This window comes from Pleurodeles waltl, chromosome 12, assembly GCF_031143425.1.
Source record: "Pleurodeles waltl isolate 20211129_DDA chromosome 12, aPleWal1.hap1.20221129, whole genome shotgun sequence".
Classification (NCBI taxonomy): domain Eukaryota; kingdom Metazoa; phylum Chordata; class Amphibia; order Caudata; family Salamandridae; genus Pleurodeles; species Pleurodeles waltl.
In genome coordinates this window covers 574,687,433-574,975,790 of record NC_090451.1, presented here as the reverse complement: position 1 = coordinate 574,975,790, position 288,358 = coordinate 574,687,433, and positions in this window count along the sequence as shown.

Below are 288,358 nucleotides of genomic sequence, written 5' to 3'. Positions count from 1 at the left end.
ATTTTAGGGTAGGTATGGGTTTTGAGGTGGTAAGGGCATTTTTAAATTTTATGGTGGGTTATGGGTTTTGGGAGGTAGGGGCTTTTTAGGTTTTAGGATGGTATGGTCTACTGGAGGTAAGGGCATTTTTAGGTTTTAGGGTGGTATGGGTTTTGGGGTGGTAAAGGGTGTTTAGTTTTTAGGGTGGTATGGGTTTTGGGGGTGATAAGGGCATTTTTAGTTTATAGGATGTTCATGGGTTTTGGTGCATTAAGGTTATTTTTAGGTTTTAGGGTGGGTATGGGTTTTGGGGTTCTAAGAGCATGATTAGGTTTTAGGGTGGTATGGGTTTTGGGTTGATAAGGGTGTTTTTATGTTTTAGGATGGGTTTGGTTTTGGGGGTGGTAAGGACATTTTAGGTATTAGGCTGGGTATGGGTTTTGGGGTGGGAAGGGCATTTTTTTTAGGATGAGTACTGGATTTTGGTGTGGTAAGGGGTGTTTAGGTTTTAGGGTGGGTATAGGTTTCGGGATGGTATGGGCATTTTTAGGTTTTAGGGTTGGTAAGGGTTTTGGTGTGGTAAGGGCAGGTTTAGGTTTTAGGGTGGGTTTGGGGTTTTTGCACGGTAGGGGCATTTTTAGGTTTTAGGGTGGGTATGCGTTTTGGGGTAATAAGGGCTTTTTTAGGTTTTAGGGTGGGCATGTGTTTTGGGGTGGTATCAGTATTTTTAGGGGATTAAGGTAGGTATGGGGTTTGGGATGTTTTAGGGGGTGTTTAGGTTTTAGGGTGGGTATGGGTCTTGGGGTGGTAATGGCATTTTTACGTTTTGCGGTGGATATGGGTTTTTGGTGTGGTACGGGGTGTTTAGGTTTAGGGTGGGAATGGATTTTGGGATGATAAGGGCTTTTTTAGGTTTTAGGGTGTGCATGGGTTTGGGAGTGGTAAGGTTATTTTTAGGTTTTAGGGTGGTAATGGGTGTTTAGTTTTTAGGGTGGGTATGGGTTTTGGGGTGATAAGGGTTTTTTTACTTTTTAGGGTGGGTATGGGGTTTGGGGTGGTAAGGGCGTTTTTAAATTTTATGGTGGGTATGGGTTTTGGGGTGGTATGGGGTGCTTAGTTTTTAGGGTGTGTTTGGGTTTGGGTTTTAAGGCATTTTTAGGTTTTAGGGTGAGTTTGGGTTTTGGAGTGGTAAGGGCATTTTTAGGTATTAGGGTGGGCATGAGTTTTGGGTGGGAAGGTTTTTTTTAGGTTTTAGGGTGGGCATGGGTTTTGGGGGTGGCAAGAGTATTTTTAGGTTTCAGGGTGGGTATTGGATTTGGGGTGGGAAGGGCATTTTTAGGTTTTAGGGTGGGTATGGGTTTTGGGAGGATAAGTGCATTTTTAGGTTTTAGAGTGGATTTGGGTTTTGGGGGTGGAAAGGACATTTTTAGGTATGAGGGTGGGTATGGGTTTTGGGGTGGTAAGGGCATTTTTATGTTTTAGGGTGGGTATGGGGTGGTTAGGGGTGTTTAGATTTTACGGTGGCTATGGGTTTTGCGGTGATAAGGGCATTTTTAGGTTTTAGGGTAGGTTTGGGCATTTGTAGGTTCTGGATGTTCATGGGTTTTGGGGTGGTATGGTTATTTTTAGATTTTAGGGGGGGTATGGGTTTTGGGATGGTAAGGGCATGTTTACGTTTTAGGGTGGGTATGGGTTTTGCGGAGATAAGGGCATTTTAGGTTTTAGGGTAGGATTGGGTTTTAGGGTGGTAAGCACATTTTAGGTATTAGGGTGGGTATGGGTTTTGGGGTGGGAAGGGCGTTTTTGTAGGTTTTCCGGTGTGTATGGGTTATGGGGTGGTAATGTAATTTTTAGGTTTTACGGTGGTTTGGGGTTTTGGGTGTGGTAAGGGCATTTTTTGTTTTGGGGTGGATATGAGTTTTTGGGGGTGATAAATGTGTTTTTAAGTTTTACAGTGGGTTTGGGTTTTGGGGTGGTAAGGGGTGTTTAGTTTTTTAGGGCGGGTATGGATTTTGGGGTGGTAAGGGCATTTTTAGGTTTTAGGGTGGGTTTGGGTTTGGAGTGGTAAGGGCATTTTTAGGTTTTAAGGTTTTAAGGGTTTTGGTCGGTAAGGGCATTTTTAGGTTTTTGGGTGGGTATGGATTTTGGGGTGGGTAAGGGGTGTTTAGTTTTTAGGGTTGGTATAGATTTTGGGGTGGTAAGGGTTCTTTTAGGTTTTGGGGTGGGTAAAGGTTTTGGGGTGGCAAGGGCACGTTTAGGTTTTAGGGGTGGGTTTGGGTTTTGGGGTGGTAAGGGTATTTATAGGTTTAAGGAGGGATATGAATTTTGGGGGTGGTAAGGGCACTTTTCAGTTTTGGGGTGTCTAAGTGTTTTGGGGTGATGAGGGCAAATTTAGGTTTTAGGGTGGGTTTGGGTTTTGGTGTGGTAGGGCATTTTTAGGTTTTAGGGTTAGTATGGGTTTTGGTGTGGAAGGGGCATTTATAGGTTTTAGGGTGGGTATGTGTTTTAGGGTGGTAAGGGCTTTTTTAGGTTTTAGGGTGGGCATGTGTTTTGCGGTGGTATGGGTATTTTTAGGTATTAGGGTAGGCATGGGGTTTAGGGTGGTAAAGGGTGTTTAGGTTTTAGGGTGGTATGGGTTTTGGGATGGTAATGGCATTTTTACATTTTAGGGTGGGTATGGGTTTTAGGGTGGTAAGGGGTGCTTAGTTTTTACGGTGGGTATGGGTGATAAGGGCATTTTTAGGTTTTAGGGTGTGCAGGGCTTTTCAGGTGGTAAGGGCATTTTTAGGTTTTAGGGAAGGTATGGGTTTAGGAGTGATAAGGGTGTTTAGCTTTCAGGGTGGGTATGGGTTTTGGGTTGAAAGGGCATTTTTAGGTTTTAGGGTGTTCATTGGTTTTGGGGTGGTAAGGCTATTTTTAGGTTTTTAGGGTGGGTATGGGCTTTGGGGGTGGTAAAGGCATTTTTAGGATTTAGGGGGTTATGGGTCCTTGGGGTGATAAGGGTATTTTTAGATTTTAGGTTAAGTTTGGGTTTTGGAGTGGTAGGGACATTTTAGGTATTAGGGTGGGTATGGGTTTTGGGGTGGTAAGGACATTTTTGTAGGTTTTAGGGTGGGTATGAATTTTGGGGTGGTAAGGGCATTTTTAGGTTTTAGGGTAGGTATGAGTTTTGGGGCGGTACGGGGTGTTTAGTTTTCAGCGTGGGTATGGTTTTGGGGTGATAAAGGCATTTTTAGGTTTTAGGGTGTCCATAGGTTTTTTGGTTGTAAGGCTATTTTTAGGTTTTAGGGTGGGTATGGGCTTTAGGGGTGGTAAGGGCATTTTTAGGTTTTAGGGGGTTATGGGTTTTGGGGTGATAAGGGTATTTTTAGGTTCTAGGGTAGGTTTGGGTTTTGGGGTGGTAAGGACATTTTAGGTATTAGAGTGTCTATGGGTTTTGGGGTGGTAAGAAATTTTTTACAGTTTACGGTGGGTATGATTTTCGGGGTGGTAAAGTTATTTTTAGGTTTTATGGTGGGTTTGGGTTTTGGGGTGGTAAGGGAATTTTTAGGTTTTTGGGTGGGTATGATTTTTGGGGTGGTAAGGTTTTTTTTTAGGTTTTATGGTGGGCATGACTTTTGGGGTGGTAAGGGTATTTTTAGGTTTTAGGGTGAGTATGTGATTTTGGTGTGGTAAGGGGAGCTTAGATTTTTGGGTGGGTAAGGGTTTTGGGGTCGTAAGGGCATTTTTAGGTTTTAGGGTGGGTATGTGTTTTGGAGTGGTATGATGTGTATAGTTTTCAGGGTGGGTATGGATTTTGGGGTGATAGGGTTTTTTTTTTAGGTTTTGGGGTTGGTAAGGGTTTTGGTGTGGTAAGGGCACGTTTAGGTTTTAGGGTGGGTTTGGGGTTTTGGGGTGGTAGGGGCATTTTTTTTAGGTTTTAGGGTGGGTATGGGTTTTGGGGTTGTAAGGGCATTTTTAGGTGGTAGGGTGGGTATTGGTTTTCGGGTGGTAAGAGGTGTTTAGGTTTTAGGGTGGGTATGGGTTTTGGGGGTAGTAATGGCATTTTTACGTTTTACTGTGGGGTTTTTGGGGTGGTAGGGGCATTTTTTTAGGTTTTAGGGTGGGTATGGGTTTTGGGGTGGTAAGGGCATTTTTAGGTTGTATGGTGGGTATTGGTTTTCGGGTGGTAAGAGGTGTTTAGGTTTTAGGGTGGGTATGGGTTTTGGGGTAGTAATGGCATTTTTGCGTTTTAGGGGGGTATGGGTTTTGGGGGTGGATAAGGGCTTTTTTATGTTTTAGGGGGGATACGAAGTGTGGGGTGGTAAGGGCACATTTAGGTTTTATGGTGGGTTTGGGTTTAGGGGTGGTAAGGGTTTTTTTAGGTTTTGGGTTGGGCATGTGTTTTGGGGTTGTATGGATATTTTAAGATATTAGGGTAGGTATGGGGTTTGGGGTGGTAAGAGGTGTTTAGGTTTTAGGGTGGGTATGGATTTTGGGGTGGTAATGGCATTTTTACATTTTGACGTGGGTATGGGTTTTGGGTGTGGTAAGGGGTGTTTTGGTTTTAGGGGGGTTATGGGTTTTGGGGTGATAAGGGCTTTTTTAGGTTTTAGGGTGTGCATGGGTTTTGGAGTGGTAAGGGTATTTTTAGGGTTTTGGTGGGTATGGGTTTTGGGGTGGTAAGGTTATTTTTAGGTTTTAGGGTGGTAAGGGGTGTTTAGTTTTTAGGGGGGTATGGGTTTTGGGGTGATAAGGGATTTTTTAGTTTTTAGGGTGGGTATGGGGTTTGGGGGTGGTAAGGGCATTTTTTTATTTTAGGGTGGGTATGGATTTTGGGGTGGTATGGGGGGTTTAGTTTTTAGGGTGAGTTTGGGTTTTGGGTGGTAAGGGCATTTTTAGGTTTTAGGGTGGGTATGAGTTTTGGGTGGGAAGGTTGTTTTTAGGTTTTAGGGTGGGCATGGGTTTTGGGGTGGCAAGAGTATTTTTAGGTTTTAGGGTTGGTAAGGGTTTTGGTGTGGTAAGGGCAGGTTTAGGTTTTAGGGTGGGTTTGGGTTTTTGCATGGTATGGGCATTTTTAGGTTTTAGGGTGGGTATGCGTTTTGGGGTAATAAGGGCTTTTTTAGGTTTTAGGGTGGGCATGTGTTTTGGGGTGGTATCAGCATTTTTAGGGATTAAGGTAGGTATGGGGTTTGGGATTTTTAGGGGTGTTTAGTTTTTAGGGTGGCTATGGGTTTTGGGGGTGATGAGGGCATTTTTAGGTTCTGGATGTTCATGGGTTTTGGGGTGGTAAGGTTATTTTTAGTTTTAAGGTGGGTATGGGTATTGGGATGGTAAGGGCATGTTTAGGTTTTAGGGTGGGTATGGGTTTGCGGTGATAAGGGCATTTTTAGGTTTTAGGGTAGGTTTGGGTTTTAGGGTGGTAAGCACATTTTGGGTATTAGGGTGGGTATGGGTTTTGGGGTGGGAAGGGCGTTTTTGTAGGTTTTAGGGTGTGTATGGGTTTTGGGGTGGTAATGTCATTTTTTGGTTTTATGGAGGTGTTGGGTGTGGTAAGGTCATTTTTGGTTTTAGGGAGGGTATGAGTTTTTGGGGTGATAAGTGTGTTTTTAAGTTTTACAGTGGGTTTGGGTTTTGGGGTGGCAAGGGGTGTTTAGTTTTTAGGGTGGGTATGGATTTTGGGGTGGTAAGGGATTTTTTAGGTTTTAGGCTGGGTTTGGGTTTGGAGTGGGTAAGGGCATTTTTAGGTTTTAAGGTGGGTATGGGTTTTGGGGGTGGGAAGGGTTTTTTTAGGTTATAGGGTGGCATGGGTTTTGGGGTGCCAAGAGTATTTTTAGGTTTTTGGGTGTGTATGGGTTTTGGGGTGGTAGGGGCATGTTTAGGTTTTAGGGATGGTACGGGTCTTGGGGTGATAATGGCATTTTTAGGTTTTAGGGTGGGTATGGGTTTAGGGGTGGTAAGGGCATGTTTAGGTTTTAGGGTAGGTATGGGTGTTGGGGTGTTAAGGGGTGTTTAGTTTTTAGGGTGGGTATGGATTTTGGGGTGGTAAGGGCATTTTTAGGTTTTAGGGTGGGTTTGGGTTTTGGAGTGGTAAGGGAATTTTTAGGTTTTAAGGTGGGTATGGGTTTTGGGGTGGGAAGGGTTTTTTAGGTTATAGGGTGGGCATGGGTTTTGGGGTGGCAAGAGTATTTTAGGTTTATGGTGTGTATGGGTTTTGGGGTGGTAGGGGTTGTAGGGGTTTAGGGTTGTAGGTTTAGGGATGGTATGTGTCTTGGGGTGATAAGGGCATTTTTAGGTTTTATGGTGGATTGGGTTTTGGCGTGGTAAGGACATTTTTAGGTATGAGGGTGGGTATGGGTTTTGGGGTGGTAATGGGGTGTTCAGTTTTTAGGGTGGCATGGGTTTGGGGGTGATAAGGGCTTTTTAGTTTATAGGATGTTCATGGGTTTTGGGGTATTAAGGTTATTTTTAGGTTTTAGGGTGGGTATAGATTTTGGGGTGGTAATGGCACTTTTACGTTTTACAGTGGGTAGGGTTTTGGGTGTGGTAAGGGCTGTTTAGGTTTTAGGGGGGGTTATGGGTTTTGGGGTGATAAGGGTTTTTGTAGGTTTTTGGGTGTGCATGGGTTTTGGAGTGGTAAGGTTATTTTTAGGTTTTTGGTGGGTATGGGTTTTGGGGGTGGTAAGGTTATTTTTACTTTTTAGGGTGGTAAGGGGTGTTTAGGTTTTAGGGTGGGGTATGGGTTTTGGGATGGTAAGGGCATTTTTAAGTTTTAGGGTTGGTAAGGGTTTTGGGTGTGGTAAGGGCAGGTTTAGGTTTTAGGGTGGGTTTGGGTTTTTGCACGTTAGGGGCATTTTTAGGTTTCAGGGTGGGGTATGCGTTTTGGGGTAATAAGGGCTTTTTTAGGTTTTAGGGTGGGCATGTGTTTGGGGGTGGTATCAGTATTTTTAGGGATTAAGGTAGGTATGGGGTTTGGGATGTTTACGGGTGTTTAGGTTTTAGGGTGGGTATGGGTCTTGGGGTGGTAATGGCATTTTTACGTTTTACGCTGGATATGGGTTTTTGGTGTGGTACGGGGTGTTTAGGTTTTAGGGTGGGAAGGGATTTTGGGATGATAAAGGCTTTTTTAGGTTTTAGGGTGTGCATGGGTTTGGGGGTGGTAAGGTTATTTTTAGGTTTTAGGGGTGGTAATGGGTGTTTAGTTTTTAGGGTGGGTATGGGTTTTGGGGGTGGCAAGAGTATTTTTAGGTTTTATTTGGTGTGTATGGGTTTTGGGGGTGGTAGGGGCATGTTTAGGTTTTTAGGGATGTAGGGTCTTGAGGTGATAAGGGCATTTTTAGTTTTTATGGTGGGATTGGGTTTTGGGGTGGTAAGGACATTTTTAGATATGAGGGTGGGTATGGGTTTTGGGGTGGTAATGGGTGTTTAGTTTTTAGGGTGGTATGAGTTTTGGGGTGATAATGGCATTTTTAGTTTATAGGATGTTCATGGATTTTGGGGTATTAAGGTTATTTTTAGGTTTTAGGATGGGTATGGGTTTTGGGGTGCTAAGGGCATGTTTAGGTTTTAGGGTGGGTATGGGTTTTGGGGTGCTAAGGTCATGTTTAGGTTTTAGGATGGGTATGGGTTTTGGGTTGAGAAGGGCGTTTTTATGTTTTAGGGCAGGATTGGTTTTGGGGTGGTCAGGACATTTTAAGTATTAGGGTGGGTATGGGTTTTGGGGTGGGAAGGGCATTTTTTGTTTTAGGGTGAGTGCCGGATTTTGGTGTGGTAAGGGGTGTTTAGGTTTCAGGGTGGGTATGGGTTTTGGGGTGGCAAGGTTTTTTTTTTAGGTTTTAGGGGGGGTTTGGGTTTTTGGGGTGGTAAGGGTATTTTTAGGTTTGAGGGTGAGTACGTGATTTTGGTGTAGTAAGGGGTGTTTAGGTTTTGGGGTGGGTATGGGTTTTGGGGTGGTAAGGGCATGTTTAGGTTTTAGGGGGTATGGGTTTTGGGGTGATAAGGGCTTTTTTAGGTTTTAGGTGGGATATGAAGTGTGGGGTGGTAAGGGCACGTTTAGGTTTTAGGATGGGTTTGTGTTTTCGGGTGGTAGGGGTATTTTTAGGTTTTATGGTGGGTATGGGTTTTGGGGGGTGGTAAGGTTATTTTTAGGTTTTAGGGTCGTAAGGGGGTGTTTAGTTTTTAGGGTTGGTATGGGTTTTGGGGTGAGAAGGGCATTTTTAAATTTTAGGGTAGGTATGGGTTTTGAGGTGGTAAGGGCATTTTTATAATTTTATGGTGGGTTATGGGTTTTGGGGAGGTAGGGGCATTTTTAGGTTTTAGGGATGGTATGGGTCTACTGGAGATAAGGGCATTTTTAGGTTTTAGGGTGGGATTGGGTTTTGGGGTGGTAAGGAGATGTTTAGGTATGAGGGTGGGTATGGGTTTTGGGGTGGTAAAGGGTGTTTAGTTTTTAGGGTGGCATGGGTTTTGGGGTGATAAGGGCATTTTTAGTTTATAGGATGTTCATGGGTTTTGGTGCATTAAGGTTATTTTTAGGTTTTAGGGTGGGTATGGGTTTTGGGGTTCTAAGAGCATGATTAGGTTTTAGGGTGGGTATGGGTTTTGGGTTGATAAGGGTGTTTTTATGTTTTAGGATGGGTTTGGTTTTGGGGTGGTAAGGACATTTTAGGTATTAGGCTGGGTATGGGTTTTGGGGTGGGAAGGGCATTTTTTTTAGGATGAGTACTGGATTTTGGTGTGGTAAGGGGTGTTTAGGTTTTAGGGTGGGTATAGGTTTCGGGATGGTATGGGCATTTTTAGGTTTTAGGGTTGGTAAGGGTTTTGGTGTGGTAAGGGCAGGTTTAGGTTTTAGGGTGGGTTTGGGTTTTTGCACGGTAGGGGCATTTTTAGGTTTTAGGGTGGGTATGCGTTTTGGGGTAATAAGGGCTTTTTTAGGTTTTAGGGTGGGCATGTGTTTTGGGGTGGTATCAGTATTTTTTAGGGATTAAGGTAGGTATGGGGTTTGTGGATGTTTAGGGGTGTTTAGGTTTTAGGGTGGGTATGGGTCTTGGGGTGGTAATGGCATTTTTACGTTTTGCGGTGGATATGGGTTTTTGGTGTGGTACGGGGTGTTTAGGTTTTAGGGTGGGAATGGATTTTGGGATGATAAGGGCTTTTTTAGGTTTTAGGGTGTGCATGGGTTTGGGAGTGGTAAGGTTATTTTTAGGTTTTAGGGTGGTAATGGGTGTTTAGTTTTTAGGGTGGGTATGGGTTTTGGGGTGATAAGGGATTTTTTACTTTTTAGGGTGGGTATGGGGTTTGGGGTGGTAAGGGCGTTTTTAAATTTTAGGGTGGGTATGGGTTTTGGGGTGGTATGGGGTGCTTAGTTTTTAGCGTGTGTTTGGGTTTTGGGTTTTAAAGGCATTTTTAGGTTTTAGGGTGAGTTTGGGTTTTGGAGTGGTAAGGGCATTTTTAGGTTTTAGGGTGGGCATGAGTTTTGGGTGGGAAGGATTTTTTTAGGTTTTAGGGTGGGCATGGGTTTTGGGGTGGCAAGAGTATTTTTAGGTTTCAGGGTGGGTATTGGATTTGGGGTGGGAAGGGCATTTTTAGGTTTTAGGGTGGGTATGGGCTTTGGGGTGGTAAAGGCATTTTTAGGATTTAGGGGGTTATGGGTCTTGGGGTGATAAGGGTATTTTTAGATTTTAGGTTAAGTTTGGGTTTTGGAGTGGTAGGGACATTTTAGGTATTAGGGTGGGTATGGGTTTTGGGGTGGTAAGGACATTTTTGTAGGTTTTAGGGTGGGTATGAATTTTGGGGTGGTAAGGGCATTTTTAGGTTTTAGGGTAGGTATGAGTTTTGGGGCGGTACGGGGTGTTTAGTTTTCAGCGTGGGTATGGGTTTTGGGGTGATAAAGGCATTTTTAGGTTTTAGGGTGTCAATAGGTTTTTTGGGTGGTAAGGCTATTTTTAGGTTTTAGGGTGGGTATGGCTTTAGGGGTGGTAAGGGCATTTTTAGGTTTTAGGGGGTTATGGGTTTTGGGGTGATAAGGGTATTTTTAGGTTCTAGGGTAGGTTTGGGTTTTGGGGTGGTAAGGACATTTTAGGTATTAGAGTGTCTATGGGTTTTGGGGTGGTAAGGAATTTTTTATAGTTTAGGGTGGGTATGATTTTCGGGGTGGTAAAGTTATTTTTAGGTTTTATGGTGGGTTTGGGTTTTGGGGTGGTAAGGGAATTTTTAGGTTTTTGGGTGGGTATGATTTTTGGGGTGGTAATGTTTTTTTTTAGGTTTTATGGTGGGCATGACTTTTGGGGTGGTAAGGGTGTTTTTAGGTTTTAGGGTGAGTATGTGATTTTGGTGTGGTAAGGGGAGCTTAGTTTTTTGGGTGGGTAAGGGTTTTGGGGTCGTAAGGGCATTTTTAGGTTTTAGGGTGGGTATGTGTTTTGGAGTGGTATGATGTGTATAGTTTTCAGGGTGGGTATGGATTTTGGGGTAATAGGTTTTTTTTTTAGGTTTTGGGGTTGGTAAGGGTTTTGGTGTGGTAAGGGCACGTTTAGGTTTTAGGGTGGGTTTGGGTTTTGGGGTGGTAGGGGCATTTTTTTTAGGTTTTAGGGTGGGTATGGGTTTTGGGGTTGTAAGGGCATTTTTAGGTGGTAGGGTGGGTATTGGTTTTCGGGTGGTAAGAGGTGTTTAGGTTTTAGGGTGGGTATGGGTTTTGGGGTAGTAATGGCATTTTTACGTTTTACTGTGGGTTTTGGGGTGGTAGGGGCATTTTTTTAGGTTTTAGGGTGGGTATGGGTTTTGGGGTGGTAAGGGCATTTTTAGGTTGTATGGTGGGTATTGGTTTTCGGGTGGTAAGAGGTGTTTAGGTTTTAGGGTGGGTATGGGTTTTGGGGTAGTAATGGCATTTTTGCGTTTTAGGGGGGTATGGGTTTTGGGGTGATAAGGGCTTTTTTATGTTTTAGGGGGGATACGAATTGTGGGGTGGTAAGGGCACATTTAGGTTTTATGGTGGGTTTGGGTTTAGGGGTGGTAAGGGTTTTTTTAGGTTTTGGGTTGGGCATGTGTTTTGGGGTGGTATGGATATTTTAAGGTATTAGGGTAGGTATGGGGTTTGGGGTGGTAAGAGGTGTTTAGGTTTTAGGGTGGGTATGGATTTTGGGGTGGTAATGGCATTTTTACATTTTACGGTGGGTATGGGTTTTGGGTGTGGTAAGGGGTGTTTTGGTTTTAGGGGGGTTATGGGTTTTGGGGTGATAAGGGCTTTTTTAGGTTTTAGGGTGTGCATGGGTTTTGGAGTGGTAAGGGTATTTTTAGGGTTTTGGTGGGTATGGGTTTTGGGGTGGTAAGGTTATTTTTAGGTTTTAGGGTGGTAAGGGGTGTTTAGTTTTTAGGGGGGTATGGGTTTTGGGGTGATAAGGGATTTTTTAGTTTTTAGGGTGGGTATGGGGTTTGGGGTGGTAAGGGCATTTTTTTATTTTAGGGTGGGTATGGATTTTGGGGTGGTATGGGGTGTTTAGTTTTTAGGGTGAGTTTGGGTTTTGGGTGGTAAGGGCATTTTTAGGTTTTAGGGTGGGTATGAGTTTTGGGTGGGAAGGTTGTTTTTAGGTTTTAGGGTGGGCATGGGTTTTGGGGTGGCAAGAGTATTTTTAGGTTTTAGGGTTGGTAAGGGTTTTGGTGTGGTAAGGGCAGGTTTAGGTTTTAGGGTGGGTTTGGGTTTTTGCATGGTATGGGCATTTTTAGGTTTTAGGGTGGGTATGCGTTTTGGGGTAATAAGGGCTTTTTTAGGTTTTAGGGTGGGCATGTGTTTTGGGGTGGTATCAGCATTTTTAGGGATTAAGGTAGGTATGGGGTTTGGGATTTTTAGGGGTGTTTAGTTTTTAGGGTGGCTATGGGTTTTGGGGTGATGAGGGCATTTTTAGGTTCTGGATGTTCATGGGTTTTGGGGTGGTAAGGTTATTTTTAGTTTTAAGGTGGGTATGGGTTTTGGGATGGTAAGGGCATGTTTAGGTTTTAGTGTGGGTATGGGTTTTGCGGTGATAAGGGCATTTTTAGGTTTTAGGGTAGGTTTGGGTTTTAGGGTGGTAAGCACATTTTGGGTATTAGGGTGGGTATGGGTTTTGGGGTGGGAAGGGCGTTTTTGTAGGTTTTAGGGTGTGTATGGGTTTTGGGGTGGTAATGTCATTTTTTGGTTTTATGGAGGTTTGGGTGTTGTAAGGTCATTTTTTGGTTTTAGGGAGGGTATGAGTTTTTGGGTGATAAGTGTGTTTTTAAGTTTTACAGTGGGTTTGGGTTTTGGGGTGGCAAGGGGTGTTTAGTTTTTAGGGTGGGTATGGATTTTGGGGTGGTAAGGGATTTTTTAGGTTTTAGGCTGGGTTTGGGTTTGGAGTGGTAAGGGCATTTTTAGGTTTTAAGGTGGGTATGGGTTTTGGGGTGGGAAGGGTTTTTTAGGTTATAGGGTGGGCATGGGTTTTGGGGTGCCAAGAGTATTTTTAGGTTTTATGGTGTGTATGGGTTTTGGGGTGGTAGGGGCATGTTTAGGTTTTAGGGATGGTACGGGTCTTGGGGTGATAATGGCATTTTTAGGTTTTAGGGTGGGTATGGGTTTTGGGTTGAGAAGGGCGTTTTTATGTTTTAGGGTAGGATTGGTTTTGGGGTGGTAAGGACATTTTAAGTATTAGGGTGGGTATGGGTTTTGGGGTGGGAAGGGCATTTTTTGTTTTAGGGTGAGTACCGGATTTTGGTGTGGTAAGGGGTGTTTAGGTTTCAGGGGGGGTATGGGTTTTGGGGTGGTAGGGGCATGTTTAGGTTTTAGGGATGGTATGGGTCTTGGGGTGATAAGGGCATTTTTAGGTTTTATGGTGAGATTGGGTTTTAGGGTGGTAAGGACATTTTTAGTTTATAGGATGTTCATGGGTTTTGGGGTGCTAAGAGCATGTTTAGGTTTTAGGGTGGGTATGGGTTTTGGGTTGAGAAGGGTGTTTTTATGTTTTAGGGTAGGATTGGTTTAGGGGTGGTAAGGACATATTAAGTATTAGGGTGGGTATGGGTTTTGGGGTGGGAAGGGCATTTTTTGTTTTATGGTGAGTGCCGGATTTTGGTGTGGAAGGGGTGTTTAGGTTTTAGGGTGGGTATGGGTTTTGGGGTGGTATGGGCATTTTTAGGTTTTAGGGTGGGTATGGGTTTTGGGGTGGTAAAGGGTGTTTAGTTTTTAGGGTGGTATGGGTTTTGGGGTGATAAGGGCATTTTTAGTTTATAGGATGTTCATGGGTTTTGGGGTGCTAATGGCATGTTTAGGTTTTAGGGTGGGTATGGGTTTTGGGTTGAAAAGGGTGTTTTTATGTTTTAGGGTTGGATTGGTTTAGGGGTGGTAAGGACATATTAAGTATTAGGGTGGGTATGGGTTTTGGGGTGGGAAGGGCATTTTTTGTTTTTAGGGTGGGTATGGGTTTTGGGGTGGTAAGGTTTTTTTTAGGTTTTAGGGTGGGCTTGGGTTTTTGGGGTGGTAAGGGTATTTTTAGGTTTGAGGGTGAGTACATGATTTTGGTGTGGTAAGGGGTGTTTAGGTTTTGGGGTGGGTATGGGTTTTGGGGTGGTAAGGGTATGTTTAGGTTTTAGGGGGTATGGGTTTTGGGGTGATAAAGGCATTTTTAGGTTTTAGGGTGTCCATAGGTTTTTTGGGTGGTAAGGCTATTTTTAGGTTTTAGGGTGGGTATGGCTTTAGGGGTGGTAAGGGCATTTTTAGGTTTTAGGGGTTATGGGTTTTGGGGTGATAAGGGTATTTTTAGGTTCTAGGGTAGGTTTGGGTTTTGGGGTGGTAAGGACATTTTAGGTATTAGAGTGTCTATGGGTTTTGGGGTGGTAAGGAATTTTTTACAGTTTAGGGTGGGTATGATTTTCGGGGTGGTAAAGTTATTTTTAGGTTTTATGGTGGGTTTGGGTTTTGGGGTGGTAAGGGAATTTTTAGGTTTTTGGGTGGGTATGATTTTTGGGGTGGTAAGGTTTTTTTTTAGGTTTTATGGTGGGCATGACTTTTGGGGTGGTAAGGGTATTTTTAGGTTTTAGGGTGAGTATGTGATTTTGGTGTGGTAAGGGGAGCTTAGTTTTTTGGGTGGGTAAGGGTTTTGGGGTCGTAAGGGCATTTTTAGGTTTTAGGGTGGGTATGTGTTTTGGAGTGGTATGATGTGTATAGTTTTCAGGGTGGGTATGGATTTTGGGGTGATAGTTTTTTTTTTTAGGTTTTGGGGTTGGTAAGGGTTTTGGTGTGGTAAGGGCACGTTTAGGTTTTAGGGTGGGTTTGGGTTTTGGGGTGGTAGGGGCATTTTTTTTAGGTTTTAGGGTGGGTATGGGTTTTGGGGTGGTAAGGGCATTTTTAGGTGGTAGGGTGGGTATTGGTTTTCGGGTGGTAAGAGGTGTTTAGGTTTTAGGGTGGGTATGGGTTTTGGGGTAGTAAAGGCATTTTTACGTTTTACTGTGGGTTTTGGGGTGGTAGGGGCATTTTTTTAGGTTTTAGGGTGGGTATGGGTTTTGGGGTGGTAAGGGCATTTTTAGGTTGTAGGGTGGGTATTGGTTTTCGGGTGGTAAGAGGTGTTTAGGTTTTAGGGTGGGTATGGGTTTTGGGGTAGTAATGGCATTTTTGCGTTTTAGGGGGGTATGGGTTTTGGGGTGATAAGGGCTTTTTTATGTTTTAGGGGGGATACGAAGTGTGGGGTGGTAAGGGCACATTTAGGTTTTATGGTGGGTTTGGGTTTAGGGGTGGTAAGGGTTTTTTTAGGTTTTGGGTTGGGCATGTGTTTTGGGGTGGTATGGATATTTTAAGGTATTAGGGTAGGTATGGGGTTTGGGGTGGTAAGAGGTGTTTAGGTTTTAGGGTGGGTATGGATTTTGGGGTGGTAATGGCATTTTTACATTTTACGGTGGGTATGGGTTTTGGGTGTGGTAAGGGGTGTTTTGGTTTTAGGGGGGGTTATGGGTTTTGGGGTGATAAGGGTTTTTTTAGGTTTTAGGGTGTGCATGGGTTTTGGAGTGGTAAGGGTATTTTTAGGGTTTTGGTGGGTATGGGTTTTGGGGTGGTAAGGTTATTTTAGGTTTTAGGGTGGTAAGGGGTGTTTAGTTTTTAGGGGGGTATGGGTTTTGGGGTGATAAGGGATTTTTTAGTTTTTAGGGTGGGTATGGGGTTTGGGGTGGTAAGGGCATTTTAAAATTTTAAGGTGGTTATGGGTTTTGGGGTGGTATGGGGTGTTTAGTTTTTAGGGTGAGTTTGGTTTTGGGTGTTAAGGACATTTTTAGGTTTTAGGGTGAGTTTGGGTTTTGGGGTGGGAAGGGCGTTTTTAGGTTTTAGGTGGGGTATGAGTTTTGGGTGGGAAGGTTTTTTTTAGGTTTTAGGGTGGGTATGGGTTTTGTGGTGGCAAGAGTATTTTTAGGTTTCAGGGTGGGCATTGTATTTGGGGTGGGACGGGCATTTTTAGGTTTTTTGGTGGGTATGGGTTTTGGGAGGATAAGTGCATTTTTAGGTTTTAGAGTGGATTTGGGTTTTGGGGGGGTAAGGACATTTTTAGGTATGAGGGTGGGTATGGGTTTTGGGGTGGTAAGGGCATTTTTATGTTTTAGGGTGGGTATGGGGTTGTTAGGGTTGTTTAGTTTTTAGGGTGGCTATGGGTTTTGGGGTGATGAGGGCATTTTTAGGTTCTGGATGGTCATGGGTTTTGGGGTGGTAAGGTTATTTTTAGATTTTAGGGTGGGTATGGGTTTTGGGATGGTAAGGGCATGTTTAGGTTTTATTGTGGGTATGTGTTTTGCGGTGATAAGGGCATTTTTAGGTTTTAGGGTAGGTTTGGGTTTTAGGGTGGTAAGCACATTTTAGGCATTAGGGTGGGTATGGGTTTTGGGGTAGGAAGGGCGTTTTTGTAAGTTTTAGGGTGTGTATGGGTTTTGTGGTGGTAATGTCATTTTTAGGTTTTACGGTGGTTTGGGGTTTTTGGGGTGGTAAGGGCATTTTTTGGTTTTAGGGTGGGTATGAGTTTTTGGGGTGATAAGTGTGTTTTTAAGTTTAACAGTGGGTTTGGGTTTTGGGGTGGTAAGGGGTGTTTAGTTTTTAGGGTGGGTATGGATTTTGGGTTGGTAAGGGTATTTTTAGGTTTTAGGGTGGGTTTGGGTTTTGGAGTGGTAAGGGCATTTTTAGGTTTTAAGGTGGGTATGGTTATGGGGTGGGAAGGGTTTTTTAGGTTATAGGGTGGGCATGGGTTTTGGGGTGGCAAGAGTATTTTTAGGTTTTATGGTGTGTATGGGTTTTGGGGTGGTAGGGGCATGTTTAGGTTTTAGGGATGGTATGGGTCTTGGGGTGATAAGTGCATTTTTAGGTTTTATGGTGGGATTGGGTTTTGGGGTGGTAAGCACCTTTTTAGGTATGAGGGTGGGTATGGGTTTTGGGGTGGTAATGGGTGTTTAGTTTTTAGGGTTGTATGGGTTTTGGGGTGATAAGGGCATTTTTAGTTTATAGGATGTTCATGGGTTTTGGGGTATTAAGGTTATTTTTAGGTTTTAGGGTGGGTATGGGTTTTGGGGTGCTAAGGGCATGTTTAGGTTTTAGGGTGGGTATGGGTTTTGGGTTGAGAAGGGCGTTTTTATGTTTTAGGGTAGGATTGTTTTTTGGGGTGGTAAGGACATTTTAAGTATTAGGGTGGGTATGGGTTTTGGGGTGGGAAGGGCATTTTTTGTTTTAGTGTGAGTACCGGATTTTGGTGTGGTAAGGGGTGTTTAGGTTTTAGGGTGGGTATGGGTTTTTTGTTGTGGTATGGGCATTTTTAGGTTTTAGGGTGGGTATGGGTTTTGGGGTGGTAAGGTTTTTTTTAGGTTTTAGGGTTGGCTTGGGTTTTTGGGGTGGTAAGGGTATTTTTAGGTTTGAGGGTGAGTATGTGATTTTGGTGTGGTAAGGGGTGTTTAGGTTTTGGGGTGGGTATGGGTTTTGGGGTTGGTAAGGCATTTTTTAGGGTAGGTATGGGTATTGGGGTGGTAAGGGGTGTTTAGTTTTTAGGGTGGGTATGGATTTTGGGGTGGTAAGGGCACTTTTAGGTTTTGGGGTGGGTTTGATTTTTAGGGTGGTAAGGGCACGTTTAGGTTGTACGGTGGGTTTGGGTTTTGTGGTGGTAAGGGATTTTTAAAGTTTTAAGGTGGTGTGGGTTTTGGGGTGGGAAGGATTTTTTAGGTTCTAGGGTGGGCATGGGTTTTGGGGAGGCAAGAGTATGTTTAGTTTTTTGGGTGGGTATGGGTTTGGGGTGGTTGGGACATTTTTAGGTTTTAGGGTTGGTATGGGTTTTGGGCTGATAATGGTATTTTTAGGTTTTAGGGTGCGATTGGGTTTTGGGGTGGTAAGGACATTTTTAGGTATTAGTGTGGGTATGGTTTTTGGGGTGGTAAGGGGTGTTTAGATTTTAGGGTGGTATGGGTTTTGGGGTGATAAGGCATTTTTAGGTTTTGAGATGTTCATTGGGTTTGGGGTGTTAAGGTTATTTTGAGGTTTTAGGGTGGGTGTGGGTTTTGGGGTGCTATGGGCATGTTTAGGTTTTAGGGTGGATATGGGTTTTGGGGTGATAATGGTATTTTTAGGTTTTAGGGTGGGATTGGGTTTTTGGGGTGGTAAGGGTATTTTTAGGTTTGAGGGTGAGTATGTGATTTTGGTGTGGTAAGGGGTGTTTAGGTTTTGGGGTGGGTATGGGTTTAGGGGTGGTAAGGCATTTTTTAGGGTAGGTATGGGTATTGGGGTGGTAAGGGGTGTTTAGTTTTTAGGGTGGGTATGGATTTTGGGGTGGTAAGGGCACTTTTAGGTTTTGGGGTGGGTGTGATTTTTAGGGTGGTAAGGGCACGTTTAGGTTGTACGGTGGGTTTGGGTTTTGTGGTGATAAGGGATTTTTAAAGTTTTAAGGTGGTGTGGGTTTTGGGGTGGGAAGGATTTTTTAGGTTCTAGGGTGGGCATGGGTTTTGTGGAGGCAAGAGTATGTTTAGTTTTTTGGGTGGGTATGGGTTTGGGGTGGTTGGGACATTTTTAGGTTTGAAGGTTGGTATGGGTTTTGGGCTGATAATGGTATTTTTAGGTTTTAGGGTGGGATTGGGTTTTGGGGTGGTAAGGACATTTTTAGGTATTAGTGTGGGTATGGTTTTTGGGGTGGTAAGGGGTGTTTAGATTTTAGGGTGGTATGGGTTTTGGGGTGATAAGGCATTTTTAGGTTTTGAGATGTTCATTGGGTTTGGGGTGTTAAGGTTATTTTTAGGTTTTAGGGTGGGTGTGGGTTTTGGGGTGCTATGGGCATGTTTAGGTTTTAGGGTGGGTATGGCTTTTGAGCTGATAAGGGCATTTTTATGTTTATGGTAGGTTTGGTTTTGGGTTGGTAAGGACATTTCAAGTATTATGGTGGGTATGGGTTTTGCTGTGGGAATGGCATTTTTTGTTTTAGGGTGGGTATGAGTTTTGGTGTGGTAAGGGGTGTTTATGTTTTATGGTGGGAATGGGTTTTGGGGTGGTAAAGGCATTTTTAGGTTTTAGGATGGGTATGGGTTTTCGGGTGGTAAGGGTTGTTTAGTTCGTAGGGTGGGTATTGATTTTGGGGTGGTAAGGGCACTTTTAGGTTTTAGGGTGGGTAAGGGTTTTGGGGTGGTAAGGGGTGTTTAGTTTTCAGGGTAGGTATGGGTTTTGGGGAGATAAGGGCATTTTTAGGTTTTAGGGTGTGCATGGGTTTTGCGGTGGTAAGGGCATTTTTAGGTTTTAGGGTAGGTATGGGTTTTGGGGTGGTAAGGGGTGTTTAGTTTTCAGCGTGGGTATGGGTTTTGGGGTGATAAAGGCATTTTTAGATTTTAGGGTGTTCATGGGTTTTGGGGAGGTAAGGCTATTTATAGGTTTTAGGGTGGGTATGAGTTTTGTGGTGGTAAGGGGTGTTTAGTTTTCAGCGTGGGTATGGGTTTTGGGGTGATAAAGTCATTTTTAGGTTTTAGGGTGTTCATGGGTTTTGGGGTGGTAAGGCTATTTTTAGGTTTTAGGGTGGGTATGGGTTTTGGGGTGGTAAGGGCATTTTTAAGTTTTAGGGGGTTATGGGTTTTGGGGTGATAAGGGTATTTTTAGGTTTTAGGATAGGTTTGGGTTTTGGGGTGATAAGGGAATTTTTAGTTTATAGGATGTTCATGGGTTTTGGGGTATTAAGCTTATTTTTAGGTTTTAGGATGGGTATGGGTTTTGGGGTGCTAAGGGCATGTTTAGGTTTGAGGGTGGGTATGGGTTTTGGGTTGATAAGGGCGTTTTTATGTTTTAGGGTAGGATTGGTTTTGGGGTGGTAAGGACATTTTAAGTATTAGGGTGGGTATGGGTTTTGGGGTGGGAAGAGCTTTTTTTGTTTTAGGGTGAGTACCAGATTTTGGGGTGGTAAGGGGTGTTTAGGTTTTAGGGTTGGTGTGTGTTTTGGGGTGGTAAGTATTTTTTTAGGTTTTAGGGTGGGCTTGGGTTTTTGGGGTGGTAATGGTATTTTTAGGTTTGAGGGTGAGTACGTGATTTTGGTGTGGTAAGGGGTGTTTAGGTTTTGGGGTGGGTATGGGTTTAGGGGTGGTAAGGGCATGTTTAGGTTTTAGGGTAGGTATGGGTTTTGGGGTGGTAAGGGGTGTTTAGTTTTTAGGGTGGGTATGGATTTTGGGGTGGTAAGGGCACTTTTAGGTTTTGGGGTGGGTGAGATTTTTAGGGTGGTAAGGGCACGTTTAGGTTGTACGGTGCGTTTGGGTATTGTGGTGGTAAGGGATTTTTTAGGTTTTAAAGTGGTATGGGTTTTGGGGGTGGCAAGATTATGTTTAGGTTTTTTGGGTGGTTATGGGTTTGGGGTGGTTGGGGCATTTTTAGGTTTTAGGGTTGGGATGGGTTTTGGGGTGATAATGGCATTTTTAGGTTTTAGGGTGGGATTGGGTTTTTGGGTGGTAAGGACATTTTTAGGTTTGAGGGTGAGTACGTGATTTTGGTGTGGTAAGGGGTGTTTAGGGTTTGGGTGGGTATGGGTTTAGGGGTGGTAAGGCACTTTTTAGGGTAGGTATGGTTATGGGGTGGTAAGGGGTGTTTAGTTTTTAGGGTGGGTATGGATTTTGGGGTGGTAAGGGCACTTTTAGGTTTTGGGGTGGGTGTGATTTTTAGGGTGGTAAGGGCACGTTTAGGTTGTACGGTGGGTTTGGGTTTTGTGGTGGTAAGGGATTTTTTAAGTTTTAAGGTGGTGTGGGTTTTGGGGTGGGAAGGATTTTTTAGGTTCTAGGGTGGGCATGGGTTTTGGGGAGGCAAGAGTATGTTTAGTTTTTTGGGTGGGTATGGGTTTGGGGTGGTTGGGACATTTTTAGGTTTTAGGGTTGGTATGGGTTTTGGGCTGATAATGGTATTTTTAGGTTTTAGGGTGCGATTGGGTTTTGGGGTGGTAAGGACATTTTTAGGTATTAGTGTGGGTATGGTTTTTGGGGTGGTAAGGGGTGTTTAGATTTTAGGGTGGTATGGGTTTTGGGGTGATAAGGCATTTTTAGGTTTTGAGATGTTCATTGGGTTTGGGGTGTTAAGGTTATTTTGAGTTTTTAGGGTGGGTGTGGGTTTTGGGGTGCTATCGGCATGTTTAGGTTTTAGGGTGGATATGGGTTTTGGGGTGATAATGGTATTTTTAGGTTTTAGGGTGGGATTGGGTTTTTGGGGTGGTAAGGGTATTTTTAGGTTTGAGGGTGAGTATGTGATTTTGGTGTGGTAAGGGGTGTTTAGGTTTTGGGGTGGGTATGGGTTTAGGGGTGGTAAGGCATTTTTTAGGGTAGGTATGGGTATTGGGGTGGTAAGGGGTGTTTAGTTTTTAGGGTGGGTATGGATTTTGGGGTGGTAAGGGCACTTTTAGGTTTTGGGGTGGGTGTGATTTTTAGGGTGGTAAGGGCACTTTTAGGTTGTACGGTGGGTTTGGGTTTTGTGGTGGTAAGGGATTTTTTAGGTTTTAAAGTGGTATGGGTTTTGGGGTGGGAAGGATTTTTTAGGTTCTAGAGTGGGCATGGGTTTTGGGGTGGCAAGATTATGTTTAGGTTTTTTGGGTGGGTATGGGTTTGGGGTGGTTGGGGCATTTTTAGGTTTTAGGGTTGGTATGGGTTTTGGGGTGATAATGGCATTTTTAGGTTTTAGGGTGGGATTGGGTTTTTGGGTGGTAAGGACATTTTTAGGTATTAGTGTGGGTATGGTTTTTGGGGTGGTAAGGGGTGTTTAGATTTTAGGGTGGTATGGGTTTTGGGGTGATAAGGCATTTTTAGGTTTTGAGATGTTCATTGGGTTTGGGGTGTTAAGGTTATTTTTAGGTTTTAGGGTGGGTGTGGGTTTTGGGGTGCTATGGGCATGTTTAGGTTTTAGGGTGGGTATGGGTTTTGAGCTGATAAGGGCATTTTTATGTTTATGGTAGGTTTGGTTTTGGGTTGGTAAGGACATTTCAAGTATTATGGTGGGTATGGGTTTTGCTGTGGGAATGACATTTTTTGTTTTAGGGTGGGTGTGAGTTTTGGTGTGGTAAGGGTTGTTTAGGTTTTATGGTGGGAATGGGTTTTGTGGTGGTAAAGGCATTTTTAGGTTTTAGGATGGGTATGGGTTTTCGGGTGGTAAGGGGTGTTTAGTTTGTAGGGTGGGTATGGATTTTGGGGTGGTAAGGGCACTTTTAGTTTTTGGGGTGGGTAAGGGTTTTGGGGTGGTAAGGAGTGTTTAGTTTTCACGGTAGATATGGGTTTTGGGGAGATAAGGGCATTTTTAGGTTTTAGGGTGTGCATGGGTTTTGGGGTGGTAAGGGCATTTTAAGGTTTTAGGGTAGGTATGGGTTTTGGGGTGGTAAGGGGTATTTAGTTTTCAGCGTGGGTATGGGTTATGGGGTGATAAAGGCATTTTTAGGTTTTAGGGTGTTGATGGGTTTTGGGGTGGTAAGGCTATTTTTAGGTTTTTGGGTGGGTATGAGTTTTGGGGTGGTAAGGGGTGTTTAGTTTTCAGCGTGGGTGTGGGTTTTGGGGTGATAAAGGCATTTTTAGGTTTTAGGGGGTTCATGGGTTTTGGGGTGGTAAGGCTATTTTTAGGTTTTAGGGTGGGTATGGGTTTTGGGGTGGTAAGGGCATTTTTAAGTTTTAGGGGGTTATGGGTTTTGCGGTGATAAGGGTATTTTTAGGTTTTAGGATAGGTTTGGGTTTTGGGGTGATAAGGGCATTTTTAGTTTATAGGATGCTCATGGGTTTTGGGGTATTAAGGTTAGTTTTAGGTTTTAGGATGGGTTTTGCGGTGCTAAGGGCATGTTTAGGTTTTAGGGTGGGTATGGGTTTTGGGTTGAGAAGGGTGTTTTTATGTTTTAGGGTAGGATTGGTTTTGGGGTGGTAAGGACATTTTAAGTATTAGGGTGGGTATGGGTTTTGGGGTGGTAAGGTTTTTTTTAGGTTTTAGGGTGGGCTTCGGTTTTTGGGGTGGTAAGGGTATTTTTAGGTTTGAGGGTGAGTACGTGATTTTGGTGTGGTAAGGGGTGTTTAGGTTTTAGGGTGGGTATGGGTTTTGGGGTGGTATGGGCATTTTTAGGTTTTAGGGTGGGTATGGGTTTTGGGGTGGTAAGGTTTTTTTTTAGGTTTTAGGGTGGGCTTCGGTTTTTGGGGTGGTAAGGGTATTTTTAGGTTTGAGGGTGAGTACGTGGTTTTGGTGTGGTAAGGGGTGTTTAGGTTTTGGGGTGGGTATGGGTTTAGGGGTGGTAAGGGCATGTTTAGGTTTTAGGGTAGGTATGGGTGTTGGGGTGTTAAGGGGTGTTTAGTTTTTAGGGTGGGTATGGATTTTGGGGTGGTAAGGGCACTTTTAGGTTTTGGGGTGGGTGAGATTTTTAGGGTGGTAAGGGTACGTTTAGGTTGTACGGTGGGTTTGGGTTTTGTGGTGGTAAGGGATTTTTTAGGTTTTAAGGTGGTATGGGTTTTGGGGTGGGAAGGATTTTTTAGGTTCTAGGGTGGGCATGGGTTTTGGGGTGGCAAGAGTATGTTTAGTTTTTTTGGGTGGGTATGGGTTTGGGGTGTGTGATCGGGCAGCCCCGATCATGCCACAGGAAGGAACATACTATTCCGTGTCGGAGAACTCCGACACGTACGAGACGCGTTCATTCGTTCCCATGGGAACGGCCTCGGCGTCCCGGTTGTGTTTCCCTGTTGCCAGGGAACCACCAGAGGTCTTCCGGGCCGCCGCCGAGGTTAAAGGGGAAGTGCACGTCCCGAGAGGCGTGCAAGGAGAAGAAGAGACAGGGACGACTCAACGGAGGGCGGAGAGGAGCACCACCCACTCAGACGAGGAAACCAGCGCATACGGAGAGGAGAAGGAGAGCCCATACGGAGACGCCCAGGAACCAAGGAGCCTAGAAGCCGGCCACGACCCCGGAGGGTCGTGGCTCACAAAGGTACGGTCCCTGCTGGGAACGCTAGATCCTAGAGGGAGGAAATCACAGGGGAAGGGACTGGGGAGCGGTGAGAGGGAGGAGGAGGGAGAGAAAGAGAGACCAGCTACTCACTAAAGAAAGACTAGCTATCACCTTGTACTGGGGAGCACTGTGTGTGTAAAGAAAGCACTTTACAACTATTTAGCACATCACACGGGTGTTTATCCACTCCACCACTATCTCCCTACTACCTTCCCCTTGATCCTTTCTGAAACGCTGACCCCAGACAATAACTGAATTACTTACCTCGGGTTTTTCTATGTTTTCTTGCCGGTCCTTCCCTGGAGTCACCCGCGTTTTCCAGAAACTACAGACCTGAAAGGCGAGAGGAAGGAGAAGAACACAATTAAGGGAAAGAAGAACCACAACACCTTGTCTTAATAATTAACTGTAGACTGTTGGTAAACAAATATAAAAAAATGGGAAAAGGGAAACCAAGGAAGCCCAAGAACAATAAAAACCTATTTACTTACCATACCACACCATCTCAGTCTGGTCTATACCGCCTAGCCTGTCACAGTGGTGTCAGAAGTGGGATTTCTATTCCCTAAACGGCTAAGGAAGGTACAGACAATGAGTGAAACTCCTACGTTGGAGGACATGATTAAACAGTTGGCTGAAGGCCAACGCCATTTACAATTGGTCTGGGAAGCTCACCAGCGAGAAGCCAAGGAGGATAGAGAGGCCTTATAGTCCGCTTTAAAAAGTCAAGCCACTATCCTGGCGAATAATCAACTTGTACATGAAACCGCGATGAAAAGGTTAACGGAAACAATAGCCTCCAGTAAAGTGCACCCGAATGTCCCGAGTTCAGTCTTGCAGAAATATCAGGAAGGGGAAGACCCGGACTCATTCTTTACTAACTTTGAACGGGTAGCTTCCTCCGCCCAGTGGCCGGAAGAAAGATGGGGACAATACATCGCTCCCTTACTCACCGGATTTATGCAGACAGCGTATCAAGCAGCCAATCCTGGGGGAACCACCTCCTACCAAGACATAAAAAAGAGCATTTTGGAGCGAGTTGGACACGATACTGAATACTATAGGGTAAAGTTCCCAAAAGTAAAATGGGGACACAATGAGGAGCCTCGAAACTTTTACTTTAGGGTCCAGGATCGGCACTACGATGGTTGGGGCCGATAGGAACTAGCAGAGAGGATATAATAAAAACGATCATCCTCGAACAATACTTGGATTCTCTCCCTTCCAGTACTAAAAACTGGATACGGCAGCATCCGAATGTGAATACAGACCTAGCCATAGACTTGGCGTGTGCATACCATAGGTCTACCGATGTAAGAACATTCCAAGCTCGACCCACTTTAAAAACACTCAACCCCCCCCATCAAAACCCGTCCCCATATTTCCCCTAGAAGAACCCTTCCAACGCAGACAAGGGGAGATCCCACCCATGCAAGGACCCCAATGTTTTCACTGTGGAGAGTGGGGACATATAGCCCGGGTATGTCCCAGGAAAACTGAGCAGGCTGAACCGATGGAGATAGGGGTAACCCGACGCAGAGTCTTGTGTACAGGAGGGGGTGACACAAAGTTTAAACAAACCATAAAAATTAATGGGCGCCTTCTCAATGCCCTTATAGATTCCGGCTGTAGTCAGTCTGTTATCCGACAAGACCTGGTCGAGCCGGTTGACAAGAACTCCAATCGCTGGGTTCCATCTGCTGTATACACGGAGACAAGGAACAATATCCTCTTAGGACAGTAGAGATAGAGTGGGGCACCCACCGAGACTGTTTTCCCGTAGGAGATATGGATCAACTGATCGAAGAATGTATAATAGGGACCGACTACATACATTTTCAACAACTCTTAAACAGTACCCAAACCCAGGAGAATCGCGAATGGTGGAACGAAGCTCCTTTTTGGGATAGCCCCATTGAGTGTCCCCCGTATCGCCGGAGATTGTCCCGTCGGGAGAAAAGAGACGAGAAATTAAAATTTCAGACAGGCAAGGTCAATAACCACCCCATAAGAGTTATAGCAGAGACTTGTAGCGCACCTATCAGCTTCCGTCAACATCAAAGAGAAGACCCTACACTCTCTCATGCTTGGAGAGCTGCGAAAACAGAAGAAACAGATGAGGTGGGTCCCTATTTCCTGGTACAAAGAAACCTTCTCTATAGGGTGAGCACGACACGGACAGGGGAACGCAAATGCCAATTGGTAGTGCCCGAGACTCATAGAGACCAAGTACTCCTCCTAGCCCATAATCAGCCCGGAGGAGGACACTTCGGCAGGGAAAAAACAGAGGAATATCTCCTTAGGAAGTTCTACTGGCCAGGCGTCTTTGCCCACATTAGAAAATACTGCCTTCAATGTCCTAGATGTCAACTCACAGAACCCGGTCGGCCGAGAAAAGCACCTCTCTTCCCTCTTCCCATAATTGACGTTCCATTTAGCAGAGTGGGAATGGATTTGGTCGGACCCCTACTTCCCTCCTCCAAAGGTCACACCTACATCTTGGTCATCGTAGACTATGCTACAAGATACCCTGAGGCCCTTCCCCTTTCCAGCATGACAATTAAGACAGTAGCACAGGCTATGGTAACAGTATTCACTCGGACAGGATTTCCCCGCGAGATCCTCACAGACCAGGGTACCCCATTCATGTCCAAAATCATGAAGCAGATATGTGGGGTTTTAGGCATTACACAAATCAAAACGGCGGTTTATCATCCCCAGACAGATGGCTTAGTTGAGCGATATAACAGAACCATTAAAACATTGTTAAAAAAAGTAGTCGATGAAACAGGAAGAGACTGGGACCAGAAATTGCCCTTAGTTCTTTATGCCATTAGAACCCACGAACAGGCTTCAACGGGCTATAGTCCATTCGAACTGGTATTTGGAAGACAGCCCTGTTCTCTGTTGGATATGGCCATTGAAACATGGGAAGACGGGGAAGAAGACGAAGGGCGACCTCTGTTAGAATATGTCCAGAAACTTAAATCCCACTTACAGGACTTATGGGAAAAAGTACGACAACATATGGAAAAGGCCCAAGAGACTCAAAAATTTTATTATGACAAGGGAAGTAAATTGCGTACATTTCTTCCAAATGACCAAGTCCTGATAATGAGGCCTACATCGGAACAGAAACTATTAGCTAGATGGCAGGGGCCCTATAAAGTACTTAGAGCAGTCTCCCCTGTCACCTATCTCATAGAGTTAAGTGTCAACCCCAGGAAAACCCAAATCTATCATGTGAACCTCCTCAAGAAGTGGGAACCAGGGGATGAGGATAGGGGCACAATCGAGACAGGCCGGTTTATATCCCCCGGCAAAGAATTAGACATAGAATTGTTTCCCGTTGGGAACCAGTCACAAGAATCAGTGCCCTGTGTCAACGCTTCTCTGACGATATCAGAGAAGCGTCAGTTGTACACCCTGTTGAACCAGTATCCGCATGTCTTCTCTGACATACCCGGAAGAACTTCTTTGATTTTTCACCGAATTAGAACACCTCCAGGCCAAACTATACGAATACGACCTTATCGCGTTCCCGAGGCTAGGAAACACATTATAGAAGAAGAAATAAGCAAAATGATAGACTTAGGTGTGATTGAACCCTCTATCAGTCCCTGGTGCTCTCCAGTAGTCCTGGTTCCTAAACCCGACGGGTCAGTGCGATTTTGTATTGACTTCCGAAAACTTAATTCCATATCCTTGTTCGACACTTATCCTATACCTTGAGTGGATGATGTCCTAGAGAAACTAGGTAAGGCTAAGTATATGTCCACACTGGACCTAACAAAAGGGTATTGGCAGATTCCCCTGTTCCCCGAAGACAAAGAGAAAACAGCCTTCTCTACTCAGTCTGGTCTCTATCAGTTTACGGTTCTACCTTTTGGTCTCCATGGGGCTCCGGACATATTTCAGAGATTAATGGATAGATTACTAAAGCCTTTCCACACCTTCTCCGCTGCTTATCTAGACGATGTCGATATTTTTAGCACCACCTGGGAGGAACATCTACAACATCTCCACCAAATCTTGTCCACCCTAGCAGGGGCAGGATTAACCGCTAATCCTAAAAGGTGTATAATGGGGAAAACGGACATATCATACTTGGGCTATACGATAGGCAATGGTACACTCCAACCCCAAACCGCCAAAGTTGAAGCCATTAATAATGCCCCAACCCCTAAAACGAAAAAAGATCTGCGTTCCTTCCTTGGTTTGGTGGGTTACTACCGTAGATTTATACCCGGGTATTCCACAATCGCAGCCCCTCTTACAGATCTGCTCTCTAAACATCATCCTAACAAATTGGCACTATTTTCCAGGGCTCAGAAGGCCTGTTTTGATCATTTACGATCCACTCTTACATCGGAACCTGTTTTACAATGTACTGATTTCTCTAAACCCTTTCATCTTTACACGGATGCTTCGAACATTGGCCTTGGGGGAGTGCTCGCTCAACCTGACTCTGAGGGCAGGGATCACCCGATTACCTTTATCAGTAGGAAACTACTTCCCCGCGAGTGTCATTATCCCATCATTGAGAAGGAGTGTTTGGTCATTAAATGGGCGGTAGAGACCCTTCAATATTACCTTTTGGGAAGACCTTTTATACTCTATACTGATCACGCCCCTCTTACATGGCTGGCCTCGCACAAGGATTCCAATTCCAGGATCTTGCGCTGGTTCCTTGAACTGCAAACTTTTTGCTTTCATGGCCGCCATGTTCCAGGATCACAACAAGGCCCTGCAGATTACTTCTCGGTTTCCCTGTTCTTCCGCAATCCTCGACCAGGATCGCTCATGGGATGGGGTGTGTGATCGGGCAGCCCCGATCATGCCACAGGAAGGAACAGACTATTCTGTGTCGAAGAACTCCGACACGTACGAGACGCGTTCATTCGTTCCCATGGGAACGGCCTCGGCGTCCCGGTTGTGTTTCCCTGTTGCCAGGGAACCACCAGAGGTCCTCCGGGCCGCCGCCGAGGTTAAAGGGGAAGTGCACGTCCCGAGAGGCGTGCAAGGAGAAGAAGAGACGGGGACGACTCAACGGAGGGCGGAGAGGAGCACCACTCACACAGACGAGGAAACCAGCGCATACGGAGAGGAGAAGGAGAGCCCATACGGAGACGCCCAGGAACCAAGGAGCCTAGAAGCCGGCCACGACCCCAGAGGGTCGTGGCTCACAAAGGTACGGTCCCTGCTGGGAACGCTAGATCCTAGAGGGAGGAAATCACAGGGGAAGGGACTGGGGAGCGGTGAGAGGGAGGAGGAGGGAGAGAAAGAGAGACCAGCTACTTACTAAAGAAAGACTAGCTATCACCTTGTACTGGGGAGCACTGTGTGTGTAAAGAAAGCACTTTACAACTATTTAGCACATCACACGGGTGTTTATCCACTCCACCACTATCTCCCTACTACCTTCCCCTTGATCCTTTCTGAAACGCTGACCCCAGACAATAACCGAATTACTTACCTCGGGTTTTTCTATGTTTTCTTGCCGGTCCTTCCCTGGAGTCACCCGCGTTTTCCAGAAACTACAGACCTGAAAGGCGAGAGGAAGGAGAAGAACACAATTAAGGGAAAGAAGAACCACAACACCTTGACTTAATAATTAACTGTAGACTGTTGGTAAACAAATATAAAAAAACGGGAAAAGTGAAACCAAGGAAACCCAAGAACATTAAAAACCTATTTACTTACCATACCGCACCATCTCAGTCTGGTCTATACCGCCTAGCCTGTCACAGGGTGGTTGGGACATTTTTAGGTTTTAGGGTTGGTATGGGTTTTGGGGTGTTAATTGCATTTTTAGGTTTTAGGGTGGGATTGGGTTTTGGGGTGGTAAGGACATTTTTAGGTATTAGGGTGGGTATGGTTTTTGGGGTGGTAAGTGGTGTTTAGATTTTAGGGTGGTATGGGTTTTGGGGTGATAAGGCATTTTTAGGTTTTGAGATGTTAATGGGGTTTGGGGTGTTAAGGTTATTTTTAGGTTTTAGGGTGGGTGTGGGTTTTGGGGTGGTATGGGCATGTTTAGGTTTTAGGGTGGGTATGGCTTTTGAGCTGATAAGGGCATTTTTATGTTTATGGTAGGTTTGGTTTTGGGTTGGTAAGGACATTTCAAGTATTATGGTGGGTATGGGTTTTGCTGTGGGAATGGCATTTTTTGTTTTAGGGTGGGTATGAGTTTTGGTGTGGTAAGGGGTGTTTAGGTTTTATGGTGGGAATGGGTTTTGGGGTGTTAAAGGCATTTTTAGGTTTTAGGATGGGTATGGGTTTTCTGGTTGTAAGGGTTGTTTAGTTTGTAGGGTGGTAAGGGCACTTTTAGGTTTTGGGGTGGGTAAGGGTTTTGGGGTGGTAAGGGGTGTTAAGTTTTCAGGATAGGTATGGGTTTTGGGGAGATAAGGGCAATTTTAGGTTTTAGGGTGTGCATGGGTTTTGGGGTGTTAAGGGCATTTTTAGGTTTTAGGGTAGGTATGGGTTTTGGGGTGGTTAGGGTGTTTAGTTTTCAGTGTGGGTATGGGTTTTGGGGTGATAAAGGCATTTTTAGGTTTTAGGGTGTTCATGGGATTTGGGGTGGTAAGGCTATTTTTAGGTTTTAGGGTGGGTATGAGTTTTGGGGTGTTTAGTTTTCAGCGTGGGTATGGGTTTTGGGGTGATAAAGGCATTTTTAGGTTTTAGGGTGTTCATGGGTTTTGGGGTGGTAAGGCTATTTTTAGGTTTCAGGGTGGGTATGGGTTTTGGGGTGGTAAGGGCATTTTTAAGTTTTAGGGGGTTATGGGTTTTGCATTGATAAAGGTATTTTTAGGTTTTAGGATAGGTTTGGGTTTTGGGGTGATAAGGGCATTTTTAGTTTATAGAATGTTCATGGGTTTTGGGGTATTAAGGTTATTTTTAGGTTTTAGGGTGGGTATGGGTTTTGGGGTGCTAAGGGCATGTTTAGGTTTTGGGGTGGGTATGGGTTTTGGGTTGAGAAGGGCGTTTTTATGTTTTAGGGTAGGATTGGTTTTGGGGTGGTAAGGACATTTTAAGTATTAGGGTGGGTATGGGTTTTGGGGTGGGAAGGGTATTTTTTGTTTTAGGGTGAGTACCGGATTTTGGTGTGGTAAGGGGTGTTTAGGTTTTTGGGTGGGTATGGGTTTTGGGGTGGTATGGGCATTTTTAGGTTTTAGGGTGGGTATGGGTTTTGGGGTGGTAAGGTTTTTTTTTAGGTTTTAGGGTGGGCTTCGGTTTTTGGGGTGGTAAGGGTATTTTTAGGTTTGAGGGTGAGTACGTGATTTTGGTGTGGTAAGGGGTGTTTAGGTTTTGGGGTGGGTATGGGTTTAGGGGTAGTAAGGGCATGTTTAGGTTTTAGGGTAGGTATGGGTGTTGGGGTGGTAAGGGTTGTTTAGTCTTTAGGGTGGGTATGGATTTTGGGGTGGTAAGGGAACTTTTAGGTTTTGGGGTGGGTGAGATTTTTAGGGTGGTAAGGGTACGTTTAGGTTGTACGGTGGGTTTGGGTTTTGTGGTGGTAAGGGATTTTTTTGGTTTTAAGGTGGTATGGGTTTTGGGGTGGGAAGAATTTTTTAGGTTCTAGGGTGGGCATGGGTTTTGGGGTGGCAAGAGTATGTTTAGGTTTTTTGGGTGGGTGTGGGTTTTGGGGTGCTATGGGCATGTTTAGGTTTTTGGGTGGGTATGGGTTTTGAGCTGATAAGGGCATTTTTATGTTTATGGTAGGTTTGGTTTTGGGTTGGTAAGGACATTTCAAATATTATGTTGGGCATGGGTTTTGCTGTGGGAATGAAATTTTTTGTTTTAGGGTGGGTATGAGTTTTGGTGTGGTAAGGGGTGTTAAGGTTTTATGGTGGGAATGGGTTTTGGGGTGGTAAAGGCATTTTTAGGTTTTAGGATGGGTATGGGTTTTCGGGTGGTAAGGGGTGTTTAGTTTGTAGGGTGGGTATGGATTTTGGGGAGGTAAGGGCACTTTTAGGTTTTGGGGAGGGTAAGGGTTTTGGGATGGTAAGGGGTGTTTAGTTTTCAGGGTAGGTGTGGGTTTTGGGGAGATAAGGGCATTTTTAGGTTTTAGGGTGTGCATGGGTTTTGGGGTGGTAAGGGCATTTTTAGGTTTTAGGGTAGGTATGGGTTTTGGGTTGGTAAGGGGTGTTTAGTTTTCAGCGTGGGTATGGGTTTTGGGGGTGATAAAGGTATTTTTAGGTTTTAGGGTGTTCATTGGTTTTGGGGTGGTAAGGTTATTTTTAGGTTTTAGGGTGGGTATGAGTTTTGGCGTGGTAAGGGGTGTTTAGTTTTCAGCGTGGGTATGGGTTTTGGGGTGATAAAGGCATTTTTCGGTTTTAGGGTGTTCATGGGTTTTGGGGTGGTAAGGCTATTTTTAGGTTTTAGGGTGGGTATGGGTTTTGGGGTGGTAAGGGCATTTTTAAGTTTTAGGGGGTTATGAGTTTTGGGGTGATAAGGGTATTTTTAGGTTTTAGGATAGGTTTGGGTTTTGGGGTTGTAAGGACATTTTAGGTATTATGGTGGGTATGGGTTTTGGGGTGGTAAGGACATTTTTGTAGGTGTTAGTTTGGGTATGATTTTCGGGGTGGAAAGGTCATTTTTAGTTTTTTACGGTGGGTTTGGGTTTTGGGGTGGTAAGGGCATTTTTAGGTTTTAGGGTGGGTATGAGTTTTGGGGTGGTAAGGGTATTTTTAGGTTTTAGGGTGAGTATGTGATTTTGGTGTGGTAAGGGGAGTTTAGTTTTTTGGGTAGGTAAGGCTTTTGGGGTGGTAAGGGCATTTTTACATTTTAGGGTGGGTATGTGTTTTGGGGTGGTAAGGGGTGTTTAGTTTTTAGGGTGGGTCTGGATTTTAGGGTGGTAAGGGTATTTTTAGGTTTTAGGGGGATATGAATTGTGCGGTCGTAAGGGCACTTTTCGGTTTTGGGGTGGGTAAGTGTTTTGGGGTGGTAAGGGCACATTTAGGTTTTATGGTGGGCTTGGGTTTTGGAGTGGTAGGGGCATTTTTAGGTTTTAGGGTGGGTATGGGTTTGGTGTGATAAGGGCTTTTTTAGGTTTTAGGGGGGGCATGTGTTTTGGGGCGGTATCGGTATTTTTAGTGATTAGGTTAGGTATGGGGTTTGGGGTGGTAAGGGCACTCTTAGGTTTTAGGGTGGGTTTGGGTTTTGGGCTAGTAGGGGCATTTTTAGGTTTTAGGGTGGGTATGTGTATTGGGGTGGTAAGGTTTTTTTTAGGTTTTATGGTGTGCATGGGGTTTGGGGTGGTACAGTATTTTGGGGTTTTAGGGTGGGTATTGGGTTTGGGGTGGTAAGGGGTGTTTAGGTTTTAGGGTGGGTCTGGGTTGTGGTGTGGGAAGGGCATTTGTACATTTTACGGTGGGTATGGCTTTTGGTGTGGTAAGGGGTGTTTAGTTTTTCGGGTGGGTATGGGTTCTGGGGTGATAAGGACATTTTTAGGTTTTAGGGTGTGCATGGGTTTTGGGGTGGTAAGGTTATTTGTAGATTTTAGGGTGGGTATAGGTTTTGGGGTGGTAGGGGCATTTTTTAGTTTTAGGGTGGGTATGGCTTTTGGGATGATCAGGGCATTTTTAGGTTTTAGGGTGGGTTTGGGTTTTGGGATGGTATGGGTATTTTTAGGTATGAGGGTGGGTATAGGTTTTGGGGTGGTAAGGGGATTTTTGTATGTTTTAGGTGAGTATGGCTTTTGGGATGGTAAGGGCATTTTTAGGTTTTAGGGTGGGTTTGGCTTTTGGGGTGGTGAGGGCAGTTTTAGGTTTTAGGGTGGGTATGAGTTTTGGGGTGGGAAGGTTTTTTTTAGGTTTGAAGGTGGGCATGGGTTTTGGGGTGGCAAGGGTATTTTTAGAATTTAGGTTGAGTATGGGGTTTGGTGTGGTAAGGGGTGTTTATGTTTTAGGGTGGGTATGGGTTTTAGTGTGGTAAGGGCATTTTTAGGTTTTAGGGTGAGTATGGTTTTGGGGTCGTAAGGGGTGTTTAGTTTTTAGGGTGGTTATGGGGTTTGGGGTTTTTAGGTTTTAGGGTGGATATGGGTCTTGGGGTGGTAAGGTAATTTTTAGGGTTTAGAGAATGTAGGGTTTTGGGGTGGAAAGGTCTGTTTGTGTGTGTATGTATATATATATATATATATATATATATATATATATATATATATATATATATAAATAAATATATTTATATGGATATGCATTGTAAAAATATTTTGTGGTAAATGCATGTGTGGTAATGACAATGCATTGTACTTACTTCATTGTAAAGGCATGCGTTGTAATTGCATGCTTTGTTCCATCATACATCCGGCACATCTCAGCCACTGGAGGTCAAAGTGCCACCAAACCTGGCACATTGGCACAGATTTTCCTATGGGTCTGGTCAGTGAACTGGACTTCACTGGTTTCTTGCCTCCAGGGTGCAAGGAGTGATGCCTTCACTCAGAGGGAGGGTTTGGAGATTTTTAGAAGGTTGGTGGTCCTCTGGGGTTTCTTAGAGTCTGTCCAAGTCAACCTCTCAGCGGCGAGTGTCAAGCCCTGGGTGTTTCAGGCAGGGTTTGGCACCTTTTTCTTCTTGTAGCCGGACTTCTGTTCTCGGTCCTTGGGTCTTCTTTGTCACTCGTCTTCTTGTGTCCATCAAATCTGAACTGCAGGTTTAGGGATTCCCACTAAATACTGCATTTAGTGGGTGTTTAGGGGAGTACCTGGTATTTTCCAATGGGTCACCCACGTTATGGTGATTACACCTACTATGTGACCACTTCCTGTGGGAAGGGGTCACATCCCTGACACTGATAGTCTATTTTCCTGCCATCCAAGACTGAAGAAAATGCAATGGATTGGTAACCTCACCTGCCACTCCTGGGGGATGGTGCAGTCTGAGGAGGGCACTCCTCCCCCTCTGACTACATTTGCCTATTGCTTTTCCCACTCAATGTGGGGGAAAACCACTGGCCAGACATCTGCTGCTAGCTGCAGAGTCTGAGATCAGATTTCAAAGGCAGGAAATTCTTTGAAGCTGACCTCTGTGCCTGGGTGCCTGCCTGGGGGAGGAAATATAACACCTCCACCAAGGAAAAGCTTTGTGTTCTGGCTCCTGAGAGAAGAGGCTCTCACCCCAGGGGTCTATATCTGTGTTTTGTGGTGGGGGTTGTTAAAAACCAGTAAGCAACCATGCCAGGGCTGGTAGTTTTTCAGGGGGCACCTCTAAGGTGCCCTCTGGGAACATATTATACTAAATCCAACATTGGCATTGGTGTGGGTTTATTTTTCTGAGTTGTTTAATACCAAACTACCCAGTATTCAGAGAGGCCATCATATCTCTGTGGACTTCGTAATGAACAGCATCCAGCACATGTATTTGCTATAGCTCCCCTGTACACTTACCATGTCTTAAGGTTTTGTAAAGACACAGTAGGGGCATATTTACTCATGCTAGCATATGCCCTCACATGCATTATAGTACACCCTGCCTTAGGGCTGTGAGGCCTGCCAGAGAGGTGACTTACCTATAGTACATGCAGTGTTAGTGGACAGAGCACTCTTGGTGAGTGCCATGTTGAGTTTTCAACTTTTAAATACATCGTGTCATGCACTTGCAATTGCAGTCTGCATGATGCTGGTGTGGGGGCCTCTCAGAGTGGCATGTTTTGGAGCTGCAGCTCAGGGAGGCCCTCTTCAGTACCCATGCCCTAGACACCAGGGGTACCATAAACTATGGACATAGAAGGGTGGCTGAAGTACCAATACATAGTACACTTTTAGGGAAAGAGATCTTGCCCTGGGAACTTGTTTAGTACGGGCCCGAGGCACTTATTGTTTGGAACCACATCATTTTTCAAGCAAAAAGTGGGGGGCTACCATGTTAAAAGAGACCCTTTCTCACACTGGTCACTTTTTATTTCTTTCTCTATCTCTGTCTTTCTCTCTCTTCCATTCCATTATGAAATGGAAGTGGGATAGAAGGTTTTTTATTTCAATGGTCTCTGAATACAATGATTCTGGTTAGCAGTACCCAAGGCACCATCAGAATTAGGAAAACACCAGCAAAAAGTGAAAAATGGGGGCAAAACGTCAGGGGACTTCTGCAATCAGCCTAGCTTTCTCACAAACTAGTTCAGAAAAAGAGCTTTAGAAAGGAAGCATCTGGTGGAGGGAAAACTGTTGTAGCAGATGGCAGAGCAGGGTGGCGGTGGAGTGGTCAAACTGAAACTCAAAGAAGGGAAAGCCACCTCGGACAGAAACCAGACCTCCTCCATTTCCTGTTACCCAAGCCAGATGGAAACCCCAGTAATTAGATTAGGAGAGGGGCTGGAAGGGGTGTTTTAGGGAAACTTAGACACACCAGTAGGTGGGCTCATCCAGATGTAACCTTCAAGGAGAGATTTTCTTCAAGTTGATTTTTTAAAGACCGTTGCTTTCTGGGATTGACTTTTGCCACACTTTGCAGGAAGCGGTCATCCCAGAGGGTTGCATCTTACACCCCATTGGTCAGGGGTGCCCCCCCTGCTTGCCATCTAAGGACCAAACATAAATATGGCACAGGACATCAAGTCCTGCATGAAAAGCCCTGCTGACCACCGTTCAGTGGCCATTAGAGGATTCTGACAAGGTACATTCTGGGAGCTGCAGTCCCAACTTTAAAGTAGCAACTCCGAGCTTCTGGAACCTTGGATCAAGTTATGGACACTTCAAGGACCCAAAAAAGGCTTCTGGAATATGTATATTACCTAGTGGCAGTGGCCACTCGGTAGTGATAGTTAGGACCATGTTTCCAAGAAAAAACATTTTTTGACTTGCCTACATCTTTGGCACGTTTAACCAATCTTCATGAAGTCTTCCAAAAAAAGTGTTGCAGTGATTCTTGTTGCGCACAGAAGGTTTCGGGGTGATCTGTGAAGTGGAGGCCCAAAAGAAGGGAGGGTCAAAAAAGTTGAATTTCTCATGTTAATTCCCAGAGGACATTTAGACATGTCTACAACCCTAACCACTGGACGAAATTAGACCAAATTTGACAGAAAGCTAGCGTTCAGTACGCAGATTACACCTTCACTTATTTGGAGTAAATTAATTCAGTACTTTGTGAGAAATGTGGGGAAAATCAAATTTGTATATCTCTGCTGCAAGTATTAGTGAACAAAGACGAGCTCATGCAGGGAAATACACAGCTCTTTTTGGCTGCCAACACTTTCAACCAGAGAATGTTGGCAGATATCTTGGGACTCAGCTTCAGCCGAATCCCAGTAAAAAAGTTTTTAAAAAAAGAAAAGGGGCCAGGGTAGGGACACCCTTACCCCTTAGCTCTGGTGGGGAGGGGGGTCCCATAGGAAAAAAAAGCATTAAAAAAAAATCTTTACCATGCAATTGCGCTATTCGTGAATTTGCGTCATAAAAATGATTTAAAAATCAAGCGTGGGTTCCTGCGCTTGATTTTGATAGGACCCCGGGTGGGCCAGGTCCCGGCAGCAATATTAATTTTTCTGGGGATGCCTCACAGCCCCCCACAGCCCTGTGGACCTCTACCTTCCTGGGGCAAATATGTTTAAGTTGGTAGGAGGCCCGGTGGTCCCCCTGCAGCCCCGGGGATCACCACCTCCCCGGTGCCATTTGTAAATTTGATGCAAAGGGAGCATGCAACCCCCAAGCCCCGGGGATCACAATCAGCTCAGGGCAATAGCTAAATCTGGTGCAAAGGGCCTTGTTGCCCCCTCGCAGTCCTGGGAAGCACCACCTCCCCAGTGCAAACAATCAAAATATAGAAAGGGGGTCTGTTTTGGACCCCCTTAGCCTTGGAGACCACAATCTTCCCAGGGCAATGTCCACATTGTAGGGGGGTATGCCCCCCAAAGGAGCCACAGATGGCCCTGCTGACCACAACACCCCAGGGCCCGCTCCTGCTGTATCCCGGGGTGTCCATGCCCAGGACATTGCTGTTTGTTGTGGCTTGGCTGCAGCTTTGAAGCTGCAGCCAAGCCACTGCAAACACTTCAGTTTTTGACAGCGTTACCTGTCAAGCAGGTCTTGCTGTCAGAAATTGAAGTTTCATCCAGATTAAATGCTTCAGCAAGCAGGGAGCTGCTGTTAAAGCAGCTCTGTGCTTGCTGAAGCAAGTCCCCATTAGGGAAGCCTTAAGGCTTACCCCGCAGTGCAAGCTAGACTGTAATGGGCATTTTGTTAAAAAAAAAACTATAAATAAATAAATATGTGGGGACTGCAGAGAAGCCCTTGAGGACTCCCTAAGGTTCCATAAAGCCCATAAAGGGCCAAAAAAAAAATGAAAACTAAAAAGAAAAGCAATAGCTCAGTGTTAACTTTGCAGACCTTTGTACTGAGGGTTCAAGTCCAGCTGGACTAGTTTCCCTCTTTTTTTAATAAAGTACAATATATATTTTTTTTTTTAAATGGCATATTCATTTTTTATTTGAAATTGTACACAACTATCTCATTCAGACATCAAAGCCTAAACAACTCTTTATCTCTCTCCCTCTTAGTTTCTTTTTCTCTCTCTGTCGCTCTTTCAATCAATATTCCCACTCACAAACTCAATCAGACACTCATGCACCCACTCACAGACCTACTTAGATACTCATGCACCCACTCACAGACCCATTCAGACTCTCATGCACTCACTCACAGCCCCAGTCAGACCCTAACCCACCCACTCACTATCCGACTCAGAAAATTATGTACTCACTCACACACCCACTCAGACTGTCACACACCCAATCACAGACCCACTAACACCCTCATGCACCCACTCACAGACCCACACCCATAGAGATGCACCCACTAAGACACTAATGTATGCACTCTCACACTCAGACAGCCACTCTGCTGGCCACTCTAACCCCCAGATATAGCCTCTCACACCTATTCTCATACCCAGAGAGGCCACAGCCCACTTCCACCATCCATGCCCAAAGGGCCTGGCACAGAATGGAGTTGGGTGGTGAGGGGGGTTTGCCCCAGGGAGTGGCTGAAGGCCAGCCCTTGCGGCCAACCCCCACTGTGCATGGGCAAAGGCCGTGCACAGTGCAAGGTTGGGTGCTCATAGGGGGTTGGCATCACGGCCTGGCCACAGGCCAGGCCTTTTGGCCAACTAGCGCCATGCAAGGCCGAAGGCCGTGCACAGCAGTAGTTGGATTAAAGTATAGTAATGAAAAATACTATACATTAAAAAAAAATTGAAATTCACTGAAAAAAAACAAAGGTTACAGTTAGGTTCTGAATTTATTCATACAAAACTATAGATATTCAGCAGTTATACTTAAAGGTCTTTCAAGTAACTATAACTCGTGCCCTAAGGTAACTAAAACTCACGCCTTCGACCATGCACAGCTAATTACTCCACATATTAAATCATTGATGACATCTTCTATGCCATGTTTCATATTCTCAGTGCAACATTTGCAATAAAATTATTAATAAGACAACTGTGCATGAATCAGTATGGATATGTCCACTATAGCTAGAAAAGAATCATGATATTACTACACAAGAATAACAGAATGTGATACTATAATATAAGCATTTTCAAACAACTCATACCTAGGTTTATGCATCTATAATCATCAAGGTTTCTTAAATGTACAAAGTTATCAAGTTATTTTTCCTGTAATTAGAAGACAAAAGAGTTATTCTGCAAACAGCACTTCCACAAGTTAGGTAAGGCAACCTAATACCACAGAGTAGTAAATACAAAAGGACAGATTTATGCTGGCCTTGCGCCATTCCATCGCAACATTAGCGTCATTTTTTTACGTTAATGTGGTGTTGGAAGGGGAAAAACGCTGTGCCATATTTACAAAGTGGTGCAATGCTTACATAATGCATTGTATAGGCATAATGTATGCAAGGGGGGGCCTTCCAGTGCTAGGGGGGCATACAAATGGCACAAAGGAAGCCATGAGATTCCTTTGTGCCATTTTTATCAGCATTTTTTAACACCTGCTAAGTGTGGGTATTAAAAAGAGGCTTCCATTGATTACAATGGGCCTATGGGTGCTTTGCAGGATTAGCTTGGTCATTTTTTATGCTAATCTTACAAAGCACCCGACTAGCGTAAAAAATTATGACGCCAGTCACTCTAACTACCGCCACGGTTCGCCATAATTTAAATACGGGCCTACCATGGTGGTGTTAGGGGGGCGCTAATTTGCGCTAGGAACGTGGCGCTGCACTAGGTGCAGCACCACTTTTCATAAATCTGCCCCAAAGCTTCTAGTTCAAGTTGCTGTATTCCTAATTACTTCTTAGGGGAACAGATTATATAGGTCAGTCAAGGTTATATTTCTGTTCCTTTAAGGTGAAGAGTCCTGTGGAATGCCTGGTTACAGATAATCCTTAATTAAATTCTTGTACTTTAGTATGAGAAATAATGTTACCAGAATTGATTGCACCCCAAAAACTGCCTTTGTGTATCTTGAATGGCAGCAGGAATCTCCAAACTCATGTTGATGATGGATTGTAGGAGGGAGGGAAGCAGCTGCAGACCAGGAGATGAAGCGCTCTGAGACGCAGTGAGAGAATGGCACATCAATCACAGGTGAGTATGGAGGAGGTGGAGGGAACTCTGATGAAAAGCAGTCGTCCGGATACAGCACATAGCCTTAAAGGCTACATGCTCCACCTAAAACGGCTGCACATGCAATGCCTTACAGTACAACCCCACACAACGCTCCCCACAGGTTTAGGCTTGTGAGGATACAGACGATGGAAAGTATGCAAAAGATAGGGAGCATGTACATGACATGCAGGTTCCCATGTGCGATCTTCAGATCTATATGCTTTCCAATTAATCAAGTAGAGTCTATGCCTCACACGTTTTGAATCCAAAATGTCCTTCACCTCATATTCAGGGACATTATTAAAGAGCACCACAGGGGGCTTAGTCTGGAGAGCGGTACCCGGAGGAACAGATTTCAACAATGATACATGAAAGACAGGATGTATCAGAAGGGTTAATGGAAGATCCAATTTTGTGGCCATGTCATTGACACGTTTAAGAACAGGAAAACAACAGATGAATCTAGGTTGACATTTACGTGGTCCTTTCAATTTAAAGTGTTTTGTTGACAACCAAACTCGATCCACACCTGATAGTCAGGACTAGCTCTTCGATGTCCATCCGCATTCTGTTTATAAACTAACTTGCTTGATCCATATTGTCCCTAGCCACACATTGTACATTTGTATCTGTTCCATGTAAACCTGTGCTGAAGGAACATCAGTAATAGATGCGGATGGCGCCAGCAAAAAACAGGGATGCTGACCACAATTGCATTGAAACTGAGTCACTTAAGTGGTACTGTTTTGTGCGTTATTGTAGGCAAACTCTGCAGCCCATAGCACCATATCCCACTTGGTGGAGGCAACCAATACCTGACATCTCATATTTTCTTCTAAATATTGATTCAGCCTTTCCATTTGACCATCTGATTGTGGGTGATAACCTACTGATAAATAAATATCAATCTTTAATATGGCGCATAGAGCCCTCCGGAATTTGGAAATGAATTGGGGACCTCAATCAGACCTAATAACTGAAGGCAAATCACGTAATTTAACAATAGACTGTAAAAAGGTGTCAACAAGTTCTTTGGATGTAGATAACCCTGACAATGGTGTAAAATGAGCCATTTTAGAAAACAAATCCACAGCTCCCGTTATTGTTGTACAGCCACTCACTGTCTTTGGTAGTTCTCCTATAAAGTCTAAAGACACAGTATGCCAGGGAAGTGAAGGAGTAGGCAATGGATGTAACAACCCTGCTGGCACCTGATGAGAACTTTTGGTTTGAGCACAAATAGCACACCTTTGTCAAACCATTTATTTTCAGTAAATAATGTAGGCTGCCATAAATGATGTTTTACCATCTCTATAGTCTTCTTTTTCCTGTATGCCCTACTAAAAGGGTATTATGACACCAATGTAATGCATGTTGCTGTAAAACAGAACTGGGAACAATCTGTCACATACATGATACAAAATGTCAGCTATTTTGTTCTGTTACTGGCGGACTACTCCTAGGGCTTCAGTACTCTACTGTGCATCTGCAACCTCAGATAGGAGTGTGAATGGGAAAAGTGAGATGGTTTATGTCAGAGATTCAAGCAAAAGAATACTTGACGCGGCTAAAATAATGATGTAGGGTTAAGATTGCAATAAATTCGGTGGTGGGCGGGCACCCCATATCTACGTCATGCCAACATTCGGGCCAAAGGTGGTTCAATTGCTCTACAAGAAGGGGGAGGGCTGGCTGGGAGGAAGGGACCCCAACCAGCCCTTGTGGGGAGGGAGGGGGGTGGATGGGAGTGGTGTGGGGAGGGGGATGGGTGGGAGGGTGGAAAAGGGGGAAAGGGGGGGGAAAACAGGGAAGGAAGGGATAAAGAGAATTGAGCAGAGTATAAGGACTAGAGAGGGAGAGGTGAAGATAAGTTTATGTAAGATTGCATATAGCCAGGATGGAAACCGAACAAAAAAGACTGGGAGGCTGGGAAGGGGGTGGAGGGGAAAAAGAAAAAGGGGATAAAAATGACTAGACTCCGAATAGCTTCTAGTAACATCTGTGGTTTAAATGATCCCCGAAAAAGAAGGAAAGTTATGGAAGATTTAAAAAGCCTCATGGCGGATATCTACTGCTTCCAAGAAACTCATGTGGAACATGAAAACCGTGGAATCTTAGGGTTGCTTGGTATGAGAATGATAGTATGCTCAAAACAAGAGGTGAAAACTAAAGGGGTGGCGATACTGGACCGGAGTAATAGAGTGAAATTTGCCAGGCAAAAGGCTGACAGGAATGGGATATGGGCAATTGTAGAAGGTTTCTATGGGGGAGGTAGCTTTACACTGTGTTCTGTATATGGGGCGGTAACGGATGACCCAGTTGTAATGGATACTATGGCTGTAGAACTAACTGGCTGGCCTCCCCCATATATCTTATGCGGGGAATTTAACTTTAATGGCTCTTGGGATGGCTTGCAGGATCTCTTAGCAGCCACAGCTAAGAAATATCAGGGGCAGAAGCCTCGTGTATTTAGGGCATTGGTAGGTCTGCAGAAAGAGTTAGGACTGGTGGATGCTTGGGTTAAGCTATCTGATTCAGATCCTGGGTACACTTATTTCTCTGCCCCTCATGTGAAATTGGCTCGATTAGATTTTTTCTTCACATCTCCTAAATTGTTAACACCAGCTAGTATGGAATTATATCCACGGATTATGTATGATCATAACCAATTGGTATTGGACTTGGAGCTAAATGGTCTCGAGTACAAAACCAGGAGGTGGACCTTCGAAAGAGGGCTTCTCAATGACCTTGAATACTGTGACTACATGAGGAATTGGATAGAGGAATTCTTAGATATTAACTTAGGGTCTGCTCCTATAGAGATAGTCTGGGATACCTTGAAGGCAGGAGTGCGGGGGGCGACTCTGAGCTTTAGCCTGGATAAACAAAAAAGGGCTCAAAGTAAAGTAAGAGATTCACATTTGAAGCTCAGAGATTTAGAAATGCAGCTGATTGCAGCCATAGAAAGGGGGGAAGATACAAAGAATATCCAGGAGCGGATTGCTATAGCAAGGGCAGAAATAAATGAAGTTAACGCAGAAAGAGTAGTGGGAAAATATCTTGCGCAATGCTCTGAAAGTTATGAGTTTGGAGAAAGAACTGGTCACCTGTTGGCAGTAAGGGCAAGCGATAAAGCAGCAGCTGGGGTCATTAGAGAGATTCAAGACCAACAGGGACAAATAGTGTCAGACACAGATGGCATTAGGAAGGTGTTTCAGGGATTTTATACTGACCTTTATAATGATACAACCGGATTTTCATTGACAGAGATGCAGGAATTCTTCAGCCCCATCAGGTTTAATAAAGTTTCAGAAGAGGATTATTTGCAACTGGAGGGACAGATCAGTAGTTTAGAAATATACAAGGCATTAAGCGAACTGGCCACTGGGAAAGCTTCTGGCCCTGATGCGATCCCTTTAGAGTTCTACAAAACTTTTAAAATATTGTTACGTCCACTGATGGTCAAGCTGTTTATCCAGGTACAGAACGGCAGAGAAACCCCGCCATCAGAGGGAATGGCCAACATAGCAGTCTTTTTAAAGAAAGGGAAGGCCCCGCAGAGCCCGGCCTCATATCGGCCGATAACACTAATTAATAGTGATGCCAAAGTCTATTCAAAAATATTTGCTGCCCGTTTATTCCTGGTAATTAAGAAATTGGTAATACCTCAACAACATGGATTCGTTCCTGGTAGAGATACGGTAGAACACATTCAAAGAGTCATCACGCTTTTTGACGCAATAGAAGTGGCGGAGGAGCCCATGGCTGTCACTCTGTTATACGCAGAGCAAGCAATTGATCGAGTTAGCTGGAAATATCTCTGACAGGTCATGGAGAACTATGGCTTTCGGGAAAAGTTTATCTTGGCAATAAAAGCTATGTATAAGTCCCCGGGAATGAGAATACAACTAATGGGAGGGCAGTCTGGATGTATTCAAGTGGGGCGAGGCACTAGGCAGGGATGCCCATGCTCTCCTCTATTGTTCGCCTTATACATAGATCCCCTGCTCAGACAGCTGGAGGGGAACAAGCAGATTATTCCGGTGCGCAGATATGGGTGGGATACAAAACTCCTGGCATATGCGGATGATATAGCCATTATAACTTCCAATCTGTATGCAGCATTGAAAGAAATTTAAGAGGTGACTACCAAGTTCGGGATATTTTCCGGGTATTTGTTAAATAGAACCAAAACACAGCTATTGGTTAACCAATATACAAATTCTCAGGACAATCGTAGGGTGGAGCATGCAGCGTACCTGGGTATCAATATCTCACCAAGAGTAGGAGAAATCATCAATTTGAACTTAGATCCAATACTTGCGAAGGCTAAAAATTATATGCATAGATGGAACAATTTGCATATGACTATAATGGGGAGGTGTAATATGGTCAAAATGATGCTTCTCCCAAAATTATTGTATTTATTTCGGACCATACCCTTGAATTTTACAAATTCTCGGTTTGAAGATATGGACCTGATAATTATGAGATTTATTTGGGCATATGGCAAGTGCAGAAGATCGGTTAAATTTATGGCTCTACCTCGTGAAAAGGGGGGGTGGGCCTTGCCTAATATGAAGCTATATCAAATGTCAGCCGCATTTCAATACATGCACCCATTATGGGGGGAAAGACCAGGGGAGAACAAGGTAGAAGGTATTCCCAATATTTACGAACTGCTCGTGGGTTCTGCCTCCAATGGGTGTTTGCTAACCTTTCATGAACCAGGGTATTATAAGAAAGCCTGATACAAGGGACTAGAGGCGGCCTTTAAATGCTGGCGGCCAGGCGCATAAAGAACGGGCTTTGAAGATTTAAGTACTATACCCTAATTAAGAATAATCCGTCGCTTCCAGAAATATTTATGGATAACTATATGGCAAAATTGGCCTCCAAAGGTATAGCGAGGTTAGGAGACTTCTTTGACGATTTTGGAATTAAGGCGTTTATGAGTCTTCAAGAATGGTATGGGTTAGAACAAAGGGATTTTTTAAAATTCTTACAGGTTCGAGACTTTTTGGGCAAGAAAACGGGGGGACCACAGGGGTTTAAAAGCAATCAATTGTTAAAAGGTATTCTGGGGGAATCTAATATGACTAAAGTAATTTGCTCCTTATTGATGGCAGAGAAACCCAATGATTTGGGGAAGCATAGTGAAAGGTGGAGCAGCAAATTGTTGGATGGAAGTGTTAATTTTCTCAAATCACTTGAGTTAGGTCACACTATGTTACTCTCTTCGTCTCTACAAGCAAAACATTATAAGACCATGTTTGACCTGTATTATACACCGGCTCACCTTGTTAAGTGTGGGGGCTCACGAGGAATCAATTGTCCAAGGTGTGGGGCCCACGGAACAGATATAATCCATATGTTTGCTACGTGCATGGAATTAACGACATTGAGAGATGGTATGCAACTCGTGATAAAAGAAATATTGGGGTATGACGTGGTCCTCACCCCGGAGATCATGGTCTTAGGGGTTGCTGAACAAACAAGGGGATGACAGAGTGCATTTATCTTCCTTGCCATGGCGGTTTATCGATTATGTATTTCCTCTGCATGGTTGAACACGCAACCACTATCATGGCAGCAGTGGTTGGGCCGGTTATTATCTGTGTATCATCTAGAAATTGCCCTGTATGAACGGAAGGAGAGATTGGCTAGGAAGAAAGCGAAAACTATTTGGGGACAATTTTGGAACTGGCTTATGGCCAATGATTGAAGGCTTAATTTGATGTTTTGTCGGGATGATAAATGAGGGAAATGTCCCTCTCCAGCCGAATGAGAAGCTGTAATCATATATTTGACTTTTTTATTGTTTTTTTCTTTTTTACTGACGCATTGTTTGTTTGTTGGCAATGATGTATGAATGTAATTATCTCTCTTCCTTTTCCCAAAAAAAAAAATATTTTTTTTTAAAAAAGGAATGTGTTTTCAGTAAACATAGCCCCTAATATACAATCTGATGGTATAATTAATGAACTTTCTGGTTCCTGTTCTCCTGAATCATGGCCTAAATGTGACAGTGCATCTGCTTTTCCATAATGACTGCCCGTTTGAAATTGTATAAGTTAAAAGCAGTAAAAAAGTGGGTCCAACGTAACTGTCTCATGGTCAAGGCTCTAGCTCTTTTAAAAATGTAAGATTTCTATAATCAGTGACGACAGTAACAGTGTGTAAGGCTTCCATCAGATAATGATGATATTCCTCAATTCCTTAATAATCAATAGTTCGTTATCACCAATAGAATAGCTCACTTCAGCTGGATTAAGTTTGTGTGAGTAAGAAGTGACTGAAGGAAGCTCTCCTGTTTCCTTGCCTCTTTGGGATAAGACCTCCCTTACTGCTACCTGGGAAGCATCAGCCTCTATAATAAAAGTTTGAGTAATGTCTGGATGATGCAAGATGGCAGCTTTCATCAACATAGCTTTTAAATGCTGGAAGGCTTTTTATGCTGCCCCAGACCACTGAAATGCAACACACTTCTTTAATAACTGAGCTAGTAGGAGACACTAGTGTGGAAAAATGGTCTTTGAATCGCCTATACAAATTGGCGAAACAAAGAAAACTTTGGGGCATATTTATACTTTGTTTGTGCTATTTTAGTATCATTTTTATATGCTAAAATGTCGCAAACTTAACTCCATATTTATATTTTTACGCTAGACCCATCTAGTATCAAAATATTGGAGTTAGCTTCATTTTTTGGATGCATGAACCCTCCTTGCATCAATGAGATGCAAGGTAGGCCTTCCCATCCAAAAAATGATTCTAAGTCCATAGCGCCATATTTATACCCAAATATTTATACCTAAATAATGACTCTAAGCCTGCTTGACATCATTATTTAACGCCTGGGTCAGACCAGGAGTTAAGGTACCTGTAGACCCATTTCCATGGCCAAACACCATGGAATGGGCCCAAAGATGCCCACCGCAAGCCCCAGGAACACCCCCACCCATACCAAAGAGACATCATAGGATGGGGGACCCCATTCTGTTGTAATTTAGTAGCGATTAGATTAAGCATTAGCAGAAGACATCTTGTATTTAGCAACTATTGTGAACATTTCACGGAATCCATTTTGTATTCATGGCAGCCATTTTCTCTGCCACATGCTGCCATGTGCTCGCCATGTGCTCTGTCCTACCTTCCAGTTAACTACTCTTGAAAATCTGTCTAGTGACAAGGTATATTTAGCATCTCCCACTTTCGCACATGCCCAGTAAGATCTGCAGCTGTTAGTAATTAGTAACAGACAGTAATGTGTCAACTAGTCCTTGAAAACTGTTAGCCCCTCCTACCTGTCGACTGTGCATTTCCATATGACCTTATATGTATATAAGTCTTGCTTCTATAATTGTACCACCTTCTTTTAGCCACTGCGTGGGTATAAAAGGACCATGCTCTCTTAGTTCAGTGTGCTACTTCAAACATTACCGAAGGGTGCTGTTTGAACTGTAGTACCACCTCATGAGGTTTAATAAACTTTGTCTTTTATTTCAGTTTCTGTGCCAACTTCTTCCTATATGGTCTGAGGACTTTGTGCAGAGAAGGGCGAACCCCTTGCAATAGTAGGCCTTGTTGAGGCTTACTTCGACAAATTGACGCCCGAACAGGGACTCATCGGCAACTCGGACGCCCGACGGATTGGTTGCGACGAAGGATTGGGATCTCGCTGTGGACAATCAATGCCTGAGGAGACCCGAGTCTTAGCAACCATGGCGTTTTTCCCTTCTTTCTGATTTGACCATCCAGGTGGCGCCGGTCCTCGACTGAGATCCTTTTTGTTCATTCATCGTGCAGTGACCATTTGGTCGATTTTAGAACTTGGCAGTTGGAACCTGGATGCCCTGTGATTGGTAAGAGCCATTTTACGGCACTTGCTGAGGGATTTGATGCCTTTGTTTCACCACTTACTGTGGCTCTCGTGTTTTGGGTGACTAGTAAATTTGTGTCCTTTGAATTGATATATAAATTGCAATTTATATAGGCAGGTAATGAGGAGAATTTTCTCCAATTTAATTTTGATTTGAACGGCACCTTATGTGTTACTTTGATTATAATACTGCATATTCTGCACTATTTTTGGCATGCCTGTTTTTAGCGCACTTCGTAGGATGTGTTGCTTTTGTAATGGTACCAATTTGAGACTGGAAGAATCGCAACCGGCACCCCCAGAGGGGAGGCCCAATAGAGATATGTATGTTAAACATGGTCTTTCTTCTATAATGTACAACACATTATGGAATAAATACACTTGTGAGGATCCTGAGTTAGGTTGGCCTATGCATGGGTCGTTTGATTTGCGAAAGATTGAGTATGTGGAACAATGTATGTGTAAGCGAAAGTCTAGGCAAGATATGTTTGACTGTGTACGAATGTGGGAGAAAGAAGTGTGTGGACGAGTGAAGCGTGAGCAAGCCTTGCTTGAGAAAGAGCAGGGGAAGAATGTATATGTGAGAGCTTTCAAAATGAGAAAGAAATAAATAAACGATTTAAAGGAGATAGAAGAGAAAGAACGTAAATTACAGGTAACTGGCCAATACACTGTTCGGCAACCTCTCTATCCTATCGTTAATAAACCGCACAATGATTTTTTTGTTGCTAGATTGCCCTCCGCTTTCGTATGTCGTTCCTTCTGCCCCTCATGAGTTAGCTGAGGTCTCCGGTTCGGAGCAACAGAAGATACGAGACAGTCGCTCTATGTTGCCTGCTGACTGTGCGTCTGAGCTTAGATCTATTGCTCATAAAACAATTTGTAGCGTTGTCTCTGCTTCTGAACTTTTAGACAACATGAAAGGATGGACGGAAAGGGAGCAGCTATATTTCACTGAGGCATTTGGCACAGAAGTTATTGAACTATTTCGGAAATATTCTGATGAGTTAGAGCCCGATGATGTAGCAGCTGATCGTAAGCAAATGCGTGATGGCCTTTTTGTTTTCTCCCAGGTGGCTGATGCAATCAGGCGTTTGGTGAAATTATGTGTTGCGGGAGTCGGTTTGCAAGAAGAGAAAAGGGCCTTGGATGTAGTTGCACGGACATCTCAGACCGGCTGGGTGCAAGCTTCCATCTTCGGAACAGATAAGACTATGATAGTTCATGCGAAACCAAGGCGGGAGGCTGCGCCTTTGTATGTTCCTCCTAAAGGATCGGGTACAAGTGATGATAAAACTTCTGTTGATGCTAGAAGTTATTTTATTTATAATTGGGTGTATACTCCTTGGAATAGGGCAGATGTAACGGCACTTAAAACAGCATTACCTGACCCGCGGAAAAATCCAGCAGCCTTTTATGAGGAAGTTGAGAGAGCAATTAGTTCTTGTACTATGACTTTGGCTGACAAAGATTATTTTGCAGATTGATATTACCGCCAGATATGTGGGGAACTGTTCGTAAAGTTGATGATCGTGTAGTTTTTGGGGCGTCATGGAAAGAATTAGAACAGATGGATGGGGATAGGGAACCTGCGAAAAAGCTGTATCAGTTGATACTAGATCTTCCTGCAGCCATATTAGTTAAGTTAAAAACGATTATTCCCCCTAAAAAGATAGATTGGACTGTTTTAGCGTCTTGTAAGAAAAAGGCAGATGAATCGGTTTCTGATTTCTTTACATGCTTTGAAGAAGCATTTCATGAGTTTAGCAGCCAGTTGTTGTCAGATGATACGGACAGACATTTGTTTGTCGATAAATATTTTGCAAATCTGTTACCAGGAATAGCTAGTCGTCTAAAAGCTAGTGAAAGTTCATGGACTACCTCTACTCCGGTTTCTCTTCTGACTATGGCTCAGTATTATGAATGTCATGAATTAGAAGCAAAAGGTAGCGAGGATAAAAAGATTAAAGAATTAAAGATGAAGGTTATGTTGGCTCAAGCTTATGGTCTGCCTTTTAGAGGTAGTGATAGAGGTGGACGTGGATCTTATGGTTCTTCTTACACTTATTCGAATTTGTCTGCTGATCAGTGTGCGTATTGTAAGAAATTTGGGCATTGGGCTGCTGATTGTCCAGCACTACGTGTTCAGCAGTGTTCACGTGGTCGGGGACAAATGAGAAATCGCTCAGGATATTCAGGGCCTAGAAGAAGCACAAATGATCATGCTAGGGTTGATGCTAATGTACGAGGGCAGGATGGATTTAACACTTTTGATAGACAGAACCAATACCAGATGTCTAACTATGTGCAGCCTGATTTCCAAGATTCTGCTTTTTCATAGGATTGCCTAGGATGGGTTAAGGAATCAGTTGAAGTTCCAGTAGATCAGAGGGGTCCCTATGTTACAGCACATGTTTTGGGTTCTTCTGATCAGTTTCTGGTTGATACAGGAGCTACTTGTAGCGCCTTGTCTAAACAATTGGTTCCAAGGGCTCCCCTGCCTGGCTTAACCATTACATCTATAGGTTTCGATGGAACACCTTCCCTTAGCCCAGTGTCACAACCACTTGCATTCCATGTTGAAAACTTTACTGCTCCATGTCCGTTTTTGCTTTCTCCAAATACACCAGACAATATTGTGGGTCTTGATATGTTCAAGTATTTCAGGGCTACAATACGATGCTCTCCTGAAGGGGTGCGTGTTATTTTGAATGATACTAATCCTGTGATGGAAAGAGTTTGTCTTGTTAAAGAGGATATTGCATTAGCTTTACTCCCTAGTACTTTGTGGGCTACTTCAGATACTGATGTGGGACAAATGATTATTCCACCGGTACATATTAGTGTCGAGGAGGGAGATGTATTGCCACATTTGCCTCAATACAAAATTTCACAGGAGGGCGAAGAAGCACTCACACAAATTGTGCATGATCTTATTGCAGTTGAAGTTGTTGAAGAAGTTCCGTGTAATGTTTGTAACAGACCAATTCTTCTTATTCTGAAAAAGGATACTGATACTAGGATTTACCGATTCATTATTGATTTACAAGAAGTGAATAAGATTGTGGTACCACAATATCCTGTGGTATCTGACATCACAACACTCCTTACTTTGGTTCCCCCAACCGCAACTACGTTCTCTGTGATAGACTTGAAGAATGCTTACTTTTCGATCCCTATTCATCCTGACAGCCGATATTTGTTTGGTTTTACTTTGAATAAACGATCATGTAGATTTTGCAGAGTTCCTCAAGGCTATACTGAGGATCCTAGTATTTATAGCCAAGCGTTAAAATGACAATTGATTCTTTTGTTTTGCCTGAAGGTGTGGCTCTCATACAATATGTTGATGATATTTTGTTGGCAGCTGATACCCCTGAGCAATGTGAAAAGTGCACTTTGTCCTTACTTTCTTTTCTTGCTTCACATCATCATAAAGTGTCACAAAAGAAATTTCAATATTGTAGACCAAAGGTAACCTATTTAGGTCACGTTTTGTCTAAGGAGGGCTGTGCACTTACATCAGATCCATTAAAGCAATTTTAGACACACCAGTACCCTCTACTCAGAAAGATGTTCGTGCATTCCTTGGTCTTACTTTTTTTTGTAGGCAATGGATATTAGGGTTTTCACACATTGTCAAACCTTTGCTAGCACTTTTGACTAAAGATACTCCAATGCCCCTCCCATGGACAGATGAATGTGAGACTGCTTTCCGGCAGCTACGACAAGCCCTTTGTTCAGCACCAGTGTTAGGTACTCCAGATTACACAAAGCCTTTTGCACTTTATGTACATGAGAAAGATGGATGTGCATTGTCAGTTTTAGTACTGACACATGGCGATAAGCAGCGTCCCTGTGCATATTTTTCAGCAGTACTTGATCCTGTCGCTCGAGCGTTGCCTGGGTGTTTTCGTTCAGTTGCGGCAACAGCTGTGTCAATACGTCAGAGTGAAGGGATAGTTTTGTCACATAAGCTGTTGGTGTTAGTACCCCATGCGGTTGATGCTCTTTTAAATCAAACAAAGACACAACATTTAACTAGCGCTCGCCTGACAGGATATGAATTGACATTGCTGGCTCCTCACATTACACTGAAGAGATGTGCAACACTAAATCCAGCCACTTTGTTGCCATATCCGGTGACTCAGCCTCAGTCACAAGAAACACATGATTGTATATTCCTTACCGAAGAACAGACAAAGGGTCGTTTTGATTTGCAAGATACGCCCCTTCCAGACATAGACAGGGAATTGTGGGTTGATGGGTCTTGTTTGAAGTTGCCAGACGGTATGACCTCAGCTGCATATGCAATCACCACAATACACACGGTAGCGGAGACAGCTCATATACCACAAAAGTCAGCTCAAGCAGCTGAACTTATATCTTTGACACGAGCATGTGAGCTTAGTACTGACTTATGTGTGAACATTTATACAGACAGCCGCTATGCTTTTGGAGTGGCTCATGATTTTGGTTTGCTTTGGAAGGAGAGAGGCTTTCTCACATCCCACGGGATGCAGAGAATGCACAGAGAATTAGTGCATAACCTCCTGACTGCATTGACATATCCAAAGAAACTAGCTATTGTGAAATGTAGTGCACATAAGAAAGTGACCGATAAGATAGGGCAAGGTAATGCTCTTGCGGACCGCGTAGCACGTGAGACTGCGATGCGGCGAAGTACTACTTCTATGTATGTAGTGAAGTCACAAGCTGAACGTTGGCATAATGCTAGGCAAGACGTATTAGATATACAGAAATCTGCTTCTGTGAAAGAACATGAGCAATGGTCTGAAGAAGGAGAATTGGATGATGAGGGCTGTTGGCGGAGTAAGCAGATGGATAAATGGAAATTGCCTATAGCTTTTATACAACCTATGATTCAGATGACACATGGGCTGGCACATGTTGGAGCTTCAACAATAACGAAGTTGCTTACGCAAGTTTGGGAGCATCCAGAAATTTCCAGTACAGCTAAGAGAGAAGTACAGTCTTGTTCGATCTGTTTACAATACAATCCTGGAAAAGGGACACGAACTCCTGCGGGAGGGTTTGCTACACCAACTGCACCTTTCAAAGTTCTACAAATGGATTATATTCAGCTTGAACGCTGCAACAATTTAAAGTATGTCTTGGTGGTGGTATGTGCCTTCAGTAAATGGATAGAGGCGTACCCCACAAAGGATAATATTGCCATTACCACAGCGAAGGTGCTTTTGAAATAATTTTTCCATAGGTTTGGTGTTTGCAGACTTTTATGGAATGATAACAGACCTCATTTTGTTGGGGAAGTTATTAATTATGTCTTGAAAGGTTTAGGGAGCAAACAGAAGTTCCATGCGGTTTTCCACCCACAATCAGCAGGGTTGCTGGAAAGGTATAATGCTACTTTGAAGCTTAAGTTAGCGAAGATAAAGGCTTCCACATCTTTAACTCAGCTGGATGCATTACCGTTGGCATTATTGTCTATTAGGTCAAAGCCACACTCTCGAACAGGCCATACCCCCTATGAAATAGTATTTGGAAGGCCAATGAACATTTGGGGAGTTCCTAAGCCAAATTCTGTATATGATGTACCTTGTGTCCTGATGAATGATTATTTGGCACAGTTAACGGACAATTTGGTTTCTATTCATCACCAGGTTCGAGAAGCACTTCCTGACAGATTTACAGGTGAAGGACATGAACGCCGACCTGGTGACCAGGTGATGATTAAGTCCTTTGAAAGATCAAGCAGCTTGGAACCAAGGTGGCAAGGCCCAGAGCAGGTGCTCCTTGCGACAAGGACAGCAGTTCGAGTGATGAACCGAAAGAATTGGGTCCATAGTACTCACTGCAAGAGAGTGCTACCTACCTTGGTTGAACCTGCTGTGCTGACCGATCATCGAGGGATCTTGACTACGGAGAAAGGCTGTGCCATATCACCTGACGAATCTGCAGAGTTCTTCCCGGACCATACGATTTCTGGAGTGTTGCAATATAATTTGAGACCGAGTAAAAACCCTGTAGTGCTGGAGAAAACTGGTTGAGCTGCCGCCCTGGGTTAGTGAAACGGAGAGCCAATGTGGCAAGGGAGGGGGGATCAGCCATGCATTAGAGTAGCAACACCCGTCTTGGCCCGTGGTGAGGAAATCAGCGGCTGCCCAGGGATAAGAGCTCCAACTATTGTTTTTAATTAATTTCTGGAAGGGTTGATTATCACTGTTGCTAAAATGAATAACAAAGTGATCATTAGTACTATGGGATTTGTTGTTGTTTTGGTGGTTATAGCAATAATCACCTGGTCTGTTGAAAAGATGGCTCCTGCTCATGAGTTTTTTGTTGCCACTTCTCCAGTACCAGAGGATCACTATTACTTTACGCGTCCCTATCATGAGGAGAAGCACCATCAATCGTACTTCAATAATACTTTCATTCAGATGTTGCATCATACTCATATTGCTACAAATACTACTAACTGTTGGGCATGTGGAATGATACCTGCGCATCAGAAGAAAGGAGGAACACCTTTCATTCCTCTTCCTTTTTCACACAATGGTTCTTGTCAAGCTTGGTATAAGCTTTTGTTTGCATCTGGAAAACGTACAGAGGGCGGACTTCTTTTTCGCCTTAATAAAGTATGCTACCAAGACAAAGATGGGTATCCCCAAGCCAAAGGAACTAAATGGGAATGGGAAGTGTATCAACTGGACAATGTTTCAATACCATATGTCTTCACAAATATAAGAGACTCTGACAAGAAAGAACAATTTGTGATTTCTGTTACAAAAACTAAAGCAGATTTATGTATACATAGCATTAGGCGAATTCCAGTGAGGATAAGCGATTGTACCTTGATTTTAACTATTGGGGGGTAAATAATAGTAGTTTTACAGCTTCACATAATACATATTTTGTTTGTGGTAACTATGGATATTACCAACTACCTGTTGGGTGGTCAGGTGTGTGTTATGTATCTTTTCTATTACCCCCTGTGTTTTTGTGCCCTGCATCATATCACCGTGATTTTAAACTGTTCAATGACATCATTAAAAATAGATATAAAAGGACAATAAGTACAAATGAGGTAGCCCAAACGGACACTAGCCTGCAACAATATATTGATTTTAATTTAGGGTTGTTCTCCTTTGTGGGTACTGCGTTAAACAGTAGGAAAGTGAGACGATTGACTAGGGTTGTGGAAGCTGTTACTAATCAGGTAGCTCTGGCACCTGGGAATATTACAGAGGAGCTCCAAATTGCGAGGATTGTAGCGCTCCAAAATCATATGGTACTAGATGTGATATTAGCTGATCGAGGTGGTGCATGTCGCATCATCGGTAGTAGTTGCTGCGTTTTCATTCCAGATCACTCACCTTCAGTATATGATGCAATATCTAAATTGCATTAAATTACTGCAGAAATTCACACAGAGACTGGTACTTGGACTTTTTCTGGATGGTTTTGGGCTCTTGCTTCCGCTTGGGGCTGGAAACTACTGACTATCCTGTGTGTAATGATTGCAATATTTTTCACATGGTGTATCTGAATTCAGTGTGGTCCAATGTTCTGCTCCATGTGTATTACTGCTTGTATGCCTACCAAAAGAAATATTACAGAAATGAAAGCACAACACATGTTAGATAAGGAAATAGCTGAAATGATGAGCATAAATATACAAGATGAATATTTAGATTATCCCAGAAAGACAAATGTCTTCAGCTAATGCTGAAAGGGTCGTCTGTTGTAATTTAGTAGCGATTAGATTAAGCATTAGCAGAAGACATCTTGTATTTAGCAACTATTGTGAACATTTCGCGGAATCCATTTTGTATTCATTCCAGCCATTTTCTCTGGCACATGCTGCCATGTGCTCGCCATGTGCTCTGTCCTACCTTCCTTTTAACTACTCTTGAGAATCTGTCTAGTGGCAAGTTATATTTAGCATCTCCCACTTTCGCACATGCCGAGTAAGATCTGCAGCTGTTAGTAATTAGTAACAGACAGTAATGTTTCAACTAGTCCTTGAAAACTGTTAGCCCCTCCTACCTGTTGACTGTGCATTTCCATATGACCTTATAGGTATATAAGTCGTGCTTCTATAACTGTACCACCTTCTTTTAGCCCCTGCGTGGGTATAAAAGGACCATGCTCTCTTAGTTCAGTGTGCTACTTCAAACATTACCGAAGGGTGCTGTTTAAACTGTAGTACCACCTCATGAGGTTTAATAAACTTTGGGCCTGATTACAACTTTGGAGGAGGTGTTAATCCGTCCCAAAAGTGACGGTAAAGTGACGGATATACCACCAGCCGTATTACGAGTCCATTATATCCTATGGAACTCGTAATACGGCTGGTGGTATATCTGTCACATTTGGGACGGATTAACACCTCCTCCAAAGTTGTAATCAGGCCCTTTGTCTTTTATTTCAGTTTCTGTGCCAACTTCTTCATATATGGTCTGAGGACTTTGTGCAGAGAAGGGCAAACCCCGTGCACTAGTAGGCCTTGCTGAGGCTTACTTCGACAATCCCAGGGAAGTAAGGTATTTTTAAACATTTTTTTTAAGTGCCACTGGGGGCTCTTATATGGGCCCTCTGTCTGGAACCGGGTGTAATGGCCATGCCTAGGGGACACTGGTCCCTTGTGCTGGTCATTGTGGTGGGGGCATGACTCTTGCCTTTACTAAGAGACATTTATGGGTGGTTGTGTGTCAGGAAATGACTCTAGGCTGGTTACTGGCATTATTTTTGCCACTAACCAGACTACCGTCATTTTCTGTTGCACAACCTCCTTTTCCCATACCCCCACCCCCACCCCCACCCGGCTACTGACTTTCTATTTACGCTAGCCCAAGCTTAATGCCGGCTTGTGCCATTCCTTAAATATGGCACCCAGCTGGCACTGTAGAGTGACACAAGCCGGTGCTAAACCTTTTGATACAAAACTGCTTTAGTGCAGTTTTACGTCAAAAAGTATTAATCTGGGCCTTTGTATCTTTTTCACATTTTTAGGTGATTTCCAGTGTGCTATTGCATCAGCTTTTTGAGGGTCCATACCCACCCTTTGCACAGACAGAACATCTCCCAAAAAGGTAGCTTTAGAGGCATGAAATTTGACAGACGTAGCTGTTGTAAAACAGCTCTGACATGCTTCTCATGGTTAATCATAGATGCAAAATAGATCAGAATATCATCAAAATATGCTATAGCACACATATCCCAAAAGTCTCTCAATACTTTATTGATGAAAAACTGGAAAGCATAAGAGGTGTTACAAAAACCAAATGGCATCATCAGATATTCACATTAATCAAACTTTGTATGGAGTGTAATTTTCTATTCATCTCTTTCTCTTACTCAGACCAAATGATATGCCTCTCTTAGATCCAATTGAGTGAAAACCTTCACATCCTTACCTTGATCTATGAGACTGGTTATGACAGGCAGAGGGGAATGATTCTTAACAGTCACCTCATTAAGGGCTGTATACTTAATGCAGGAGTGTAACTCGTCCCCCTTTTTGGGTGCGTAAAACAGAGAAGAGGAAGCTCGGGAGTCTGTAGCATTTCATCCAAATATTCCCTCAAATGATTATTCCCCTTTTTAGTGAATGCATAAATTCGACTACAGGGAATTCAATCCCCTGGAACTAAATAAATTTTTCATTCATAAGAACGAAGTGGAGGAAGAACAGTGGCCTTTTTTTTATCAAACACCGCCACCAGATCTGGATATACTGGAGTGCAATCAGGGGTCCTCCACAGTAACAGATGATACATCAATGGTTTCGTAATTTGCTCTAAAAAAGACCTGCTATACAATTCTCTCGACAGTAAGAGGAACTAAAGATGATCTCATGCTTCCTCCAATCTACGGCAGGATTATGGGTCTCCAGCCAGGGTATACCTAGGATAGCCTGAAATTAAGGGGCTTGTATTAAATCAAATGTAATCCTTTCTGAATGTTTTCACATAATACTAAGCCCCAAGGTAATAGTGCTATGAGTTATATCACCTAACTTAAGTCTTTACTTCATCAGCTTGCTCTTTCCGCTCACTGGGAATACCATATAGAGAAGCCAGAGTGGGATCCATGAAATTCTCTGTAGCCCCTGAGCCCACTAATATCTGAAAAGGAATCAACACACCTCCCCAGGACACTTGAGTTGTTACATACAAGTGATGATATTACTGGATTCAGGATGCTGAGCCAACAATTTGCACTGGCCTCATCTGGTTTTGGGTGACTTAGCCCCATATTTATACTTTTTGACGCAAAACTGCGCCGGCGCAGTTTTGCGTCAAACATATTACCGCCGGCTAACGCCATTTCGGTGCGCCGTGCGGGTGGCAAATTTATACTTTGACACACGGTGGCGCAAACCACAGATGTAAGTCTTTTTTATTACGCACACCACAGCTTCAAGTCGTAAAGCAAAAATTACGTTAACGCGGCGGAAATGACTGTGGGTCGATTTACGACCCCGCAAACCGGATATGCAGCGTTTTTTGATGCAATATCGTCAAAATTCCCTGCAAACACGACCATTTCACCAGAGGAGAGCCAAAATGGATCCCAGATGCCTGTACAGACCCCAAGAAAATGACAACAGACCAGGAACCAGCCAGGAGGACCCACACAAGACCCAGGACAGTTTTAAGAAGAAAATAAAGTGTCGCTTCAGTGCAGAGGAACAGGAAATTCTGGTTAAAGAGGTGATGGAACACCAGCACCAACTGTTTGTCACCTCAAAGTTGCCAATTAGTAGAAGAGAGGCAATATGGCAACAAATTTTCGACAAGATTAACAGTGTGGCAGAAGAACGCAGAACAGTCATCGAGTGCAAGAAACACTGGCATGACTGCAAGCGCAGGACCAAGGAAAAGATGGCCAGGAACAGGAAGGCAGCACTGAAGACTGGAGGTGGGAGTCCAGCACACCAGGAGGCCCTGGACCACATGGAGGAGATGGTGGCAGCCGTCATCCCTGAGGAGATCGTCACAGGGATTCAAGGACAGGACAGCGCAGACTACCAAGAGACAACACACATGCAGGGTAAGTCGCATTGGGAATTAAAATGCGCTAATGTTAACTGTAAGCAGGGGGGGGATACCGACCACAAAATGCATGGAAGCCATGATATACATGGAGTGGAACAGGTAAAGGGGTACGGCATGGGGGCATGGCCTGTACAGAGAGAAGCTGGGGCACACCATAACACAACACCAACAACAGTCCCATGGAGGTATGCTGCTATGCCAACGATGTAGCAAAGGTAAAGCCACGCCAGGAGGGAAGGGCACAACGTCAAACTGACATTCCGTCACACGTCAGCCACTATACCCCCTACATTAACTAGGGCCCAATTAACAACCTCTAGCCATACCAACAACTGAAATGTAACAGTGACAACAGTTGCCACTACCACCTCCGCTCTCTGTGCAGCTCAAGAAGCCAATGGCAGTAACATTCCCATGGATCATAGACACCTAAATTAGGGGGTTGAGGATGACAACTTTAACAATCCCCTGAAACAAGACAAATGTTCCAGTCCTGTCAATTGTGAATGCCCATAGTTTCTACAAACATCAGCCAATGTCATCAACATTAGGAGGTACACAGCACTAAGGTCACACCCATGCTGCATATGTCAGGGTCCATCCTGTGCCTGGGTCACAATGCAACATCCCAAAAGGCATACTGCTCAGACAACAACATTGAGGTAGAGGACACATGTAACTGGTCACTGAAATGCACCTGCACAGTCAGAGGAGGAAATAGGACACTGCTACGACTTTCAGGGCAATCCAATCTCCACACATTCCCCAACATCAGCTGTACACATTACCAAAGCTGACATCCATATCGTGCCATAACAATGCTATGCATAGTATATGCTACATTTCAACTACATATATGGGGATGTGAAAGATCAGAGACTGGGGCAGATCCAGATTGTTAAGTGTGCTGCTAGTGCCATCAGAGCACCCACAGCCAGTGAAAGGCCTCACCATGAGAATGGATGTAGATGGAGGGATGAGTAGGACAAGAAGGTGGCAATTCACTATTTGGCCTAAACCAACACCTAGAGGAGATAATGCGGACAACTCTAATAACTTACCACAATACATGTGACATGCAGGTGGGGCATAGGTCTGGGAGAATGCCCATCTGAAAGACTGGAGCAAGGAATAGGAAACAATATCACAATGTGAAATCATCACAAGTGCCACAACACAGACACACTAATTGTACCCTATTTCATTGCAGAGGACGATGGATCTCCTGCGGAAATGCCTGTGCAGGACTACCCTGATGAAACGGATGACGAGCTGACAAATATCAGACACCAGACCCTTGAAAATGTCCTTGGAACCCTCCAGACCCCACCTTCTGTCACAAGGGGGAGCTGAGAACAAGCAGCCATCACAGAGGATCCACCCACCACCCCAATTGTAAGACCTGCCAGCTCCAATACAGCTGAGGACTCAGATGACACAGGCACCAGCTTTGAGAGAACTGTAGTTGGAGTACAGCAGGAGCTGGCCAAGGAGGTGTAGGTGGGGATGCAAACTATGGCAGCCAGCCTAGAGGGGGTGCGTTCGTGCATGATGTCAACTGAAGAACAGACAGCAGCTATGCAAGGGCGAACAACCATCTTGCAGGAACTTGAAAAAAGGCTGAAGGAAATCAGCACAGCTGTAATACATTTGACCCAACACCTACAACAGCAATCCTGTCAACGTGTGCACGAATGCAACATTGAACCCCTCAGGGCTGACCTGGCTGCCTACCATCGTGATGTGGCGGTTATTCTCAAGAACCAGCAGATCCTCCTTGCAGCAGTACTGCCCTTAAGATCCCCACAGGTAGGAGCAACAGGGATGTCTGACTCCACTTCTTCTAACGCTGAGGTGTGTGTTGCCCCTTCACAACCACCACCACCAAGGACAGAGGAGGCAACACACACATCAGAAGAAGAAGACATGGAACAGATTACCTTCACACGGAAAAGTACCCGGAAGCACTAGTCCCTGCCATATGGCCAACTATTACCAAGGTCCAGCGCTTTGTAACATGCCAGTCTTACAACAACTGTACTCAATGACTGTTCTGCAAACCACTGTATATCTTGTCAGCCTGCCCAGTGCTTGTCTCTCACTTACTCATTGGCAAATCCTGTCCCTCTGCTCTGTCTGACACATCATCCCAGCATGTCAAATGCATTTTCTTTTAACACTTGTGTAGGATCACAATGGAAGATGTCACTATAATGGACTCACAATCATGGACAATGTACATATAGCGCTACAGCACTTTTCAATAAATAGCACTTACACAACCACTTTGTCTCTGTGTAATGTGACACATCAACCGTGCAACAGATCTCTGAAATTTGCCTCCTGTCAAATTACATAGCTTGTCAATACAACTGTCCTGAAATTATGTAGTCTGCTAACTATGCACAGAGGCCTGGATTGCACCACACTCAGCCCTTCCAGCGGAAAATATCTGATGAAAAGAGAAACCATACACCATAATGCTGTGTTGGACAGAATAATGCTTCATCAAGGGATATCTAAGCCCTTAAATAGTGGCATGCAATACTAACAAACATAACATTGCCCACAAATCTAAGCAAACAGTCAACAAACTGCATAAATGAAGGTGTCTGACTTTACATCCAAATAAGTAATCATGCTGAACAGTGTCACAAATGATCTATGTGAGTCATGAACATGATACTTCAAGAGTGCTTACTACCACTCAGCTAATAAGCGTTTCCTTGAACATCAGACTGCAGTCAGACATAACACAGTGTCCCCAATACCAAATCTGGAAGCCATGTATGTGACATTGAAAACATACTTAATGAAAAAAACACGTTGGGATCCATAGTAACTGTGATTGGTGGTTGCATTGAATAGTTGAATCTTTGCAAGGTAGCTCTGGGGTAGCTGCCAATCTTACAGCTCAGTTGGGATTTGTTCGTAGCATAGGACACAAATGTAATACAACAGAATTAATGTACACTTATGCCAAGGCCCTGATCTACAAGCATTTCACACATACTGAAAAGGTTTCACTACATATTTATTAAATGGTAATAACAGAAGAGAAAACTCTGGGAAAAGTCTTACCTACCCTAATCTACCCTAACTACTCATTACCCACAACTGTCCCTAACTAACCTAAGCTAAACTTGCTTATCACATTTAATGAAACGTTCTAAACATCAACCCCCCCACAGCCCTTATGAGACGGGACACATGGAGGACAACAGATACTAACCTAAACACATAATATCCTATACTAAACAAATATATATTTTTTTGTATTTTTTGTATTTTTATATTTTTTTATTATTTTTTTTAAACACACAAGAACCCCAACATAGCGTCCCACCGAACCACCCACACACTCAAAAAGAAAATATTGAAATAATCAGGACACCCCACTCACTAACACTAACTAAACTAACAGCCTATACTAACCTAACACTAAGCCCCCTAAACCCACAAAGGTGGTCATTCCAACCCTGGCGGTCGGAGTTAAAGCGGCGGCCAAACCGCCAACAGGCAGGCAGTAAAAAAAATGGAATTCTGACCCTGGCGGGAAACGCCAACAGAGACCGCCACTTTAACACTCCGACCGCCACGGCTGGACAAACAAACAGCGCGGCGGTCACCGCCAACAGACAGGCGGGAGACAATGTACCGCCCACCCTATCACAACTCACAAATCCGCCACTTTTTCCGGGGCGGGAGCCCCGCCGATAAAAACACGGTGGAAACAGACTACGAACGGGAAAACGCTCACCTCTACACACTCCACGAGGAATCTGGACTGCATGTAACCAGAACTACACATCCTACCAGCTATTGTCTACCTGCTCCTCTACCAGGAGCACGAACGCCGGCGCAGAAGACAACGGTGAGTACTGCACCTACGACACAAGGGAGGGGGGAGGGAAAAAATTAAAGGGACACACATACGCGACACACCCACCCTCACCCTGTGGTTCTAAAAATTCTGGACCCAAGTAATTTACTTTGCCACAGCAGTACGATTTTAGTATCAAAAGACCGATAATGACTAGTACACTAAGCATGAGCATTTTCGCTCAATTCCAGCAGCGTTTTCACCTCGAAATCGCCATTTTCGTCCTGCACTCGTGGCTCCCATTTTATACACGGCAGCCATTTTTAAAAGTTGCCCTCACATAGGCTTATAATACAGTCAGATTTGATTCCAAGGACACGTACACCTTGATTGACTTTTCTCTGATCTGGGCAAGCTGGAACCATTGCCTCAGGCCAAATCTGTTTGGTCAGTCCCTCTCCCAGTGGCCGAATCAGATAGCATCAAGGCACACCATGCCATAAAACCCTTATTATCGCTCACACACCCTGCCTAATCTTGCTCACACCTGCACCTGCTCTTTTCTTCTTCTTACTTTACGAGGGGGAGGTGCCCGTTTTTATTGGGGGTCCACACTTATCTGATGTAAAATACTAGGCCTTGCCGGGTAATTTATTATGGGTTGGATGACATGAAATATGAGGTTTCATCATGACACTGTTTTTTCCTTTGTAGTGAAAACATGTGAATGACCAACCAAAATGTCAAGAATGTTTGCCTGAAGCTTAAAAAACTGTATATAAGGAAACCTGACTTTGCATTGAAACACAGTCTCCTGAGAACATACAAACCGTGCTGTTGTACTTCTAGGACGCTTGTTACTTGGTTGCAGCCAATAAATTCGATCTTTGACTTCACCTAGAAGACTCTGAGTTTCTGTGGTCTGAATCAGGAAAGTACCCGAGGTCTTTGGGTGTACCCTGGCACCACTGGGTTACCGGATCAGTACCGGTTCTGAAAAACCCAGTACCTCAGTTGGTGCCCAACGTGGGGCGATACCAGCGGTACCGGTCCAAGCCTGAGGTCCGTGGGGAGCTTTGTGTGAAAATTCTGGAGGAAGGCCACCACTTCATCGACCCCTGCATGTCGACGTGGTCCGAAAGTCTTTGCTGCGAGGTTCCTCGCTTCCCGACGGCTACGAAGGACTGCTGCCCTGGCTATCGCCCTGATTTGGACCCTTGATGTTTGGTAGAGCGAAACGATAAGACGAGTCTTCTGGTGACGTCATCGATATTTTCAGTTAAGTATAAGTGGAGCGTCTCCCAGTCCTTAGTTGGACACTTGGGCCCATATTTATACTTTTTGACGCTAAACTGCGCTAACGCAGTTTAGCGTCAAAAAGTTTTGCGCCGTCTAACGCCATTCTGAAGCGCCAAGCGGGCGCCGTATTTATGGAATGGCGTTAGACGGCGCAATCAGACCGGCGCTGCCTGGTTTGCGTGGGAAAAAACCACGTAGACCAGACAGCGCCGGCGTAGGGGGAAAATGGCGCATGGGCGTCTTAAAATGGGGCAAGTCAGGTTACGTCGAAAAAATCGTCTTAACCCGACTTGCGCCATTTTTTAACGACGCCCATCCCCCATCAACATGACTCCTATCATTGTAAAGATAGGAGTCATGCCCCCTTGCCCAATGGCCATGCCCAGGGGACTTCTGTCCCCTGGGCATGGTCATTGGGCATAGTGGCATGTAGGGGGGCACAAATAAGGCCCCCCTATGCCACCAAAAAAAAATATAAAAAATAAAAAATTATACTTACCTGAACTTACCTGAATGTCCCTGGGGTGGGTCCCTCCATCCTTGGGGGTCCTCCTGGAGTGGGCAAGGGTGGCAGGGGGGGTCCCTGGGGGCATGGGAGGGCACCTGTGGGCTCATTTTGAGCCCACAGGCCCCTTAACGCCTGCCCTGAGCAGGCGTTAAAAAGTGGCGCAAATGCGCCGTTTTTAGCCACGCCAACTCCCGGGCGTCTCTTTTGCCCGGGAGTATAAATACCACGTAAAGGCCTGGGAGTCATTTTTTAGACGGGAACGCCTCCCTTGCATATCATTAACGCAAGTAAGGGGTTCACGCTAAAAAATGACGCACATTCCGGGAACTTTGCCGCTATTCGCCTCTAACGCCATAGTATAAATATGGCGTTAGTTGGCGTTAGTTTTGCGTCGAAATTGCGTCAAAAAAAACGACGCAATTTCGGCGCAAACGGAGTATAAATATGGCCCTTGGTTTGGTCCTTAGTTGGACATTTGGTTTGGTATCCCTTCGGGATCACTTTGATTTGGAACTTGCAAGTACCAAAGCCGAAGGACTCGTGTATTCATGAGACTATCGTAAACGATAATCCTTTGAAGTTTGAAGCTAGACTACTGAGCGAAGATGCCTGGTCTTAGCAGACTTGGAAATTTGTATTGTCTTGGTTGTAAAAGGGACTCCCGGTTGGAGGACTCATGTCCGGTTCCTCCGATTGGAACTCCAACATATGAACTATATGTGAAACACGGAGTGGGCCCCATCACGTTTAATAAAGTATGGGTCCGCTATTCTTGGAAACAAATGTCTGTGAGGCTGTTTTTGCAGTTTTTTGGAACACTATTGAGAAAAGTTTTATTTTCTCTTGTAAATATGACTTACAACTAGGATCTGCAAACGGTTCTGTAAGTAAATTGCGACGGCGCTATTTATGAAAAATGGCTAAAGCGCGCTGTATTGTGTGTCCTGAGTGTTTTCTGTTTATATCTGAAATGAGCTCAATGTGTGTTTGTGGGTCTTCTTGATGTTTTCAGTTTGTTAAGTAAAATGTTGGTTAATTAATATTAAGTAGAAACATAGAAAAAATCCAGAAATGAACCATGTGATGTGCTAACATAGCTATATGTTGCTCTTTAATTTATAGAATGAGCAATTGTGCACATATACAAAACTGTCGTTAAATGCTTAATAAATTAGAAAACACATTCAATAGATATAAATAGGGCCCCCAAAAAAAAAAACGAAATTATCTATTTTTGTAAAAAAATGAATAAATTTACAGCATTTTTCTTAGATGCATTGTATTAGATGTTCACAGGCAAACTTTTCAGCTGCAGTATATTTGATAGGAATGTTCAATTCAGCCAGCACTTTCCCAGTTAAACACGGGTGGAATTTTGCATAACCTTCCTTTTAAATGAATGTGGCGCAAAAATGTGACGCATTTCAAGTTAGGCTTATGCGCTTAGGATTGTGAGTTAATGTATCCCAAATAATAGGCAAGGGATGCAGCTTGCTTTTATATGTGGAATTATCCCAAAAAAAAGAATAATTGTTTTTTTTTTTTTAAAGAAAATTATTAATTATGGAAAAATTATTTAAAAAATAAGTGCCTTTCAAAATCGTTTTTTAATATTTATAAAGCTTAATACCTATACTATGACCTCCTAGCATTAAAATTTAATTTAAGTTATGTTGCACCGCTAAAATGACATTTGTATGTGCAATTTTCCCTTGGCGCAGGAGCAAACAAGCTCATTTCTATAAAGTATAAGTTAATATTTTCAATGGCTGATTCATGGATTGTGTAATAGACATTCTGGTAATGCATATTATGCAAGAAAATTGTAGGATATTGATTTTTAATGCCTAAAATATCAAAGTCGATTTTGGGCAAAAGCACTGTTTAAACTGCATTTTCTTTCATTCAGAGTACTTTTTCAAGTGTCTCAGGCTTCAGTAAATGCATACATTTAGGTTTGATATATATTTGCAGGTTGTGCCTTCTTATGATTCAATGAGTCAATGTGCCAGTACAAAGGCTTGTTTTAATATCAAGGTTGAAGGTTCTAACTTCAGCTGGGCCTACTGAGACGTTCATTCATTCGAGGTTGATGAAATATGTACCATTGCATGGGATTGCAACAAGCATTTATTCTAACAACTGGTATGTGTGTTATGAAGGTTTGTGAATTATTCACAGTAAATGTAGTTTAATAATCTGGAAATAGAGATACATTTTTTTAGCGCCTCAAAAGGAAATTTTTTTTTTTTTTTAAATGGAGTGAATTATTGCAGGTTAGAAGGAAAACAGGAAGGCCTACTGTCTTTGACAGATTCAGAGTGGCAGAAGCTAGGAGAGCTACAGAGGCTGGCTCAAGTCACGCTGCTGAGATGCTATCTTTAGTTTTCCCATAAACAATGGAGGAGGCTGTCATGTTGACACTAGTGACCTTTTAAATTAGGGCCTTGTCTCTGTGAAATTCAGAATGACCCTACGGGCCTCTAAAAGTGGGATTTCTGGTTTCTCCAGAAGAACATCAATACAATTAAAGAACTTAATTCCAAAGGGAAAATATAAAAAAAAGGGGTTTCTTCGAAAGTCCCAACATCATGTTAAATGCTCTGCAGAACTGATACATTTGTGTCTCCGCTCTAAAAAAATAAAATGATGCCTGCTAGTTGCTTTTATTTGACAGAAAACGAAGTGTTGCATTAAGTCTTAGACAGAAAATAAGATGCAGCCCTTTTCTAAAATTTTGAAGGCTACATGCCTTAATGAGAACGATTTACCAATTAAGACTTATTTTTCACAGTAGAAATTGTAGGTGCCAAATTAATATGGAGTGTCAGTGTAACAATTTTTACTTTTAGAAAGGTAAAACTAAGGTGGCTTGATGTTGCGAAGTAACTGACAAGAGGGTAACAGTTAAGTAATGGAAATTTATTTTCATGTATTTGGTCCTATCATGAATTGTTCTTGCTGGTCCTGTATGTTAGAAGAGAAACAGTAAAGTTATATTTGACAGCAGATTTCCATTGCCTGGTGATCTACTGTCAAAAGGAGGGTAAGGATTTTAAACCTGACAAATTAAACAGGCCCAAATATTGGGTTTTGGGCTGCAGGTTTACAGTGCATAAAGTACATGACATGGTGTTGTGTGTCACCGCTTATTCACACATGCTATTGTTTTGTCTATGCTTTTTGTGCTTGGTACACAGCAAGTATATCTGATAGCTTGACGTTTTGTGCGTTTTTATTATTTTTAATTTGTTTTTTTTGCATGTTGGTTTCTGCTTTTGATACTATTACAAGCTCCCCTGTGTTGTGAGGGGATGGTCATGACGATGCCCATCGCTACGCAACAGTTGGTTGAACTTGTTCTGGTTACTAAATTCCACAGATAATGATATTTCATGCTGTGAACATAAGAGACAACACTTCACCAGTACATGTCTATTTGGCTATAATGGTATTGAAGGAAAATAAAAAGAGATATACAGGATCAAAGTGTGTCACCTGCAGTTAGTCACGTTACTGCCCCTTCCCTTAAAGGAACAGGCAGCCCTACATTTATGTAGCCTTGATTGGAACTAAGGATGAAATTATAGATCTGTGACTCAAGGTGGCCTAATTTCTATATTACATTAGTTAATGATGTTCTGTTTCCTAAGTAGCATATAGCTTTTGTTCCTTAAAAGAAAACCAGGTTTTCATTTTTTCCTGAAGAAGGAACTGAAACATTAGCTAGGAGTACCGTATATGGTGTAGTCACCAACGGTAGAGTTAAAATTTGTGTAACTTTGGCCTTTGTGTATCACCCGTACTCTCAGTGTTGTGTCACATGCCTGACTATCACCCAAATAATTTTTTTTGTTCTTCCTATAGATTTTTTCTTTTGTTACTTCCCCTGACCAATGTCGCATCATGCTTAGTTATTGAGATTTTAGCTATGTCCTAGTCCCATTTCTCTTTTTCAAATTCCTTTCACCAGTCAGACCTTTTATTATTATTGATGTATTGTTCAGGTTCACATTTCCAGACTGCAGTGATGTACCAGGGACCCCCATGTTATGTATAATTCCCTTTGGTATGACCAGACTGGTTTTCAAGAATTTGCCTTAGGCCTGCTTCAATGTTTTCCAGCCTGACTGTCAGGGTAGCGATAGACTGGTTAACTGACTCAATATTATAGTAAGACAAGTTTTCCATCTCAATAGGAGATATCTTATGTTTACCTTTTTGAACATGACGAATTTTCAATGTCTATTTTAATTTGGTTTTCGGTTCCCTTCTGTTCCTGCTACTTTAATTTTTGGTGGGATCAGATGTGTCCTAATCATGCAAATATCAGGACCCTCTAGTTCTTGTCTTTTTGTTTTCACATTTGACTATTAGCCTGTGTATTGCATAGTGCACCTGATGCACAGTTTTTAAAGGAAGGTTTCTACATGTCCCTGATAATCGGTATCATGTGATTTCTCTATTGAGATGTTCTAAGATAAGGAGGAACACCTAGACTTAATCATTGTGGAAAATATGTGTTTACCCCATTAGACAATGCCACTGTGTGAGGAAATTCATTCAGATAGAATTCTCATGTAGCTATAGATGGCAGAGAATAATGGAGAGAACCCAATTAAAGATGCTAGAGACCCTGTTTTGCCCTTCTGCCTTTGTCTTTGTATTTTATGCCCATGGTGTATGGCTACTCCTTTGAAGATTGCAGACCACCTGCTTGCAGTCCCCTTGTTAAAATCCATGAACTGTTTTTGTACTAAATTGAAGGGAGCTAACAACTGTGGCACATTTCCTACGTCACTAGATTCTGCGGGTATCAAGTCATAATAACCTGCAGGACATTGATTTAAGCCTAATTCCCATCAGTGACAGCTACAGATAAAAGACGGACGTCTTGGCCCTACAGTCTCAGCACCCAGAAAGTAGCAAAGCTGGACAGCGATCGCCAGCGCATGGTATCGTACTTGCTCCATCAGACGGCGTTGGACATCACAAAACCAAAGTTTCAGTGTAAAAGAGCTAAAGAGAAGGATTCCTGTTGTTGATGGCAGAGCTGTTTTGAGGTTTCATTTCTCTACCTGTCATGTGCTGGTAACCTCTGACAGTGTGCAATCCCTTGAGCCCCTTGGCCTGAGTTTTGGCCACACACCCCCTTTTCTTTGCTCCAACGGAAGAAGGGCAGTGCACCGGAGATTTCAAGTTTGGAAAAAGGCACTATATTGTGGTGCCCATGAAAGAGCAGCTTGAGCGTCCTCTGACACTAAATAATGAGTGTTGGAGTCTGAAAGTGCTGCTGAGCTTGAGCTATTTCCCAATTAATGGTGCTTGGGTCTGCACGAGATGATTTGTGCCCTTGATCAATGAAGAGCACATTGTTTGTAGTGTCTGCCACAGAGGAGAGACACTGGTGCATTGCTTTAAGACATTGAGACTTTCGAGTGAGCTGTGGGTGTTTGCCAGGAGGGCACTCCAACTAAGCAGTACTTTTCTCACGAAGAGGCCTGAATTGAGAGGCCCATGCGAAAGAAAACAACAAAAGAAAATTTGATGGACAATAGAAGCCTGCCAGAGAGGCTTTTTGAACGGACTCTGGGCATAGTTGGTTTCACAAGAGGTTTCCGTGTGATTGTATAGACTAGGTGTTAGGAGACTGATTGTTTTGCTGGCATTGTTTTAAAGTACTATTCTGTTTAGTAAAAGCAGAATAAAGTCCATTTTCTGTGGAAAGAGTACCTCCTTTTCACCTTAGAGCATTGATGAGAGTCACCACTGTTCCACCTGAACATACCAAAATTACTGAAATGCAGAGGAGCCCTAAAAATGTTACTAGATAATTTTAGGATTTGCTTTTTGGTTAGGGTTGTGAAAAATTATTATTTCATTTGTAATAGTGGTCACTACTTTCTCCCGTTGTCTATATGTTCTTAATAACGTGTTTTCTAGTGTCTTTTAAACATGACGTTGTCATTTATGGGTGGAATTGTTTTTCTCTACTCAATTGACTTCTGCACCCACTTCCCAACCTATGTCTTTTCCTACTATTGTTTCTTTGCACTCTCTTCACCCTTTTCCTGAACATGAGCAGGTTAGAAGATCAGAATTCGTAAGCAATTCTTTTGTACAGCTTCTGCATCAACACTAGTTAGTAGTGAACATCACTAATTGTTGGGTGTGTGATCTTATGCCACCTACTGCAGATAGAGGTATTCCTTACTTTGTCCTGCCATATGTGGCCTCTGTGTTACATCATGCATAAGGAAACCTGCACCAAGAGACGAGCTAAATACTAGGATGATGTTACAGCAACATCTCAACGACTTGAGAAACATAGACCTGGACTCAGATTAGCATGAGAATAGGTTTATTGCCTATGTAAGGGCAAAAGGAGGGTTTGTGGTTCTAAAAATTCTGGACCCATGTAATTTACTTTGCCACAGCAGTACGATTTTAGTATCAAAAGACCGATAATGACTAGTACACTAAGCATGAGCATTTTCGCTCAATTCCAGCAGCGTTTTCACCTCGAAATCGCCATTTTCGTCCTGCACTCGTGGCTCCCATTTTATACACGGCAGCCATTTTTAAAAGTTGCCCTCACATAGGTTTATAATACAGTCAGATTTGATTCCAAGGACACGTACACCTTGATTGACTTTTCTCTGACCTGGGCAAGCTGGAACCATTGCCTCAGGCCAAACCTGTTTGGTCAGTCCCTCTCCCAGTGGCCGAATCAGATAGCATCAAGGCACACCATGCCATAAAACCCTTATTATCGCTCACACACCCTGCCTAATCTTGCTCACACCTGCACCTGCTCTTTTCTTCTTCTTACTTTACGAGGGGGAGGTGCCCGTTTTTATTGGGGGTCCACACTTATCTGATGTAAAATACTAGGCCTTGCCGGGTAATTTATTATGGGTTGGATGTCATGAAATATGAGGTTTCATCATGACACTGTTTTTTCCTTTGTAGTGAAAACATGTGAATGACCAACCAAAATGTCAAGAATGTTTGCCTGAAGCTTAAAAAACTGTATATAAGGAAACCTGACTTTGCATTGAAACACAGTCTCCTGAGAACATACAAACTGTGCTGTTGTACTTCTAGGACGCTTGTTACTTGGTTGCAGCCAATAAATTCGATCTTTGACTTCACCTAGAAGACTCTGAGTTTCTGTGGTCTGAATCAGGAAAGTACCCGAGGTCTTTGGGTGTACCCTGGCACCACTGGGTTACCGGATCAGTACCGGTTCTGAAAAACCCAGTACCTCAACCCTCACCCACAACTACATACACATCAATGCAGAGCAACAACTCAGAGTGACACCCCCCAAACCTCCCGGAAGAATGCAAAGACAAAATAAAATGATCATGAAATTGAAATATATTGTACGGCTAAGTAAAAAATTATTTCGAACATCTATAACTATATACACATGTGTAAATTGTCCTGTCCAAATTGGGTCTCAGCCATTGTACGTGGGCCAATGAGCCTAAACACATGGGCAAAGCCCTCACAGGAGACCCAAATCCATTGGAGAGAACACTGTAGGGGCATCAGATAGCAAAACTACAGGCACCTCAGGGGGATGGAAAGGGGGGGCACCTCAGCCACATGAGTCCACGACGCCAGATCCACGAGGGTCCTCCTTGGCCACTGTGCCATCCTGGGGAGTGCAAAGCCACAGTCTCTCAAGTCTCTACAGTGGGTGGCTTGCCCACTGTGCCATCCTGGGGAGTGCAAAGCCACAGTCTCTCAAGTCTCTACAGTGGGTGGCTTGCCCACTGTTCCATCCTGGGGAGTGCAAAGCCACAGTCTCTCAAGTCTCTACAGTGGGTGGCTTGCCCACTGTGCCATCCTGGGGAGTGCAAAGCCACAGTCTCTCAAGTCGATTACAGACTCCACTGGTACTGGAGGAGGCATGGTGCCCAGAGTGCATTGTGCAGCCCTGCCCGATACAGATCCGGGCCTGCCCCTTCTGCCAATGGGCCAGCGGTGCTTGACTTGAAGGGCCCTGTTCAGCGGTGCAGAGACGGCGGTGCCCAGCGGAGCGGTGCTTGAGATGAAGGGCCCAGCGGAGCGGTGCTTGAGATGAAGGGCCCAGCGGAGCGGTGCAGAGACGGTGGTGCCCAGCGGAGCGGTGCTTGAGATGAAGGGCCCAGCGGAGCGGTGCAGAGACGGCGGTGCCCAGCGGAGCAGTGCTTGAGATGAAGGGCCCAGCGGAGCGGTGCTTGAGATGAAGGGCCCAGCGGAGTGGTGCTTGAGATGAAGGACCCAGCGGAGCGGTGCTTGAGATGAAGGGCCCAGCGGAGCAGTGCTTGAGATGAAGGACCCAGCGGAGCGGTGCTTGAGATGAAGGGCCCAGCAGAGCGGTGCTTGAGATGAAGGGCCCAGCGGAGCGGTGCTTGAGATGAAGGGCCCAGCGGAGCGGTGCTTGACTAGAAGTGCCCTGTTCAGCGGTGCCTAACTTGAAGGGCCCTGTTCAGCGGTGCTTGAGATGGCGGTGCCCTTTTCGGCGGTGCTTGACTTGAAGGGCCCTGTTCAGCGGTGCTTGACTAGAAGTGCCCTGTTCAGCGGTGCTTGACTTGAAGGGCCCTGTTCAGCGGTGCTTGAGACAGCGGTGCCCTGTTCAGCGGTGCTTGACTTGAAGGGCCCTGTTCAGCGGTGCTTGACTAGAAGTGCCCTGTTCAGCGGTGCTTGACTTGAAGGGCCCTGTTCAGCGGTGCTTGACTAGAAGGGCCCTGTTCAGCGGTTCTTGAGACGGCGGTGCCCTGTTCAGCGGTGCTTGACTTGAAGGGACCTGTTCAGCGGTGCTTGAGACGGCGGTGCCCTATTCAGCGGTGCTTGACTTGAAGGGCCCTGTTCAGCGGTGCTTGACTAGAAGTGCCCTGTTCAGCGGTGCTTGACTTGAAGGGCCCTGTTCAGCGGTGCTTGAAACGGCGGTGCCCTGTTCAGCGGTGCTTGACTTGAAGGGCCCTGTTTAGCGGTGCTTGACTAGAAGTGCCCTGTTCAGCGGTGCTTGACTTGAAGGGCCCTGTTCAGCGGTGCTTGACTAGAAGGGCCCTGTTCAGCGGTTCTTGAGACAGCGGTGCCCTGTTCAGCGGTGCTTGACTTGAAGGGCCCTGTTCAGCGGTGCTTGAGACGGCGGTGCCCTGTTCCGCGATGCTTGACTTGAAGGGCCCTGTTCAGCGGTGCTTAACTGGAAGTGCCCTGTTCAGCGGTGCTTGACTTGAAGGGCCCTGTTCAGCGGTGCTTGACTAGAAGGGCCCTGTTCAGCGGTTCTTGAGACGGCGCTGCCCTGTTCAGCGGTGCTTGACTAGAAGGGCCATGTTCAGCGGTGCTTGACTTGAAGGGCCCTGTTCAGCGGTTCTTGACATGTGTCTCCAGGGCACCAGATCCGGCCATTATATGGAGTTCAGTCGCCACCCGACATGTGGCTGCCGGGCCCTTCGTGCACATCTGTCTTCTCGCTTGCGGGGCCCTCCTGTGCTGGTGTCCCGGGCCCGTGGGTGTCCTCCTTCACACCTGGAATGGGGCTGGTGGGGCCCTCCTGGGCAGCTCGCCTGCTGCCGGACTTGTCGGGCGTGCTGCCCTTGCCATCCTTCCCTGCTCCTCTGTGGCCCTTGCCTCCCTTTGTCGATGTGCCAGGTGGCACCCCACTTCCTGACGGTGCCAGGGTAGTGCCTTTGGAGGCTGCCGTCTCTGGCCTCTCGCGCCGGGCCTTGCCTTTCTTTGATTTTTTCCCAGGGGGTGGGCTGGCTGTCCCTTTACTGCTAGCCGAAGTAGCTGCCCTTGAAGGTGGTGGACTCCAATATCCTTGGACTATGGTCCTTGTAGGTCCAGGGGTTGTGGTGGCTGAGGTGCTGATTGGACTCTTACGAGATGGAGGGGGTGGGTCAGGTGATGGAAACAGGTTAATTTTGGACAGGAAAAACTTTTTAGGAGCAGTGGGAAGGGAAGGTGCAGTGGGAATGGGAGTGGAGGAAGAGGATGTGGTTGTAGGAGAGTCAAGTCTGGTGTCTTTGGGTGCAGGTGCTTGTGCTGGAGGCTGTCGTGAGGTGGATGGCTGTTGGGTGGGTGGCTGCCTGCGTTTGTGTGGTTTGGAAGAGGGGGTGACAGACACACTGGGAGAGGACACAGGGGACGTGTAAATGGCAGTGGGGGTGGTGACTGCACGTGTGCGGAGTGTTCTGGTGGGTGTGCTGGTGATGGACGTAGTGGCTGAGGATGTTGTGCATGCAAGTGTGAGTGGAGACATCACAGGGAGGGAGGAGGGAGACGAGGAGGAGGGGGACACAGAGGAGGCAGTGGGTGTTGGCATGTCTGCATGTGGCTGTTGCTTGGGTGAATGCTTGTGTGATGTGTGGTGCTTATGTCTGGATGAGCTGCCCTTGGGTGTTGAGGTGTGTGCAGGCTGGTCTGTAGGTGTGTCTGGGATAGGCAGAGGAACAGGGGAGTGGGACTGGGTTGAGGAAGTTGGAGGAGGGAGGCAGGAGACAGGGACGATGGCTGCTGTCAGTGCTGAGGCCAGAGCGTTGAACGATCGCTGATGGGCAGCCTGACCCGAATGAATGCCCTCCAGGTATGCATTGCTCCGGTGCACCTCCCTTTCTACACCCTGGATGGCATTCAAAAGGGTAGACTGCCCAACAATGAGTGTCCTGAGGAGGTCAATGACCTCCTCACTGAGGGCAGCAGGGGTAACTGGGGCAGGGCCTGAGGTGCCTGGGGCGAAGGAGATGCCCACCTTCCTGGGTGAGCGGGTACGGTGCGAACGCTGAGGGGCTGCTTGGAGGGCGGAGCTGGTGCGCTGGGTGGCGGCTGTACCTGTTGTAGCGGTGGGCACGGATGTTGCCGCCACCACAAGGGAGCTCCCTTCCGAGGACGTGTCTGTGTCGCTGGTTTCTCCACGTGTTCCCGTTGTGGAGCTCCCGTCGCCCTCCGTCTCACTGGTGAACTCCGAGTCGGTTGCATGGCCCTCCAGGGCCATGTGAGATGCAGCTCCCTCGTGCTCCGATGCCACTTGTCTTCCGCCTGATGATGCTAATGCACACATGAACAGGAAGACCAACAATAAAGGTGGGGGGGGAATAAAGACATGTTGAGTGCATGCATTGGTGACACAGTTGGCGGAGAGGACAGACACAGAAGCCCCCTGCACTACGCCGCGCACTTGGGGTACACTACTCAATCATTGGGACTTGGCCTACAAGCCTATGGACGACAACTGCACACATAGGTGACACAGGGCCATGAATAGCTGTACTTGGCACCCTACAGAGGTGGGGGGCGGGGGCACAGGGCCATGCTTACGGAGGGGCCTAGCCTACAGAAATTGCCCTGGCCTAGGGATACCCACAGCCCTCCTCCCCCACCCAGACACCTCCACTGCGCGCTAAGATAGCAGAATGTGCTTGTACTCACCCCCTTGTGTCTGCTGTGATGTCCTCACGCGCCCATCCAAATCTGGGTAGGCCACCGCCAGGATCCGGGACATCAGGGGGGTCAATTGACGAGTGGCACCCCTCCTACGTTGGGAGGCCATCCCCAGCAGAGCCTCTGCGGTCCTCCTACTCCCGCGGCGGATGTCCTCCCACCTCTTGCGGCAGTGGGTGCCCCGTCTGTTGTGGACCCCCAGGGTCCGGACGTCCTTGGCGATGGCACGCCAAATGTCGATTTTCTAATGTGACATGTACAGGGGGAGAAAATAAAATATCATCATTTTCTGCATGCTCTATGTGAGTGGCCCCCCCTCCCCACCCTTGCCATGTGGCACATGCTCTCATCTGTCGTTTGATGCATGCCTCATTCGCTCCCCTCCCCACCATCGTTCATTCACCCCACTCAACCCAGGCATTGGCCACAAAGCATGGTCCCAGTGTACTTACCTGTTGGTCTGGATGACCGTAGAGTAGCGCATACTGGGGGAGGACCCCATCCACGAGTTTCTCCAATTCTTCTGAAGTGAAGGCAGGGGCCCTTTCCCCAGTCGCAGCAGCCATTGTCTCTTCCAGACCGAGGTCACAGCAGCACTTGCAGTATAGGTCCTCTCCTGTGGAAGATCAGGTCTCGAGTGATTAAGCAGATAGAAAATGACGGTCACGCCCGCGGCGGTGCGTACCGCGGCGGTGCGTACCGCGACCGCCGGCGCACATCGTCATTGGCTCCTGAAACCCATAGGGTTCAATGTTAACCAATGCGGCTTTGCACCCCGGTCTTCAACCGCCTACTGCCACGGTGTGCCATGCCAGCTCATTGACCTCACATCCCATTGTCGCACTACACAGGTCAGGCAGCCGCCATTTCAAGGGCCCACATGGCTTAATTTCTACTGCGTCACACATGCCTAGGCCTTGCATCGACACTCATACAAGCCATTCACTGCATAGAGAATCGTGTACTGTGCAAGCTGTGGGAACGTACCTGTGGGTTGATTGACTGTGTGCTCGCTGTTGTCCTTCTTAGGCACCGTCCGCTGGGACTTGCGAGGAGATGGAGGAATCTTCCCGTGTACAGACCGCTGGTGGACCTGTCGACAATGGAAGAAAGACATGTCATATTGACATACAGGTTTGACCGAGCCACTATACAGGAACTGTGTGCCCAGCTGGAGCCAGACCTGATGTCACCCATCCGCCAACCCACAGGGATTCCCCCTCTAGTGCAGGTTCTGTCAGTACTCCATTTTTTGGCAAGTGGGTCATTTCAATCAACAGTGGCCATTTCATCAGGGATGTCTCAGCCTATGTTTTCAAAGGTGTTGTCCAGAGTGTTGTCTGCCCTGATGAAATACATGCGGAGCTACATTGTTTTCCCTGAGGTGGGCGATTTGGCTACAGTGAAGGGTGATTTCTATGCCCTTGGACATATTCCCAACATCATTGGAGCCATTGATGGGACACATGTGGCTTTGGTCCCCTCCAGCAGGAGTGAACAGGTGTACAGGAACAGAAAAAGTTATCATTCGATGAATGTCCAGGTGGTCTGTTTGGCTGACCAGTACATCTCCCATGTAAATGCCAAGTTCCCTGGGTCAGTGCATGACGTGTACATCATGCGAAATAGCAGCATCCCTTATGTGATGGAACAACTACAGAGACACCGTGTGTGGCTAATTGGTGACTCTGGTTACCCCAACCTGTCGTGGCTACTGACCCCAGTGAGGAATCCCAGGACAAGGGCAGAGGAACGGTACAATGAGGCCCATGGGCGGACTAGGAGGGTGATCGAACGCACCTTCGGCCTCCTGAAGGCCAGGTTTAGGTGCCTGCATTTGACAGGTGGATCCCTAATGTACACACCAATGAAGGTGTGTCATATCCTGGTGGCCTGCTGTATGCTTCACAACCTGGCTTTGCAACGCCAGGTGCCTTTCCTGCAGGAGGATGGTGTTGTGGCAGCTGTGGAGCCTGTGGAGAGTGAAGAGGAGGAAGACGACGAGGAAGACACAGACAACAGGGACACAGTAATACAGCAGTATTTTCAATAACACACAGGTAAGAATCAACACCGGCATTTTACATTTACTTACAGTCTCCTGCCTCTCTACTGTCTGTCCTTTTCACCCAGTGTATGGTAACTGAGTTGTGACTTTCCCTTCCAATTTCAGAGTTGTGGGCCCCACTGCGTGACCTCTGCTTTGTTTGCCCATGGACTACAGCTGTGTGACAGTGGTATGTTGTCATCACAATGTAACTTGACATTTTGCAACGGTTATGTCTAATACATTTGTTCAAAATACAGGCAGACTCCAGATTATTTTTGTGCAATAAGTGTTTTTATTAAAGTGCTCAATTTAGGGACATGGTTGAAAACTCGGTGATGGGTGATGGTGGAGGAATGTCCATTGCAGAGTCCAGATTTTCAGTCTCACAGGTGCATTGTCCATATGCCTGTGGAAGGTGGAGCAGGGGCAGTTTAAGGTTGGACAGGGTGACAATGTGGGACAGTGGGATGGCATCAGGGGGTATCCTTTGCTGGTGGGGGTCTTGGCATCCTACTCTGTCTTCTTCCTAGATCTCAGGCCCCGCTTGCGGGGTGGTTCTCCTTCTGCAGGGGGTGGGGTTCTGGTGGCCTGTTGTTCTTGTGTGGGGGCCTCCTGTCCACTAGCGCCGGCGGAGGTGGTAGCCTGTTCTTGGTCCATGCTAGTGAGAGGGGCCCTTTGTGGTGGCACATGGTTCCGCAATGTGGTGACAATCTGGTTGAGAGCCACGACCATGGTGCCCATTGCAGAAGTAATGTTTCTGAGTTCTTCCCTGAACCCCATAAACTGTTCCTCCTGCAGTACCTGGATCTCCTGGAACCTGGCCAGTACCGTTGCCATCGTCTCCTGGGAGTGGTGGTATGCTCCCATGATGGAGGAGAGGGCCTCGTGGAGAGTGGGTTCCCTGGGCCTGTCCCCCCCTGTCACACAGCAGCCCTCCCAGTTCCCCTGTGTTCCTGTGCCTCCGTCCCCTGGACCGTGTGCCCACTACCACTGCCCCCAGGTCCCTAATGTTGTTGGGGTGGTGGGTTAACCTGGGTGCCCTGTAGTGGTGGACACACTGCTGATTGACGTGTCCTGGAGACAGAGGCATGGGCCCGCTGGGTGGGAGCTGTGCTGGTGTTCCCAGAGGGGGGTAGGTCTGCTGTGGCCTGTGGCTGTGTGAGGGGAACCGACTGTTTCGAGGTCCCCGATGGGCCGGGCTGGTCATCTGGGTCCAGGGAGTCAGAGCTGCTGTCATCACTGGGGGCCTCTTCTGGGGGTGGGATGGACATTTCTGGACCCTCCTGGGCGGTGTGGTGGCGTTTGGGTCCTGCAGGGGTATAAGAGTATGGTTATTGCTTCTGTGTGTGCCATATCGTGCAATGGGTGGGTGCCCGTGTACCCCAGTGCTGGCATTCCCTTGTGGGGGCTGTTGTGACGGTGGCTTGTGGGGGAGATGGGTATGTGCAGTGGGCATGCTTAGGTGATGGGTGTCCATGGTTTGTGGTGGCATGCAGGGTTTGGTGTTGGGATGGGTGGGTTGTGATGGTGAGACATTAGCAAGGAGGATGTGTGATGGGGGTGGGAGGTGAGGGTGGGGGTATGAGTTGGCATAATGGTGGGGTGGGTGGGATGAAGTAGTGAAGATGAGACTTACCAGGGTCCATTCCTCCAGCTACTCCTGCGAGGCCCTCAGGATGCAGGATGTTCAAGACTTGCTCCTCCCATGCTGTAAATTCTGGGGGTTGAGGTGGTGGTCCGCCGCCAGTCTTCTGCACCGCGATGTTGTGTCTGGATACCATGGAACGCACCTTCCCCCGTAGGTCGTTCCACCGCTTCCTGATGTCGTCCCGATTTCGTGGATGCTGTCCCACAGCGTTGACCCTGTCCACTATTCTTTGCCATAGCTCCATCTTCCTGGCAATGCTTGTGTGCTGCACCTGTGTCCCAAAGAGCTGGGGCTCTACCCGAACTATTTTCTCCACCATGACCCTGAGTTCAGCGTCTGAAAACCTGGGGTGTATTGGGGGTGCCATAGGGTGGTGTGGATGAGGTGTGGGGTGGTGTATGTGTTGATGAGTGTGGTGAGTGTGGTGGTGTGTGGTGTTTTGTGCGTGGATATTGTGTGGGTGATGGTGTAGTGTGCCTCTGTGTGATGGTGCTCTCTTTCTGTGCTGTCTTTCTCTGGGCTTCGTCTCTGATTTTTGGTCGTAGGGGTTTGTGGGTGATGTGGGTGTGTGTTTTATATTTAATTGGATGTGTGGGAGTGTTGTGTGTATGTGTATCAGGTGTGTGTATTTCAAATTGTCCAATGTGGTTGTGTTTTGTAAGTGTGTGTGTAGTTTGAGCGCGGCGGTGTGTACCGCCAATGGAATACCGCGGTTGAAAGACCGGCGCGTGGATTCGTGGGTCAGAATGGCATGGGCGTATTTCTGTTGGCGTGACGGTGGAGGTTTGGTCATCGCCAGTTTTTCGCTGGCCATTGGTGTGGCGGACTTTTGTGGATGTCGGGTTTTTGGCGTTTGCCTGTTGCGGGTCAGAATGACCGTGGCGGTTTACCGCGACCGCGGCGCTGTTGTGGCGGTCTTCTGACCGGCGGTAAGCGCCTTTTACCGCCGAGGTCAGAATGACCCCCAAAGTATAAGAATAAGGAAAGAGGAGGGAGGGGAGGGAATCATGTCCATCCAAAAAGTCTAGAGGTTGGCCCTCCGGAGGGTCCGCTTAATGGACCACACACGCCTGTTGATATGGCGAACATCCCGCTGCAGGTGACTCATTTTCCTGAGGACATGGTCCATTTTGCGCTGCATATCCACAAAAGCAGCAGGGTCAATTGTTGTAGCTGGGGTGGTCTGTGTGCCAGCTGAGGACATGTGTGGATGTGTATGGCCAATGTCTGTGGTCTGCCCTGAAGGTCGTCCACTGCTAGTGCCTGGAGCACCTGCAGATGTTGTTGGGACAACGGTCCCAGCTGTGGTTGGTGCCACCTTGGTGGTAGTGGTGGTGGTGCTGGTGGTGGCTGTGGTGGTCAAAGAAGGGCCACCCTGTGGGAAAGCCCTCCAGGCTCCAGAGGCCCGTTCGGTCCTGTATCTTCAGGCCATCGCTCTGTACCCCGACTCTACCTGCAGGATTTGCTGGTACCGCATTGCCCGCCTCTGGAAATCACGCACCTGGATGGGTGTCATATTAGCAGCTGTGAAGACAAATGAAACAAATTACATTAGCAACTGCATTGTGTGAAATGGCACAAGAAGTAAATCAGACAGTACATCTACTATACTTGTAACTGCTCCTATCATCATACAGATCATTGAATGTCCCTGAGGAAGTACATGGCAGGCCAGCCTGCAAAGGTCGTATCACACATAGCACATCCAAACCCTACAAGATGGGTAACAACTGGCATGACTTTGGTATCAGAGTTCTGCCAGTTGTCAGCTAACAATCATGCTGCACATCCTCCTCCAATGCCAGGACTACAAATGTCAGTGTACGGGATGGAAATCTAGGGCCACATGATCAGCAAGTTGTAAATGGACTTGCTAGTATAGTACTCATGTGCGAAACCTGAGTGTGTATACTAGGCTCAGACCAAAGATTCACTGATTTACATGTCTGTGTAACATACTTGCATCATCAGTCCTAGGTACACTATTCACAAACCCATGCCTGTGTTTGAGGGTGGAGGGGTGTAGAAACAACTAACAATTTCAAACAACATGGACACCCAGGAAGCTTATGAAAGCTGGACATGTGTTTGGCTCAACACACACACCACAGGTAAGGTGTATCTACAAATAGGAGACAGCAAACCCTTGACCAATACCAGCACAACACATGTCTTGCAATGCAGACCTTTGTCCACATCATATACTTCCAGTAAGCCATGACTTACAACTAACTCAGAGTTGCAAGAACACCCCTGGCCATGATTTGAATGCATACCTAGGCCATTGCACTCAAGTGCCACATACTCGTAGCACTACATGTGGAGCTACATGCTGCTAGGAAGTTCAACCTACAGTTTCATAAGTACATTACTGAATAGGGAATCAGAAGTCTGTGGGTAAGCATTTTGCAGCCCCATTCTGGAAGAATGTGGGTTTGACAGGCTGACTAAATCTGAGATTAGGTCCAGTGCGACTCTTGCTGATACAAGTGTTATCCACATGACTCATCCCAATTCACATTGCGGGCTTACAGGTATGACCTAGAATCCCTAAATAAGACAATAGGATAAGCATTGGCAAACTCCAAAACGCTGAGAAAATGAAATCCCACACATGGAACAAGACAAATGATGGGCCAGCGCATCACACCTTGCTATTTGTTCAACATACAGGAGTCTATCACACATCACCAGCAAACACAACACATAACAGACATATCAACACTTACTAGAGTTGTCAGGGTCCTCGAATGAAGCCACCTCGCCCACAGTGTAGGGTGCAGGTCCACCTGTAAGGCATGGAAGGAAGAAATGTGCTCAAATTCTGTGCACTGACCAACAATTCCAAAGACAAAAACTATGTGGAAGATGACATAAGTAAGTAAATCCACTCAGACATGATGATACTGCATCCAATATAGTGCGGCTAACTTTTACATACCATGGGTCTCCTGTGAAATTTACACACATATCTGCACACATGCAGTGGCCCTAACTATCATGTGGTGGCAAACATGCTCCTTCATTAGTGAGCAGACACACCAATGGAGTGTATTCGTCTCATCATGTGCATCCAAGAGAGACATCCAAAGCCAGTTTCCTTGAGGAGTGCATTACCAGTCAAACTGCCATTGTGGCCATGACAAATGTTTGACACATAGGTACAATGTACAGAGGGGGAGGGCCATTTGTAAGCCCTCATTTTGTTACAGTTTCTTCATTTGATGTGGCCCAGCTATGATGAGTTACACTAACCATAGATATATGAACTCCTGTGCATACCTTTGGCCTGCCATCTCTAAACGAAAGGTGGGACACCAAACACCAAATATCAGTGTAAGATGTTAGCTGAGGGCACCTTGCACTTTTTCCCTATGTCTCCAAATCCAGATCTGACATGTATCCAAAATGATGAAGGACCACAATAATCCCTAACATTCATAGAACTTCCGTGAACACTTTCCTTACACACTCACCAGACACACATGAGACATATGTCTGGGCCACATTGCTATCAACAATTGACGTGAAGCCTGCATTCATTTTCTGCATCATGTAGTGTTTCTAAAGTCAGTCTAGCTGTTGCGTCAACAAAGGTCGGTAATGTTTTGGAAAATCTATACCTCACTGGCAAATGTGACCTATATATACATGATTGGCTCCTAATTTGTGTTGCTGTCTGACACAAAGGCGGCACTAACTTACATTAAGCAAAATTATTCAGTAAGTTTGCAGAGCACTTGCTTCCTGACAGCTAGCAATTGTGGTCCTTCACATAGTCCATCAATGACCCTGTATGTTTCCAAAGCATTCCAAACACTCAACAACATAGCCCGCAGATATTGTATAAATCATCTGATGTCACTACAGAGCTTTTAATTGTGCACATTTACATGATTTGTACTCAACAACAGGGCCACCAATCACAATTCCCAGGTGGTCCAGCAGATCTTGCTCCCTGGAGATGAGGTCAGCCCAGCGGTGCTTTAGCTGGTGGTCATTCCTCTGGCTCCGATACACACGTTGCAAGTGATGCAGAACCTTTCCCCACCGGATTCTACGTGCCTCAGTGTGGTACCCCTGTATCACCCGCCCCCCTGCCTCAATCATAAGTGGTAGGAAATGGCACACCACCCATATGAACCCCCCAAGCTCCTCCTCACCCATCTTGCCAAGACGTGGGCTACCCAACATCTTAGCTCCGAAAAAGGGGATTAGGGGATAAAGAAGAACAAAGGAGCAAAGGGGGAAAGTAGAATAAGAAAAAAGTAAACTTAACAACTAAAAGAGCCCAACTATCCCCAAACTATCACTACCCACAACAGACTCCCACAATCAACAAAGACAATACAATACTGGACAATAGTACACAATTATCACTCAGACAGTATACAACAACAATTTTAAAACACAAACTAACAAGTAATGGAGCACACAGGAGACAAAAGCACAATTTCACTGGACAAAACTCAGAACACCGTCACACAGTCTAGAAGAGTCACAGACTGCAAAGTGAAAGTACCCCCACTGTACATAATCTGTGAACAGGATATCCTATTACATCACTTCTTGCATAAAATGGCCGCCGTTTTTATCGTTATGCGTCATTATTTTTTGACGCATACAGTATGTGCGTCATTTTTTTCGTCGCACAGGAGTAACAATTAGGCCGCATCCATATATTTGGAAATAGTCTAACACTTAACCAATTTTAAGGGCATAATGTGTCGTTTTTCGGGCATAAGCGTCATTTTTTGACGCGTTTGCGTCAAAATTTCAGGGCAGGAACTGGGTTTGGGTAATTTTGCCATTTTAATGTAAAGTTACATTTGTGACACAACTGAGATAGGCTGATTGCACCCACTTTGGTGTTGATGGTGTATGGTCACATGTGAGACATCATACTGCTGCGGACCATGATCCGCTACTTCCTTAACAGGATTCTCACGCTTGGCTGACGCACTAGATGGCTATATGTGTGGCCTACATATATGTATTGCACAAATTGGGCATGTTTGGCGTCAGGAGAGGATAGCAAGGTGAGGCACATAAGTACAATACCTCAATGCCTATGCCTCAATGTGTGTGCATTGGCTACTAATGTAGTTGTCGACCCAGTCTGTGTGCATCACAAGATGCATTATAGAAAATATGCTTGTATGAATGTGAAGTCAATGTGTCCAAACCTTTGATGCACGTCAGTGTAGAAATGAGAGAGGACATGTGCTAGTCATACATGTAGCAACATCTGTTGTGTGCACTTCCAAGATTTTGGGTAACATAGACACCACAAATGACAAAGCATGCACCGGATAGATTGCAGAGGCTTGTTCATGTCAATGTTCCAAAAGTTGCCCATCCCATGTCCTAGAAATTTGGAAACTGCTTCCTAGGCACTTGTTGGTGAACCCACTGTGAGTCTGGCACATGTACAGACTAAGTGGGTACCATGTTATTGGCACAGACAGCCAAAGGTGACCCACAACTGTTATATCACGCCACAGTTGTGGTTATATGACTGAGCCACAACTCTCCAGTGGCAGTGGTGGACCAGCAGACGAGGCCGCACGGGGCCACATATTTCCAGTGCTCAATTGCACAGAGGTGTCTGGTTCATGTGTGTGGTCCAATGTTGATCCTGTAAAATTTTAGGGGTCTATGTTGTCACAGTTACATCCAGGTCTCATCATGAGTCAGTGGCAGCTATTCCTGTATCTACTGAGTAACCTTCGGAGATTAATGGAAGTAATGTCGATGAGGACAAGAGAACCTACATGGGGATGGTCCCACCCTGTCACTGCAGGCGTGGTATGAGACTGTCAACAGGGCAACCTTGGTGTGCTGAGTGAGATTATATCTCAGGAGTCATGTTCCGGCAGGTGTCATTACAACATTTATACACAGGTTGGCCTGTAAAGTTCCCACTGCATCTGGGAACATCATAGCCTCTGTGTTGATTAATCTTGCAGCTATTCAGCACGCACAGCCCATCAATATGTTGTGAGCAATGTGATTCATCGTGTGAACTGTCAGGGTCCTAACATGTGTGGACTTTTCATGCACATTATCAGAGGTATCTGGTTCTGCTGGAGGCACCATACCCAATCCCTGCATACAGCCCTGGTACACTGTCACACTTTGTCGTTCATGCATACATGAGACCCAGACAAGGGATAGACCATGATTTTGGTTTTCAAAGACAATGTTACAAATATGGTACAATTAAAAAGCAGATGATGCTATACAATGCATTTGGGTATGCATTGAGGAAGCACCTGACAAAATACCCCCTGAGGAATGTGAGGTTTGGTAACGCAAGTGTGGTACATATGTAGCCACAAGGAACCTTTAGGGTAACACACAGACAGGTGCCAGTCAGCCTGACAGGATGCAGGGTCAATCAGGATCCAGCAATTTCACAAGGTACATACTCAGTGGTCTGACTAAGACTGGTCGGAGGAAGAACAAGACAGTGGACATGGGAAACTGTGTTTGTCCTGTGTTTTTGAATGTGACACATAAACCCCAGGGCTGTGTTACAGGGCTTAATTACTAGCAATGCATTACAGTGTATTTGACAAAATGGCAACTTCTACGCTGTTCCAAGCATCTGCAGGTGCAGTGCATGTTCAAATGGGTGGTGTGCATGGAGGTGATCACAGGTGTGCTCTGCATCAGTTTCTCACAAGTCCTGTAGGTGAGATTCGTGTTCAAATGGCCAACAGTACCTTTAACACGGGAAGCAATCTACAGGTGATAACAGGGCTTAGAAACTACAAGCTAGTGTATTCATTGACCTGACGTCCATGCAGTCAGATGTACTATGACAATGGCATACCATAGGAAAGGGTGTAACACACTGGATCACTATTGTTAGTCTGTGTGTGTAGAGGAGGGAATATCGGGGTACACATATTACCAATCCAGGGACCTCTTCAGACAGGTGGGTCGAGACCAGGAGCAAGGGGGTGTCAGGAGTTGGAAAATGGGCTGACATGTACATGGAATGTCATGTGCGCAATGCTTGTCATAGGTATGGCACTTGTGCTGTCTATGTTCTGCTTCTAGGGAACTCTAGTCACAGATTGTCCTTACAAAGATAGGTGCTGTACGACTTACTGCTGTCAAGGGTCTGGACATTCATTCCTGTTACCAATGCAATAGCACATCCACTTTTTTTCCCTTATAGATTGATGGTGTCTTAGTTGTGTGCCATATGCTGTGATAAACCATGATGCCAAAATGTATGTGTGAAATAGGTGTTGTCCTCTGCTATTGCCCTTCAAAGGAGAAATGTACAGGATATATGTAATTTACAGTGTGTGTGTATGTGACTGTTGTATAATATGCATCACAATTGCTCAGGAAATTTCTGTGTCATGATCAGTATATCAGCAATGCTCCATGAGGCTACACTCTTATTCTGATAGTTAGATATAAAGGTGAGCACAAATGATTACCCAGACCATGATGTGGTGATTATTATCAGTGTTTATTTACATTAGTTGATACAGTGGTGATGGTGAGTTGTTTTAAAAGAAATTGTTCACAATATGTTGGTGCCTACGCAATCCAGCAGCTGTGTTTTGTTGTTCTCCCTCATGTTGCAGGCCAGCATCCTCTTCTTCCTCCTCTTCAGGCATTTGTGGCTCTGGTTCTAAGAGGGGAATGTTCCTTCATATGCAAATGTTGTGCAAGATGGTACATGTTAGAATTATCTTACAGACCATTTCTGGGGAATATAGGAGGCTGCCACACTGATGTCGAGGCACCTGAATCTCGACTTGAGGATGCCGAAGGTCCTCTCGACTATCCTGCGTGTCCTCCTATGTGCCTCATTGTAGGCACGCTCTGCTGCAGTGCTTGGGTTGCCAAATGGTGTCATAATCCATGGCTGGATCCCATACCCCTGATCAGATGAAAAAGAAACTGAATGGGATCATGTTGATATAGCTTGCCCCATTAATATCACCTTGCATGGCAGTAGTTGACTTGTGTTGTCTGTAACTCTTTTGTGTTATTGCATTCCTTAAAAGGCTTGTAGGATGTACCATCTGCATTGTGTTGTTTCCTTGGCTGAACTAGTGTTTGCCTGCTGACCGGCTGTCAGCAGTATGTTTGGGTATTTACAGTACAGTGTGCACTCCCTAGCATTGTGACTTGTGATATAGGTGTCCCTTTGTCTTCACTGGGGTTGAGATGATAGTTCCATACACAGGTTAAGTTTGACAGTGGTGGTAACACGTTAGCATCTATGTACCTTGGACATCCCATACCTTTAGACTTAGGCAATGGATTAATTTAAACATCAGTGAGACGCTTACATTTTGCAAGGTGACAATTAGCCAAACCTCTTTATACGTTGTCATCATTGACGTCTTCACATTTGACTGTACACTAATTTCAGATGTGTGACAGGTTCACTGCAGACCTATCATACATGGCTAGCGATGTCACAACCTCTGTGCGTTCCTGTCCACATGTTGCTGTCATGCGGTATGTGTTGTGTGTCCTAGAGGGTTGCTGTGCAGTGTGTATATAAGTAGGTTTTTGTACTCACCAACAAGTATTCCATTGCCATATCGTCCATCCTCGAAGTGTTGATTGATGGTAGATTGACGGAAGATGAATGAGTCATGTACACTCCCAGGATACTTTGCCACAATGTTGATCAATCCTTGGTGATCGACAATGGCCTGCACATTGATGGAGTGTGTGTGCTTCCTGTTGCGGTAGAGGTGTTCAGTTGCAGCAGGTGGCACAAGGCGTACATGTGTGCAGTCGACGGCACCAAGGACGTGTGGGAATCCATTAATGTGGTAAAACCCATGTTTTGTCTCCTGCTGCTTCTGCAGTGTGTTTGGGAAGCAGTATGGCGGGGTGTGAGTCCAATGATGGCATCCAGTACTTTGGGCAAGAAGGCAGAAAATGATGGCTGTGATATTCCGGCAACCAGGGTGCCAGTGCTTTGAAAGGAGACGCTTGCCAACATGTGAAGTACAGCTAGCAGCTTGGTTTTGGTTGGGATGGTGCGGGGTGTCAGCAAGGTGGGTGCCAACTGTGGCTCTATGTTGTGCAGCAGATGCTGAATGGCCTGCCAGTTCAACCTGTACCTCTGGATTATGTCATGTTCCCTGAGGCCATGAAGGGTTGTTCTGGTGCGGAATATCCTTTCCTGCCTTCTGCGCTGCCTTTGGGGTCCCTGCTGGTGTTGTGGTAGCTACTGTTGTTGTTGCTGGGCTCTGCGTCTGCGTGCACGCTGGATGAGTAGCACCTCAATATCTCCCTTGTGCTGCTCTGCTGTTGCTTCTGTGTGTTCTGATTAAATACAGGTGTGTTTGCCCCATTTTAACACCTGCCCTAACCCAGGCGTTAATTTTTTACGCAAATCGGGCTATGTGTCATTTTCCGACTCCGCCTCCCGGCCGTGCAGCATTTTTGCCCGGAAGCATAAATACGACGCACGGCTGTTTAAGTAATTTTTTGGACGGTAACGCCTACCTTGCATATAATTAACGCAAGGCGATTTCCCGCTACCAGAAAATGACGCAAACAGTGGGATTTTGACGTCTGTGGGCTCGTGTAGGAAAGTACTATCTTGCCTGTCATGTTACCCCCATATTTCACTGTATATATGTTGTTTTAGTCTATGTGTCACTGGGACCCTGCCAGGCAGGGCCCCAGTGCTCATAAGTATGTGCCCTGTATGTGTTCCCTGTGTGATGCCTAAATGTCTCACTGAGGCTCTGCTAACTAAAACATCAGTGGTTATGCTCTCTCTGCTTTCCAAATTTGTCACTAACAGGCTAGTGACTAACTTTACCAATTCACATTGGCATACTGGTGCACCCATATAATTCCCTAGTATATGGTACTGAGGTACCCAAGGTATTGGGGTTTCAGGAGATCCCTATGGGCTGCAGCATTTCTTTTGCCACCCATAGGGAGCTCTGACAATTCTTACACAGGCCTGCCACTGCAGCCTAAGTGAAATAACATCCACGTTATTTCACAGCCATTTACCACTGCACTTAAGTAACTTATAAGTCATCTATATGTCTAACCTTCACCTAGTGAAGGTTGGGTGCAAAGTTAAGCACTAGCCAAGGTGCCCCCACATCAATCTGGACAAATTACCCGGACTTTGTGAGTGCAGGGACACCATTACACGTGTGCACTGTACATAGGTCAATACCTATGTACAGCGTCACAATGGTAACTCCGAACATGGCCATGTAACATGTCTAAGATCATGGAATTGTCCCCCCAATGCCATTCTGGCATTGGGGGGACAATTCGTTGATCCCCTGGGTCTCTAGAACAGAACCTGGGTACTGCCAAACTGCCTTTCCAGGGTCTCCACTGCAGCTGCTGCTGCTGCCAACCCCTCAGACAGGTTTCTGCCCCCATGGGGTCCAGGCAGCCCTGGCCCAGGAAGGCAGAACAAAGGACTTCCTCTGAGAGAGGGTGTAACACCCTCTCCCTTTGGAAATAGGTGTGAGGGCTGGGGAGGAGTAGCCTCCCCCAGCCTCCCGAAATGCTTTGATGGGCACAGATGGTGGCCATCTCTGCATAAGCCAGTCTACACCGGTTCAGGGATCCCCAGCCCTGCTCTGGCGTGAAACTGGACAAAGAAAAGGGGAGTGACCACTCCCCTGACCTGCACCTCCCATGGGAGGTGCCCAGAGCTCCTCCAGTGTGTCCCAGACCTCTGCCATCTTGGAAACAGAGGTGTCTGTGGCACACTGGACTGCTCTGAGTGGCCAGTGCCAGCAGGTGACGTCAGAGGCTCCTTCTGATAGGCTCTTACCTCTCTTGGTAGCCAATCCTCCTTCCTAGGTAGCCAAACCTCCTTTTCGGGCTATTTAGGGTCTCTTTGGGGATTTCACCAGATAACGAATGCAAGAGCTCACCAGAGTTGCGCTGCATCTCCCTCTTCACCTTCTGCCAAAGGATCGACCGCTGACTGCTCAGGACGCCTGCAAAACTGCAACAAAGTAGCAAGACAACTACTAGCAACCTTGTATCGCTTCATCCTGCCGGCTTTCTTGACTGTTTCCAGGTGGTGCATGCTCTGGGGGTAGCCTGCCTCCTCTCTGCACTAGGAGCTCTGAAGAAATCTCCTGTGGGTCAATGGAATCTTCCCCCTGCAACCGCAGGCACCAAAAGACTGCATCACTGGTCCTCTGGGTCCCCTCTCAGCACGACGAGAGTGGTCCCTGGAACTCAGCAACTCTGTCCAAGTGACTCCCATAGTCCAGTGACTCTTCAGTCCAAGTTTGGTGGAGGTAAGTCCTTGTCTCCCCACATTAGACTGCATTGCTGGGTAACGCGTGATTTGCAGTTGTTGTCCTCCGGCGTCGTGGGACTCCCTTTTGTGACTTCTCATGGACTCCGGTACACTCTTCTTCCAAGTGCCTGTTCAGGTACTTCTGCGGGTGCTGCCTACTTCTGTGAGGGCTCCCTGACTTTCTGGGTGCCCCCTCTGTCTCCTCCTCCAAGTGGCAACATCCTGGTCCTTCCTGGACCACAGCAGCAACCAAAAACCTCTACCGCGACCCTTGCAGCTAGCAAGGCTTGTTTGTGGTCTTTCTGCATGGGAAAATCTCTGCAAGCTTCATCGCGACGTGGGACATCCATCCTCCAAAAGAGAAGTTCCTAGTCCTCTTCTTTCTTGCAGGACTCCAAGCTTCTTCCAACCGGTGGCAGCTTCCTTGCACCCTCAGCTGGCATTTCCTGGGCTCCTGCCCACTCTCGATACTGTCGTGACTCTTGGACTTGGTCCCCTTGTCTTACAGGTGCTCAGGTCTGGAAATCCACTGTTGTTGCATTGCTGTTGTTTGTTCTTCCTGCAGAATCCCCCTATCACGACTTCTGTGCTATCTGGGGGTAGTAGGTGCATTTACACCTACCTTTCAGTGTCTTGGGGTGGGCTATTTTTCTAACCCTCACTGTTTTCTTAAAGTCCCAGTGACCCTCTACAAGCTCAGATAGGTTTGGGACCCATTCGTGGTTCGCATTCCACTTTTGGAGTATATGGTTTGTGTTGCCCCTATACCTATGTGCTCCTATTGCAATCTACTGTAACTTTACACTGCTTGCATTACTTTTCTTGCTATTACCTGCATAATTTTTGTTTTGTGTACATATATCTTGTGTATATATCTTATCCTCATACTGAGGGTACTCACTGAGATACTTTTGGCATATTGTCATAAAAATAAAGTACCTTTATTTTTAGTACTTCTGTGTATTGTGTTTTCTTATGATATTGTGCATATGACACCAGTGGTATAGTAGGAGCTTTAAATGCCTCCTAGTTCAGCCTAAGCTGCTTTGCCATAGCTACCTTCTATCAGCCTAAGCTGCTAGAAACACCTCTTCTACACTAATAAGGGATAACTGGACCTGGCACAAGATGTAAGTACCTCTGGTACCCACTACAAGCCAGGCCAGCCTCCTACATTGGTTGTGCAGCGGTGGGATGAGTACTTGTAACTACTTACCACTTTGTCATTGTGTACTTTTCATAAGAGAATAATATACAAAACAAGTTCAGTGTATGTACACCTAACCAAAATGTTTTGCTTTTCTTCTCTCAAACTTTTTACAAAGTTCTGAAAAGTATTCTAAAACATCAAAAAGTTTCTAAAAGTTAGAAAAAGTTTTTTTTCTCTGTTCTTTAAAAAGTTCTGAAACTTTTTCTTCCTTCTCACTGTCTCTAAACCTTTCTACTATCATGTCTGATGTAGAGTCTGCTCTTAAAATGGTCAACACTACCTATGACAATTTGAATTACAAGAGCCTAAGGAGTCTCTGCTTAGCTAGAGGTTTAGTGATAGGAAAGACCCCTACAAAAGAGTTTCTATATAACATGCTTATTGTGAATGATGAGTCTCTAGGAGGCACTTCAAATGAGAAGTTAATAGATGGCTCCCATTCTGACTCAGGGGATGTCCTTGAGGGAGGTGGGGAGGGTTCTGTTCCAAATCTGCCCCCTAGCAGACCACCTAGTAATGCTGGTAGTAATGGAGGTTCCCATCATAGTAGGGGTATCTTTATTCCTGGAGGCCAGGTTATTAGGGTTCAGTCAGTTAGGGACAGATCTCCAAGCATTCCCAACCCCCCCACCCTGAAGACAACATGTTAGAATGGGAATTCAAAAAGTTGAGAGTGGAAGAGACCAGACTGAAGCTTAAACAGCAACAGCTGGCCTTAGATAGGGAATCCCTATTCCTGGAGAAGGAGAGACAGAGATTGGGGTTTGGACCCCATGGTGGCAGCAGCAGTATTCCTGATAGTAATCCTGTTAGAGAGCATGATTCCAGGAATCTGCACAAGATAGTCCCCCCTTAGAAGGAGGGGGGTGACATCAACAAGTGGTTTGCTGCACTTGGGAGGACCTGCATGGTACAGGGGGTCCCTCAAAGGCAGTGGGCTGCTATATTGTGGCTATCTTTCAATGGAAAGGGTAGGGATAGGCTCCTTACTGTTATAGAAAGTGATGCTAACAATTTTACAGTTTTGCAGGATGTGCTCTTGGATGGATTTGGCTTAACCACTGACCAATACAAAATTAAGTTCAGAGACACCAGAAAAGAGTCCTCACAAGACTGGATAGACTTTGTTGACTGTTCAGTGAAGGCCTTGGAGGGGTGGTTACATGGCAGTAAAGTTTCTGACTATGAAAGCCTGTATAATCTTATTCTGAGAGAGCATATTCTGAATAACTGTGTGTCTGACTTGTTACACCAATATCTAGTGGACTCAGATCTGACCTCTCCCCAAGAATTGGGAAAGAAGGCAGACAAATGGGTCAGAACAAGAGTGAACAGAAAAGTTTATACAGGAGGTGACAGGGATGGCAAGAAGAAGGATGGTAAGTCTTCTGAAAAGGGTGGGGACAAAAGTAAAACCGAGTCTTCATCAGACCCACAAAAATCCTCTGGTGGGGATGGTGCGTCCAAATCCTCTTCCAATAATCAAGTTAAAAAGCCTTGGTGTTATTTGTGTAAAATCAAAGGCCATTGGACAACTGATGCCCGTTGTCCAAAGAAAAACACCAAATCTCCCACTACCACAACCCCTGCTGCAAATTCTAGTGCCCCTAGTAATAGCAGTGGTGGTGGGAGCAAACCTACTAATAGCCAATCCAAGGGAGTAGCTGGCCTCAGTTTTGGTAATTTAGTTGGGGTTGGTCTTGTTAGGGAGACCACAGAGGCTGTGCTGGTCTCTGAAGGTGCCATTGATTTGGCCACCTCGGTTGCTTGTCCCCTTAATATGGATAAGTACAAACAAATTCCCCTAATAAATGGTGTTGAGGTTCAGGCCTACAGGGACACAGGTGCCAGTGTTACCATGGTAATAGAGAAACTGGTGCACCCTGAACAACACCTACTTGGTCAGCAGTACCAAGTGACAGACTCTCATAACAACACTCTTAGCCACCCCGTGGCTGTTGGGAATCTCAACTGGGGGGGGGGATTACTGGTCCAAAGAAAGTTGTGGTTGCCTCAGATTCACCTGTAGACTGTCTACTAGGGAACAATTTAGAGACATCAGCTTGGGCAGAAGTGGAGTTAGAGGCTCATGCAGCAATGCTAGGCATTCCTGGGCATATTTTTGCTTTGACAAGGGCTCAGGCCAAAAAGCAAAAAGGACAGGGTAACTTGGATCCTGGAACAATAGACCAAGTGCTCCCTAAAGCTAGGGGTAGCAAGGGTCAATCCCTACCCACTATCCCTCCCTCTACAGATGATTCTCCTTCTGAGGAAGAAAAATATCCTCCCTGTGCAGAACCTTCACCAGATGAGCTGGCAGCAGACACTGCTGAGCTTTTGGGTGGAGGGGGGCCTGTCAGGGAAGAGCTGAGTGTGGCACAGCAATCCTGTCCAACATTAGAGGGTCTTAGACAGCAAGCTGTCAAGCAGCAAAATGGGGATGTCAGTGACTCACATCACATAGAGTTTACTGGGAGGACAACCTCTTGTACACAGAGGCAAAGGACCCAAAACCTGGAGCAGCCAGGAGATTGGTCATTCCCCTGCAGTACAGAGAGTTCCTCCTAACTCTTGCACATGACATTCCTTTGGGGGGACATTTGGGCCAGAACAAAACAAGGGAAAGGCTTGTCCCTCTGTTTCACTGGCCTAGGATGTCAGAGGACACTAAAGATTTTTGCAAGTCTTGTGTGACATGCAAGCCAGTGGCAAGACTGGTGGCACACCAAAGGCTCCCTTTATTCCTCTATCTGTGGTTGTGGTCCCCTTTGAAAGGGTAGGGATTAACATAGTTGGCCCCCTTGACCCTCCTACTGCTTCAGGCAATAGGTTTATCTTTGTGGTTGTGGACCATGCCACAAGATATCCTGAAGCAATTCCTCTAAAGACCACTACAGCACCTGCAGTGGCAAAAGCCCTCCTGGGAATCTTTTCCAGGGTGGGTTTCCCAAAAGAGGTTGTATCAGACAGGGGTAGCAACTTTATGTCTGCATACATGAAAGCTATGTGGAAGGAATGTGGTGTAACCTACAAATTCACCACTCCTTATCATCCACAGACTAATGGACTGGTAGAGAGGTTTAATAAAACTCTCAAAGGTATGATAATGGGACTCCCTGAAAAACTCAGGAGGAGATGGGATGTCCTGTTACCTTGCCTCCTTTTTGCTTACAGGGAGGTACCCGAGAAAGGAGTGGGCTTCAGCCCCTTTGAACTCCTCTTTGGACACCCTGTAAGAGGTCCACTAATACTTGTGAAGGAGGGTTGGGAACAGCCTTTAAAAGCTCCCAAACAGGACATAGTGGACTATGTACTTGGCCTAAGATCCAGAATGTACATGAAAAAGGCCAGTAAAAACCTTCAGGCCAGCCAAGAGCTCCAAAAGCAATGGCATGACCAGAAGGCTGTTCTGATTCAGTACCAACCAGGACAGAAGGTGTGGGTATTGGAGCCTGTGGCCCCAAGAGCACTCCAGGACAAATGGAGTGGACCCCACCTCATTGTTGAAAAGAAGGGCGAGGTCACCTACTTGGTTGAACTAGGCACTGCCAGGAGTCCCCTTAGGGTGATTCATGTCAACCGCCTAAAACCCTACTATGACAGGGCTGATCTCACCCTGCTCACGGCAACAGATGAAGGACAGGAAGATGAGAGTGACCCTCTCCCTGATCTCTTCTATTCCACAGAAGAGGATGCTCTAGTGGAAGGTGTAGTTTTGGCAGACTGTCTTACTGCTGAGCATAAAGACAACTGCATAAATCTCCTAGGTCAGTTTTCTGAACTCTTTTCAACTGTGCCAGGCACCACATCTTGGTGTGAACACACAATTGATACTGGAGACAGCTTGCCTGTCAAAAGTAAAATCTATAGGCAACCTGACCATGTCAGGGACTGCATAAAACAAGAGGTTCAGAAAATGCTTGATCTAGGAGTGGTTGAACCTTCTGAAAGCCCATGGGTGAGTCCTGTGGTGCGTGTATCAAAGCCTCACTCAAAAGATGGAAAAAGGGAGATGAGGTTTTGCGCAGACTACAGAGCTCTCAATCAGGTAACAAAAACTGATGCTCACCCTGTACCCAGGGCACATGAGCTCATAGATACACTGGCATCTGCCAAGTATCTAATCACCTTTGATTTGACTGCAGGGTATTGGAAGATCAAATTGGCTGAGGATGCTAAACCTAAAACTGCATTATCAACTATAGGAGGGCACTACCAATTTACAGTGATGCCCTTTGGTTTGAAGAATGCACCTGCCACTTTTCAGAGGTTGGTAAACACAGTCCTGCAAGGGTTGGAGGCTTTTAGTGCAGCATATCTAGATGATATAGCTGTCTTTAGCTCCACCTGGGATGAGCACCTGGTCCACCTTTGGAAAGTTTTAGAGGCCCTGCAAAAGGCAGGCCTCACTAACAAGGCCTCAAAGTGCCAGATAGGGCAGGGAAAGGTGGTTTATCTGGGACACCTGGTAGGTGGAGAACAGATTGCACCACTTCAGGGGAAAATCCAGACAATCATGGATTGGGTTCCCCCTACAACACAGACCCAGGTGAGAGCCTTCCTAGGCCTCGCTGGGTATTACAGGAGATTCATTAAAAACTTTGGCTCCATAGCAGCCCCACTTAATGATCTCACCAGTAAAAAGATGCCTAAAAAGGTATTGTGGACAGCTAGATGTCAGAAAGCTTTTGAGGAGCTCAAGCAGGCCATGTGCACTGTACCTGTCCTAAAAAGCCCATGTTACTCCAAGAAATTAATTGTTCAAACTGATGCATCTGAATTAGGGGTAGGGGCAGTCTTATCACAACTGAATTCTGAGGGCCAGGTTCAACCAGTTGCTTTTATAAGCAGAAGGTTGACCCCTAGAGAAAAGCGTTGGTCTGCCATAGAGAGGGAGGCCTTTGCTGTGGTCTGGGCACTGAAAAAGTTGAGACCATACCTGTTTGCCACTCACTTTATTGTTCAGACAGACCACAAACCTCTACTTTGGCTAAAACAAATGAAAGGTGAAATGAAAGGTGAAAACCCTAAATTGTTGAGGTGATCCATATCTCTACAGGGAATGAACTATACAGTGGAACATAGACCTGGGAGTACCCACTCCAGTGCAGATGGACTCTCCAGATATTTCCACTTAGACAATGAAGACTCATCAGGTCATGGCTAGTCTTATTGTCATTTGTTGGGGGGGGGGGGTTGTGTAGGAAAGTACCATCTTGCTTGGCATGTTACCCCCATATTTTACTGTATATATGTTGTTTTAGTCTATGTGTCACTGGGACCCTGCCAGGGCCCCAGTGCTCATAAGTATGTTCCCTGTATGTGTTCCCTCTGTGATGCCTAACTGTCTCACTGAGGCTCTGCTAACCAGAACCTCTGTGCTTATGCTCTCTCTGCTTTCCAACTTTGTCACTGATAGGCTATTGACTAATTTTACCAATTCTCATTGGCATACTGGTACACCCATATAATTCACTAGTATATGGTACTGAGGTACCCAGGGTATTGGGGTTCCAGGAGATCCCTATGGGCTGCAGCATTTCTTTTGCCACCCATAGGGAGCTCTGACAATTCTTACACAGGCCTGCCAGTGCAGCCTAAGTGAAATAACGTCCATGTTATTTCACAGCCATTTACCACTGCACTTAAGTAACTTATAAGTCACCTATATGCCTAACCTTCACCTAGTGAAGGTTGGGTGCAAAGTTACTTAGTGTGTGGGCACCCTGGCACTAGCCAAGGTGCCCCCACATCGTTCAGGGCAAATTCCCCGGACTTTGTGAGTTCGGGGACACCATTACACGTGTGCACTGTACATAGGTCACTACCTATGTACAGCGTCACAATGGTAACTCCGAACATGGCCATGTAACATGTCTAAGATCATGGAATTGTCACCCCAATGCCATTCTGGCATTCGGGGGACAATTCCATGATCCCCTCGGGTCTCTAGCACAAAACCTGGGTACTGCCAAACTGCCTTTCCGGGGTCTCCACTGCAGCATCTGCTGCTGCCAACCCCTCAGACAGGTTTCTGCCCCCCTGGGGTCCAGGCAGCCCTGGCCCAGGAAGGCAGAACAAAGGACTTCCTCTGAGAGAGGGTGTAACACCCTCTCCCTTTGGAAATAGGTGTGGGGGCTGGGGAGGAGTAGCCTCCCCCAGCCTCTGGAAATGCTTTGATGGGCACTGATGCTGCCCATCTCTGCATAAGCCAGTCTACACCAGTTCAGGGATCCCCCAGCCCTGCTCTGGCACGAAACTGGAGAAAGGAAAGGGGAGTGACCACTCCTTTGACCTGCATCCCAGGGGAGGTGCCCAGAGCTCCTCCAGTGTATCCCAGACCTCTGCCATCTTGGAAACAGAGGTGCCTGTGGAACACTGGACTGCTCTGAGTGGCCAGTGCCAGCAGGTGACGTCAGAGGCTCCTTCTGATAGGCTCTTACCTCTCTTGGTAGCCAATCCTTCTTCCTAGGTGGCCAAACCTCCTTTTCTGGCTATTTAGGGTCTCTACTTTGGGGATCTCACCAGATAACGAATGCAAGAGCTCATCAGAGTTCCTCTGCATCTCCTTCTTCACCTTCTGCCAAAGGATCGACCGCTGACTGCTCAGGACGCCTGCAAAACCGTAACAAAGTAGCAAGACGACTACTAGCAACCTTGTATTGCTTCATCCTGCCGGCTTTCTCGCCTGTTTCCAGGTGGTGCATGCTCTGGGGGTAGCCTGCCTGCTCTCTACACCAGGAGCTCTGAAGAAATCTCCTGCGGGTTGACGGAATCTTCCCCCTGCAACCGCAGACACCAAAAGACTGCATCACTGGTCCTCTGGGTTCCCTCTCAGCATGACGAGCGTGGTCCTTGGAACTCAGCAACTCTGTCCAAGTGACTCCCACAGTCTAGTGACTCTTCAGTCCAAGTTTGGTGGAGGTAAGTCCTTGCCTACCCACATTAGACTGCATTTCTGGATAACGCATGATTTGCAGCTGCTCCGGACCATGTGCACTCTTCCAGGATTTCCTTCTTGCACAGCCAAGCCTGGGTCCCCGACACTCTAACCTGCAGTGCACAACCTTCTGAGTGGTCCTCCGGCGTCGTGGGACTCCCTTTTCTGACTTCGCATGGACTCTGGTTCACTCTTCTTCCAAGTGCCTGTTCAGGTACTTCTACAGGTGCTGCCTGCTTTTGTGAGGGCTTCCTGACTTGCTGGGCACCCCGTCTGTCTCCTCCTCCAAGTGGCGACATCCTGGTCCCTCTTGGGCCACAGCAGCACCCAAAAACCTCTACCGCAACCCTTGCAGCTAGCAAGGCTTTTTTGCGGTATTTCTGCATGGGAACACCTCTGCAAGCTTCATCGCAACATGGGACATCCATCCTCCAAAGGGAAAGTTGCTATCCTCTTCTTTCTTGCAGAACTCCAAACTTCTTCCAACTGGTGGCAGCTTCCTTGCACCCTCAGCTGGCATTTCCTGGACTCCTGCCCACTCTCGACACTGTCGCGACTCTTGGACTTAGTCCCCTTGTCTTACGGGTACCCAGGTCTGGAAATCCACTGTTGTTGCATTGCTGATGTTTGTTCTTCCTGCAGAATCCCCCTATCACGACTTCTGTGCTATCTGGGGGTAGTAGGTGCACTTTACACCTACCTTTCAGGGTCTTGGGGTGGGCTCTTTTTCTAACCCTCACTGTTTTCTTACAGTCCCAGCGACCCTCTACAAGCTCACATAGGTTCGGGGTCCATTCGTGGTTTGCATTCCACTTTTGGAGTATATGGTTTGTGTTGCCCCTATACGTATGTGCTCCTATTGCAATCTAGTGTAACTTTAAACTGCTTGCATTACTTTTCTTGCTATTACCTGCATAATTTTTGTTTTGTGTACATATATCTTGTGTACATATCTTATCCTCATACTGAGGGTACTCACTGAGATACTTTTGGCATATTGTCATAAAAATAGAGTACCTTTATTTTTAGTACTTCTGTGTATTGTGTTTTCTTATGGTATTGTGCATATGACACTAGTGGTATAGTAGGAGCTTTACATGTCTCCTAGTTCAGCCTAAGCTGCTTTGCCATAGCTACCTTCTATCAGCCTAAGCTGCTAGAAACATCTCTTCTACACTAATAAGGGATAACTGGACCTGGCACAAGGCGTATGTACCTCTGGTACCCACTACAAGCCAGGCCAGCCTCCTACAGCTCGGGCGTCAAAGTTTAAATATGGGGCAAGTTTTGCACCGAATGTGCGTCAAAAATGTTGTCGCACATTCGGCGTAGACGGAGTATAAATATGCCCCTTAGTTTCCAGACTCATTCTTTTTCGTGGGGTTTTTGGGATACTCATGCAAGAAACTACCCTTGTATCCACAATAAAGACACAACCGGAATGCTCTACATCTCTGCCTTTCTTCCTTACTCAGAGGGCCCAAAGGCTACCAATTTGCATAGGTTTTGGTTCATCAATTCTCTCAGGCTCAGCTCTTTTTTCTCTATAAACCATCATTCTATTATCAGCCCTACTGTTGTCTTGTTTTATTTCAGTTAAACAATTGTCCAGTTTAACTACGAAGTCTATGAGGTTGGCACAGTTATCTGGAGGATCAACTACCTGGGCTATTAAATCTTTTAATTTATCTTGCAACCCTTTATAAAAACAAATAACTCCTCTTACACTCAGGCCATCCAGACTCTGCAACTAAACAATTAACTTTGTGATGTATGATAAACCTTACTGCCTTGTTTTAAATCTAGTAACTCTATGTATACAGACTGGATTAAAGTATGGCGGTCCAACAATTTTTTAAGTTCTATTTTTAAAGTTGCATAATTATATAATAAAGGGTCATCTTTTTCAGCAATAGGTATGGACCACGTGGGTGTTGTACCTCCCAAATATGACAAAACAAAAGGTACCTTGTTTTGATCATTTGGAAATCAAGGTGGCTTGCAAATGAAATGTAATTGACACTAGTTAATGAAGATGGTGAATTTTGAAGGGTCACAAGAAAAACGTTCTGGAGGGACTAGAGGAATGGTCGGAGGAGAATTAACTTTGATTACTGGTGTCCCTGAACTATGACTTGTGCTCATTTCCCAATGTTGTGTAAAACCCCATCAGAAGAAGGATGCCCCTGCCAGCATCTGAAGGAACTGTCGCTCCGTCTTGTAAGGCATGTAGGGACTGGGTTTCTTTTTGCAAGCTGCCGATCATGTAGGATAAGTCTGCAAGTGTAACTTCTTGTGTCTTAATTTCACCAGGGCGGAAACTAATTGAGGACTCGCCGTACTGTCAGGCTTTACCTTTCCACAGGGATGAAATGGACATTAAGACACTTGTCTCAACTTCCCTATGAGACAAACAGACCTCTAAACAGTCATGCCTGGCCCAGCGGGATGAAGAGACAAAACTTTGTCAGGACCCAACCAGACTTCACCAGGTAAGAGATATTTCCTTTGATATCCAGAATACAACACAAAAATATATTTGTAATTCCAGTAAAGTACCATACACTGCAAGTGTATATATTCCCAAAATTGATTACCTCATATCCCTTCTCCCTTACCTTAAGAGTGAAAGGGCCTTGGTTCAATATGGATATGTCCACTACATCTAGAAAAGACTCACAATATTACTACTCAAAAATAACCGAGTGTAATACTATAGCATGAGAGTTTTCAAACAACTCATACCTACGTTTATGCATATAATTATCAAGGTTTCTTAAATATACAAAGTTATCAAGTTTTCTTTCCTGTAATTGGAAGACAAAAGAGGTATTCTGCACACAGCACTTCTACAAGTCAGGTAAGTCAATGCAAAGGCAAGTAAGTACCTAATATCACAGTAAAAGTAGTAAATACAAAGTTTCTACGTCAAGTTGCTGTAATCCTAATCATTTTTTAGGGGAACAGATTATATTAGTTCTCTCAATGCTATAATTCTCTTTCTTTAAGATTAAGAGTCCAGTGGAATGCCTGGTTAAACATAATACTTCAGATAAGTATTCTTGTACTTTAACATTGGAAATAGTGTTATCGGAACTGATTGCTGCCTAAAAACTGCCTTTGTCTTTCTTGAATGGCAGCAGAAATCTCCAAAACATCTCTAAAAGAGGAATCGTAGCAGCGAGAGAAGCATCCACAAACCAGGTCACCAAGCCCTCGAGGATGCAGCAAGAGAAAGCCACATCAATCACAGGTGAGTACGGAGGGGAGCAGAGGGAATTCTGACAATGAGCAGTTGTCTGGGTGCAGCGCATAGCCTTTAAGGCTACGCGTTCTACCTTAAAAGGGCTGGGGATGCACCGTCTTCAATTATAAAAGGGCATCTTCTGAGTAATTGTTAGAAAGAGAAACTACATCAGTCCATGGTAGACCTAGGTCCACTTTCTTCTCTAGAGTGGGGGAAGAAGACAGGCCACTGGGTCAAGACAAGGGTGACCAAAACAACCACTGGGTAGAGACCAAAAGAAAGAGGCCAAAAAGACCCCCAAAGGGGAAGATGGGAACCAAAATAAAAAACTAAGAGTTTTCAATAGACCTCCAAAAACCTGTTCAGGAGGGTGGGCCCAGAGGCCACACCATCCAAGAGTGGGTATCAAGGGAAGCACTTTGATCCTAAAAAGGCTTGGTGCCATGATTGTAAAGCAACACAACACTGAACTAGAGACCATAGCTGTAAAAACAAAAAGAATCCCTTCAGTCCACCTGAACTAAATGTAGTTGCTAATCTCCAGATGGGATCTCAGTTGTGGCCTGACCATGCCAGTGACACCCCTGAGGTAAAATTAGTTACCTAAGGATGTTTAGACTTATTGTGTGCTGGCTGGCACACTATTAAGCAAAGATACAGGCAGCACCCTTTGATTAATGGACTATGGTGGAAACCTTGAGGGACACAGGGGTTAGTGTCATCATAGTGACCCAGCACCTGGTCCACTCAGACCTGGCAGGGAAAACAAATCCTGTCACCAATGCTAACAATGTCACAAAGATCCATCTCATGGCAATTATATCTTCTGACTGGGGGGAGTAGTTGGACAAAAGGAAATGACTGTTTCCCCTTTCATTCATGTAGACTGTCTGCTTGGAAATTACCTGGAATCTTCCCCTTTGGCTGAAGTTGAACTGAAGACTCATGTAGGAATTATTGTGATCCCGGAATGGGGTTGTGTGAAAAGAGGAGCGCAAAGCAAACTCCTAAGTGAACAAGAGGTGTTTGATCCTAGAAGAGTGGACCAACCCTTCAAGAGAAAAGGCAAGAAGACTGAGGGACCAGCCTCTAAACAGATATCAGATCAGAACCCCTCTTCTCAGAAAGAGAACCTGTTTGCCCCAGGGGGAACTGAGCCTGCAGAGCTTAGGCCTTACCACCCAGAGCTCCTGGGTCCAAGGGGACCCTCTAGATAGAATCTGTGCAAGGGACAAAAAACCTTTCCCAATCTTGAAAGCCTGAGACAGCACGCTGCATAGGAAGAACAGTGTAATGTCAATGGTACCCCTGGGTCTATTGGGAGGATGGGTTCCTATATACTGAGGCCAGAAACCTCAAGCCTGGTGCAACCAGGAGGATGGTAGACCTGAGCAGCACAGACAGTTTTTCCTCACTCTTGCCCATGATATTGCCCTAGCTGGGCACCTGGGCCAAAGGAAAACCTGGAATAGGTTACTGAATCACTTATACTGGCCTGGGATGACCCAAAAAGCGAAGGACTTTTGCCAGTCCTGTATCTCTTGTCAAGCCAGTGGTAAATCAGGAGGCCACCTGAAGGCCCCCTTAATACCACCTGTGGTTGAGATGCCCTTTGAAAGGGTAGTGGTTGATATTTTTGGCCCCCTTGATCCTAAATCAGCCTCAAGAAATAGGTATATCCTAGTGGTAGTCGTACATGCCACTCGATCTCCAGAAGCTATCCCTGTTCGGACCATCATGCCCCCTGCAGTGGCCAAGGCTATCCTAGGTAGGCCTGGCTTTCCTAAAGAGGTAGTATCAAACAGGTGTTCCAACTTTATGCCTGCAGACGTAAAACACAAATGGTAGGAATGTGGTGTGGCTTATAAGTTCACTACCCCATACCATCCGCAGACCAATGAATTGGTTGAACAGTTTCTCCAAACATTAAAAGGCATGATTGGAGGACTACCTGAAAAGCTCATACGAAAATGGGATTCTTACTTCCATGTCTTCTTTTTGCTTACAGGGAAGAGCCACAAAAGCGAAAAGGGGTTTTCCCCTTTGAACTTTTGTTTTGGAATCCTGTTAGGAGTGCATTAAGTCTTGTGAAGGAAGGCAGGGAGAGGCCTCTCAAAGAGCCTTACCATGACATTGTAGAATATGTGCTTGGTCCATGGTCCGGGATAGCTGAATACACGGAGAAAGCAAGTTAAAACCTTCAGGCGAGCCAGGAGCTCCAGAAGCACTGTTATAAATAGAAAGCTGCTATGCTGGAGTTCCATCCAGGGCAGAAGTTGAGGGTATTGGAGTCTGTGGCTCCTACAGCTCTCCAAGACAAGTGGTATGGGCCCTGCCCCATACTGGAAAGAAAAAGGGAGGTCATCTTCCTGGTTGACCTTGACAATAGCAAAAATCCCAAAAGGATTACTTATACATGAACCACCTGAAGCCCTAAATTGACAAAGCTGATGTGACCAAGCTCATGGTTACAGATGAGGGACAGGAAGAAGAGAGTTAATATCTCCATGATCTCCTCTCCAGCAACACACCAGATAGTTCTGTGGATGGGGAGGTCCTATCAGACACCCTCACAGGCCAACAGCAGGCTGAATGCAGGCAAGTACTTAGCCAGTCTCCTGACTTATTCTCTCTGACCCGTGGTAGGACTAACTGGTGTACCCATGATGTGGACACTGGTGACAGCTTGCCTGTCAAAAACAAAATCTATAGGCAGTCAGGCCACGTCAGGGAGAGCATCAAAATAGAAGTCAAAAAGGTGCTGGATTGGGGTGTCATTGAGCCCTTTGAGAGTCCCTGGGCTAGCCCAGTGGTTTTAGTCCCAAAACCTCACTCCAAGGGAGAGAAAAGGGAAATACATTTCTGTGAGGACTACAGGGCCCTCAGCCCAGTGACAAAAAAAGATGCACATCCTATTCCAAGAGTTGATGATCTCATAGGTAGATTAGGGGTAGACAAACACCGAGTACTTTTAATCTTACATCTGGTTACTGGCATATTGGACTAACCCCTGGAGAAAAAGAGAGATCAGCATTCTCTACCCTAAGTGGACACTATCAGTTCACTTTTCATGTCCTCTGTATTAAATAATGCACCTGGCACCGTCCAGAAGTTGGTGAACCAAGTCCTAGCTGGCCTAGAATCCTTTAGTGCAACATATCTAGATGATGTTGCTGTCTACAGCACCACCTGGCAGGATCACCTGCTATACCATGTAAAGGTCCTTGAGGCCCTACAACAAACAGGCCTCAGTATCAAGGCCAGTAAGTACCGTATAGGCCAGGGAAATGTTGTATACTTGGCCCACCTGGTAGGTGGAGGCAAAGTTCAGCTACTAGAGCCCAAGATCCAGACAATTCCGGCTTGGGAAGCTCCGACTACCCAGACCCAAGTCAGGGCATTCCTTGGCTTGACTGGATACCATAGGAGGTTTGTGAAGGATTATGGCACCATAGTGCCCCCTCACAGAACTTACCTTCAAGAAAATGCCCAAAAAGATCAACTGGACAGTGAGTTGTCATAAGGCTTTTGACACTCAGAAGAATGCAATGTGCTCTGTCCCAGTCCTGAAAGCTCCAGATTACCCCAAGCATTTTATAGTCCAAACAAAAGCCTAGGAGCAGCCCTAGCACAAACAAATGATGAGGGACATAACCAGCCTATTGCTTTTATAAGCAGAAGACTATTCCCTAGGGAACAAGGATGAAGTGCCATAGAGAAGGAAGCCTTTGCTGTGGTCTGGGCCTTGAACAAGCTGAGGTCATACGTGTTTGGCTCTCACTTCATGGTTCAGACAGACCACAGGCTTCTCAGGTAATTTCAACAGATGAAAGGTGAAAACCCCAAACTGCTTCAGTGGTCCATATCTCTACAAGGAATGGACTTTAAAGTGGAACACAGACCTGGAACTGCCCATGCCAATGTAGATGGCCTTTCCTGACACACACCTACAAAGCTCTGCACAACATTGGGCAGGCCTACCTCAACCACTGCCTATCTTTCTACACCCCGCCAGTCAGCTCCGATCTTCTCAACTTGCCTTCGCCACTACCCCTAGAATCAGGAAGAGTACTGTGGGTAGTAGGTCCTTCTCCTACCTCACAGCACAGAGCTGGAACACACTACCTGGCCACCTCAGGCAGGCCCCCTCGCTCAATCAGTTCAAGAAGGCCCTCAAGACCTGGCTCTTCGACTGACTGGCTCCCCTTCAACAGCGCCATGAGACAGCATGGGTGGTAAGCAGCGCTATTCCAATTGCTAATTGATTGATTGATTCCAGGTTCATCCACTTAGAGGATGAAGACTCCCCAGGGGAAGGGTAGATTCATTCCCTTTCATTTGGGGGTAGTGTGATAAAGGGACTCTTTTAACATGGTAGTCCCCCACTTTTGCCTGGAAAATTATGTGGTTTCAAACTGTAACTGCCATGGGCCACTGCTAAACAGGTTCCCAGGACCAGATCTCTTTCCCCAAAACTGTACTATGTATTGGCACTTCAGTCACCCTTGTAAGTCCCTAGTAAATGGCACTCCTGGTACCTAGGGCATGGGCACTGAAGAGGGCCTTCCAGAGCTACAACACCAATTGTGCCACTCTGAGAGGCCCTACACGAGGATCATGCAGACTGCCATTGCAAGTGCATGACAAAGTGTTTTTAAAAGTTGCAAACTGGACATGGCACTCACCAAGAGTGGCCTGTCCACTAACACTGTATGCACAATAGGTAAGTCACCCCTTTGGCAGGCCTTACAGCCCTAAGGCAGGGTGCATGCACTATAATGCTTGTGAGGGCATCTATTTGCATGAGCAAATATGTCCCTACTGTTTCTTTACAAAACCTTAAGACATAGTAAGCGTACAGGGGAGTCATAACAAATACATGTGCTGGATACTGGTCATCCCGAGTTCCCCAGCTACATGATGGCCTCTCTGAATACTGGGTTGTTTGATATAAAACATGTACCCAGAGAGTACTTTAGAGATGCCCTCTGCAAAACCTACCAACCCTGGCATGTTGGATGAATGGTTTTTACCAGCCTGCCACCACCAGACAGAAATCTGGACTCCTGGGGTGAGAGTCTCTGCTCTAAGGAGCCAGAACACAAAGCCTTTCCTAGGTGGAGGTGTTACACCTCTTCCCCTGGCAGGCACCCAGGCCCAGTGGTCAGCTTCGAAGGCTTTACCGCCTTTGTAAAGTGTCCTCTTACTCTTCTACTAGCAGCAGATGGCTGCCTAATGGTTTTTTCCACCACTTTGAGCAGGAAAACCAATGGCAAACCTTAGTCAGAGTAGGAGGAGTGGTCCTCCTCAGCCTGCACCACCCCCAGGTGTGGCAGGCAAGGTCACCATTCCATTTCATTTGGCTCTATTTTAGATGGCAGGAAAATAGACTATTAGGGTTAGGGATGTGACCCCTTCCCACAGTGAGTGGCCACATTGTGGGTGTAGCCACCCTAAGGTAATTGGCCTATTGATCGTTCCAAGGTGGACTCCCCTTACCGCCAAATAAGTGCAGTATTCAATGGGCATCTTGAGACCTGCAGATCAGATTCGATGGACACAAGAAGACAAGCTACAAAGAAGACCCAAGGCTCAAGAACAGAAGTCCTGCTGCAAATAGAAAAAACCTGTCTGCTGAACCCAGGACTCAACAATTGTGTTGAGGGGTTGACTGGACATTGTACTGCCTCTAGGAAACACAATAGGAGCTCCAACCATCTAAAAATTGCCAAGAACCTCACTCCAGAGTGAAGGCATCACTCTGTGCACCCAGCAGGCAAGAACCAGTGAAGTACAGTTCATTGACCGGCTGTTGACCATTGAACTGGACATAGCAACCAAACCAAATTTTAAGTGGCAGCCCCAAAGGAGAACCCCTGCTGGTATGCCAAGTTTGATGGCACTGCAAACTCCAGTGGCTGAGATGTGCCATAGCCCAGTATACTGGACCACCCAAAAAAAGTTCACCTCGGACTCTCCAAGGACCAAAAGCAAGCACTAGTCGAGGGACTTCAGGACACCCAAGAACCACTAAAAAGGGTCCTTGCTGACCTGCAACCCACCCTCAAAGTGATCTACACCTGGCTTCAAAGACTTCTTGATGCACAAAGCTTGGCTGACCTATTTGCACTGCACCAGACCTCCCTGGCCCCACATCAGAAAACCAGCTGTGCTATAGGGGTCCATAACCCTTGCGAACTCTACCATCCAAGGGCACCCACCGGCCTTACCTTTAAGTCCACCTGTGCAGTATGTTTCGCAGTGGTGCCCTTCTCCGTTCTGCACCAGCTCCAAGACTTTCAGCAGCTGCTCCCGATTTAAATGGGAACTGCCTGAACTTCTCCGACTGGGCCACAGGACTTCTCAATGACCTCAACTGCAAAAACAGAAGGTGACACTTCTGAAAACAAGGCTGATTTTATTTGCATTTTTAAAGTTTATCCTTTTGATTTCTATGGTGCGTAATTATGCACAACAAGATTATTTTTGCTAAACTTTGAAAAATGATAACTTAAGAAGAACTTACCCAATTTTGATGATCATGGTTTAAAAAATGTATAACAATCAGAAGTATTTTTGTAAATTGGTCTCAAATTATTCTTTTGAGTGTGTGTCCATATTTAAGGTTTCTGTGAGTACAACAAATGCTTAGCCATCTCCAAGATGAGCCTAAATGTTCTCCCACACTACCACACAAACAGAGCATTAGGTAGTCTGCATTTTACCACTGGATACCAAGGTTGGGTTGCTTGGATTCCCTAGACAGTGCACCTCAATTTTGTACACTACATAGAGAGCCAGCCTCCTACACTCACTCATGCAGCCACTCACACAACTATTCTCTCAATCATACAGGCACTCACACACCCACCGACATACCCAAATAGACACTTAAACATCCAGTAATTCACGCCTACAGCCACTCACACACCCAGTCACTTACCCATGCAGCCACTCACACTGCTAGTCACTCATTCATACAGCGACAAACACACCTACTTCTCACTTCATACAGCAGCTCATACCCCCACTCATTCACTCATACAGCCACTCACACAGCTGGTCACACACTTATACAACAACTCACACAGCCACTGAATCACTGATACAGCTAGTCACACACTCAATCACTCATGAACACAGACACTTACCACCCAGTCACTCACTCATACAGGCATTAACACACTTAGGCCCTCATTATAACATTGGCGGTAAAAACCTCCTACCGCAGCAGCGACGGCCGCTAAAAGACTGTCGCCGCGGCTTCCAGCCATCTGCCATATTATGACGACAGCTGGGTTTCCACCACAAGAAGGGTAGATATCTGCTGTAGCCATACTGGCGGATGGTGGTAAGGTGGCACTGCTACCACCAGCAGCGCCATGCCAGTAGACCGCTGCCAGCCGTATTATGAGAAATAATTCAGCCTGGCGGTGTTCTGCTGGCAGGCGCTGCTGGCTGTAGCAGCGTCCCGTCCTTTCTCCTGCCGGAAGACCCCCTGGATCCAGGTAAGTCGGGTCTCCAACAGGGGAAAGAGTGGGGGTGTTGTGGGGGTGTGTGTGGGGGTGTGTGCATGTATTTGTGAGCATGATTGCGGGTGTGTGTCGAGTGTTGATTGTGTGCGTGAATGTATGGAAGTGTGAGTGCGTGTATGTGTAGAAATCGTAATGCATGTCTGCATGTATGTTTTGAAGTGTGTGTGGATGTGTGTTTGATTGAATGTATGCATGCATGTATGTATGTGTGAATGAGTGTGTGACTGCGTGTGTGTGTGTGAATGGGGGCCGTGGCTGTCGGTGTGGAGAGTGTGTTTGGAGAGGTGGGGGGTGTTTGGAGAGGTAGAGGGGGTGGTCAGGGTTTGGAGAGTTAGGGGGGGGCTCCTATCAGTGACAGGGAAGGATCTCCCTGTCACTGATAGGGCCTACCACCATGTTTTTTGTGGTGTTACGAACGCCATGAAAACCACGGGGGTAGGGGGAGTCATAATCTCGCAGGCGGCACCATGGCGGCCGCCGGGCTGGAGATGGTACATTGGCGGGTTGGCTTTAGCCAACCTGCCAATGTCATAATGTGGCGGTAAGTACCGCTAGCCTGTTGGCGGTACTACTGCCACATTATCGCCGACCACCGGGGTCATGATGACCCCCTTAGTTACTCACCAATAGAGTTACTCGGACAACCACTCACTCAATCATACAGATACTCACAGATCCACTTACTCACCTAGATAAAGACTCACACATCCAGTCACTCACTCATACTGCTACTCACACATCCATATAGCCATTCACACAGTCAGTCACTCACTCTTACAGCCACTCACTCTGCCACTAATTTACTCATACAGCAGCTCACACCCCTACTTGTTCATTCACACTGCCACTCACACAGCCAGTCATTCACTCTTACAGCCACCTCACATGCTAATACACCCACTCACATACCCAGTCACTCACTCATACAGCCACTCACACACCCAGTCACTCACTTATCAGGCACGAACACACATACTATGTCACTCATACAGGCAGCTCATACCCTCACTTCTTCACTCATACAACCCTTTGTACAGCCGGTCCCTCACTCATACAGCAATTCACATCTACTAAATTACTGATATAGCTACCCACACACACAATCACTCACATATAGACACTCACCCACCCAGTCACTTACTCATACAGGAACTAAACCACCCAGTCCCTCACCCATAAAGTTCCTTATACAACCACTAAATCAAACATACAGTCACTCTACTCACACACCCACCCATATAGACACTCACACATCCAGTCCCTCACTCATACAGCCACATACACACACAGCCACTCACCAATGCAGCCACTCACACAGCCATTCACTCACTCATACAGCCACTCACATACCCACTATCTTACTCATATAGCAGCTAATGCCCCTACTCCTTCACTCATACATCCACTCACACACTAATACAGCTAATCACACACTCAGTCACTCACTCATACAACCACTCACACACCAGTCACTCATTCATACAGGCACTAATACACCCAGTCACACACCCATACAGCTACCCTCACAACCACTCACTGAATCATACAGGCACTCACACACACACTCACCCATCCATGTAGACACTCACACATCCAGTCACTCACTAATACAACCTCTCACAAACCCAGTCACTCACCCATACAGCCACTCATACAGCCAGTCACTCACTCATACAGCCACTCACACACCCACTATCTGCTCATACAGGAGCTCACACACCCACTATCTACTCATACAGCAGCTCACCCCCCACTCGTTCTCTCATACAGCCTATTACATAGCTAATCACTCACTCGAATAGCAACTCACATAGCCAATGAATCACTGATACAGCTACTCACATACCCAGTCACTTACTTATGCAGACACTCACCCACCCATCCAGTCACTCAACTGTACAGGTACTAACACACCCAGTCACTCACCCATAAAGCTACCCATGCAATTCTCACTCAATCAATCGGGCACTCATGAGCCCACTCAGTAATCCTTGTAAACAGTTAAACATCCAGTCACTCTCTCATACAGCCACTCATATACCCTTTCACCCACCTACAGAGCCATGCACACATCCAGCCACTCACTCATACAACCACTCACATACCCACTATCTTGCTCATACAGCAGCTCATACCTCCACTCATTCACATATACAGCCACTCACACAGCAATTTGCTCACCCATACAGCCACTCACACACTAAAGCAGCCACTCACACACCCAATCACTCACTCATGTAGCCACTCACACACCTAGTCACTAACTGATACAGGACCTAATACACAGAGTCACTCAACCATATAGCTACTCACACAACCAGTCACTGAATCATACAGGCCCTCCACACCCACTAACTCACCCACATATACACCCATACATTGAGTCACTCACTCATACAGCCATACACACACCCAGTTACTCACCCATACAGCCACTCACGCACCCAGTCACTTTCTCATACAGACACTCACATGCCCACCATCTTACTCATGCAGCAGGTCCTGCCCAAACATTTACTCCTGCAGCCACTCAGACAGCAACTCACAGAGGCCATTTGGTCACTGATACAGCTACTCACACAGCCAGTCACTCACTCAGATCCACTCATATACCCAATTTCTTATTCATATAGCAGCTCATACCCTTACTCTTTCACTCATACAGCCACTCCCTCACTCCTACAGCAACTCACACAGCCACTGAATCACTGATATAGGTACTTACAGACCTAGTCACTCACTTACACAGACACTCACCCACCCAGTTAATCACTCCTACAGGTACTAACACACCCAGTCACTCACCCATACAGGTAGTCACACAGCCACTGACTCAAACATACAGACACTCACACTCACTCACTCATACAGCCACTCACACACCAAGTCACTCAACCATACAGCCAATCACAGAGCAATCACCTAGTCATACAGCCACTCACATATCTACTATCTTACTCATGCAGCAGCTCCTGTCCCCCTCGTTCACTCACACAGCCACTCACACAGGGAGTCACACACTCGCACAGCCACTCACACATCCAGTCACTCACCCAAACAGCCACTCACTAATACAGCAAAGTACACTGCCACTGAACCATAGACACAGCTACTCATATACCCAGTCACTCACTTATACAGACAATCACACATCCAGTCACACACCCAGCCATTCACCCATACAGCCACTCACACAGCCAGTCACACACTTATACAGCCATTCACACACCCACTATATCCCTCATACACAAGCTTATGCCCCCACTCATTCACTTATACAGCCATTCACTCACTCATGCAACAACTCACACAGCCACTGAATCACTGTTATAGCTACTCACACCCAGTCTCTGACTTGTACAGACACTTACCCACCCAGTCACTCACCCATACAGGCACTAACACACTCAGCCACTCACCTATACAGCCACTAACATATACGGGGACTCACTCATACAGTCACTCAGATACCCACTACCTTACTCATACAGCAGCTCACACCACCATTGTTCACTCATACAGCCACTCACACAGCCACTCACACAGCCATCACTCATTCATATAGCCACTCATGTGCTAATACATACACTCACACAACCAGTCACTAACTTATACAGCCACTAACATATCCTGTCAGTCCCTCAGACAGCCACAAACACAGCCATTATCTCACTCATACTGTAGCCTATGCCCCCATATGTTAACTCATATAGCAACTCACACAGCCAGTCACTCACTCATACAACAACTCTAACAGCCACCAAATTACTGATACAGCTACTCACACACACAATCACTCACTTATACAGACACCCACCCAGCCAGCCACTCACTCATACAGACACTAACACACTCAGTAGATCACCCATACAGCTACTCATACAACCACTCACTCAATCACACAGACACTCACACATCCACTCACTCACCCAAATAGACACTCAAGCATCCAGCCGCTGACTCATACAGCACCTCACACACCCAGTCATTCACCCATACAGCCACGCACACAGCAAATCACTCACTTGTACAACCACTCAAACACCCAGCCACTCACTCAGACCGCCACAAGCACACCCACTATCTTACTCATACAGCATCTCATGCCCCCACACGTTCACTCATACAACCAATCACACAGCCAGTCCCTCACTCATACAGCAACTCGCACTGCCATGGATCACTGATAAAACTACTCACACACTCAGTCACTCGCTTATACAGACACTCATCCACCAAGTCCCTCACTCATAGAAGCACTAACACATCAAGTCACTCACTCATACAGCTACTCATTCAACCTCTTGTTGAATCATACAGGCACTCACACACCTAATCACTAACACTTATGGACACTCACACATGCCCGCACTCATTCACTCATACAGCCACTCACACACCCAGTCACTCACTCATGCAGCCACTCACACACTAATACAGCCACTCACACACCCAGTCACTCACCCATGCAGCCACTCACACACTAATACAGACACTCCCACACCCAGTCACTCAATCATACAACCACTCACACATCCAGTCACTCACTCACATACCAACTCACACACCAAGTGTAGGGAGATGTGTTCTGGTTGCAGAAACCCCCACTTTTTGCTTGGAACATGATATGGTTTTGAACTGTAAGTGCTCTGGGTCCCTGATAAACAGGTACCTAGGGCCAGCTCTCAAACCCCCAAAACTGTACTGTGATTGGCACTTCAGCCACTCTTAAATGTTCTGAGTAAATGGTACTCGGTACTCCTGGTACATAGGACATGGGCACTAAAGAGGGCCCCCAGAGTTGCAGCACCAATTGTGCCAATCTTGAGAGGCCCCACACCAGCCTCATGCAAACTGCCATTGCAAGTTGCATGACAAGGTGTCTCCTAAATTGAAAACTCAACATGGCCTTCACCCTGGGTGCCATGTACACTAACACTGCACACCATATAGATAAGTCACCCTTCTAGCAGGCTATACAGCCCAAAGGCAGGGTGTACTTTAATGCATGTTAGGGCATATGTCCATGAGCAGATATACCCCTACTGTATCTGCCAGGGTCACAGTCATGGTCGGACCACTGCCAAAGTGGTGGTCCGATTGCAACATTATGACAGTGGCGGAGCCAGAGTCCAAATGCCGAAACACTTCCATCGAAAGGCTGGCAGGATGGGGGACTCAGGGGGCCCCTGAGGGCCCCTGCATTGCCCATGCACTTGGCAAGGGCAGTGCAGGGTCCTGCATGCACAGCCCCATCGCGCATTCCACTGCCTGAATTACAGGCAGTAGAATGCACAATGGGTGCTGCTGCACCCGCTGCACTGCCACACTGTAGCTGGCTCTATTAGGAGCCGGCTGCAAAGTTAATGCCCTGTTCCTCTCTGGGCCGGTGAGATTCAGGCCGCACAAGTGGCCTGATGGCAGAAAGACATTGGTGGGCGGCCTCTGCCACCCTCCAATGTCATAATGAGGGCCACAGTAAGGGCATAGAGAAGCCATAGTAAATGTATGTGCTAGAGACTGGACACTAAGGCCCTCATTATGACATAGCGTTCCGCCGCAGATTACCGCCACCCATATTATGACCCACACATAGCAATCTGTCACAATACAGCCACACACACAAGTCCGCCAGACCAAAGGTCAGTGATAAACTGGTGGTAGGAAAACCCACACCATCACACCAAAAGAACTACACCCACAGCATTATGACCCACAAATCACCTAGGTGGACATTCAATGGTGCTAAACCATTTGCGGTACATACCACATACCAAAACTATACAACATTGGACAATTCAAACTACACACACCTGACACACATACACACACCACTACCACACCACTATAAAACACACATACACACATTACCCACAACCCCTTACCAATACAAACAGTGCCACAAGAGAGATAGCAAGACCACAGACAAGACCACAGACACATACCTCCATCACCTATGCACCATCCACGCACCCTACATCACACACCCCAACACAGCACCCCACACACCCTTACCCACACCACTCACAATACACCCATGGCACCGCAACGACACCCCAGGTTCTCTGAGGAGGAGCTAAGGGTCATGGTGGAGGAAATCATCCGGGTAGAGCCAAAGCTCTTCGGATCACAGGTGCAGCAGACGTCCATTGCTAGGAAGATTGAGCTATGCGGAGAAGCGTGGACAGGGTCAATGCCATGGGACAGCACCCCAGAACAAGGGATGACATCAGGAAGAGGTAGAACGACCTACGGGGGAAGGTACATTCCACAGCGGTAAGACATCAAATAGCTGTAGAGAGGACTGGCAGTGAACCCCCACCTCCTCCCCCAACTAACAACATGGGAGGAGCAAGCCTTGGCAATCATGCATCCTGAGGGCCTGGCAGGAGTAGGAGGAGGACTGGACTCTGGTAAGTAAAATCTCTATTACTATCACCCCCCCCCCCGCATGCCATCACAAACTCCCACCCTTACCCTCACTCCCATCACTTCACACCTCCCACATACCCTACCATCACAACCCACTGATCCCAATAACAAGCCCTGCATGCAACACCAATGCATGGACACCCATCACAGACCTGCATGGACACCCATCACTAAAGCATGCACATTAGAGAGAATCACCTAGCCCACAAAATCACTACTTACACAAGGCAAAGCTGCTAATAACAACCACACAGGGCAACACACCCATGCACAAGGTGACACACACAGAAACAATAGAACAGCATTTACATCCCCACAGGTTCCCCACCCAAGGTCACAGGAGAGGAGGTGCCAGCAACTTCCAGTCCATCCCCAGAAGAGGCCCACAGTGATGACAGCAGCTCTGGACGCCCGGATCTGGATGACCAACCTGGCATATCAGGGATCTCAGGACAGTCTGTAACCCAGGCACAGTCCCATACCACCACAGAGCCTCCCCCCTCAGGAAACACCAGCACAGTACCCGCCCAGCGGGCCATACCTCTGTCCCCAGGACACGTCAATCAGCAGTGTGTTCACCACTACAGGGACCCCAGGCCACCCTACAAACACAGGACGATCAGGGACCTGGGGTCAGTGGGCACACAGTTCAGGGGACAGAGGCACAGGACAACAGGGAAGCTGGGAGGACTGCTGCGTGACAGGGGGAGGACAGGCCCAGGGAACCGACTGTCCAGGAAGCACTCACCAACATCCTGGGAGCATACCACCATTCCCAGGAGACGATGGGCCAGATACTGGACAAGTTGCAGGAGACCCAGTGGCTGCAGGAGGGACAGTACCTGGGGATAAGGGAGGACTTAAAGAACATCAACACCACCCTGGTCTCCATTGCAGGGGTGGTGGCAGACATGGCCAACACCGGGAGGAAGGCAGTGGCACACCACTGGGCCCCTGACACTAGCCAAACCAATGAACAGCCTTCCACCTCCGCTGCCGCTAGCGGACAGGAGACCCTGCCACAGGAACAACAGGCAACTAACACCCCACCCCCTGCAGAAGGAGAACCACCCCGCAAACATTCCCTGCAATCCAGGCAGAAGCCAGAGAACATTGCCAAGACCTCGCCAGTTAATAAGTCTCTCCTGAATGTCTCCCTTGTGTCGCACTCTGTCAACCTGTCCACCTTGAACTGCCATTGCTCCCCTTCCTATGCCCCCTTGGACAATGCACCTGTGATACAAATAGACTGGACTCTATCCTGGACATTCCCCCATCCTTCCCCAGCCCATTGCACAACCCCCTCTAATCTTTAGCACTTAAATAAATACCATTTGAATAAATACAAGTATGGAGTCTGTCAAATCATTTAACCATGTATTAGTTTAACAAGCTTTAAACACTGCAATCTAACTGTACAGTAATGTATACATAGGAATGACCTGTGATTGGCTGCAGTCAACACAACAGGAGCGATAGTGGGGCACAAATATCTGAAAACAGATATGCCAAAGGGTGCAGTAAGTGGCCATAGAAGTGGGAAAATCAGCCTGCCAATGACAATGTCAAATATAAAACTGTCAATGTAAAGTGTAATTACAGTGTCTTACCTGTGTGTCATTGGAAGTACTGTTGTATTATTGTACTTCTGTTGTCCTCACCCTCATCCTCTGCATCCTCATTTTCACTGTTCACAGGGTCCACTACTGCCACATGCCCATCTCCAGCCTCATCCTCCTGCAGAAATGGCACCTGGCGACGTAAGGCAAGGTTGTGCAACATACAGCATGCCATGATGATCTGGTACACCTTCTTGGGTGAGTAGTACAGGGATCCACCTATTAGATGGAGGCAATGAAACCTGGCCTTCAGGAGGCTGAATGTCCTTTCTATTATTATTTTTGTTCGCCCATGTGCCTCATTGCATCGTTCCTCTGCCCTTGTCCTGGGATTCCTCACAGGGGTCAGTGGCCATGAGAGATTTGGGTAACCAAAGTCATCTGAAAATATTGAGGGACAACTGTTAGACAGTCACTGACCCTTAGGGCCCACACAATACCCATACACCAACAACCCCTGGGTGGGAACCAGGGCTCACCTATTAGCCACACCCGGTGCCTCTGGAGTTGAGCCATCACATATGGGATGCTGCTATTCCTCAGGATAAAGGCATCATGCACAGACCCAGGATACTTTGCATTGACATGGGCGGTGTACTGGTCTGCCAGGCACACTATCTGCACATTCAAGGTGTGAAAGCTCTTTCGATTTCTGAACACTTGTTAAATTCTATGGAGGAGGGGACAAATGCAATATGTGTACCATCAATAGCCCCAATAATGTTGGGGATATGTCCCATTGCATAGAATTCAGCTTGGGGGGAAACAATGTAGCTATGTGTTTAATCAGGGCAGACAACACTCTGGTCAGCACTATTGAGAACATTGGCTGAGACATTCCTGCTGCCAACCCCACTGTCACTTGGAAGGAGCCACTTGCCAGGAATGGAGCACAGATAGGACTTGCACAAGAGGGGGGATCCCAGTGGGCTGACGGGTAGCAGATATCAGGTCGGGTTCCAATTGGCACACAGCTCTGTGATTGTGGTCCTGTCCAGTCTATAGGTGACAATAATGTGCCTCTCCTCAATAGTTGCCAAGTCCACCAGGGGCCTGTATACTGGGGGATATCTCCACCTCCTTTTCATCCGCAGCGGTTGCAATCTAGGGGGCAAATGGTGAGAAGCTGGTCAGTATTCCATATTTCCAAACACTACACTACACTGCATGTTGTGACTGTAACACAATATTGTTGTATAGGCCCAAATGGTGCCTATGTGTACTGTGATACAGTTAGGTGCCATGACCTGTCCCTCCCCCTGAAATGGCGCCCACCTGTCCTGTATGGAGGGACAGGTGGAAATGAGGTAATTCCTCTGACGCTGTGCGCCGTTGCGGGAGGCGGTTAAAAACTGCCATGCAAATCCTCACTGGGTCCCATTGGGCCCTATGGGTTAAATTGGCCAATGGTGGTGTATGCTGGAAGTGATGGTACGCACCGCAGCGCACATGCCCGCCATTTTCTATCTGTTCACCCACTTGCTATCTGACCTTCAACAGGAGAGGACCTACACTGCAAGTGCTGCTGTGATCTGTGTCTGAAACCGACCATGGCTCGTGTCACTTGGGAAAGGGCCCCTGCCTTCACCGCTGCAGAGTTGGAGACACTTGTGGATGGGGTCCTACCCCTGTACTGAATGCTGTATGGGCCTCGATACCAAAATGTGAGTACACTGTGAGCACAATGAATGGGGCATGAATGCATGGAGTGCTGTGTGTGAGGGCCTCGTGTGGGGGGGTTGGGGTAAGGGCCCTGGGCAGTGTGCTGCATGTATGGTGGGCAATGTCTGTGCATAAAGGGATTTGAGGGCTATGGTGGGCCATGAGTGTAACAGACACAACGGTCAGACTGATACCTTTTCCTATGTGTATTTCTCTGCAGGTCAGCTCCCATCAAAAGAAGGGTATATGGTGTGCCATCGTCAAGGACGTGCGGACCCGGAGCGTCTACGGCAGGTGGAGCACCCACTGTCACAAACGGTGGGAGGACCTGAGACGCTGGGCATGGAAGACAGCGTAGGCCCAGCTGGGGATGGCCTCCCAACGAGTAAGGGGTGCCTGTTGAACCCTGACCCCCCTGATGGCCTGCATACTGGCGGTGGCCTATACGGAGCTGGATGGGCGATTGGGAGCGTCACAGCAGCCACAAGGGAGTCAGTACAGTGCCTCCATATACTACTTGCGCGTGGTGGGGTGGCATCCAGGTGGGGGATGTGGGCCTGTGGGTGTCTCTAGGCCAGGCCGGTTAGTGCAGGGTAGGGCCCATGTTGAGCAGGGTCTGATGTCAACCTCCTCCAAACAAGCTAGTAGGCCTCCACTAATGGGCAGGGGTCTGTGGGTCTCAAGGTATGCTGCAATTGGCGTTAGGTATCCCTGTCCATGGGCTGATGACTAGCATTGTGACTGGTAGTGCATTGCCTAGTGCATAGGGCTGTTCCCTGTGTGTGACTGTGTTATGTATGCCAACGGTGGTGTTGTTGCTGCCATTGACCAGGGCTATCTTTTCTCTCATCCCCCCTTTTTGTTTTGTCACCCTGTCCTTATGTGCACTAGCATCACCTGGTGGATGAGCAAAGGCCCTGGCAACGGGGAGAGCTGCATCCCACAGGGCCCAGGAGGCCGAATCCACCGACAGTGAGGGCACCAGTGGGACAGAGGGTGAGTGGAGCGCCAGGATGGAGACTGGAGGGGACAGTTATGACAGTGATACCTCCTCAGATGGAAGCTCCCTTGTGGTGGCGGACACTACTGTGCCCACCCCCACTACAGGTACAGCCGCCACCCCATACCAGCATTGCCCTCGCAGCAGCCCCTCAGCGTGTTTCCCGTGCCCGCTCAACCAGGAGGGTGGGCATCTCCTTCGCCCCAGGCACCTCAGGCCCTGCCCCAGTTAGCCCTGCTGCCTTGAGTGAGGAGGCTATTGACCTCCTGCGATCCATCTGAGTTGGCCAGTCGACCATTGTGAATGCCATGCAGGAGCTGGCAGCCCATTCGCAACACACAAATGCATTCCTGGAGGGCATTCACTCTGGCATGGCAGCCCAACAGAGATCAATCCAGGCTCTGGCCTCCTCCCTGATGGCAGCCATTGTCCCTGTTTCTAGCCTCCCCCTCCAACCTCCTCTGCTGAATCCCATTCCCCTCAACCCAAACCTATTCCAAGCACACAGGCAGACCAGCATGCACCCAGGACAACACACAGGAGTGGACATGGCAAACACAAGCACCACACATCATCACACAGGCACTCACACAAACACCATCCAGATGCAGACATACCAACATCCACTGCTTCCACTGTGTCCCCCTCCTCCTCGTCGTACACCTCCCTCCCAGTAGTGTCTACACTCAGACCTGCATGCACTACATCCTCATCCACTACCACCATCGCGCCTATCAGTACACGCCCCTCACTGGCTGTCACCACCCCCACTTCCATGCACACGTCCCCTGTGTCCTCACCCACTGTGTCTGTGCCTCCTCCTCCCAAGGTACCCAACTGCAAGCACTCAGACACCCATCAGCCATCCACCTCACAACAGCATCTAGCCCATGTACCTGCACTCAAACACAGCAGACAGACCCCTCCTACAACCACTTCCTCTTCTTCCACTCCCAAACCTTCACCCTCTTCCCGCCCCAATGTCCCTAAGAAGCTTTTCCTCACCACCACTGACCTCTTCCCTACCCATCCTCCCCCTCGGCCTTCACATCAGGCCAGGATGAAGAAAACCCAGGTAAGAACCTCAGCCACCCAGTCCAGGGGCACAGTAGTGTCGACAGCTACTGCAGGTGGGAGAGGATCCCGGGCACCAGACAGCAACACTCACAGGGTACCTGCACCAGGTGCATCAAGGAAGGGCAAGGAGGCACCACCAGCTGCAACCAGGAAGGACAAGGAGGCACCACCAGCTGTATGTTTGAAGGGCAAGGGGCAATCCCCGGCTGCTGACAGGAAGGGCAAGAGGCCTGTACCAGCAGGCAGGAAGGACAGGAGGCCTGGTGCTGGGACTCATTCGGAGCCCCCACCACCAAACGTGGTGGTTCAGACGTCCAAGGCTGCAGGGGATGGGCTGAAGCCTCCCCCGCACCACTGCCAGCACTGCCACCAGCACCGCCACCAGCACTACCACCACCACCAGCAGCATCAGCCCCAGTGGGCAGCCGGCAAGGCTGGAGGGGATAGGCTGGAGCCTCTCCCCACCACTGCCAGCACCGCCATCAGCACCACCCCAGCATCACTGCCAGCAGAGGTAGCCCCAGTGGGCAGCCGTCCGAGGCTGTAGGAGATGGGCTGGAGCCTCCCCCCACCAATGCCAGCACCGCCACCAGCACCACTGCAAGCAGCAGCAGCCCCAATGGGCAGCCGCCTGAGGCTGCAGGGGATGGGCTGGAGCCTCCCCCCATAACTGCCAGCCCCGACACCAACCCCGCCACTGCCATCACTGAGCAGCCGTCACCACCGGCAGACAGTGTATAGTCCTGCCTCCATGGGCTGTTGTGCTTCCTGGCCCCTTCAAATCCAGTGGGTCTGACACCCAGGTGACAGACTGTGACCTTGTACTCCAAAGATCTACATCACAGGGCACAATATCCCCTCCAGAACCAGTGGAAGAAGCCATCCACCCACTGCATCTTTCCCAGGATGAAGCACACTGAGTACAATGCCCCCTCCAGAACCAGTGGAAGAAGCCATCCGCTCACCCCATCCTTCCTGGGATGAAGCACACTGGGCACAATGCCCCCTCCAGAACCAGTGGAGAAGCCATCCACTCACTGCATCCCTCACAGGATGAAGCACACTGGGCACAATGCCCCTCCAGAACCAGTGGAGAAGCCATTTGCTCACCCCATCCTTCCCAGGATGAAGCACACTGGGCACAATGCCCCCTCCAGAACCAGTGGAAGATGCCATCTGCCCACCCCATCCTTTCCCGGGATGAAGCACACTGGGCACAATGCCCCCTCCAGAACCAGTGGAGAAGCCATCCACTAGAGAGACTGTGGCTTTGCACTCCCCAGGACCAAGCAGTGGGCAAACCACCCAATAGAGAGACTGTGGCTTTGCACTCCCCAGGACCAAGCAGTAGGCAAACCAACCACTTGAGAGACTGTGGCCTTCCACTACCCAGGACCAAGCAGTGGGCAAACCACCCATTTGAGAGACTGTGGCCTTGCACTGCCCAGGACCAAGCAGTGGGCAAACCACCCACTTGAGAGACTGTGGCCTCGCACTCCCCAGGACCAAGCAGTGAGCAAGCCACCCACTTGAGAGACTATGGCTTTGCACTTCCCAGGACTAAGCAGTGGGCAAACCACCCACTTGAGAGACTGTGGCCTTCTACTCCCCAAGACATCACACAGGGCATGTAGCCCCCTCCAGGACGAGTGGTGTCGTACCATCTTCCGGCTGAGGTGCCCCCAATTCCCCGTCCCCCTGAGGTGCCTGTGTACTTTCGACCTGTTGCCCCTGCAGTGTTCTCTACATGTTGTTGTAGGAGTGAGGTGGGGCCTTGGCCTATGTGTTGTGGCTCTGTGGCTCACGGACATTGAGGAATGGGAGTGTCCCTCCATCTGTAAATATGTATATATGTTTGTAAATTTAGGCACTTATTCATGTTGTTTAATCGTATTACACTCACTTTCTCCCAATCATTTTGTCCTTGCATTATTCCTGAGGGTTACGGGTGGATATATAATGTTACTGCATCTGGTTGTGTATATGGTGTTGGGGGTGGGCTTGTTGCGTGTGTGTGTCACTCTCTTTTTCCTCTCCCCCTCCCTTGTGTGCTAGGCGGAAGTACTCACCGTGGTCATCTTCGCCGGCGTTGGTGTTCGTAATGCAGGAAAAGGTAGACGAGCATGGGAAATATGTGCAACTCCGGCTCCATGGCGTCATGGTTGTTCCCTGTGTCTCCAGAGGTGAATCCTTTGACTTCTGTGTTCTGTATCCGCTGTGCTTTTGATGTCGTTGGTACCGCCCCAGAAAAGCTGGCGGATAGGCTGGTCATAATGCAGTGGGCGGTACATTGTCTTCTGCCTGCCTGTTGCCACTTACCCACGTAGTGCTTGTTGCTACCGCCGTGGTGGTCCGTGTGTTAAAATGGCTGTCTGTGTTAACGGTTCCGCTGTGGTCATAATTCAATTTTTGTTACTGCCGGCCTGTTGCTGTATTACCGCCACTTTATCACCGACTGCCAGGGTTGTAATGGGGGCCTAAGAGTTCCCCAGATACAGGATGGCCTCCCTGAAGTCTGGGTTGTTTGATATCAAACATCTCAGAATAATAAATCCACACTGATGCCAATGTGGGATTTATTATAAAATGTCCAGAGAGGGCACCTTAGAGATGCCCCCTGCAAGACCTAACAGACCTGGCATGGTTGCTGACTGGTCTTAGCCAGCCTGCCACCACTAGACATGGTTCTGGATTCCTGGGGTGAGAGACTTTGCTTCAAGGAGCCAAAAGACAAAGCCTTTCCTGGGCAGAGATGTCACACCTCTTCCCCCAGACAGGCTCCCTGCTCCAGTGGTCAGCTTCAAAGGCCTTAACACCTTTGAAATCTGACCCCCAACATCTGCTACTTCTAGCAGAATTCAGCCCACCAGTTCTACCCCCACGTCAGGTGGGAAAACTGGTGGAAAACTTAGAAAGAATAGGGAGAGTGGCCACCCTCAGCCAGCACCACCCCTCAGGTGTTGAAGGCGAGGTGACCACGCATTTAATTTTCCTCCATCTTGGATGGTAGGAAAAAGAGCCAATTAGGGTCAGTGTTGTGTACCCTTCCCACAGGAAGTGGACACTTAGTGGACACTTAGTGGAAGTGGACCTAAGGTAGGTAGCCCATTGGTCAGTACCAGGTACTCTCTGTAACACCCCCTAAATACAGTTTTTAGGTGGCATCCCCTGACCAAGACTTCATATTCAATGGGAAGAAAAAGACCAGGAAAAGAAGCGCAACTCCTGGATTAGCCTAAATGCTTGTCCACACTACCACAAACAAGTAGAGCATTAGGTGAAACCTATTTTACCTCTGGATACCAAGGTGGGGTTGCTTCGACTCTCTGCACGGTGCACGTCATATTCATACACCATATAGAGGGACAGCCTCCTATACCCCATCACTCACTCATACAGCCACTCACAAGGTCAGTGACTCACCCATACAGGCACTCACATACCCATTATCTTACTCATACAGCAGCTCATGCCCCCACTGGTTCACTCATACAGCCACTCATACAGCCAGTCACTCACTCATACACCAACTCACATGGCCCCCGAATGATTGATACAGCTACTCACACACCCAGTCACTCACCTATACAGACACTCACTCACCCAGCCACTCACCCATGCAGCACTAACACACCCAGTCACTCATCCATACAGCTACCTACATAACCACTCACTAAATCATATAGGCACTCACGCACCCACTAACTCACCCATATAGACACTCACACTTCCAGTCACTCATTCGTATAGCCACTCACACCTCCAGTCACTCACCCATACAGCCACTCATACATCCAGTCACTCAGTCATACTGCCATTCACATACCCACTATGTTACTCATACAGCAGCTCACACCCCTCACTTATTGACTTATACAGCCACGCACACAGCCAGTCCCTCACTCATGCAACAACTCACACAGCCACTAAATCACTGATACATCTACTCACACACCTAGTCACTCACTTATACAGAAACCCACACAGCCACTTAATCACTGAAACAGCTACTCACACATCTAGACAATGCCTTATGCAGACACTCACTGTAGGAGGCTGGCCTGGCTTGTAGTGGGTACCAAGGGGTACTTACACTCTGTACCAGGTCCAGTTATCCCTTATTAGTATAGTAGAGTTGTTTCTAGAAGCTTAGGCTGATAGAAGGTAGCTATAGCAAAGCAGCTTAGGCTGAACTAGGAGACATGCAAAGCTCCTACTATACCACTGGTGTCATATGCACAATATCATACGAAAACACAATACACAGCTATACTAAAAATAAAGGTACTTTATTTTTATGACAATATGCCAAAAGTATCTCAGTGAGTACCCTCAGTATGAGGATGCCAAATATACACAAGATATATGTACACAATACCAAAAATATGGAGTAATAGCAAAAGGAAGTAATACAAGCAATGTAAAGTTACAGTAGATTGCAATAGGAGCACATAGGTATAGGGGCAACACAAACCATATACTCCAAAATTGGAATGCGAACTACGAATGGACCCCAAACCTAAGTGAGCTTGTAGAGGGTCGCTGGGACTGTAAGAAAACAGTGAGGGTTAGAAAAATAGCCCACCCCAAGACCCTGAAAAGTAGGTGTAAAGTGCACCTATAACCCCCAGAGAGCACAGAAGTTGTGATAGGGGGTTTCTGCATGGAAGACCACCACCAGCAATGCAACAACAGTGGATTTCCGGACCTGAGTACCTGTGAAACAAGGGGACCAAGTCCAAGAGTCGCGACAATGTTGAGAGTGGGCAGATGCCCAGGAAATGCCAGCTGAGGGTGCAAAGAAGCTGCCACCAGATGGAAGAAGCTTTCGTTTCTGCAAGAACAAAGAGGGCTAGAAACGTCCCCTTTGGAGGATGGATGTCCCACGTCGTGGAGAAGCTTGCAGAGGTGTTCCCACTCAGAAAGACCGCAATCAAGCCTTGCTAGTTGCAAGGGTCACGGTTAGGGTATTTGGATGCTGCTGTGGCCCAGGATGGACCAGGATGTCACCACTTGGATGAGGAGACAGACAGAGGGGGCGTCCAGCAAGTCAGGGAGCCCCCACAGAAGCAGGCAGCACCCGCAGAAGTACCGGAACAGGCACTTGGAAGAGGAGTGAACCGGAGTCCACCCGAAGTCAGAAAAGGGAGTCCCACGACGCTGGAGGACAACTCAGAAGGTTGTGCACTGCAGGTTAGAGTGTCGGGGACCCAGGCTTGGCTGTGCACGAAGGAAATCCTGGAAGGGTGCACAGGAGCCAGAGCAGCTGCAAATCACGCGGTACCCAGCAATGCAGTCTAGCGTGGGGAGGCAAGGACTTACCTCCACCAAACTTGGACTGAAGAGTCACTAGACTGTGGGAGTCACTTGGACAGAGTTGCAGAGTTCCAGGGACCATGCTCATCGTTCTGAGAGGGGACCCAGAGGACCGGTGATTCAGTCTTTTGTTGCCTGCGGTTGCAGGGGGAAGATTCCGTCGACCCACTGGAGATTTCTTCAGAGCTCCTGGTGCAAGAAGGAGGCAGGCTACCCCCAGAGCATGCACCCCCAGGAAACAGGCGAGAAAGCCAGCAGGATGATGCGATACAAGGTTGCAGTAGTCGTCTTTGCTACTTTGTTGCGGTTTTGCAGGTGTCCTGAGCAGTCAGCGGTCGATCCTTTGGCAGAAGGTGAAGAGAGAGATGCAGAGGAACTCTGATGAGCTCTTGCATTCGGTATCTGAAGAATTCCCCAGAGCAGAGACCCTAAATAGCCAGACAAGGAGGTTTGGCTACCTAGGAAGGAGGATAGGCTAGTAACACAGGTAAGAGCCTATCAGAAGGAGTCTCTGACGTCACCTGCTGGCCCTGGCCACTCAGAGCAGTCCAGTGTGCCAGCACACCTCTGAATCCAAGATGGCAGAGGTCTGGGGCACGCTGGAGGAGCTCTGGGCACCTCCCCTGGGAGGTGCAGGTCAGGGGAGTGGTCACTCCCCTTTCCTTTGTCCAGTTTCACGCCAGAGCAGGGCTGGGGGATCCCTGAACCAGTGTAGACTGGCTTATGCAGAGATGGGCACCATCTGTGCCCATCAAAGTATTTCCAGAGGCTGGGGGAGGCTACTCCTCCCCAGCCCTGACACCTTTTTCCAAAGGGAGAGGGTGTAACACCCTCTCTCTGAGGAGGTCCTTTGTTCTGCTTTCCTGGGCCAAGCCTGGCTGGACCCCAGGAGGGCAGAAACATGTCTGAGGGGTTGGCAGCAGCTGCAGTGAAACCCCAGGAAAGGCAGTTTGGCAGTACCCGGGTCTGTGCTAGATACTCGGGGATCATGGAATTGTCTCCCCAATGCCAGAATGGCATTGGGGTGACAATTCCATGATCTTAGACATGTTACATGGCCATGTTCGGAGTTACTATTGTGACGCTATACATAGGTAGTGACCTATGTATAGTGCACCCGTGAAATGGTGTCCCCGCACTCACAAAGTCTGGGGAATTTGCCCTGGACGATGTGGGGGCACCTTGGCTAGTGCCAGGGTGCCCACACACTAAGTAACTTTGCACCCAACCTTCACCAGGTGAAGGTTAGACATATAGGTGACTTATAAGTTACTTAAAAGCAGTGGTAAATGGCTGTGAAATAACATGGACGTTATTTCACTCAGGCTGCAGTGGCAGGCCTGTGTAAGAATTGTCAGAGCTCCCTATGGGTGTCAAAAGAAATGCTGCAGCCCTTAGGGATCTCCTGGAACCCCAATACCCTGGGTACCTCAGTACCATATACTAGGGAATTATAAGGGTGTTCCAGTATGCCAATGTGAATTGGTGAAATTGGTCACTAGCCTGTTAGTGACAATTTAGAAAGCAGAGAGAGCATAACCACTGAGGTTCTGGTTAGCAGAACCTCAGTGAGACAGTTAGTCATCACACAGGGAAGACATACAGGGCACACTTATGAGCACTGGGGCCCTGGCTGGCAGTGTTCCAGTGACACATACACTAAAACAACATACATACAGTGAAATATGGGGGTAACATGCCAGGCAAGATGGTACTTTCCTACACTCACCCACCGAGTCACTCACTCATACAGGCACTAACTGTGAGAAAGTGCCCTTTTGACATGGTTAGCTCCCACCATTGTTTGCCCGGAACATGATGTGGTTTCAAACCCTAAGTGTCCTGTGCCTCTTTTAAACTGGCTCCCAGGGCCATATCTCTTTCCCCCAAACTGTACTGTGATTGGCACTTAAGCCACCCTTGTAAGTCCTTAGTAAATAGTATCCCTGGTACCTAAAGCATGGGTTCTGAAAAGGGCCCCCCAGAGCTGTAGCACCAATTGTGGCACTCTGAGAGGCCCCACACCAGCCTCATGCAAACTGCTATTGCAAGTTTCATGACAAGGTACCCCCTAAATTGCAAACTCCACATAGCACTCACCCTGGGTTCCATGTTCACTGTAGGAGGCTGGCCTGGTTTGTAGTGGGTACCTTGGGTACTTACACCTTATGCCACGTTCAGTTATCTCTTATTAGTGGAGTAGTAGTGTTCTAGCAGCTTAGGCTGATAGAGGTAGCTATAGCAGAGCAGCTTAGGCTGAACTAGGAGACATGCAAAGCTCATGCAATACCACTTATAGTTACACATACTTATACACAGGTAAAGACAAATACTCAGTGTTACCAAAAATAAAGGTATTTATTGGGGTAACAAAGTACCAAAAATATCTTAGAGACAATACTCCATCTTGGGGTAAATATTATACACAATATATACACTAGACACCAAAACAAGGGAAGTAATTATACAAAGGATAGTGCACACAATAGGAAATGCTATAGAATGCAATGGGAGGAAATAGCTCTAGGGGCAACAAAAACCATATACTAAGAAAGTGGAATGCGAATCACGAATTCCCCCCAGACAAGTGTAGTGTGTGCAGAATCACTGGGAGAGTAAGAATACAGTAAAGGTACGTAAATTACCCCACCCCAGAGCCCAGAAAAGCAGGAGCAAAGTACTGCAAGTTTCCTGAGGACACACTACACCTCGTGATATGGATTATTGCAGTAACCAAACAAGTATGCAAAGAAAAACTGCTGGATTCATGGACTTGAAGACCTTCAAAAGAAGGGGACCAAGTCCAGAAGTCAAAAGAAGTTCCGGGAAGGAAGGGAGTCCCAGAAGCGGGTGCAGAAGAAGAGGCCCCAGCTGGACGGAGACTTCAGGAATGCACCCTAGGAAGATGCCAGCGGGTTCCTGCGTGATGCAAAGGATGTCCCACGACATGAAGATGGATGCAGATGTGATTTCATGTTGCAAGTCGCCAACATGCCTTGGTTATGACAAAGTTGTGTTTTGCATCAAAATGGTACTGGCTCGACCCAGGAGGGACCTGGGGGCCTCAACTCTGTGTGAGGAGGAAGTGGGGGCTCTCGGCACTTTAGAGAGCTCTCAGGATGCCAGATAGCACCTATGGGAGTCCCAGGACACGGGGACAAAGGGAGGTGCAAAACACAGATGGTGCAGCACTGCAAAGAAGGGCCCCACGCCGCCGGAGGTCAACTCAGCGAGTTGAGAGTCACAGGATAGAGTGCTGGGGAACTGGGCCAGGCTGTGCATGAAGGAATTTTGCAAATAGTGCACAGAGGCCTCAGGAGGTGAAGAAGACGCGGTGCACAGGGGTACTGTCGCTCTCAGGGAAGGCAAGGTCTTACCTCCTCCAAATTCCGTCAGCAGGACCAAAGGACAGTCTGTGACAATGGGGTCCACCCTCTGTCCAGGAGCATGCTCATTGCTGTGAGAGGAGTCCAGGAGTACCGGTCGTTGACTTGGAAGGTGCCTGTGTGAGCAGAGGAGTGACTCTGTCACCCCACAGGAGATTTCTTTGGTCCTTCTAGTGCAGGATGAAGACAGGGAGTCCTCAAAGCGTGCACAGCATGGAAACTGTTGCAGTTGCTGGCTGGAGCTGAAATTGCAGAAGAAAAGTATCCCTTGTGGATACTTTATTGCTGTTACAGCGGTTCCTGGAGCAGGCTGCGGATGATTCGAGGTCAGAGGATGAAGTAGTAGTTGCAGAGGATTCCTGCTGGAAACTTGCAAGTAGAATATGAAGAGAACCCACAGGAGAGACCCTAAATAGCACTGAGAGGGGAATTGGCCACCTTATCAGGTAAGGACCTATTAGGAGGGATTTCTGACATCACCTGTTGGCACTGGCCACTCAAAGCCCTCCAGAGTGACCATTGACTTCAGCACAGTAGCCCAGCTAAAAACCGTACAACATCTCCAGAGGACCTGAGCTGCCTCTCTACCAAGCTTCGTGGCATTAGGACCTTTCAGGGCTGTGGCGTATCAGTACCTGGGGTACCAGGCCCCCCAACAGTGGACACCCATAAGCAGAGTCCATTCCTAACTCCCAAATGCACAGAAGCAAGCACCAGTTGAGGGACTTCAGGACACCTGAGATCCATCCCTGAGTGGCCCAGGTGACCTTTAATCTACTCTAAAAGCTGCCTGTTCCTGACCACGAGGACTCCAAGACGCATAACATCTGGTTGACATATTTGCGCTGCACCCTGCCTCCAAGGCCCCTGTACTGACTTACCAGCTACTCCCCCATGGTCCCCAAGCCCTTGTGACCTCCTCTCTCCAAGGAGACCCTTCAGATTTACCTTTAGGTTCCCCTGCCCAGTGTGTTTTCAAGTGTCCCCCTTCTCCTTTGCGCACCAGCTCCAGGATATTCAGCGAGTGCTCCCTCTCTAACCAGGAACCACCCGATCTTCTCTGGCTGGACCATTGGACCTCTCCATGATGTCAGCCTAAAAATAGAAGGTGATATTTGTGAGAGCAATGCCTGATTCTATATGCATTTTTCTATGTTTCCCCATTGATTCCTATGGTGCCTAATTATGCATAAAAACTGCATTTTCCGAAATTTTGAAATGTATAACTAAAAAAGTACTTACCATATAATGAATTTGTTGTCCTTAAAAGATTCATAGAAATCTGCACTAGTTTTATAAATTGGTGTTGAGTTATTCTTCTGAGTGTGTGTCTTCATTTATTGATACTGTGAGTACAACAAATACTTAGCACAACGCCTGGATTAGCCTAACTGCTCATCGACTCTACCACAAAACTAGAGCATTAGGTGATTTGTTTTTTACCTCTGGATACCAAGATAGTATTGCTTGGACTCTCTGCACAGTGCACGCCATTTTTGTGTACTATACTGTATAGAAAGCCAGCCTCCCACATTTGCTGGATCAGTGGTGGGATCTAAGGGCCTCATTACATCTTTGGCGTTCGGACCACCAGACCACCATGTTTTTGGTCCTAAAAAGTCCACCATGTTGACGGTCCATCAGACTGCCCTACTGCGGGTTATGCAAGCGGGACAGCTGACTGCAAACCAAAAAAAGGCAGACCATCAGAGGCACGGAGGCTTCTTTCTATATAGACAGTCAAACCTCCAGCACTGACAGCACTGTGTCCAACCACTGACCTTATTACAAGCAAACAATCACCATGGCCGACCTCCATGGTAGTCAGTCAATGGCAGCCTGAACCACGGCGGTCTACTAAAGTAATACATAACAGCACATTGGAAGAATTTGAAAACAACACAGCTGACACACATTGCCACACTGGACACACCTGCAAAGGACGCTATAAATCACACCCCTTCACAGACCACAATCCTTTGCATTTACAAACCCAAACACAGAAGCCAGAGCACTTTATTTTGTAGAGTACATAGTTTAGGCACCATTTTTTTCACCATCCCATTGAACACCCTACACACACTTTTGTCCATTCACATCCTATGGCACTTCTCCAGTTTAGTAAGGCACTGTCACTCATTTTTTGTTCCACCATGTCATGTTCCAAAAATCTCTGTTTTTCTAAAGATGGGTTACAAGTCATGATGGCTGAAATCATGAGTATAGCCACAATTGTTTGGAGCACAAGTCCAGCACACTCCTCTTAGTAGGAAATTGGAAATGTGGGACAGGACAGTCAACAAAGTGAATGCAATAGGTACCACCTTGTGCACAAAGAAGGTCATCAGGAAGAGGTGGAATTAACCCAGGGGCAAGGTCCAATCCCTGGTCTCCGGGCACCAGCTACAGGCCAAGAAGACTGGTGGTAGCTCCCCCAGTGCCCCATTCCATCTCTTTTCCTGGGAGGAGAAGGTCTTGGTCATTCTGCATCCCAAGGGCTAGACAGGAATACCTGGGGGAGTGGAGTCTGGTAAGTTACAACACAAAAATATGCCACCAAAATGCTATGTCATACATGTTCATAGCTCACGTATCGCCACTTTTAATGTTACTCAACTCACTAGTCCAGTGTTCACCTGTCCAAAGACCCCTATTTGGCAACTCACAATTAAAGTGTACACACATGGGAGAATGACATGTGTATAGTATGTGTAATACAGGGATTGACATGACTCCAACTCCGTGCAGGCACTGTTCTATTACTCCAAACACCAGACCAGTGGTCACTTGTCCAAAAACCCCTGTTTGTTACTTATCAGTTTAAGGGTACATACCAGAGGACATGACATTTGTCAAGGCTGTGTAGTACAAGCATAGGCATGACTACAACTCCCAGGAGGCACTATTCATGTAACTACAAACACTAGCACAGTGGTCACATGCTGCAATACATCTGTTAGTGAACTCTCAATTGCAGAGTACTCACCTGGGGGAGAACATTGTTCATGTATGTGTAGTAGAGAGAGTGACCTGACTACAACTCACAGGAGGCACTGTTTCAGCAACTCCAAACACCAGTACAGTGTTTGCATGTTCAAAGACCTCTGTTTAGCAACTCACAATTTACGTTTACTCAGCTGGAAGAATACCGTTTGTCAAATGTGGGAAGTAGAGGGAGTGACATGACTATTAAGGCAATGAAGGCCCTGTGTCTGTAAAACCAATCACCAGCCCAGTGTTCTCTTGTCCAAATATCATTGTTTGGTAACTCTCGATTGAAGTGTACTCACCTGGGAGGATACCATTTGTATAGTGTCTGTAGCAGAGGGAGTGACATGACTGTAACCCCCAGCAGGCCCTGTATCTCAAACTCCAACCACCAGGCCAGTGTTGTCCTGTCCAAGACCCCTGTGTCTTAACTCTTAATTAAAGTGTACTCACCTGGGAGGATCACATGTGTATTTTGAATGTAGTATAGGGAGGTGCATGACTGCAACTCCCAGGAGGGTCCATCACTCTCACTTCACTCACCAGCCCAGTGTTCTCTTCTCCACAAACTCCTGTTTGGTAACTCACAAATAAAGTGTACTCACCTGGGGGGGGGGGTATATTTCTATTGTGTGTGAAGTACAGGGAGTGACATAACTGCAATTCCCAACAGGCTCAGTTTCTGTTACTCCAAACACCAGCCCAGTGTTCTCTTGTCCAAAGCTCCCTGTGTCTTATTTCTAAATTGAAGTGTACTTACCTGGAGAATTATTTTTGTAAAGAGTGTGTAGTACAGGGAGTTATATGACTACAGTTCCCAGGAGCTTATGTTACTGTCACACCAACCACCAGTCCAGTGTCTACTACTCCAAATGCCATTCTTTGGAAAATCACAAATGAAGTATACTCAGCTGGGGGTTGACATTTATCAAGTGAATGAAGTAGAGGGAGTGACATGACTGCTAAGGCGAGTAGGCTCTGTTTTTCTAAATCCAAACACAAGCCCAGTGAATACATGCTCAATTACCCATGTGTCTTAACTCTCAATTGAAGTTTACTCACCTGGGAGGATAAAATTTGTATGGTGAAGGGAAGTAGAGGTAGTAGCCAGAATGCAAAGCCCAATAGCCCCCGTGTCTCCAACTCAAACCACAAAACCGGACTTCACTTGCACAAATCCATCTATCTGTGAACTCTCAATTGAAGTGTACTCACCATAGGACTTAACATTTGTCAAGTGTGTGTAGTTTGCAGAGTGACATGACTGCATCTCCCGGGAAGCACTGTTTCAGTAACTCTAAACACCAGACCAGTGGTCATTTGGCCAAATAGCCTTGCTTGCTATCTCTCAACTGAAGTTGACTCACCTGGGAGTGAGCAAGATACAGATCATGCTCCACTCTGAGGTGTGTTGTGGCTGGCTACCTAGCTCCATCTTGACCTGCTAACCCAAGATGAAACTATTGAGGAGGGGAAGGGCAGCTTACCCAGAGTGCAAAACAATGATCCCAAAGACCTCAAGATGCATAACCAGAATGGTATAGGCAGAAGATATATTCACACTGCACTGACCACATGATGACCCCAGTGACATATAGACAACAAACTCCTGGGTCTGCCTGCATCACAATATACTAGGCCTCAAAATGGCCAAATGCATATCTTGCCTATCCACTGTTTTGCCAGCTGGCACTGCTTGCAAGATGGCATTCTCAGGTGATCCCCCAAGGGCTAATGATCTGCACATTTCAGCAGCTGCTTGACTTACATGGAATTGGCATGCTTCACAAATGTCAGGCCAATACAACCAATACCATGGATACTTGTCACAATAGGATTAAATGCAAATTAACTTTGTACAAGGTTGTAGGAGGATGGCCTGGCTTGTAGTGGGCACCAATGGTACTTACATCTTATGCCAGGTCCAGTTATCCTGAGGTACTGGGTTTTTCAGAACCGGTACTGATCCGGTAACCCAGTGGTGCCAGGGTACACCCAAAGACCTCGGGTACTTTCCTGATTCAGACCACAGAAACTCAGAGTCTTCTAGGTGAAGTCAAAGATTGAATTTATTGGCTGCAACCAAGTAACAAGCGTCCTAGAAGTACAACAGCACGGTTTGTATGTTCTCAGGAGACTGTGTTTCAATGCAAAGTCAGGTTTCCTTATATACAGTTTTTTAAGCTTCAGGCAAACATTCTTGACACTTTGGTTGGCCATTCACATGTTTTCACTACAAATGAAAAAACAGTGTCATGATGAAAACTCATATTTCATGTCATCCAACCCATAATAAATTACCCGGCAAGGCCTAGTATTTTACATCAGATAAGTGTGGACCCCCAATAAAACGGGCACCTCCCCCTCGTAAAGTAAGAAGAAGAAAAGAGCAGGTGCAGGTGTGAGCAAGATTAGGCAGGGTGTGTGAGCGATAATAAGGGTTTTATGGCATGGTGTGCCTTGATGCTATCTGATTCGGCCACTGGGAGAGGGACTGACCAAACAGGTTTGGCCTGAGGCAATGGTTCCAGCTTGCCCAGGTCAGAGAAAAGTCAATCAAGGTGTACGTGTCCTTGGAATCAAATCTGACTGTATTATAAGCCTATGTGAGGGCAACTTTTAAAAATGGCTGCCGTGTATAAAATGGGAGCCATGAGTGCAGGACGAAAATGGCGATTTCGAGGTGAAAACGCTGCTGGAATTGAGCGAAAATGCTCATGCTTAGTGTACTAGTCATTATCGGTCTTTTGATACTAAAATCGTACTGCTGTGGCAAAGTAAATTACATGGGTCCAGAATTTTTAGAACCACAAACCCTCCTTTTGCCATTACATAGGCAATAAACCTATTCTCATGCTAATCTGAGTCCAGGTCTATGTTTCTAAAGTCGTTGAGATGTTGCTGTAACATCATCCTAGTATTTAGCTCGTCTCTTGGTGCAGGTTTCCTTATGCATGATGTAACACAGAGGCCACATATCGCAGGAGCACACTGCACGCATAGACAGAACAGGAAAAGAATGGCCAAGATCATCCCAATGACCATCAGTATCTTCCATCCCCATGCTGATATCAGTTCCCAGAACCATCCCATTAATGACCAATCTCCTCTATCTAAATGAATAGATTCGGAAATTCTATGCAGTTTGGAGATGGCCTGGTATACTGTTGGAGCGTTATCTGGGACAAAAACACAGCAACTCGATTGGATCAATGTACATACTCCACCCCGGTCTGCAAGTATGACATCTAATGCGACCCTGTTCTGAAGGGTCATAAGACGATCCGACTGGAGCTCAGCAGTCAAGTTACCAAGGGCACCAGCGGTTTCAGCCACGGTGGATTCAACCACTCTTATCAATTGCCTTATGCTCCTGCTGTTACCTATTTGTCCCCAGAACGGCAGAAAACCCTTTACGAAGTCCCCAAATTCTTGTCCTGCAGTGTCTTCTTCACTGAAGACGCCTCTAACTATCCTTGTCTTGTGGTAATCTGCCGCTGCTGTGTAGGTAGGGGCAACAGGAACAAAACGAAACATGTGCCCGAAAAGTCAGGGGGCAACCATGTAAAGGCTCTATCATGGCAGATGAAATAGGTACCCTTAGATGCCAAGAGCGGAGGGGAGGTCTGAGATGCGAAGACATATGTCTCAGTGCAGATGCTTTCCCCTAGCTGAGCTCTGGGATTCTTGCCAGTACCTTGCAGACACAGGTGACCCTGATGGGGTACAACCCAAATCAGGGAAGATATCTTAGCTTGCTGTTTATCACTCATTGTGGCTTCATATCCGGTCATGTTCCATCCTATATATGCTATTGTCTCATCTCTGGGGATAGTCTCGTAGAAGATATTGTCCTTCATCATGTCTATGATACCTTTAACTAAAGCATTTTTCTTAGGGTTGTCTTCCGCAAAACGTAGGGGGTAGTGTGCATAGATGAATATCATTCTGAATGCCCACACGGAACCATTGTGGCTGAAAGGCAGGATCAGATAAGGGATACCTCTATCTGCTGTGTGAGGCATAAGGCCACACACCCAACAGTTAGTTGTATTTATCACTAGTTGGTGTTGGTGCAAAAGCTGGATGAAGGAGTTATTAATGAACTCTAGTCTCCTAGCAGATTCATGTTTAGGGAGGAGTTGAAAAGAATGTGGGGAAACAGTGGAAGGAGGAGGTGTAGACGAGGTAGTGGGAGCCAATATCACGTTAAAACAGAATAAAACATATCCTATAAAAAACATAAGTATACTAAATAACATAAAAATGCACAGCAGCAAAAACCGTTTCCTGGTTATCGTTTCACATATTCTCTTCTTGAAACTCAGTCTTTAAACATGTTCTCCATTTTGGAAAGATTCCATCCTCTAACCGTTGCCGTTCGTGGCGGTTGGTTTACTTCACTTAGGAGTGTTCTGAATGTTCCAGGCCGCCCTAGAACAAACCAGACCTGTAGACCTTGTGTCCACAGGCTACCCCCCTAAGTCTTTTCAACCACGATCCTACAGCTGAACCCGGATGGAGGTTCGAAAAACACAAAAAAAACAAAAAGTCATTCAAAAATAATTTTCCATATTGGAGAACTTTGCTAAAGGGAAGAAAAGTAAACTGCTTTATTTGTCCTTTATTCTTGGTCGGAGATTATAACGGTTAGTCCCAGGTATCGTGTGGTCCTGAAAAAGGAGTTCAGGTTCTGTAGTGTCCAATCGAACTGACGGTGATACTGCTGATTGTAAAATGTCATCACTTTCTTTCTCAGTGAGTGTTCCTTTTATTCGTGCATCGCTGAAAGGCAGAAAACGTGGCACGGTTTCAGTCTCTGAGTCGGCGACACCTTCCTGGACCCACCGGTCATATGGCAGAGGTAGGGGTACCCTTTTGCAATGGGTCCCATGGATCCAGTGTTTCTTCCCTTCTACTCGAACAGCTGATCTTGTGGAGAGAAGAACGAGGTGCGGTCCGGTCCACCTGGGCTGCTCGTTTTTGGTTCGCTGAAAGTTCTTTATTAAAACCCAGGATCCAGGCTCAATGGGATGACCTTGAGATTCAGAGACCGGAGGCAGGGTGTCGTGGACCTGTTGATGTAAAACACGCAGGGGCATATTTATACTCTGTTTGCACCGAATTAGTGTCATTTTTTTTTACTCTAATTCGGTGCAAAACTAACTCCATATTTATACTTTGGTGCTAGACCCCTCTAGCACCAAATTTATGGAGTTAAAGTCATTTTTTGAAAGTGGAGACCAACTTTGCCTTAATGAGATGCAAGGTAGGTGTTCCCGTGCAAAAAATGACTCTATGGCCTTAACGCCATATTTAGGGGCATATTTATACTCTGCGGCATATTTATACTCTGTTTGCACCAAATTAGTGTCATTTTTTTTTACTCTAATTCGGTGCAAAACTAACTCCATATTTATACTTTGGTGCTAGACCCATCTAGCACCAAGGCCCTGATTTAAACTTTTTTTGCACTGCATTAACGTCATTTTATGACGCAAAAGTGGCGCAAACTTACAAAATATTGGCCCTTATTTATACTTTTTGCTGCAAAACTGCACTAACTCAGTTTTGCACCAAAAAGTTTAGCACCGGCTTGCACCATTTCTGTGCACCACCCGGGCACCATATTTATGGAATGGTGCAAGCCGGTGCAAAGGGAAGGCTAGAGTTTTTAAAAAATGACTTTAGTCGGGTGGAGCTGACAGTATAGAAGAAGAGGGTTTAGCACCAGAAAATGGCTTTAGGCAGGTTAGAGTAAAAAAAATGACTCTAACCAGATTAGCATAATTTTATGGTGCTAAACCTACCATGCCACATGACTCCTGCCTTAGAAAAGGCAGGAGTCATGCCCACCACCCTAGTGGCCAGCACAGAGGACCGGGGTCCCCTGGGCATGGCCATTGCACCCTGTGCCATGTATAGGGACCCATTTCAGGGCCCCCTATGGCACTTTCAAAAATAAAATGCACTTACCTGTACTTACCTGGGATGGGGTCCCCCATCCTCGCAGTCCCTCTAGTGTGGGTGGGGGTGCCCCTAGGGCCTAGGTAGGGCACCTCAGGGCTCATTCCATGGTGTTCCACCATGGAAATAGGGCCACAGGTCCCCTAAGGCCTGCCCAGACCCAGGTCTTAAAAAATGGGGCAAAGCAAGCTTTGCCCCATTTTTTGACCCCTCCTCCCTCCCTTGCACCATTTTTACATGGGAGTATAAATATGGTGTTAAGGCCATAGAGTCATGTTTTTGCACGGAAACGCCTACCTTGCATCTCATTAAGGCAAGGTAGGTTTCCACTTCCAAAAAATGACTTTAACTCCATAAATATGGTGCTAGACGGGTCTAGCACCAAAGTATAAATATGGAGTTAGTTTTGCACTGAATTAGAATTTTAAAAAATGACGCTAATTCAGTGCAAACAGAGTATAAATATGCCCCTTAGCGTCAAAAAATGATGCTAATCTGGTCAGAATAATTTATTTTGACTCAAAACTGCCTAACGTAATTTTTTTTTAAGCTAGCCTACCCTTTGCACCGGCTTGCACCATTCCATAAATATGGTGCCCAGCTGGTGCTAAAATATGGTGCAAGCCGGTGCAAAACATTTTGGGGCAAAACTGCCTTAGTGCAGTTTTGCACCAAAAAGTATAAATAAGGCCCGCAATTTAGCCGTCAATTCATACAGATAGTCAAGCAAAACAGGATGCTCTATCTCGCTAAACTTCTTGGGCCTGGGCACTCCCCATATTTTGGCCGGGCGGCAAAAGACTATTTCATAAGGACTAAGGCCCATATTTATACTTTTTGACGCTAAACTGCGCTAACGCAGTTTAGCGTCAAAAAATTTTGCGCCGTCTAACGCCATTCTGAAGCGCCATGCGGGCGCCGTATTTATGGAATGGCGTTAGACGGCGCAATCAGACCGGCGCTGCCTGGTGTGCGTGGAAAAAAACCACGTAGACCAGGCAGCGCCGGCGTTGGGAAAAAATGACGTTAGGGCGTCTTAAAATGGCGCAAGTCAGGTTGACGCTAAAAAATCGTCTTAACCCGATTTGCGCCATTTTTTCGACGCCCAGACGCCATTTCATGACTCCTGTCTTAGTAAAGACAGGAGTCATGCCCCCTTGCCCAATGGCCATGCCCAGGGGACTTGTGTCCCCTGGGCATGGTCATTGGGCATAGTGGCATGTAGGGGGGCACAAATAAGGCCCCCCTATGCCACAAAAAAAATAAAAAAATAAAAAAAATTATACTTACCTGAACTTACCTGTACTTCACTGGGATGGGTCCCTCCATCCTTGGGTGTCCTCCTGGGGTGGGCAGGGGTGGCAGGGGATGTCCCTGGGGGCAGGGGAGGGCACCTGTGGGCTCATTCTGAGCCCACAGATCCCTTAACGCCTACCCTGACCCAGGCGTTAAATTCAGGCGCAAATGCGGGTTTTTTTGACCCGCCACCTCCCGGGCGTGATTTTTGCCCGGGAGTATAAATACGACGCATTTGCGTCGCCGTCATTTTTTTAGACGGGAACGCCTTCCTTGCATCTCATTAACGCAAGGAAGGCGTTCACACAAAAAAATGACGCTCTTTCTTCATACTTTGGCGCTAGACGCGTCTAACGCCAAAGTATAAATATGGCGTTAGTTTTGCGCCGAATTTGCGTCGAAAAAAACGACGCAAATTCGGCGCAAACGGAGTATAAATACGGGCCTAAGTTTCACTCGTGAATGCACTAGCCCTTCGCATACTTTCTTCATCACTTGACCCACAAATTCACTTCCATTGTCACTCCAGATCATTCTCGGCATTCCGAATCAAGGGAAGAACTCTTTCACAAGGGCTTTGGCTGTGGATAGCGCAGTATTGTCTTTTAGGGGATAGGCTTCCACCCATCTTGAAAAGGCATAAACAACAACGAGTACGTATTTTAAGTTGTTGCACCTCTCCATGTGGATGAAATCTAGCTGCAAAACCTCAAACGGATACGTAGGAGGTGCAAAATGACCAGCTGGAGTTGGGGTTCCTCTACCAGGGTTGTGTTTCAGGCATACCATGCAATTTTTAACCACATTTTCTGCGCACTTGGGAATTCCTGCATTTTGCCATACTGGGGCCAACAACTTACAAATCCCTTTCACACTGATGTGAGCCATTCCATGAGCCATTGTAACTACTGCAAGCACATACGCATCGGGTAGCAACCATCTCTGATGTTCTGACAACTCGACCCAACAACCATTCGCATCCAATTTACCCGTACTTTCTCTCCACACACTCAATTCTCTCTCTGTGGCTTCAGCTTGAATCGATTTCACGCTTTCTATCGTGTCTTCACACATTCCAACATCACCAATCCATCTTGCAGGGCCCGTGACATACATTCGGCTAATCACATTCCTTGCCTTTTCTTTTGCGACCTCGTCAGCAAATGCATTCCCACGACCAACATCATCAGTCACCTTTTTATGTGCGCTACACTTCACAATCGCAACTTGCAACGATAAAGTAAGTGAATCAAGGAGCTCATTTACCAACTGACCATGCTGTATTTTAGTTCCATGCGAGGTCAGGAACCTACGTTCCTTCCACAAACGCCCAAAACTATGGGCCACACCAAACGCATATTGGCTATCGGTATAGATAGTCACTTTCATTCCTTTTGATACTGTACATGCTCTTGTTAGGGCTATTAACTCAGCTGCTTGGGCTGAATTGTGTGGGATACGTGCAGCTTCAACAATCGTACACAAAGTTGTCACAGCATACGCCGCAGTCGTGTCACCATTCGTGAGCTTAAAGCATGAACCATCCACCCACAAAGTACCATCACTCTTTGCAAGGGGAGTGTCCAGAAGGTCTATTCTCCCTTTCGTTTCTTCTTCTGTTCTATGGAGACAATCATGTTGTTCAGAAGTATCTAACTCCGTCACAATTGGCAATAACGTAGCTGGGTTAAGTGTAGTGCATCTTTTTATATGTACATGGCTTGCTAACAATGTCAACTCGTAACCTGACAATCGAGCACTAGTTAAATGCTGTGTCTTGGTTCTGTTTAACAACGTGTCCACTGCATGTGGAACCATTACGATTAATGTGTTATTCATCACTAAACCAGCAGACTGTCGGATAGAAACAGCAGTTGCCGCTGCCGCTCTTAAGCAGCTTGGTAGTGCCTTAGCTACTGGGTCTAAGGTTGAAGAGAAATAGGCGCATGTACGCTCCCTGTCTCCAAACTGTTGTGTCAAAACTGCTAACGCACAACCTTCTTTCTCATGGACATACAATGTAAAAGGCTTGCTGTAGTTGGGGGTACCCAACACAGGAGCTGAACATAATGCATCACGTAATTCGACAAAACTTTTCTGACAATCTTCAGACCATGGGACGGGATTTGGTGTATCTTTACAAGTTAATGCCACCAAGGGTTTGGCTATTAACGAAAAATTAGGTATCCATTGTCTGCAATATGATGTAATACCCAAGAAAGCACGCACTTCTCTCTGTGTTCTTGGCACACTCATTGCTGCAACAGCCCTGATTCTCTCTGGGGTCAGTTGCCTTCCCTCCTTCGAAAAGAGATGACCTAAATAGGTCACTTCTTTTTGACAATACTGTAACTTTGAAAGGGACACTTTGTGGTGTAAATCAGACAAATGACGCAATAATGACAATGTTGCTTCTTTGCAGATCTCCTTAGTATTTGCAGCAACTAGCAAATCATCGACATATTGAATGAGAGTGGTGCCATCAGGTAACATAAGAGTGTCAAGTTGTGCTTTCAAAGCCTGACTATAGATAGATGGACTTTCACAATAGCCTTGAGGAGCTCTCTTAAATCTGAAGCTTCATCCTCCCAAATTGAAGCCAAAAATGTCCCTGCTCTCTTCTGCAATAGGGATGCTGAAGAAAGCATTTTTCAGGTCTATCACTGAAAACCAAGTGGCTGAAGCTGGAATCATTGTCAACAATGCAGTGATATCGGGGACGACTGGAAACTGTGGCACAACTATTTTGTTCACCTCTCTAAGATCAATTACAAACCTATAAACATGTGGCTGAGTAGGGTCAGTATGCTTCAAGACAGGCAAAACAGGACTATTGCAAACGTTGCCTCTTGTCTCTTCAATTACATCCTTCTCAATCAGATCACAAATAATTGCTAACAACGCTTTTTCCCCTTCACTAGAGATCTTGTATTGGGGAATACGTGGCATTTTAACATTGGCTTTTAATGTTATCACATATGGCTGAATTTCCAAAAGACCTACATCATTAGGTCCAGTAGCCCAAAGAGTATTAGGAAGAGACGAAAATTCTGGTGGAAATCTATCCTTTGACAAATACATTGGTGAAACCACTTTCTTACCCAATGTGAGTTGCACTCCAGAAGAAGAGCAATACAATGTTGCATACAATCTCTTTAACAGATCTAATCCTAACAAGTTCTCGCCACAACCTGTCGTCAAAATAAGGGGTGTTTCAAATTTACAAGGTCCAACAGAAAGAGATATAGGGTTAGAAATCGGATTTCTAACTGGGGCGCCGGAAAACCCTACTGATACATTTGTTTCGCCAGACAAAGGTGCGCCAGGGAGTTTTGAGTGCAAAATAGAACTCTTGGTAGCACCAGTATCCAACAGAAAAGGTTCTGACACACCTGATGCAATCACCTTAACATAAGGCCCACTCTGATCTACTGGAACTGAAACAACTCCCTCTCTATGTCTATGGCTATCCTAGCAAACATTACTGTCCAAATGCTCATCCTCTGTATAATAATCATCAGTATAGTACTGAGCCGTCCTACCAGATGCATTAACCTGTTGATCAAATCTGTTCATTAAGTTTTGAGGGAGGAATGGGCGCGCGCTCTGGGGAACATATCCACATCCTCTTCCTCTAGGTGCTTGTGGAACACCTCGACCTCTTAAAGCAGAAGTACCATTTGCGCGCTGTAGCAAAGCAGGGCAACTATACTTGAAATGACCCTCTTCCTTGCAATATGAACACTGATTGGGACCTACTGGGATACGTGGTTGAGCATACTCGGCTCTTTGCAAGTTTCTCTGAAACGGTTGGGGCTGATAGTTATTCTGATAGTTGTTCTGATAGTTACTCTGTGCACCACTATTTTGACCACCACGTGGCGGGTACGCTTGTTGTAACAGAACCTTCGTTTTCAATTCTTTAGTTTTCTTCTCTACTCTATCTCTCTCATCTTTATCTCTATTTTCGTAGTACTGTGCAGTAGCCAATATCTGCGCTGAAGAGGAAACTGCCCAAGAACTTTCTGAATCTTTTAACTTTTTACACAACTCAGGAAGCAGATTATGCACAAATTTATCGACGAACAAACGTTGACCACCTTCCGTGCTCATATCTTGACCACTGTGGTCCACAAACGTTTCTTCAAACCTGGTGAAGAAATCTGATACCGTTTCCTCTTTCTTTTGCTTACATGCAGACAATTTATCCCAGTTTACACGCATCGCAGGCATTATAGTTTTCATGTAATCAATAATCCTACCAGGAAGCTCTGTCACTAAAGGCTCAGGTTTAGCACCACCAATTTGTCGGGCATCTGCAGCAGCAATATTAGCCCATGTGTCACCTAACTCTTGAGCATGGTCTGTATGGCGAATCTTTCCCCATAAAGGCTGTGGAACAACATTCCCAAACAACATGTCTATGTCAGCTAAATGCATAATGCAAGAACCCGCAGTCTGTGACAATTCCTTGTAATACCCTGTAGGATTCTTACGGGGATCAGGCAATGTCTACTTAAGGGCTAAAACTTCAGCTCGCTTCCATGGAACATGTACCCATACACGCTGGAAATGAGGCAGGACAGGTGTATTAGCATTTGCGTCCCCTTCCCTCCATTGTGGGGGAACTTCTCTCATGGGGTACTGTTTCCTTTTCTTTTTAGCAGAAGAATCATATTTAAACAATAACCTGGAAACACCTTCAGTCCTAAACGACAATAACATCGCAACTGCTTTCTCGACATCTGAACCCACAATCAAACCTGTCGCAAAATCGAACAGTACACAACACAATTTAGGCGGATTGGGCTCCAAACCATTTTCCTCTAAATCCTCAGAAAGAAAAGTACACATTTTCTCAAAAACGTATCTCTGTTTCGGTTCTTCCCACTGATGGAAGACATCCATAAAAGACTCTAGTTCATATCTCGCTGGTTCAGTAACCCATTTATGCGCCAAATAATTCAGTGTCTCTTTCTCCCTACCATCAGGCAATTGGCTACGCAATTGTTTACGCTCTGAAACTGGGGTCGTAGCTAATGACCCAAAGAGAGGGGATAAAAGACTAGTCATAGTGTTTGTCATTCTCTGATGGATAGAGGGAGAGGTTGACAAATGAACAGGAGGAAAAACAGAATGAGACAAGGCAGAGGCAGAAACAGTGTCAGAAACAATACCAGGAGTGGTAGTCGCTATAGCAGTCAAAGTTGTAGGAAGTAAAGGCAGAGCAGATGTCAAAGCCGGTGGCCCTTGAGGAGGCTGCACCGGAGGAATAGGAACCAACTGAAGAATAGCTGGTGGGTGCTGTGGAGGAGCAGGAGGCAATGCAACCACTGGTTGTGCAACCAGAGGTTGCGGAGGTGCCGTGGCATTCTGCGCATAGGGTGGTGGCGAACTTAGCAAATGCGACATTAGGGGATCTTTTTCAGAGTCTTTTGCTGCATCTTGCTGAAGAGGCGGCAAAACTGGATAGCATTTATCTACTGTCATTTTATGTCGCCTATGCAACTGCTCATTCAACTGTTCTACTTCGTTATCTTTAAACTGTATAGCAGCTTGCATAATCGAAATACCTTTTTCTCTCTTATTTTTCTTAGCTAATTTAATTTCCTTTTGCTTGGCTTCCTTACGCCATAAGTGGAAAGAATCAAACATTGCCGGCCGGGCTTTCTTCTTAAAAAGTCTAACTTCGAGGTTATCTAAGATTTCTGTGTCAAAGCTACCATTTTGGGGGCATTTTAAAACACCATCTTTTCTGGTGTAACGGATCCATACTTCATTATATGTGATGGGGCCTACTCCGTGCTTCACATATAGTTCAGAGGTTGGAGTTCCAATCGGAGGAACCGGACATGAGTCCTCCAACCGGGAGTCCCTTTTACAACCAAGACAAAACAAATTTCCAAGTCTACTAAGACCAGGCATCTTCGCTCACTAGTCTAGCTTCAAACTTCAAAGGATTATCGTTTACGATAGTCTCGTGAATACACGAGTCCTTCGGCTTTGGTACTTGCAAGTTCCAAATGAAAGTGATCCCGAAGGGATACCAAACCAAATGTCCAACTAAGGACCAAACCAAGTGTCCAACTAAGGCCTGGGAGACGCTCCACTTATACTTAACTGAAAATATCGATGACGTCACCAGAAGACTCGTCTTATCGTTTCGCTCTACCAAACATCAAGGGTCCAAATCAGGGCGATAGCCAGGGCAGCAGTCCTTCGTAGCCGTCGGGAAGCGGGGAACCTCGCAGCAAAGACTTTCGGACCACGTCGACATGCAGGGGTCGATGAAGTGGCGGCCTTCCTCCAGAATTTTCACACGAAGCTCCTCACGGACCTCAGGCTTGGACCGGTACCGCTGGTATCGCCCCACGTTGGGCGCCAACTGAGGTACTGGGTTTTTCAGAACCGGTACTAATCCGGTAACCCAGTGGTGCCAGGGTACACCCAAAGACCTCGGGTACTTTCCTGATTCAGACCACAGAAACTCAGAGTCTTCTAGGTGAAGTCAAAGATCGAATTTATTGGCTGCAACCAAGTAACAAGCGTCCTAGAAGTACAACAGCACGGTTTGTATGTTCTCAGGAGACTGTGTTTCAATGCAAAGTCAGGTTTCCTTATATACAGTTTTTTAAGCTTCAGGCAAACATTCTTAACATTTTGGTTGGTCATTCACATGTTTTCACTACAAAGGAAAAAACAGTGTCATGATGAAACCTCATATTTCATGTCATCCAACCCATAATAAATTACCCGGCAAGGCCTAGTATTTTACATCAGATAAGTGTGGACCACCAATAAAACGGGCACCTCCCCCTCGTAAAGTAAGAAGAAGAAAAGAGCAGGTGCAGGTGTGAGCAAGATTAGGCAGGGTGTGTGAGCGATAATAAGGGTTTTATGGCATGGTGTGCCTTGATGCTATCTGATTCGGCCACTGGGAGAGGGACTGACCAAACAGGTTTGGCGTGAGGCAATGGTTCCAGCTTGCCCAGGTCAGAGAAAAGTCAATCAAGGTGTACGTGTCCTTGGAATCAAATCTGACTGTATTATAAGCCTATGTGAGGGCAACTTTTAAAAATGGCTGCCATGTATAAAATGGGAGCCACGAGTGCAGGACGAAAATGGCGATTTCGAGGTGAAAACGCTGCTGGAATTGAGCGAAAATGCTCATGCTTAGTGTACTAGTCATTATCGGTCTTTTGATACTAAAATCGTACTGCTGTGGCAAAGTAAATTACATGGGTCCAGAATGTTTAGAACCACAATCCCTTAGTAGTAGAGTGTAGTAGTGTTCTAGCAGCTTAGGCTGATAGAGGTAGCTATAGCAGAGCAGCCAAGGCTGAACTAGGAGACATGCAAAGCTCATGCAATACCAGTTATATCATATAGGTACTATATCATAAGAAAGACAATACTCATAGTTAATAAAAATAAAGGTACTTTATTTTAGTGACAATGTGCCAAAAATATCTCAGAGGATATACTCCCTTGAGAGGTAAGTAACATACACAAAATGTACACAACAAACCAAATCAGGTAAGTAAAACAGTCAGAAAATAGTGAAAACACGGTAAAGCACAATAGGATGCAGTAGGCCTAGGGGGAACACAAACCATATACTAAGAAAGTAGAATGTGAACCACTAATGGACCCCTAGGGAAGTATAGTGTGTAGAGGGTCACTGGGAGTGTGAGAAAACACTAAGGGTGTAAAGGAGACCGCACCCCAGGACCCAGGAAAGCAGGAGTAAAGTACTACTATTTCCCCCAAAACACACTAAAGTCGTGATAAAGGATTTTGCAAGGACCACAACAGACTGCAAAACACTGAAGATTCCTGGACCTGGAGACCTGTAAAGGAAGGGGACCAAGTCCAAGAGTTGCTAAAGTGTCCAGGGGGGGCAGGATCCCACTAAACCGCGGATGAAGGTGCAAAATGGCTGCCTCCGGTTGGAAGTAGATGCTGGTTTTGCACCAACAAAAGGAGGAAGGAGGTTCTGCTTTGTGCAAAAGATGTCCCATGGCATGCTGGACGATGCAACATTGTTTCCTTGGAAAAATACCACAAACAAGCCTTGCTACCTGCAAGAGTTGCAGTTGAAGAAAAAGGGTGCTGCCTGAGCCCAGGAAGGACCAGGATGTCGCCACTCAGGTGAGGGCACAGAGGGGGCCCTCAGCAATGCAGAGAGTCCATGGAAAGGAGGGAATCACCCGCAGAAGTCTTTGAACACGGGTTCAAGAAGACTGAAGATGGTGGTCATCTCAACACTACAAAGAGAGGTCCCACGACACTGGAGGTCAACTCAGGGAGCTGAGCATTGCAAGACAGAGTTCTGGGGATCTAGGGTCAGCTGTGCATGCAGGATTTCTTGGAAATACACACAGAAGCCCTTGTAGTTGAAGATCTCACCGTGCACAGGATTACTGTCTGGGGAGGGGAGGCAAGAACGTACCTCCTCCAAATTCGGACAGTTGGACCACTGGACAGACTGGTTCACTTGGGTCTACCACCTGTGTTCCGGGGGCCAGGCTCATCAGGATGAGACGGGACCCAGAGTACCGGTGAGGCTGTAGTTTCTTGCTTGCTGGAGCAGGGGGAAGATTCCGTCTACCCACTGGAGATTTCTTTGTGGCTTCCAGTGCAGGGTGAAGGCAGGCAGCCCCCAGAGCATGCACCATCAGGAAACAGTCGAGAAAGCCAGCAGGATTAGGCACTACAATGTTGCTGTTAGTCTTTTGGCTACTTTGTTGCAGTTTTGCAGGCGTCCTGGAGCAGTCAGCGGTCGAACCTTGGCAGAAGTCGAAGAGAGAAGTGCAGAGCAGCCCTGATGGATTCGCCTAAATAGCCCTCAGGGGAGGATTGGCTACCTAGTCAGGTATGCACCTCTCAGGAGGGGTCTCTGACATCACCTGCTGGCACTGGCCATTTAGAGGCCTCCAGAGTGCCCCCACACCTCTGAAAACAAGATGCCTGGAGGAGCTCTGGGCACCACCCCAGGGGTGGCGATGGACAGGGGAGTAGTCTTCCCCTTTCCTTTGTCCAGTTTTACGTCAGAGCAGGGACAGGGGGTTCCCTAAACCGGTGTAGACTGCCTTCTGCAAGGAAGGCACCCTCTTTTCCCCTTCAAAGCATTTCCAGAGGCTGGGAGAGGCTACCCCTCTCCAGCCTTTAACACCTATTTCCAAAGGGAGAGGGTGTAACACCCTGTTCCCAAAGAAAATCCATTGTTCTGCCTTCCTGAGACTGAGCTGCTCAGACCCCAGGAGGGCAGAACCCTGTCTGTGGGGTGGCAGCAACTGTAGCTGCAGAGAAAACCCAAGAGAGCTGATTTGGCAGTACTGGGGATCCATAGTGAAGCCCCCAGGATGCATTGAATTAGCTCTCCAATACCAGATTTGGAATAGGGGGATAATTCCATGATCTTAGACATGTTGCATGGCCATATTCGGAGTCACCATTCTGAAGCCATATATAGATATTGACCTATATGTAGTGCACATGTGTAATGGTGTCCTCGCACTCACAAAGTCTGGGAAAATGGCCCTGAACTATGTGGTGGCACCTTTGCTAGTGCAAGGGTGTCCTCACACTTAGTAACTTTGCACCTAACCTTCAGCAAGGGAAGGTTAGACATATAGGTGACTTATAAGTTACTTAAGTGCAGTGAAAATGGCTGTGAAATAACGTGTGCGTTATTTCACACAGGATGGGAAAATAAATTTTGCAGCCCATATGGATCTCCTGGAACCCCAATGCCCTGGGTACCTAGGTACCATATACTAGGGACTTATAAGGGTGGTCCAGTATGCCAATTGAAATTGGTAAATGTAGTCACTAGCCTATAGTGACAAATGTAAAGGCAGAGAGAGCATGAGCACTGAGGTTCTGATTAGCAGAACCTCAGTGACACAGTTAGGCACAACTCAGGCATACACATTCAGACCACAAACTATGAGCACTGGGGTCCTGGCTGGCAGGATCCCAGTGAGACGGGCAAAAACATACTGACATACATGTAAAATTGGGGGTCAAATGCCAAGAAAGATGGTACTTTCCTACAGGGATAAGTGAACCTGGCATAAGGTGTAAGTACCCAAGGTACCCACTACAAACCAGGCCAGCCTCGTACACCCTCCCAATGGTTGAAAATGCTTTTTTTGGTTTAGCATGTTCAGGCTGCCTATAAATCTTACTTTTGACAGGCAAACTGTCTCCAGTATCAATAATATGTTCAAACTAAGTAGTCTGGCCAGGTGTGAGTGAAAAGAGTTCAGAATATTGGCCTAGGAGGTTCTTGCAGTCCTCCTTTTGGTCTGCTGTAAGGCAGTGTGCAAGGACAACCCCCTCCACTGAGGCATCAGCTTCAGGGTTGGAAAAGAGGTCAGGGAGAGGGTCACTCTCTTCTTCCTGCCCCTTATCAGTGGCCATGAGTAGGGTTAGGTCTGCCCTATCATAGTAGGTTTTCAGGCGGTTCACATGAAGTACCATTAGGGGACTTCTTTGAGTGCCTAGGTCCACCAGATAGGTGACCTCACACTTCTTTTCCACTATGAGATGTGGGCCACTCCATTTGTCCTGAAGTGCTCTTAGTGCCACAGGCTCCAATACTCCCATTTATGTCCTAGGTGGTACTCAGTCAGGATAGCCTTCTGGTCATGCCATTGCTTTTGAAGCTCTTGGCTGGCCTGGAGGTTTTTAGTGGCCCTTTTCATGTACTCAGCCATTCTAGATCTTAGGCCAAGCACATAATCGACAATGTCTTGTTAAGGGGGCTTCAAGAGTTGCTCCCACACCTCTTTGACAAGTGCAAGTGGACCCCTAAAAGGGTGATCAAAAGGGAGCTCAAAAGGGCTGTATCCCACTCCCTTCTGGTTTACCTTCCTGTAGGCAAAAAGGAGTCATGGCAGGAGGACATCCCATCTCCTTCTGAATTTTTCAGAGAGTCCCATGATCATGCCTTTGAGAGTGTTGTTAAATATCTCAAGCAGTCCATTTGTTTGTGGATGATAGGGTGTGGTGAATTTATATGTCACACCACATTTCTTCCACATTGCTTTTAAGTATGCAGACATGAAGTTACTACCCCTGTCTGATACTACCTCTTTAGGGAAGACCACCCTGGAAAATATTCTCAGGAGGGCTTTTGCCACTGCAGGAGCTGTAGTGGTCCTTAAGGGGACGGCTTCTGGATATCTTGTGGCATGGTCCACTACCACTAAGAAGGATCTGTTTCCAGAAGCAGTTGGAGGGTATAGGGGGTCACAATGTCAACCCCTACCCTTTCAAAGGGCACCCGAACCACAGGCAGTGGGATTAAGGGGGGCTTTGGAGTGCCTTTAGTCTTGCCACTGGCTTGGCAAGTGACACAAGAGCGACAGAACTCTGTCTCCTAACATGTGAGGCCAGTGAAAATAGGGACAAGTCTGTCTCAAGTCTTACTTTGACCAGATGTCTAGCTAGGGGAGAATCATGTGCAAGAGTTAGGAGGAATTCCCTATACTGCAAGGGAATGACCAGTCTCCTGGTAGCACCAGGTTTTGGGTCCCTTGTTTCAGTATAAAGGAGATGTTTCTCCCATTAAACTCTGTGGGAGTCACTGATATCCTCATTTTGCTGTTTGACAGCTTGCTGTCTTAGACCCTCTAGTGTGGGTCAGGTCTGTTGTGCCAAACTCAGACCCTCCCTGACAGGCCCCCCTGCACCCAAGAGTTCAGCTGTGTCAGCCTGAAGCTCCTCTGGCGTAGGTTCTGCACATGGAGATGACTCCTCCTAATCAAAAGGGGAATCGTCTGGAGAGAGAGGGATACTGGACAAACTACCCCTAGTTTTTGGGAGCACTTGGTCCATTGTTCCATGATCCAAGTTTACCTGTCCACTTTAATTCTTGGTCTGAGTCCTGGTAAGAGCAAAGATGTGCCCTGGAATGCCCAGCATTGCTGCATGAGCCTCCAACTCCATTTCAGCCCAAGCTGAAGTCTCCAAATCATTGCCCAACAGACATTCTATAGGTAGATCAGTGGATACCACAACTTTTTTAGGACCATTAACCCCCTCCAGTTGATATTCACAACAGCCATGTGGTGGCTAACAGTGTTGTTATGGGTGTCAGTAACTTGGTACTGATGACCAAGTAAGTGTTGCTACGAGTCTATCAGTTTTTCCATCACTATAGTGACACTGACACCTGTGTCTGTGAGAAAGTAGTTTTTTTCTGGCATGGTTACCCCCATTTTTTGCCTGTTTGTGAGTGTTTGTCAGTATGTTTTTACTGTCTCACATGGATCCTGCTAGCCAGGACCCCAGTGCTCATATTTTAAGACCTATTTGTCAGTGTTTTTTGCCTGTCTCACTGTGATCCTGCTAGCCAGGACCCCAGTGCTCATGGTTTGTGGCCTATGTATGTTGTCAGTATGCTTAACTGTGTCACTGAAGTTCTACTTACCAAAACTCCAGTGCTTCTGCTCTCTCTACTTACCAAATTTGTCACTATAGTTTAGTGACTCCAGATTCGAATTCTGATTGGCACACTAGACACCCATTATACGTCCCTAGTGTATGGTTCCTAGGTACCCAGGGCATTGGGGTTTCAGGAGATCCTTATGGGCTACAGAATTTATTTTGCCATCCATAAGTAGCTCATACAAACCTTTCATCAGGACTGCCACAGCAGCCTGAGTGAAATAGGGCACACAGTATTTCACAGCCATTTTCACTGAACTAAAGTAACTTATAAGTCACCTATATGTCTAACCTTCATTTATTGAAGGTTAGGTGCAAAGTTACTGTATGTGAGGGCACCCTTGCACTAGCAAAGGTGCCCCCACATTGTCCAGGCCCAAATTTCTGGACTTTGTAAGTGCGGGGACACCATTACACGAGTGCACTACATATAGATCAATACCTGTATGTAGCTTCTTAATGGTAATTCCAAACATGGCCATGTGAGGTGTCTAAGATCATGGAATTGACCCCCCAATCGAAATCTGGTATTGGGGGGTCAATCCCCCAATTCTCAGGGCTATTAAGGGTCTCTCCTCTGGGTGTTTCCTCAGATTCAGTTTACAAGACCCCTCCAGGACACTTCTGCATCCTCTGATTTAGCTTCTGACCGTTGGATCAAATGCAGACTGCTCCAGGGACTGCTATAACTTTAACAAAGTACCCAGGACGACTACATTGACCTGCAACTTCAGCTCCAGCCAGCATTTGCAACAGTTTCCGAGGTGTGCATGCTCTGAGGACCGCCTGTCTTCACCCTGCACCAGAAAAAACAAAAGTATCTCCCGAGGAGTGACGGAGTCAGTTCCCTGCTTCAGCAGTCACCCTTCACCACGCCGACCTGTACTCTGGGACTCCTCTCCTGATGAGTAGTGTGCTCCTTGGAAGACAGTTGGTAGACCAAAGTGACCCAGACTGTCCAAAGGTCCAGCTGTCCAAATTTGGAGGAGGTAGGAGCTTTCCTCCCCGTGCTGCAACAGTACCCCTGTTGACTGCGTCTTCTGCAGCTCCTTGGGCTTCTGTGCACTTCTTCCAAGAATCATCTGTGCACAGCGTAGCCCAGGCCCCTGGCACTCTATCCTGCGACGCTCAACTTGCTGAGTTGTTCTCCGGCGGCATGGTACCTTCCTGTGTAGTGCTGCGATGACCGCACTTTGCACTTTGCACTTTGCACTTTGCATCTTCTTTGTCCCTATGTTCCGGGTCGTGGTGCTGCCTGATCTTCTGAGGGCTCACTGAAGTGCTGAGAGCCCCCTCTGTCTCCTCAGTCTGAGTTGAGACCCTCAGGTCCTTCCTGGGTCCAGGAGCTCCTTTTTGATGCAAACCGCATATTTGATTGAACCAAAGCTTATTGGCGGAATCCAGCGAGGTAAACAGCCTGCATCCAACTGCTCGACGTGGGACATCTCCTGCACCAAGCAGGAAGCCTCAGCCATCTTCTTTGGTGCTCTTCTGCACTTTTCTTCTGACCAGAGAATCCACTTTTGCACCTTCTTCTAGGTTGGCAGGGGCTCCTGTTCTTCCTGGACTCTTCTTCGACTTCTGGACTTGGTCTCCACTCTGCACAGGTATGCAGGTCCAGGAATCCATTATTTGTTGCTTGCAGCCTTGCTTGGTTCTTGCAAAATCCTTTATCACGACTTGTAGTGTGTTCTGTGGAAACTTGCTGTACTTTACTCCTACTTTCCTGGGCTCTGGGGTGGGGTATTTTACTTACCTTTGGTGTTTTCTTACTCTCCCAGCGCCCCTCTACACACTACACTTGCCTAGGGAAGAATCCGACTTTCACATTTCACTTTCTTATTATATAGTTTGTGTTGCCTCTAGGCTATATGCAATCCATTGTAGTTTCTACTGTTTGCACTATTCTATGACTGTTTACTTACCTGATTTCGGTTACTAGTGTATATATTATGTATAATACTTGCCTCCAGTAGGAGTATTGCCTCTAAGATATTTTTCGCCTTATGTCACTTTGGTAACAGTGAGTATTGTCTTTTATTGTGTATAAGTACTGTGTAACTATAGTAGTATTGCAGGAGCTTTGCATGTCTCCTAGTTCAGCCTAAGCTGCTCTGCTACAGCTACCTCTAGACAGGCTCGGGAGGAATAGCCTCCCCTCAGCCTCTGGAAATGCTTTGAAGGGCACAGATGGTGCCCTCCTTGCATAAACAACTCTACACCGGTTCAGGGACCCCTTGTCCCCTGCTCTGGTGTGAAACTGGACAAAGGAAAGGGGAATGACCACTCTCCTGTCCATCACCATCCTAGGGGTGGTGCCCAGAGCTCCCCCAGTGTGTCCCAGGCTTCAGCCATCTTGCTTTGCAAGGTGTGGGGGCACTCTGGAGGCATCTGAGTGGCCACTGCCAGCAGGTGACATCAGAGACCCCTCCTGATAGGTCCTACCTAATAAGGTAGCCAATCCCCCTCTCAGGGCTATTTAGGGTCTCTCCTGTGGGTTCTCTTCAGATTCTACTTGCAAGTTTCCTTCAGGAATCCTCTGCAACTACTACTTCATCCTCTGACCTCGGATCAACCTCAGCCTTCTCCAGGAACCGCTGTAACAGCGACAAAGTATCCACAAGGGATGCTTTTCTTCTGCAACTTGAGCTCCAGCTAGCAATTGCAACAGTTTCCATGGTGTGCGCGCTCTGAGGACTCCCTGTATTCACCCTGCACCAGAAGGACCGAAGAAATCTCCAGTGGGGTGACAGAGTCACTCCCCTTCTCACGTAGGCACCTTCTAAGTTGACAACTGGTTCTCTTGGACTCCTCTCACAGTGACAAGCGTGCTCCTTGGAACACAGAGGGTAGACCCCATTGACACACACACTGTCCTGAGGTCCTGCTGTCCCAATTTGGAGGAGGTAAGACCTTGCCTTCCACCAGAAGGACAGTACCCCTGTGCACCACATCTTCTTCACCTCCTGAGACCCCTTGCACTCTTTGCAATATTTCTTTCATGCACAGCCTGGCCCAGGTCCCCAGCACTCTATCCTGTGATGCTCAACTCGCTGAGTTGATCTCCGGTGGCATGGGACCTTCCTTTGTAGTGCTGTACCAACCGCATTTTGCACCTTCTTTGTCCCCGTGTCCTGGGACTCCCGTGGGTGGTATCTGTTGCTCTGAGGGCTCTCCGGAGTGCTGAGAGCCCCCTCTATCTCCTCACACAGAGTTGAGGCCCCCAGGTCCCTCCTGGGTCCAGATAGCGTCTAGTTGATGCAAAACACAACATTTCCGGAACAAAGACTTGTTGGAGGAATCCAGCGCCAAAACTCACCTGCATCCAACTTCCCGACGTGGAACATCCTTTGCATCATGCAGGAACCTGCTTGCATCTTCCTAGGGGGCATTTCTGCAGTCTTCGTCCAACCGGGGACTTTTCTTTTGCACCCTCGTCTGGGTTGGCAGGGCCTCCTGTCCTTCTTGGAACTTCTTTTGACTTCTGGACTTGGTCTCCTTTTTTGTAGGTTGTCAGGTCCAGGAATCCACTGTTTGTTGTTTGCAGACTTGGGGGGTCATTCTGACCGCGGCAGACGGCGGTCGCCGCCCGCCAAGCGGTTCCCGCCAAAAGACCGCTCCGCGGTCAAAAGACAGCGGCGGTCATTCTGGCTTTCCCACTGGGCCGGCGGGCGACCGCCGAAAGTCCGCCCGCCAGCCCAGCGGGAAACACCCTTCCCACGAGGACGCCGGCTCAGAATGGAGCCGGCGGAGTGGGAAGGTGCGACGGGTGCAGTTGCACCCGTCGCGAATTTCAGTGCCTGCACAGCAGACACTGAAATTCTTCGTGGGGCCCTCTTACGGGGGCCCCGCGGCACCCCCTACCGCCATCCTGTTCCTGGCGGGAGAACCGCCAGGAACCGGATGGCGGTAGGGGGTTTCAGAATCCCCATGGCGGCGGAGCGCGCTCCGCCGCCATGGAGGATTCTCAAGGGCAGCGGGAAGTCGGCGGTACACCGCCGACTTTCCGTTTCTGGCCGCGGCTGAACCGCCGCGGTCAGAATGCCCAGCGGTGCACCGCCAGCCTGTTGGCGGTGCTACCGCCGACCTCCGCCATGGCGGTAATTACCGCCAGGGTCAGAATGACCCCCTTGGTTGGTTCTTGCAATAATTCCAGTCGTGAGGTGTAGTGTGTCCTAAGGACACTTGCAGTACGTTACTCCTCCTTTTCTGGGCTCTGGGTGGGGTAATTTACTTACCTTTACTGCATTCTTACTCTCCCTGCAATTCTGCACTCTTGTCTAGGTGGGAATTCGTGATTCGCATTCCACTTCCAAACAGCAGCAGGTGTGGTGAGCACAAATAGTAACCGCGTAAGGTTAGAGAAATGCAGGAGGCCCTAATAAGCCTGGAGTCCCACCCTGGGAGCAGGGACGGAGAGGTGTGGCACTCAGTAGTCAGCGCGCTCCCAGGGTGGGACTCCAGGCTTATTGGGCACTATCGCCGACTTACAGTTCTACTGTACGAAGATTTCCACCCACCACCCAAGGCCTACTTGCCTTATCGCAGGGTTCTTTCGCAACTTACCTTTCTGTCCGGACGGCCCAGCCTTGATGAAGTCACCTGAGTGCCGAAACACGTGTTGGCTGTATCTCGACGTAGGCACAATCCTTTGGCTAATAGTATCTACAAATAAAGACACTTTCTACAACAAGAATTGGGACTTTTACATCTTTTGCTCTCTCCGACCTCAAATACACCATCAGGGATACCTATCCTTGCTACACAATTGGACTATTTATTTCTGTGTGCTGTGGTCACATTGTTCTGTTTGTCCCTGGGTACTCTAGTACCCTATTTCGTGCCTACTGTGTAGTAAGGCACTTGACCATTTGGCACCAGATTCTGTTTACATCTACATCTGTCAACTAAATTGTTTTACTGCCTAGATGTGCAGCACCTTTTCACCCGTACTACCCTTCTTTTTATATTTAGACACCCACACAAGTCCGCCACACCGAAGGTCAGTGATAAACTGGCGATAACAAAACATCCAACGTCACGCCAACAGGAATACGCCCACACTATCACAACCCACGAATCCACGCAGCGGTCTTTAAACTGCTGTATTCCATTGGCTGTATATACCGCTGCACCCAAAATACACACACATCTACAAAACACAACCACATTGGACAATTCGAAATACACACACCTGATACACATACACACACCTGATACACATTCACACACCACTCCCACACACCCAATACAATATAAAGCAAACACCCACATCACCCACAATCCCCTACGACAACTACTGCGACTGAAGGCCACAGAGAGACACCACAATCTACAAACAAGCATCCACAGGCACTCAATACCATCACCCACACAACATCCACGCACCTCACACAACACACCACTAAATATCACCCCACACCTCACAACACACACCAACCCACACATCACCGACACCATCCCATGGCACGGCAAAGACACCCTAGGTTTTCTGAGGAGGAGCTCAGGGTCATGGTGGAGGAAATCGTCCGGGTAGAGCCACAGCTATTCAGAGCACAGGTGCAGCACACCTCCATAGCTAGGAAGATGGAGCTATGGCGAAGAATCGTGGACAGGGTCAACGCAGTGGGACAGCACTCAAGAAATAGGGATGACATCAGGAAGAGGTGGAACGACCTACGGGGGAAGGTGCGTTCCGTGGTCTCGAGATACCACCTTGCGGTTCAGAGGACTGGCGGCGGACCCTACCTCCTCCCCCACAACTAACAACATGGGAGGAGCAAGTCTTGGTTATTCTGCATCCTGAGGGCCTATGAGGAGTAGCTGGAGGAATGAACTCTGGTAAGTCAAATCTTTACTACTATATCCCCCACCCTACCTGCATGCCATCACATAATCCCACCCTTGCCCTCACCCCCATCACTCCAACTCCTCACAAGTGTCCCAATATCACAAACCACCCATCCCAACACCAAGCCCTGCATGCAACAACAAAGCATGGACACCCATCACAAAAGCATGGCCACTGCACATACCCATACACCCCCCTAAACCATCATCACACAAGGTCCCACACAGGAATGCAAGCACTGGGGTACACGGTCACCCACCCATTGCACACCATGACACACAAAGATGCAATAATCATGCTTTTACACCCCTGCAGGACCCCTACCCAACGTCACCGGACAGTAGAGTCCAGACATGTCCACACCACCAACAGAAGAGGCCCACAGTAATGACAGCAGCTCTGTCCAACTAGATCTAGACAACCAGTCCGGCTCATCTGGGACCTCGGGACAGTTGGTTCCCCTGACACAGTCACAGGCCACCACAGAGCTTCCCCCCTCTGGAAACACCAGCACAGCACCCACCCAGCGGGCCCATACCTCAGTCCCCAGGACCCGTCAATCAGCAGTGTGTCCACCACTACAAGGAACCCAGGCTACCCACCACCCCAACAACAACAGGGACCTGGGGGCAGTGGCAGTGGGACACGGTTCAGGGGACAGAGGCCCAGGGAAACAGGGGAACTGGGAGGGCTGCTGTGCGACAGGAGGAGAACAGGCCCAGGGAACCCACTCTCCACAAGGCCCTCTCCAACATCATGGGAGCCTACCATCATTCTCAGGAGACGTGGCAACGGTACTGGCCAAGTTTCAGGAGACACAGCGGCTGCAGGAGGAACAGTATTTGGGGTTCAGGGAGGAACTCAAATCCATCAATTCCACCCTGGGCACCATCGTAGGGGTGCTGAAGGAAGTCCTCAACACCAGGAGGGACACTGTGGCACCACAAGGGGCCCCTGACACTAGCCTGGATGATAAACTGCCCACCACCTCCGCCGGCGCTAGTGGACAGGAGGCACTGCCACAGGACCACCACACCAGCACCCCACCCCCTGCAGATGGAGAACCACCCCGCAAACGGTCCCTGAAATCCAGGACAAAGACAGAGAACGATGCCAAGACCCCTGCCAAGAAATGAGACCACCCTGATTGTCATCTTTTTGTCCCACCTTGTCACCCTGTCCATTCTCAAACTCCCCCAGCTCCACTTCCTCTGCCCCTTTGGACAATGCACCTGTGTGACTAATAGCTTAGACTCTGCCATGGACATTCCTCCACCATCACCCCTCAACAGTTTACAACCCCCTCCAATATTGAGCACTTAAATAAACACCCTTAAAGCACAAAAAAATCTGGAGTGTGTCTGTGATTTCGAATTAGTGTATTAGCAATTACAGTGACAAAATGCTCTTTCAAATGTAATGTCAACATACCTATGTCACACAGCTCTAGTCCATGAGGAAACAAAGCAGATGTCACACAGTGGGACCCACATCTGTGAAATCGTAAGGGAAAGTGACAACTCAGCGACCATACACTGGGTGAAAAGGACAGACAGTAGAGAGGTAGAAGTGTTAAAGTACATGTAGCAGGCAGGTTTGTCTTCTTACCTGTGTCTCACTGGAAGTATTGCAGGATCACCGAGTTCCTGTTGTCGATGTCCTGTTCTTCTGCTTCCTCCTCTTCACTGTCCACAGGCTCCACAGCTGCCACAACACCTCCATCGGAACCATCCTCCTGCAGAAAAGACACCTGTCTTTGCAAAGCAAAGTTGTGAAGCATACAGCAGGCCACGATGATCTGGCACACCTTCTTTGGTGAGTAGAATAGGGAACCACCTGTCATATGGAGGCACCGGAACCTGGCCTTCAGGAGGCCGAAGGTCCGCTCTATAATTCTCCTAGTTCGCCATGGGCCTCATTGTAGCATTCATCTGCCCTTGTTCTAGGATTCCTCACTGGAGTCAGTAGCCATGGCAGGTAGGGGTAACCAGAGTCACCTTCAAATAGCAAGGGACAACTGTTAGACACACACTAACTCTTAGGGATATCCCCAGATCCAGAGAATTATTCCCACTGATTTGGTTCCAGGTGCTCACCTAATAGCCACACACGGTGCCTCTGTAGTTGCCCAATCACATAAGGGATGCTGCTATTCCGCAGGATGTAAGCGTCATGCACTGAGCCAGGGAATTTGGCATTAACATGGGAGATGTATTGGACTGCCAAACACACCATCTGCACATTCATCGAATGGTAACTCTTCCGGTTTCTGTACACCTGTTCACTCCTGTGGAGGGGGACCAAGGCCACATGTGTCCCATCAATGGCACCTATGATGTTGGGGATATGTCCCAGGGCATAGAAGTCACCTTTCACTGTAGGCAAATCCTCCACCTGAGGGAAAACGATGTAGCTCCGCATGTGTTTCAGCAGGGCAGACAACACTCTGGACAACACGTTGGAAAACATAGGCTGGGACATCCCTGATGCTATGGCCACTGTTGTTTGAAATGACCCACTTGCAAGGAAATGGAGTACTGACAGCATCTGCTCATGAGGGGGGATTCCTGTGGGATGGCGGATAGCTGACATCAGGTCTGGCTCCAACTGGGCACACAGTTCCAGGATTGTGGCACAATCAAGCCTCTAGGTGATGATCACATGTCTTTCCTCCATTGTTGACAGGTCCACCAGCGGTCTGTACACCGGAGGATGCCGCCATCTCCTCACATGCCCCAGCGGACGGTGCCTATGGAGGAGAACAGCGAGCAGAGAGTCAACCAACTCTGAGGTACGTAAACACAGCTTACTCAGAAAACTATTCATAAACCGAAATTTGCATGTATGAGTGTTGAGCCAAGGCCTAGGTATGTGTGACGCAGTAAAAAATAAAGCCATGTGGGACCCTGAAATGGCAGCTGCCTGACCCGTAAAGTGGGACAATGGGATATGAGGTAACTGCGCTGTCGTTGTACACTGTTGCGGTAGGCGGTCGAAGACCATGGCGCAATTCTGCATTGGTTAACATTGTACCCTAGGGGTCCCAGGAGCCAATGACAATGTACGCCGGCGGTGACGGTACGCACCGCTGCGGACGTGACCGCCGTTTTCTATCTGTTCAATCACTCGATACCTGATCTTCGACCTACACTGCAAGTGCTGCTGTGACCTCAGTCTGGAAGAGACAATGGCTTGTGCGTCTGGGGAAAGGGCCTCTGCCTTCAGCACGGAGGAGTTGGAGAAACTCGTGGATGGGGTCCTCCCTCAGTACACACTACTCTACGGTCTTCCAGACAAACAGGTAAGTACACAGGGAGCATGCTGCATAGGCAATGCCTGGGTGTAGTGATGTGGATGAAAGATGCGGGGAGAATGAGGCGTGCATGAAACGACGGTGAGTGCATGTGCCACATGGCAAGGGTAGGGATGCGGGCCAATGACTGTGATGGTGCAGTTGGTAATAACTTCTCTTTTTCCCCTGTACAATTCCTGTAGGTCAGCACCCACCAGAAGAAGGATATTTGGCGTGCCATCGCCAAGGACGTCCGGACCCTGGGGGTCTACCACAGACGGAGCACCCACTGCCAGAAAAGATGGGAGGACATTCGCCGCTGGAGCAAGAAGACGGCAGAGGCCCAGCTGGGGATGGCCTCCCAACGTGGGAGGGGTGCCCGTCGCACCATGACCCCCCTGATGCTCAGGATCCTGGTGGTGGCGTACCCGGAGTTGGATGGGCGCTTGAGGGCATCACTGCAGCAACAATGGGGTGGGTACACTCTCATTCAGCTGATTCAGCGCCCATTGTCGGTGTCTGGGTGGGGGAGGTGGGCTGTGGGTTCCCCTAGGCAAGGTGAGTTTGCTAGTTAAGTCCCCTTTTTCAGGCAGACCCTGTGGCACCCCACCCCACCTATGTACAGTGCCAACTACACCTAGTCAGGCTCCTGTGACATCCATGTGTGCAGAAATCGGCCATAGCCTTGTAAGCCATGTCCCAGGGATTGAATAGTAGACCCCAAGTGCGTGGTGTAGTGCAGGGGGCTTCTGTGTCTGTCGTGTCCGCCAACGGTAGCAGTATCATATGCACTCAACATGTCTTTCTTCTGTCCCCCCCCCCTTTTTGTGGTCCCCCTGTACTTGTATGCATTAGCATCATCAGGTGTAGGAGCAGTGGCACCGGAATAGGAGGGAGCTGCATCCCACATGGCCCTGGAGGACGAGATTACAAACTCAGAATTCACCAGTGGGACGGAGGGTGATGGAGCTCCACGGCGGGGACAGGAGTTGAGACCAGCAGTACGGACCCCCTTGCTCTGATGGGAGCTCCCTTGTGGTGGCGGGCCCATCTGTGCCTCCAGCACCTACAGGTACAGCTGCCACCCCCCCTCCAGCACCGCCCTCCCAGCAGCCCCTCAGCCTTTGCCCCGTGCCCGCTCACCCATGAGAGTAGGCATCACCTTCGCCCCAGGCACCTCAGCCCCTGCCCCTGTCACCCCTGCTGCCCTCAGTGAGGAGGCCATTGACCTCCTCAGGTCCCTCATTGTTGGGCAGTCTACCATTTTGAATGCCATCCAGGGTGTAGAGAGGCAGTTGCAACAAACCAATGCATTCCTGGCGGGCATTCATTCTGGTCAGGCAGCCCTTCAGCAAGCTTTTCAGACTCTGGCCTCACCACTGATGGCAGCCATTGTCCCTGTCTCTAGCCTCCCCCTCCAACCTCCTCCACCCAGACCCACACCCAAGTACCTCAGCCTATCCCAAGCACACCATCAGACCAGCATGCACACACCTCAACACACAAAGGAAGCTCAGGCAAACATAAGCACCACACATCCCACAGGCACTCACGCAAGCATCAGACACATGCAGACATACCAACATCCACTGACTCCACTGTGTCCCCCTCCTCCTCGTCTCCCTCTCCCTCCCTGTCTTGCCTCCACTCACACCTGCATGCACTACATCTTCAGTCACTACGTCCATCACCAGCACACCCAACACCACACCCCGCTCACGTGCAGTCACCACCCCCACTACCATTCACACATCCCCTGTGTCCTCTCCCAGTGTGTCTGTGAGCCCACCTCCCAAACTACACAAACGCAGCCACACACCCACCCAACAGCCATCCACCTCACGACTGCCTCCAGCCCATGCACCTTCACCCAAAGTCAGCAAACGTACACCTCCTACGACCACTACCTCTTCCTCCACTCCTAAATCCCCTCCAGCTACCCGTCCCAGAGTTCCTAAGAAACCTTTCCAAGCCACCCTTTCCCTCACCTCCCCCACCCCGTCAGTCTCCTATGGCCCGACTCTCCAGGTCCCAACCTAGCACCTCAGCCACAACCTCGGTGGGACCAGTGGTGCCAGTAGTCACTGGATTATGGAGTGCACCAGTCAGCAGGGCAGCCAGTGTGGCAAAGAGCCACAGCACGGACAGTCCTCCACCTGTCAAGCATCAAAAGTTGGCCAGTGCCGGGCGGGAGAGGGGGAAGACACCAGCCACCAAAGCTGCTCCCAGGGGTACAGTTGGGATTGTGGAGTCAGCTGTGACACCTTCCAAGGTGGGGAAGGGGCACAAGAAAATCGTCAAGTCTGGGAAGATCAGCACGGCGGAGAAGACCACCATCAGCACCGCTGCCCAGGAGGCGACCGCCAGCAGCCACACTGCCCCAGACAGGACCGCCAGTAGCAGCCCCGTTGCCCAGGAGGCGGGCGCCAGCAGCCCAACTGCCCCAGACAGGACAGCCAGCAGCAGCCCTGTTGCCCAGGAGGCGACCGCCAGCAGCCCCACTGCCACAGACAGGACCGCCAGTAGCAGCCCCGTTGCCCAGGAGGTGGGCGCCAGCAGCCCAACTGCCCCAGACAGGACCGCCAGCAGCAGCCCTGTTGCCCAGGAGGCGACCGCCAGCAGCCCCACTGCCACAGACAGGACCGCCAGCAGCTGAACCGATGCCAAGGACACCGCCGCCACAAGCACCGCTGCCACAAGCACCGCTGCCAAAGACACCGCCGCCACAAGCACCGCTGCCAAAGACACCACCGCCACAAGCACCGCTGCCAAGGACACTGCTGCCACAAGCACCGCTGCCACCGCTGCCAAAGACACCGCCGCCACAAGCACCGCTGCCAAGGACACCGCTGACACAAGCACCGCTGCCAAAGACACCGCCGCCACAAGCACTGCTGCAAATACACCGCCGCCACAAGCACCGCTTGAGCGCCAAAAGCTCTGACCCTACTGAGGCCGCCACGAGCAGGATGAAGCAATCTGGGCACAAAGCCCCCTCCAGAACCAGTGGAGTTTGACATCCACTACCTCAGTCCTTGGCAGGATGAAGAACTCTGGGCACAAAGCCCCCTCCAGAACCAGTGGAGACTGTTATCCACTACCTCTGTCCTTGGCAGGATGAAGTACTTTGGGCACAAAGCCCCCTCCAGAACCAGTGGAGACTGTTATCCACTACCTCTGTCCTTGGCAGGATGAAGCACTCTGGGCACAAAGCCCCCTCCAGAACCTGTGGAGAAAGGCATCCACTACCTCTGTCATTGGCAGGATGAAGCACTCTGGGTGCAAAGCCCCCTCCAGAACCAGTGGAGACTGTTATCCACTACCTCTGTCCTTGGCAGGATGAAGCACTCTGGGCACAAAGCCCCCTCCAGAATCTGTGCAGAAAGGCATCCACTACCTCTGTCCTTGGCAGGATGAGGCACATCCACTTTAGAGACTGTGGCTTTGCACTCCCCAGGATATAGGAGTGGGCAAACCACCCACTGTAGAGACTTAAGAGACTGTGGCTTTGCACTCCCCAGGATATAGCTGCCTGCTGGCATCTTCCTAGGGTGCATTCCTGCAGTCTTCAACTAATTGGGGACTCTTCTTTTGCACCCTCTTCTGTGTTGGCAGGGGCTCCTGTCTTTCCTGGAACATCTTTCAACTTCTGAACTTGGTCCCCTTCCGTTGCAGGTCTTCAGGTCCAGGAATCCAGCAGTAGTTCTTTGCAGACTTGGTTGGTTGCTGCAAAATTCCAATCACAAGGTATAGTGTGTCCTAAGGAAACCTGCAGTACTTTACTCCTGCTGTTCTGGGCTCTGGGGTGGGGTAATTTACTTACCTTTACTGTATTCTTACTCTTCCAGCGATTCTGTAAACACTACACTTGTCTGGGGGGAATTCGTGATTCACATTCCACTTTCTTAGTATATGGTTGTATGAGCTTTGCATGTCTCCTAGTTCAGACTAAGCTGCTCTGCTATAGCTACCTCTATCAGCCCAAGCTGTTAGAACACTACTACTTCACTAATAAGGGATAACTGGACCTGGTATAGGTGTTAGTACCCAAGGTACCCACTACAAACCAGGCCAGCCTCCTACACTGGTGCATTGTCCAGGGGAACATGAAAAGGGGACCAATGGCAGTTCAAGGTGGACAGGGTGACAGAGTTGAACACAAGGGTGACAATCAGGAGAGTCTTATTTCCTGGCGCGGGTCTTGGCAATAGTCTCTGGCTTCTGCCTGGATCGCAGGGAACGTTTGCTGGGTGGTTCTCCTTCTGCAGAGGGAGGTGTGCTGGTGTCGTGTTGGTCCTGTGGCGGGGCCTCCTGTCCACTAGCGGCACAATTTCCCACATAGACAAGTGTAGTGTGTGCAGAATTGCTGGAAGAGTAAGAATACAGTAAAGGTAAGTAAATTACCCCACCCCAGAGCCCAGAAAAGCAGAAGTAAGTACTGCAAGTTTCCTTAGGACACACTACACCTTGTTTTTGGCATTGTGTAGCAGCAACCAAGTCTGTAAAGAACAACTGCTGGATTATTGGACCTGAAGACCTGCAAAGGAAGGGGACCAAGTCCAGAAGTCAAAAGAAGTTCCAGGAAGGACAGGACCCCCTGCCAACCCAGAAGAGGGTGCAGTCCTTCTGGTGCAGGATAAAGTCAGGGAGTCCCCAGAGCATGCACACTGTGGAAACTGTTGCAGTTGCTGACTTGGAGCTGAGGTTGCTGAAGAAAAGTGTCTCTTGGTGACACTTTGTTGTAGTTACAGCATTTCTTGGAGCAGGCTGCTGTTGATCCGAGGTCAGAAGAGTCTGAAGTTGTTGCAGAGGATTCCTGAAGGAAACTTGCAAGCAGAATCTGAAGAGAACCAACAGGAGAGACCCTAAATAGCACCGAGAAGGGGATTGGCTACCTTATCAGGTAAGGACCTATCAGGAGGGGTCTCTGACCTCACCTGCTGGCACTGGCCACTCAGAGCTCTCCAGAGTGCTCCTACACCTTGCAAAGCAAGATGGCTGAAGTCTGGGACACACTGGAGGAGCTCTGGGCACCACCCCTGGAGTGGTGATGGACAGGGGAGTGGTCACTCCCCTTTCATTTGTCCAGTTTCCCACCAGAGCAGGGGATAAGGGGTCCCCAAACCGGTGTAGACTGGTTTATGCAAGGAGGGCACCATCTGTGCCCTTCAAAGCATTTCCAGAGGATACCCCTCCCCAGCCTGTAACACCTATTTTCAAAGGAGAGGGTGTAACACGCTGCTCTCAGAGGAAATGCTTTGTTCTGGGCTGCCCAGATCCCAGGAAGGCAGAACACTGTCTTTGAGGTGGCAGCAGCTGTAGCTGTAGTGCAAGCCTCAGACAGCTGGTTTGGCTGTACTGAGGTTCCATGGTGGAGACCCAGGGATGCATGGAACTGGCTCCCCAATACCAGATTTGGAATGGGGGGACAATTCCATGATCTTAGACAGGTTGCATGGCCATATTCGGAGTTACCATTGTGAAGCTACATATAGGTAATGACTTATATGTAGTGTACACGTGTAATGGCGTCCCCGCATTCACAAAGTCTGGGGAAAGGGTCCTGAACTTTGTGGGGGCACCTTTACTAGTGCAAGGGTGCCCTCACACTTAGTGACTTTGCACCTAACCTTTAGCAAGTGAAGGTTAGACATATAGGTGACATAAGTTATCTAAGTGCAGTGAAAATGGCTGTGAAATAACGTGTGCGTTATTTCACGCAGGCTGCAATGTCGGTTCTGTGTAAGGGTTTGTCTGAACTCCCTATGCGTGGCAGAAGAAATGCTGCAGCCCACGTGGATCTCCTGGAACCCCAATGCCCTGGGTACCTAGATCCCATATACTAGGGACTTATAAGGGGGGTACAGTATACCAATTGAAATTGGTAAATGAAGTCACTGGCCTAAAGTGACACATTTAAAAGTAGAGAGAGCATATGCACTGAGGTTCTGGTTAGCAGAGCCTTGGTGACATAGTTAGGCACTACACAGGCATACATATTAGGCCACAAACCATGAGCACTGGGGTCCTGGCTAGCAGGATCCCAGGGAGACAGGCAAAACACACTGACATATAGGTTTTTATCTATGAGCACTGGGGTCCTGGCTAGCAGGATCCCAGTGACACAGTAAAAACACACTGACACACACTCACAAACAGACGAAAAGTGGGGGTAACCATGCTAGAAAGAGGCTACTTTCCTACAACCTGTGATACAAATAGACTGGCCTCTAACCTGGACTTTCCTCCATCATCACCCCAGCCCATTGCACTTTCCCCTCTTCTTCAGAGCACTGCAACGAACACACTTTAATTAAATACAAGTATGGTGTATGTGAAATGTTTTCAAAATGCATTTGTTTAACCAGATTCAAACATTCCAATTCCACTGTACAGTAATGTTTACATAGGAAAGACTTGTAGTTGGCTGCACTGAACACACCAGGGGAAATAGTGGGGCACCAACATCTGCAAAAAGAGATGCCAAAGGGTACAGTGAGTGGGCATAGAAGTAGGAATTCACAGCCTGCCATTGACACTCATCAAACTGTCAATTATATGTGAGTTAACACTGTCTTACCTATGTCTCATTGGAAGTATTGACAAATAATTGCACTTCTATTGTTCTCATCCTCATCCTCTGCCTCCTCATCTTCACTGTCCACAGGATCCACTGCTGCCATCTCCAGGCTCCTCCTCCTGTAGCAAAGGCACATGGTGTCGCAAGACAAGGTTGTGCAACATACAGCATGCCACGATGATCTGGCAGACATTCTTGGGTGAGTAGCACAGGTATCCACCTGTTAGATGGAGGCACTGAAACCTGGCCTTCAGGAGGCCGAAGGTCCTTTCTATAATCCTTCTTGTTCATCCATTTGACTCATTGTAACATTCCTCTGCCCTTGTCCTGGCATTCCTCACAGGGGTCAATAGCCATGAGAGGTTGGGGTAACCAGAGTCACCTGCAAATATCGAGGGACAACTGTTAGCCACACACTCACCCTTAGGGCCCACACCATACCCATATACCAACATCTAATGGGTGGGAACCAGGGCTCACCTATTAGCCACACCCTGTGACTCTGGAGTTGGGCCATTTGGGATGCTGCTATTCCTCAGGACAAAAGCATCATGCACAGACCCAGGATATCTTGCGTTGACGTAAGAGATGTACTGGTCCGCCAGGCACACCATCTGGACATTCATGGAGTAAAAACTCTTACAATTTCTGAACACCTGTGCATTTCACCGGGGGGGGAGCAAAGGCAATATGTGTTCCATCTATTGCCCCAATGATGTTCGGGATATGTCCCATTGCATAGAAGTCAGCTTTCACTGTAGCCAAATCCTCCACCTGGGGGAAAACGATGTAGCTGCACATGTGTTTAATCAGGGCAGGCAACACTCTGGTCAGCATTATTGAGAACATTGGCTGTGACATTCCTGCTGCCAAGCCCACTGTAACTTGGAAATAACCTGTTGCCAGGAAATGGAGCACTGACAGCACTTGCACAAGAGGGGGGATCCCAGTGGGGTGACGGATAGCAGATATTAGGTCAGGCTCCAATAGGGCACACAGCTCTGTGATTGTGGCCTTGTCAAGTCTATAGGTGAGGATAATGTGCCTGTCCTCCACCGGGGGTCTGTACACTGGGGCATGTCTCCATCTCCTATTCATCCGCAGCAGTTGCAATCTATGGGGCAAAAAAGTGAGCAGCTGGTCATTATCTGTACATTCCAACCACTACAGTTCAGTGCATATTGTGATTGTAGCATTATTTTGGTGGGATATGTCCAAATAGTGAATTTGTGCACTGTGACACAGTTAGGATCCATGGCCTGCAGCCCCCCTGAAATGGCGTCTGCCTGTTCTGTATGGAGAGACAGAAGGCAATGAGGTAATTCCGCTGACGTTGTGCGCTGTTGGGTGAGGCGGTCGAGAACCACAGTGCAACTCCTCATTGGTTATCATTGGGCCCTATGGGTTACAGTGGCCAATGGTGATGTACACCGGTGGTGACGGTACGCACCGCCACGGACATGACCACCATTTTCTATCTGTTCACTCACTTACTACCTGACCTTCAACAGGAGAGGACCTATAGTGCAAGTGCTGCTGTGACCTGTGTCTGGAACCGACCATGGCTCGTGTTACTATGGAAATGGCCCCTGCCTTCACCTCAGTGGAGTTGGAGCGACTAGTGGATGGGGGTCCTACCCAGTACCGACTGCTGTATGGGCTTCCAGACCAACAGGTGAGTACACCGTGAGTACGATGCATGGGGCCTGAGTGTATGGAGTGTTGTGTGTGAGGGCCTCATGTGGGGGCTGTTGGTGGATGGGCCCTGGGCCATGGGCAGCGTGCAGCATGTTTGTTGGGCCATGTCTGTGCTAATGGGGATGGGAAGGGGCATTATGGGCCATAAGTGTAACAGGCAGGACAGTCGGACTAATACCTTTCACTGTGTCTATTTCCCTGCAGGTCAGCGCTCATCAAATGAAGGGTATATAGCGTGCAATCGGCAAAGACGTGCAGACCCTGGGGGTCTACGGCAGACAGAGCACCCACTGTCAGAAACTGTGCGAGGACCTGAGACGCTGGGCACGGAAGACAGCGGAGGCCCAGCTGGGGATGGCCTCCCAACGAGGAAGGGGTGCCCATCGAACCCTGACCCCCATGATGGCCCGCATACAGGAGGTGGCCTAACCGAAGCTAGATGGGCACTTGGGGGCATCACAGCAGCCACAAAGGGGTGAGTACAGTGCCCTACTTTACTACTTACACTTGGGGGGTTGGTATCTGGGTCGGGGGTGTGGGCCCTGTGGGTGCCCCTAGGCCAGGCCTAGCATTGCAAAGTAGGTCCCATGTTCAGCAGGGTTCTGATGTGAAAGTCCTCCAACCAAGCTAGTAGGCATCCACTACTGGACAGGGGTCTGTGGGTCTCAGGTATGCTGCAATTTGCGTTAGGTGTCCCTAACCATGGGCTGGTGACTAGCACTGTGACTGGTAGTTCATTACCTAATGCGTAGGGCTGTTCCGTGTGTGTTGGTGGGAAAGTATCCTGGCCACCAGCCAGCCAGAGGGAAAGGGTGCCTGCCCAAAGCGCTTCATGGAAGGTCAAGGATCCAGCCCCAGCTTCAGGAAGGCAGGTCAAGAAGCCAGCCCCAGCTGCAGGAAGGAAGGGCAAAGAGCTAGCCCCAGCTGCAGGAAGGAAGGGCAAGGAGCCAGCCCCAGCTGCTGCAGGAAGGAAGGGCAAGGAGCCAGCCCCAGCTGCAGGAAGGAAGGGCAAGGGGCCTGCAACAGCAGGCAGTAGAGACAAGGGGCCTGATGCTGGGACTCATTCGGAGCTCCCACCACCAGCCATGGCGGTGCAGCCGTCCGAGGCTGCAGGGGATGGGCTGGAGCCTCCCCCCACCACTACCAGCACCGTCACGAGCACTGCCACCAGCACCGCCACCTGCCCCAGTGGGTAGCCATCTGAGGCAGCAGGGGATGGGCTGCAGCCTCCCCCACCACTGCCAGCTCCACAGGCAGCACCGCCACCTGCCCCAGTGGGCAGCCGTCTGAGGCTGCAGGGAATGGGCTGGAGCCCCCTCCCACCACTGCCAGCTCCACAAGCAGCACTGCCACCAGTACCGCCACCTGCCCCAGTGGGCAGGCGTCCAAGGCCTCCGGGGATGGGCTGGAGCCTCCCACAACCACTTTCAGCTCCACAGGCAGCACCGCCATCAGCAGCCCCAGTGGGCAGCCGTCCAAGGCTGCAGGGGATGGGCTGGAGCCTCCCCCCACCACTGCCAACTCCACAAGCAGCACCGCCACCAGCAGCCCCAGTGGGCAGCTCTCCGAGGTTGCAGGGAATGGGCTGGAGCCTCCTGCCAGCTCCACAAGCGGCACTGCCACCAGCACCACCACCTGCCCCAGTGGGAAGCCGTCTAAGGCAGCAGGGGATGGGCTGCAGCCTCCTTTCACCACTGCCATCTCCACAAGCTGTACCGCCACCAGCACCAGCAGCTCCAGTAGGCAGCCATCCGAGGCTGCAGGGGGTGGGCTGGAGCCTCCCCCCACCACTAACAGCTCCACCAGCAGCACCAGCAGCACCACCACTGCCACCACTGAGCAGCCGTCACCGCTGGCGTACAGTGTGTAGTCCTGCGTCCATGGGCTGTTGTGCAGCCTGGCCCCTGCAAATCCTGTGGGTATGACACCTAGCTGAGAGACTGTGACCTTACACTCCCTAAGATCTGCATCACAGGGCACGATGCCCCCTCCAGAACCAGTGGAGGTGACATCCACTCATTCAATCCTCCCCAGGATGAAGCTCACTGGGCACAATGCCACCTCCAGAACCAGTGGAGAAGCCATCCACTCACCCCATCCTCCCCAGGATGAAGCGCACTGGGCCCGATGCCCCCTTCAGAGCAGGTGGGCATGTCATCCACTTGAGAGACTATGGCCTTGCACTCCCCAGGACAGAGCACAGGGCATGTTGCCCCCTCCAGAGCATGTGGGCAAGTCACCCACTTGAGAAACTGTGGCCTTTTACTCCCCAGAACAGAGAACAGGGCATGTTGCACCCTCCAGAGCATGTGGGCAAGTCACCCACGTGAGAGACTGTGGCCTTGCACTCCCCAGGACCGAGCACAGGGCATGTTGCCCCCTCCAGGACCAGTGGCCTTGTACCATCTGCCGGCTGAGGTGCCCCCCCATTCCCCGTCCCCCTGAGGTGCCTGCCTATTTTCGACCTGATGCCCCTGCAGTGTTTTCTCGGAGTTGTTGCAGGAGTGAGGTGGGGACTTGGACTTTGTGATGTGGCCCTGTGGCCCACGAATATTGAGGACTGGGCATTGTCCCCTGATTTGTGAATATGTATATACTTTTTGATTTGGATGCACGTTTTACTACTATATTTATCTTATTACACTCTTTTTACTCTATTGTAGTTGTCCTTACATTATTCCTGAGGGGTATGGGGTGAATATGTTATGTTACTGCATCTGCTTGTACGTATGGTGTTGGGGGTTGGGGTGTTGCGTGTTGTGTGTGTGTGTCACTCTCTTTTTCCTCCCCCCTCCCCTGTGTGCTAGGTGGCAGTACTCACCGTGGTCATCTTTGCCGTTGTTGGTGTTCATAGAGGAGCAGCACGGAGAAGAGCATGTGGAAAACATGCACCTCGGGCTCCATGGCTGCGTGGTTGTTCCCTGAGTCTCCAGAGGTGAGTCGTTTCCCTTCTGTGCAGTGTTTCTGCCAGACTTTTGTTGTCGTTGGTACCGCCCCGGAAAAGGTGGCGGATTGGTGTGTCATAATACAGTGGGCAGAACATTGTCTTCCGCCTGGCTGTAGACGGGTACCGCAGTGGTACCTCTTGATTCCGCCCTGGTGGTCGGTGTGTTAAAGTGGTTGTCTGTCTGAGTGGTTTCCGCCATGGTTATAATTTCGCAGTTATTACCGCCAGCCTGTTGGCGGTATTACCACTACTTTATCACCGACCACCAAGGTTGTAATAAGGGCCATAGTTTTCCATGCAAGGGTTACCCATTGACAAGCAGAGTCATTTCTTGAGAGTCTTCTGCAGCGCAATAGACAGCAGCGTGTGAACAAAGTGATTAGGGGCCACATGTAGGCCCACATGTGACTTGGAAGTGTACCAGTGCCAGTGTATTGGCACTGGGTCATACCGTCATTCTCACAACACAGTGATGCATCAGTTATCCACACAAAATTGGTGCATCCCTGTATTGTAATGTACATGTAGGACTGTATGGGTAACTGTCCCCCAGCATGTAGCCCCATAAGTTGTACTCCATTTACGTGACACTTATGTGGTGTGTAATAGGTGTGCATGCAGGTTAAGGCCAGATGTGTGCTGGCACCAATGTGGGTGTTTTGGGAATTGTGTTGGCAGATCAGGTGTTGATGGGTGTCCACACCTGGACACATGAAGGCAGAGGTGAATGACCTACGGATACCTTATTCCTAGGTGGAAGCCCTCACATGTGTTCCACTCACTAAATCCATGTATAGGTGGACATGCCTTTGTGGTTGACCTAAGCAGTTGTGATGATGTATTGCATGTCCATCCCCATCCCCCGTGAGGCACAGGGGTAGAGGAACAACATATATGTAGGGAGATGTGATTCCAGTCATCTCATTCAGGCTTGCATCTGTCCCAAACAACACTGACCCCTTATGATTTTCAACTGCATACCATACTGCCAATTACATCTACTAGTCACTGGTGTTGTGTGCTTTGAAGTTGACTCAGATTATAAACATTAGTGGGCCTGGCCCATGTGAAGTAGTTGCTGCCTTTGCATTGTGACACATTGCACTAAATCAATGCACAGATTACTTTATTTGGTCCAACTCTTGTTGTGCTTTGCTTTGGTGTAAATGACATTCATCAGGGACATTGTATTATCTGGACTGTGATCTGGACTGCATGTGCAAATTGAGGCAGAGTGTTAGAGTATCATCTGTACATACATCACACAATGATGACACTGATGGTTACCTGTCTCATTTTTACAGCTGCCAACATGGATGTTGCAGAACCCAGGGCATTCTAAAAGAGGGCAGTGCGATATTGCCACATATTGGATGTTGAGTCTGGGTACCGCAAAATGGCACAACGCTATCGAAAAGAGCGAGTCATAGGGGAATGGTGGGCATTAAGCCAAGGGGGGTCCTCATTGGTCTCAAAGAGTGGACCGAGCACCACACCTATACAGGGGACCACAGCCACCCTGTCACATCTGCCCCACCTGCAGCACCATCAACATCAGCACCACAGCCCACCACTCCTGCTGCAATGGACACATCAGCAATAAAGGAGCTCCAGAGGTACATGAAACAGGTCCTCAAAAAGCTGGACAGCCTACAGAAGGATGTGTACCGGAATACAAAGAGACTGAAGGGCATCAGGAGGACACTCAGGAGGGCCAACCTCTGAACTCTTGCCTCCCTTCACCCCTAGTTCAATCCCCTCCCTCCTCATTCCTCATCATGTTTTGTACAGGGTTTAAAGGGGTTAGTGATAGGTTTGAGTAGGGTAGTTGTTTAGATAGGAAGTATGTTTGGGGGGTGGTTTTCATATTATTAAATGTTACTTTGTGGGTGGGTGGGTGGGTGGAGGTTAATGTTGGGGCTTTGGTGTATATACAAAATAAAAATAATAATTTAATTTAAAAAATGTATATATATATATTTGTTTATGGTTTAGGTAGTATATGTTTAGGTTAGTATATGTTGTCCTGCATGTGTCTCGTCATATAAGGGGGTTTTGGGGCCAATGTTTAGAGTGTTTTGTTAAATGTGTTAAGTGAGCTTAGCATAGGGTAGTTAGGGCCAGTTGTGGGTAATGTATAGGTAGGATAGATTAGGTTAGTATAGGTGTTTTACACAGTTTTATGTTCAGTTCCATACATAGATAATATAATTTTGGGTACCCCCTTACTGCATGTGTCATATTCTTGGGACAAAGGGTCTTCGCATGAGTGTACAGTGCCAATTGTCTGTTGGCCTGGGGATTCCATCCTGAACCCTCACTTGACATGTGAATTCCCACTTCCAACTGAGCTGGCACATTGGCAGCTACAACAAATCTACTTCTCAATGCATCTGCCATCCAATAAACCCACCACTCAAGGTGACTATGGTTCTCATGTATTGGACAGATAGGTGTGCTTTTTAAGCTATAATTGTTTGAATACTGGGTCAGGGTGATGGGCACTGTGGGATGTCTAATTGCAGCCTGAAGTTCATGTCAACACTGCTAAACTGAGCAGTGCCTGATTCAGATAAAGTCAAGTATAACAATTTCACACCAATGTGTTTCACTTGTATTCCCAGCTGACGTTATTGGCCGAGCACTCTTACACAGCCATTCCTGCTGTATGTAGCGAGTAAGGCATGTATGTTTTAAAACACATGTCCCATACCCAGTGACTTGCTTGTAGGGGATGTGGCCAGCATTGACTTTCATCATGTAGATACCTTGTGAGTAGATATCTACCCACAATATTTCTGCACTCTTGTACTGACACTCTGTGACCATAAACATGTTACACGCATCACAAATCTTCAGTAAAGTAGATGTGTCACATTACACAGAGAAAAAGTGGTTGTGTAGGTGCTGTTTATTTTAAAGTGCTATAGTGCAATACTTACATTGTCCAAGTCTTTGACCCTATTAGTGTAAACCATTCTATTGTGACACAACACAAGTGCAGGGTTGAGGGACATGTCATTGGACATGCTGAGGTGAAGTGTTGTTCGGTGCAGGGGAACAGTAATTGCCAATGGAGTAGTGAGACACAATTGCAGTCCATAGTGGAAAGGTTACCAGTGTGGCAATGAAGAGTGCATGTCACCAACTGTAGCAACACTGGCATGTTGTGAAGTACAGGACAAAGGGAAATCACTGCCCATGTGGCGTGGGCTGGTGCTACCGGGTACTGCTATGGGGGAAGATGATCTGTTTCACATCCTCATCCTCTGATGTGTGTGTTGTCTCCTCTGCCCTTGATGGTGGTGGTGGTGGGGTTGAGGGGGCCACACACACTTCATTGGTTGGACACCAAATTCCCGGCAGATGCCATCTTTGAAACTACATATGGCTTCACTGCAGCAAGGAGGAGCTGCTGATCATTGAGTATGGCAGGAACATCCCTGTGGTAGGCAGCCATATCTGCCCTGAGGGAGGCCAGTTCCCAGTGCATGGAGTCCGGCTTGTTGTCATGCATGCTGCAGCAAGATTGGGAGGGCAGGTGTTGTGGCAACTTCCTCACGGCAGTGGTTAGGTCCCTCACTCACTGTTGGACTCCATGCAGTGGGGATTGTGGGCCTTGTTTGGCTGCTGTCTGTTCAGTGGCTGTTATGGTGCACATGCACATGCCCTCCAGGCTGGCTGCCAAAGTTTGCATCCCCACCCGCACCTCCTTGGCCAGCTTCCACTGGACTCCCACTACTGTCCTCTTAAAGGTGGTCCCTGTGTCATCAGAGTCCTCAGCTGTGTTTGAGCTGGCAGGTCGTACTATTGGGGTGGTGAGTGGGTCCTCTGGGATGGCTGCTACATGAATGCTCCTCCTTGCGACTGGAGGTGGTGTCTGGAGGGTTCCCAGGATAACATGGAGGATTTCCTGGTTGATGATTCAGACCATCAATGTAGTCCAGGACAGGCAAATCCACAGAAGAGCCATCGTCCTCTGCAATGAGATATTGTACAATTAGTGTGTCTGTGTTGTGCCAGTTGTAATGTGACGTCACTGACCCCCTATTGGTGGTACATTGTCATCTTGGTTCCCATGCATTGTTCCTGTCATTATTGTTAGTTGTCTGTCAGCCCCATGCCCCACCTGCATGTTTCATTTAGTGAAGGGCAGTTTGGGCAATTGTCTGCGTCACATCTTCTAGGTGTGGGTTCTGTCCAAACTGCGGATTGCCACCTTCTTGTCCTCATCAACCCTCCCTCTGCTTCCATTTGCATGGTGAGGCCTTGCAATGAATGTTGGTGTGCTGACGCCACAGCACCACACATGACAATATGCCCCTGTCCCAGTCTTTCATTTTTCACATACACCTATGCAGTGCAGAGACCTAGCACCACAACATGCATGGCATTTCCAGGAGACAATGCACATGTTACCATTGGTAGTTTCTCATGTTGATGTTTACATATGTGTGCTACATTGCATAGCACTAATGGACCTGGCAGAGTTCTGTTTCCTCTTGTGACTGTGTGGATGTGTTTGCCTTCCTACACACATATGTCCTCCTCCTTAATGCAGTTGTCTTTGCACTATGATACCTGAGATGTGGCATGGTGGCATTGCAGTTAATGTGACACAGGCACAGGGGTGAATCCAGGGTTGGCCAGCATGGGTATGAGATTACTGCTGTGTACATCATTATGTATGTGACAGTGCCTGATGGTTATTGAGTCTATGGATATGACCAGTTGAAAGGAGTTGCACTTGTATAGGGATTGATGGGGATTAATCATGCAGTCATACTGAACATTCATTTCGAGTGTGTTTGTTCTATGGTCACCTAACTGACATTTCCTAATTGACCAGTGCAAACAGCACAGGTAGTTGTGGCAACTGTTGTCAATGGGAAATGCCACTTGAGCCAATGGCCTGAGACTGAGCTTTTTCCTATAGTTTACATTCTGACAATACCACCTGTCCTGTGACACCAGACCAGTTTTAAGTTCTACCCTACCCTCCTGGTCTGCTTCAGCATTTCCGCCAGCCTTAGCATGGTGGTGTACCCCCATGCAAAGATTGTGTTGTGCTGTGCCCCTGGATGCCCCTGCACAGCCCATGCAACTGGCATGGGCAGTAATGGGGGGTGCCATGTCCTGACTCTTTGCCCTTTCCACTGCCTGATTTGCAGGGCTAACATGCATTGTGTAGTAGCTATGTGCCTCCCCCTTCTTGCACTTGACATTTTGGCATTTTGGTCCCCCATGCAACTTACCCTGCATTTGTGCTGTTTCCTGGTAGTCTGTGCTGTCCTGTTCTGCAATACCAGTGATGATTTCCTCCAGATGATGGCTGGAACCATCTCCTCCATCTTGTCCAGGTCCTCTTGTGGTGCTAGACTCCCACCTCCTGTCTGCAGTGCTGCCTTCCTGGTCCTTGCCATTTTCTCCTCTGTCCTCTGCTTGCAGTCATGCCAGCATTTCTTGAACTCAGTGACAGTTCTCCTGACCTCTGCCACACTGTTAATCTTGTCCACAATCTGCTGCCAAAATGCCTCGCTCCTTCCAATTGGCAATTTAGAGGTGATGAAGAGTTGATGTTGGTGCATTGTCACCTCTCTCACCAGTATTTCATGTTCCTCTGCGCTGAAGTGACACTTCCTCTTTTTCTTGTCTCTCCCCTGGGTCTTGTCAATGTCCTTCTGGCTGGTTCCTGGTTGTCTGGAGTCTCCCTGGGGTCTCATTTGGCTTTGTGGATCCACCTTGCCTCTCCATTTCACTGTTTGCTCCATTAGCATCCTTTTTTGGCGCTATTGCGGACAAAAATGGCTAATTTCTGTTTTGCAATGTGTTTACATGTCGTAAACCGGATTGGAGTCATTTTCCCTGTGTTACCGTCCTTTTGCCCTACGACAAGGCGCAATGGTAGCATCAGGAAAAATGACTCTAACCTATTCTTAGCGCCACCCAGCGTCATACTATAAATATGACGCACAGGTGGTGTTAAAACATGTTGTAAGACAGCGCTAACTTTTTGACGCAAAACTGCGTTTGCGCAGTTTTGCGTCAAAAAGTATAAATCTGGCCCCAACTGGCTTTGCCTCAGCCCTACCAGTCTGTCTGCTGTCCTCGGAACCAATAGACGACTTGTCCTGCATCCCAGAGACCTACACAGACTTGGGAGGATTGCCTGCTTTTGATAAAGACCAAGATCTCTCATCTACAATGGACCTGTACAAAATAAACCAACTTCAAAGAAGATGTCTGCCTGAGTAACAGCAAAAAAGCCTCTGGACCTACTTCTGCTTCCGACGGTCACGGCCCAAGTCGAAGTGGCCCAGTGGTTCTGTGAAGGTTCCCCAGTGCTTCTGAGCACAAGTTCACCATGGGCTGAGCCCTGCCGGGCTCCATAGTGATGCCTGCAGCCTCAATCCGAAGACTCCTCCTGACTGTGACTTGTCCGGTTCCAACACCAAAAGACACCCTTTCACCTGGATCCCCTGGTCCTTGAGTGTAGGAGGCTGGCCTGGTTTGTAGTGGGTACCTTGGGTACTTACACCTTATACCAGGTCCAGTTATCCCTTATTAGTGAAATGTAGTAGTGTTCTAGCAGCTTAGGCTGATAGAGGTAGCTATAGCAGAGCAGCTTAGGCTGAACTAGGAGACATGCAAAGCTCATGCAATACCACTTATAGTTACACAGTACTTACACACAAGTAAAGACAATACTCAGTGTTACCAAAAATAAAGGTATTTATTTGGGTGACACAGTACCAAAAATATCTTAGAAACAATACTCCTTCTGGAGGTAAGTATTATACACAATATATACACTATGGTGGTCATTACAACCCTGGCGGACGGTGTTAAAGCTGCGGAAATACCGCAAACAGGCCGGCGGACAAAAAAAGGGAATTACGACCCTGGCGGAAACCACCAACAAAGACAGCCACTTTAACACATCGCTTGCCATGGCGGTACAGACAAACAGCGCGGCGGTCACCGCCAACAGACAGGCGGGAGACAATGTACCGCCCACACTATTATGACAGGCCAATCCGTCACCTTTTCCGGGGCGGATTCTCCGTGGATAAAAACACGGCGGAAACAGCTTTTGCTATGGGAAAACGCTCACCTTAACACACTCCACGAGGAACGACGACTCCATGGAGCCGGAACTCCAAATCCTACCTGCCCTTGTCTTTCTGCTCCTCTACGACCAACAGCGACGTAGGCACAGAAGATACCGGTGAGTACTGCACCTACGACACGGGGGAGGGGGAGGCAAAAGTTAGGGGGACACCCACCAAACACCCCCACCCTCGCATATCACAACATACACACCAATGCATTTACAAAAATCACATGAACAACCCACAATCCCCCCGGAAGAATGCAAAGACAAAGCGAATTGCAGTCAAACATTGTAATGTGCCAATATACAAGTCATACAAAAAAATACTGATATATATCTCGAAATCTGTCATAATTATATATACAATACAAGAAGTAGTGCAGATATGTACACAACAATGTCCGTGCACCAACAGTCCAAAAATTCATGGGCGAGGCCCACAATAGATACCTGACCAAAATCCGAGAGAACACTGCCGGGGCATTAGATAGAAACACTACAGGCACCTCAGGGGGAAGGGAAGGGGGGGCACCTCAGCCAGATGAATGCAAAGCCAGATCCACGATGGGGCTACATGCCCATTGATGTATCCTGGGGAGTGCAAAGCCACAGTCTCTCAAGTCTCACAAGTGGGTGGGTTGCCCACTGTGCCATCCTGGGGAGTGCAAAGCCACAGTCTCTCAAGTCTTTACAGTGGGTGGTTTGCCCACTGTTACATCCTGGGGAGTGCAAAGCCACAGTCTTACAAGTCTTTACAGTGGGTGGTTTGCCCACTGTTACATCCTGGGGAGTGCAAAGCCACAGTCTCTCAAGTCTCACAAGTGGGTGGGTTGCCCACTGTTACATCCTGGGGAGTGCAAAGCCACAGTCTCACAAGTGGGTGGGTTGCCCACTGTGCCATCCTGGGGAGTGCAAAGCCACAGTCTCACAAGTCTTTACAGTGGGTGGGTTGCCTACTAGACCATCCTGGGGAATGCAAACCTACATTTTCGCAAGTATCTGTAGTTCTCTACTGGGACTGGGTGGGACTGGTGCCCAGACAGGATGAGTCTCCCCGTGAAAGTTCATGTCCGGTCACTGTCCCAGCTGCACGTGGGATAAGGATGCCTGATGTGGCGGACTATTCATACCCACACAGTGTTTGCCTTGTTCAGCGGTCTTCACCATGGCAGTCTTTGCCCTGTTCAGCGGACTTCACCATGGCGGTCTTGGCCCTGTTCAGCGGTGCTTTGACATGGCAGCCTTTGCCCTGTTCAGCGGTGCTTTGACATGGCAGTCTTTGCCCTGTTCAGCGGTGCTTTGACATGGCAGTCTTGGCCCTGTTCAGCGGTGCTTTGACATGGCAGTCTTTGCCCTGTTCAGCGGTGCTTTGACATGGCAGTCTTTGCCCTGTTCAGCGGTGCTTTGACATGGCAGTCTTTACACTGTTCAGCGGTGCTTTGACATGGCAGTCTTTGCCCTGTTCAGCGGTCTTCACCATGGCGGTCTTAGCCCTGTTCAGCGGTGCTTTGACATGGCAGTCTTTGCCCTGTTCAGCGGTCTTCACCATGGCGGTCTTGTCCCTGTTCAGCGGTGCTTTGACATGGCAGTCTTTGCCCTGTTCAGCGGTGCTTTGACATGGCAGTCTTTGCCCTGTTCAGCGGTCTTCATCATGGCGGTCTTGGCCCTGTTCAGCGGTGCTTTGACATGGCAGTCTTTGCCCTGTTCAGCGTTGCTCTGACCTGGCGGTTCGGATACTGACATTGGTGTGTGGCATGACGATCTCTACACTGGACATTTGTGTGTGGCATGACGATCTCCACACTGGACATTGGTGTGTGGCATGACGAGCTCCACACTGGACATTGGCGTGTGGCATGCCGATCTCCACACTGGACATTGGTGTGTGGCATGACGATCTCCACACTGGACATTGGTGTGTGGCTTGACGTTCCATCATTGCCCAGCGGGGCTGTGGGATCCTGGTCCCTCCTAGGATGTGACTCTGGCGGTGGTCTCCTGACCAGTAACGATACTTGGCCCCTCCTGGGCTGTGACTCCGGCGGTGGTCTCCTGACCAGTAACGAGACTTGGGCCCTCCGGGGCTGTGACTCCGGCGGTGGTCTCCTGACCAGTAACGGGACTTGGGCCCTCCTGGGCTGTGACTCCGGCGGTGGTCTCCTGACCAGTAACGAGACTTGGACCCTCCTGGGCTGTGACTCCGGCGGTGGTCTCCTGACCAGTAACGAGACTTGGGCCCTCCTGGGCTGTGACTCCGGTGGTGGTCTCCTGACCAGTAACGAGACTTGGGCCCTCCTGGGCTGTGACTCCGGCGGTGGTCTCCTGACCAGTAACGACGGCGCTGGCGGTTGTGTCTGGACCGCCGGAAATGATGGCGCACTTCTCCGCTGTGACACTCACAACAGGCTGGGCAGACTTCCTCGGGACCTTCCCCACCTTCTTTGGAGTTACAGCTGACTCACCAATCGCCTTCGATCCCATTTCAGTTGTTGTCCCACCACGAGTCTTGACACGTCCCGTCGTCCACTCTCCAATTTCAGAGCCTTTACAGGGGGTGGGCTGCCAGTGCCTTGGCTCCTGGTCCTACTGCCTGCCCTGGTAGACGGTGCACTCCAAAAACCTGGAACACGCACCACTGGCACTGGAGGCTTTTTGGCTGAGGCGGTACGACGGGACTGATGAACTTGAGGGGGGGGCAAACAGGTCAATTTGACATAGGGACAGTTTCTGACGGACACTGGGATGGGTAGCTGGAGGGGGTCTGGGAGTGGAGGTACAGGAGGTGGTTGTAGGAGGTGTCACTTTAGGTGTTTTGGGTGCAGGTGCAGGTACTGGAGGCTGTTGTGAGGTGGATGGATGTTGGGTGAGTGATTGCCGGCGTTTGGGTACTTTGGGAGGGGGCGTCACAGACACACTGGGAGAGGACACAGGGGACGTGTAAATGGCAGTGGAGGTGGTGAGTGCAGGTGAGCAGCTTGTGGTGCTGGGTGTCCTGGTGCGAGTCCTAGTGCCTGTAGATGTGGTGCATGCAGGTGTGTGTGTAGACGACATTGGGAGGGAGGAGGGAGAAGAGGAGGAGGGGGACACAGTGGAGACAGTGGATGTTGCTGTGTCTGTATGGGTGTGATTCTTGTGTGAGTGCCTGTGGTGTGTGTGGTGCCTATGTTTGCTTGAGCTACTTTTGGGTGTTGACTTGTGTGCCTGCTGGTCTGTAGGTGTGCTTGGGATGGGCTGGGGTACAGGGGATTGGGTCTGGGTGGAGGAAGTTGGAGGGGGGAGGCTGGACACAGGGACAATTGCTGCCATCAGTGCTGAGGCCAGAGATTGCAGGGTTCGCTGAAGGGCAGCCTGACCAGAATGAATGCCTTCCAGGAATGCATTACCGTGTTGCAACTCTCATTCTACACCCTGGATGGCATTCACAATGGTAGACTGCCCAACAGTGAGTGACCTGAGGAGGTCAATGGCCTCCTCACTGAGGACAGCATGGGTGACTGGGGCAGGGCCCGAGGTGCCTGGGGCGAAGGTGATGCCTACCCTCCTGGGTGAGCGGGCACGGGGCTAATGCTGAGGGGCTGCTGGGAGGGCGGTGCTGGTAGGGGAGGTGGCGGCTGTACCTGTAGAAGTGGGGTAAACAGATTGTGCCGCCACCACAGGGGAGCTCACATCGGCGGACGAGTCTGTATCGCTGGTTGGTGATCCTGTGGCCGACGTGAAGCTCCCCTCGCCCTCAGTCCCACTGGTGCATTCAGAGTCTGGCCATGGGGGATGCAGCTCCCTCGTGCTCCGGTGCCACTGTACCTCCGCCTGATGATGTTGATGTATAAAAGGACAGGTAGAGCAGGAAAAGGTGGGGAGGAAAGAAGAAAGAGTTTTAGTGCATGGCATACCGCTACCGTTGGCAGACAAGACAGACGCAGCAGCCCCATGCATTACACCGTGCTCCTGCCCTCTGCACATGCAATTTCTGGGATATGGCCTATATGGCAATGGTAGAAATCTGCGCACATGGATGGCAAAGGGGCAACTATACATCAACTTGCCTCTGTTCTGAGCTGGGGTAGAGTCCCACATGGCCTACATTACGGAGGGGCCTTGCCTACCTAACTCGCCCTGGCCTAGGGACACCCACAGCCCACCTCCCCCACCCAGACACCTCCACTGCATGCAAAGTCCACAGAATGAGGTTGTACTCACCCCTTGTGTCTGCTGTGATGTCTTTAAGCGCCCATCCAACTCCGGGTAGGCCACCGCCAGGATCCGGAACATCAGGGGGGTCATGGTGCGACGGGCACCCCTCCCACGTTGGGAGGCCATCCCCAGCTGAGTCTCCGCCATCTTCTTGCTGCAGCGGCGAATGTCCTCCCATCTCTTACGGCAGTGGGTGCCCCGTCTCTGGTGGGCCCCCAGGGTCCGGACTTACTTGGCGATGGCACGCCAAATGTCCCTCTTCTGGTGGGCATTGACCTACATGACATGCACAAGGAAAGAGGAACAGTCATTACCTACTGCACCATCAATGTGAGTGCCCCCCTCCCAACTCTGTCCATGTGGCCCATTCATCCCCATGCATTTCTGTTGTAAGAACTCTGCCCCCTTCCCTCTCCCACCCAGCCCTGTCCACCCAGGCCTAGCCCATTCAACGTGCTCCCTGTGTACTAACCTGTTGGTCTGGAGGACCGTAGAGTAGCATGTACTGGGGGAGGACCCCATCCACAAGTTTCTCCAACTCCTGTGCAGTGAAGGCAGGGGCCCTTTCCCCAGACGCAGCAACCATCATCGCTTCCAGACCGAGGTCACAGCAGCACTAGCAGTGTAGGTCGTCTCCTGTTGAAGGTCAGGTATCTAGTGATTGAAGAGATAGAAAATGGTGGTGACGTCCGCGGCGGTGACCTCCGCGGCGGGGCGCATTATCACCGCCAGCGCACCTGTTCATTGGCTCCTGGGCCCCATAGGGTCCAATGGTAACCAATGCAGCATTGCGCCGCGCTCTACGACCACCTACCGCGACGGTGTCCAACGCCAGCGCAGTTACCCCACAATTCCATTGTCCCAGTTTAGAGGTCAGGCAGCCGCCATTTCAGGGGCCCACATGGCTTCATTTACCACAGCGTCACACATACCGAGGCCTACACTCAAAACATTTCCCAGATGGGTTAATTGTCTGTTGTAGTCTTGTGTGTGACTGTGGGTACATACCTGGAGGAATGGTGACAGTTTATTCGCTGTTGTCCTTCTTAGGCACCGTCAGTTGGGACATATTGGAAGATGGCGGAATCCGCCGGTTTACCGACCGCTGGTGGACCTGTTGACAATGGAAGAGAGACATTTGATCGTGACCTACCGGTTCGACCGTGCCACAATCCAGGAACTATGTACCCAGTTGGAGTCAGAGCTGATGTCACCAATCCGCCATCCGACTGGAATCCCCCCTGACATGCACGTGCTGTCAGTGCTCCATTTCCTTGCAAGAGGGTCATTTCAGAAAACTGTGGCCATAGCATCAGTGATGTCCCAGCCTATGTTTTCCAACGTGTTGTCCAGAGTGTTGTCTGCCCTGCTGAAACACGTAAGGAGATACATCATTTTCCCTGAGGTGGAGGATTTGCCTACAGTGAAAGGTGACTTCTATGCCCTTGGACATATCCCGAACGTCATAAGTGCCATTGATGGGACCCATGTAGCTCTGGTCCCCCCCGCAGGAGTGAACAGGTGTACAGGAACAGGAAGAGTTATCATTCGATGAATGTCCAGATGGTCTGTTTGGCAGACCAGTACATCTCGCAGGTAAATGCTATGTTCCCTGGCTCAGTGCATGACGCCTACATCCTGCGGAATAGCAGCATCCCTGATATGATGGGTCAACTCCAGAGGCACTGTGTATGGCTATTGGGGGACTCTGGTTACCCCAACCTGTCCTGGCTATTGACCCCAGTGAGGAATCCCAGGACCAGGGCAGAGGAACGGTACAATGAGGCACATGGGCGGACTAGGAGGGTGATCGAACGCACCTTCGGCCTCCTGAAGGCGAGGTTCAGGTGCCTCCACGTGACAGGTGGGTCCCTATTCTACTCACCGAAGAAGGTGTGCGACATCATCATCGCCTGCTCAATGCTCCATAATTTGGCATTGTGACGCCAGGTGCCTTTTCTGCAGGAGGATGATCCAGATGACGGTGTTGTAGCAGCGGTGGAGCCTGTAGTGCCTGTGGACAGTGATGAGGATGAAGCTGATAAAGAAGAAAACAACAACAGGGAGTCAGTCATACAGCAATATTTCCAGTGAGACACAGGTGAGTACATTTTCAGGTTTAACATAACATTAACTTTCACACGTCTACCTCTATCCTGTACCTACATTTCACTCACTATCTGTTAACTGAGTTGTCCCCTTCCATTTCAGTTTCACAAATGTGGTAACCTACGTGTCAACAGCTTGCACCCTTGAAAGGCTTGTGATGTGTGACATTGGTATGTTGGCCTTCCAATGGGTAACCATTTTTGACAATGTAATTGACAATACAAAGTTCAAAATCATTGACTGACTCCAGTTTTATTAGTGTTTCAAGGGTGTTTATTTAAGTGCATAACAATGAAGGGGGGTTGTGAAATGGGGATGGGTTATGGTGGAAGAATGTCCATGGCAGAGTCCAGTCTATTAGTCTCACAGGTACATTGCACATCTGGCCATTGGAAGTGGAGCTGGGGCAGTTCCGATTTGGACAGGGTAACAAAGTGGGACAGTGGGGGGACAATCAGGGTGGTCTTATTTCCTGGCGGGGGTCTTGCCATCTTGCTCTGTCCTGTTCCTGGATCTCAGGGACCGCTTTCGTGGTGGTTGTCCATCTGCAGGGGGTGGGGTGCTGGTGTGTTGGTCCTGTGGCGGGGCGTCCTGTCCACTAGCGCCGGCGGAGGTGGTGGGCATTTCATCATCGTGGCTAGTGTCAGGGGCCCCTTGGAGTGCCAAGGTGTCCCTCAAGGTCTTTTGAATGTCCGTCAGCACCCCTACAATGGTGCCCAGGGTGGAGCCGATGGTCCTGAGCTCCTCCCTGAACCCCAAATACTGCTCCTCCTGCAGACGCAGGGTCTCCTGCAACTTGTCCAGGACCGTTGCCATCGTCTCCTGGGAGTGGTGGTATGCTCCCATGATGGAGGAGAGGGCCTCGTTGAGAGTAGGTTCCCTTGGCCTGTCCTCCCTCTGTCGCACAGCAGCCCTCCCAGTTCCCCTATGTTCCTGTGCCTCCGTCCCCTGGACCGTGTGCCCACTACCACTGCCCCCAGGTCCCTGTTGTTGTTGGGGTGGTGGGTTACCCTGGGTGCCCTGTAGTGGTGGACACACCGCTGATTGACCTGTCCTGGGTAGGGAGGTATGGGCCCGCTGGGTGGGTGCTGTGCTGGTGTTGCCAGAGGGTGGAAGGTCAGTGTTGGGCTGTGGCTGGGCAAGGGGAACCGACTGTCCTGAGGCCCACGATGGTCCGGCTGGTCATCAAGATCCAGTAGGGCAGAGCTGCTGTCGTCACTGTGGGCCTCTTCTGGGGGTGGAGTGGTGTTGTCTGGACCCTCTGGTGTGATGACGTTTCTTCGGGTTCCTGCGGGGGTATAAGTACATGATTATTGCATGTATGTGTTTCATGGTGTGCAATGGTTGGGTGTGCGTGTACACCAGTGCAGGCATTCCTGTGTGGGGGCTTGTATGATGATGGTTGGGGGGTGTTCTGGGTATGTGCAGTGGGCATGCTTTAGTGATGGGTATCCATGCTTAGTTGTGTCATGCAGGTCTTGGTGTTGGGATGGGTGGTTGGTGTTATGGGTACATTAGTGAGGAGTTTGTGTGATAGGGGAGGGTGTGAGGGTGGGGGTGTGTGATAGCATGCAGGTAAGGAGGGGGATATGATAGTTAAGATTTGACTTACCAGTGTCCGTTCCTCCAACGACTCCTGCGAGGCCCTCAGGATGCAAGATGGACAAGACTTGCTCCTCCCATGTTGTTAGTTGTGGGGGAGGAGGTGGGGGTCCGCCGCCAGTCCGCTGAACCGCGATGTGGTGCCTGGATACCGTGGAACGCACCTTCCCCCGTAGGTCGATCCACCTCTTCCTGATGTCCTCCCTATTTCTTGGATGCTGTCCCACAGCGTTGACCCTGTCGACTATTCTTTGCCATAGCTCCATCTTCCTGGCTATGGATGTGTGCTGTACCTGTGAGCCAAGTAGCTGTGGCTCTACACGTACGATTTCCTCCACCATGACCCTGAGCTCCTCTTCGGAAAAGCGGGGTGTCTTTGGCGTGCCATGGGGTGGTGTGTGTGATGTGTGAGGTGGTGTATGTGGTGATGAGTGTAGTGGTATGTGGTGTTTTGTGCATGGATGTTGTGTGGGTGATGGTGTAGTGTGCCTCTGTGTGATGGGGTTCTCTATTCTGTGCTGTCTCTCTCTGACCTTCTCTCAGAAATTCTGGTTGTAGGGGTTTGTGGGTGATGTGGGTGTGTGTTTTATATTGTAATGGGTGTGTGGGAGTGTTGTTTGTATGTGTATCAGGTGTGTGTATTTTGAATTGTCCAATGTGGCGGTGTTTTGGAGATGTGTGTGTATTTTGAGTGCGGCGGTGTGTACCGCCAATGGAATACCGTGGTTAAAAAGACCGCCGCGTGGATTCGTGGGTCGTAATAGCATGGGTGTGTTTCTGTTGGCGTGGAGGTGGAGGATTTGTTTCCGCATGTTTATCGCTGACCTTTGGTGTGGCGGTATTGTGTGGGTGTCTGAATTTCAGCGGATTCCGTGATGTGTGTCATAATAGCTGTGGCGGAATTCCACGGCCGCGGCGGTGTGCTGGCGGTCTTCTGCACGGCGATAAGCGCCTTAATACCGCCAATATTGTAATGACCCCCTATAATTTTTTTTATCTGTTTATTAAACATAATGCAAAAACAGCAGTACATTTCTCTAATAAAATTTTTTCAATCCGTCTACACGCATATGTTGACTTGTACATTGCGGTTACATTTTAGCGTACTGGCATGCAACTTATAACTGTGCAACTTGTAATTAGAGTCACGTTTGAGTATCGAGTTTATATATACTGGCGTCAGAAGTGGTGGAGGCAACACTAGCCTGAGGGGTTGGGAGTGGCACATCTGCTATATATGTGGTCAATGGGGCAGGAGACGAGGCTGAGGTTTGGGGGCACACGACACTAAGTATGGGAGAATTAAAAAAAGACAGATCATGTTGCTAATTCCCTGGGGTCGCAATTGGGAGGAACTCTTTTAGCTATACAGTATTGTGCTGCAGTTGGGTATGGAAGTATCTAGACAGAATAATTGGAAGGGTGCAAGGGGTTGTGTGGTGTGGAAGTAAAGCAGGGAATCCACCTTCGGGTATTGATTAATTCAGGGGGTATGTATCATCTCTGGTTTCTATGTTTACCACGAAGTTATCCAAATTTCAGCACCGTCTTGTATCTGTCCCTTGTATTGTAGCTGTCGTAGTGTCAGAGTCTCTGCTTGTGAGCAGCTGTGCAGGGCGCGGAGCCAGGTGGTGTAAGGAGGGGCATGAGGGGCCTTCCAGTGCGTGTCAATCAGGCACTTGTAAACCACAAATGTGAGGTCTATAAATCTGTGAAGATGTTTATCTTCCTTAGCACAGTGGCATATACCTAGCAAACATGATTCGGGGGTGGGTGTGAGCATACGGGCGACTATGTCTGCTGTGGTTCCAGTAATTCGTTGCCAGGCCGTATTTACTGGGTGGCAACTCCAGACCATGTGATAAAAATTATCTGCTGGAGTGGCACATCTAGGGCACACTGGATTAGAACTCGGGTATATTTTATTGATGCGGGCGGGGGATAGATAGGACTGATGAATGTAGTTGAACTGGGTGTACTGAAGTCTAGTGTTGTGGGATACGGTCTTAATCGTAGTAAGGACTGCCACCCAGGTTTTCTGAGGTATTGGTGTGGAGAGGACGGTGTCCCAGCGGGATTTAACATGTGTCAGGTCCGAGCAAGCGTCTGCTAGGAGCACTTTGTATAATTTAGTTATGGTGCTTTTTGTGTTGCCTATAGTAAGGATTGCAGTGAGCAGATGAGATTCACGTGGCTCAGTATTGCCGTGCCCCCAAAGGTTATAGAGAAGTTTTTTGATAGCACTATATGTCAGGAAGGCCCTGGACTGCATGACCCAGTCGGACACTAGTTCTTCGAATGTTCACATTATGGAGCTTAAGTAGAGATCCCCGTGTTTAGTGATCTAATGACGCGCGTATCATGATGTAATGAGAGTGCTTGGACTCCCGGTATTTGAATCAGCAGCAGTGAAGGGGAGTAAGGAGGAGAGGGGACCCCACCCTGGACATATCTACGACTGCAGAATCTGGCTGCATCCAACAGTGATTTCTTTTTCGGCGGGTGGGGAGGGCCAGCCAGTAGTGAGCTTAGAATCATTTGTGGTGCAGTGTATGAGCCCATTGCTTCACGCTCTGGGAGGGGTTGTTCACTGAGCCACATGGTTAACCATTGTAACTGAGCAGCAGCGTAGTATAGTTTGAGATTTGGCATGCCCAAACCGCCCTCCTCTTGTGGGTATTGTGTTATAGATAAAGCTACTCTGCGCCTATCCTTACCCCAGAGTAGGTCAGTCAATAGGGAGTGCAGCTTGTGAAAGAATGAGCGTGACAGGGGTATCGGGAGTGTGGTAAAATAATATAGAAACCTCAGTAGGATAAGCATTTTGGCTATGGCTACCTGGCCCATAGGGGATAGGGGGAGCGAGCTCCAGAATGTCAGCGAGCCACGGGTGGATCTGAGTATTCTGTCAAAATTGCCTTCTTTCAGATCTACTATGGAATGGTAAATTTGTATGCCTAAATACTTAAAGGTTGTATGTGACCACGGTAGTTGATATTGGGGTAGTGCCATGTGCAACTCGTTCGATACAGGACTAAGGGGAAAAATACTTGATTTAGACCAGTTGATATTTAAACCAGAGGCGAGTGCAAAGTTGTCCAGTATTAACATTACCCCGCTATGGAGGTGGTATGGTTGCGCAGGTATATGAAGGCGTCATCTGCATATAGGGATATGATGTGGTATGCATTGGATTCTGGGATGCCCCATATGCGGGCGTAACTGTGGAGCTTAATTGCTAGTGGTTCCATAGCTATCACGAATAGTAAGGGGGAAAGCGGGCAGCCTTGCCTAGTGTCTCTGCCAATAGAGAATGCTTTGGAAATAACTTGCCCTGTTTTGACTCGAGCTGTGGGTTTGGAGTATAGTGTTTTGATCCAACTGATAAAGCCGTGTCGAAAACCAAGTGCACCAAGAGTGCGGAAAAGGAAGTCCCAGCTAAGCGTGTCAAATACTTTTTCTATGTCCAGGGATAAGGCCACCGCTTCTGCCTCTGTGACGTTATGCATTATACGGATTAATCTTCTGATGTTTAAGAAGGTGTTTCTCCTTGGGATGAATCCAGATTGATCAGAGTGTATTAAATTTGGTAAGTAAGGGAGCAACCTATTTGCTAGGATTTTCCCTAGGAGTTTGCATTCCGAATTTAGGAGGGAGAGCGATCTATATGATTTAACGTCCAGAGGGTCGCGGCCTTGCTTTGGGAGCACGACTATCAGTGCTTCGCGCATGGAGTCAGGCAATTGCCTCCTGTTACGCGCTTCGTTGAACACTTCTAAGAGTGGTTGCAGAAGATGGGTAGTGTGAGAGTTGAAATATTCTACTGGCAGGCCATCTGAGCCAGGGGTTTTACTGCGTGCCATTTGTGAAAGAGCTAAGCGTAACTCTTCTGTGGTGATGGGGCCGTCTAGTGTGTCTGCGTTGTCATTAATGTGCAGGTTTTGTGGGACTAATGACAATAGTTCACCCAACTGCTGTTCAGTTGGGGGGGGAGGTGAATATAAGGAGCGGTAGTACGTGCAGAAGGCTTCATTGATTTCCGCCTGAGTATTGATGACGGTGCCTGAGTGCAGTCTAATTGCGCCTATGGGTTAAGATTGCGATGGCTGGCGAACCAGCCATGCTAATAGTTTGCCCGATCTGTCTCCCTCTGCATGTTGTTGTGCCTTAAAATGTCTGTAATCATGTTTGCATAGCCTGCTGTCTGCCTCTCTATGACTAGTTCTGAGCTAATTCTGGAGACCACCACCTCCGCTCTGCGTAGTTTGATCTCCAATTTTTGTAACTCTTTAATAAGTACCCGTCTATCCCCCATGGACGCTGCCAGGCAGTGACCGCGTATCACTACTTTGTGGGTGTCCCATTCAATTGTACGAGACGAGGTTGTGTTCTTATTTAAGGAAAAATAGTCAGATAAGCATTTGGACAATTCTTCATGGAAGGGAGGGTCTGTGAGGGCTTCTGTCTGCAGTTGCCATGTTGGAATGCGAGTGTGTATGCAGCCCCACATCAGAGTTGCGTATAACGGGCTATGATCTGAGATGGTGCGGGCAAGGTACTCGGATGTACTTACTTTCTGGATTAGGGCCGCTGATGCGAAAAGCATGTCTATTCTGGTATGTAGTTTGTGCACTGAGGAGTAATAGGAGTATTTGCGGTGTGTAGGGTGTCCGGTTCTCCAGATTTCCCTCAGACCATTATTGGAGACCCAATCTACTAGGTCAAGTGAAGCACGCTTGGACGGAGCGGTAGTGAGCGGGGGAAATGAGTGGTCTGTGTGGGTATCTAAGACGCAATGAAAGTCGCCTCCCCATATGCTATCCACCGCTGGGTCGATAAGGTTGCCAGTAGTAAGTGTCCCCAGAAATTCACGTTGGTTTGTGTTAGGAGTATATAACGCCACTAATGCTAGGGGGGAGCCATCAAGGTTGCCCTCCAGAATCACGTATCTCCTGTGTGGGTCACATTGCATGCGGGACGTAACAAATGGGACCCCTGGGACTATCCAAATCGCCACCCCCTCGGGCAAATGATGAGAACGTAGTACCGTACAATTGCCCTTTCCATTTTTCGCCTGTGCTTTCCAGTGTGGGCTTAACTAAATGTGTCTCTTGTAGCACGGCAAGATGTATCTGGTGTCTCCTAAGATATGTGTAAACCCGTTGCCTCTTGCGCAAATATGCCATACCTCTAATATTCCATGTGAGTACATTATATTTTGGGATATGTTACTGAGTTTGGGAGGTCATGAGATATTTATGGGTTTAATTAGTTGGGGGAAGTGCGTGGCACCTGTCATATTCGTATTAGTAATGTGTGGCCAGTGCCCTCTGGGATTAGCCAGTTTGTGCCATTGGTGTTATGAAGCATGGACTTATTGGTAACACAGTTGTGACGCAGATTGCTATAAACGTGGTACACGTTAAAAAACATGGGAGAAACCCATTGAGCGAAAATGAAATCAATAACAATATAAAACATTAACTGTGGTTGTGGCAAGGCTGGTGATGTTCCAGTAATTTCCAGCATGGGGAAACAGTCCATATGGAATGGGGGGTGCTTTAGGCTGTTGGTACCGAGTCATTGGGATACCCCACCTGTGTTGCTCTTGGTACTGGATCTTCCGCCCAGGACCACTGGCAACTAGTCTGCTGTGGCTTGAGATGATATAGGATCCTTGATTCACTCATTTAGAACCTAGGTGGATATTCGAAGCGGGTTGTGTCATTATAAATTAGTCATGGTGCAGTGCGCTGAGATATTTAGATCCTGATTATTTAGCAAATGTCATCTGCCGTGCGTGGCGTGAGAGTAGTTCCTCGGGTAGAGTCAGCGGAGTCAGAGTTTGCATCAAGGTCTGGATCTGCATCGATTTGGGTGGATAGGGATGTTGGTGATGCATTGACAAAGCGAGATGTAGCCTGTAGGAGAAGGGAGCGCTCCGTTTGAGATTGTTCGGGTGTGGGCTTAATGCCTTGTTTTTTGCGGTGCTTGCATCTTGCCTTGGGGGGGACCACTTTTCCGCAGGGTTGCTTGAGTCTATTAGGTCAGCCAGGCCCTTGGCGTGTAACCAGGTCCATGCGTGTTCGGGGTCCGTCCTGTACGCGGAGTTTGGCCCGGAACAGCAAGGCCTACTTGATGTTATGTTCACGTAGGCGTTCCTTTAACCTGGAAAAAAGAGCTGCGTTTCTTCTGCACTTCCGCGGTAAAGTCTGGATAGGCTGTAATCTCTGCATTTTCAAATCGTAAAGGACCTGATTTACGGAATAGTCTTAGGATGAGGTCTCTGTCACGGTAGTTCAGGAGTCTTGCTATTAGTGGGCGAGGCTGAGCGCCGGGCGGTGGGGGCCTGCCGGGGACCCGGTGGGCGTGTTCTATAGAAAAGAACTTCGGGATACTGTCCTTTAGTATTGTTCCCGTGAGCTATTGTTCAATAAATAGTTCTGTGCTAGGTCCTTCTGCACGTTCGGGGAAACCCACTAGGCGAATGTTATTGCGGCATGATCTTCCCTCTGCGTCTTCGGCTCTACGTTTTAGGCCATCCACTTCGGCTGCCAGGTGTGTCATCTGTGGTTGTAGGTCCTTCATAGAAGAGGGAATGGATACAGTGTCTTTTTATAGTTCTGTTAACCTGTCAGCCAGTGCATGCTGGTCTGTTTGCAGTAAGTTGACATCTTCAACAACTGAACCTATTTTGGCTTCCAGGGTGGATTTGGTATCTAGGATGGCTTGCAATATCTTTTCAAATTGTGTTGTGTGAGCCTGTAAGGTAAGTCCCATCTTCTGCAGAGCATGGTGCGTAGCGGAGTGGTCCTCGGGTGGAGGGGGAGCACCAGAATCCATGTTCCCAGGGGGGTGCACATGGGGTTTTTGGTTTGCCCATTTGATGTCTGAGGCACCTTGGGGTTGCTATTGGTGAGTTTCCGGTTCGGTGTGTGGTAGGATTAGCAGTATTGTTGGGGAACAGTGGTGCTATATTGATTGGGTTCCATTTATATAAAACTGAATGCCGGGGGTAGGATGGATTTGCCACGACTGTGTTGGCAGAGTGAACTGCATTGCCCGGGTAGTTTCTCAGCTTCCGTAAGGTAAGGCGGGGGCGTCGGTATTAATATAACGAGCAGACTGGTTCCAGGTCTTTGGCAGTCTATTATCCAACCGCTCCCTTCTGCAGCTGTGAATTCAGGCTATGACATGTGTAAGGACCAAGTACCAAGGGTAAACAAAGCACGCGGGAGGCGTTGTCCTCCATAACACCAGGGCGACAACGTGGCATGGATGTAGAGGGTGCTGTGTGTGGTTGAGAATAGGATCACTCTGGCTCAGTGGTGTGTATCGCCTAAGGTACAGCAGACAGTTCAGGCATTAGTGGGAGAATGTTGAGGTGATGGAGAGGGACACAGGGCTGTGTCGACTCTCAGTTCAGCTTGAGGTAGATGGGTCACTGAGAAAGTTTAATTGTAGAGCCTTTTGTTCTATTGCGTTCTGATGAGGGGCTCTGTCAGCAATGTGTTTGCCGACCAAGCGGGAGGCCGGGACCTTTGTTCGCTCTGCGACCCGATTTATGTCGCCGAGAAGCACCAGGTGTAGGAGGCTGGCCTGGCTTGTAGTGGGTACCAAACCTGTGCCAGGTCCAATTACCCCTTATTAGTGTAGAAGAGGTGTTTCTAGCAGCTAGGGCTGATAGAAGGTAGCTATGGCAAAGCAGCTTAGGCTGAACTAGGAGACATGTAAAGCTCCTACTGTACAACTGGTGTCATATGCACAATATCATAAAAAAACACAATACACAGAAGTACTAAAAAATAAAGTTACTTTATTTTTATGACAATATGCCAAAAGTATCTCAGTGAGTACCCTCAGTATGAGGATAAGATATTTACACAAGATATATGTACACAAACCAAAATTATGCTGGTAATAGCAAGAAAAGTAATGCAAGCAGTGTAAAATTACAGTAGATTGCAAAAGGAGCACATAGGTATAGGGGCAACACAAACCATATACTCCAAAAGTGGAATGCGAACCACGGATGAACCCCAAACCTATGTGAGCTTGTAGAGGATCGCTGGGACTGTAAGAAAACAGTGAGGGTTAGAAAAATAGCCCACCCCAAGATCCTGAAAGGTAGGTGTAAAGTGAACCTACTACCCCCAGAGAGCACAGAAGTCGTGATAGGGGGATTCTGCAGGAAGAACAAACACCAGCAATGCAACAACAGTGGATTTCCGGACCTGAGTACCTGTAAGACAATGGGACCAAGTCCAATAGTCGCGACAGTGTCGAGAGTGGGCAGGAGCCCAGGAAATGCCAGCTGAGGGTGCAAGGAAGCTGCCACTGGTTGGAAGAAGCTTGCAGTTCTACAAGAAAGAAGAGAGCTAGGGACTTTTCCTTTGGAAGACGGATGTCCCACGTCACAATGAAGCTTGCAGATGCAGAAAGACCACAAACAAGCCTTGCTAGCTGCAAGGGTCACGGTAGAGGTTTTTGGGTGCTGCTGTGGCCGAGGAGGGACCAGGATGTCGCCACTTGGAGGAGGAGACCGAGGGGGCGCTCAGCAAGTCAGGGAGCCCTCACAGAAGCAGGCAGCACCCGCAGAAGTGAGTCAAAAGGTGGTGAAGTGCCCACTGAATAAATACAATTGAGTTTCTCCGAGTCAGTTTTGTCTAAGGACATGTGGTTTTCATCAGACAAGACTGAAGTCAATATCAGTGTTGCTCCAAATCCAATGTATTATTTGAAAAGAACAAAAACAATACACGGTAGAGATGTAGACACTCATAGGTCCAAGGAAAATGTGAGTTAGGCCAGCCAACATGTGTTTCGCCCTACAGGCGCGTAGGCCAGGGCTTTCTCAAGGCTGGGAAGGAAAAGGAGATGTCGTGAGATTAAATGGCAAAAAATAAGTAAAGTGTTAAGTATGTTAAAATGAGTAGCGGGAAGCCAAAAGATTGTGCAAGGGAGTTGTGCGGAGGAAGTCCCAAAAGGTCAAGGAATAAGGACCAAGGTCAGTAAAGGAATCATGCTGTCCAAAAATATAGTTCTTCAAGTTCAGAAAGATCAGGGATAGGCCTATGCCGGATGGTGAGGAAAAGGTGATGAAGAAACAATTGAAACAATAGAGATGGTCAAAAGTTAGGCATTTGTGATAGTAACAACATATTGCAAGTGTCCTTGAGGATAAGTGAAGACACTCAGGCAACCATGTGAAGAGGTGATCTAAGTTTACTATATTGCAGTGTAAAGCATGCAGTAAAATAGAAACGCATTGGTGTAGTGGTAAGAGAGTGAATGTGATTGAAAAAGAAGTTGTGACCATGCTAAAAAAACGCAACAAAAACATACCATTTGTAGTAAATAGTGTTCAAATAGTCATTGGCAATCAATCATATAAGTATTTAGGTCAGCTGTTAGCCTGAAAAAATAAGTGTATAAATGTAACATCTTTTGTCTATGAGAATAAATTAAACAGAATGTTGTAATCAAAAACTAGCCTCTTGGAAATAAATTAACATGACAAAGTGATATTTATATGTTTTTAAAAAATGACCAATAATAGTAAGACATTTCAGTTTTATAAGTGTAATCATGATTTGGGAGAAATAGATGGAATTGGTATAGGGAGGAAAAATAGACAGTATTGGTATGTTTGTGAATAATCAAAACGAAAAAGATCATAAAGAAGAAAAGTGCCCTTAGTTGTGTCCAAGGAGATACATTATTATAAAGAACTAGTCCTATTTATATCCATTGTGAACTTATTTTAAGTCTCATCGGAAAGAGTATAATGTGAAAAACCAAATAGGAACGGAATATACATTTTGCCTCTGTAGGAACCCTATAGTAGCACTCACCCAGAATTTTAAGTTACGATGGAACTATCCGTCGCCTGCAGGAATGTTTAGAAGAGAGGCAACGCGCCGGTTTTCTTTGCATATTTATGCGCGACCGGGGAGTAGTTTCAGGTGTCCTACCACGATGTAAACTATTGGGTGTGGACAGAGAGGAAGGACTCTACATTCATGTTGAAGGAAAACATGAAAAATCGGCGGCGCCATCTTGGGAGTACCCAAATGGAGACGCCGGTCTATAATTGAAAAACTAATTGGCTGAAGTAACTAGGGAATAAATTAATGGGTTACAAGGAAAACATATTAATAATATTTATATATATTGACTCCTGCCGGAAAGATAAACGGAGCATATTATTGAAAATAAATTTAGAGTGAAAAGTATTCATGCAGATTAAATAAAGTGCACTTGTAAAAGGTCTATGAAGCACTAACCAGACAGTAAGGACTAAACTAAGAGGAAAATTATAACAGGATTGTAGAACAACTTAGTACATTGTTAACAAAGGTTACAGATGACATTATCACTGGGTGGCTCTATTTTACAATAGCCAATAGTGCCACTCATAGTCTTTGTTTAGTCCATTGTTTACTGTATCAAATCCAATAATAAGTCTGCTTTCCTCCTTGCGCAGACGTAAAGGAGTATTACCACCTCGAGGAGTTGGTCTGATCCGTCGGAGACCACAGAATGTAAAGATATGTTCATGAGAATGAAATTCTGTGAAATGTTCAACCAGTGGGGCTTTCGTTTCCAGTTTTTGGATATTGCGATAATGTTCTTGAATTCTTACTTTAAGTGGGGGAATGGTGCTCCCTATGTAGGCACGGGCACCACATTGCGTAGACAACATTCGGGCTTTCACAATTTATGAAGTCACTGATGTGGAAACATTGATCATTAATGATAGTGGTAGTAGTTTTAGAGAGACCCCACTTGCAAATTGAACATTTGCTACAAGTGAAGAAACCCTTAGGTTTTGGGGGTAAAAATGTAGTTGGAGACTGGTTATGAAAAAATGAAGAGCAGAGTTTGTCTCTCAAATTGGGAGCCCGTCTGAAGCTAATTTGTGGAAAGTTAGTTATATATTGATTGATGGAGGTATTGTTTGATAGAAGGTACCAATGTTTGCGTAAAAGTTTTCGAATCAAATGATGAACATTATGGAATTCAGTAATAAATCGAATAGCAGGTTTCACATGAGTTTTTGAGGATTTATTTAATAACTTATTGCAGTCCATTTCACATAATTTGTCCATGATGATGTTAAGTGATTGGCAATTATACCCCCTGGCAGATAGTCTCTCGGTCATTTGGATGGAAATGTTGTTATAGTCAGATATGGTGAAACAGTTCAGTCTGGCTCTTTTATATTCACCCTGAGGAATATTCCGGATGGTGCTAAGAGGGTGACAGCTGTTGGCATGAAGAATAGAGTTTGCTGCTGTTGTTTTCCGAAAGAATTTGGTCTGTAACTTGTCATCTTTGATAAAAATCAGAAGGTCCAAATATTCTATTGATGAGTTTGAAATTTGGTAGGTGATGTCAATACCCCATCTATTTGGGACTAGTGACTGTAGAAATTGGTTAAGGAGATCCTTCTGGCCTTGCCAAATTAATAAGATATCATCGATGTAACGTCCCCAAAAGATTATGGGGGTCATTACAACATTGGCTGTAAAAGCCGTTTACCGCCGTGCAGAAGACCGCCAATACACCGCCGCGGAATTCCGCCACAGCTATTATGACCCACATTTCGGAAACCGCCGAAATTCAGACACCCACACAACTTTGCCACGCCAAAGGTCAGTGTTAAAGTGGCGAAAACAAATCCTCCACGCCAACAGAAACACACCCATGCTATTACGACCCACGAATCCACGCGGCGGTTTTTCACTCGCGGTATTCCATTGGCGGTACACACCGCAGCGCTCAAAATACACACACATCTCCAAAACACCGCCAGATTGGACAATTCCAAATACACACACCTGATACACATACAAACAACACTCCCACACACCCAACACAATATAAAACACATACCCACACCACCCACAAACCCCTACGACCAAACATTTTGACGAAGACCAGAGAGATAGCCCAGCATAGACAACCCCACCACACAGAGGCACACAACACCATCACCCATACAACATCCACTCACAAAACACCACACACCACTACACATCACCACACACATCAACACTCACATCGCCCCACACATCACACACACCACCCCATGTTACGCCAAAGACACCCCCGCTTTTCCGAGGAGGAGCTCAGGGTCATGGTGGAGGAAATCCTATGGGTAGAGCCACAGCTATTTGGCTCACAGGTGCATCACACATCCATAGCCAGGAAGATGGAGCTATGGCAAAGAATAGTAGACAGGGTCAGCGCTGTGGGACAGCACCCAAGAAATCGGGAGGACATCAGGAAGAGGTGGAATGACCTACGGGAGAAGGTGCGTTCAACGGTCTCCAGGCACAACATCACGGTTCAGCGGACTGGCGGCGGACCCCCACCTCCTCCCCCACAACTAACAACATGGGAGTAGCAAGTTTTGACCATCATGCATCCAGAGGGCCTCGGAGGAGTCGGTGGAGAAATGGACACTGGTAAGTCAAATCTTAACTATCATATCCCCTACCCTACCTGCATGCTATCACACACCCCCACCCTCACCCCCTCCCCTATCACTCAAACTCCTCACTAATGAACTAATAACACAAACCACACATCCCAACACCAAGCCCTGCATGACACAACTAAGCATGGACACCCACCACTAAAGCATGCTCACTGCACATACCCAGAACACCCCCCCAACCATCATCACACAAGCCCCCCCCCACAGGAATGCTTGCACTGGTGTACACGGTGAGCCACCCATTGCACACCATGACACACACACATGCAATAATCATGCTCTTATGCCCCTGCAGGATCACGAAGGACCGTCACCACACCGGAGGGTCCAGACATCTCCACTCCACCCACAGAAGAGGCCACAGTGACGATAGCAGCTCTGCCCTACTGGATCCTGATGACCAGCCCGGACCATTGTGGGCCTCGCGAGAGTCGGTTCCCCTTGCACAGGCACAGCCCAACACTGACCTTCCACCCTCTGGTAACACCAGTACAGCACCAACCCAGCGGGCCCAAACCTCCGTACCCAGGACAGGTCAATCAGCTGTGTGTCCACCACTACAGGGAACCCAGGAGAACCCACCACCCCAACAACAACAGGGACCTGCGGGCAGTGGTAGTGGGCACACAGTCCAGGGGACGGAGGCACAGGAACACAGGGGAACTGGGAGGGCTGCTGTGCGACAGGGGGCGCACAGGCCAAGTGAACCCACTCTCCACGAGGACCTCTCCTCCATCATGGGATCATACCACCACTCCCAGGAGACGATGGCGACGGTCCTGGTCAAGTTTCAGGAGACCCAGCGCCTGCAGGAGGACCAGTGTTTGGGGTTCAGGGAGGAGCTCAGGACCATCATGTCCGCCTTGGGCACCATCGTAGGGGTGCTGAAGGACATCCAGCAGACCTTGAGGGACACCGTGGCACTCCAAGGGGCCCCTGACACTAGCATGGACGATGAACGGCCCACCACCTCCGCCGGCGCTAGTGGACAGAACGCTCTGCCACAGGACCACCACACCAGCACCCCACCCCCTGCATACAGACAACCACCACGCAAGCGGTCCCTGAGATTCAGTAACAGGACAGAGCAAGATGGCAAGACCCCCGGCAGGAAATGAGACCACCCTGATTGTCCTCCCACTGTCCCACTTTGTTACCCTGTCCATACTTAAGCTGCCCCAGCTCCACTTCCTATGCCCATATGGGCAGTGCACCTGTGAGACTAATAGACTGGACTCTGCCATGGACATTCCTCCACCATCACCCATCACCATTTTACAACCCCCCTCCATTTTTGAGCACTTAAATAAACACCCTTGAACCACAAAACAATCTGGAGTCAGTCTATGATTTGGTAAAATGTATTATCACTGACAATGTCAAAAAGCGTTTCTAGTTGTAAATGCAACATACCAATGTCACATGTCCTTGATGGATGCATGCAGATGACACACGTTGGTAACCACACCTGTGAAACCGAAATGGAAAGAAACGACTCAGTTACCAAATAATCCCATGAAATTACACACAGGATAGAGGAAGACGTGTGACAGTGAATGTAATGGTAAAAATGAAAATGTTCTCACCTGTGTGTCACTGGAAATATTGCTGTATGACTGACTCCCTGTTGTCGTTGTCTTCTTCCTCAGCTTCCTCCTCATCACTGTCCACAGGCTCCACAGGCTCCACAGCTGCCACAACACCGTCATCTGGACCATCCTCCTGCAGAAAAGGCACCTGGCGTCGCAAAGCAAGATTGTGAAGCATCGAGCAGGCGATGGTGATCTGGCACACCTTCTTCGGTGAGTAGAATAGGGAACCACCTGTCATATGGAGGCACCTGAATCTGGCCTTAAGGAGTCCGAAGGTGCGTTCGATCACCCTCCTAGTCCGCCCATGGGCCTCATTGTAGCGTTCCTCTGCCCTGGTCCTGGGATTCCTCACTGGGGTCAATAGCCAGGACAGGTTGGGGTAACCAGAGTCCCCTAATAGCCACACACGGTGCCTCTGGATTTGACCCATCATATCAGGGATGCTGCTATTCCACAGGATGTAGGCGTCATGCACTGAGCCAGGGAACATAGCATTAATCTGGGAGATGTACTGGTCGGCCAAACATACCATCTGTACATTCATAGAATGATAACTCTTCATGTTCCTGTATACCTGTTCACACCTGTGGGGGGGGGATCAGAGCTACATGGGTCCCATTAATAGCACCTATGATGTTGGGGATATGTCCAAGGGCATAAAAGTCACCTTTCACTGTAGCCAAATCTTCCACCTCAGGGAAAATGATGTATCTCCTTACGTGTTTCAGCAGGGCAGACAACACTCTGGACAGCACGTTTGAAAACATAGGCTGGGACATCCCTGATGCCATGGCCACTGTTGTCTGAAATGACCCACTTGCAAGGAAGTGGAGCACTGACAGCACCTGCACGTCAGGGGGGATTCCAGTGGGATGGCGGATTGGTGACATCAGGTCTGGCTCCAACTGGGTACATAGTTCCTGGATAGTGGCACGGTCAAACCTGTAGGTGACGATTAAATGTCGCTCCTCCATTGTCAACAGGTCCACCAGTGGTCGGTACACCGGAGGATTCCGCCATCTCCTCACATGTCCCAGCTGAAGAAGCCTAGGAAGGACAACAGCGACAATCGAGTACATTTCTTTCCAGGTATGTACCCACAGTTGCACAGCAGACGACACCAAACACAAAACCCTTCCTGTATGTGTTTTGAGTGTAGGCCTAGCTATGTGTGACGCAGAAGTAGATGAAGCCATGTGGGCCACTGAAATGGCGGCTGCCTGACCTCTAAACTGGGACAATGGGATTGTGGGGTAACTGCGTTGCCGTTGCACACCGTCACGGTAGGCGGTCGTAGACCGCAGCGCAATGCTGCATTGGTTAACATTGGACCCTATGGGTCCCAGGAGCCAATGAACAAGTGCGCCGGCGGTGATGATACACACCGCCGCGGACGTCACCGCCGTGGACGTCACCGCCATTTTCTATCTGTTCAATCACTAGATACCTGATCTTCGACAGGAGAGGACCTACACTGCAAGTGCTGCTGTGACCTCGGTCTGGAAGCGACGATGGCTGCTGCGTCTGGGGAAAGGGCCCCTGCCTTCACTGCTCAGGAGTTGGAGAAATTGGTAGACGAGGTCCTCCCCCAGTACACGCTACTCTATGGTCCTCCAGACCAACAGGTTAGTACACAGGTAGCACGTTGTATGGGCTAGGCCTGGGTGGAGAGGGCTGGTTGTAAGAGGGAAGGGGGCAGAGTTCAGCGAACATGAATGCATGTGAATGAATGTGCCACATGGCTAGGGTAGGGAGGGCGGCCACTCACATCGACGGTGCAGTTGGTAATGACTTCGCTTCTTCCCTTGTGCATGTCATGTAGGTCAGCGCCCACCAGAAGAAGGACATTTGGTGTGCCATTGCCAAGGACGTCCGGACCCTGGGGGTCCACCAGAGACGGGGCACCCACTGCCGGAAAAGATGGGAGGACATTCGCCGCTGGAGCAAGAAGACGGCGGAGGCTCAGCTGGGGATGGCCTCCCAACGTGGGAGGGGTGCCTGTCGCCCCATGACCCCCCTGATGTTCTGGATCTTGGCGGTGGCCTACCCTGAGTTGGATGGGTGCTTGAGGGCATCACAGCAGACACAAGGGGGTTAGTACTCTCTCATTCTGAGGACTTTGTGCGCTGTGGAGGGGTCTGGGTGGGGGAGGAGGCCTGTGGGTGTACCTAGGCTAGGGCGAGTTCCGTAGGCTAGGCCCCTCCGTAATGCAGGCCATGTGGCACTCTACCCCACAGCAGTAGAGTGCCAAGTACAGGTATAGATGCCCCTGTGGCATCCATGTGTGCAGATGTCCACCATAGCCATGTAGGCCAGATCCCAGAAATTGCATCTGCAGAGGCCAGGAGCACGGCATAGTGCAGGGGGCTGCTGTGTCTGTATTGTCCGCCAACGGTAGCGGTATGCCATGCACTCAACCTGTCTTTCTTCTGTCTCCCCCCTCCTTTTTGTGCTCTCCCTGTTCTTTTGTGCATCAGCATCATCAAATAGCAGGTTTCACATTAGTTTTTGAGGAATTATTTAATAACTTATTGCGGTCCATTTCACGTAATTTGTCCTTGATGATGTTAAGTGACTGGCAATTATACCCCCTGGCAGATAGTCTCTCGGTCATTTGGATGGAAATGTTGTCATAGTCAGATATGGTGGAACAGTTCAGTCTGGCTCTTTTATATTCACCCTGAGGAATATTCCGGATGGTGCTAGGAGGGTGACAGCTGTTGGCTTGAAGAATAGAGTTTGCTGCTGTTGTTTTCCGAAAGAATTTGGTCTGTAACTTGTCATCTTTGATAAAAATCAGAAGGTCCAAATATTCTACTGATGAGTTTGAAATTTGGTAGGTGATGTCAATACCATCTATTTGGGACTAGTGACTGTAGAAATTGGTTAAGGAGATCCTTTTGGCCTTGCCAAATTAATAAGAGATCATCGATGTAACGTCCCCAAAAGATTATGGGGGTCATTACAACCCTGGCGGACGGTGTTAAAGCTGCGGTAATACCGCAAACAGGCCGGCGGAAAAAAAAGGGAATTATGACTGTGGCGGAAACCGCCAACATAGACAGCCACTTTAACACACCGACCGCCACTGCGGTACAGACAAGCAGCGCGGCGGTCACAGCCAACAAACAGGCGGAAGACAAAGTACCGCCCACAGTATTACAATACACCAATCCGCCACCTTTTCCGGGGCGGATTCACCGTGGATAAAAACATGGCGGAAACAGCTTCTGCAATGGGAAAACGCTCACCTGAACACACTTCACAAGGAAGGAGGCCTCCATAGAGCCTGAACTCCAAATACTCCCTGCGCTTGTCTTCTTGCTCCTCTACGAACACCAGCAACTGCGGCGCCGAAGACAACGGTGAGTACTGCACCTACGACATAGGGGAGGGGGAGGCAAAAGTCAGGGACACACACACACGCAACACCCCCACCCTCAACCCGACCCTCGCACACTACAACATTACAACACACACACCAAAGCATTTCCAAACATCACAGGAACAACCCGGAAGAATGCAAAGACAAAACCAAATTACTTGAACCATTGTAATGTATCCAAATACAGTAAGCTCATATATACAGAAATATATACACATTCCAAATATATACATCACGATTAGTAGTGCAGGTATGCACATTTCAATGTCCGTGGACCACTGGGCCCACAATGCATGGGCGAGGCCCACACTAGATACCTATCCACAAACAGAGAGAACACTGCAGGGGCATCAGATAGAAATGCAACAGGCACCTCAGGGGGAAGGGAGGGGGGCACCTCAGCCGGATGAGTGCACCACGCCAGATCCACGACTGGGCTCCATGCCCATTGAGGTATCCTGGGGAGTGCAAAGCCACAGTCTCTCAAGTCTCTCAAGTGGGTGATTTGCCCACTGTACCATCCTGGGGAGTGCAAAGCCACAGTCTCTCAAGTCTCTACAGTGGGTGGTTTGCCCACTGTACCATAATGGGGAGTGCAAAGCCACAGTCTCTCAAGTCGATGCATGTCTCCACTGGTTCTGGAGGGGGACTGGTGCCCAGAGTGCTTCATCCTGTGAAGGATTCAGGTAGTGGATGCAGTTCTCCACTGGTTCTGGAGGGGGACTGGTGCCCAGAGTGCATCACGCTCCCCGTGACGGTCCCAGTTCCGTCACTGTCCCAGCTGCACATGGGCTAACGATGCTTGACTTGGCGGTCTTTGCCCTGTTCAGCTGTGCTTTGCCATGGCGGTCTTTGCCCTGTTCAGCGGTGCTTGACTGTGCAGTTTCTGACCTGTTCAGCGGTGCTTGACTTTGCAGTTTCTGACCTGTTCAGCGGTGCTTGTCATGGTGGTCTTTGCCATGTTCAGCGGGGCCTGACTTTGCTATCTCTGACCTGTTCAGCGGTGCTTGCCATGGCGGTCTTTGCCCTGTTCAGCGGTGCTTGACTTTGCTGACTCTGACCTGTGCAGCGGTGTGTGGCATGACGGTCCCTCAGTGCCCAGCTGGGCTGTGGCTGCCGGGGCCCTCCAGGGCACTGACGCTGGTGGTGGTCTCCGGACCAGTGACGATAGTGCTGCCCTCCTGGGCACTGACTCTGGCGGTGGTCTCCGGACCAGTGACGATTGTGCTGCCCTCCTGGGCACTGACTCTGGCGGTGGTCTCCAGACCAGTGAGGATTGTGCTGCCCTCCTGGGCACTGACTCTGGCGGTGGTCTCCGGACCAGTGACGATTGTGCTGCCCTCCTGGGCACTGACTCTGGCGGTGGTCTCCGGACTAGTGACGATTGTGCTTCCCTCCTGGGCACTGACTCTGGCGGTGGTCTCCGGACTAGTGACGATTGTGCTTCCCTCCTGGGCACAGACTCTGGCGGTGGTCTCCTGACCAGTGACGATTGTGCTGCCCTCCTGGGCACTGACTCTGGCGGTGGTCTCGGGACCAGTGATGATAGTGCTGGCGGTGGTGTCCTGGCCAGCGGGGAGGATGGCGGCCCTCTCCGCCGTGCTGCTCTTCCCAGACTTTGGAGACTTCTTCTGCCCCTTCACCACCTTGTGATGAGTCACAGCTGACTCTGCACTCCCCCCGGGACCCTTGTGAGCGGCTTTGCCGGCAGGAGTCTTCACCCTCTCCCGTCGGGCACTGTCCAACTTCTTGTGCTTTACAGGGGGTGGACTGTCAGTGCTTTGGCTCCGTGTCACACTGGCTGCCCTGGTGCCCGGTGCACTCCATATACCTCTAACACGCACCACTGGAACCAGACTTTTTTGGGCTGAGGTGCTAGTACGGGACCTATGAATTGGAGGGGGGGGTGGTGGGAAAGAGGTCAACGTTGCTCAGGAAATGTTTCTGATGAACACTGGGATGGGTAGCTGGAGGGGGTCTGGGAGTGGAGGAAGAGGAGGTGGTTGTAGGAGGTGTAACTTTAGATGATTTGGGTGCAGGTGCATGTTCTGGAGGCTGTCGTGAGGTGGATGGATGTTGGGTGTGTGGGTGCCCACGTTTGTGTACTTTGGGAGGGGGCGTCACAGACACACTGGGAGAGGACACAGGGGATGTGTAAATGGTAGTGGGGGTGGTGAGTGCAGGTGAGCGGGGTGTGGTGCTGGGTGTTCTGGTGCGAGTCCTAGTGGCTGTAGATGTAGTGCATGCAGGTGAGAGTGTAGACGACACTGGGAGGGAGGAGGGAGATGATGAGAAGGGGGACACAGTGGAGGCAGTGGATGTTGCTGTGTCTGTATGTGGGTGATGCTTGTGTGAGTGCCTGTGGGATGTGTGGTGCCTATGTTTGCCAGAGCCACTTTTGTGTGTTGAGGTGTGTACATGCTGGTCTGATGGTGTGGTTGGGATATGATGGGGTACAGGGGATTGGGTCAGGGTGGAGGAAGTTGGAGGGGGGAGGCTAGACACAGGGACAATGGCTGCCATCAGTGCTGAGGCCAGAGATTGCAGGGTTCGATGAAGGGCAGCCTGACCAGAATGAATGCTCTCTAGGAATGCATTACTGTGTTGCAACTCCCTTTCTACACCCTGGATGGCATTCACAATGGTAGACTGCCCAACAGTGAGTGACCTGAGGTGGTCAATGGCCTCCTCACTGAGGGCAGTAGGGGTGACAGGGGCAGGGGCTGAGGTGCCTGGGGCGAAGGTGATGCCCACCCTCCTGGGTGAGCGGGCTGAGGGGCTGCTGGGAGGACGGTGCTGGTAGGGGGGTGGCGGCTGTACCTGTAGAAGTGGGGGGCACAGATGGTGCCGCCACCACAAGGGAGCTCCCATTGGAGGACGAGTCTGTGTCGCTGTTTGCTGATCCAATGACCGACGTGAAGCTTCCCTCACCCTCCGTCCCACTGGTGTATTCGGAGTCTGTGGTTTGGCCCTCCATGGCCATGTGGGATGCAGCTCCCTCATGCTCCGGTGCCACTGTACCTCCGCCTGATGAGGCTGTTGCACAAAAGAACAGGGAGAGCACAAAAAGGGGTGGGGAAATAGAAGAAAGACAGGTTGAGTGCATGGCTTACCGCTACCGTTGGCGGACAATAAAGACACAGCAGCCCCCTGCACTACGCCATGCTCTTGGCCTCTACAGATGCAGTTCCTGGGATATGGCCTACATGGCTATGAGTTTCATCTGTCCACATAGATGACACAGGGGCATGTATACCTGTACTTGGCACTCTACAGAGGTGGGGTGGAGTGGGGCACATGGGCTGCATTCTGGAGGGGCCTAGCCTATGGAACTCGCCCTGGCCTAGGGAAACCCACAGCCCTCCTCCCCCACCCAGACCCCTCCACTGCGAGCAAAGTCATCAGAATGTGTGTGTACTCACCCCCTTGTGTCTGCTGTGATGCCCTCAAGCGCCCATCCAACTCAGGGTAGGCCACCGCCAGGATTCGGAACATCAGGGGGGTCCTGGTGCGATGGGCACCCCTCCCACGTTGGGAGGCCATCCCCAGTTGAGCCTCCGCCGTCTTCTTGCTCCAGCGGCGAATGTCCTCCCATCTTTTACGGTAGTGGGTGCTCCGTCTCTTGTGGACTCCAAGGGTCCGGACTTCCTTGGCGATGGCACGCCAAATATCCTTCTTCTGGTGGGCGCTGACCTACATGACATGTACAGGGGAAGAAGAGAAGTCATTAGCAACAGCACCGTCTAAGTGAGTGGCCCACATCCCTGCCCTTGCCGTGTGGCGCATGCATTCACACCCCTTCATGCTAGCATAACTCTGCCCCCTTCCTACTTACATCCAGTCCTCTCCACCCAGGCATAGGCCATACAACTTGCTCCCTATGTACTCACCTCTTGGTCTGGAGGACCGTAGAGTAGCGTGTACTGGGGGAGGACCCGGTCCACCAGCTTCTCCAACTCCTGTGCAGTGAAGGCAGGGGCCCTTTCCCCAGACGCACAAGCCATTGTCTCTTCCAGACCGAGGTCACAGCAGCACTTGCAGTGTAGGTCCTCTCCTGTCGAAGATCAGGTATCGAGTGATTGAACAGATAGAAAATGGCGGTCACGTCCGTGGCGGTGACATCCGCGGCAGTGCGTATCATCACCGTCGGCGCACTTCGTCATTGGCTCCTGGGACCCATAGGGTCCAATGTTAACCAATGTAGCATTGCGCCGCGGTCTTCGACCACCTACCGCGACGGTGTACGCCAGAGCAGTTACCTCACATCCAATTGTCCCAGTTTAGAGGTCAGGCAGCCGCCATTTCAGGGGCCCACATGGCTTCATTTACAACTGTGTCACACATACCTAGGCCTGGACTCAACACACTTACAGACAACTTTTTGGATTATGTTTCGCGTACTGTTTAGCTGTGGGTACATACCTGAGTTGCTTGACTCTGTGGTCGCTGTTGTCCTTCCTAGGCACGTCTGCTGGGACATGTGAGGAGATGACGGAATCCTCCGGTGTACCGACCGCTGGTGGACCTGTTGACAATGGAGGAGCAACATTTAATCATCACCTACAGGTTTAACTGTGCCACAGTCCAGGAACTGTGTACCAAGTTGGAGCCAGATCTGATATCACCAATCCGCCATCCCACAGGAATCCCCCCTCAAGTGCAGGTGCTGTCAGTACTCCATTTCCTTGCAAGTGGGTCATTTCAAACAACAGTGGCCATGGCATCAGGGATGTCCCAGCCTATGTTTTCCAACGTGTTGTCCAGAGTGTTGTCTGCCCTGCTGAAACACGTGAGGAGCTACATCGTTTTCCCTCAGGTGGAGGATTTGGCTACAGTTAAAGGTGACTTCTATGCCCTGGGACATATCCCTAACATCATAGGTGCCATTGATGGGACCCATGTGGCTTTGTCCCCCACCACAGGAGTGAACAGGTGTACAGGAACCGGAAGAGTTATCATTCGATGAATGTACAGATGGTATGTTTGGCAGAGCAGTACATCTTGCAGGTAAATGCTATGTTCCCTGGCTCAGTGCATGACGCCTACATCCTGCGGAATAGCAGCATCCCGTATGTGATGGGTCAACTCCAGAGGCACCGTGTGTGGCTATTAGGGGACTCTGGTTACCCCAACCTCTCATGGCTATAGACCCCAGTGAGGAATCCCAGGACCAGGGCAGAGGAACACTACAATGAGGCCCATGGGCAGACTAGGAGGGTGATCGAACGCACCTTCGGCCTCCTGAAGGCCAGGTTCAGGTGCCCCCATATGACAGGTGGTTCCCTATTCTACTCACCAAAGAAAGTGTGCCAGATCATCGTCGCCTGCTCTATGCTTCACAATCTTGCTTTGCGACGCCAGGTGCCTTTTCTGCAGGAGGAGGTCCAGATGACGGTGTTGTGGCAGCTGTGGAGCCTGTGGACAGTGATGAGGAGGAAGCAGAGGAAGAAGACATTGATAACAGGGACTCTGTCATACAGCAATATTTCCAGTGACACACAGGTGAGAACAATTCTTTTTACTATTACATTTACTTTCACACTTCTACCTCTATCCTGTCTGTCAATTTGAAGCAGTATATGCTAACTGAGTGGTACATTTCCATTACGGTTTCACAGGTGTGGTTACCAAAGTGTGTCATCTGCTTGCATCCTTCATGGGCTTGTGATATGTGACATAGGTATGGTGACATTACATTTTTGAACAGATTTTGTCATTGTCATAGCTAATATACATTTTAGAAATCACAGACTGACTCCAGATTGTTTTGTTGTTCAAGGGTGTTTATTGAAGTGTTAATTATTGGAGGTGGTGGCAAAATGGTGATGGGTGATGGTGGAGGAATGTCCATGGCAGAGACCAGTCTATTAGTCTCACAGCTGCACTGCCCATATGGGCATAGGATGTGGAGCTGGAACAGGTCCAATCTGGACAGGGTGACAAAGTGGGACAGTGGGATGACAATCAGGGTGGTCTCATTTCCTGGTGGGGGTCTTGCCATCTTGCTCTGTCCTGTTCCTGGATCTCAGGGACCGCTTGCGGGGTGGTTCTCCGCTGCAAGGGGTGGGGTGCTGTTGTGGTGGTCCTGTGGCGGGGCGTCCTGTCCACTAGCACCGGCGGAGGTGGTGGGCAGTTCATCGTCCAGGCTAGTGTCAGGGGCCCCTTGGAGTGCCACGGTGTCCCTCATGGTCCTCTGTATATCCTTCAGCACCCCTACTATCGGCGGAGCTGATGGTTCTGACCTTCTCCCTGAACCCCAAGTACAGTTCGTCCTGCAGGCGCTGGGTCTCCTGAAACTTGGCCAGTACCGTCGCCATCGTCTCCTGGGAGTGGTGGTATGCTCCCATGATGGAGGAGAGGGCCTCGTGGAGAGTGAGTTCCCTGGGCCTGTCCGCCCCCTGTCGCACAGCAGCCCTCCCAGTTCCCCTGTGTTCCTGTGCCTCCATCCCCTGGACCGTGTGCCCACTGCCACTGCCCCCAGGTCCCTGTTGTTGTTGGGGTGGTGGGTTATCCTGGGTTCCCTATAGTGGTGGACACACAGCGGATTGACGTGTCCTGGGAACGGAGGTATGGGCCCGCTGGGTGGGTGCTGTGCTGGTGTTACCAGAGGGTGGAAGGTCAGTGTTGGGCTGTGCCTGTGCGAGGGGAACCGACTGTCCAGAGGCCCACGATGGTCTGGGCTGGTCATCTGGATCCAGTTGGCCAGAGCTGCTGTCATCACTGTGGGCCTCTTCTGGGGGTGGAGTGGACATGTCTGGACCCTCCTGTGTGGTGACGTTACGTAGTCGTCCTGCAGGGGTATAAAAGCATGATTATTGCATGTGTGTGTGTCATGGTGTGCAATGGGTGGGTGAGCGTGTACCCCAGTGCTAGCTTTCCTGTGTGGGGGCTTGAGTGATGATGGTTAGGGGTTGTTATGGGTATGTGCAGTGGGCATGCTTTAGTGATGGGTGTCCATGCTTTGTTGTGTCATGCAGGGCTTGGTGTTGAGATGGGTGGTTTGTGTTATTAGTACTTTAGTGAGGAGTTGGAGTCATAGGGGAGGGGGTGAGGGTGGGGGGGTGTGACAGCATGCAGGTAGGGTGGGGGATATGATAGTTAAGATTTGACTTACCAGTGTCCATTCCTCCACCGACTCCTCTGAGGCCCTCTGGATGCATAATGGTCAAGACTTGCTCCTCCCATGTTGTTAGTTGTGGGGGAGGAGGTGGGGGTCCGCCGCCAGTCCGCTGAATCGCGATGTTGTGCCTGGAGACCACAGAACGCACCTTCCCCCGTAGGTTGTTCCACCTCTTCCTGATGTCCTCCTGATTTCTTGGGTGCTGTCCCACTGCATTGATCCTGTCGACGATTCTTCGCCATAGCTCCATCTTCCTAGCTATAGAGGTGCGCTGCACCTGTGATCCAAATAGCTGTGGCTGTACCCGTACGATTTCCTCCACCATAACCCTGAGCTCCTCCTCTGAAAACCTGGGGTGCCTTTGGCGTGCCATGGGGTGGTGTAGGTGATGTGTGGGGTGGTGTATGTGGTGATGAGTGTGGTGATGTGTAGTGGTGTGTGGTGTTTTGTGCGTGGATGTTGTGTGGGTGATGGTGTTATGTGCCTCTGTGTGGTGGGGTTGTCTATTGCTGTGCTCTCTCTGTCGCCTTCATCTCTATTTTTTGGTCGTAGGGGTTTGTGGGTGATGTGGGTGTGTTTTTTATATTTTGTTGGGTGTGTGGGAGTGGTGTTTTTATATGTATCAGGTGTGTGTATTTCTAATTGTCCAATGTGGTGGTGTTTTGGAGAAGTGTGTGCATTTTGAGCGCGGCGGTGTGTACCGCCAATGGAATACCATGGTTGGAAGACCGCCGCGTGGATTCATGTGTCGTAATAGTATGGGCGTGTTTCTGTTGGCGTGACGGTGGAGGATTTGTTTTCGCCAGTTTATCACTGACCTTTGGTGTGGCGGAGTTGTGTGGGTGTCTGAATTTCAGCGGATTCCGAGATGTGGGTCATAATAGCTGTGGCGGAATTCCGCAGCCGTGGCGGTGTATTGGCGGTCTTCTGCACCGCGGTAAGCAGCTTTTACCGCCGATGTTGTAATGACCCCCAGTATGTTGAGACAGGTGTTCAGTTAAATCGTTCCATAGCCAGTAATTTTCTACTGCACCCATCAGTATGCAGGCATATGGTGGTGCAAATGTGCCCCCCATCGCGGTCCCTTGGAGTTGTAAGTAGAATTTGCCATCAAAGAGAAAGTAGTTATTTTCTAGGCAGAATTGCAGCATTTCCATAATCATCAATTTGCGTTCCAGGCATTTCACAGATTTTGTGGATAAGCATCTTCTAACAGCTTCTAGACCATCACTGTGTTTTATGGAGGTGTAGAGACTGACAACGTCTATGGTAACCAGAAAATAGTCAGATTGCCACTAAAAACTATGCCATTCTGAATAATGTAATTGACCGTTATGAAGAGGATATCATTCAAAGAAAGAATCGTAAATTCAGAAGGGACCTCTATGATTACCAACAAGGGAGAGTCTACACCTTTCATATAAAATATGACAATATCAAAGATTCTAACCTCTCTCTGGAGACACAGAGCTGTCCTGACACCTTACCATCTTCAGATCTTGAATCCTCTGATGACACTGAAAGATGTTCATCAACTCGACCCTTAGTAACTTTTTCCGAGGAGGCAAGGCGCTATCGCCTAGGAACTCTAAAAGATATACGAACAAAACCACTGGATACTTTAATGGAAGCGCCAAGTACGTCAGGCATACAAACAAGAGCCTGCAGCAAGACCACCAGACCTTAAAAACGGATATACAACTAACAGTTAACCTTTCTGACTACAAGCTTTCCCAACAGACCATCAGATTCTCAATCAAGGTCTCTCTTTTTGCCCTAATTACATTTGGAATATTACTCAAACTAAGATTAATTTTTTCAAATTCATGCGCCACCTTAAACTTAAATCATTCTTCTCTACCATCCCTTCTCCTTCTCTTTCCTATTCATTACCACCTCCACACAATACTAGGGACTTTTCAATCCAAGACCTTGAAGATATTGGTCTGTTACGAAACCTGTCCAAAACTGACGAATCTGACTTATCTCTCTCTTAGATAGCACAAGACTTAGATCTAGATACTAACAAACATCATCCTTCTAACTTGCGACCTAAATCTACTTTTACCCCCATCCTTCCGGCAGGGAACTCTATTGACCTTTTCTCGACAGCAGTCCTAAGGGACCTGGACCGAGAGTACAAACACGACTGTGATAAACGCAAATATTCTCGATCCAATATCACTAAAGATCAAGCACAAGCTCTCAAATCTTTGAGTCATAACAATCAAGTTGTCATTAAAGAGGCTGACAAGGGCGGGAATATAGTTGTCCTCAATACTCAAGACTATTTGCAGGAACCTTATCGACATCTACAGGACAAGAAATTTTATAAATTACTTTCACACAACCCGACAGTTGAAATTCAACTCAGGTTATCTGACCTTTTGGAATATTGGCACTCTCTCGAAATTCTTTCCAGCAAAGAAAAAAGTGCTTTATATTTACAATCCCCCACTATTCCTACTCTATATCTTTTACCAAAAATACATAAAAAAGGCCACCCACCCAAAGGTAGACCTATAATATCAGGCATTAACTCCATCTGCTCTCAATTAGGCACTTTAATTGACAAGGAACTACAGCCCTTCATGATAAACTTGCCGTCTTTTGTCAGAGACACAAAGACATCTTACAAAAGCTACAAAACATCGACTGGCAATCTGACTATTTTCTGGTTACCATAGACGTTGTCAGTCTCTAAACCTCCATAAAACACAGTAATGGTCTAGAAGCTGTTAGAAGATGCTTATCCACAAAATCTGTGAAGTACCTGGAACGTAACTTGATGATTATGGAAATGCTGCAATTCTGCCTAGAAAATAACTACTTTCTCTTTGATGGCAAATTGTACTTACAACTCCAAGGGACCGCGATGGGGGCCAAATTTGCACCATCATATGCCTGCATACTGATGGGTGCAGTAGAAAATTACTGCCTATGGAGCGATTTAACTTAACATCTGTCTCAAAATATAATCTTTTGGGGACGTTACATCGATGATATCTTATTAATTTGGCAAGACCAGAAGGATCTCCTTAACCAATTTCTACAGTCACTAGTCCCAAATAGATGGGGTATTGACATCACCTACCAAATTTCAAACTCATCAGTAGAATATTTGGACCGTCTGATTTTTATCAAAGATGACAAGTTACAGAGCAAATTCTTTCGGAAAACAACAGCAGCAAACTCTATTCTTCATGCCAACATTTGTCACCCACTTAGCACCATCCGGAATATTCTTCAGGGTGAATATAAAAGAGCCAGACTGAACTGTTCCACCATATCTGACTATGACAACATTTGCATCCAAATGACCGAGAGACTATCTGCCAGGGGGTATAATTGCCAATCTCTTAACATCATCAAGGACAAATTACGTGAAATGGACCGCAATAAGTTATTAAATAAATCCTCAAAAACTAATGTGAAACCTGCTATTCGATTTATTACTGAATTCCATAATGGTCATCATTTGATTCGAAAACTTTTACGCAAACATTGGTACCTTCTATCAAACAATCCCTCCATCAATCAATATATAACTAACTTTCCACAAATTGGCTTCAGACGGGCTCCCAATTTGAGAGACAAATTCAGTTGTTCATTTTTTCATAACCAGTCTCCAACTACTTTTTTACCTCCAAAACCCAAGGGTTTCTTCACTTGTAGCAAATGTTCAATTTGCAAGTAGGGTCTCTCTAAAACTACTACCACTATCATTAATGATCAATGTTTCCACATCAATGACTTCATAAGTTGTGAAAGCCTGAATGTTGTCCACGAAATATGGTGCCCGTGCCACCGTGCCTACATAGGCAGCACCATTCGCCCACTTAAAGTAAGAATTCAAGAACATTATCACAATATCCAAAAACTGGAAACAAAAGCCCCACAGGTTGAACATTTCACAGAATTTCATTCTCATGAACGTATCTTTACATTCTGTGGTCTCCGACAGATCAGACCAACTCCTCGAGGTGGTAATACTCCTTTACGTCTGCACAAGGAGGAAAGCAGACTTATAATTCGATTTGATACAGTAAACAATGGACTAAACAAAGACTATGAGTGCCACTATTGGCTATTGTAAAATAGAGCCGCCCAGTGATAATGTCATCTGTAACCTTTGTTAACAATGTACTAAGTTGTTCTACAATCCTGTTATAATATTCCTCTTAGTTTAGTCCTTACTGTCTGGTTAATGCTTCATAGACCTTTTACAAGTGCACTTTATTTAATCTGCATGAATACTTTTCACTCTAAATTGATTTTCGATACTATGCTCCGTCTATTTTTCCGGCAGGAGTCAGTATAAATAATATTAATATGTTTTCCTTGTAACCCATTAATTTATTCCCTAGTTACTTCAGCCAATTAGTTTTTCAATAATAGACCGGCGTCTCCATTTGGGTACTCCCAAGATGGCGCAGTCAATTTTTCATGTTTTCCTTCAACATCAGTGTAGAGTCCTTCCTCTCCGTCCACACCCGATAGTTTACATAGTGGTAGGACACCTCAAGCTACTCCCCGGTTGCATATAAATACACGAAGAAAACCGGCGAGTTGCCTCTCTTCTAAACATTCCTGCAGGCGACGGATAGTTCCATCGTAACTTAAAATTCTGGGTGAGTGCTACTATAGCGTTCCTACAGAGGCAAAATGTATATTCCGTTCCTATTTGGTTTTTCGCATTATACTCTTTCCGATGAGATTTAAAATAAGTTCACAATGGATATAAATCGGACTAGTTCTTTATAATAATCTATCTCCTTGGACACAATTTAGGGCACTTTTCTTCTTTATGATCTTTTTCGTTTTGATTATTCGCAAACATACCAATACTGTCTGTTTTTCCTCCCTATACCAATTCCATCTATTTCTCCCAAATCATGATCACACTTATAAAACTGAAATGTCTTCCTATTATTGGTCATTCTTTTAAAACATATAAATATCACTTAGTCATGTTAATTTATTTCCCAGAGGCTAGTTTTTGAATTACAACATTCTGTTTAATTTATTCTCATAGACAAAAGATGTTACATGTATACACTTATATTTTCAGACTAACAGCTGACCTAAATACTTATATGATTGATTGCCAATGACTATTTGAACACTATTTACTACAAATGGTATGTTTTTTTGCGTTTTGTTAGCATGGTCACAACTTCTTTTTCAATCACATTCACTCTCTTACCACTACACCAATGTGTTTCTATTTTACTGCATGCTTTACACTGCAATATAGTCAACTTAGATCACCTCTTCACACGGTTGCCTGAGTGCTTTCACTTATCCTCAAGGACACTTGCAATATGTTGTTACTATCATATATGCCTAACTTTTTACCATCTCTTATGTTTTACTTGTTTCTTCATCACCTTTTCCTCACCATCGGGCACAGGCCTATCCCTGATCTTTCTGGATTTGAAGAACTATATTTTGGACAGCATGATTCCTTTACTGACCTTGGTCCTTAATCCTTGACCTTTTGGGACTTCCTCCGCACAACTCCCTTGCACAATCTTTTGGCTTCCCGCTACTCATTTTAACATACTTAACACTTTACTTATTTTTTGCCATTTAATCTCACAACATCTCCTTTTCCTTCCCAGCCTTGAGAAAGCCCTGGCCTACGCGCCTGTAGGGCGAAACACGTGTTGGCTGGCCTAACTCACATTTTTCTTGGACCTATGAGTGTCTACATCTCTACTGTGTATTGTTTTTGTTCTTTTCAAATAATAAATTGGATTTGGAGCAACACTGATATTGACTTCAGTCTTGTCTGATGAAAACCACATGTCCTTAGACAAAACGGACTCGGAGAAACTCAATTGCATTTATTCAGTGGGCTCTTCACCACCTTTTGACTCACGTTGTTAACTGGAGGATTAGGGTCCAATGTCCTCTGGTGAAGTTCCTACACCCTACAAATATCAAAAAGGCATTTATACACAGGGAGTTTTTGTGGTCTTTTGGACCCCATTTCCTTGGCTTTTGAGCACCCGCAGAACTACCTGAACAGGCACTTGGAAGAAGTGTGAACCGGAGTCCACGCAAAGTCACAAAAGGGAGTCCCAGGACGCCAGAGGACAACTCAGATGGTTGTGCACTGCAGGTTAGAGTGTCGGGACCCAGGTCTGGCTGTGCACGAAGGAAATCCTGGAAGAGTGCACAGAAGCCGGAACAGCTGCAAATAACGCAGTACCCAGCAATGCAGTCTAGCGTGGGGAGGCAAGAACTTACCTCCACCAAACTTGGACTGAAGAGTCACTGGACTGTGGGAGTCACTTGGACAGAGTTGCTGAGTTCCAAGGACCACGCTCGTTGTGCTGAGAGGGGACCCAGAGGACTAGTGACGTAGTCTTTTGGTGCCTGCGGTTGCAGGGGGAAGGTTCCGTCGACCCACAGGAGATTTCTTCAGAGCTCCTGGTGCAGAGAGGAAGCAGGCTACCCCCAGAGCATGCACCACCTGGAACAGTCGAGAAAGCCGGCAGGATGAAGCCATACAAGGTTGCTAGTAGTCGTCTTGCTACTTTGTTGCGGTTTTGCAGGTGTCCTGAGCAGTCAGCGGTCGATGCTTTGGCAGAAGGTGAAGAGTGAGATGCAGAGGAACTCTGATGAGCTCTTGCATTTGTTATCTGAAGACTTCCCCAAAGCAGAGACCTTAAATAGCCAGAAAAGGAGGTTTGGCTACCTAGGAAGGAGGATTGGCTACCAAGAGAGGTAAGAGCCTATCAGAAGGAGCCTGTGACATCACCTGCTGGCACTGGCCACTCAGAGCAGTCCAGTGTGCCACAAACACCTCTGTTTCCAAGATGGCAGAGGTCTGGGACACACTGGAGGAGCTCTGGGCACCTCCCCTGGGAGGTGAAGGTCAGGGGAGTGGTCACTCCCCTTTCCTTTGTCCAGTTTCACGCCAGAGCAGGGCTGGGGGATCCCTGAACCGGTGTGGACTGGCTTATGGAGAGATGGGCACCATCTGTGCCCATCAAAGCATTTCCAGAGCCTGGGGGAGGCTACTCCTCCCCAGCCCATCACACCTATTTCCAAAGGGAGAGGGTGTAACACCCTCTCTCAGAGGAAATCCTTTGTTCTGCCTTCCTGGGCCAGGGCTGCCTGGACCCCAGGGGGGCGGAAACCTGTCTGAGGGGTTGGCAGCAGCAGCTGCAGTGCAGACCCTGAAAAGGCAGTTTGACAGTACCCGGGTTCTGTGCTAGAGACCCAGGGATCATGGAATTGTCCCCCCAATGACAGAATGGCATTGGGGTGTCAATTCCATGATCTTAGACATGTTACATGGCCATGTTCGGAGTTACCATTGTGACGCTGTACATAGGTAGTGACCTGTGTGCAGTGAACGCGTGTAATGGTGTCCCCGCACTCAAAAAGTCCGGGGAATTTGCCCTGAACGATGTGGTGGCACCTTGGTTAGTGCCAGGGTGCCCACACACTAAGTAACTTTGCACACAACCTTCTCCAGGTGAAGGTTAGACATATAGGTGACTTATAAGTTACTTATGTGCAGTGGTAAATGGATGTGAAATGACGTGGATGTTATTTCACGCAGGCTGCAGTGGCAGGCCTGTGTAAGAATTGTCAGAGCTCCCTATGGGTGGCAAAAGAAATGCTGTAGCCCATAGGGATCTCATGGAACCCCAATACCCTGGGTACCTCAGTACCATATACTAGGGAATTTTATGGGTGTACCAGTATGCCAATGTGAATTGGTGAATATAGTCACTAGCCTGTTAGTGACAAATTTGAAAAGCAGAGAGAGCATAACCACTGAGGTTCTGGTTTGCAGAGCCTCAGTGAGACAGTTAGGCATCACACAGGGAACACATTTAGGCCACAAACTTATGAGCACTGGGGTCCTGGCTAGCAGGGTCCCAGTGACACATAAGAAATATACTGACAACATAGGGTTTTCACTATGAGCACTGGGCCCTGGCTGGCAGGATCCCAGTGAGACAGTGAACACACCATGACATATACTCACAAACAGGCCAAACAAGGCTAGAAAGACGCTACTTTCTCACAACCCCCCCACCCCCCCAACCAAGGACAATAATACTAACCTTGGCCAGTTGAGTCTTTATTGTATAAGTGGTGATAAGTGGAGAGTAGCTCTGCAATAGACTGGTTACTCCCTTTATCATCCACTATATGGTTACTTCCCTGTGGGGATGTAAACCACCCTGTTTGAAGTTTTTTAGCTAACCAACAATGTGAAGATATATTCTCAGAGCTCCTATCAGTAAGTTTTAGTTTAGAACAGTGGGAATTGTCCACTGGACCTATTTCTAGTTATGAGAATGCCAGACAGGGATGCTGTCTCAGTAAAGCCATAGCTGGGCAAAAACCTTGTCCATATGGCTGTAAGACAGGACAGGGATGCTGTTTCTCTTGTATTGGAGCATGGCAGGGATGCTGTCCTATGAGCTCCACACTAGGGCAGGGCTGCTGTCCTAAGTGTTTTGAGGCAGTGCAGGGTTGCTGCACTAAAGTTTCTCTGGGGGATTTGAGGGATGCTCCATGTTAACTAAAATGGTGGACTTTTTCTCACCAATATTAGTTATCCCACAGAGAGGTACTTTTACCTCATGGAGTTCAGCTGTGCCAGCTGATGGTTCCCTTGGTACAGGTGCCACCCCAGGAGAGGTTTCTCCCACCACAGGAATAGTATCCTGAATGGCAGGGTGGGTAGGGGATACTTTGATACCCTTTTTACCTGTTGTTGGAGAAGGAGCCTGATTTTTCAGGCCTTTTTCTCTCCTTTGCTTTTTCATTTCAGTAGAAATGAGAGGAAGCAATTCCTCAGGGATACCCAGCATGGCTGGATGGGTATGAAACTCTACCTCAGCCCAAACCTGAGGTCTCTAGGTCAGTACCTAAGAGACAGTCTACAGGTAAGCTAGGTGACACTACCACCTGCTTAGGGCCAGTAACTCCACCCCAACTAAGCTGAACTATAGCTAAGGGAAGAAACTTAGTAGAGTTATGGACATCAATAATCTTGTACTGTTGTCCAATTATGTGTTGTTCAGGAGGCACAAGGTTTTCAGTCACCAAAGTGATACTGGCACCTGTGTCCCTGTAGGCCTGGACCTCAACACCAATTATTGAAACTGTCTGCCTGTACTTATCCATTGTAAGGGGACAAGCAGCCAGTGTGGCAAGGCCAATGCCACTAGGTGTGACAGAAACTGTCTTGGGACTGACCTGTAGGAAAGTACCATCTTGCCTGGCATGTTACTCCCATATTAAACGGTAGATATGTTGTTTTAGTCTATGTGTCACTGGGACCATGCCGGGCAGGGCCCCAGTGCTCATAAGTATGTGCCCTGTATGAGTTCCCTGTGTGATGACTAACTGTCTCACTGAGGCTCTGCTAACCAAAACCTCAGTGGTTATGCTCTCTCTGCTTTCCAAACTGTCACTAACAGGCTAGTGACCAATTTCACCAATTCATATTGGCATACTGAAACACCCTTATAATTCCCTAGTATATGGTACTGAGGTACCCAGGGTATTGGGGTTCCAGGAGATCCCTATGAGCTGCAGCATTTCTTTTGACACCCCTAGGGAGATCTGACAAATCTTACACAGGCCTGCCAGTGCAGCCTGAGTGAAATAACGTCCACATTATTTCACAGCCATTTACCACTGTACTTAAGTAACTTATAAGTCACCTATATGTCTAACCTTCACCTGGTGAAGGTTGGGTGCAAAGTTACTTAGTGTGTGGGCACCCTGCCACTAGCCAAGGTGCCCCCACATTGTTCGGGGCAAATTCCCCAGACTTTGTGAGTGCGGGACACCATTACATGCGTGCACTATACATAGGTCACTACCTATGTATGGCGTCACAATGGTAACTCGGAACATGGCCATGTAACATGTCTAAGATCAGGGAATTGTCACCCCAATGCCATTCTGGCATTGGGGAGACAATTCCATGATCCCCCGGGTCTCTAGCACAGAACCCGGGTACTGCCAAACTGCCTTTCCTGGGTCTCCACTGCAGCTGCTGCTGCTGCCAACCCCTCAAGACAGGTTTCTGCCCTCCTGGGGTCCAGGCAGCCGTGGCCCAGGAAGGCAGAACAAAAGATTTCCCCTGAGAGCGGGTGTGTCACCCTCTCCCTTTGGAAATAGGTGTGATGGCTGGGGAGGAGTAGCCTCCCCCAGCCTCTGGAAATGCTTTGATGAGCACAGATGCTGCCCATCTCTGCTTAAGCCAGTCTACACCGGTTTAGGTATCTCCCAGCCCTGCTCTGGTGCGAAACTGGGCAAAGGAAAGGGGAGTGACCACTCCCCTGACCTGCACCACCCAGGGGAGGTGCCCAGAGTCGTCCAGTGTGCCCCAGACCTCTGCCATCTTGGAAACAGAAGTGTTGCTGGCACACTGGATGGCTCTGAGTGGCCAGTGCCAGCAGGTGACTTCAGAGACTCCTTCAGATAGGCTCTTACCTCTCTTAGTAGCCAATCCCCCTTCCTAGGTAGCCAAACCTCCTTTTCTGGCTATTTAGGGTCTCTGCTTTGGGGAATTCTTCAGATACCGAATGCAAGAGCTTACCAGAGTTCCTCTGCATCTCCCTCTTCACCTTCTGCCAAAGGATCGACCGCTGACTGCTCAGGACGCCTGCAAAACCGCAACAAAGTAGCAAAGACGACTACTGCAACCTAGTGTTGCTTCATCCTGCCGTCTTTCTCGCCTGTTTCCTGGTGGTGCATGCTCTGGGGGTAGCCTGCCTCCTTCTTGCACCAGGAGCTCTGACGAAATCTCCCGTGGGTCGACCGAATCTTCCCCCTGCAACCGCAGGCGACAAAAGACTGCATCACCGGTCCTCTGGGTCCCCTCTCAGCACGATGAGCATGGTCCCTGGAACTCAGCAACTCTGTCCAAGTGACTCCAACAGTCCAGTGACTCTTCAGTCCAAATTTGGTGGAGGTAAGTCCTTGCCTCCCAACGCTAGACTGCATTGCTGGGTACTGAGTGATTTGCAGCTGCTCCGGCTTCTGTGCACTCTTCCAGGATTTCCTTCATGCACAGCCAAGCCTGGGTCCCCAATACTCTAACCTGCAGTGCACAACCTTCTGAATTGTCCTCCGGCGTCGTGGGACTCCCTTTTGTGACTTTGGGTGGACTCCAGTTCACTCCTCTTCTAAGTGCATGTTCCGGTACTTCTGCGGGTGCCGCCTGCTTCTGTTTGGGCTCTATGACTTGCTGGGGGCCCCCTCTGTCTCCTCATCCAAGTGGCGACATTCTGGTCCCTCCTGGGCCACAGCAGCATCCAAAAACCCTAACCGTGACCCTTGCAGCCAGCAAGGCGTGTTTGCAGTCTTTCTGTGTGGGAACACTTCTGCAAGCTTCTTCACGATATGGGACATCCATCCTCCAAAGGGAAAGTTCCTAGTCCTCTTCGTTCTTGCAAAACACCAAGCTTCTTCCATCCGGTGGCAGCTTCCTTGCACCCTCAGCTGGCATTTCCTGGGCTCCTGCCCATTCTCGACACTGTCGTGACTCTTGGACTTGGTCCCCTTGTCTTACAGGTACTCAGGTCCAGAAATCCACTGTTGTTGCATTGCTGGTGTTGGTTTCCCTTGCAGAATCCCCCTATCACGACTTCTGTGCTCTCTGGGGGTTGAAGGTGCACTTTACACCTACCTTACAGGGTCTTGGGGTGGGCTATTTTTCTAACCCTCACTGTTTTCTTACAGTCCCAGCGACCCTCTACAAGCTCACATAGGTTTGGGGTCCATTCGTGGTTTGCATTCCACTTTTGGAGTATATGGTTTGTGTTGCCCCTATACCTATGTGCTCCTATTGCAATATATTGTAACTTTACACTGCTTGCATTACTTCCTTTTGCTATTACCTTTATTTTTAGTATACCTGTGTATTGTGTTTTCTTATGATATTGTGCATATGACACCAGTGGTATAGTAGGAGCTTTGCATGTCTCCTAGTTCAACCTAAGCTGCTCTGCTATAGCTGCCTTCTCTCAGCCTAAGGTGCTAGAAACACCTCTTCTACACTAATAAGGGATAACTGGACCTGGCACAAGGTGTAAGTACCTCTGGTACCCACTACAAGCCAGGCCAGCCTCCTACACTACCCCAGTTTCTATGATGAACCCATAAATGAACCCAACTACACCCTTACTTTGACTGTTGCCAGCAGTCCCACCACTATTACCACTACTGCTAGGGGCACTAGAGTTTGATGTATCAGTAGTGGTTGGCTCAGGGGATTTACCTCGACAGGACTTATCCCCTTGTCAATGGCCTTTATTTTTACCCACATAGCACCAAGGCTTTTTAATGTTTGTATGTTGTGAAGAAGAGGAAGAATTTGATTTATCCCCACCCCCTGAATATTGTTTAGGGTGTGAAGAAGGATCTTTGGTTTTACCATTATCCCCATGCTTATCCCGAGATTTCTCACCATCTTTCTTCTTGCCATCCTTGTCACCCTCTGTATGAACTTTTCTGTTCCATCTTGTTCGGACCCATTTGTCTTCCTTCTTTCCCAATTCTTGGGGAGAGGTCAGATCTGAGTCCAGTAGATATTGGTGTAACAAGTCAGACACACAGTTATTCAGAATATGCTCTCTCAGAATAAGATTATGCAGACTTTCATAGTCAGAAACTCTACTGCCATGTAACCACCCCTCCAAGGCCTTCACTGAACAGTCAACAAAGTCTATCCAGTCTTGTGAGGGCTATTTTCTGGTGTCTCTGAACTTAATCCTGTATTGTTCAGTGGTTAAGCCAAATCCATCCAAGAGTGCATCCTTCAAAACTGCAAAATTGTTAGCATCACTTTCTCTAACAGTAAGGAGCCTATCCCTACCCTTTCCAGTGAAAGATAGCTACAATATAGCAGGCCACTGCCTTTGAGGGACCCCCTGTACCATACAGGCCCTCTCAAGTGCAGCAAACCACTTGTTGATGGCATCCCCCTCCTTGTAAGGGGGGACTATCTTGTGCAGATTCCTGGAATCATGCTCTCTAACAGGATTATTATCAGGAATACTGCTGTTGCTGCCACCATGGGGTCCAAACCCCAATCTCTGTCTCTCCTTCTCCAGGTCTAAGGATTCCCTATCTAAGGCCCACTGTTGCTGTTTAAGCTTCAGTCTGGTCTCTTCAACTCTCAACTTTTTGAGTTCCCTTTCTAACATGTTGTCTTCAGGGTGGGTGGTTTGGGAATGCTTGGACACAGAAGATAAATTGAAAACAACAGAGGGGGATCTGTCCCTAACTGACTGAACCCTAGCAACTTGGCCTCTAGGAATAAAGACTTCCCTACTGTGATGGGAACCTCCATTACTACCAACATTACTGGGTGTCTTTTTAGAGGGCAAATCCTGATCAGAACCCTCCCTACCTCCCTCAAGGAGATCCCCTGAGTCAGATTGAGAACCTTCTATTAACCTCTCATTTGAAGTGCCTGCTTGGGACTCATCATTCACAATAAGCATGCTAAATAGAAATTCTTTGGTAGGGTTCTTTCCTATCACTAAACCTCTCTCTAAGAAGAGACTCCTTAGGCTCTTATAATTCAAATTGTCATAAGTAGTATTGACCATTTTAAGAGCAGTATCCTCTGTAGACATGATAGTAAAAGGTTTAGAAATAGTGAGAAGGAAGAAAAAGTTTCAGAACTTTTTAAAGAACGGAGAAAAAAAAACTTTTTCTAACTTTTAGAAAAACTTTTACTTTAAGAGGGGAAGAGCAAAACTTTTTGGGTTGGTGTACATACACTGAACTGTTTTGTATATTATTCTCTTATGAAAAGTACACAATGACAAAGTGGTAAGTAGTTGCAAGTACTTATCCCACCGCTGCACAACCAATGTAGGAGGCTGGCCTGGCTTGTAGTGGGTACCAAAGGTACTTACACCTTGTGCCAGGTCCAGTTATCCTTTATTAGTGTAGAAGAGGTGTTTCTAGCAGCTTAGACTGATAGAAGGTAGCTATGGCAAAGCAGCTTAGGCTGAACTAGGAGACATGTAAAGCTCCTACTATACCACTGGTGTCATATGCACAATATCATAAGAAAACACAATACACAGAAGTACTAAAAATAAAGGTACTTTATTTATATGACAATATTCCAAAAGTATCTCAGTGAGTACCCTCAGTATGAGGATAAGTTATATACACAAGCTATATGTACACAAACCAAAATTATGCAGGTAATAGCAATAAAAGTAATGCAAGCAGTGTAAAATGTAGATTGTAATTGTAGATTGTACAGTGTAGATTGCAATAGGAGCACATAGGTATAGGGGCAACAGAAACCATATACTCCAAAAGTGGAATGCGAACCACGAATGGACCCCAAACCTATGTGAGCTTGTAGAGGGTCACTGGGACTGTTAGAAAACAGTGAGGGTTCGAAAAATAGCCCACCCCAAGACCCTGAAAGGTAGCTGTAAAGTGCACCTACTACCCCCCAGAGCACAGAAGTCCGGATGGGGGATTCTGCAGGAAGAACAAACACCAGCAATGCAACAACAGTGGATTTCCAGACCTGAGTACCTGTAAGACAAGGGGACCAAGTCCAATAGTCGCAACAGTGTCGAGAGTGGGCAGGAGCCAAGGAAATGCCAGCTGAGGGTGCAAGGAAGCTGCCACCAGTTAGAAGAAGCTTGGATTTCTGCAAGAAAGAAGAGAACTAGGGACTTCTCCTTTGGAAGACGGACGTCGCACGTCGCGATGAAGCTTGCAGAGGTGTTCCCATGCAGAAAGACTGCAAACAAGCCTTGCTAGCTGCAAGGGTTGCAGTAGAGGTTTTTGGGTGCTGCTGTAGCCCAGGAGGGACCAGGATGTCGCCACTTGGAGAAGGAGACCGAGGGGGCACCCAGCAAGTCAGAGAGCCCTCACAGAAGCAGGCAGCACCCTCAGAAGTACCTGAACAGGCACTTGGAAGAAGAGTGAACTGGAGTCCACGCGAAGTCACAAAAGGGAGTCCCACGATGCCGGAGGACAACTCAGAAGGTTGTGCACTGCAGGTTAAAGTGTCTGGGACCCAGGCTTGGATGTGCACAAAGGAAATCCTGGAAGAGTGCACAGAAGCTGGAGCAGCTGCAAATCACGCAGTACCCAGCAATGCAGTCTAGCATGGGGAGGCAAGGACTTACCTCCACCAAACTTGGACTGAAGAGTCACTGGACTGTAGAGTCACTTGGACAGAGTTGCTGAGTTCCAGGACCATGCTCGTCGTGCTGAGAGGGGACCCAGAGGACCAGTGATGCAGTCTTTTGGTGCCTGCGGTTGCAGGGGGAAGATTCCGTTGACCCACAGGAGATTTCTTCAGAGCTCCTGGTGCAGAGAGGAGGCAGGCTACCCCCAGAGCATGCACCACCTGGAAACAGTCGAGAAAGCCAGCAGTATGAAGCGATACAAGGTTGCTAGTAGTCGTCTTGCTACTTTGTTGCAGTTTTGCAGGCATCCTGAGCAGTCAGCGGTCGATCCTTTGCCAGAAGGTGAAGAGGGAGATGCAGAGGAACTCTGGTGAGCTCTTGCATTCATTATCTGAAGAATTCCCCAAAGCAGAGACCCTAAATAGCCAGAAAAGGAGGTTTGGCTACCAAGGAAGGAGGATTGGCTACCAAGAGAGGTAAGGATCTGAAGGAGCCTCTGACGTCACCTGCTGGCACTGGCCACTCAGAGCAGTCCAGTGTGTCCCCAGCACCTCTAAATCCAAGATGGCAGAGGTCTGGGACACACTGGAGGAGCTCTGGGCACCTCCCCTGGGAGGTGCAGGTCAGAGGAGTGGTCACTCCCCTTTCCTTTGTCCAGTTTCGCACCAGAGCAGGGCTGGGGGATCCCTGAACCGGTGTGGACTGGCTTATGCAGAGATGGGCACCATCTGTGCCATTCAAAGCATTTCCAGAGGCTGGGGGAGGCTACTCCTCCCCAGCCCATCACACCTATTTCTAAATGGAGAGGGTGTAACACTCTCTCTCTTAGGAAATTCTTTGTTCTGCCTTCCTGGGCAAGGGCTGCCTGGACCCAGGGGGGCAGAAACCTGTCTGAGGGGTTGGCGGCAGCAGCAGTGCAGACCCTGAAAAGGCAGTTTGGCAGTAGCCAGGTTCTGTGCTAGAGACCCGGGGGATCATGGCATTGGGGTGACAATATCCGTGTTCGTAGTTACCATTGTGACGCTGTACATAGGTAGTGACCTATGTGCAGTGCACGCGTGTACTGGTGTCCCGCACTCACAAAGGCTAGGGAATTTGCCCTGGACGATGTCAGGGCACCTTGGCTAGTGCCAGGGTGCCCACACACTAAATAGCTTTGCACCCAACCTTCACCAGGTAAAGGTTAGACATATAGGTGACTTATAAGTTACTTAAGTGCAGTGGTAAATGGCTGAGAAATAACTTGGACGTTATTTCACGCAGGCTGCAGTGGCAGGCCTGTGTAAGAATTGTCAGAGCTCCCTATGGGTGGCAAAAGAAATGGTGCAGCCCTTAAGGATCTCCTGGAACCCCAATACCCTGGGTACCTCAGTACCATATACTAGGGAATTATATGGGTGTGCCAGTATGCGAATGTGAATTGGTGAATTTAGTCACTAGCCTGTTAGAAACAAATTTAGAAAGCAGAGAGAGCATAACCACTGAGGTTCTGGTTAGCAGAGCCTCAGTGAGACAGTTAGGCATCACACAGGGAACACATATAGGCCACAAACTTATGAGCACTGGGGTCCTGGCTAGCAGGGTCCCAGTGACACATAACAAACATACTGACAACATAGGGTTTTCCCTATGAGCACTGGGCCCCGGCTAGCAGGATCCCAGTGAGAAAGTGAAAACACCCTGACATATACTCACAAACAGGCCAAAAGTGGGGTAACAAGGCTAGAAAGAGGCTACTTTCTCATTCCAGGTCAAGTGCAGCGCCAAACCTTTGTGATTGCCTGGGGCCAGGCAGGGGGCCCTCCGTCTAGCGTCAACTCAAGCGGCTGCAGCTTCCCTGCGCCTAGTCCGCACGACGCGTCCCCCGGGCACCGCGGCCGCAGTTCGCTATCGCGCAGGGTGTGGCGTCCTGGTGCTGTGAAGCTCTTTCAGTTTTTTTTAATTTTCCACCCTTTAGTGAGGGAAGTTGGGGCCTGGTTTCTGTTGGGGCAGGCTGGTGCGTGGCTCACGGGCCACGGCTGCTCACTGCGGCTGGCGAGGCGACACTCCCAGCTGGGTGCGGCCCTCCGTCCCCAATGTGCCCAGGGGAGGGATGTCCGATCCGGCACTCACCTCTAGTTAGGGCTCCGAGCCCGAGTCGCCCACTGATCCGTCCCACTTGTGCACGTCCGAGTTCCACGGATCTGCTCAGTGCCTCGTCGCGGCAGAGGAGGAGCCGGTCCACGGCCCAGAGCTGCACCCGATCGGGCCGCACCTGCAGGTCATTCCGCGGTGCACCGAGCAGCTACGGTGTCCAAAGTAAAGCAGCTGTTACCACTGGAGGTCCCGGGTAGAAGAAAGGGCAACGTCTTCCTCAGGGAGAGTTGAAGGCGTCGTGAACAGGATAATTGCAAAGGGTCGGGAGTGAAGCTGCAGTTTATGCTGCCGCTTCGGTCACCATGTTGGCCACGCCCCATACACAATATATACACTAGACACCAAAATTAGACAAATAAATAGTCATAGAAAAATGCAAACAGTAAGAAATCCTATAGAATGTAATAGGAGAAAATAGGTCTAGGGGCAACACAAACCATATACTAAAAAAGTGGAATGTAAATCACAAATTCCCTCCTAGACAAGTGTAGTGTGTGCAGAATCGCTGGGAGAGTAATAATACAGTAAAGTTAAGTAAATTACCCCAACCCAGAGCCCAGAAAAGCAGGAGTAAAGTACTGTAAGTTTCCCTAGGACACACTCCACCTCGTTTTTGGGATTTTGAAGCAGCAAACCAAGTCTGCAAAAAACAACTGCTGTATTATTGGACCTGAAGACCTGCAAAGGAAGGGGACCAAGTCCAGAAGTCAAAAGAAGTTCCAGGAAGGCCAGGAGCCCCTGCCAACCCAGTAGAGGGTGCAAAAAAGAGTTCCTGGTTAGTCAAAGACAGCAGAAATGCACCCTAGGAAGATGCCAGCGGGTTTCTGCATGAAGCAAAAGATGTCCCACGGCGTGAACATCGCTGCAGATGAGATTTTGTGTCGGAAGTCACCAACATGTGTTGGCTACGACAAAAGTGTGTTTTTCATCAAAATGGGCTGGATGGACCCAGGAGGGACCTGGGGGCCTCAACTCTGTGTGAGGAGGAAGACGGGGCTCTCAGCACTTAGTAGAGCCCTCAGGATGCCAGCCAGCATTCCCAGAAGCCACAAGATCCGGCTTCAAAGAAGGTGCAAAACGCGGTTGATGCAGCAGAACAAAAGAAGGTCCCATGCCGCCGGAGAACAACTCAGTGAGGTGAGCATCACAGAGTAGAGTGCTAGTGAGCTGAGCCAGGCAGTGCACAAAGGAATATTGCAAAGAGTGCACAGAGGCCTCAGGAGGTGAAGAAGACACAGTACACAGGGGTACAGTCGTTCTTGGGGAAGGTAAGGTCTTACTTCCTCAAAATTGCATCAGCAGGACCTTAAGACAGTCTATGTCGATGATGTCCACCCTCTGTGTCCTTAGGAGCACGCTCATCGCCGTGAGAGGAGTCCCAGGGTACCGGTCATCGTCTTGGAAGGTGCCTGCTTGGAGCAGATGGGTGATTCCATCGCTCCACAGGAGATTTCTTTGGTTCTTCTGGTGCAGGATGAAGACAGGGAGTCCCCAGACCGTACACACCATGGAAACAGTTGCAATTGCTGACTTGGAGCTGAGGTTGCTGAAGAATAGTGTCTCTTGTAGACTCTTTGTTGCAGTTACAGCGTTTCTTGGAGCAGGGAGCGGTTGATCCGAGGTCAGAAGAGTCTGAAGTTGTTGCAGAGGATTCCTGAAGGAAACTTGCAAGCAGAATCTCAAGAGAATCCACAGGAGAGACCCTAAATAGCATTGAGGGGGGATTGGCTACCTTATCAGGAATGGACCTATCAGGAGGGGTCTCTGACGTTACCTGCTGGCACTGTCCACTCAGAGCCCTCCAGAGTGCCCGCACACCTTGCAAAGCAAGAAGGCTGAAGTGTGGGACACACAGGAGGATCTCTGGGCACCACCCCTGGGTTGGTGATGGACAGAGGAGTGGTCACTCTCCTTTCCTTTGTCCAGTTTCCCGCTAGAGCAGGGGAGAAGGGGTCCCTGAACTGGTGTAGACTGGTTTATGCAAGGTGGGTACCATCTGTGCCCTTCAAAGCATTTCGAGAGGCTGGAGGAGGCTATCCCTACCCAGCCTGTAACACCTATTTCCAAAGGGAGAGGGTGTAACACCCTGCTCTCAGAGGAAATGCTTTGTTCTGCCTTTCCGGGACTGGGCTGCCCAGACCCCAGAGGAGCAGAACCCTGTCTGTGAGGTGGCAGCAGCTGTAGCTGCAGTGCAAGCCTCAGAGAGCTGGTTTGGCAGTACTAGGGGTCCATGGTGGAGACACCAGGATGCATGGAATTGGCTCCTCAATAACAAATTTGGAATGGGGGGACAATTCCATGATCTTAGACATGTTACATGGCTATATTCGGAGTTACCATTTTGAAGCTACATATAGGCATTGACCTATATGTAGTGCACGCGTGTAGTGGTGACTCCGCAGTCACAAAGTCTGGGGATAAGGCTCTGAACTATGTGGGGGCACCTTTGCTAGTGCAAGGGTGCCCTTACACTTAGTAACTTTGCACCTGACCTTCAGCAAGTGAAGGTTAGACATATAGGTGACTTATAAGTTACTTAAGTGCAGTGAAAATGGCTGTGAAATAGTGTGTGCACTATTTCACGCAGGCTGCAATGGCAGTCCTGTGTAAGGGTTTGTCTGAGCTCCCTATGGGTGGCAAAAGAAATGCTGCAGCCCGTATGGATCTCCTGGAACCCCAATGCCCTGGGTACCTAGGTACCATACACTAGAGATTTATAATGGGGGTCCAGTATGCCAATTGAAATTGGTAAATAAAGTCACTGGCCTACAGAGACAAATTTAAAAGCAGAGAGAGCATAAGCACTGAGGTTCTGGTTAGCAGAGCCTCAGGGACACAGTTAGGCACTACACAGGCATACACATTAGGCCATAACTTATGAGCACTGGGATCCTGGCTAGCACGACCCCAGTGAGACAGGCAAAACATACTGACATATGGGTTTTTATCTATGAGCACTGAGGTCCTGGCTAGCAGGATCCCAGTGACACAGTAAAAACAGACACACACTCACAAACAGGCCAAAAGTGGGGGCAACTGTGCTAGAAAGAGGCTACTTTCTCCCCCCCCCCCCACAAACGAAGAACAATAAGGCTAACCTTGGCCAGTTGAGACTTTATTGTCTAAGTGGTGATAAGTGGAGAGTAGATATGCAATTGAGTGGTTACTCCCTTTATCATTCACTATATGGTTACTTCCCTGTGGGGATGTAAACTTCCCTGTTTGGAGATTTTTACCTAACCAACAGTGTGAGCGTAAATTCTCAGAGTTTGTATGAGTATGTTTCAAAGTTGAGCAGTGGGATTGGTCCACGTGGCCTATGTCAAAAGCAGGAAATGCTAGACAGGGATGCTGTTTCAATAAAGCCATAGCTGGGCAAAAACTTTGTCCATACGGCTGTAAATGAGAACAGGGTTGCTGTTTCTCTTGACTTGGAGCAGGGCAGGGCTGCTGTCCTATAAGGTCCACACTAGGACAGGGCTGCTGTCCTAAGTGTTTAGAGGTAGTGCAGGGCTGCTGCACTAAAGTTTCTATGAGAGGGCTGGAGGGATGCTCCATATTTTCTAAAATGGTGCAATTTTGCACATCTGGCTTAGTAGTTCCACAGAGAGGTACTTTTACCTCTAGGAGTCTAGCTGTGGTAGCTGATGGCTTCTTTGGTACAGGTGCCACCCCAGGAGAGATTTCTCTCACCGCAGGAATGGTATCCTTAGTGGTAGGGTGGGGAAGGGATACAATTTTTCATCTGTTGATCGAGAGGGATCCTGAGATTTCAGGCCTTTTTCTCTCCTTTGCTTTTTCATTTCTCCAGAAATGAGAGGAAGCAATTCCTCAGGGATACGCAGAATGGATGCATGGGTACTAACCTCTACCTCACCCCAACCTGAGGCATCTAGGTTATCCCCTAAGAGACAATCTACAGGTAAGCTAGGTGATACCACCACCTGCTTAGGGCCAGTAACTTCACCCCAGCTAAGTTGAACTACAGCTAGGGGGAGAGACTGAGTGGAGTTATTGACATCAGTAACTTGGTACTTCTATCCAAGGAGGTGTTGTGCAGGTGAAACTAGGGCCCGTATTTATACTTTTTGACGCTAAACTGCGCTAACGCAGTTTAGCGTCAAAAAGTTTTGCGCCGGCTAACGCCATTCTGAAGCGCCATGCGGGCGCCGTATTTATTGAATGGCGTTAGCCGGCGCAAGCAGACCGGCGCTGCCTGGTGTGCGTGGAAAAAAACCACGTACACCAGGCAGCGCCGGCGTAGGGAAAAATGGCGTTAGGGCGTCTTAAAAATGGCGCAAGTCAGGTTGACGCTAAAAAATCGTCTTAACCCGATTTGCGCCATTTTTAACGACGCCCAGACGCCATTTACATGACTCCTGTATTAGTAAAGACAGGAGTCATGCCCCCTTGCCCAATGGCCATGCCCAGGGGACTTATGTCCCCTGGGCATGGTCATTGGGCATAGTGGCATGTAGGGGGGCACAAATAAGGCCCCCCTATGCCACCCAAAAAAAAAAAAGAAAAAAAAAATGTATACTTACCTGAACTTACCTGAATGTCCCTGGGATGGGTCCCTCCATCCTTGGGTGTCCTCCTGGGGTGGGCAAGGGTGGCAGGGGGGGGTCCCTGGGGGCAGGGGAGGGCACCTGTGGGCTCATTTTGAGCCCACAGGCCCCTTAACGCCTACCCTGACCCAGGCGTTAAAAAGTGGCGCAAATGCGGGGTTTTTTGACCCGACCACTCCCGGGCGTGATTTTTGCCCGGGAGTATAAATACGACGCATTTGCGTCGCCGTCATTTTTTTAGACGGGAACGCCTTCCTTGCATCTCATTAACGCAAGGAAGGCGTTCACGCAAAAAAATGACGCTATTTGCCCATACTTTGGCGCTAGACGCGTCTAACGCCAAAGTATAAATATGGCGTTAGTTTTGCGCCGAATTTGCGTAGAAAAAAACGACGCTAATTCGGCGCAAACGGAGTATAAATATGCCCCTAGGTTTTCAGTCACCAAAGTGATACTGGCCCCTGTGTCCCTGTAGGCCTGGACCTCAACGCCATTTATTAAGATTGACTGCCTGTACTTATCCATGTTAAGGGGACAAGCAGCCAAGGTGGTAGGCCAATGCCAACAGGTGTGACAGAAACTGTCTTGGGACTGTCTACCCCAGTTTCTATTATGGTCCCAAAAGTGAACCCAACTACACATTTAGTTTGACTATTGCACGTAGTCCCACCACTATTACCACTACTGCTAAGGGTACTAGAGTCTGATGTCTTAGTGGTGGTAGGCACATGGGCTTTACCTGTGCAGGACTTTTCCCCTGGCCAATGGCCTTTATTTCTACACACATAGCACCAAAGCTTTTTAGGACTGTGTGAAGAGTTTGAAGAAGATGAAGAATTTTTATCCCCACCCCCAGAGGAGTGTTTTGGAACTGAAGAAGGATCTTTATGTTTACTTTTATCTCCATGCTTGTCATGAGATTTTTCACCATCTTTCTTCTTGCCATCCTTGTCACCCCCTGTATGAGCTTTTCTGCTCCCTTGTTCTGACCCATTTTCTGCCTTCTTTCCAAATTCTTGGGGAGAGGTCAGATGTGAGTCCACAAGATACTGATGTAACAAGTCAGACACACAATTACTCAAGATATGCTCTCTCAGAATCAAGTTATATAGGATTGTATAGTCAGTCATCTTACTGCCATTTACCCCACCTTCTAGGGCCTTCACAGAAATAGTCTACAAAGACTGTTGAGTCCTGTGATGACTCCTTTCTGGTCTCTCTGAACTTAAGTCTATACGGTTCAGTGGTTAAGCTTAGACCATCCAAGAGTGCATTTTTAAGAATTTGGTAATTATCTGCATCATCCTCTCTGACAATAAGAAGTCTGTCCCTCCCCTTTCCAGAGAAAGATAACCAAAGGATAGTAGCCCACTGTACATGAGGGACCCTCTGAAGTTTACAGTCCCTCTCAAGTGCAGCAAACCACTTGTTGATGTCATCACCATCCTTGTAAGGAGGGACAACTTTGTGCAGATTCCTAGAATCAAATGAAGGTTCCCTCACATTTGTATTTCTAAAACTGCTGCTGCCACCATGGGGAACTAACCCCAAACCCTGCCTTTCATTCTCCACAGCCAGGGATGCCCTGTCTAAGGCAAACGGCTGCTTCATTAGCTTCATTCTGGCCTCCTCTAACCTCAGCTTTCTGACTTCCCTATCCAGGAACTGGTCCTCAGGGTTAGAATTATGTGAAGCCTCTGAAACAGAGGTAAGATGAGAATGTGCAGTGGCAGACCTATCTCTAACAGGGGCCACTCTAGTGACCTGGCCTCTAGGGGTGAAGGGAGCCCTACTTGTGTGTGAACCCATCCCACTACCAGTTATACTAGGAGGCTTGTTGACTGATAGGTCTGTGGAAGGACCTTCCTCAGGATTGTCATCTTGCTTCTCTGAGCCTTCTTGGTTGGAGTCATCCTCTACCTCTTCCCCTGTCTGATCTGGATCAGGGCTGAGTCCCTTGTCAACTTGAAGGAGAAGATTTAAGAGGAACTCCTTATTGGGTTCTTCCCAATCCCTAAACTTCTTTCAATACAGAGACCCCTCAAACTTTTAAAGTTTAGATTTTCATAAGTAGTCTTGACAACTCTAAGGGTAGCTTCTACAGAAGACATATTGAAAGAAAAAAAAGTTTAGGAAAGTGAGTAAAAAGTTAGTAGAATAACAGAGCTAACGTTTTACAGAAAAGAAGAAAAACTTTCCAGAACTTTGTAAAAAAGTTTTCAAAGTTTAAATAACTTTTTAGAAAGTTAGAAAAGTGTTTCTAGCTATATATTATATATGGTCTAAGTATTGAAGCAAGCTTTTCTTGTGAAAAGCACAGGTAACAAAGTGGTAAAGCAATTGCAAGTACTTATCCCACTACTGCACCACCAATGTAGGAGGCTGTTCTGGTTTGTAATGGATACATTGGGTACTTACACCTTATACCAGGTCCAGTTATACCTTATAAGTGAAATGTAATAGTGTTTTAACAGCTTAGGCTGATAGAGGTAGCTACAGCAGAGTAACTTAGGCTGAACTAGGAGACATGCTAAGCTCATGCAATACCACTCATAATTACACAGTACTTATACACAATTAAAGACCATACTCAATGTTACCAAAAGTAAAGGTATTTATTTGGGTCACACAGTACCAAAAGTATCTTAGCGACAATACTCCTTCTGGATTTAAGTATTAAACACAATATATACACTAGACACACAATTAGACAAGTAAATAGTCATAGAGCAATGAAAACAGTAGGAAACCCTTTAGAATGCAAAGGGAGAAAATAGGTCTGGGGCAACACAAACCATATACTAAAAAAGTGGAATGTGAATCACAAATTCCCCCCTATGCAAGTGTAGTGTGTGCAGATTCGCTGGGAGAGTAATAATACAGTAAAGGTGAGTAAATTACCCCCCCCAGAGCCTAGAAAAGCAGGAGTAAAGTACTGCAAGTTTCCTTAGGACACACTACATCTCGTTTTGGGGATTTTGTAGCAGCCAACCAGGTCTGAAAAGAACAACTGCTGGATTATTGGACCTGAAGACCTGCAAAGGAATGGGACCAAGTCCAGAAGTCGAAAGAAGCTCCAGGAAGGACAGGAGTCCCTGCCAACCAAGAAGAGGGTGCAAAAGAAGAGTCTCTGGTTAGTCAAAGACTGCAGGGAGGCACCCTAGGAAGATGCCAGTGGGTTTCTACATGATGCAAAAGATGTCCCACGGTGTGAACATCGTTGCAGACTAGATTTCGTGTCAGAAGTTGCCAACAAGCCTTGGCTACAAAAAAAGTGTGCTTTTTGTCAAAATGGCACTGGATGGACCCAGGAGGGACCTGGGGGCCTCATCTCTGTGTGAGGAGGAAGAGAGGGCTCTCAGCACTTTATAGAGCCCTCATAATGCCAGTCAACACCCACAAAAAAGCCACAGGATCTGGGTTCAAAGGAGGTGCAAAAGGTGGTTGATGCAGCACAACAAAAGAAGGTCCCACGCTGCCAGCGTACAACTCAGTGAGTTGAGCGTTGTAGGATGGAGTGCTAGGGACCTGGGCCAGGGTGTGCATGAAGGAATTTCGCAAATATTGCACAGAGGCCTCAGGAGGTGAAGAAGACGCAGTGTACAGTGGTACTGTCGTTCTAGGAGAAGGCAAGGTCTTACCTCCTCCAAATTGTGACAACAGGACCTCAGGACAGTCTGTGTTGATTGGGTACACCCTCTGTGTTCCAAGGAGCAAGCTCGTCGCTGTGAGAGGAGTCTAAGAGAACTGGTCGGTGACTTAGAAGGTGCCTGCATGAGCAGGGGATTGACTATGTCACCCCACTGGAAATTTCTTTGGTCCTTCTGGTGCAGGGTGAAGACAGGGAGTCCTCAGAGCATGCACACCATGGAAACTGTTGCAGTTGCTGGCTGGAGCTGAAGTTGCAGAAGAAAAGTATCCCTTGCTCGATACCTTGTTGGTGTTACAGTGGTTCCTGGAGCAGGTTGCAGTTGATCCAAGGTCAGAGGATGGAGTAGTCATTGCAGAGGATTCCTGCTGGAAACTTGTAAGTAAAATCTGAAGAGAACCCACAGGAGAGACCCTAAATAGCCCTGAGAGGGGGATTGGCTGCCTTATCAGGTAAGGACCTATCAGGAGGGGTCTCTGACATCACCTGCTGGCATTGGCCACTCAGAGCCCTCCAGAGAGCCCCCACACCTTGCAAAGCAAGATGGCTGAAGTCTGGGACACACTGCAGGAGCTCTGGAAATCACCCCTAGGATGGTGATGGACAGGGGAGTGGCCACTCCCGTTTCCTTTGTCCAGGTTCGCACCAGAGCAGGGGAAAAGGGGTCCCTGAACTGGTGTAGACTGGCTTATGCAAGGAGGGCACCATCTGTGCCCCTCAAAGCATTTCCAGAGGCTTCAGGAGGCTACCCCTCCCCAGCCTGTAACACCTATTTCCAAAGGGAGAGGGTGTAACACCCTGCTCCCAAAGGAAATGCTTTGTTCTTCCTTCCGGGGACTGAGCTGCTCAGCCCCCAGGAGGGCAGAACCCTGTCTGTGAGGTGGCAGCAGCTGTAGCTGCAGTGCAAGCCTCAGAGAGCTGGTTTGGCAGTACTCGGTGTCCATAGTGGAGCCCCCAGGATGCATGGAATTGGCTCCCCAATACCAGATTTGGAAAGGGGGACAATTCCATGATCTTAGACACCTTACATGGCCATATTCGGAGTTACCATTGTGAAGCTACATACAGGTATTGACCTATAGGTAGTGCACATGTTTAATGGTGTCCCTGTACTCACAAATTCTGGGGAAATGGCCCTGAACTATGTGGGGGTACTAGTGCTAGTGCAAGGGTGCCCTCAAACTTAGTAACTTTGCCCCTAACCTTCAGAAAGTGAAGGTTAGACATATAGGCGACTTATAAGTCGCCATATAAGGCCTTATAAGGCGACTTATAAGACCCAAGGGTAGGTCGCTCCCCCTGCCGCTGCAGCTCCTCCAGGTTCCTGAGTTCCTGAGACCCACCTCACAGTAAGTACCCCCCCCTCCCAGCCCCTCGCTCTGCCCCGCGCTACTCACCCTCTCTCCTGCTCCTGCTTCTTTTCTTCTTTTCTTTTTCTCTGTTCTTCTGTTCTTCCTCCTCGCTCCTCGTCTGTAATCTTCTTCTGTACTCTTCTTTCCCCCGTCTTCACTCTACTTCTCTTCTTCCTCATCTTCTTCTGTGGTCTTCTGCCCTCTGTTCTTCGTTTTCTGTATCTTCTTCTGTGTTCTTCTGTGTTCTTCCGGTCTTCCTTTCTTCTCTCCTTCGGGTCTTCTGATCTTCCTTTCTTCTCTCCTTTCGGTCTTCTGTTCTTCTGTTCTTCTGTTCTTCTGTTCTTCTTGTCTTCTTGTCTTCTGTTCTTCTTGTCTTCTGACTTCGGCTCTTCTGCCTCCTCCGTCCTCTTCTCCCCGCGCCTGCCCTTCCTGCTCCTGCCTCATCCCCCTCCCCTACTCGCATCCCCCTCTCTATCTCCACTATCTAACCCGTTCACTATCTACCTCCCTCAATCCTCCTATCTACCTATCTCTCTATCTCTCTATCCCACTATCTAACTCCATCACTCTCCACCTCCTCCTATCTTCCTATCTCTCTATCTATTTCCCTGTCTATCGATTTCCCTATCTATCTATTTTCTCTATCTATTTCTCTATCTCTCCCCCCCTCCCTCACCCCCTCTATTACCTATCTTCCTATCCTCTCACTCTCACTCTACCTCTCACCCTCACCCACCTCTACAGCCCCCCCTCCCCTATCTTCTCAACCCTACTCCTATCTTTCTCCCTTATCTCCTAAACCTCCTAACACTCACCCCCCTCCACCCTTAAACCCCCCTCCCCCAGCTCTTCTCACTCTACCTGTCCCCCCTCCCTCGCGCTTTCCCGCCGCGACCTCCTGCACGCCCCCGTCCCCCCAGCTCCCATTCGCCCCCACCTGACCCCTCCCCCCCTCCTACCTCATATGGCGGCCGCTGCGCGACAGTGGTAGCGACCCTTGACCCAAGGGTAGGTCGCTCCCCCTGCCGCTGCAGCTCCTCCAGGTTCCTGAGTTCCTGAGTTCCTGAGACCCACCTCACAGTAAGTACCCCCACCTCCCAGCCCCTCACTCTGCCCCGCGCTACTCACCCTCTCTCCTGCTCCTGCTTCTTTTCTTCTTTTCTTCTTCTCTGTTCTTCTGTTCTTCCTCCTCGCTCCTCGTCTGTAATTTTATTCTGTACTCTTCTTTCCCCCCGTCTTCACTCTACTTCTCTTCTTCCTCATCTTCTTCTGTGTTCTTCTGTGTTCTTCCGGTCTTCCTTTCTTCTCTCCTTCCGGTCTTCTGATCTTCCTTTCTTCTCTCCTTCCGGTCTTCTGTTCTTCTGTTCTTCTGTTCTTCTGTTCTTCTGTTCTTCTTGTCTTCTTGTCTTCTGTTCTTCTGACTTCGGCTCTTCTGCCTCCTCCGTCCTCTTCTCCCCGCGCCTGCCCTCCTGCTCCTGCCTCATCCCCCTCCCCCACTCGCATCCCCCTCTCTATCTCCCCTCTCTAACCCGTTCACTATCTACCTCCCTCACTCCTCCTATCTACCTATCTCTCTATCCCACTATCTAACTCCCTCACTTTCCACCTCCTCCTATCTTCCTATCTCTCTATCTATTTCCCTATCTATCGATTTCCCAATCTATCTATTTTCTCTATCTATTTCTCTATCTCTCCCCCCCTTCCTCACCCCCTCTATTACCTATCTTCCTATCCTCTTTCTCTACCTCTCACCCTCACCCACCTCTACAACCCCCCCTCCCCTATCTTCTCAACCCTACTCCTATCTTTCTCCCTTATCTCCTAAACCTCCTAACACTCACCCCCCTCCACCCTTAAACCCCCTTCCCCCAGCTCTTCTCACTCTACCTGTCCCCCCCCTCCCTCGCGCTTTCCTGCCGCGACCTCCTGCACGCCCCCGCCCCCCAGCTCCCATTCGCCCCCACCTGACCCCTCCCCCCTCCTACCTCATACGGCGGCCGCTGCGCGACAGTGATAGCGACCCTTGACCCAAGGGTAGGTCGCTCCCCCTGCCGCTGCAGCTCCTCCAGGTTCCTGAGTTCCTGAGACCCACCTCACAGTAAGTACCCCCCCCTTCCAGCCCCTCGCTCTGCCCCGCGCTACTCACCCTCTCTCCTGCTTCTTTTCTTCTTCTCTGTTCTTCTGTTCTTCCTCCTCGCTCCTCGTCTGTAATCTTCTTCTGTACTCTTCTTTCCCCCGTCTTCACTCTACTTCTCTTCTTCTTCATCTTCTTCTGTGGTCTTCTGCCCTCTGTTCTTCGTTTTCTGAATCTTCTTCTGTGTTCTTCTGTGTTCTTCCGGTCTTCCTTTCTTCTCTCCTTCCGGTCTTCTGATCTTCCTTTCTTCTCTCCTTCCGGTCTTCTGTTCTTCTGTTCTTCTGTTCTTCTTGTCTTCTTGTCTTCTTGTCTTCTTGTCTTCTGGTCTTCTTGTCTTCTGTTCTTCTTGTATTCTGACTTCGGCTCTTCTGCCTCCTCCGTCCTCTTCTCCCCGCGCCTGCCCTCCTGCTCCTGCCTCATCCCCCTCCCCCACTCGCATCCCCCTCGCTATCTCCCCTATCTAACCCGTTCACTATCTACCTCCCTCACTCCTCCTATCTACCTATCTCTCTATCTCTCTATCCCACTATCTAATTCCCTCACTCTCCACCTCCTCCTATCTTCCTATCTCTCTATCTATTTCCCTATCTATCGATTTCCATATCTATCTATTTTCTCTATCTATTTCTCTATCTCTCCCCCCTCCCTCACCCCCTCTCTTACCTATCTTCCTATCATCTCACTCTACCTCTCACCCTCACCCACCTCTACAACCCCCCTCCCCTATCTTCTCAACTCTACTCCTATCTTTCTCCCTTATCTCCTAAACCTCCTAACACTCACCCCCCTCCACCCTTAAACCCCCCTCCCCCAGCTCTTCTCACTCTACCTGTCCCCCCCCCTCGCGCTTTCCTGCCGCGACCTCCTGCACGCCCTCGCCCCCCAACTCCCATTCGCCCCCACCTGACCCCTCCCCCCCCTCCTACCTCATATGGCAGCCGCTGCGCGACAGTGGTAGCGACCCTTGACCCAAGGGTAGGTCGCTCCCCCTGCCGCTGCAGCTCCTCCAGGTTCCTGAGTTCCTGAGACCCACCTCACAGTAAGTACCCCCCCTCCCAGCCCCTCGCTCTGCCCCGCGCTACTCACCCTCTCTCCTGCTCCTGCTTCTTTTCTTCTTTTCTTCTTCTCTGTTCTTCTGTTCTTCCTCCTCGCTCCTCGTCTGTAATCTTCTTCTGTACTCTTCTTTCCCCCGTCTTCACTCTACTTCTCTTCTTCCTCATCTTCTTCTGTGGTCTTTTGCCCTCTGTTCTTCGTTTTCTGTATCTTCTTCTGTGTTCTTCTGTGTTCTTCTGTGTTCTTCCGGACTTCCTTTCTTCTCTCCTTCCGGTCTTCTGATCTTCCTTTCTTCTCTCCTTCCGGTCTTCTGTTCTTCTGTTCTTCTGTTCTTCTGTTCTTCTGTTCTTCTTGTCTTCTGTTCTTCTTGTCTTCTGACTTCGGCTCTTCTGCCTCCTCCGTCCTCTTCTCCCCGCGCCTGCCCTCCTGCTCCTGCCTCATCCCCCTCCCCCACTCGCATCCCCCTCTCTATCTCCCCTATCTAACCCGTTCACTATCTACCTCCCTCACTCCTCCTATCTACCTATCTCTCTATCTCTCTATCCCACTATCTAACTCCCTCACTCTCCACCTCCTCCTATCTTCCTATCTCTCTATCTATTTCCCTATCTATCTATTTTCTCTATCTATTTCTCTATCTCTCCCCCCTCCCTCACCCCCTCTATTACCTATCTTCCTATCCTCTCACTCTACCTCTCACCCTCACCCACCTCTACAACCCCCCCTATCTTCTCAACCCTACTCCTATCTTTCTCCCTTATCTCCTAAACCTCCTAACACTCACCCCCCTCCACCCTTAAACCCTCCTCCCCCAGCTCTTCTCACTCTACCTGTTCCCCCTCCCTCGCGCTTTCCCGCCGCGACCTCCTGCACGCCCCCGCCCCCCAGCTCCCATTCGCCCCCACCTGACCCCTCCACCCCCTCCTACCTCATATGGCGGCCGCTGCGCGACAGTGGTAGCGACCCTTGACCCAAGGGTAGGTCGCTCCCCCTGCCGCTGCAGCTCCTCCAGGTTCCTGAGTTCCTGAGACCCACCTCACAGTAAGTACCCCCCCCCTCCCAGCCCCTCGCTCTGCCCCGCGCTACTCACCCTCTCTCCTGCTCCTGCTTCATTTCTTCTTTTCATCTTCTCTGTTCTTCTGTTCTTCCTCCTCGCTCCTCGTCTGTAATCTTCTTCTGTACTCTTCTTTCCCCCGTCTTCACTCTACTTCTCTTCTTCCTCATCTTCTTCTGTGGTCTTCTGCCCTCTGTTCTTCATTTTCTGTATCTTCTTCTGTGTTCTTCTGTGTTCTTCTGTGTTCTTCTGTGTTCTTCTGTGTTCTTCCGGTCTTCCTTTCTTCTCTCCTTCCGGTCTTCTGATCTTTCTTTCTTCTCTCCTTCCGGTCTTCTGTTCTTCTGTTCTTCTTGTCTTCTTGTCTTCTTGTCTTCTTGTCTTCTTGTCTTCTGTTCTTCTTGTATTCTGACTTCGGCTCTTCTGCCGCCTCCGTCCTCTTCTCCCCGCGCCTGCCCTCCTGCTCCTGCCTCATCCCCCTCCCCCACTCGCATCCCCCTCTCTATCTCCCCTATCTAACCCGCTCACTATCTACCTCCCTCACTCCTCCTATCTACCTATCTCTCTATCTCTCTATCCCACTATCTAACTCCCTCACTCTCCACCTCCTCCTATCTTCCTATCTCTCTATCTATTTCCCTATCTATCGATTTCCCTATCTATCTATTTTCTCTATCTATTTCTCTATCTCTCCCCCCCTCCCTCACCCCCTCTATTACCTATCTTCCTATCCTCTCACTCTACCTCTCACCCTCACCCACCTCTACAACCCCCCCTCCCCTATCTTCTCAACCCTACTCCTATCTTTCTCCCTTATCTCCTAAACCTCCTAACACTCACCCCCCTCCACCCTTAAACCCCCCTGACCCAGCTCTTCTCACTCTACCTGTCCCCCCTCCCTCGCGCTTTCCCGCCGCGACCTCCTGCACGCCCCCGCCCCCCAGCTCCCATTCGCCCCCACCTGACGCCTCCCCCCCCTCCTACCTCATATGGCGGCCGCTGCGCGACAGTGGTAGCGACCCTTGACCCAAGGGTAGGTCGCTCCCCCTGCCGCTGCAGCTCATCCAGGTTCCTGAGTTCCTGAGACCCACCTCACAGTAAGTACCCCCCCCTCCCAGCCCCTCGCTCTGCCCCGCGTTACTCACCCTCTCTCCTGCTCCTGCTTCTTTTCTTCTTCTCTGTTCATCTGTTCTTCCTCCTCGCTCCTCGTCTGTAATCTTCTTCTGTACTCTTCTTTTCCCCGTCTTCACTCTACTTCTCTTCTTCCTCATCTTCTTCTGTGGTCTTCTGCCCTCTGTTCTTCGTTTTCTGTATCTTCTTCTGTGTTCTTCTGTGTTCTTCTGTGTTCTTCTGTGTTCTTCCGGTCTTCCTTTCTTCTCTCCTTCCGGTCTTCTGATCTTCCTTTCTTCTCTCCTTCCGGTCTTCTGTTCTTCTGTTCTTCTGTTCTTCTGTTCTTCTGTTCTTCTGTTCTTCTGTTCTTCTGTTCTTCTTGTCTTCTTGTCTTCTTGTCTTCTTGTCTTCTGTTCTTCTTGTCTTCTGACTTCGGCTCTTCTGCCTCCTCCGTCCTCTTCTCCCCGCGCCTGCCCTCCTGCTCCTGCCTCATCCCCCTCCCCTACTCGCATCCCCCTCTCTATCTCCCCTATCTAACCCGTTCACTATCTACCTCCCTCACTCCTCCTATCTACCTATCTCTCTATCTCTCTATCCCACTATCTAACTCCCTCACTCTCCACTTCCTCCTATCTTCCTATCTCTCTATCTATTTCCCTATCTATCGATTTCCCTATCTATCTATTTTCTCTATCTATTTCTCTATCTCTCCCCCCTCCCTCACCCCCTCTATTACCTATCTTCCTATCCTCTCACTCTACCTCTCACCCTCACCCACCTCTACAACCCCCCCTCCCCTATCTTCTCAACCCTACTCCTATCTTTCTCCCTTATCTCCTAAACCTCCTAACACTCACCCCCCTCCACCCTTAAACCCCCCTCCCCCAGCTCTTCTCACTCTACCTGTCCCCCCCTCCCTCGCGCTTTCCCGCCGCGACCTCCTGCACGCCCCCCCCAGCTCCCATTCGCCCCCACCTGACCCCTCCCCCCCTCCTACCTCATATGGCGGCCGCTGCGCGACAGTGGTAGCGACCCTTGACCCAAGGGTAGGTCGCTCCCCCTGCAGCTCCTCCAGGTTCCTGAGTTCCTGAGTTCCTGAGACCCACCTCACAGTAAGTACCCCCCCTCCCAGCCCCTCGCTCTGCCCCGCGCTACTCACCCTCTCTCCTGCTCCTGCTTCATTTCTTCTTTCCTTCTTCTCTGTTCTTCTGTTCTTCCTCCTCGCTCCTCGTCTGTAATCTTCTTCTGTACTCTTCTTTCCCCCGTCTTCACTCTACTTCTCTTCTTCCTCATCTTCTTCTGTGGTCTTCTGCCCTCTGTTCTTCGTTTTCTGTATCTTCTTCTGTGTTCTTCTGTGTTCTTCTGTGTTCTTCCGGTCTTCCTTTCTTCTCTCCTTCCGGTCTTCTGATCTTCCTTTCTTCTCTCCTTCCGGTCTTCTGTTCTTCTGTTCTTCTGTTCTTCTTGTCTTCTTGTCTTCTTGTCTTCTTGTCTTCTGTTCTTCTTGTCTTCTGACTTCGGCTCTTCTGCCTCCTCCGTCCTCTTCTCCCCGCGCCTGCCCTCCTGCTCCTGCCTCATCCCCCTCCCCCACTCGCATCCCCCTCTCTATCTCCCCTATCTAACCCGTTCACTATCTACCTCCCTCACTCCTCCTATCTACCTATCTCTCTATCTCTCTATCCCACTATCTAACTCCCTCACTCTCCACCTCCTCCTATCTTCCTATCTCTCTATCTATTTCCCTATCTATCGATTTCCCTATCTATCTATTTTCTCTATCTATTTCTCTATCTCTCCCCCCCTCCCTCACCCCCTCCCTCACCCCCTCTATTACCTATCTTCCTATCCTCTCACTCTACCTCTCACCCTCACCCACCTCTACAACCCCCCTCCCCTATCTTCTCAACCCTACTCCTATCTTTCTCCCTTATCTCCTAAACCTCCTAACACTCACCCCCCTCCACCCTTAAACCCCCCTCCCCAGCTCTTCTCACGTTACCTGTCCCCCCCTTCCCTCGCGCTTTCCCGCCGCGACCTCCTGCACGCCCCCGCCCCCCAGCTCCCATTCGCCCCCACCTGACCCCTCCCCCCTTCCTACCTCATATGGCGGCCCGTCTGCGCCCGTCCGCGCCTGTCCCGCGCCCAGCGCCACGACCCCTGGTCCTCAGCTCTCCCAAGCCCCGCTGACCCGCTACGACCCCACCACCCTCCACGCCCTCAACCCAGGACGCTCCAACACTTGCTTCCAAGCTCACCCCAGACGCACCCATGGACCCTTTGCCTGCAACTCCTGCAAACGCATCTTCCACCACGCAACAACCACGACCACAAGCCCACGCGCCATCAACCACCTCAAGTGCATCCTAGTCAACGCTCGCTCCGTCCACAAACACGCCGTTGAACTCTGGGACCTCCTGGACTCCATAGCACCGGACGTTGCCTTCATCACGGAGACCTGGATGAACGCCTCCTCGGCCCCTGACATCGCCACTGCCATCCCCGAAGGCTACAAGATCTCCAGAAAAGACCGCACCAACCAGGTAGGAGGAGGTATCGCCATCGTCTTCAAAGACTCCATCAGCGTCACCACCTCCACTGAAGACACCCCTCTCGCCGCTGAACACCTGCATTTTCATATTCGCACCGATCCGAGGACCACCCTCAGAGGATCCCTCATCTACCGTCCTCCTGGGCCATGCGCCCCTTTCGGCGACGCCATCGCCGACTTCATCTCCCGGCACGCCCTCGCCTCGCCGGACTACATCCTCCTAGGTGACCTCAACTTCCATCTGGAACAAAACAACGACCCCAACACCACCACCCTGCTCGACAACCTCGCCAACCTCGGCCTCAAACAACTGGTGAACACCGCCACCCACATCGCCGGACACACGCTTGACCCCATCTTCTCCGCCAGCAAACACGTCTTCTTCAGCCACGCCTCCGCCCTACACTGGACCGACCACAGCTGCGTCCACTTCACATTCCGATGCGAGACCCGCCACCTCCGCACCTAACCCATCCCTCGTCGACAGTGGACCAGGATCCCCGAAGAGCAACTCTTCTCCGCACTCGCCGCCAACCAACCCACCCTCACCACCGACCCCAACGACGCAGCCCTCAACCTCACAAACTGGATCTCCAACTGCGCAGACATCCTTGCTCCCCTCAAACGCACGCATCGACAGACCAACACCAAAAAACCTCTCTGGTTCTCTGACACACACAAAGAATCAAAGAAAACTTGTCGCGCCCTTGAGAAAGCCTGGCGCAAGGACCGCACCGCTGACAACATGACCGCCCTCAAGAACGCTACCCGCGAACACCACCACCTGATCCGCGCCGCCAAAAGGAACTTTTTCACCGACAGACTGGACAAAAACAGACACAACAGCAGAGAACTCTTCAGCATCGTCAAGGAGTTCTCCAACCCCAGCGCCAACGCCAACGCCGTCACGCCCTCACAGGATCTGTGCGAATCCCTCGCCACTTTCTTCCATCGCAAGATTAGCGACCTCCACAACAGCTTCGGACACCAGACCCAACCAAACACCACCGAACCGGCATCCACGGCCATCACCCTCAACAACTGGTCCCACATCAACACGGAAGAAACCAAATCCATCATGAACTCCATCCACTCCGGCACCCCTTCGGACCCCTGCCCGCACTTCATCTTTAACAAAGCCGACAACATCATCGCCCCGCACCTCCAGACCGTCATCAACTCTTCTTTTTCTTCTGCTACCTTCCCCGAATGCTGGAAACACGCCGAAGTCAACGCCCTACTAAAGAAACCTACGGCTGACCCGAGCGACCTGAAAAACTTCCGCCCCATCTCTCTTCTGCCTTTCCCAGCCAAAGTAATAGAGAAGACCGTCATCAAACAGCTGACCACCTTCCTGGAAGACAACAACCTGCTCGACCCCTCACAAACCGGATTCCGAACCAACCACAGCACTGAAACCGCCCTCATCTCAGTCACTGACGACATCAGAACCCTGATGGACAACGGTGAAACAGTCGCCCTCATTGTGCTCGACCTCTCGGCTGCCTTTGACACCGTCTGTCACCGCACCCTAATCACCCGCCTCCGCTCCACCGGAATCCAAGGCCAGGCCCTGGACTGGATCGCCTCCTTCCTCTCAAACCGTTCCCAAAGAGTTTACCTCCCTCCGTTTCGCTCAGAACCCACCGAGATCATCTGCGGCGTACCCCAAGGCTCATCACTCAGCCCGACACTCTTCAATGTCTACATGAGCCCCCTCGCCAACATCGTACGCAAGCACGACATCATCATCACCTCCTACGCCGACGACACCCAACTTATACTCTCCCTCACCAAGGACCCCGCCAGCGCCAAGACCAACCTACAAGAGGGTATGAAGGACGTCGCAGATTGGATGAGGCTCAGCCGCCTAAAGCTGAACTCTGAAAAAACGGAAGTCCTCATCCTCGGCAACACCCCGTCCGCCTGGGACGACTCCTGGTGGCCCACGGCCCTCGGCACCGCACCGACCCCCACAGACCACGCCCGCAACCTCAGCTTCATCTTGGACCCTCTTCTCACCATGACCAAGCAAGTCAACGCTGTGTCCTCCGCCTGCTTCCTCACCCTCCGCATGCTCCGCAAGATCTTCCGCTGGATCCCCGCCGACACCAGAAAAACCGTGACCCACGCCCTCGTCACGAGCCGCCTGGACTACGGCAACACCCTCTACGCCGGGACCACAGCCAAACTCCAAAATCGCCTGCAACGCATTCAAAACGCCTGGGCCCGCCTCATCCTCGACATACCCCGCAGCAGCCACATCTCCGCACACCTGAGACACCTGCACTGGCTCCCAGTCAGCAAAAGGATCACCTTCCGACTTCTCACCCACGCACATAAAGCCCTCCACGACAAGGGACCGGAATACCTCAACAGACGCCTCAGCTTCTACGTCCCCACCCGCCTCCTCCGCTCCTCTGGCCTTGCACTCGCTGCTGTCCCTCGCATCCGCCGCTCCACGGCGGGTGGGAGATCTTTCTCCTTCCTGGCGGCCAAGACCTGGAACTCCCTCCCCACCAGCCTCAGGACCACCCAGGACCACTCCGCTTTCCGGAGACTCCTAAAGACCTGGCTGTTCGAGCAGCGATAACCCCCCCTTTTTCCCCTAGCGCCTTGAGACCCGCACGGGTGAGTAGCGCGCTTTATAAATGTTAATGATTTGATTTGATAAGTTACTTAAGTGCAGTGAAAATGTCTGTAAAATAACATGTGTGTTTTTTCATGCAGGCTGCAGTGGCAGTCCTGTGAAAGGGTTTGTCTAAGCTCCTTATGGGTGGCAAAAGAAATACTGCAGCCCATAAGGATCTCCTGGAACCCCAATGCCCTGGGTACCTAGGTACCATATACTAGGGACTTATAAGGGGGGGTCCAGTGTGCCAATTGAAATTGGTAAATTAAGTCACTAGTCTATAGTGACAAATTTAAAAGCAGAGAGAGCACAATCACTGAGGTTCTGATTAGCAGAGCCTCAGTGACACAGTGAAGCACTGTACAGAGGCACACATTAGGCCATAACTATGAGCACTGGGTTCCTGACAAGCAGGATCCCAGTGAGATAGGCAAAAACATACTGACATACAGGTAAAAATGGGGGTAACAAGCCAAGAAAGATGGTACTTTCCTACACAACCCTCCCCCCAAATGAGGGACAATAAGGCTAACCTTGCCCAGATGAATCTTCATTGTATAAGTGGAAATATCTGGAGAGTCCATCTGTATTGGAGTGGGTACCCCTAGATCTATGTTCCACTGTAAAGTGCATACCCTGTAGGGAAATGGACCACCTCAACAATTTAGGGTTTTCACCTTTCATCTGTTTAAGCCATAATAGAGGTTTGTGGTCTGTTTGAGCAATGAAATGAGTCCCAAACAAGTAGGGTCTCAGCTTCTTCAAGGCCCAGACCACAGCAAAGGCCTCACTCTCTATGGCAGACCAACACTTTTCTCTAGGGGTCAACCTCCTGCTAATGAAAATAACAGGTTGATCCTGGTCCTCTGAGTTAAGTTGTGATAGTACAGCCTCTACCCCTAATTTAGAAGCATCTGTTTGGACAATTAATTTTTGGGAATAGTTTGTGCTCTTCAAGATAGGTGCAGAGCACATTGCCTTCTTGGGCTCCTCTAAACCTTTCTGATAGCTAGCTGTCCACAATACCTTTTTCTGAATTTTTTTCTTGGTGAGGTCATTAAGAGGGACTGCAATGGTGCCATAGTTCTTAATGAACCTCCTGTAATACCCAGTGAGACCTAAGAAGGTCTCCTGGTCTACACCTTGGTCTGTGTTCTTCACCTACCAGGTGTCACAGATAAACCACATTCCCCTGCCCTATCTGGCTCTTTGAAGCCTTGATAGTTAGGCCTGCCTTTTGCAGGGCCTCAAGACCTTTCCAGACGTGGACCAGGTGGTCATCCCAGGTGAAGCTAAATACAGCAATATCATATAAGTATTCTGTACTGAAAGCTTCCAAATCTTGGAGGACTGTATTCACCAGCCTCTGAAAAGTGGCAGGTACATTTTTTAAACCAAAGGGCATAACTGTGAATTGATAATGCCCTCCTATGGTAGATAATGCAGTTGTTGCTTTAGCATCCTCTGACATTTTGATCTGCCAGTACTCTGCAGTCAAATCAAAGGTGCTTAGATACTTGACAGATGCCACTGTAACTATTAGCTCATCTGCCCTGGTTATAGGGTGAGCATCTATTTTGGTTACTGTATTAAGACCCCTATAGTCCACACAATACTGCATGTCTCTCTTTTCTTCTTTGCTATGCGGTTTGGGGACAAGCACCATTGGACTGGCCCAGGGGCTATCAGAAGTCTCAATAACTCCAAGGTCCAACATTTTCTGAACTTCTGATTTTATGTAATCTCTGACATGGTCAGGTTGCCTCTAAATTTGACTTTTGACAGCTAAACTGTCTCCAGTGTCAATTGTATGTTCACATCAAGTAGTTGTACCAGGTGTGAGTGAGAAGAGTTCAGAAAACTGTCCAAGGAGATTTTAACAGTCTTCTGTCTGCTCAGCAATAAGGCAGTCTGCAAGAACCACTCCTTCCACTAAGCCATCAGCTTCAGTCTTGGAGAAGAGGTCAGGGAGAGGGTTACTCTATTCTTCCTGCCCCTCATCTGTAGCCATGAGCAGGGTTAAGTCAGCCTAGTCATAGTAAGGCTTTAGGCGATTGACATGAAGCACCCTAAGAGGGCTTCTGGCAGTGCCCAGGTCCACCAGGTGAGCGACCTCACCTTTCTTTTCTACAATTAAATGGGGTCCACTCCAGTTGTCCTGGAATGCTCTTGGGGCCACAGGCTCTAATACCCACACCTTCTGTCCTGGGTGGTACTCTGTCAGGACAGCCTTTTGGTCAAACCATTGCTTTTGGTGCTCTTGGCTGGCCTGAAGGTTTTTAGTGGCCTTTTTCATGTATTCAGCCATTCTACTTCTCAGGCTAACAGTGTCTTGTTTTGGTGCTTTTAAAGGTTGTTTCCAACCCTCCTTAGCAAGAGCAAGGAGACCCCTAACAGGGTGACCAAATATGAGTTCAAAGGGGCTGTAGCCCACTCCTTTTTGGGGTACCTACCTGTAGGCTAAAAGGAGGAATGGCAATAGGACATCCCATCTCCTTCTGAGGTTTTCAGAGAGTCCCATAATCGTGCCTTTGACCGTTTTATTAAACCTCTCAACCAATCCATTAGTTTGTGGATGATAAGGGTGGTGAACTTGTAGGTAACACCACACTCATTCCATATTGCCTTTAGGTATGCAGACATGTAGTTACAACCTCTGTCTGACACCACTTCCTTAGGAAAACCCACTCTGGAAAATATTCCCAGGAGGGCTTTTGCCACTGCAGGTGCTGTAGTGGTCCTTAAGGGGTTAGCTTCTGGATACCTTGTGGCATGGTCCACTACCACAAGGATGAATCTATTGCAAGAAGCAGTTGGAGGGTTAAAGGGGCCAACAATATGAACCCCTACCCTTTCTAAGGGAACCCCAACCACTGGCAGTGGAATTAAGTGGGCCTTTGGGGTGCTACCAGTCTTGCCACTAGCTTGGCAGGTGACACAGGAGCAACAAGACTCCTTTGTGTCTTCTGACATACGGGGTCAGTGAAAATGTGGAAGAAGTCTGTCCCATGTTTTACTCTGGCCTAAATGCCCAACCAAGGGAATGTCATGAGCAAGACTTAGGAGGAATTCCCTGTACTGAAGGGGGATGACCAGTCTCCTTGTGACACCAGGTTTAGGATCCCTTGCTTCAGTATATAGGAGATTATTTTCCCAGTAAACTCTGTGGCTGTCATTGACATTCCCATTCTGCTGTTTGACAGCTTGCTGTCTGGGACCCTCCAATGTGAGACAAGATTACTGTGCCACACTCAGCTCTTCCCTGGCAGGACCCCTGCACCCAAATGCTCAGCTGTATCAGCTTCCAGCTCCTATGGTATAGGTTCTGCACAGGGAGAGAATTCCTCTTCTTCAAAAGGGGAATCATCTTTGGAGGGAGGGATAGTGTACAAGGGTTTGCCCTTCTTACCCCTAGTTTTTGGGAGCACTTGATATATTGTTCCAGGATCCAAGGTTCCCTGTCCTCTTGGCTTCTTGGCCTGAGGTCTGGTAAGAGCAAATATTTGTCCCGGAATGCTCAGCAGTGCTGCATGAGCCTCCAACTCCACTTCAGCCCAAGCTGAAGTCTCCAAATCATTGCCTAGCAGACATTCGACAGGTAAATCCGTGGCTATCACAACTTTCTTTGGACCAGTAACCCCTCCAGTTGAGATTCATAACAGCCATGGAATAACTAACAGTATTGCTATGGGCGTTTGTCACTTTGTACTAGTGACCAAGTAGGTGCTGCTCAGGGGCAACCAGTTTGTCTATCACCATTGTGACACTGGCACCTGTGTCCCTGTAGGCCTCAACCTGAACACCATTAATCAGGGGTAGCTGCTTGTACTTATCCATATTAAGGGGACAAACTACTAAAGTGGCTAGGTCAATGCCACCATCAAAGACTTAAACAGCCTCAGTGATCTCCCTAACTAGACCAACCGCAACTACATTATCAACGGTGAGCCCAGCTACACTCTTTGATTGGCTATTAGTAGTGCTCTTCCCACAACCACTGCTATTACTAGGGGCACTAGTGGTTGCAGTGGGGTTGTGGTAGTGGGAGGTTTGGTATTTCTTTTTGGACGATGAGGATCAATTGCCCAATGGCCTTTGACTTTACACAAATAACACCAAGGTATCTTATCTTTGTGAGAAGAGGATTTGGACCCGCCACACCCAGAGGATTTTCATGGGCCTGGTGAATACTCTAATGATTTTTTATCTTTGTCCCCACCCTTGTCATGTGACTTACCATCCTAGTTCTTGCTGTTCTTGTTATCCCCCGTATGAGCTTTTCTGCTCACCCTTGTTCTGACCTATTTGTCTGCCTTCTTTCCCAATTCTTGGGGAGAGGTCAGTTCTGAGTCCACAAGATACTGATGTAGCAAGTCAGACACACAATTATTCAAAATATTCTCTCTCAAAATCAAGTTATACAGGCTTTCATAGTGAATCACCTTACTGCCATTTAACCAACCTTCTAGGGCCTTCACAGAACAGTCTACAAGTCTGTCCAGTCCTGTGATGACTCCTTTCTCATCTCTCTGAACATTATCCTGGATTGCTCAGTGGTGAAGCCCAGATCATCCAAGAGTGCACTTTTAAGAATTTGGTAATTATCTGCATCATCCTCTCTGACAATAAGGAGTCTGTCTCTCCCCTAACCAGAGAAGGATATCCACGGAATAGCAGCCCACTGTACATGAGGGACCCTGTGAAGTTTACAGGCCCTCTCAAGTACAACAAACCACTTGTAGATGTCATCACCATCCTTGTGAGGAGAGATAACTTTATACAGCTTCCTAGAGTCAGATGAAGGTTCCCTAACATTTGAATTTCTGAAACAGCTGATGGCACCATGGGGAACTAACCCCAGACCCTGCCTTTCCTTTTCCACAGTCAGGGATTCCCTGTCTAAGGCCAACTGTTGCTGAATTAGCCTCAGTCTGGCCTCCTCTAACCTCAACTTTCGGAGTTCCCTAATTAGGGACTGGTCCTCAGAGTTAGATGTGTGGGATGCCTCTGAAACAGATGTAACATTGACCTCTTCCCTACCACTCCCCCCCGTCCTTCACATCAGGCCAGGGTGGTCACAACCCAGGCAAGCACCTCAGCCACCCAGTCCACGACAGTGCTTGCAGGCTGATTGTGCGCATTTGAATTGCTTGTTAAGTCTCTTGTAGAAGGCACCCTAATTTATCCAAGAATTTAGCCAGTCTGCAGCTGTGCTGTACCTCGTCCCCTTTAAAGCCTGCCAATATCGCTTGTCTGCACCTGCGCAGCCCCCTTTGAAGCCAAACTGGTCGTAGGAGTCTGTTACGATCTGTTATAATGCTTTTGCATAGGCACATCTGATGGATCAGCGTTTCCAGAGCCAGCTCTTATAGTTGACATGTGTCCGTCATGTTGACTCTCTTCCACCTAGGAAGGTGGGTATATGTTGGAAGGAAACCCATTCGATATTTCATAAAGGCTGCTTTAATCCATGGATTAACTGCTGCGCCCATGTATAGTTGTGGGATTAGAGAGCCGTATGATGACAGAACCAACCAGTCATGGCTTTGTCTCGATAAAGCCTCTTTGTCCTGAAGATGCGAGAGAGACTTACCACTAATTTTCGTTGCATGTTTGACAACTGATGTGAGCTGAGTTGGAGTAGTTGATCTACTAGGCCCAATGTTGTCAAGGAGGACTCGAGGTAGAGACAGAAGGCGGAGGTTGGATCCAAAGTCATTTCCACCCAGATAAGAGAGCTTAGTGAGCCTTCTTTTGCAACCTTGAGCTTATGGCTTACGTTGATAAATGCCCCTTTCCTTGATAGAGACTACCTTACCAGGCCGAATTCTAGGCAAACTTGGGCCGGTGAAACATACTTTGGTAAGCTGAACAACCTCTTGAAGAGCTTAGTGATCATTTTGTCCAAGTGGTCCTCTCCACGGCCTCTTAGAACTTTGCTGCCATACGTGATTGTTGGTATTAATTTGGCTTGGATGACTGTTAATAACGGCAGATAGGTTGAAGAATCGGTTGCTTTTTGAGCACTGTTGAACGCGAATGCAAGCGAGATGGATTACCGACTGAGGGACTTCAGATGGGGTTTTGTAGGAGCCATTGCTGTCAAGAAGAGCCCCTAGATATTTATATTTGCGCACTGTTTCAACCTTATTGTTACCCAAGCACCACTGATATCGCAGCCGCCTAGTCGTCTTAAAGGGCGTGATTTTTTATTTATTCAAATTAATAAGGAGAGCATTTTTTCCAGAGAATTCAGCTGTTGCGTTAAGTAGCCTCTGCAGGCCTATTCCAGTGTGACTGAAAAGGATGAGATCATTGGCGTACATCAAGCCTGTCATGGCAGTTTGCCCCTGCCTTGGTAAATGTGAGTTCACCTTGTCCAGTTCCGCCTTTAGGTCAGCTCAAAATAAATTGAAGAAAACGGCTGCAAGTACACATCCCTGAGGCAGAATGTGAAAAGTGGGAATTTTCCTGGAAAGGTGCATCCCACCCCTCAGTTTGACCCTCACCCAGGTATCTGTGTGGAGAAGGACTATTGCTTTCAATAACTGGGAGGGAATGCCCCAACTTGCGAGTTTAAACCAGAGTTTCTCTCTTTCTACTTGATCAAATGCAGCTTTATAGTCTACAAATGAAAGAAAGAGTGCCATCTTGGCACGTTGGCAGTGGTCATATAATAGTGCGGCGTCAGTCGTGCCCACCTCTTTTGAGAATCCAGTTTGATTAAACTGAATCAGGTTGTTGACATTAGCCCAGGTTTCAAGCTCTTCCAAGAGAATTCCTGCAAAGACTTTTGATTCGACATCTAGGAGTGCTATTAATCGGTAATTTGCTGGATTGTTAGTCGCACCCCTTTATAGATGGGGATGATAGTTGAGCCTCTCCATGCTTGTGGGATGATGTTGGTAGCAAGAATGCAATTATAGAGTGTTGAGAGATGTTTTGCCCAGAAGTCTGGGTTCTCTTTGTACAGGGCTGCAGGGATACCATTGGGTCCCAGTGCTTCCTCATTCCAGCACTTAATAATGCTCCTCCTCGCTGTTTCTGAGGAAAGCAGCTGCCTTGTTGTTTTGGAGAGCCGGTGGAGGTACAGGCTGATGCTTTTGCCACACCTACAGGGTGCCTAATTGATAGGCCAAAATGGTATGAGAGATACTGATACCAGGTGGGCTCAGAGATATTAATCATGGTGGAGGAGTGTGTTGCAGAGCTTAGGCTGTTTATAAGCCTCCAGAACTACACATGCCGATTTGTCTTTGATGCATGCAAGAGTTTTGCTGCTAGCACAGCTGCCTTGTCTCTTTGGTGTGTCCATAGGTGGCCTCTGTAGGCCTGTCTGGAGGTAGATACCAGCGCTCTAAAGGCCTCATTCCTAGGTTCTTTCTGAAGATGGCGAAGGGCGGAATTTAAGTTCCATTTAGTGCCTTTGTATACCTTCTTGATGAGAAGCTTTGTAAGCTGTGGGGTCTTGTTCCTTGAGCTGCTGATGGAAGAATGCCAGAAGCACCACTACAAACTCAGCCCAGGTTGTTTGTGCAACTTGCTCAGGATCTGCAAGGTTCGATTTAAGAGACCATATTTGTTTGGCTGTCTCTGCCAGCGCAAGAGTGGTTCTTGGAGGACCACTTATTTCGCCTCCCATTATATTTATATATATATATATATATATATATATATATATATATATATATATATATATATATGGCTCGCTGCAACGCGTCCGAAGGTTTGTAATGTTCAATTGGGAGTAAAATGCAGCTCTTGCGTTAAGTGGTCATGCTCCCCTCTGCTTGTTACCTGAAATTTCAAAATTCAGCTGAACAAGGGTAGGGATACATTTATATAGTCTATTATTGATCTTGCTTTTTGATTAAAAAATTTAAATGAGTGGGGTTGATCCGTACAGTAGCGGCCGTTGGCAGATCAGAGTCCCATTGCTTCGAGATCTTTTATGAGTTGTTTCCCTAGTTTATACCCCTTACAAGTTCCAGGTAGAGCTGGGTCCGGCATTTGCCAGAGAAAGTTCTGTGCCAAAGTGGCTTCGTCAGAAAGTTCAGATCCCTGCAGGTTCATTTTAAAATCACTGCTTAGAATCAGTTGGGGGCATGGAACATTATTGACTAGTTCTTCAATATTCTCTTTCAGCTGATGTGCAGCTTCTAATTTGTAAGTTTTTTCCCGGTGGGATATAGATGTTCATTAGGGCTAGATGGAGGGTGGAGGGGCCTTGAGTCACAGTAAGAAGAACTGTAAAAAGGTTACTGCACGTTACTGGAGACGTATGATGGCTCCCCTTCATTGTTGAACTGAGATATGTGATGAGTCCACCACTCAAGCACCCAAAGTGAGCCCTCCATGTTGATGGGACATGATAACTCACACATCCTGTAATTGCAGGTGAGGATTCTGTCCAAGTCTCTGGCAGCATTATTATCTGGAATGACGTTAGGTAGTTGGGTAGGCATTTGTCCTCCAGTTTGTCCAGTAGCCCATTAATATTCCAGGAGCATATTGCAAAATTGGACTTGTCCTCTTCGTTGCTGATGTTTAACCCGTCCCATCATGGGTGCCTTGATCCTATGCTCAGTACGCTGGGTTACCAGCTCCAGTCATTAGAGAAGGATGGTGCCCCAGATCAGGGCAGCGATGCTGGACTGGGCCATGCCATTCCGTGAGAGTTCCTTGAACTCCTTGAGGTCTTGTTGGAAGCACTGGGTGATGGTTGAAACCCTTGACCACCCTGCCGATTTAATAGAGGTTGTGGATAAGCCAGGTGTGTTGCCGGGGTTATATGTATCCCCCAGCTCCTGAGTGTAGTGCCTTCTCGAAGCACTTGCTCTGCTACCTCTGCCGGGGTCCAGGTAACTTTGGTTACTTTATTCGTCTGGGGTGCCAAGGGAGGAATAAATGCCACTGAGACCATATCCGCTGAGGTAAGATTTGTGGTTTCGGGGAGCTGTTCTAATAATCATAGAATGTTCCCATGGTTCAGCAGGTCAAATGTGCCTCTTGATCTATATCAGGTCTCATCGGGGTCTCACAGGCCGCACCCAGCCTAGCTGGACTGCTTTCGAAAGAACCCCGTGGCTCATACTCAACAGTGGCCTGCTCCGGTCACTGCACTCGCAGACCTCCTTGCGATCCAGCAGCTCTCCTATGGATCTTCTGGGAGGAGAGCCAGGCAGTGCTGGGAAAAGCATGATAGCGAGAGGGGCTAGGACCAGCAGATGCTTAGTGGGCTAGGTGGGGCAGGTGAAGATCCAAAGGAGTGGGAGGAGCGGGAGGGGAGGGATAGGGTGGACCGGGGGGCAGCTGAAGCCAACAGGGGGGAATCGTCTACCGGTGACAGGGAAGAAATTCCCTTTTAACTGTAGCTTTTCCATCAGGGTTTTCGTGGCGGTGCTTCCACCACAGAAACCCTGGTGGAAAGGCTTCTCCTAATACCACCGGTGGTCTTCTGTGGATCTCCAGGTTGGAGATGCACATCTCCAGCCCAGCAACTCCAACCGTCATGGTGGTATGAATGGCGATGTGGTGGGTTGGCAGAGGCCAAACTCATAATGTGGTGGTCTCTACTTCCAGCCTGTTGGTGGTGGAACCACCACCTTTGCCCTGGCGATCAGGAAACTGCCAGGGTCATAATGACCCCCTATAATTCTATCTTTAAAATGACACTAATAAGACAGAAATCCAATAAAGGGGACCGGAGATATGAATTGTTAAAGATTAAGGCCCTCATTACAACCCTGGCTGTCGGTGATAAAGCGGTGGTAATACCGCCAACAGGCCAGCGGTAACCAAAATTGAATTATGACCACGGCAGAAACTGCTCAGACAGCCAGCCACTTTAACACACCGACCGCCACAGGGGAAATCAACAAGCACCACGGAGGTAACCGCCAACAGCCAGGCGGAAGACAATGTACCGCTCACTGTATTAAGACAGTCCAATTGGCCATCTTTTCCGGGGCGGTACCAACGACATCAAAAGCATGGCAGAAACAGAGCTCAGAAGTCAAAGGACTCACCTGTGGAGACTCAGGGAACATCCACGACGCCATGGAGCCCGAGCTGCACATTTTTCTACTGCTCGTCTACCTTCTGCTGAATTGTGAACAGCAACGCTGGCGAAGACGACCATGTTGAGTACTGCCGCCTAGCACACAATGGAGGGGGGAGGAAAAAGAGTGACACACACACGCAACACACAACACCACCACCCCCAACACCATATACACAACCAGAAGCAGCAACATAACATATCTATCCCGTACACCTCAAGAATAATGCAAGGACAAAATGATTTGAAGAAAGTGAGTGTAATACGATAAAATAATAGGAATAAGTGCATCAAAATACAAACGTATATACATATTTACAAATGGAGAGACACTGCCCAGTCCTCAATGTCCGTGGGCCACAGGGCCACAACACATAGGCCAAGGTCCCACCTCACTCCTGCAACAACATGGAGAGAACACTGCAGGAGCATCAGGCTGAAAATACACAGGAATCTCGGGGGGCAGGGAATGGGGGCACCTCAGCCGGAAGATGATACAGCACCACTGGCCCTGGAGGGGACTACATGCCCTGTGCGATGTCCTGGGAAACGCAAGACCACAGTATCTCAAGTGGGTGGTTTGCCCACTGCCTCTGGAGGTGGCAACATGCCCTGTGCTTGGTCCTGGGGAGTGCAAGGCCACAGTCTCTCAAGTGGTTGGTTTGCCCACTGCCTCTGGAGGGGGCAACATACCCTGTGCTTGGTCCTGGGGAGTGTAAGGCCACAGTCTCTCAAGTGAGTGGTTTGCCCACTGCTTGGTCCTGGGGAGTGCAAGGCCACAGTCTCTCAAGTGGGTGGTTTGCCCACTGCTTGGTCCTGGGGAGTGCAAGGGCACAGTCTCTCTAGTGGATGGCTTCTTCCACTGGTTCTGGAGGGGGCATTGTGCCCAGTGTGCTTCATCCTGGGAAGGACGGGGTGAGTGGATGGCTTCTTCCACTGGTCCTGGAGGGAGCATTGTGCCCAGTGAGCTTCATCCTGGGAAGGATGGGGTGAATGGATAGCTTATTCCACTGGTTCTGGAGGGGCCTTAGTGCCCTGTGATGGAGATCTTGGGGAGCACAAGGTCACAGTCTCTTACCTGGGTGTCAGACCCACAGGATTTGCAGGGGCAAGGACACACAACAGCCCATGGATGCAGGACTACATACTGTCCGCCGGCGGTGATGGCTGCTCAGTGGTGGCAGTGGCAGTGGTGGGGGGAGGCTCCAGCCCATCCCCTGCAGCCTTGGACGGCTGCCCTCTGGGGCTGCTGCTGCTGGCAGTGGTGCTGGTGGCATTGCTGGAGGCGGTGCTGGTGGAGGTGCTGGCAGTGGTGGGGGGAGGCTCCAGCCCATGCCCTGCAGCCTCAGACAGCTGCCCACTGGGGCAGCTGCTGCTGGCAGTGGTGCTGGTGGTGGTGCTGGCAGTGGTGGGGGGAGGCTCCATCCCTTCCCTTGCAGCCTCGGATAGCTGAACCACCATGGTTGCTGGTGGCGGCTCCGTATGAGTCCTAACACCAGGCCTCCTGTCTTTCCTGCCTGCTGGTGCAGGCCCCTTGCCCTTCCTGTCAGCAGCCGGGGATTTCTCCTTGCCCTTCCCTGTCGTGGTGCCTCCTTCCCCTTCCTAGACGCTGCTGGTGGTGCCTCCGTGCCCTTCCCTGTTGCAGCTGGTGGTTCCTCCTTGCCCTTCCTAGATGCTGCTGGTGCAGGCACACTTTCAGTTTTGCTGACTGGTGCCCGGGATCCTCTCCCACCTGCATTTACTGTCGACACTACTGTGGCCGTGGACTGGGTGGCTGAGGTGCTTGCCTGGGTTCTGACCACCCTGGCCTGACATGAAGAACGTGGGGGAGTGGTAGGGAAGAGGTCAATGGTGGAGAGGAAAAGCTTCTTAGGGATCTTGGGGTGGAGAGAGGGTGAAGGTTTGGGAGTGGAAGAAGAAGAAGTGGTTGTAGTAGGTGTCTGCTGATTTTAGGTGCAGATGCATGGGCTGGATGCTGTTGTGAGGTGGATGGCTGTTGGGTGTCTGAGTGCTTCCGTTTGTGCACTTTAGGAGGAGGGGGCACATACACAGTGGGAGAGGACACAGGGGACGTGTGCATGAATGTGGGGGTGGTGACTGCCAGTGAGGGGCGTGTAGTGATAGGTGTGATGGTGATGGTGGTAGTGGATGAGGATATAGTGCATGCAAGTGTGAGTGTAGACGCAACTGGGAGGGAGGTGGATGAGGAGGAGGAGGGGGACACAGTGGACGCAGTGGATGTTGGTATGTCTGCATCTGGATGGTGTTTGTGTGAGTGCCTGTGGGCTGATGTGTGGTTCTTGTGTTTGTCTGAACCACTCCTATGTGTTGTCTTGAGTACATTGGTCTGCCTGTGTGCTTGGGATAGGTTGGAGTTGAGGGGAATGGGATTGGGTAGAGGAAGTTGGAGGGGGGTGGCTAGAAACAGGTACAATGGCTGCCATCAAGGAGGAGGCCAGAGCCTGGATTGATCTCTGTTGGGCCACGATGCCAGTGTGAATGCCCTCCAGGAATGCATTTGCTTTTTGCAACTGGGTTGCCAGCTCCTGGATGGCATTCACAATGGTTGACGGCCCAACAAACATGGATCGCAGGAGGTCAATAGCCTCCTCACTCAGGGCAGCAGGGCTAACTGGGGCAGGGCCTGAGATGCCCACCCTCCAGGGTGAGCAGGCAAGGGAAACACGCTGAGGGGCTGAGCTGGTACGGGGATGGCGGCTGAACCTGTGTTGTGGGTGGGCACAGAGGTGTCCGCCACCACCAGGGAGCTTCCATCAGAGGAGGTATCACTGTCAGAACTGTCCCCTCCGTCATACTGGTGCCCTCACCGCCGGTGGATTCGGCCTCCTGGGCCCTGTGGAATGCAGCTCTCCCCCCCGGTGCCTCTGCTCCTCCTTGGTCAACACCACAGTTGGAATTCACGACACACACACACACACAGGGAACAGCCCTATGCACAAGGCAATGCACTACCAGTCACAATGCTAGTCACTAGCCCATGGACAGGGATACCTAATGCCAATTGCTGCATACCTGAGACCCACATACCCCTTCCCAGTAGTGGATGCCTACTACCTTGGTTTGAGGAGGTTTACATCAGTCCCTGCCCAACATGGAACCTACCCTGCAATGTCCGGTCTGGCGTAGGGGCACCCACAGGCCCACATCCCCCACCAGGATGCCACCCCACCACACGCAAGTAGTATAGTGGGGCACTATACTCACCTCCTTGTGGCTGCTGTGATGCCCCCAATCGCCCATCCAACTCCGGATAGGCCACCGCCAGTATGCGGCCCATCAGGGGGGTCAGTGTTCGATGGTCACCCCTTCCTCGTTGGGAGGCCATCCACAGCAGGGCCTCTGCCATCTTCCGTGCCCAGCGTCTCAGTTCCTCTCACAGTTTCCAACAGTGGGTGCTCTGCCTGCCATAGACCCCCAGGGTCCGCACGTCCTTGGCGATGGCACGCCATATACACTATTTTTGATGGGCGCTGACCTGCAGAGAAATACACATAGGAAAAGGTATCAGTCAGACCGTCCTGTCTGTTACACTCATGGCCCACCATAGCCCTCACATCCCCTTACGCACAGACATTGCCCACCATACATGCAGCATGCTGCCCAGGGCCCTTCCACCAACCCCCTCTACACGAGACCCTCACACACAGCACTCCATGCATTCATGCCCCATGCATTGTGCTCACAGTGTACTCACCTGTTGCTCTGGAGGCCCATACAACATTCGATACTGGGGTAGGACCCCATCCACCAGTCTCTCCAACTACGCAGCGGTGAAGGCAGTGGCCCTTTCCCCAGTGACACAAGCCATGGTTGGTTCCAGACACAGGTTACAGCAGCACTTGCAGTGTAGGTCCTCTCCTGTTGATGGTCAGGTAGCAAGTGAGTGAACAGATAGAAAATATCGGTCATGCCCGCGGCGTTGCGTACTGTCACCGCCGGCGTACATCACCATTGGCCACTGTAACCCATTGGGCCCAATGGGATCCAATGAGGAGTTGCACAGCGGTTCTCGGCCGCCTTCCGCAACAGCGCACAATGTCAGCAGAATTACCTCATTTCCACATGTCCTTCCATACAGGACAGGCGGATGCCATTTCAGGGGGGAGCAGGCCATGGCAACTAACTGCGTAACAGTACACATAGGCACCATTTGGGCCTATACAACAATATACTGTTACAGTCACAACATGCAATGCAGTGTAGTGTTTGTAAATATGGAATACTGACCAGCTGCTCACCGTTTTGCCCCCTAGATTGCAACCGCTGTGGATGAATAGGATATGGAGACATCCCCGTGTATAGGCCCCCGATGGACTTGGCAACAATGGAGGACAGGCACATTATCCTCACCTATTGTGAGAAAGTAGACTCTTTCTAGCATGGTTACCACCACTTTTGGCCTATTTGTGAGCGTGTGTCAGTGTGTTTTTACTGTGTCACTGGGATCCTGCTATCCAGGACCCCAGTGCTCATAGTTTGTGGCCTTATGTAATGTGTATGCCTGTGTAGTGCCTAACTGCTAACCAGAACCTCAGTGATAATGCTCTCTTTGCTTTTAAATTTGTCACTGTAGGCCAGTGACTTCATTTACCAATTTCAGTTGTCATACTGGCCCCCCTTATAAGTCCCTAGTATATGGGACCTAGGTACTCAGGGCATGGGGGTTCCTGGACATCCATATGGGCTGCAGCATTTCTTTTGCCACCTATAGGGAGCTCAAACAAACCCTTACACAGGACTGCAATTGCAGCCTGCGTGAAAGAGTGCACACACTATTTCACAGCCATTTTCACTGCACTTAAGTAACTTATAAGTCACCTATATGTCTAACCTTCACTTGCTGAAGGTTAGGTGCACAGTTACTAAGTGTGAGGGCACCCTTGCACTAGCAAAGGTGCCCCCACATAGTTCAGGGCAACTTATCTGGACTTTGTGAGTGCGGGGACGCCATTACTCGTGCGCACTACACATAGGTCAATACCTATGTGTAGCTTTACAATGGTAACTCCGAATATGGCCATGTAAATCTGGTATTGGGGAGCCAATTCCATGCATCCTGGGGGCTCCACCATGGACCCCCAGTACTGCCAAACCAGCACTCTGAGGCTTTGACTGCAGCTACAGCTGCTGCCACCTCACCAACAGGGTTCTGCCCTCCTGGGGTATGGGCAGCCCAGTCCCAGGAAAGCAGAACAAAGCATTTCCTCCAAGAGCAGGGTGTTACACCCTCTCCCTTTGGAAATAGGTGTTACAGGCTGGCGAGGGTTAGCCTCCCCCAGCCTCTGGAAATGCTTTGAGAGGCACTGATGGTGCCCTCCTTGCATAAACCAGTCTACACTGGTTCAGGGACCCCTTCTCCCCTGTTCTGGTGCGAAACTGGACAAAGGAAAGGGGAGTGCCCACTCCCCTATCCATCACCACCCCAGGGATGGTGCCCAGAGCTCCTCCAGTGTGTCCCAGACTTCAGCCATCTTGCTTTGCAAGGTGTCGGGGCACTCCGGAGGCCTCTGAGTGGACAGGGCCAGCAGGTGACATCAGAGACCCCTCCTTATAGGTCCATACCTGATAAGGTAGCCAATCCCCCTCTCAGGGCTATTTAGGGTCTCTCCTTTGGGTTCTCTTCAGATTCTGTGGGCAAGTTTCCTTCAGGAATCCTCTGCAACAACTTCAGACTCCTCTGACATCGGATCAACTGCAGCCTGCTCGAAGAAACGCTGTAACTGCAACAAAGTGTCTGCAAGAGACACTTTTCTTCAGCAACCTCAACTCCAAGTCAGCAACTGCAACAGTTTCCATGGTGTGCACACACTGGGGACTCCCTGTCTTCATCCTGTGACAGAAAGGCCAAAGACATCTTCTGTGGAGTGATGGAGTCACTCCCCTGCTCCAAGCAGGCACCTTCCAAGATGACAAACAGTTCCCTTGGAATCATCTCACAGTGATGAGCATGCTCCTGAGGTCACAGAGGGTAGACCTCATCGACATAGACTGTCCTGAGGTCCTGCTGACGCAATTTGGAGGAGGCAAGACCTTGCCTTCCCTGAGAGCAACGGTACCCCTTTGTACTGCATCTTCTTTACCTCCTGAGGCCTCTGTGCACTCTTTGCAAAATTCCTTTGTGCACATCCTGGGCCTGGTCCTCAGCACTCCATTCTGCGATGTTCAACTCACTGAGTCACTCATGACATTAAAAACACACTTACACACAGGTTTTTAACTATGAGCACTGGGGTCCTGGCTAGCAGGATCCCAGTGACACAGTAAAAACACACTGACACACACTCACAAATAGGCCACAATTGGGGGTAACCATGCTAGAAAGAGGCTACTTTCTCACAGATGGCCACTTACTGTACCCTTTGGCATCTCTATTTTCAGATATTTGTGCCTCACTATCGCTCCTGGTGTGTTGACTGCAGCCAACTACAGTTCATTCCTATGTATACATTACTGTACAGTTGTATTGCCATGTTTAAAGCTTGTTAAACAAATACATAGTTCAATCATTTGACAGACTCCATATTTGTATTTAATCAAATGGTGTTTATTTAAGTGCCAATAGGTAGAGGGGGATATGCAATGGGCTGGGTTGAAGGTGGAGGAATGTCCAGGATAGAGTCCAGTATTTGTGGATCACAGGTGCATTGCCCAAGGGGGCATAGGAAGTGGAGCAATGGCCCTTCAAGGTGGACATGGTGACTGAGTATGACACAAGGGTGACAATCAGGAGTGCCCTGCAATGGTGACCAACGTGGTGTTTATGTCCTTCAGATCCTCCCTTATCCCTAGGTACTGTCCCTTCTGCAGCCACTGGGTCTCCTGCAACTTGTCCAGTATCTGTCCCATCGTCTCCTGGGAATGTTGGTATGCTCCCAGGATTGCGGTGAGTGCCTCCTGGAGAGTCGGTTCCCTGGGCTTGTCCTCCCCCTGTCGCACATCAGTCCTCCCAGCTTCCCTGTTGTCCAGTGGCTCTGGCCCCTGAGACATGTGCTTACTGCCACTGACCCCAGGTCCCTGATCGTCTGGTGTTTGTGGGGTGGCCTGGGGTCCCTGCAGTGATGGACACACTGCTGATTGACGTGTCCTGGGGACAGAGGTATGGGCCTGCATGTTTTTTCGTGTGTGGAGGGCTCTGTGGGGGTATGGGACTGTGCCTGGGTAACCGACTGTCCGGAGGTCCCTGATGGGACAGGTTGGTCATCCAGATCCAGGGCTGGATCCTCCTCTCCAGTGATGTTGGGTGGGGGACCTGTGGGGATGTAAATGCAGTGTTATTGTTTCTGCGTGTGACATCTTGGGCATGGGTGTGTTGCCCTCTATGGTTGTTATTGCCCTGGCAACTTTGCTATGTGTGATTAGTTATTTGGTGGGCTAGATGATTCTAGTATGCATGCCTTAGTGATGGCTGTCCATGCAGGTCTGTGATGGGGGTCAGTGTATTGGTTTTACATGCAGGGATTGGTATTGGGAGGGGTGCGTTGTGATGGTGTGATGTGTGTGAGGTGGTGGAGTGATGGGAGTGAGGAAAGCACGCCGAAGTAACCAATCTCCTGAAAAAACCCAAAGCAAACCTTGATGGCCTCATGAACTACTGCCCTAGCTCCCTTCTCCCCTTCCCTGCCAAGGTTGCTGAGAAGTTAGTGAACGCCCACCTTGTATCACTTCCTAGAGGAAAACAATGCACTCAACGCCTCCCAGTCTGGGTTCCATAAGAACCACAGCACTGAGACCGCCCTCATCGCCTGCACCGACAACATCAGAACCAGAGTCGACAAAGGCGAGACCGTCGCACTCTTCCTCCTGGACCTCTCCGCAGCCTTCAACACTGTCTGCCACCAAATACTCCACACCCACCTCTACAACGCAGGAATCCGACACAGTGCCCTGGACTGGCTCGCCTCCTTTCTCGCCGAAAGGACCCAGAGAGTCCACCTCCCTCCCTTCCAATCTCCAGCAACCAAGATCATCTGCGGACTTCCCCAAGGGTCCTCCCTCAGCCCCACCCTCTTCAACATTTACATGGCCCCACTCGCCAACATCCTCCGCCCACGCGGAATCACCATCATATCCTACGCAGAGGACACCCAGCTCGTCATCTCCCTCACCAGGATCCCCACCACCACCAAGACCAACCTCCACGCTGGACTCCTAGACACCACCAACTGGATGACAGCCAACCACCTCAAACTAAACTCCAACAAGACCGAAATCATCATATTCGGCCCCAACAAATCAATATGGTACGACTCCTGGTGGCCCACCACCCTAGGACCTCCTCCAAGACCCACCACCCACGCATGCAACCTCGGAGTCATCTTAGATTCTTCTCTCTCCATCACCCAGCAAATCAACTTGATCACCTCCTCCTGCTTCAACACCCTCCACATACTGCGAAAAACCTTCAAATGGATACCCATAGAAACTAGAAAGACAGTCACCCAGGCACTCATCAGCAGCCGGCTAGACTACGGAAACGCCCTGTACACCGGCATCACAGTCAAGCTTCAGCAGAAACTCCAGAGGATCCAAAACGCGGTTGCACGCCTCATCCTGAACCTCCCACGCCATGAACACATCTCTGCCCATGTCAGATCCCTCCACTGGCTTCCTATCGACAAAAGGGTCATCTTCAAAGTCCTCATCCACGCACACAAATCTCTCCACAACACTGGACCAGCCTACCTCAACGAAAGAGTGAACTTTCACATTCCCACCACCAACTCCGCTCTGCCGACCTCGCCCTTGCCACAGTTCCTCGCATCCAACGCACCACCTCAGGAGGCAGATCCTTCCCCTACCTCGCACCCAAAATCTGGAACTCCCTCCCCACCGACCTCCACAAGACCAAGGACCTCATGTCTTTCTGAAAGCTCCTCGAGACATGGCTCTTCGAACAGTAAAACAGCAGCCCCCCAGCGCCTTGAGACCCTCACGGGTGAGTAGCGCGCTTTATACATTTTTTTGATTGATTGATCGATTGAGGGAGGGGGTAGGTGATGACATGCAGGTGTGGGGGTGATAGTAATAGAGATGTGACTTACCAGAGTCCAGTCCTCCTCCTACTCCTGCCAGGCCCTCAGGATGCATGATTGCCAAGACTTGCTCCTCTCATGTTGTTAGTTGTGGGGTAGGAGGTGGGGGTCCACCACCAGTCCTCTGTACAGTGAATTGGTGTCTTGCTGCTGTGGAATGCACCTTCCCCCGTAGGTCGTTCCACTTCTTCCTGATGTCATCCCTTGTTCTGGGGTGCTGTCCCACGGCGTTGACCCTGTCCACTATTCTCCACCATAGCTCCATCTTCCTAGCAATGAATGTCTGCTGCACCTGTGATCTAAATAGCTGTGGCTCTACCCGGATGATTTCCTCCACCATGACCCTTAGCTCCTCCTCTGAGAACCTGGGGTGTCGTTGTGGTGCCATGGGTGTAGTGTGAGTGGTGTGGGTGAGGGTGTGTGGGGTGATGTATTTGGGGTGCGTGATGTAAGGTGCGTGGATGGTTTATAGGTGATATGTGGCTGTGGTCTTGTCTGTGGTCTTGCTATCTCCCTTGTGGAAATAGTTTTTAGTCATAAAGGGTTGTGGGTAATGTAGGTGTTTGTTTTTATAGTGGTGTGGGTGTGTGGATGTGGAGTGTTTATGGGTGTCAGGTGTGTGTTAGTTAAATTGTCCAATGTAGTGTTGTTTTGTTAGTGTGTGTGTATTTTGAATGCGGCGGTATGTAGCGCTAGTGGTTTACCGCCATTGAATGTCCGCCACAGTGATTCGTAGGTCATAATGCTGTGGACGTAGTTCTGTTGGCGTAATGGTGTGAGTTTTACTACTGCCAGTTTATTACTGACCTTTGGGCTGGCGGTCTTGTGCGTGTGGCTGCGTAGTGACGGATTGCTATGTGTGTGTCAAAATATGGGTAGTGGTGATCCGCTGCAGCAGCGGTATTTTGGTGGCAGTCAGCCTGGAAGTTAGCGGTACTTACCGCCAATGTCATAATGAGGGCCTAAATATTTTTCTAGCGCATAGAAACTAAAAGTAACAGTCTGGACATCTGGCCGCACTCAACTGGGGTAAAGTAAAACTTTGAGGCTGACCGCAATGGAGTCCTGCTCAGCTTCAGTTAGCGGGAGGCCTTGGTTAAAGTTTTACCTTCAGACATTGGCCCTCATTATGACATTGGCCGTCTTTTCCAAAGACCGCCGTGGTGACAGCCACCAACAGACTGCCGCGGAGGTGGCAATCTGCCCGACAGATTATGACACACAAACACAACACTGACAGAAATCAGCCACAACAACAATTCCGCCAGACCTAACGAAGGCGAACACACCACCCTTCAAATTATGAACTGCGAATCAGCACAACGGACACTCAACAGCAATCAGCACTTGGCGGTGCGGACCGCATCTGTGGATTTGTTCACTCCACACCAACAGAAACCAACATTGGCCAGATTGCAAAAACCCATACCTGACACATATACACACACCGTTAGCACCCACCAACAGCACTATAAAACGAACCCCCACACAATCCACAAGTCTTTGCAAACTCGAGAATTCTGCTACATATTGCCAGCACATACATGGACAGAACTGCACACACACACACCACAACCACCAATACACCTGTCACGCATCACACATCACACACCATACCTCAGCACCTAACGCCCCCTGCACAACACACACACCACACAATAGGCTTATCCTCACAAAAGAACCCTGTTTCGATGATGAGGAGTTGTAGGTGATGGTGAAAGAAATCGTCGGGGTAGAGCCACAGCTGTTTGGTGCACAGGTCCAGAAGATATCCATTGCCAGGAAGATGGAGCTATGGAGGTGGATCGTGGACAAGGTGAACTCTATGGGAACCTATCCAAGCACAAAGGAGGACATACGAAAGAGGGAGAACGACCTACGGGGGAAAGTGCATGCAGTGGCCTCCAGGCACCACATTGCCATAATGAAGAACCCCACCTCCTCCCCCACAGTTGACTGCAAGGGAGGAGAAAGTCTTGGCTATCCTGGATCCAGAGGGCCTCACTGGAATCACTGGAGGGCTGGACACTGGAAAGGCACCATTATCACCTCAGCACCACTGATACCTGCATGGCATGTCACCCCTCACCCCCACTCCCTTCACCCCACCCTATCCCATACAGAGAACCACCCCCATAGCTGCCCTCAAACCCTGCATGTCCCACCCACTATAAGTACACCTCTCCCCTGCACACACAACAGTAACACATGGGCAGCATGTACCAGTACCAATCCCACAAACCATCACCATATCAATCAATCAATCAATCAATCAATCAGTGTTTGTTAAGCACGGCTACTCACCTGTAAGGGTCTCAAGGTGATGGGGAGTGGGTCATGTAGCATCCATCATTGAGGTGGTTCTTCAGAAAGCCATGTCTTCAGCTCCTTTGTGAAGTTGAGGAGGGGGGTAGTCTGCTTTAGGTGGAGCGGGAGGGTGTTCCAAGCTGTGGCTGCAATGTTGGAGAAAGAGTGTCCCCCTGCTCTTCTTTTCCTGAGGCGGGGTACTTCAGCAAGAGAGAGCTGGAGTGATTGTAGGGTCCTGTGGGGGACGTGGAAGTTGAGTAGTCTATTCAGGTAAGCTGGTCCGGTGTTGCAGAGGGCTTTGTGTGCGTGGGTGAGGATCTTGAAGGTGATTCTTTTCTCTATTGGAAGCCAATGAAGTGTGCGCAGGCATTGAGAGATGTGGCAGCATCTGGGCAGGTCGAGGACCAGTATGGCGGCGGCATTCTGGATGTTCTGTAGTTTGCGGTGAGTTTTTTATCCATCCTCGATGTACAGCGCGTTGCCGTAGTCCAGTCTGCTGGTGATGAGGGCGTGTGTGACAGTCTTTCTATGTTTGAGGTGGATCCATTTGAAGGTCTTCCATAGGAAGCGGAGGATATGGAAGCAGGTGGATGTCACTGAGTTGATCTTGCGGTCCATGTTGAGTTTGGAGTCCAGGATGATCCTGAGGTTACGGGCTTGGTTCGTGGAGGTGGGTGGGCTTCCGAGAATGGGAGGCCACCAGGAGTCACTCCACGCGTCGGTTTGGGGCCCCATGATGACTACTTCTGTCTTGTTCGCGCTGAGTTGAAAGTAGCTGTTTTTCATCCAGTTGGCGACTGCTCCCATGCCTTCACGGGAAGCTGTGTCTGGCTGTGTTGGGTTTGTTGGATAGGGAGAGGATGAGTTGGATGTCGTCGGCATAGGAGACAATGTTTCTTCAGTGACTTCTTTCGATGGCGGCCAGCGGGGCCATGTAGATGTTAAACAGAGTAGGACTGAGGGAGGATCCCTGGGGAACTCCACAGCTGGTAGGTGTTGGGTCAGAGAGGAAGGGGGCAAGTCTCACTCATTGGGCTCTGCCAGAGAGGAAGGATTGGATACAGTCAAGGGCCTTGTCTCTGATGCCGGCTTTGTGAAGTCTGCATATCATGGTATGGTGGGAGATTGTATTGAAGGCCACCGATAGGTCCAACAGGATGCATGCCGCCGTCTCTCCCTCATCCAGCAGGGAGCAGATGTTGTTGGTTGCGGCCAGGGGGACTGTTTCAGTGCTATGTTTTTTTCTGAATCTGGATTAGGAGGCATCGAGGATGTTGTGGTCTTCGATAAAAGTGGTGAGTTGGCTGTTGATGGCTTTCTCAATGATTTTCACCGGAAATCGGAGCAGGGAGATGGGCCTGAAGTTTTTGAGGTCGGCGGGGTCTGACGAGGGTTTCTTGAGGAGGGGATTGATCTCAGCGTGTTTCCAGTCATTGGGGAAGGAGGCATCAGCTAGGGAGCAGTTAATGGTGAGTTGGAGCTTGGGGGGGATGATGTCAGCGGCTTTGTTGAAGATGTGGTGGGGGCATGGGTCAGTGGGGGCCCCGGAGTGCATGGACTTCACTGTCTTCAGAGTATCTTCGGTGGTGAGGGGGGGGGGTCCAGTTGGTGATCATTGATTTGTTGGTGTTGGGTTCCGGTGGAGGGGGTTCTGCACAGGGAGCACTGTAGTCCTCATTGAAGCTTTCATAGATACATCAGTGGTATAAGGGTGATTGACCGAGTGCATGAGTGCATGTATGGGTGAGTGAGTGAGTGCATGAGTGGTGTATTAATGAGTGAATGATTGTGTGTGTGAGTGTGTGTGCAGATGTGATTGTCTGAGTGTTTGAGTGCATGTATGAGTGAGTAAGTACATGTATGGGCAAGTGACTAAGTTCATGAGTGTATGTATGGGTGAGTCAGTGTATGCATGAGTTTGTGCCTGAGTGAATGCTGAGTGTATGAATATGTGTATGTGTGATTGACTAAGGGTATGAGGGCATGCATGGGCGAGTGAGTGAGTACATGAGTACATGTATGAGTGAGTGCATGAGTGCATACATGACTGAGTGACTGAGTGTATTAGTGTGTGTATGGGGAGTTGATTCAATGCATGAGTGCATGTATGAGTGAGTGAGAGAGTGAGTGCATGTATGAGTGAGTGAGTGTGTATGTGAGTATGTGCATGAGTCATATATGGAAGAGTGAGTGAGTGCATGAGTGCATGCATGAATGAGTGAATGAGTATGTGTATGGTTGATTAACTGAGTATATGAGTATATGTATGAGTGAGTGAGTGCATGAGTGCATGTATGGGTGAGTGACTAAGTACATAAGTGCATGTATGGGTAAGTCAGTGAGTCTATGCATGAGTGAGTGAGTATATGACTGTGTTCATAGGTGATTGACTCAGTGCATGTGTGGATGAGTGAGTGAGTGCATGAGAGGTGGATTGGATATTTACTGAGTACATGAATACATTTATACATGAGTGAGTGAGTGCATGACTACTTGAAACCTTTTAATAGTACACAGAATATTGAAATATGATACAGAGAGAGGAAACTAATGGGAAAGTATAGCAAGAGCACTATGTATTTATAAACTCTCTCCATATAGATCTTTTATTGATATTTCTATGTTTGAAGAACTCTGTTCATACAACATTGTTGAACTGCATGTGGTATTGGAAAAGAAAAAGAAGATAAAGATGTATTAGTATTTAGGGGGTCATTACGACCCTGGCGGCCGGCGGTAACGTGGCGGTAACACCGACAACAGGCTGGCAGTGTTCCGCCAGCAATTATGACCGTGGTGCAATTGCCACGGCCATACCGCCGGCCCCTCCAACATACCGCCAGGCTTCCGCCTGGCGGTCATAATCCCCAGGGCAGCGGTGCAAGTACCGCTGCCCTGGGGATTATGAGTCCCCGACCGCCAGCCTGTCCGTGGCGGTAAACACCAGCCTGTCCGTGGCGGTAAACACTGCCATGGAAAGGCTGGCGGTAAAGGGACTTGGGGTGCCCCTGGGGGCCCCTGCAATGCCCATGCACTTGGCATGGGCAGTGCAGGGGCCCCCAGGCATAGCCCCGTCGCGCATTTCACTGCCCGGATTTCGGGCAGTGAAATGCGTGACGGGTGCTACTGCACCCGCTGCACATAAGCATTGCTGCCGGCTCTATTACGAGGCGGCAGCAATGTTGATGTGACATTTCCGCTGGGCCAGCGGACGGTAACACTGTTACCGTCCGCTGGCCCAGCGGAAATGTCATAATAGGGAGCCAGGAATACCACCGGCAATGGCGGTATTCTGTCTCCCGCAGCCTCGGCGGTCTTTATGCAAGACCGCCAGGTTGTAATGACCCCCTTAATGTTTAAAGATAGACAAACATTACTATAGTCATCACTTTTACTGTAAGAATACATTGCACTGTAGTACATATATCATTTTGATTGTTTTACTGTTCTCATCTTATATACTCCATCTTAGATGAGGGTTTGTATAAAGCATCATCTTAGAACAGTGGGAAAGAACAATCAATAGACTGTGAAAAAAACAACTCTTCACAGTGGATCACTACAAATAAGTGATACTATGCTTCACACTCACTACATTTCATTGATTACTTACATTCACACTAGATACTACAGTAATCTAAATAAGCTTTTTTTTTTTAAATATCTTCATTTATTATATCTGGTACAATATCTGAAAATAATATGAAATACTGTTAAGTTTTATAGATCCAATTGAAAACATCATCTCTGCTAGGCCAAATGATGTCTACAGTCCTCATAATCAAATCCATGTTCACAGACACATACACAGTACTATTTTCACTAGTTAGCATGTAGAAGTTTGGTTGAGAAACAAAAGGGGACTTTTTCTTTAGTTTAGAATAAATTGTTTTGCTTGCTGTTGAGGCTGCTGTAAAAGGAATATCCTTCTTTTTTCAGACTTTAATTTGTCTGTGTTGCTTTGACTTCTTATATTGACTTGTTTCTGCAATATTAAAAGGTCTCTTAATATTTGAATATCTTTTTGAAAGGCATTACCCTTAATAGGTCGAATAGTATCTATAAAACAGATAAAGCATGTCCAGGAAACACTTTGTCTACTTCTTTAAACATTATTTGTCATCAGAACTTTGGTTGAAGAAACAGAAGATATACATTTTGTAGTTTGAAGGGAAGTTTTTGTTTGTACTGTAGGTTGATGTCATTGCATTCTGTCCATCTGTTTTTGCCTCTCACATACACAATGTAGTCCAGAGATTATATTAACTACTTCATGAAAGATAATAGCCAAAGTAGTGAAAGTTCTTTCTGAAAACAATATTTGCCCTGCTTTGAAGTTTGTAATTTCAATTTCCAAATTAGAACCATCTGCTTTGCATCGTTGCAGAATTACATTAATGTATTTTCCTATTCTTCATAGAAATAATGTAGAGGAAAAGTCTGATCTGGAGTTTGGGCAGGTCATATTTTGGTAAGCTTTTGTATACTGTTTGTCAAAAGGCACAGTTTTACAATCTGGCAAAATTAAGTAAAGCTATAGTTCAGAGTTGATGTCAGTGGTACATGTATGAGAGCAGTCTTCACACTTATAGATCCATTTGTAGCTGAGTCCAAAAAGATCATCAATATTTACTTCTTCTTTTTCTAAGACTCCAAGCATCACCATAATAAATTCCTGTGCACCTTGCTGAGTGTGGAGAGTAAATATTACAGATCCAGTACATATATCTAACCGATCTTGGCTCCCTGAGGCAGAATGTGTTACATTTCTGTCATTCATTAGACATTGTAGAAAACTATATGGAGCAGAATACATTATCTTACCTGACTTTTGTTCAATCTGGTTAACCACATGAGGTAAATAGAAGAGTGTATTAACAATGACATTGGCATAGCAGTTGGCACCTGGACTGTTTTATAACTGTTATCCAACAATTTCACTGCCATTTTCCAGTTTTTTCTACTTAGCAGGGTCTGTCTTGTTCTTTTGTCCTTTCTTTTCTTGAGGGCCTGTGAACTGCTTTGTAATTTTCCACTTTAGATACAGTATATTTTTCTCATAAACAGGATACTGCCCTAAATGAGGAGTGTAAAGACTTCTTCACCAATTATACTCTCATACACACTTTATGTCAGCACTAACCTTGCTTTCATTAAAGTCAATTCAAAACAAGCCATGCAAACGTCTAATCTGTTACAATGCTACATATGACATTCGTTCTTTGAAAACAGAGCTTCCAATGGTAACCAAAGCTGCATTCAGACTTAGACCTTGCAATTTATGGATTGTTACTGCATATGCTGAAGACAGAGGAAACTATTGTCTTTGAATGAATACGTTTTCTACAAGCAAAAAGTGTACAACACATCTTCTTATCATCTAACTGATCAAATTCTATAGCCAAGTATTCCACCTCATCTCTGTTTGGAAATATAATTAAATCAACAACTTTATCCATTGCACCATTTACTAGTCCCTCCACACAGAAACACTTTTCTGGTCCTGCTGTTTTTGATACAGATTTTTCTGCAGAATCCATTGTTACATATAGTTTATCTGACAGTAATATTGTGACTCCTTGATGGTGTATTTTATCAATAGCTGCAATTTCCAAAATGTCTTCTTTCTCCAGTTTAAGTAACTTTTCATTAAAGTTTGAACACTCTTGAAGTGTTGATAATGAACAAAATATAGTTTTCTCTTATTTGATGAAATTGAACATTAGGTCTGCTGCAGTTATGGTGGATGAGAGGAGAGTCTTGATTAGATGACTTTGCAGTGCAGGCTTCCCCTGTTTTGTAAGAACTCCTACTCTAAAGTCTCCATATTCTCTTTCAGATGATTGATGCATATTTTTTACCAATTCTTTGTACTCAAAGTTTAACCAAATGTTTACGTTGCAATACTTCCTAGGTAATGTCTTGTTTTATTATGGAGAAGAGTCTTAAAAATTGGTTGTCCTTTTGTGGGGGTATATTTCATTCATTGCTGGAGCTGCCTCATTTTGAATTACTGGTTCTCCTAGAGGATCTTGACTTGCTGGTGCAGAACTTTGACTGCTCTGTGAATTTTCCCAGGCTATTTCAGCTGCAATAGTTTCTACTTGTTCAACCTCATCTTTCAACATTTGTAAGTATGTTGGAAAGAGAGAACACTGAATAGTATCTTTTACAGCAATAGTAATTTTCGTAACAGCCATAGGTGGTCATTATGACTTCGGCGGTCTTTTTCCAAAAAACGCCAAAGCCGCTGCCACAAATTGACCACCAGTGCTGGGGGTCCGAAGACTGTCATATTTTGAGTTCGGTCAGATTTCCACCCGTTTACGGTCGGAAATCCGACCCCATCAGCCTGGCCGATGGAGGAAGCGAGGCGGTTCCACCACCAGCACCACCATGCTAACAAGACTCTGCCTGCCATATTATAATATGTGATATGGCGTGGCAGAGTCCTGTCAGTGGTGTGGTGCTGGCAGTTGAAAACACCAGGACCCATCCCCTCCCGGTGACCACCTTGCCGGAAAAGTTAAGTTGATCTTCCTTAAGGGGGGGTAGAAGGGTGGAGGGTGCTGTGTGAATGTGGGTGGTGTCTGTGCAAGGGGAAGGGTGTGTGTGTGTGTGTGTGAGTGCGAGTATGTTTGTGTAAATATGGAGGGAAGGGGTGTCTGTCTGAGTGCGTGCATGCGAGTGAATGTGTATGTCTGAGTGCGTGCATGCGAGTAAATGTGTCTGAGTTTGTGCATGTGAGTGAATGTATATGTCTGAGTGCGTGCATATGAGGGAATGTGTATGTTTGAGTGGGTGCATGTGAGTGAATGTGTCTCTCAGTGCGTGCATGCGAGTGGATGTGTATGCTGGAGTGCATGTGTGCGAGTGAATAGGTGTATTTGAGTGAGTGTTTGGGTGCAAGTGTGTGGGGGTGTTTGTACGTGAATGCGTGGGTGAGTGGGGGTGTATGAATGAAGGTGTGTGATCATGTGTGGGTATGCCTGCCAGTGACAGGAATGGAGATTCCTGTAGCCGGGTGCATAACTGTCAGCATTTTCATAACGGTGCGACTGCCACGAAAATGCTGACGGTCTACAGAGTCGTAATACCAATGGCGGTATTGAGACTACAGCCAGGCCGGAGGTGCTCATCTTAGGCCCGGCCGCCCGACCGCCCTTGCGGTCCCGGCAGTGTTTTGGTGGTTTGGCTTCGGCCAAACCACTGAAGTCGTAATGTGACGGTCTTCACCGCCGGCCTGGCGGTGGACCGACCACCACCGCCACCATGGTGGTCAGGTGACCGCCAAAAACATGATGACCACCATTGTGTCCAATTAGATCTTATTCAGTTCTCAATGATTTAAAGAGTTGCAATAGTGCAAAGTTGAAAAACTCTTTTCTATCTGGAGTATGACAACTCAGTTTTCTGTGATTAAATAGATGTCCTTTGTTGTGTCTTACCAGACAACCATCACATTCAGGAACTGCAAATCTTCCTTCTTCAATGTTTTCTGTATAACTAATTCTTTAGTACTTCTTAGAGACACATATTTTCAAGATGGGCACTTTTTCTTGGGTAGTATGTATTCAGTATGTTCACCTTCAGAATGTCTCTACTTTTGAGATCAACTTCTGTAAGATACACTATTTCTGGAAAATACTTTAATACTCTATTATGACTGCTTGCAAGGCCTAGACTTACCCACACAATTTCTCTAGACTTAAATAACAAACTTGCGGAGCTCAACCTATCTGCACATTCCTAAGAACCAATTTTCCTATGTGAAAGCATCTTCAAGATAAAACAACATTTTTTGCATAGACACTTCTCTGATAAAATCTCTTCTCACATCTCTTTCATTTCTGTCCTTTCTGCCTTTTTTATGCAATAAGTGACATAGTGTACAGCGATCAAGTTATCAGCAACAAATTGTATGTCAGTATTTGCATTCCACATCTTTAGAATAACAGGGTTGTTGTCATTTATATATTTTGAAGCTTCTGTTCTTCTGATGTTTTAGGTATTTTTGGTGATTTCTCTGTCAAGATATGTTTCGCCCAGACAAAAAGCTATTCACTCTTCCTTCTGAGGCAACAGGATGTGGAAATCCAAAGCTACATTTCATATAGAATTTGGCTTTTGATTTCTATGTCCGACGACAATATTTGCCACACCTGTGATTTTGAAATCGTAAAACTTGTTCTCTTAATCCCTTGTCAGCATTTTCATTCAGAATGACACATATCACATACTGCTCTATGAAAGACAAGACAGAGTCATCAGTGTCTGCTCCAAACTTTAGGGCATCTTTTACCCATTGCAGCATATGAATGTGTGGAGCACCTCTTGTTTGGTACTCTTTGCACCAGAAGAAATCAGTGACTTCACCAACAGTTGGATTAGTTTTGTTAGAGATGAAAGCCATCATTGCCTGCAATCGATGGTTGAAATATCTGCAAACATTTGCTGGATCCAATACACAGAGGTCTCCTGCTTTTTTTGAATGGATATCTTTTATGTATGAGTTTATGTCACATAAAAATTCAAAACCATCCCATGGCTGTTCAGCATAGCTCAGTGTCACAAACCAAATAGGTGGTTCTAGATTCCTTAACATGAATTTCAATTCACCATGACGTCAATAATAATATTCATTTGTTTCACGTTGACATGCCATCAAGTTGATTAAATTGTATTCAAGGTGTTCATCTTTTTCTTGAACTTTATCAACAAAATCCCTTGCTGTTAAATTCTGGAGGTTTACTCCTGTTTTTAGAATGTGATTTACTGCATTGGATAAGCCAGAGAGGTCGCTCTCAAATAGTAAGAGAAATATATAAGAAATACTGTGACAAAATCTAGGGTCCTCTGATTAAAGTCTGGTAGACCTGTACTCAGCTGCTGGAATTTGTCTACACTAGTCATCATACTTACCACCAACTCAAGTAGGAAAGAGTTTTGGAAAACAATGAGCTTTTAAGCTTTCCTTACACACATTTAATGGACCTCCTTTCACTTTTTTCATTTGAAATAGCTCAATAGCATCTCTATTAATCTTTTTATAATGTAGAGGATGAATACTGGTGTGTTCCTAAAATTCTTCTGTTCTTGTTTGATCAATCTTCTCAATTTGGCCTTTGGGCAATTCTGTACCATCATCTATATGCGAAATATCTTTAAAAAAGTACATTTTTGTAGTAAATTTTATTTTGTACCAGATAAAATGTTGCTTTCTTTACTTTATTAATATCTACTTACGCTTGTCATATCTTTTTACTCTTTGTAGGTACACCATTGACTAGAATCACAAGTCGCTTTTCAAAATCTCTTTCCACTCCAATAGTTTCAACATTCTCCTTAAAATCTAATAGCACAACAAACAACTTTACCTTTTACACCCTTCTGGAGCTCAGTTTGAGGTAACTTTCCTGTCTTTGGCTCCATGCAGATTATTGTTTGGAATGGATGTACACATTGTATAATTAGAACATTGGAACGTTGGCAGCTCCATTGAAAATAATGGAGTGCTCCAGGCTTTTACTGGCCCGTAAAAGCCCGCAGCGCCAACACTCCAATGTTTGCAATGTTCACAGCAACAGCTGTGAACAAAGCCTCATAGAGCCCGAGGGGATTTTAATCCCCTCAGGCTCCATGAGGAATTTGTTTTATTTAATAGAACATTCTGCCCTGAGTGGCAGAATGTTCTAATAGCCTTAGAACCCGCCGTAGCGGGCTCTACCGGCTATTAAATGCCCTCTCCCTTGTTAAAGGCCCTCGCCTTCGGCTTGGGCCTTTAACGCAGGAGCGGGCCTTTAATAGCCGGTAGAGCCCACTACGGCGGGTTCTAAGGCTATAGGATAGGCTGATAAACATTCAAGTTTGCAGTTCTTCTGGAATAGAAACCAGTTTTACGTTGTTTTACACTGGTTTAGCTGGCATTTTCTTGCCCTCTAACATATTATAACAGTACTTACATGTAACTTGTCGTTTGCAACCATTGAAGCGTTCTTCTACAAAGAGGTAAGCTATAAAATCTCTCCATTTGTTACAGTTATCTTCTTCAGTTTTCGAAGACACAATAACATAATGAGTTTGAGTTTTGTAGTGAGTGCATCTACAGCATATGCAAATACAGTCTAGTTTCTCTGAACAGGCTGCTTTAACCGCTTGGGTGCCTTGGACGAGATGATCTCGTCCAAGGCTACAGTTCCCCTGTGCCTTGGACGAGATCATCTCGTCCTAGGCACAGGGGAACTTGGGGGCGCGCTAGCGCGCCCCCCGTGCACCCCCCCTCGCCCCCCAGGCGGGGATGGAAGGGGAAGACCTTCCCCTTCCACCCCCGCCCCCCCCACGGCAATCCGATGAAGTCAGCGCGCGCACAGCGCGCTGACGTCATCTAGTGTTGCCGGGCGCGCTGGAAGCCATTTGCTTCCAGCGCGTCTACCGAGGAGGACACAAAAAGTAAGTCCTCTTCGTTTTTGGGGGTCGGGGGGTGGTGGAAACAGACACGGGGGAAAGGAAACGGTTTTTCCTTTCCCCCGGTGCCTGTTTTCATTAGATTCCTGCTCCACGATCGCGGGCAGAGCCCGCGATCGTGGAGCAGGAATCTCCACTAGCCACCAGGGATTTACTGTGTTCAATATTTTGGGGGTGACCCCTTGGGCAAGGGTCGCCCCCCCCGGGGGCAATTATTTTTAGTATTTCGCCCCCCCCTGGGGGCAGATCCGCCGTTTTTTCGGCGGATCTGCCCCCAGTGGGGGGCGAAAACCACTAGACACCAGGGAAAATTTATTATATTGATTATTTTGGGGGCGACCCCTTGGGCAAGGGTCGCCCTCCCCCGGGGGCATTTTTTAATTGTATTTCGCCCCCCCCTGGGGGGAGATCTGCCAATTTTTCGGCGGATCTGCCCCCGGGGGGGGCGAAAACCACTAGACACCAGGGATATAGTATTTTATGTTTATTTTGGGGACGACCCCCTTGGGCAAGGGTCGCCCCACCCCGGGGGCAATTTTTTTTTTTATTTCGCCCCCCCCTGGGGGGAGATCTGCCAATTTTTCGGCGGATCTGCCCCCGGGGGGGGGGGGGCGAAAACCACTAGACACCAGGGATTTTATATTTTGTGTATATTTTGGGGGCGACCCCTTGGGCCAGGGTGGCCCCACAGGGATTTTTTTTTTGTATTTAGCCCCCCCCCCCCCGGGGGGCAGATCCGCTGATTTTTTGGCGGATCTGCCCCCGAGGGGGGTTGAAAACCACTAGACACCAGGGATTTATTTTTATTGTAAAGTTTTTTTTGGGGGGCGACCCTTTGGGCAAGGGGCGTCCCACTGGGGGACACATTTTTTTGTATTTGCCCCCCCCTCCCCCCCCGGTGGCAGATTGCCAATTTTTGGGCTGATCTGCCCCCGGGGGGGGGGGCGGGGGGGCAAAATCCACTAGACACCAGGGATTTTGTTTTTGTTGTTTATTTTGGGGGCAATCCCTTGGGCAAGGGTCTCTCCCCTGGGGAGTTTTTTGTTTCTGTTTCGGCCCCCCGATGGCAGACCAGTCATTTTTTGGACGATCTGGCCCCGGGGGGGTGGAAGCACACTAGGCGCCAGGGATTGTGTGGTGTGTGTGTAATTTTGTAGGCCCATCTGCCCCCAAGGAGGGCAGAAACCACCAATACGGCAGGGATTTTTTTGTTTTGTGCTGGGGGTGCCCCCTTTGGGAAGGGTCGCCCCCTAAAAGGGGGCACAGAGGTGTTGCCCATTTCGGCTCATTTTTTTACGCCCATCTACCCCCGAGGGGGGGCAGGATCCACTTAGGTACCAGGGACAACTTCTAAGTTCTTGGTGGTGGGGTGTTTGTCAACTGGCAAAGTATTTGTATTTGTGATTATAACAATTTATTTCTTCTTTTTCTTCTAGTTCAACGCTTTTGCTTCCTTTGCTGTGGATCTTAGCGGTTTTGGCAGTAGTTGTCCAGTGGTTTGCATAGCTGCATGTTTTAGGTAAGTGAAAGCAATTTACTGCAAAGGAGTATTGTTGACATGCATGAATGACATGTTTGTAGGTGGTGTACTAAATGCAGTATTGTGTGTTTGACATTGTCCTTAGATTTGAGCACAGTAATGTTTGTGTTGTCATATGTCTAATTTGCTTTTTTCTTTTTTCTTTTTAGTGGGATATCATTGGTGATTGCTGTGTCTGTGCAGAGTAGTTGCTTGGTGAGTAGCTATTTCAGGCAACTGAGTGGTATAGTTTTTTGTAGTACATAACTCTTTGTGATAAAGCTACACTTTGTTTATTACTTATTTTAGTGCTAGTTGTTGTTGGCAATCCATTTGTTGTTAGGATCATGGCTAGCCGCAAAGTGACCGCTCAGCAGGTTGTTCGCATGCTCTTTGAGTCGTCTTCAGACCATGATTACGACACTGACTCTGCATCTGAGGCAGAGGAGGAAGCAGGAGATTCTGGAAGTGAGTTTTCTGTCCAAGAGTATTCTTCTGATGAGGAAGCTACTCTCAGTGCAGATGAAGGGCCTGAGTTAGAGGAGGACATTGATGTGCCAAGAGTGCAGCAGCCTGGGGCTGAAGGGTTTCCCATTAGAAGACCTGACACCTGGATTGCCCCAAACATGGAGCAGCCACAGTTACCTGCATTTACTAGTCTCCCAGGGTGTAGAGTTAATACGGAAAACTTTCTGCCTGTCCATTTCTTTCACTTGTTTATGGACGATGTATTTTTGGAAGAGATTGTGGAGCAGACAAATGTGTATGCAGAGCAATATTTGCGGGACAACGCTGCCAGACTTAAGCCTCAGTCTAGAGCTACTCATTGGGTTCCCACATATCTGGAAGAGATGAAAAGGTTTTTAGGTTTGTCTTTTTTGATGGGGTTGATCAGGAAGCCGTCACTGGCTTCTTATTGGTCTACTAGTCCCTTGATGGCAACTGCTATATTTCCTGCAACTATGACACGTAATCGGTATTTGCTTCTTCTTCGTATGCTGCATTTTGTAGACAATGCTTTAGCCTTGCCACGAGATCACCCTGATTGTGACCGCCTTTTTAAGATTAGGCCTGTCCTTGATCATTTTGTGGATCGGTTTTCAGAGGTCTATGTTCCAGGCAAAGAGATAAGTGTGGACGAGTCTTTGGTCCTTTTCAAGGGGCGTTTAGTTTTTAAGCAGTACATTCCTAGTAAGAGGGCACGGTATGGGATTAAATTGTATCTGCTGTCAGAAAGCAGTACAGGATATGTTTATAATTTCCGGGTCTACACTGGTAGGGATTCCAGTATTGACCCTCCTGGTTGTCCGGCCACTTTTGGAGTTAGCGAAAAAATTGTATGGGAACTTGCTAGACGGCTGTTTAACAAAGGTCACCATTTGTACGTAGATAATTTCTACACTGGAGTGCAGTTGTTCAAGGAGTTGTTTAGGGTGGACACTGTTGCTTGTGGCACAATCCGTTCTAACCGCAAAGGCTATCCAAGGGAGCTTGTCTGTAAAAAACTTGAGAGGGGACAGTGCAGTGCCTAGCGGAATAATGAGCTGTTAGCTATGAAATTTTCAGACAGGAGGGATGTGTACATGCTATCGACCATCCATGATGAGAGTACTTCCCCTGTGGCTGTTTGGGGTCAGGTTGCGGAAGTGCGCAAACCTGCGTGCATTTTGGACTACAATAGGCACATGGGTGGTGTTGATAGAGTAGATCAGAGGTTGGAACCTTACACTGCTCTTCGTAAGTCGTATGTGTGGTATAAAAAGTTGGCCCTACATTTATTTCATTTGGCAACTTTTAATGCCTTTATTGTATACAAGGATTGTTCACCTGAGTCAAGGATGACTTTTGTTAAATTTCAGGAGTCGGTGATAGAAAGCCTTATTGTGGTGGAACCGGCAAGAGTTCGTAGAGTAGAAGTGGTGGAGGATGTGGCTAGATTGAAAGATCGGCACTTTCCAGATCACATTCCTCCCACTCCCAAAAAAGACATGCCCACAAAGAAATGTAGAGTACGTGCCCGGAGATCAATCCGGAGGGAGAGCCGGATGTACTGCCCCGAATGCCCGTCAAAGCCTGGGCTGTGTGTGCCCAGCTGTTTTAGAAGTTACCACACAAGGAAAAACTTTTGGGAAATACCGTGAGCGTAAGCTGTCTGTTTTATATTTTCATATGTTTCACGGTTGGCATCTGTCGTGTATTTAGTTTGAGGTTTTGTGTTTGTAGTTTTGTGCCTATTTTATAATTAGTAGTTTATTTGTTGTTTATAAATAAAAAAAAGTGATTGCGGTGTGCGTGGGGTGGCGCTTGGCTGGCGGTGTGCGTGGGGTGGCGCTTGGCTGGCGGTGTGCATGGGGTGGCGCTTGGCTGGCGGTGTGCGTGGGGTGGCGCTTGGCTGGCGGTGTGCGTGGGGTGGCGCTTGGCTGGCGGTGTGCGTGGGGTGGCGCTTGGCTGGCGGTGTGCGTGGGTTGGCGCTTGGCTGGCGGTGTGCGTGGGGTGGCGCTTGGCTGGCGGTGCCAGCCAAACGGCAGTCCACACTCCCATCAGCTGGTGTGATTCTTGTATCAGGCATGTGGGCGTATGTAAGTGATGGGCCCTTGAGTGGCGCGGTCTGTCGATGTGAGTGTTGTAATGTGCTGGGCCCGTGGCTGGCGGTGTGAATGGTCTTGTGCGTGTCATGTATGAAAGGTGTGTGAATGGACTGTAAAGCGGTTGGTGCCTTGTCGCGGCTTTACAGCTCACGAGCTGTGAGTCATTGGTTCACTTTTTTGCCTTTCAGTTATTAGCAGTGCATTTCATTTTGGTGAAATCTCTTGTTAATAAAATTTGATCCACTGAACCATCACTCACCCTCGTGCCAAATCCAACCAGTATGTGTTGTAAAAAATGACAAAACCTGCTCCGCTGTAATCAGGCGTCGCAGCACACCTGTGACACGCTAGGTGCCTCGGGTGGGACCCCGATGATGAAGCATGCCACCAACTTGGTTGGTGGGTGAGGGGTCTTCTTCACATAACCTAAGTGTGTTTCTTTTCACAATTTTAGTGTTTGGCACATCACGGACGTATGTGCACACATCAAAATGATATATTGCAAAAATACCTATCCCTTCTATCTCTTCAGGTTTTGGGCCTTATTCTGTTGCAGGCACCTGGCCCACCCACACAAGTGAGGTATCATTTTTATCGGGAGACTTGGGGGAATGCTGGGTGGAAGGAAATTTGTGGCTCCTCTCAGATTCCAGAACTTTCTGCCACAGAAATGAGAGGAAAAAGTGTTTTTTTGGCCAAATTTTGAGGTTTGCAAAGGATTCTGGGTAACAGAACCAGGTCCGAGCCCCGCAAGTCACCCCTCCTTGGATTCCCCTAGGTCTCTAGTTTTCAGAAATGCACAGGTTTGGTAGGTTTCCCTAGGTGCCGGCTGAGCTACAGGCCAAAATCCACAGGTAGGCACTGTTTTCTTCCAAAATTTTGGTTGTGTCCACGTTGCGCTTTGGGGCGTTTCCTGTCGCGGGCGCTAGGCCTACCCACGCAAGTGAGGTATCATTTTTATCGGGAGACTTGGGGGAACGCTGGGTGGAAGGAAATTTGTGGCTCCTCTCAGATTCCAGAACTTTCTGCCACAGAAATGTGAGGAACATGTGTTTTTTTAGCCAAATTTTGAGGTTTGCAAAGGATTCTGGGTAACAGAACCTGGTCCGAGCCCCGCAAGTCACCCCTCCTTGGATTCCCCTAGGTCTCTAGTTTTCAGAAATGCACAGGTTTGGTAGGTTTCCCTAGGTGGCGGCTGAGCTAGAGGCCAAAATCTACAGGTAGTCACTTTGCTAAAAACAGCTCTGTTTTCTGTGATGTGTCCACGTTGTGTTTTGGGGCATATCCTGTCGCGGGCGCTAGGCCTACCCACACAAGTGAGGTATCATTTTTATCGGGAGACGTGGGGGAACGCTGGGTGGAAGGAAATTTGTGGCTCCTCTCAGATTCCAGAACTTTCTGCCACAGAAATGTGAGGAACATGTGTTTTTTTAGCCAAATTTTGAGGTTTGCAAAGGATTCTGGGTAACAGAACCTGGTCCGAGCCACACAAGTCACCCCTCCTTGGATTGCCCTAGGTCTCTAGTTTTCAGAAATGCAGAGGTTTTGTAGGTTTCCCTAGGTGGCGGCTGAGCTAGAGGCCAAAATCTACAGGTAGTCACTTTGCTAAAAACAGCTCTGTTTTCTGTGATATGTCCACGTTGTGTTTTGGGGCATATCCTGTCGCCGGCGCTAGGCCTACCCACACAAGTGAGGTATCATTTTTATCGGGAGACGTGGGGAAACGCTGGGTGGAAGGACATTTGTGGCTCCTCTCAGATTCCAGAACTTTCTGCCACAGAAATGTGAGGAACATGTGTTTTTTTAGCCAAATTTTGAGGTTTGGAAAGGATTCTGGGTAACAGAACCTGGTCCGAGCCACACAAGTCACCCCTCCTTGGATTCCCCTAGGTCTCTAGCTTTCAGAAATGCACAGGTTTGGTAGGTTT